The 288,358-nt window shown below is 42.3% G+C and overlaps 2 protein-coding genes across 5 annotated transcripts; one reads left to right on the top strand and one right to left on the bottom strand.

Moving 5' to 3' along the window:
• The first annotated feature begins 71,770 nt into the window (after nt 1–71,770).
• TUBGCP3 (tubulin gamma complex associated protein 3) lies at nt 71,771–184,376 on the top strand. 3 transcript variants are annotated; one of them, XM_030568801.1, is made up of 22 exons: nt 71,773–71,989; nt 82,525–82,632; nt 88,428–88,495; nt 97,687–97,764; nt 98,496–98,713; nt 99,119–99,291; nt 102,187–102,305; nt 114,166–114,291; nt 118,248–118,316; nt 122,389–122,521; nt 124,439–124,605; nt 130,243–130,353; nt 130,730–130,838; nt 149,769–149,958; nt 151,275–151,410; nt 152,230–152,298; nt 159,350–159,485; nt 176,102–176,190; nt 176,321–176,452; nt 178,098–178,238; nt 179,182–179,298; nt 183,213–184,376. In XM_030568801.1, exons 1-22 carry the CDS (start codon nt 71,914–71,916, stop codon nt 183,369–183,371), a joined length of 2,724 nt encoding a protein of 907 aa, XP_030424661.1. In that variant the 5' UTR covers nt 71,773–71,913; the 3' UTR covers nt 183,372–184,376. The 3 variants fall into 3 exon arrangements, with proteins under 3 accessions (XP_030424676.1, XP_030424661.1, XP_030424669.1); XM_030568809.1 differs by lacking the exon at nt 118,248–118,316; XM_030568816.1 differs by lacking the exons at nt 178,098–178,238; nt 179,182–179,298; nt 183,213–184,376 and adding an exon at nt 170,468–170,492 and having other exon boundaries at nt 71,771–71,989; nt 176,321–176,412.
• Nucleotides 184,377–197,453: 13,077 nt separating this feature from the next.
• LOC115646117 lies at nt 197,454–218,337 on the bottom strand. Of its 2 annotated transcripts, XM_030551618.1 has the most exons (9): nt 217,769–218,337; nt 214,470–214,553; nt 212,544–212,615; nt 212,368–212,466; nt 210,626–210,709; nt 202,792–202,908; nt 201,898–201,969; nt 198,605–198,752; nt 197,454–198,375 (listed from the first exon to the last, which is right to left on the bottom strand). In XM_030551618.1, exons 1-9 carry the CDS (start codon nt 218,325–218,327, stop codon nt 197,607–197,609), a joined length of 2,004 nt encoding a protein of 667 aa, XP_030407478.1. In that variant the 5' UTR covers nt 218,328–218,337; the 3' UTR covers nt 197,454–197,606. The 2 variants fall into 2 exon arrangements, with proteins under 2 accessions (XP_030407478.1, XP_030407488.1); XM_030551628.1 differs by lacking the exon at nt 214,470–214,553.
• Between the last annotated feature and the right edge of the window lie 70,021 nt (nt 218,338–288,358).

Below are 288,358 nucleotides of genomic sequence, written 5' to 3'. Positions count from 1 at the left end.
TTATGATCAATTTAACTGAAGTGTTCTTTTCTAATGAAACAGAGCAAGTCTTTTCCTAGCCTAATTAATTACCCAATCAATCCACTGAAATTTCTTAAGATGTCCAAGCTGTATAACAAAGATTACAGTTGCATAACAGAAATCACTGACATGTTTGTGAAACTAGCTTAATAGGATAAGAAAAGCAATGAAAATTCAAAATGTGCTTTTATTTTGTTATGGTTATTAACTAGAAAGGCCTTAAAAGCCAAACCTGGAACATGAAATAACAGTGTTGGCTATCAAACAAGTATTTTAAATCATGTTACTTGTAACACTGAACTTGGTGAAGGAAATAAGAAGGCAACATGGGATACATAGAACAGTTAAGAAGGGGGATGAATTAGAACAGATTACAAGAGCAAGAAGGTGAGAGAAGAAGCATGAAAAACCACCACAGATGAATGAGGTCAGGTTTTTTCCCCCCACCATTAGCAGGGCTTGAAAAATATTCTCAACTATTCACCAGAGGAAGGCACATAATATATCAACCAATATTTGAAAAATAAAGTTTTGAGGGGTTTAATTAAGTTTCTAGCCTTTGGGGGAAAAGACAACTCTTTCAAGTATTATCTGATGCAATGCTATCTTCCCAAATCTGCACATGAACAGCTCCAGGACCTCTGCTGCAGCTTGGGCAAGATAACAAAACTAGCCATTTTCACTGAGTATATCCAGACCCAATGGGTAGCAATGAGACTAATACCTTGTTATTAGTAAGTATTTTCAAGCCCTGACCTTCAAGTTGACCTGCCTTCAAATACAGGAGTCAACTCTAACCCATTCACAAAAGATTCTGTTTACACAATTATGCAGTATCTGTCAAAGCATACATACAGAATGCCTTATTTTTTTTTGGCGGGGGAGACATCAAATCAAATAAACCCATCAATAAAAACCTCAAGATTTAGTGAGTTTTCAGTATTGGTGTGGCAATATACCCAGTTATAATAAGTATTACATACAGTTGTTAATGCCAAAGCTATCTGTTTACAGTTAACTATAGCTACATATTACAAAAAGTTGACTTTACAGTATGGAATACACCTTTGTTTATTTGAAGATGTGCAGCCATCTCAAATTCAAAGTTCGATTCTAAAATGCAAAGAAATGAAGTCACATCTACTATAGTTAATAGCTATAGTAAACTTCTGTGAGTTTAGAGAAAAAAAGTTCTCTATTACTACCAGCTTCGGTTTGTGTATAATCAATCAGTTTCCCTGTTTCTCCTGTAGAGTATGATTTCCAGTTTGCTTTAAATCATTCACACAGCAATGGAGGAAAGAAACTTTTTTTTTTTTTTAAATGAAATGTGATTGTAAAACCAGAAAAATTACCAGGGAGTACTATCAGGGATATGGTGCTTGGAAGGGTGGGTTTGCTAATGGGTAGAGCACCTGACCCAAGGGGCCTTTGGGGGGGTGAGAATGTTTGTGCCTTCCCTCTGCATCTGGGCCTTCCCGCCTCCACCAGGTCCTGGCCCAGGGCCCTGTGGAAAGGAACATCAGCAGATTCCTTCCTACAGAGAGTGTAAGTCTGTTGCAGTGAGTAGCATCCGTCTTACATGCACCTTCAGTTTGGGACATGGCTCCTTTGGGCCCAGTGTGGGGTTTGTATACCCTCATCACACAGACACAGAAGTTACTTTAACTTCATTGTAAAAATTGGCCAAAATTCAAGTCTATTCCCACTTCTAAAAAAAAAAAGTCAGTCTAACTTGGAGAAAAAAAAAACAAAAAACTTTTGGATACAAGCTGTATTGGTTTTTAATCCTGTATATATTCGTTAAATTTCAGTGAAACTTTTCATTGGGAAATCAGTTTTCATTGTTTGCCATAAGAATTAAAATATGTTCAAGACTTCAGGGAACTGAATGGTTTAAACTTTAACTGTATAAGTTTAGTCGAAGCTTCTGTGCTATATTACAGAAAAACTACGAATAATAAAGTACAAATATTCAATTAAACACCCATGTACTATGCTCAAACTAACCAAAAGGACTCCACTGGCCATCACATACAGTCCCCAGCTAAAACCCCTCCAACGCATCGAGGATCTACAAACCATCCTGGACAATGATCCCACACTTTCCCAGGCCTTGGGTGGAAGGCCAGTCCTTGCCCGGAAGGCCAGTCCTTGCCCATAGACAACCTGAAGCATAATATCACCAGTAACAGCAAACCACACCATAGTAACTAACTCAGGAACCAATCCATGCAACAAGCCTCATTGCCAACTCTGCCCACATATCTACACCAGCAACACCATCACAGGACCTAACCAGATCAGCCACACCACCACCGGTTCATTCATGTGCATGTCCACCAATGTAATATATGCCATCATATGCCAGCAATGCCCCTCTGCTATGTACATCAGCCAAACTGGACAGTCTCTACGGAAAAGGATAAATGGACACAAATCAGATATTAGGAATGGCAATATACAAAAACCTGTAGGAGAACACTTCAACCTCCCTGGCCACACAATAGCAGATCTTCAGGTGGTCATCCTGCAGCAAAAAAACTTCAGGACCAGACTTCAAAGGCCACGTCTACACTACAGCATAAAATCGAAATTAAAACCGGTTTTATAAAACTGGTTTTATAAAATCGATTTTACGCGTCCACACTAGGACACATTAATTCGGTGGTGTGCGTCCCTGGTCCTAGGCTACCATCGATTTCCGGAGCGGTGCACTCTGGGTAGCTCAGTAAAAGAATTAGACCAATAACTTCGATTTCCATCCACATTAACACTAAATCGATATAGTAATATCGATTTTAGGGTTACTCCTCTCGTTGGGGAGGAGTATAGAAATCGATTTTAATAGCCCTTAAAATCGATTTAAAGTGCCTTGTAGTGTGGACGGGTACAGCGCTAAATCGATTTAACGCTGTTTAAATCGATTTAACACTATAGTGTGGACCAGGCCAAAGAGAAACTCCTGAGCTTCAGTGCATCTGCAAATTTGACACCATCAGCTCAGGATTAAACAAAGACTATGAATGGCTTGCCAACTACAAAACCAGTTTCTCCTCCCTTGGTTTTCACACCTCAGCTGCTAGAAGAACTGCAGTCCTCCCTGACTGAACTAACCTCGTTATCTCTAGCCTGCTTCTTGCTTGCATATATACCTGCCCCTGGAAATTTCCACTACATGCATCTGATGAAGTGGGTAATCACCCACGAAAGCTCATGCTCCAAAAATATCTGTTCATTTATAAGGTGCCTGTCAAACAGATAGTTAAGGGTTAATAGAACAGGAGTACTTCATGCCTCTTTTGACTATAAAGGGTTAACAAGTTCAGTGAGCCTGGCTGTCACTTGACCAGAGGATCAATCAGGGGACAGGATACTTTCAAATCTTGAGGGAGGGAAATTTGTGTGCTCTGTTACTTTTTGATTGTTGTTCTCTCTGGGTTCTGAGAGTGACCAGACGTGCAACCAGGTTTCTCTCCAATCTCTTTGATACAGTCTCTTATATGTCCAGAATAGTGAGTACTAGGTAGATAAGGCGAGTTAGGCTTATGTTTGTTTTCTTTATTTGCAAATGTGTATTTGGCTGGAAGAAGTTCAAATTTGTATTTTGCTGAAAGGATTTTAATTTGTACTTGCATACTTAGGCTGGGAGGGTATTCCCAGTGTCTATAGCTGAAAGACCCTGTAACATATTCCATCTTAAATTTACAAAGATAATTTTTACTGGTTTTTTTTTTTTTTTTTTTTTACTGTTTTTAATTAAAAGCTTCTCTTGTTTAAGAACCTGATTGGTTTTTTTATTCTGGTGAGACCCCAGGGTACTGGGTCTGGATCCACCAGGGAATTGGTGGGGAGAAAGGAGGGAAGGGGGAGAGAAAGGTTAATTTCTCTCTCTGTGTTAGGATTACTTTCTCTCTCAGGGAGAGTCTGGGAGGAAGAGAGAGAAGGAGGGGGAAAGGTGAATTTTCCTCTCTGTTTTAAGATTCAAGGAGTTTGAATCACAGTAATCTTCCAGGGTAACCCAGGGAGGGGAAGTCTGGGAGAGGCAACGGTGAGGGAAAGGGTTTACTTTCCTTGTGTTAAGATCCAGAGGCACTGGGTCTCGGGGGTCCCTGGGTAAGGTTTTGAGGGGGGACCAGAGTGTACCAGGTACTGGAATTCCTAGTTGGTGGCAGCACTACAAGTACTAAGCTGGTAATTGAGCTTAGAGGAATTCATGTTGGTACCCCATTTTTTGGACGCTAAGGTTCAGAGTGGGGAATTATACCATGACAGTGCCACAGGACTCTCTGCTGCTTTTACAGATCCAGACTAACACAGCTACCCCTCTGATACTATGCGCAAACTGAAACCCACTAAAAACTACTTTCAGTAAACAAAACTCACACTGAAATATTCCATTTTAAACTTAATATTAAAAATGTATATTCTTATCGCACCATTTATCCTCAAGGATCCCAAAGCATTTACAAACTGTTCACATATTGGGATCTCGCATATAAGTTATTCTCTTACCCACAGCTCTATAGGGGTGTACAGGACAGGGTATGTGTGGAAGCAGAGAATAAATTGCAGAAAGGAGGCAGAATGCATTTGGACTTTAGTACACTGTTACTATTAACACCTCTACTCTTCCAGAGTGTTCCTCCACCACTCAGGAAGATGGTATGGACACAGTATGATATCTGAAAGTGCTCAGCATACTGGTTCAAGTCCGGTTTGCCACTGCAGCCCATGTCATTATCAAGCGTCCTCATGCCTGGAACAAACAAACAAACGACAAACAATTCACGTAAAACACTAGACAAACACATTTGAAGATACTAGCCAAAAGAAACTTCACCATGAACTAAGAGCATCAGATCTCTTAGTTTCTGCATAACCGTGAAGTTATGCTGAACTTCACACTGCTTTTGGACACAGATTGCAACTGTAGTGAGGACAACCTCCCACCTCTGGGAAGCCAGGAGACCGACCTTTCCTTTTGAATAAAGGATCTTGATGTTTTAACTCATGCCTTCATCATCTAAAAACTTCCAGTTGTGTAGTTTATCTGGGACTGATGGAGACCACCTCACAGAAGCTACAACTAATTCAACATGCAGCATTTGTTTATTAGCCAGAGACTGAGGAGATCATATCACTCAGCCCAATTTAGTCTGGAGTAGGCCAGGGAAACACTATTCATCTGCAAAGACTCTAGTAGGCTAGCACCCACAAGCCTTAGAAAGGATTTATCCATCCACAATCCACCAAGACAACTACACACCACAAAACCATTGTAGCCAAAATGATTCGGGAGAAGATTCGAGGCAGAAAATTCTTAGTCTGACTTCATATGGTAAGTTGAGGTCCTGCCACTAAGTCTGAGCTTGACATTTATTTAGGCAAACATAAAACTGATCTTTTCTCTATAGCTTTCCTCCAGCAGCAGCATTCCCTCCAATCACCAGCCTTTTAAAAAAGTTCTGGTATAAGGAGAAAGATGAGAGGAGTGCTTGTGTCATCATCTATGCAATAACAGTGATAAAGATACACTGCTATGGCATGGACATCTACTAATCATTCATGCCAATCAATTTCAGGGATGGTATTTAATATTGCAAGAGTATGTTTATTGCCTTGGTTAAACAGAACAGTTCAACCACTGAGTTGGGAAAAGTAACTGTCTAGACATCTACTTGCAGAGTTTTCTGAAGTGGTAAACCTTATTGTGTCCACAGCAGCTTCTTCCATGAGTTTCCCTCATTTAAAATAATAAATTCAAAATTTAACAAACCAACAAGACATACAGAGAAAATAGGAAAAATAGTTTACTTGCTCTAAGCAATGTAATAACAAGCAATTGATGAAGGTATACCATGCATAGAAGCCAGTCTAGAAAATCTGGTGAATTATAAAGATCTTTTCAATTCTCCCACATATCTTGACTTTATTCTTGTCAAGGTCTTTTCCCCACTTTGAACTTTAGCATCCAAAAAGTGGGGACCTGCATGATCACTTTTAAGCTTAATTACTAGCTTAAATTTAGAACGCTGCCACCAGCCAAAGTATAGTGTTTGGCAAACTTCCTGTTCCCTCAAGACCTTCCCTGGGAAACCCAAGACCCAAACCCCTTGCATCTTAAAACAAGGAGAAATAAACCATTTCCCTTCCTTTCCCCCCACCAGACTTTCCCCTCTCTGGGTTGCCTTGGGAAGCTATACAGATTCAAACTCCTTGGATCTTAAAACAAAGAGGAATTAACCATTCCCTTCCTCTCCCACCCCCACCCCCCGCCGCCACCAGTCCCTGGTGAGTTTAGACTCAATCCCTTGGATTCCAAAACAAGGAAAAATCAGGTTGTTAAAAAGAAAGCTTTTAATTAAAGAAAAAGTAAAATTTATCTCTGCAAAATCAGGATGGTAAATGCTTACAGGGTATTCAGATTCATATAAACTAAAAAAACTTCCTCTGAGATTCAAAGTTACAGCAAACAGAGGTAAAAATCCTTCCAGCAAAATACACATTTACAAGTTAAGAAAACAAACATAAGACTAATCCGCCCTTCCTGGCTAGTACTTACTATTTTGAAACATGAGAGACTGATTCGTAAAGATTGGAGAAAACCTGGGTGTACGTCTGGTCCCTCTTAGCCCCAAGAGCTAACAACGAACAAAAACAGCACAAACAAAGACTTCCCTCCACCAAGATTTGAAAGTATCTTGTCCCCCCATTGGTCCTCTGGTCAGGTGTCAGCCAGGTTCACTGAGCTTCTTAACCCTTTACAGGTAAAATAGACATGAGAATTGTCATAAACAGATGGTTAAGGGTTAAAGCAGAAAGTTTGAGAAATGGGAAATATGAACACTCCAAAATTCAGCTTATGAAGTTGTTGCATTTAGCCTGTTTAATCATCAAAATTAAAATGAAACTTACATAATCCAGCCTCCCACAAGTACACGATGATTGTTACATGCTCTCTCTTCTCCTTAGAATAGTTTCTAGCATATTTTCTAGCCTGGTTTTACCAAAGTTGTTTTGCAGCACTTCCTCTGAAAGACTATTCATTAGAACTTAGAAATCGTTTTTCAAAATACAGCTATATCCAAAATTGTCCTTTGCTTAGGCCGGATCTTCCAATTGGATCTGCACTGACAAATTACTGCACCCAAATAGAGACTCGCCACCTACAATGGGGCTCTGCATAGGCACAAGAGTACACCTGAGCTGAATCCTCCACCATGCAGATCCAACTGAAGGACTGAGAAAGTTGTACAATATTTAGCAATAGATTCATATACTCTAGGACTGGAAGGCACCTCGAGAAGTCATTAAGTCCAGTCCCCTGCCCTCATGGCAGGACCAAATACTGTCTAGACCATCCCTGATAGACATTTATCTAACTTATTCTTAAATACCTCCAGAGATGGAGATTCCATTACCTCCCTAGGCAGTTTATTCCAATGTTTAACCACCCTGACACTTAGGAACTTTTTCCTAATGTCCAACCTAAACCTCCCTTGCTGCAGTTTAAGCCCATTGCTTCTTGTTCTATCCTTAGAGGCTAAGATGAACAAGTGTTCCCCCTCCTCCTTATGACACACCCTTTTAGATACCTGAAAACTGCTATCATGTCCCCTCTCAGTCTTCTCTTTTCCAAAGTAAAGAAAACCAGTTCTTTCAGCCTTCCTTCATAGGTCATGTTCTCTAGACCTTTAATCATTCTTGTTGCTCTTCTCTGGACCCTCTCCAATTTCTCCACATCTTTCTTGAAATGTTGTGCCCAGAACTGGACACAGTACTCCAGCTGAGGCCTGACCAGTGCAGAGTAGAGCAGAAGGATGACTTCTCGTGTCTTGCTCACAACACACCTATTAATGTATCCCAGAATCACATTTGCTTTTTTTGCAACAGCATCACACTGTTGACTCATATTTAGCTTGTGGTCCACTATAACCACTAGATCTCTTTCTGATGTACTCCTTCCTAGACAGTCTCTTCCCATTCTGTATGTGTGAAAATGATTGTTCCTTCCTAAGTGGAGCACTTGGCATCTGTCTTTATTAAAACTTCATCCTGTTTACCTCAAACCATTTCTCCAATTTGTCCAGATCATTTTGAATTTTGACCCTGTCCTCCAAAGCAGTTGCAATCCCTCCCAGTTTGGTATCATCTGCAAACTTAAGTACTTTCTATGCCAATATCTAAGTCATTGATGAAGATACTGACCACAGCTGGTCCCAAAACAGACCCCTGCAGAACCCCACTCGTTATACCTTTCCAGCAGGATTGGGAACCATTAGTAACTACTCTGAGTACGGTTATCCAGCCAGTTATGCACCCACCTTATAGTAGCCCCATCTAAGTTGTATTTGCCTAGTTTATCAATAAGAATATCATGCAAGACCGTATCAAATGCCTTACTAAAGTCTACGTATACCACATCCACCACTTCTCCCTGATCCACAAGACTCGTTATCCTATCAAAGAATGCTATTGATTAGTTTGACATGATTTATTCTTTAAAAATCCATGCTGGCTATTCCCGATCACCTTATCACCTTCCAAGTGTCTGCAGATGATTTCTTTAATTACTTGCTCCATTATCTTCCCTGGCACAGAAGTTAAGCTAACTAGTCTGTAGTTTCCTGGGTTGTTTTTATTTCCCTTTTTGTAGATGGGCACTATGTTTGCCCTTTTCCAGTCTTCTGGAATCTGTCTCCCATGATTTTCCAAAGATAATAGCTAGAGGCTCAGACACCGCCTCTATTAACTCCTTGAGTATTCTAGGATGCATTTCATCAGGCCCTGGTGACTTGCAGGCATCTAACTTTTCTAAGTGATTTTTAACTTGCTCTTTTTTTTATTTTATCTTCTAAACCTACCCCCTTCCCATTAGCATTCACTATGTTAGGTATTCCTTCTTTGTTTCGGTCTTCACCAAGAAGTCTGAAGTCATTAAGCATCTCTGCCATTTCCAAGTTTCCTGTTACTTTTTCTCCTTCCTCACTGAGCAGTGGGCCTCCCTTGTCCTTGGTCTTCCTCTTGCTTCTAATGTATTGATAAAAAGTCTTTGTTTCCCTTTATTCCTGTAGCTAGTTTGAGCTCATTTTGTGCCTTTGCCTTTCTAATCTTGCCCCTGCATTCCTGTGTTGTTTGCCTATATTCATCCTTTGTAATTTGTCCTAGTTTCCATTTTTTATATGACTCCTTTTTATTTTTTAGACCATGAAAGATCTCATGGTTAAGCCAAGGTGGTCTTTTGCCACATTTTCTATCTTTCCTACCCAGTGGATTAGCTTGCTTTTGGGCCCTTAATAGTGTCCCTTTGAAAAACTGCCAAGTCTCCTCAGTCATTTTTCCCCTCAGTCTTGATTCCCATGGGACCTTACCTATCAGCTCTCTGAGCTTACCAAAAATCCGCCTTCCTGAAATCCATTGTCTCTATTTCGCTGTACTCCCTTCTACACTTCCTTAGAATTACAAACTCTATGATTTCATGATCACTTACACCCACACTACCTTCCACTTTCAAATTCTCCATGAGTTCCTCCCTATTTGTTAAAATCAAATCTAGAACAGCTTCCCCCCCGTAGCTTTTTCAACCTTCTGAAATAAAAAGCTGTCTGCAATGCAGTCCAAGAATTTATTGGATAGTCTGTGCCCCGCTGTTATTTTCCCAACATATATCTGGATTGTTGAAGTCCCCCATCACCACCAGTGCCTCTCCTTCCTTCAGAGTTACATTCAAAAGGTGTTCAGAGTAGCAGCTGTGTTCGTCTGTATCTGCAAAAAGAATAGGAGTACTTGTGGCACCTTAGAGACTAATAAATTTATCTGAGCATAAGCTTTTGTGGGCTACAGCCCACTTCATCGGATGCATGCAGTGGAAAATACAGTAGGAAGATTGTGTGTGTGATTGTATATAGTAACACCCATTGCTTTGTGTGTGTGTGTGTGTGTATATATGTACACACACAAAACAATGGGTGTTACTATACACACTAACGAGAGTGATCAGTTAAGGTGAGCTATTACCAGCAGGAGCAAAAAAAAAAATTTTGTAGCGGTAATCAAAATGGTCCATTTGCAATAGCTGACAAGAAGGTGTGAGGAACGGGGCAGGGGGAATATATATGTAATGGCATGTATCACATTGGCAGATGTGCAGGTGAACGAGCCTCTGATAGTGTGGCCATGTGATTAGGTCCTATGATAGTGTCCCCTGAATAGATATGTGGACAGAGTTGGCAACGGGCTCTGTTGCAAGGATAGGTTCCTGGGTTAGTGTTTTTGTTGTGTTCTCTGTGGTTGCTTGTAAGTATTTGCTTCAGGTTGAGGAGGCTGTCTGTAAGCAAGGGCTGGCCCGTCTCCCAAGATACAGTTACCTACATTGCCATCCCACCTACCTCACTTAGCTGAAGCATACAGTTTTATAAGTCTTTCCACAAGGAAATCTCTTCAACACCTGCCATTTAATTCTCTTCATCCCCCGGCCCCCTCAAACTCTTCTTATTTCTCTCCAATTTGTCCATATCTTTCTGACTGAGGAGCTTAGAAAGAAACTGGGTACTTTAGCTACTGTTTCACCAGAGAGTGAAAAAATCATCTCCCTGATTTAGGACAAGATGTTTCTGAATATGCAGTCCAATAAAAAAATTATATATAATCTATCACACATGCATTGAACACCCCAAGGTCTCTTAGCATTTCCCACATCCCATAAAATATTTATGGTTTGGCTTCCCCCACTCCATCTCCAAATGTACTGATTTGCATTAGTTCACATTTAGTTTCAATTTCCTGTCCATATTTCTCATCTCTCTGTATTGTTCCTGTTTTTAGTAGTAACTTTGTAAGCATGTTGTTTACTCTCTCTTCCCAATCATTGGTGAGGATGAAAATGAAAGCCAGATTTAGCACTAATTCTTTTGTCCCTCAATATATACTTTTTTCCAACTTAATACAACACTAATTTTAGTATCATTTGTTTATCCTTTTATACAGAATTGAAAAGTATGGGCTTTGTTCATCTCAAAGTCAATTCATTTTTCCTCATATGAGGTTATGTACCACTGGTTTCACACAGTATGGCCATCTAGCCCAATATCCTGTTTTCCAACAGTGGCCAGGACTGGATGCTTCAGAAGGAATGAACAGAAGGGCCAGTTCGAGTGATCCATCCCTTGTTATCCAGTCTCAACTTCTGATGGTCAGAGGTTTAGGGACACCCAGAGCTTGGGATCACCCTGACCATCTTGGTTAATAACCATTACTGGACCTACCTCCCATGAACTGATCTAATATTTTTTTTAAAACCAGTTATAATTTTGGCTTTCACAACATCCCCTGGCAATGAGTTCCATAGACTGTGCACTGTGCGAAGTACTTCCTTATGTTTTAGACCTACAACCTATTAATTTCAGTGGGTGATCATGGTTCTTGTGTTACATGAAGTGTTAAAGAACACTTCCCTATTCACTTTTTTCACATCATTCATGGTCTGAGGGTATGGCTACATTTGGAATTTCAAAGCGCTGCCGCGGCAGCGCTTTGAAGTGTGAGTGTAGTCAGAGCGGCAGCGCTGGGAGAGAGCTCTCCCAGCGCTGCATGTAAACCACATCCCTTACGGGTGTAGCGTGCAGCGCTGGGAGCCACGCTCCCAGCGCTGCTGCCCTGATTACACTGACGCTTTACAGCGCTGTATCTTGCAGCGCTCAGGGGGGTGTTTTTTCACACCCCAGTTGCAGCGCTGTAAAGTGTGAGTGTAGCCAAGGCCTGATAGACCTCTATCATATACCCCTTAGAGTATGGCTATACTTGCAGCCATACAGCGCTGCCACGGGAGCGCTCCCACAGCAGCGCTTTGAAGTGTGAGTGTCGTTGCAGCGCCAGCACTGGAGAGAGCTCTCCCAGTGCTGCAGGTACTCCACCTCCCTGTGGGGATTAGCTTATAGCGCTGGGAGCTGTGCTCCCAGCACTGGGGCACTGTTTACACTGGCACTTCACAGCGCTGTAACTTGCAGTACTCAGGGGGGTGTTTTTTCACAACGCTGAGAGAGAAAGTTGCAGCGCTGTAAAGCGCAGTGTAGCCAAGGCCTTAGTCATCTCTTTTCTCAGATGAACAGTCCAGGTCTTCTTAATCTCTTCTCATATGGAAGCTGTTCTATACCTCTACTCATTTTTGTTGCCCTTCTCTGTACATCTTTTTCCAATTCTAATGCATCTCTTTGAGACAGGATGACCAGAACTGCATGCAGTATTCAAGGTATGGGTGTATCATGGCTTTATGGTATTTTCTGTCTCATTATGTATCCCTTTCTTAACAGTGACTAACATTGTTAGGTTTTTGGCTGCCGCTGCACATTGAGTGGATGTTTTCGGAAAGCCATCTGCAATGACTCCACGATCTCTTTCTTGAGTGATAACTGCGAATTCAGAACCCATCATTTTGTACATATAGTTGTGATTATTTTTTCTAACGTGCATTACTTTGCACTTAACAGTGAATGTCACCTTAGTTTTGTGAGAAATACTTGTTAGTTCAATCCTAAAAAAAAAAATCAATCTACATTAAATATGATTTGCTATTAATTACTAATTCTGGTCCACTCTGGTAACATTACTTATTTTGTGTATAGTAAATTGTCCCTGTTTTAGGTAGGAAATCTGACTTTTGCTTTAGTGAAAGAGTGCATAACGATGCCCATACATGTTTGGGGAACACTAACAACTGTGTAAACCATATCCTGCTTTCTGCCATGTGCAATGATAAGCCCTGAAGGCTTCTCCTGACCTCCCTGCAAATCATGAGACTATCAAACTCATGACTGATCACTTACTGTCAGCCTTCACAGAAGAGAGTCACTGTCTGAACAGATTTATTCTTGTTCGTTGTAATCAGACAAAAATAAGTATATTGTCTTTGAGTGCTACCTTAAGGTTTGTATTTCACTAGGTTTGGAGAGATATAGGGTGTCAAGTATTTTATTTCAGATGTAAAGGCTTCCAAAAGCAGAAGACAGATTTAGTAAACACAGCCATCCATCTCTCAGTGGATTTCTTACTGTCGAGCAACAACAATATTCATCATTGCATAAAATCAAGTTTTCACTTACTGAATAGCCCGAAACACTGTACTATTCAACTACTGACCAGCGAATAGTTAGCCCATTAACTAACCAAAAATATTGTATGGACGCAACGCATTATGGCAATTAGAGCCAGAACAGTGTTCGTACTTTGCTCCCTAAGCGCGTTCCCATGAGAGGCACCTGCTGGTCCAGCCTGGAGAGTTGAAACCTCTCACGTCCTACAAACAACTAGAGTCCGATACTGACCCAGCGGCGCCGCGCTCTGCGGAAGAAAACGGGCCGGCGGAGAAGCGAGAGGGACAGAGCTGGAAAGTGCGGGAGGTCCCGGGAGTAAGTGGTTTGTCAGTGAGTGCAACGGGGTGTGCAAGTGCTCTCAGCCGGACGCGCCCGCCACCGCTTCCACTGCACCCGGCTGCCCCGCGAGTTCCCACCCCGCCGGGAGCGGAGCAGCTGCTCCGAAAAGGGACCAAGCGGTGCACGCGCCTCCCGGGAAGGGGCTGCGGTCCCACGGAGGGAGGGAGGGAGGGAGGACGGGGGGTTCGCTGCGCCCTGGCAGTTACGGGGGGCGCTTTCCTGGGCCAGCGTGGGTGGGTCTAACGCGGGCACTTCGCTTCCCCCACCCGCCAGGGAGAAGCGGCTCCCGGGAGCGCCCCGCTGGGAGCCGCCTGCCGGCCGGGGAGTTCGCAGCGCGGCCCAGGGAGCCGGGTACTTACATATCTGTTGATGAGCGTGCGGATGAGGCTGCAATCCATGGTGAGCCAGAGCCGCTCAGGCACTCGGCCGGCTGGGCTGCCTAGCTCGCCTCGCTTCCACGTTCTGCCTCCATGGAGCAGCGGCTGCTCCTCCTCAGCCGCTCACAGGCTCACTCACGGAAGCGGAGAGCGACTCCCCTGCTCTGCCCGCCTCCGCCTCCTCCGCTGCCCGGGCTAAATCATGCGTGCGCCAGGCACGGCCGGCTACCCATGTGTGCGCCGCTGCTCCTGCTGGCGCCTCATCCCCAGCGCAGGGAGCTCGGCTCGAGATGCTGCCGCTGGACACTTTGCAAGGAGAAAAAAGCCGCGGGGGCGCGTCCCTGCCTCTGCTCTGGCTCCTAGCGGCCAGCCAGCGTTTTATTGAGCGTGCAGCTACCTCTGCTCCGAGCTCCAAAGCGCCGCCCAGACCAGCTCCGCGCGCCTCCCGCTTTGATCTTTGCCTGCTGTTCAGGCACTGCACGTCATAAAGGGCGTGAGAGCATGCGCGTTCCCCCTCTCCCAAATAATCCTCCCCCCTCCCAGCCCACGCACTGTGCCGAGCTCCGCCCTTTTCATTCCTGTTCCGATCTTCGCTCTGCGACTGGCAGTGAGTGGGTCGCTCGCAGGGCTCGGTTGACACACGCTCGGCTCACCGAAGCTAGGAGGTTTCGGATTGAAGCGTTTGCATCTTGCTTCCCTCTCCCTGACCCTGTGTCTTAACTCCAGGGCAAAACTCCTCGCGGCCCAGCTGGTTTTCCAGTCCTCTTTGACTCTGTATAGCTTCAAGGAGCCTTCTCCTGCACATTTTGCACACCCAAACCGCTCCTTGAAGTCAGACGTGGGGGTGCAAAGAATGCAGGCTGATGCCCCAGAGGGTGAGTGTTTTATTCCGGGTAACGCACACGTATTCTTTACAATCCTTCCTTGTCCTTATCTCTGCAGCTTTTGTCCTGGCTCCGTATGGGTTGTGAGTGACAAACTCAGAAAGTGCTATCGAGCACCACTATCTGCTCACACGAGTTTGCAAGAGAAATTCCGAAAAGCAGAGGAAGGTTCCCGCCTGTTGAAAGAGCGCATCCCATAAGTGGAACAAACAGAAAAGAGCGGGAAGCTCCTTTAATCACCTGCTGAAAAACCCTAACTCTCAACTACCGAGATACTGACGCTACCTAGCAGGCAGTGGAGGGAGTGATAGCAGCTAGAGCCCTCCCCGGAGGGGGGCGAACTTGGAAAAGCAATGGGACAGGCCCAGAGCGCTGCTGCGGCTGGGAGCTCAAGGGCAGCAGAGCACCAAGCCGCTGATAAGCACTCCTCCGTTGTTTCCTTTGCTGTTGAGTATGGGAAGTCGAGGAAAGTGAACTTTAGATGGAGCAGATATTCAGTTTTCTCCTTTCAGGACTTTATTTGTAAAATTCCTAGGGGTGAGGCAGTTGCAAATTGAGGTAAATAGCATGTCTCACACACAAGGATACTGTAAACATGGAAAAATATACAGGAACTGGGAGTATATTCCCTGTGTGTTAAATACTCCTTATTGGTAATACTTAGGGAGCAGGGGAGGCAGGTTAAGGCCCATTCCTGCAAACAGATTACCCATGAGTTCTATGTGGCATCTTAGAGACTAACAAATTTATTTGAGCATAAGCTTTTGTGGGCTACAGTCCACTTATTGGATGCATAGAATGGAACATATAGTAAGGAGATATATATACAGAGAACATTAAAAGGTGGGAATTGCCCTACCAACTGTAAGAGGCTAGTTAATTAAGAGAAAAAACTTTTGTAGTGATAATTAAGGTGGCCCATTTCAGACAGTTTGACAAGAAGGTGTGAGGATACTTAACATGGGGAAATAGATTCAATGTGTGTAAAGGCTCACCCAGTCTCTGTTCAAGCCTAAATTGATAGTATTTAGTTTGCATATTAATTCAAGTTCAGCAGTTTCTCATTGGAGTCTGCTTTTGAAGCTTTTCTGTTGCAAAATTGCCACCTTTAAGTCTGTTATGGAGTGACCAGAGAGGCTGAAGTGTTCTCCTACTGGTTTTTGAATGTTATGATTCCTGATGTCAGATTTGTGTCCACTTATTCTTTTGCGCTGATGTGATTAGGTTCTATGATGATGTCACTTGCATAGCTGTGTGGACAGAGTTGGCATCGAGCTTTGTTGCAAGGATAGGTTCTACACACCACAGAACAAAAACACTAGTGCAGGATCATTTTGAATTTTAATCCTATCCTCCAAAGCACTTGCAACCCCTCCCAACTTGGTATCATCCACAAACTTTATAAGTATACTCACTATACCATTATCTAAATCATTGATGAAAATATTGAACAGAACTGGACTCAGAACCGATCCCTGTGGAACCCACTAGTTACGCCCTTCCAGCATTACTGTGAACCACTGATAACTACTCTCTGGGAACGGTTTTCGAACCAGTATTTCACCTACCTAATAGTAGCTCCATCTAGGTTGCATTTCCCTGGTTGGTTTATAAGAAGGTCATGCAAGACAGTATCAAAAGCTTTACTTAAGTCAAGATATACCAAATCTACCGCTTCCCTTCCTATCCACAAGACTTCTTACCCTGTCAGAGAAAGCTATCAGGTTGGTTTGACACGATTTGTTTTTGACAAATCCATGTTGACTGTCACTTATCACCTTATTATCTTCCAGATGTTTTCAAACTGATTGCTTAATTATTTGCTCCGTTATCTTTCTGGGTATAGAAGTTAAGCTGACTGGTCCTGTAATTTCCTGGGTTGTCTTTATTTCCCTTTTTATAGAAGAGCACTATATTTACCCTTTTCCAGTCTTCTGGAATCTCTCCTGTCTTCCATGACTTCTCAAAGATAATTGTTAATGGCTCATATATCTCCTCAGTCAGCTCTTGAGTATTCTAGGATGCATTTCACTGGGCCCTGGGTGACTTGAAGACATTGAATTTTTCCAAGTAATGTTTAATTTGTTCTTTCCCTATTTTAGCCTCTTCTGTTCCTACCTCATTTTCGTTGGCATTAGACTTCCAATCACCACCAACCATCCTGGTGAAAACTGAAACAAAAGTCATTAAGCACTTCTGCCGTTGCCACATTTTCTGTTGTTATTTTTCTCCCCTTATTGAGTAATGGGCCTACCCTGTCCTTGGTCTTCCTCTTGCTTCTAATGTATTTATAGAATGTTTTCTTGTTACCCTTTATGTCTCTGGCTAGTTTGATCTCAATTTATCGTTCTGATCAGCATGTCACACCACCTAGTATATCATAAATTCTGATAGCATCACGACTATATGACTTGCAAACTGTCTCTTGCTGCCTGTGTGGTGGTGGGTGGGGAGGGGGAAGGATTATAAAAAAGTGACCAGTTTATCCTGGCGGTCAGATAGCTGGGAGTCACTGTTCTGCTATGTGAAAATAACTGGATGGACTGGTACTATTTAGCACAACTAGCATGCACCATAAGATACTTATCACATTGAGTATTTTTATTTTTAAAAATCTTTTCTAGTTACTGAAATGGATAACTGATGCCAAATCAGCAAAGTAAATAAAATTCCTTTTTAACATCCTCTGTGATTACCATTCTTCCGCTTCAGTGCTCAAAAAATACCTCTTTTAGTGGCTTGTTCTTTTCCACCAAATAAAGCACTCAAATTAGTAGTGTCAGCATGTTTGGTTTCAAAAAGGTTGTGGGTTCATGTTTCTGAACAATATCTGCATTTTTTTTCCTGACTTGGTCTTCAATCATTTTACAGCCTTTTACTTAGGAAGTATGAGTGATTTTGCAAATCAATACCATAAAGTAAATACATTCATTTTTGTAATGTTAATATTGTATCACTTTTTTTGGTTCAGAGAAAAAGTATGCAATAGTACAGTCATCAAGTTTCCCTATTTGGAAAGGTTATTGCAAATTAGAGGACGATGGTCTCTGTGAAATCTAGGACATGTTTTTTTTCCTGGGTATTTTCTTCAGTTGAAAGAGCATTCTGTCTTCAGCTCATATTAACAAACTAATGACAAATCTATTATACTTTTCAGTAGTCGAAGAAATTTTGTCAAATGCAATTTTCTGAAGTTCTTCAATATTTAAAAACCCACAAAAGCTTTTTGATATGCTTGTAACGTGTCCAAACTTGTTGCCAATGTTACAAGCTTGTTTGCTGGAAACTGGTTCTTAAAGATGGTGCTATGCTTTTCCCTTAGCACTGCTGTGTCTGGTTGATCTTCTTGAGTATTAGAGGCTTGACATTGTGAGCATTGTCCGTACTGGGAATCTTGCTTTGAGGGAACATAGTGTGATGCAGCACTTTGTAGGCAGGCTCATTGAGGTGCTATGAGGTCCCTGCAGCCTTCACCCATGACCACATTCAATTCCATCCTGTCACTTGCTGTGTAATGGCCACAGTCATTGAGTCTCTTTTTACTGCAATTGCAGACAAGGTCCCCAAGGAAAGTTACTGATCTAAGTTTACTTCAACTTGTTGATATATAAATAGAAATCAGTTCAATTAAGCTGGTTATAATTTATCCTAGGTTTCTCCTGACTGGGACATACCAGTGGAAATCTTGCACCCTAAATGAGGGGAAAGAATGGGAGAAATGCAGACATAAACTGAAAAAAAATTGCTTAGATATACAAGAATAAAAATAATATTCACAACATTTCATCACCTTAACTTTAATGTGTAACTTCTTTTGTATATGAACACAGACTAGAATTCCACCCTGTCCTAGGGCAGACCATTCTTTTAAGTCTCAGTGGAAGCAGGAAGATGATGATGGCATCAAAAATCCTGGACATGTACACTGGGAAGGGTAGAATTAACCAGCAGGTAAGAACATAAGAATGGCCATACCAGGTCAGACCAAAGGTCAATCTAGCCCAGTATCCTGTCTACCGACAGTGGTCAATGCCGGGTGCCCCAGAGGGAGTGAACCTAATAGGCTATGATCAAGTGATCTCTCTCCTACCATCCATCTCCATCCTCTGACAAACAGAGGCTAGGGACACCATTCCTTACGCATCCTGGCTAATAGCCATTTATGGACTTAACCACCATGAATTTATCCAGTTCCCTTTTAAACGCTGTTATAGTCCTGGCCTTCACAACCTCCTCAGGCAAGGAGTTCCACAAATAGACTGTGTGCTGCGTGAAGAACTTCCTTTTATTTGTTTTAAACCTGCTGCCCATTAATTTCATTTGGTGGCCCCTCATTGTTATATTATGGGAATAAGTAAATAACTTTTCCTTGTCCACTTTTTCCACATCACTCATGATTTTATGTAGGTACTGCTAGTTAGCCACCACATCCAGGGAATGGCTGGAGTCTGTTAGTCTTCCTGGAGTTTTTATGAGGAAGGAAGGGCTAAATCCGTAAAGGAACTTGGGTACCTTGCCACCCAGTAGAATCCATAGCCTTGAGTTAGGTGCCTAGAGTCTCTATATGACAGGGCTTCTCAAACAGGGGACGCCGCTTGTGTAGGGAAAGCCACCGGCAGGCCAGGCCAGGACAGTGTGTTTACCTGCCCCGTCCGCAGGTCCAGCCAATCGTGGCTCCCACTGGGAGCCCCATTGGCCCAAAGCAGCAATCTGCGGCCAATGGGAGCCGCAATCGGCTGGACCTGCGGACAGGGCAGGTAAACACACCGGCCCAGCCCGCCAGGGGCTTTCCCTACGCAAGCGGCAACCGCTTTTTGAGAAACCCTGCTATATGATCATGGAGAGAAATAGGGTCCCTAACCACTGGGCTATAGAGTTATTCTCACACTCCTTCTGGACCAATGCACATTTCATTTATTTATACACCGTAGTACAGCTTCAATAGGAGAGACTGACAAAGACCCACTCCTCAGTATCCCATAGCCCAGTGATTAGAGCACACACACCAGAGAACATTTAAGTTCAAAGCCCTCAGCCTCATCAAGCAGAGGGGAGAACTTAACCAGGGTCCCACATACCAGGTGAGTCTCCTAACCATCGGGATTTATGGGTTATAAAGGAAGCCACTTATTCCTGCCTCCTCTTGGACGTTCTATGTGGACTTAGGCATACTCAGAGCACACCTAACAAATAAGGGGGTGCCTACCTTAAGGATTCCAGTGACATGTAGGTGTGAGACAAGCCCTATCTACCAGGACTGAGATGGTGTATGCATGCCCAGCAGCATAAATGGGGATTTTAATGGCAGAAATTCAGGCACATCCAGAGCTAGGCAGCAGCTGAGCAGGGATTTTGAGGATCTTGGTGATACCAAAATGTTGAAATTGAGCTCTTAACTCCTTTTGTGAATCTTGGCCAAAGTTGCTACAGGTTGCTTGGAGTGGGGAAGCAGTTCTGTGTGGACTGCCTGGCAAAAAGCATGATTCCTCACAGGATAAGTATGATGAAAAAACTTTGAGTTTGTCTTTTCTGTTTGACTAAGTAGCCTGGAGGAGCGACTGTTTTTCTGATGGTTTGCATTTGAGTCTTCCTTTTTTTTGCAGGGGAGAAAAAACTTCAAAAACTGTTTACCAGCAATCTGCCTGCAAGCCTTGCTTTCTTTGTTTTGTGTAAAGAAGGAACTCCCCAAAATAGTCAGAGAAATATCTGCCCTACCCTCTTTTGAGGAAGGAAGATATCCCAAAGATTTTATTTTTATTTTTTAATATGTTGACTATAGCCTTCATTTACTTTGTACCGAGAGAGAGGAGTGATCTCAGGAAATAGGTTGGTCATAAAAGAGCAGACATAAAGTGTTATCATCTTCAGGATCCAACATTGGATGTTCCAGATGCAGGGCGGGTGTCCCGTGTGGATACATGGATGCTCACTCAGTAGAGACTCTTGGAACCCTGACGTGCAATGAAACTATATTTGTTCTGCTGTGTCTGGGACTCTACTGCTCATGGTAGAGGAAAGAGGATTTGACCCTTCAGTGTTCAGATACTTAGATAGAATACAGTTTACTCAGGGATAGCAGTCTTATTGGGAACTGTTCCAGGGAACTGATGCTTAATGCTAGTGGGTGCTAATGATTAATGCTAAAGTAAGACAATCGTAACGATCTCTGTGTAATGGGGATGTATTTGGGCAGTAGTTTAAGTAATGGTAAATACTGTGATTAAGTGCCACCAACAATGCTCACCACTTTAGAAGCTACAAATAGATATGTATAGTAGTGTGCTCCCAGAGCAGTCACTTAGTGTTGGCCCACTTAAAGACCAGTATGATTGGTGCTGTTCTGCCCCCTCCATATCCTATTGATTCAGTACAACTGGCTAGTGCTGGGGTGGAAGAATGGGAGTATGACAAGGGCATGGGGTCGGGTAGAGGTTAACCCGTGCGATCTTTAGATAAAAGGAACTCTGAGTACTAATTACCCTAATTCTTGGCTCTGTTCCTTTTTATCTGCTTCCTGAAATCACTGCTTACTGACATCTAACTAGATAAAAATCTCAATTTTCAAATTATGCTGTTATTACAAAAGAGGTATTATAGGCTACGGCCCTAAAGACTAATGACTACAACAATAGTTTACTGTTCAGAGTCACAGTAATAACTTAAAACCAGTTTGAAGCAAACTACCTTTGAAATGTGGGAGACTGCCCTGGCAAGATATAAAACAGCACCATTGGGGTGGGTGGGTGTTTTCAGACCTAATCACTCCAACAGAGCAGTCATTTTAATGGATATGATTTATATTCAAAATAAAAAGAATTGTCATACTTCTTTTGAAGCCAAGTACAGTAAATTAAGAGTCATCTTTTCCTGTGCACCTGGAAGTATGTATGCAAAGAAGGACTGTATAAACTGCTGCAACTCCAAATTTCTACTTCCCAATTTTCCAACAAATTGCTCTGAGGAGAAAGGAGTATTTGCTCCCTCCATCTTCCCACCTTGAAAAGAGAAGTGGTTCTGGCCCCCAAAGCAAACTGAGGATACTAAGGGGCATAACTGGCATCATGTGAAGTGATTTATGAAGATTTCCATGCTTTGAAGTCATAAAGTAGGAATTCTTTCTTTGAGACAACTGGCCCTTAGGCTGCATTTCTGTCTTCATTTACAACTATGCAGCCCCATTAAACATCAATGAAATTACTTGGGTGTAACTGAAATTACTTCCCCTCCCATCTTTTTTTTAAAAAAAACCCTCAATGTACATTAATTTAATTTATTAATAAAATGTAATGGAGTTGTGGATTTTTATGAGGATCTGCTCTCGGCCGTTAAAAAGTGGCATAAGAGAAGGTATGAAGCTGCTTGTGGGAAAATTTGACTAATAGAAAACTGAGTCTGGCATAATTGGATGGGCAAAGGTGGGGGGGCAATGGTTCGATATCATGTAAGAGTGAATAAAACTATGGCATGATTATCTGTTTACAAACATGTTGCAAAACATCAGGAATGGTTTCTCTGCCCACTGTCAATCATCTATTTCTGTTTAATCTCAGTATTACAGCTGTGCTTGGCCCTATACAAACATATATGAAGATGCAGTCATTAATCTAAAGAGATCTTTGATCTTTGAGCAGACCTATAGCCAATGCTCTATGCTGTAAGGAACTGATCAAAACGTAGCTAGCTAGCTCCTCTGCCTCCCCTGCTCTCTCCAGGAGAGAGAAAAGGGCTAGGTTGAAAAACAGGACCTAAGTTATATTGCATGCACTATATAAATGAAAAGGATCTTGCTGTAGACACAGACTTGCATGAGAACTCATGAAATATGATAGCTAGAACTGTATACGTTTCCTGTCGCTACTGATGATCTCTACAGTGTTTAGATTTATGTGAAAAGTATGGTAAACTTAGTCTCTTCTTTGGGTATGGCTACACTTACAGTTGTACAGTGCTGGGAGGTACAGCTGTGTAGGGAAAGCGCTGCAGTGTGGCCACACTGACAGTTACCAGCACTGTAGTGTGGCCACATTTGCAGCATTTACAGCGCTGTTGGGAGTGGTGCATTGTGGACAGCTATCCCAGCATTCAAGTGGCTGCAACGTGCTTTTCAAAAGAGGGGAGTGAGGGGGAACATGGGAGAGAGAGAGAGAGTGGATTTTTGGATCTGTCAGCTCCCTGCCTTGCAAGTTCTAAGGACTGGAACATACACATCACCAACCTGCAATCAATTTAAAAGTTTCGAGCCCTTCCCCCACCCCTCTCTTATTCACCAAATGCAAATTATGCACTCTTAAATAGCCTTCAGACCACATAAGCAGCTGCTCAACATGGACTCCCCCTGCCCCCTCTGCCGTGTGACTTCTCTCTTCAAGCAAACAGCTGTGAACCTTTCAAAGCAATTCCCCTGCCTGCCTCCGCTCGCTTGAGCAAACAGGAGCTGTGTTTGTTTTTTAGATATGCAGCTCGGAAGAGCTCGGAGTTCAGCCATTCTTCCGGTTTGTTGTGAGCAGGCATTCTGGGATACCTCCTAATACCCTGGAGGCCAATAACAGTGCTTTTGGTGGCCACACTTGATGAGCAGCGCTGCATCACCAGCGCTGCAATCGTTATACCCCAAGCAGACCAGGTTTACAGCCAGCGCTGCAGCCAGGGATTTGCAGCGCTGGATGTGCCTTGCAGGTGTGGACAGCTACTAAGTTGCAGCGCTGTAAACCCACCACCAGTGCTGCAACTCTCCAGTGTAGCCAAGCCCTGAGAGTGGTGCTGTGGTCCTGCAGAAAATGCTGCCCCTGCCTCAGGCATAGAAAAAGTGTGTTGCTGATTGGTCTGCTAGATGACTTGATTTCACAAAGGCTCCTGACTCTTTCACTAAGGAGGACCCATGGACAAGAAGGCAAATATTTTACCTCTCCCACAAGTTCCCTCCCACAATCACCTACAGGAAGAGGTAATAGAACTCAAATCCACTTCTTGCCTCAGTTACCAACCCTTCCCAGTTCCTGCTACCTCACATACCCTCTATCGCTAATACAGCCTTCTTTTAAGAACCCAAAACCTCCCGTGAGCCAAGTCTTTGGCTTATTTTTCTCCATCCCCCCACTACCCTATTGTCAATACAAAATATGATGACAGATTTATTTTATCCTGCTGCAAAAATTTCAATGGAAAAATATCTTAAAGGATTTTCATTGCATTAAAATAAACATCAATACTGCATTGATTGTGTAGTTAATTTTAATATTCAACAAAAATCTGATTACTTTTTTCATTTATTTCATGCTGCTACAGTTTGCCATAGAATCCAGTATATGTGAGCAAATAAAATCAAGACGTTTTTGCTGCAGAATTTATTGTCAGCATCTAAGAATATGAATGTTTCCCAAACTTTTGAAACCTGAGTGTCATCTCTCCCCTTTCAGGCAAATGAAATGCATCATGCTCCATGTGGTGCTAAAGGCCTACCCATCTTCATTCATACATCTTTCCCTCCCGTTCCTCCTCCCCCCCCTGCAAATTTTGGAAACACTCTTGCAGATCATAATCATAAACTTCCTCTCCTTTCTTACATGCTTCGACAAGCGGTGAAATTGTCAATGTTGACAATTTCAGTGTGACCTCTGTCATCTGAATTAGCAAGTGTTAAGATGAATGGTCCTGTTCTCGTCTCAGAGCTCTTGTTTCAGACTCTCAGCAGATTCAGGAGCAGCCTGCATACCAGTTACGCACACTTCACATTTTGAAGGCTATCTGTGCAACAGCAACTGCTTGTTAGAGGCTTTTTTTTTTTTAGTTAGTGAAAGCTGAGACTGTTGAGAATAATTAAGAGGTCTGTTCTCACAGACATCTAATGGAGTACATACTAGACTTTAGGAAACACTAAGGTATGCTGAGACTACTGTCTATCATGTTAATCAATATCTCATTGTTTCCTTGTGCTTCCTAGTCTGTCTGTGTATATTTACTTGTGGTCTTCTATCTTATACTTAGGCCAGGTCTACAGTACAGATTTTTGTCATCATGGTTAAGAGTATGTCTACACTAGAAATGATGCAGTGGCAGAGCTGCAGTAACATCACTGTAGTGTAGATGTTTACTATAATGGTGGAAAGGGTCTTTCCATCACTGTAGTAATCCACTTCCCTGAGTGGAGGCAGCTAGGGTGATGGAAAAGTTCTTCCATTGACCTAATGCTGTCTACACGGGGATTTAGTTAAGCTGACTTATGTCTCGGGTGTGTGAATTTTTCACACCCCTGAACAACGTAGCTAGATTGCCCTAAGTTTTAGGTGTAGATCAGGCCTAAGTCAGCCAGAGGTGTGATTTGCTACTGACAGAACTGTGCCAGAAAAAGCCCCTAGGGTAGATGCATTATACTGGCAAAACTGCACATTTGCTGATATGGCTTATTTCGCTGAGAGGGGTGGGGGGCTGAAGTAAGCTATAACCGCTAAAGCACCATTTTTCCAGGGTGAGCTGTGCTTACATTTGGAGGGCTTTGCCAATTTAGATTACTGGTATAGCTATTCCATCAAAGCACTTCTAGTGTAGACCTGGCCTTAGACTGTTAGTTCTTTAGGACAGGCGTTGTTGTTTTGTTCTTTGTACAGTGTCTACCACAATGAAGTCCTGGTTTGTGACTGGGGCTCCTAGGTGCTCTTGCTGTACAGGTACTTAATAATAATAGGCCATGAATTGCACAGCTATGCTGCTATTAATAAGTATGAACCTATGCTATTTTTAATTGGGTGTAAATCCTGCTTGGAGGGTTCTTCAGAATTAAGTATTTGTTCAGGGGCAGAACTCAGCACCAACCAGAGAAAGGCAGCTTCAGCTGCAACACAGTTTGCTAAATATGGCACATAAGTAATTTTCCCCCTCCGAACAGGTGAAGAAGGGCTTTGTTTGACCCAGTTTTAAGAGTGAGCAAAAAAGGGAGGGAAAGTAAGGGGAAATCAAACAGCTCAGAATTATATGAATCCAGCCAGCAGCTCCATCTTAACCACTAGTTAAATACAAGCTCAAATAAAAGGGGACTGAAAGACAATTTTAGTCCTTCACATTAAGATGGACTGTAAACAAAAATCTGCCTCCTTTGTAGGGGAAAAAAACAGAGTAGTTTTCTGAGAAGTTGTTAATTTAAGATCCAAGAGATTTTACTACTGAGCAGAGTTAGGCTGTATGGAATCTGAGCTCAAAGAAACTTCAAGAAAATTACAAAATTGCTTCAAAAAATTCTTTGCTGGAAAGAGAAGTGGAAACACTAAAGCACCAAGTCAGGGTTTAAAATATCTCTGTCCTCAGAATTCTAGAAGATATTGATTATGAATCCCAGACCATTAAAATAAACTCAAACACCCTGACATTGAACAACAAGCACCATATTTTAGAAGGAGTAACAGGATCCTGTGATGGAGTATACAAACCCCACACTGGGCAACAAGGGATTAAACCCCAGCCTGCCACCCCTGCAAGAGATGTCAAGACTGCAGGAGGTGCTAAAAGGGAGCAGAACAGCTCACGTGTGGGCAGATCAGGGATGAGAAAGGACTTGCACCTTGCAACTCATGAGAAAAAGGCTGAGGGAAGGCAGGATCTCTTCCTCAACAATTGTCTGAAGACCCCTCCCTGAGGAAAGGGAGGACCTGCTTCTATTATACTTGGAGAGGGAGGTATTTCCCTCTCTCACCTATTAACCCAGTTTATCCATTGATTCCCCATGTTTTGTTTATGTCTCCCCTGGAAGGGAAGAGATTTGGAACTCACCTGCCGGAGGGCCAAGACATGAGGAGGCAGCCATTGACCCAAGAGAGAGAGAACAATTACACCATGCCTGGCCAAGAAAAGATGTCAAGTGATGAGCTGACCCCCTTCACAGCCTCCGCTGATAGACTGCAAACTTTGGACAATAGCAGGGTAGTAGGAAGTGGCCCAGGGAGGGCAGCTTTAAGATACTCCTAGATGTGAGACCCTTGTGTTGCCCTCACGGGGCCCTGGGCGGGAGCCTGGTGGAGTGGGAGGTTTCAGCCCCTACCCCCTGCATGTTGAAAGGTCAAAGCCTTAACCACTAGTTGTGTCTCCCCTACCCCCACAAGTGAAAACCACCACAGATCCACATGGTCAAAACCTAAGAGGCTAATAAGTCATGGTTGTTGTTACTCTGACTCTGATTGTTACAAAGTCTGAAAATAGCTAAACAAATGTGATAATTCATCAAGGCCACGTTGTTTGTTTCCCTGAGCTCAGTCCTCATGGGCACATTAGAAAGAGTACTTCTTAAATGGGCAGTTGAAAAAGCAGGAGCAGGAACAGCTATATTATTCCGAGCAAAGTTTCAGCATATCAGTGACGAAAAAGTCTAATACATCTGGAACATTAATTCAGCTAAGAGCCCTGCTGGAAAGAAGTTTTAAAGTGAATCAGTACAGCTCCCTTAAGTTCTAAGAAGAATAGGACTAAAATACTTGTATCTAGGGCCCTTCCAATTTCACAGCCGTGGAAAACGTGTCACAGACTGTGAAATCTGATCTCTGCTGCTGCTAAGAGCACGAGGCTCCTAGCTGCTATTCTGGACATGCTGGGGAGGGACTGGAATTGTCCTTCACCTGCATGGCCACTCTTGGTAGGGAGATCAGATCCACCTCCAGAGGCAGTGCAGAAATGAGTGTGTTACACCCTCACTTCTGCGCTGCAGCAGCCTAGAAGTTGGGCTCCGAGCTTCCATTTCCCTCCTTTCCCTTCCCCTGCGGCGCTGGGTGCCGAGCTTGGGGCTTCCTCGCAGGGCGACTCCTGCTAGGGCTTGGGGCTTCCACTCCTAGTGGCTGCAGATGGGTCTCAGGACAGCCTGGGCTGGAGGCTTCTGCCCCCACTCTCCAGCCACTCCACCTGAGGCAGCCCAGGCTCTAGGCTTCCATGCCCCCCCTACCCCACACCAGCCAAGACAACCCAAGCTTGGGGCTTCTGCCCCCTGCGACTTCAGTTAGAGTTCGGGGCAGCCAGGCTCAGGGCTTCTGACCCCTCTTCCCCGCTAGCCGGAGCAGCCTAGGCTTAGGGCTTCAGGCCCGCGGCTGCAGGCAAGGCTTGGGTCTTCTTCCCCCATGGCTACTCCTGGGGCTCAGGGTGACCTGGTTGGGGCTTTTGCCCTAGGGCTTCTTCCAGGGCTGTGGCACAGGAGCCCAAATTAGCTGGGGTCCCCTGCTTTATTCTGTCACTGGCCTGAACTAGCAGCTAGGAGGTCCCAGCAGGGGGGCTTGCAGCAGCATAGGGGAGATCCTATGCACCTCCAGGAACCTCCTCTAACTGCAGGAAGGTGGGAGGGTTAGGGTGGCCCCTCCTATAACAACTTTGCAACCCTCCCCCCCATCCCATTTTGGGTCAGGACCCCCACCATTACAGCACTGTGAAATTTCGGACGTAAACATCTGAAATCTTGAAATTGATCAGTTTTAAAACCCTCTGGCTGTGAAATTGACCAGAATGGACTGTGAATTTGGTAGGACCCTACTTGTATCTTAATCGTTGCCCTTCTAAGACAGGTGGACTTTAGTCTGTCAGTACGTATCTGGTCAAATTAAACTATACAAAAATTGCAAATCCTGCTGCTTCAAAAACCATGAGTTTGATTCAATCCAACTCTTCCAGCCATGGACAACTGACATGCAAATCTGGGCCCAATCATGCTGCTCCTTTGGACTCTTTCAGGTGCAGGCAAGATCAAAGGCATCTGAAATATTTGCTGTTGAAAAAAGAAACTGGGAAATACTCTAGCACTAGAATAAGGGTAGACACACGCTGTGGTGGGGAGGTAGGAGAATGTTGTTACAAGATAGAGAAAACAAAAGTGGTTGTACAGAAAACAGGGACTATTACCATCTCTCCCCCACTCTAGATGATCAGTAAGAACATAAGAATGGCCGTACTGGGTCAGACCAAAGGTTCTTCTAGCCCAGTATCCTGTCTTCCAACAGTGGCCAATGCCAGGTACCCCAGATGGAGTGAACCTAACAGGCAACGATCAAGTGATCTCTCTCCTGCCATCCATCTCCATCCTCTGACAAACAGAGGCTAGGGACACCCTTCCTTACCCATCCTGGCTAATAGCCATTTATGGACTTAACCCCCATGAATTTATCCAGTTCCCTTTTAAACGCTGTTATAGTCCTAGCCTTCACAACCTCCTCAGGTAAGGAGTTCCACAAGTTGACTGTGCGCTGTGTGAAGAAGAATTTCCTTTTATTTGTTTTAAACCTGCTGCCTATTAATTTCATTTGGTGATACCTAGTTCTTGTTTTATGGGAATAAGTAAATAACTTCTCCTTATTCACTTTCTCCACATCACTCATCATAGCCCCCTTAGTCTCCTCTTTTCCATACTGAAAAATCACAGTCTTTTTTTTTTGTTGCCCTTTTCTGAACCTTTTCCAATTCCAATATATCTTTTTTGAGAAGGGGTGACCACATCTGCATGCAGTATTCAAAATGTGGGTGTACCATAGATTTATACAGAGGCAATATAATATTTTCTGTCTTCTTATCTATCCGTTTCTTAATGATTCCCAACATCCTGTTAGTTTTTTTGACTGCCTCTGCACATTGAGTGCATGTTTTCAGAGAACTATCCACAATAACTCCAAGATCTCTTTTTCTTGAGTGATAATAGCTAATTTAGACCCCATCATTTTATATGTGTAGTTAGGATTATGTTTTCCAATGTGCATGACTTTCCATTTATCAACATTGAATTTCATCTGCCATTATATTGTAGTCACCCAGTTTTGTGAGATCCTTTTGTAGCTCTTCACAGTCTGTTGGGACTTAGCTATCTTGAGTAGTTTTGTATCATCTGCAAATTTTGCCACATGTTTACCCCTTTTTCAAGATCATTTATGAATATGTTGAATAGTACTATTCCCAGTACAGATTAAGAAGTCCTCTTGGGTATGTCTTCACTGCAGTTAGCTCAGGTGATCAATGCCTAAATTAGCCTAGTCTGGGTGTCAGTAGCCACACCACAAAGCCCTACTCACGTTACTCTGTTCTCACTAGTGCTGCACTCCCCCATTTGTGAGGTCAGTACTTCTGGAGGTACATCCCATGTTTTTTTGTACTGAAGTAAGCTGATTCTTTCCCAGTGAATGGTAAGAGAACTTTTCTGTCCTGAGCATATAGGGGGAATTGTGGGAAGGCACTGGAGGAATATTAGCACTTGAGTGATTTAGCCTGTGTCCTCACTGTGAAATGGGTTGGCTACCAGCTCAGGTGAAAGGGGCACCCAACCTCCAGCCTAGCTCTTGATGGGCCAGTTAGCTTGGGTTGAAAGCAACACCTGATTTGAGTGAGGAGGTTTTATGTGTGGATGGAAGTGGAGTTAGGGGCCACACCTGAGTTAACTCTGCAGCAAAAACATACCCAGAGTGTGTTGCTTGTGGGGCTGCAGTCTGAGGGACACATAGACAATGCTGAATGAGTACTGAGGAGAAATGAGTTACCAAATGACATAGTCAGGAAATGTTTGGGATTTGAATTCTCCCATTTACTAGAGTCTATTGGCTCTGAGAATGACCCATTAGCACTGGTGGGAGATGTCCTGAAAACTGTCAGTGGAAATAAGGTTTTGCAAAGTATGAAATCTAAAGGTATCACTGCATTGTCAACCTGATTTTGCACTTTATAATGGAAAAAATGACAAATAGCAAAAATATTGTACAGCAAATATTATACAATATGTCTTTCAGTCATCTGATTGGAACAGCATTAGAACACAAGGTAGCAAAAGACCTCTTAAAGTACCTCCGGAGTTACTTATATGGCTTTCATTACCTTTATCTGAGCACTATACAATCTATAATGTATCCTCTCAACATCCCTGTGAGTGCTATTGTCTACATTTTACAAATGAAGCACAGAGTGACTTAGTGACTTGGTCAAGGTCATACAGGAAGTCTCTTGTGAAGCAGATAATTGAATGCACATCTCCCAAGTTTCAGGCTAATGCTTTAACCACAGTGTCATCCAGATTGAATTATTTTATAAATAGGTTTTATTTTCCAGAAAATAAAACTTAATTTGATGTAGTAACATGAGAATTTTAAATAAACTTGAAACAGCTCCAAACTGCTTCCTTCCATTTTTAATTTTAAAAGATGTTGAGCATGACATGATGTTCAATATTGAATATTTGTGGCCTCTTTTAAATTTAGACCAAGATTTTCCTAAGTGACCAGTTATTTTAGGTGTGTACATTTTTTGGGTATCCAACTTGAGACGCTTTAACTGAGCCTGATTTTCAGAAAGTGCCCAGTGCTAGCCTTTGCAAATCAGGCTTCTGTAAGGGGTGAGAAGGGGGCCCCAAAACCAAGGCACTCAAAATCATTTGACACTTTTGAAAATCTTGGCCATAACTTCTAATTTGAACAGACCTGCATGAGTTCCCAAGTCAGTCTTTTCATTCCCCAGGTGCATAACTTAAAATTCCTGTTTTGTTGTGGCTTTGTTCAGTGTGTATAACTTTAGGTCCCAATATAGTAAGGTACCTCAGCACATACCTAACTTTAACTACATGAGTAGTTCTTCACTGGGATTACTTATGTGATTAAAGCTAGGCATGTGCTTTAGTATCTTCCTGAATTGAGGTCTGAAAGTCTTTTTTTTTTTTTTTAAATCTGCTGTTCTCTTCTTTTCTCCTGCCTTCTCCTTTCTTTCTCTTTATTCTCCTCCGCACTCTGCTTTTTCTTCCTCTTTTCTACTTTTCCCATCTTCTTCACTTTTTCCTCTTCCTTCTCCCCCCACTCTCCATGTTCTTCTTCTGTTAAAGATATAAAAGAGCATTAACCAGTGTCTCCAAAAAATAGGACCGGAGATGGGAAGAGGAGTCAATTAATATTGCTTCCAGTTTTCAATTAATTTCTGCCAGAAGGATGCCTGTATGTTGTATGCTAAGAGATTTCTGGTTAGATACATGTAAAAGTTAGGAGAGGAGAGGAATTATTGATGAATTCCACTCCTAAGTGCTCCATAATGTGGGAACCTTTTACCTCATTAGCTGACCAAATCAGTCTTAAGCTCAGTTTTTGTAAATGGATTTCCGGGTTGGTAACTGGGGAAGCTCTGTGTCCTGCACTGAGAATAATCTGAGCATCAGTGTCCACGTGGTTCTCTCTGCAGAATCAAGGCCTTAATATGTGTGTTTATAATTTTAAACTGAGTCTTTATTTGAATGTGAAAGTGGTAATACTTCCTGGAAATTATTTGTTTTTATATAATGTAAAATTTGGACAGATATGATGGGTTTCTAGCCTGTGCGGGATGGGAGAAAGGGGCAGATGGAGTTTTTACCTCATAATAGTAGAAGATGACAGGAAGGGTGCTATTTCTCTATTATATATGATGAGATATGTTTTGTGTGTGTGTGTGTGTGTGTGTGTGTGTGTGTTCTCTTGACCACTGGGGATTATTGGATGGAACAGGATCATGTATCTGACCTGGTGTCCCCATGCCGCAGTGGGTCACAGCTGAGAATGCCAGATTCAGGACAAACTGCTGAAAAATAGGGCAGACTTACCTCAAACTGGTCGTTATTCTATCATTAGCTTATGTGGGGGAGGGATAGCTCAGTCGTATGAGCATTGACCTGTTGAACCCAGGGTTGTGAGCTCAATCCTTGAGGGGGCCACTTAGGGATCTGGGGCAAAATCAGTACTTGGTCCTGCTAGTGAAGGCAGGGGGCTGGACCTAATGACCTTTCAGGGTCCCTTCTAGCTCTATGAGATAAATGTGTGTGTGTATATATATATATAAACCCAGTAGCAAAAATAAACTTCTTTCTCTCCACATTGGTTAACAAGAAGTCAGAAATGCAGTCCCCTTAGGTATTCAGCTGTTTTCTCACCACCCAGACACTAGATGAGTGAGTGGTTATTGAAAACCAATTTAATCAAATCCATCTAATCCCAAGAGATCAGCCACTTGGCCAAGTCAATATATAACTCAGATCTTACCCAATAATCACACGGCTGCCAACTAAACTAAAATCTAAAGGTTTATCAAGAAAAGAAGAGAGTTAAAATGGTTAATAGGTCATTGTGATGGGGTGCCTTCCCCACACTGGCCCAGAACAGGTTAATAGAGCCCTAGTGAGGCTGTGTAGGAGGCAGCCAATTAGAGAGGGGCTGTGAGGAGCAGCCAATCAGAGCCAGGCTGGCCCATCTAAGAAGGGCTGCAGAGCAGAGTCAATAACTGCCTGGAGCTTGCAGAGGGAAAACCAGGCTCTAGCAGGAAGAAGGAGTGACAGCACCCTGGTCAGCACAGTACTACCAGCAGGGATCAAGGGAGCTAGAGAGAGCTCCTGGTTAGCTGCTAAGACTGCAGGCTGAAGCCCTGAGGCAAGGGTAAAGAAGATGCTGGGAGCCACAGGGAAGTAACCCAGGGAAACGAACTGAGCAGTCAGAGGGGGCACATCAAGTGGTGGCCATCTACAGAGTCCCTGGGCCAGGACCCAGAGTAGTGGGCAGTCCTGGGTCTTCTCTCCCCCCACCCCCACCCCCCATTGCCAGTGAAGAAGTAGCCAGACAATGGGCTGCAGTCACAACTGAGGGAAGTGGCTGGATGGCAGACTGCAGGTCACCTGGAAAGGGGAGCACAGAGTGTGGCACAGGCTGTGTCATGAAGAGTATGCTGTGGTCCTGGAAGTGACGTGGGTCCTGGAGAAGAAGTGATGGCAGTGAGACCCCCAGAAGAGGGCACACTGGCTAGCAGAGCTAATCCCCAGGACAGCCAGTAGGAGGTGCTACATTGGTGAGTCACAGCCACATTAGTTATATACATACAATAATTGCAGTGTCCTTATATCAGGTTTATAGCAGTAATGGAATAGACTGCTGGCTTGTAAATAGGGTTGCCAATTTTGGTTGGACCTATTTGTGGAGGTTTCATCATATGACATAATATTTAATTAATCTTTAATTCCTGGAGACTCCAGGACAATCCTGGAGGCTTGGCAACCCTACTTGTAAAGTCTCTCTGGTAACTTCCAAAAGATTGAACTGTGGACTAAGGACCTTCCTATATGCTCCTTTTAGTTGTAAATCCACAGTCCAGAGAATGAGAGCAAGAAATATGCAAAATGAAGTCATCCCAGGGGCCTTTTATACCCTTTGCTATGTGCCTGGAAATTTTCTGTTTCAAACAAAGCTCACAGCCTAGTTTCTGAAAGTTATTGGCACAAGATGAAGTCCAGGGTCAAATGAGGATATCACGTCTTTATAAGGTTTGATTACTCACCAGCGGGTAGCCATTGGCCCTTTGGAGGCTGAGGTGTCGGCAGGAAGAGGTATCTTGGCAGAATGAGTTTCTTCTATGGTCCACTGTTAGAGTGAAATGTCATTAATGGGTCATCAAGCTTGAGTAGCCCATTCACAATGGGCGGCTAGTGTGGATATGTAAACTACCTTGTGGGTGTTAATCCAGGAACAAATACATTTGTGAGACATATATCCAATATTCATAACTTTAGCTACCATGATGATACATGCATTTAAACAGGATAATCTTATTTAGCAAATCATAACTTTTTTTAGTGACTCCTTATATGACACGCTTTGTACAAGATTTGTTGCAATTGTCTAACAGTGGCAATATTGTAAGAACAAAAATATGGCCATACTGGATCAGATTAATGGTCCATCTAGCCCAGTATCCTGTCTTCTGACAGTGGCCAATGACAGAGGGAATGAACAGAACAGGTAATCATCAAGTGATCCATGCCCTGTCACCCAATATATGAACAATGATATACATGGTCATATCTCAATCATACAGCATCACACCTGAATATAGAGAGAAAAGATGGAAGATGATGGTGTCTGTCACAGTTTGGGGCAACTGCATTTGTGTTTCCCCTTAGTGGTTCAGCCAGGGCACCTACTCTCAGGCTTTTGGCTCCCTAGCTGTTGTGTTTCTTGGGTGGAGACCTGTGTCTTTCTCCTTTCTGACCAGGGTATTTCCAGGCCGAACATTTCCCTGCCTTTACTGTGTTATTCCCAGCACAAGACCATCTGCCTAAACAGGTGTGGTTGCTTTCTCTTCAGAGACTAATAACAGAGTAATTGTAAACAGTTATAGGTTACCACACAGCACTTCCAAAAGTGTAAGCATTATAGAGAAAACATATTGAAAACAGTAGAAGAACCTGCACACATGAATAAGCTTACCAGAGATTACCCAAACTGTTTCCAACCTGGGCTCTGGCAAGTAAGTCCCTAACCTTCCCCCCCTTCCCCAAAGGCGCTTCCTGTGCTCACAAGTTCAAAATATACTTAGCTCAGAATTGGCACCCACTCTTATGGGGCCTCAGTAGTCCAAGTCCTTCAAAACCTTCCCTAAGGATTGGGACTCACCTTGGACAAGAATCCTATCTGTTTGCTGGATCAGGAGGGAGGCCCTGAGCCAGTTTAAAACCAGGCTATTTATCCAAAAATTCTCCCTTTATCTGTTGGTCCCTGGAGAATCTAGTTTGAACTAGTCTATGCAGATCTCTCCAGGGGGAGGTGTTTCTCCGGAGATGTTACAACCTGAGTGAATTTGCCTAATCACTCTCTGCTGTTCTCCTGTTTACTCTTCCCATGGCAATGCATACAATCACACAATAACACCAAAGACAATTGCAGTTTTAATATGGTGAACTCCAAAGATATTAAACTCAATTCAATTTGTTTTAACTCAGTTCTGTAAAACAATGAGGAGTCCGGTGGCACATTAAAGACTAAGAGATTTACTTGGGCATAAGCTTTCCTGGGTAAAACACCCACTTCTTCAGATGCACAGTGAAAATTACAGATGCAGGCATAAATATACAGACACATGAAGAGAAGGTTGTTACTTTACAAGTGGCGAACCAGTGTTAACAAGACCAATTCAGTCAGGGTGGATATGGTTCACTCCCTATAATTGATGAGGAGATGTTAATACCAAGAGAAGTAACATTGCTTTTGTAGTGAGCCAGCCGTGCCCAGTCCCTATTCAAGCCCAGATTAATGGGGTTAAATTTGCAAATGAATTGTAGCTCTGCAGTTTCTCTTTGAGGTCTGTTTTTGAAGTTTTTTTGTTGAAGGATGGCTACTTTTAAATCTGTTATTGAATGTCCAGGGAAATTGAAGTGTTCTCCTACTGGCTTTTGTATGTTACCATTCCTGATGTCTGATTTGTGTCCATTTATTCTTTTATGTAGAGACCGTCCAGTTTGGCCAATGTACATAGCAAAGGGGCATTGCTGGCACATGATGGCATATATCACATTAGTAGATGTGCAGGTGAATGGCTGTTGTGGTCATGGATGGTCTAGATAATACTTAATTCTGTCAAGAGCTCAGGGTTCTGGACTAGGTGACTTCTTGAGGTTTCTTCCGGTCCTATGATTCTATAAATTCAAATCTATTGAGTTTGGATTGAAAATCACTGTAACACTATGTAAGCCTTACAGTATTGATAACTCTGCATTGCAAAAGTTTGGAGAATCCTGGGGAAAGTCCTCTTGATTTTTATCTGCTACATTCATCATTAATCTCTTTTACAGGAGAATAGTGCATGTATATGGTTATTTTGGTGGTGTGCAAATCACTCCACTGTTAAGATTGAAACTAGCCAAGTGTTTTTGGCACCATCCAGAGAAGATTACTTTTCCTAATGTTTGAAAAGAATTATTTAAGTAACAAGCCTTAATAGTTGATGTAACAGCAAATTAGTATATCTACAGTTATGTAGTGTGCAATTAGTTTTCAATTAAGTCTTAAAGGTAATGCTTCACTGATTATATGTTAATGCTAAACTAACAAATATGAATTGCCATTTCTAAGGCTGTTATTTTTGTTATTTGTTTAGGATAAACAAGTAAGGCTGTTCTGTATTGTTGTTGTCGTTTTTAACAAAGAGTAACAGGGTTTAAACTCTTATCCTATAGAGAAACTGCTCTCATTTGCTCAGTTTTCCTTCCTTTGTGTACTTGGCTAAAAGAATTGACATGTAAATTCCAAAAAATATTGCACTGCTGCAATCCGATACTGTGACAGATGCTCAGACAATTAATGAAAAAATCTGCTATTAATAAAATGTAATCATACGCATTTTTAATAAGTGTCCCATGGATTGCAGCAGATACCCATCTACCCAACATGAACAATATTTCATGGGTATCTTCTACCGTCCAAAGAACCAGACCTGGGAACCTATGCCATGTTATTGAGTCCAGTCCGTAGTGTCCCTTTTGTGTGGAGCTAGTAATGGTTAGCGTTTTTCACAAATGATCTGCAGTTGGGCCTGTTATTCAAAGACACATTCAACTCAGATATGAATTGCTTACCTGTGTAAAAGTAAATAAAATTGAGTAATTTCCCCCCAATATTTAAATCAAAGCACTACACAGAGCATTCTTTAAGCCTCTTGAAAGTATTTTGCTCCACACAACCTGTATTTTGATTTTTTCCCTCCCTTTTTTGGAGAGAGGAGAGAGAGAATATTTTACTTTACATTTTAAATTGTTTATTTGTAAATGTCAGTCTCTTATTTGGTATTTTGTTTGACACTTTGAAATTTCTTTTATAAAACATCTGAACTTAAAATTAGTTTTCTCCATATAAAGACATTCTACTGTTAACAAAAGTGATGTTATTGTTTGTTTCTCATGTAAATATCCTTCCATGATTCTGGATTCAGTGCAGTCCACTGTTGATAAAATCAGTGCTCATGTATTTCTTTCTATTCCAGAGGTCTAATGCAGTTCTTAGATCTTAACGGTGAATAACTCCTTCAATACTAGTTAGAGCTTAAACATTTACACCACTGAAGTATTCCCGTATGCCATTCTAAATCTTGAAGGTAATGTTGGGACATCCAGATTAGACACAATAGTATTAGCAGTAATAAAATCATAGCTATCTGAAGTAATGCTAGAACAGCCAGAATATTAGCAATGCTATATTCACTACAGTATAATGTCTGTTCCATAGACCACCCAAATCATCACAACTGGCCTTCGTGACTCCTTTGTGTGTACAATACCAGAGAGATGAAGAACGCAAAATATAATCCAATGCAAAAAGTGGATTATTTCTATAAAACCAACAAATAATCCTGCCTAACAATTAAACTCTTAAATTTATCGTGGCAGATTATTGTGGGAGGACACTAATGGTTTGAATATAAGTGAGTTTTCATGTTAATTTAGACAGGGCTGCCCAAAGGATTCAGGGGGCCTGGGGCAAAGCGAGGGAGCTGCAGTGCTTGTACTCACCCGGCGGCAGTCCAGGTCTTCGGCATTTCAGCGGCAGGGGGGCCTTCAGTCGCTCCAGCGGCATTTCAGCGGTGGGGGGCCCTTCAGTGCTGCTGAAGATGTGAAGACCCGGACCGCCGCCGGGCCAGGGCTTGCAGGGCATTTTGGTGGCGGGGGGCCCTTCAGTCGCTCTGTGTCTTCAGCAGTACTGAAGGGCCCCTCGCCGCCAAAATGCTGGCTGAAGACCCAGACCGCCATCGGGCCAGGGCTCATGGGGCCCTTGCGGGGCCTGGGGAAAATTGACCCACTTACCTCCCCTTCTGGGCAGCCCTGAATTTAGAGTTATTAATGTTAATTTATTGTCACCCTCTTCCTCTCCCCCTTCTGTGCTGCTATTTGTAACCCACACCTCTTGTGTCTTGTCTTACATTAGGCCAGAGGTTGGCAACTTTTCAGAAGTGGTGTGCCGAGTCTTCATTTATTCACTCTGATTTAAGTTTTTGCATGCCGGTAATACGTTTTAATGTTTTTTTTAGGTCTCTATAAGCCTATAATATATAACTAAACTATTGTTGTATGTAAAGTAAATAAAGTTTTCAAAATGTTTAAGAAGCTTCATTTAAAATTAAATTAAAATGCAGAGCCCCGTGGACTGGGGGCCAGGACCTGGGCAGTGTGAGTGCCACTGAAAATCAGCTCGTGTGCCGCCTTCGGCACCTGTGCCATAGGTTGCCTACCCCTGCATTAGGCCATGATACTGCGAAGATTTACAGGCATGCTTAACTTTACGAAAGTGCGTTGTGCCATTAAATTAATGTGTGTAAAGTTAAGCATATGCATAACTCTGCAGATCAAGGACCCAGGTTGTAGGGGCATGGACTCATAACTGTTAAGCTATGTACTGATTTTTGGAAGTATTGTTTTAAAGCCTAAAAAAAATAACCAATAGTCTGAAATCCAGCAGGGTGGGTTAGCTATCCTGATCAGGTGGCTAGTGATCATTCAAAATCACACAGTTTTTAACAGCTATGAGTGAGTGTCCATATAGCCCTGGGGCCCTGATCCTTCAGAGATTTATGCATGTGCTTAACTTTACACACACTAATTCAATGGGAGTATATAAGTGGGTAAAGTTAACCTTCAGAGCATTCTAATAGATTGATGAGGCATGACTTCCCTTTAGAAAAGCCATGTTGACTCTTCCCCAACATTTTGTGTTCATCTAAGTATCTGATAATTCTGTTCTTTGCTGTAGTTTCAACCAATTTGCCTGATACTGAAATTAGACTTACTAGCCTGCATTTGCCTCTGGGACTTTTTTAAAAAAAAATATCAGTGTTACATTAGCTACCGTCCAGTCCTCTAGTAGTACCAGAGGTGAAAGTACTTACCGGTACTGCCGGAGTCCTGAGGGGGCGTGGCCTCATCTGGAAGAGGCGTGGCCTCTCAAGATTTAAAGGCCCTGGGGAACCAGCTGTGGCTGGGAGACCCAGAGCCTTTAAATCAACCAGGGGCTCCCAGCTGCAGAGGTGGCTGGGAGACCCCTGGGGCTCAGGGGCAAATTAAAGGGCCCAGGGCTCTGGCTGCCAGGGGGAACCTCAAGTTTTGTGGGGCCGGGGCAGGGATTTAAAGGGCCCTGAGCTCCTGCTGCTGAGGGAAGCCCGGAGCCCTTTAAATCCTGGCCCGAGTCAGCTGCCAGAGCCGTGGCCGGGATTCAAAGAGCTCTGGGCTGCCCGCAGCCACGGGGAGCTCTGAGCCCTTTAAATCCCAGCCCCAGCCCTGCCGCCGGAGCCGCGGTCGGGATTCAAAAGGCTCTGGGCTGCCCTCAGTGGCGGGGAGCTCTGAGCCCTTTAAATACTGGCCCCAGCCCTGCCGCTGGAGCCGAAACCAGGATTTAAAGGGCTCTGGGCTGCCCACAGCCACGGGCAGCCCAAAGCCCTTTCAGTCCTCACCGTGGAAGTCAATGTGGTCCAGCATGGCATACTGGCTCTTGCCAGTAAGCTGTCCTGGATCACACCGGCTTACTTTCACCTCTTTCTGGTACAGAGGCTGTTTTAAAGCAATAGGTTACATACCATAGTTAGTGGTTCTGCAATTTCACATTTGAGTTCCTTCAGAACTCTTGGATGAATACCACCTGGTCCTGGGGACTTATTGCTATTTTATCAATTTGTTCCAAAATCAACTCTATGGACATCTCAGTGTGGGACAATTCCTCAGATTAGTCCCATAAAAGGAATGGCTCAGGAAATCTCCCTCATATCCTCTGCAGTGAAGACCAATGCAAATAATTAACTTAGTTTCTCTGCAATGGCCTTGTTTTCCTTGAGTGCTCCTTTAGCACCTCAATCATCCAGTGGCCCCACTGAGTGTTTGGCAGGCTTCCTGGCTTTGACATACTTTAAAAAAAATTCTTGTTAGTCTTTTGGTAGCTGCTCTTCAAATTATTTTTTGGCCTCCTTAATTATACTTTTTATACCTGATTTGCCAGAATGTATGTGCCTTTCTCTTTTCCTCAGTAGGATTTTATTTCCATTTTCTAAAGGATGTCTTTGTGTGTAACTGTCTCTTTAACTCTGTTTAGCAATGGTGTCATTTTTTGAGAGATCTCTTGGGGGTTTTTAATAATTTTTTTATTTGGAGTATACATTTTACTTTAAGCCTCTTTATGGTGCCATACAGTTTGCAGGCATTTCACTCCTGTGGCTGTTCCTTTTAAGTTCCATTGGAATAGCTTCCTCATCTTTGTGTAGTTCTCCTTTCTGAAGTTAAATACTATGGTGGTGGATTTCTGTGGTCTCTCTTCCCTGCCCCAGATACTTAATTTAATTACATTATGGTTGCTATTAGTGGACCAGATCCTGTGCGCCACTTAGGACTAAATCAAGAATTGCCTCTTTGTGGTTTCTAGAAATTTTATCTCTGCATGCCATCCTGAGGTGGCGTGTACCCAGTCAATATGAGGATAGTTAAAATCCCCCATTATTACTGGGTTTTCTGTTTATTCTAGCCTCTCCAATCTCCCAGGGCATTTCACAGTCACTGTCACCATCCTGGTCAGGTGGTCGGTAATATATCCCTACTGCTATGTTCTTATCATTAGGGCATATAATTACTATCCAAAGAGATTCTATGGTACAGTTTATTACATTCACTATTTTTACTCTATTTGACTCTATGCTTTCTTCCACATATAGTACCACTCCTGTACCAGCGCAACCTACTCAGTCATTCCTATATATTGTGACAAAGTTCCTCCTCTACCTTGGTGGGTCCTGCACTTATTGGTAGATTTGCTCACCTCAGTGATCTTTCCCACAGTCTGGGTCAACTCCTGTGTCTGATCAGGAGTTAGGAGGTTTGGGGGGAACCAGCACCCGCTCTCTACTCTGGGTTCCAGCCCAGGACCCTGTGGATTGCAGCTGTCTATAGTGCATCCTGTAACAGCTGCATGACAGCTACAACTCCCTGGGCTACTTTCCCATGGCCTCCTCCAAACATCTTCTTTATCCTCACCACAGGACCTTCCTCCTGGTGTCTGATAACACTTGTACTCCTTAATCCTCCAGCAGCACACTCTCACCCCTCCTTGCACCTCTTGCTCCCAGCTCCTCAGATACACTTCCTCTCCTCTGGCTCCCTCTGCCCTAACTGAAGTGAGCTCCTTTTTAAACCCAGGTGCCCTGATTAGCCTGCCTTGATTGGCTGCAGGTGTTCTAATCAGCCTGTCTGCCTTAATTGTTTCTAGCAGGTTTCTGATTACTCTAGAGCAGCCCCTGCTCTGGTCACTCAGGGAACAGAAAACTGCTCATCCAATGACCAGTATATTTGCCCTCTACCAGATTCCTGTACCCCACTGATTTGGGTCTGTCACAATATATATTGTACCCCAGTATTACCGTGTCCTACTGATTATCATTGTTTCACCAAATTTCTGCCATGCTTATTATATCAATAGCCTCATTTAATACTAGGCACTCAAGTTCACCCATCTTAGTATTTATACTTCTAGCATTTGTATACCAGCACTTATAAAATTGTCAGTATTTAGTTGCCCGCCTTCATGTGATGTAATTGAATGGGACTCATTTTAGTTTTACTGTTTCTTTTCAGTTCCTCTCTGTACTTCAACAATGTCTATCCTCTCCTCTTTTCTAGGCTATAGAGCAGAGTTTCTCAACCCATGGGTCAGGACCCAAAATTGAGTGGCCAGAATATTTCAAAGGGCCACAAGGCAGCTTTCGTGGCTCCTGTCCCACAGGGCTTGCTGGGCTCACCTCCCTGCTCCAGACACTGCAGCCTCTGGAGTCCCAGCACCACTCAGGTTTGGCCCAGCTGTCATGATGAAGGGAGCCTGGTTAGGCCAAATTTGGGTGTGTGGCACTTCAACCCCAAGAGCCAGGTCACAATTCCATTCACACAAATTTGGTTCAGTCAAGATGATGGTGCCAAACCTGAGCGGAGCTGCAACCCAGAAGATTGCAACATCCAGAGCAGAGAGCCAAGCCCAGCCAGCCCCACAGGACAAGAGCTGTAGGAGCCATCACTGTGGGGTGAGTGTCAGGCAGGACTTAATCCTCCTAGGGGGCAGGATGTGACTGAAATTAATCCAGAGCAGAGCCTTAATCAGCGTGGGGCAAGTGAGGCAGCCATCCAAGGCGCAAAGCCATGGGGCTGGTTCAAGCTAGTGATGCCAAGTGGCTCGAGCCAACCCCGCATTGTGGGGCTCCATGGGGCCAGCCCTGCGTGGTGGAGCTCAGGGAGGAAGTGCCACCTCCGACTCACCTCAGTGGACCCCCCAAGCTTCTCTGGGTAGGGGGAAGGACCACAATATCAAAAGTATAGGGTGGGCATGAGACCCTGCACGCTCCCGCTATGCGTCTCCTCTGGTTAGGAGGTGCAAATGTTGGACGTTGAAAATGCCTAGTTACATCTCTGCTCCAGGGCCTCCACCCCCAGACTATTACCGGGTAATGACAGGCCATAAACATTTATTAATGGGTTGTAAGTCTGAAAAGGTTGAGAACCACGGATATAGAGTATCCCCCTTTAATAAATCCTCCCCTACCTAGGGGATGACTCTGTCTGAACTGTGTGGTGGTACTCCACGCTTGTCACCTTTCCCCCAGCCCTTAGTTTAAAAACTCCTCTATGACCTTCTTAATTTTACACATCAGCAGTCTGATTCCATTCGTTTTAGGTGGAGCCAATATTTCCTGTATAGGCTTCTCCTTTCCCAAAAGGTTCCCCAGTTCCTAATAAACTTAAATCCCTCCTCTGAATACGATCATCTCATCCACGCATTGAGATGCTGCTGTTCTGCCAATCTAACTGGCCCTGTGCATGGAACTGGAAGCATTTCAAAGGCTGCACATGTAAAGGGGACCCTCTGTGCAAAGACCCCCCTCTTCTCTTGTGAAGGGGTGGGGTGCAGCTGCCTCTATGGCAAAACTTCCCCTTCATGCAGATCCAATGGAGGGCCCTGCTTCTTTGCATCTGCATGGAGGGGAGAGGATATGTATCAGGGGAAATGAGTGGGGATGTGGGAGGGGAAGGATGTGCTTAATTTCCTCCCTGACACACAGTGGAAATTAGTCAGAAGTGTTAGAAAAGACTGTCAAAAATTTTCTATGGCACCCCCTCCATGCTGGCAAGCCTCCCTTTGTGCCTTTGAAGTGTGGCTCCATTAGAGCTGTACTTTCAGGAAACCGGGTTAGAGCTTCTTATGGACAGACAGGGCCTTCAGGCAGACAGCTTCATGCTCTCCACAGATTCCTATACATATGAGATTTGTGGGTAAGATCTTTGCTGCCTTCCCCAGGAAGCTATCCTGGCAGGATAGAAGAACGGAGGGGAAACTCATGGCGTTTCCTGGCCCTATGCAGAGGATGAATATGGCCCTTTGTTTAAGGCTGGTAATTATTCCAGGAAATTACCTGGCACTTGAATTGGCAACCAGTTTCACCATTCTTATAACACGGTGTTAAATATGCTGATTCCGAGCAACAAATATTCTTTGCCCACTTGCTGATCTAAATCAGCTCTGATGTGTTAAATATTAAAATATTACCCATTTAAGAACAGTTGTTACTTCTGTCTTTAAAGTTAAGGTAGGAGGCCTGAAATAGCTGCCAGATAATAAGGCAGGAAGAACTAAGCAAATATCATTTTTTTCCTCTAGACTTGCATTTTAAAACACAATGACTGCTGCTCACATCATTAAATTTTGTCCTACATATTTTTAAACCACTATGTAAGTATCTCTGTGTAATGACCCTGGGTTGGAGGTATGGAGGTGGAATGTATCTTTTAAAAGAACAGTATAGGTAAGACAGATTTTTTTTCATAGAAGTCTTGGAGAGATGATCAAAATTAATATATTTTAAGCCAAACTCTTTTCATTAATTTCACACCTTTTAACAGCCATATCAGAACATGTTCATTTTATAGGAGTAATTCTCATTCTAAATTAATGGAATGTAGATCAGCGTTTCCATATTAAGAACTGGTTCTATCAAGGCTCATCTTGCCCATCAATAATAATTACTTGTCACCTAGATGAGGTAAGAAGCCATAGCAGCTTGCTAAGCTTTTCAGGTCTGACTGAAAATTAGACTAGAAGTCAAGATTTTCAGTTAGTCATTTGGGTCAATATTTGCCTTTCCTCAATGTCGATTTTCATGCAGGGCATATAGTCAACTGGATACAGAAATATGTTCACAATGTGACAAATTGCTGTCCTTTGACTTACACAGTTAATCAACAGTAACATTTTCTTCATTTATTGAAAAGAACTTTTTTACTCTGGAGCAAACTTTCTCTCTCTCTCTCTCTCTCACACACACACACACATACACACACACACACACACTCTCTCTCTCTCTCTCTCTCTCTCTCGTTTTAGTTCTGGCAAAACATGTAGTGTGGCTGTATTATAAATTCATCAGTCAGCTAGCATTCTGGATTCCCCAACAGCACACTGCATGATTGCTTTGGATACTTCTCAAGTCTTTTGATTGTTTCAGGTGTTATAGCTAAGGATTTTTGTTAGTTAAAACTTCTGCTGGGTACAATTGTTCATGGTATTCAAAATCAATTTTGAAAACACTTATGCTATTCTGGGAATGGTATTGAAATGCATCTGTAATGCTGGACCATACTTAATCAGAATACAGTAGATGATTTTGGCATTCTTCCTCCATGAGGGTGTCCTTAAGAGGCTACAGAGAAGACAGAGGACCTAAGTTGTGTACATTTCTTTTGATGTTCCTGTCATATGTGGACTGAGTTTGGCAAGACAAGATAGTGTCATGTTCTGATGCTGGTAGACCAGGTGCCAGCTCATGCCAAAGCCTCAGGACTATTCACTTGTGTATTAATATAGATCAAAGTGGCCTTTTTTAAATGTATAAGAGTGTATTTGGAGTTTAAACTTCATGAAAACGAATGGGATGTAACTAGCATTGTTTTCACTTATCTGTATGCCATTATAATGTACTAGCAAGTATTTACATTGTGTTTACTCCTGAAACTAAATAACCTATCACATTTGAAAGAAGCCTTGTGGAATGCAAACAAAGAACTTTAACAGAAAAATGCTAATTGCAAAGCAAGTGGTCATTGTGTGTGATGATCGGAGGTCAAAGTCTCAAATTGCATTCCTCACTCTGTCACTAAAGGAGAAACCCATGTGGGTAGTGACCCTGTCAGCTTCTTTTCTGTGAGAAGAAGCTATGAGTCTGGATTGAGGGGAAGATCCTGCATCTCTGAACTGTTTGGATTGTAACAGGATGGAATAGCTGAATGACAAGATGGAGATCCTGGGTATTCTGGGTAGCCCTGAGATACTTTTGAGAAACTGGCAGATTACTACATCTCTGCTACCATGTGGAATTATAGACTGTGACTCACTTGTAGATATATTTTACCTGCTTTAACCTCCCAATAACTCTCATTTCGTTTTCTTAGGTAATAAACCTTCAGTTAACTATTAGACTGGCTACCATCATTGTCTTTGGTACCAATTGATCTGGAGTAAGTCACTGATCTCTTGGGACTGGGAGTAACCTGAATGTGATGTGATTTTGTGTGTATGTGTAAGTTACCTTTTATTACAAAGTTCAGTCTGTCTGAGTGGCAAGATAGACTGGAGAGCCTAAGGGGACTGCCTGTGACTCTATGGTAAGACTGGTACAATGATCCAGGAGTTCATTTTCATTACCGGCTTGGTAAAATCTAATTATAGAACATACCACCAGTTGGAGCTGTCTGCCCTGTTTTCTGACAAAGTGCCCTGAGGTGGGCACTCTCAGTTGTGAGACACTCCAGCCAGCGTGACACATGTGTTGTGAAAAATAGGACAGCAGCAGAATTTGAAGTAGATGGCATGGGTCAAAATCATCCCTGGTGTAAATGAGGAATAACTTCACCGAATTGCATTGATTTGCCTCAGGACTGAATTTGGACAAATGGAAACAATTATGTGAGTTCCTGATGCACTAGGAGACATGTGGCAACACATATTTAATCCCAGTACTGTGGCTGTGGGGTTTATGAAGTGAGCTGTCAACTATTCACAAATGATAAGAACCCTCTCCTTAATGGTAAATAAACTTGCTCATATGTGCCTTGTCAAAAGTTGCTCATCAAGTTATCTTGAGTTAGATGTCGAAAAATAACTTACCTCCGTGCCCTTGCCCTCCCTCATTTTTTCTTACCTGTGAAAGTTGCCATATGTATATGTCAACCAGTAAAATAATACAAACCCAGAAAACGACATCTTATAGCTCCGACAGACACGAACTGACAAGCATTGTTCCTTTTAGCGCTCCCGGCTGCAGTGATAGTGTTGCCAGTCAGCCTTTCTGAGCTCGTTCTTCTGTGTGCATATCACCGTTCAGTTAGAGCTTGATGGTTTCACATCTTAAAAGAAAATGGGACTCATTTTTTCTCAGCACAGTAGTCTGGAAAGTCACATAGCAAGCACCGTTTTTTCAGTAATATCAGACTCTGAGATAACTAGGACGTGTGGGCAATGCTTATTTTAGAAGATGAGTTTCTACAAGTGCTGGCACTGTACCCACTATACTGCTGAAAAAATATCATTTGTTTGCAACCTACATACCAGGCTCCTTTATCTTCCATCCTTAAATATGTATGTATATCCCAGGAAACATTAGTTCAGTTACAGGGAATGAGGGACTGTGGGGGGGAGGGGAGTGGTGGTTGTGAGGAGGAAGCTGGACAATGGACTGGAAGAACATATTTTCTAGGTACTCTGCAACACCTTATGAAAAAACATTGATGCATTACTTTATTGTTACAGAGGCACAGTAATTTCTCTCTAAATTAATAAATATTTTAGTTTGTCCCCAGTCCAGATGGATATTTTTTTCCCACAGGACCCATCAAATAGAATAAATTATGGGCCTGCATAACCACTGAAAGCTCTAGGGAAATAATCTTTGCTATAACTGTTGAAACATGATGGTTTGGAAAAAACAACTGGTCATTGAAATTTCTTTTTTGTCTGAGCACTAGGGCTGTCAAGAGATTTAAAAAAAATTGTGACTAATCGCACTGTTAATAATAGAATACTATTTATTTAAGTATTTTTGGATGTTTTCTACATTTTCAAATATATTGATTTCCATTACAACACAGAATACAAAGTGTACAGTGCTCACTTTATATTTATTTTTGATTACAAGTATTTGCACTGTAGAAAAAAACGATTACCTACCTTTTAGTAACTGGTGTTCTTATAGATGTGTTGCTCATATCCATTCCATTTTAGGTGACTCACAAGCAATATCCACAGGCTTGGAGTTCACAGCTTAGCGGCTTGCAGTACTGCCCTTCCAAAGCCAGCATCATCCCAGGCCTGCTCAGTCAGTACATAGTGAGATGTAAAAGTGTGGACTGATGACCAAGTGGCTGCTCTACAGATGTCTCCACAGTCCTGTGGGAGGGCCTCCATGAACTTATTAAGGGAGTCTCACAGGTTACAGTTATAACGTCCCAGCAGAACCTGGTGGTTAGAGACTCTAAATTGTAAGCTATTCATCGAATAAACCTTCCTGCCGAATAAGTAGAGTCTCTTGGTCTCCTTATTTTTTGGCGTTCCTTTGAGGTGGCCCTGCCTGCCCCTTTCGTTCACCGTGGACACAACCAATGATGCTGCCGGAGGGGATGGGTACACAGATACTCGAAGCCCTTTGCAGGGACATAATAATTTTTTCCACTTTCTTTGACATTGGCAGAATAGATGAGGGGGTTTGCCACACCGATTTTTGGCTATTTTGAGCCCCTCTGGGTGGACAGGCAATGCAATTTTTGCTGGTGTGGGTAAGGAATGGTGTCCCTAGCCTCTGTTTGTCAGAGGGCGGAGATGGATGGGAGGAGAGAGATCACTTATGTGTGGCCGAGATTACATTGAAGAGGTCATCTGCCTCCTCAGCTACCTTCTCAATCTGCAGGCCAAGCTTTTCAGCCACCCGTTTAAGGTGGGCCTGGTGTGCCTTAAAATCATCTGGAGAACTGCTGGTGTGGAAGGGTCTGGCCATTACAATCGTCCTCGTCATCCCCGCATGAGGCATCACCTGAGGGATGGTGTCATCCCTTCCCTTGTTGGGGGAAGTTTCCCTCGGTGCCGGGGTACAGTGCGCGGGCTCTTCTTCCGCGGCAGTGCTGCGTTCCAATTGCGGTACCCGTGATATCTCTGCTGGTTTGTCCGAGAGAAGGCTGGGAGTACTGAACCAGAGTCACCAGCACACCCCCCCTGCACAAGTTCCAGTATGGCCACTGGGGAGGCCCACAGCCCCTGCTGCGTCAGCACCATGGCTAGAGCCACCTCAGTCTCCCATGTAGGCAACAGGCTAAAGTCACGATCCGACCCTGACCACTGTCCCTCCAGTGACCACGAGGGGTCATGGAGGCTAGTGTCTGCCTACTGACCCTGGTAGGCAATCAATGAGAGCATGGGGAGTAGCATCGCCTGCCAGAGGAGCAGTACCAGGGTGAGCACGAACAACACTGAGATCCTGAACGAGCCCTCCAGGACAGAGACCAACAACGAGGAGACCTTCTGGGAGAGGGTGTTCAATGTCTAGGTGACCTATGGCCAGATAGTCGCCGGTACCAGCAGTATGGGGAGTGGCGTTGCGAGTCTGGAGTCCCTTGCCTTGTAGGTGGGGATCTCAGTGGAGATCTAGGTCTCTTGGCCGACAAGCTAGGCTGAGGTCGCAGAGCCTTTCTCATCAGCCAGACTTGTGCCTGTGATCCGGCGACCTGGGATGTTCCGCCAGTCTATGCTGCAGCACCCTGGTGGCTTTCCCCTTTGGTGCTGCAAGTGGAGCTGTATTGGTAACCTGGCATGGCACTTCTGGAGCTGGCTGGCCTTGCTCCTTAACTGCCGGGACCACTTCAGGCATTGAAAGCCCCATCACTAGCTGGGAGCCCCTGCCACTGCCAGGGGTGGGGGGCAGGTTCCTGGTGGGGCTGGTGAGTTCGACCTCTGCGATACCCCCATAAACCCTGTAGTGGACATATGGCCTGACACAGGTCCTTTATCTGAGGCCCCTCTCTTATTTGATGCCCAGAGGCTTTTTTTCTTCAGCCTCTTCTTCGGCATAGGTGAAATGGAACGATGCCAGGCTGAAGTACTGGGTGTGGGTGCCATGGTAGAGGGTTCCGATGCCGCGTGAAGAGCAGCCTTCATCAATAACACCCTCAAGCGGATATCTGCTCTTTCTGGGTCCTCAGGCAAAATTTATTACAGATGCGGCACCTGTCTTTGCGTGGCCTTCCCCCAGACACTTAAAACAGCTATCGTGTAGATCACTGATAGGCATCGGCCTGCTGCATGATGCACACCACTTGAAGCTGGGGGACCGGGGCATTCCCCGCCCTGCGCAAAGTCCCAACTGGGACTCCATCGACTAACAAACACTATCAACTAACTACCTATGAAACTATGTACAACAACAATGAAACCAGTCAATGGATAACTGCTACTGCTCTTGCAAAGCAAGACAGGGCACTCCAACCAACCATCACAGGTGGTAAGAAGGAACTGAGAGGGCACAGGGCCAGCAGCATCTGATATACTGCCTCATGGGAGTGCCACTCCAGGGGGCGCCATATATGGCCCTGCAGATACCACTATGGCAGAAATCTCCTTCAAGTGTGCACATGGGTGCGCACACACCTAAAATGGAATCATCATGAACAAGCACTCGAAGAAAAATAGTATATTTCAATTCACCTAATACAAGTACTGTAGTGCAATCTCTTTATCATGAAAGTTGAACTTACAAATGTGGAATTATGTACCAAAAAAGCAGGCTCTAAAATTTGACATTTTTCCATGCAGCAAGTCCACTCAGTCCTACTTCTTGTTCAGCAAATTGCTCAGACGAACAAGTTTGTTTACATTTGCAGGGGATAATGCTACCCACTTCTTGTTTACAACGTCACCTGAAAGTGAGAACAGGTGTTCTCATGGCACTGTTGTAGCCAGCGTTGCAAGATATTTACGTGCCAGATGCGCTAAAGATTCCTATGTCCCTTCATGCTTCAACCACCATTCCAGAGGACATGCATCCGCTGATGACGGGTTCTGCTCGATAACAATCTAAAGCAGTGCGGACTGACTCATGTTCATTTTCATTATCTGAGTCAGATGCCACCAGCAGAAGGTTGATATACAGAACCCGAACCAGCACACAAAAAGATGAGAGTTGCCTTATCAAGTGTGTGTGTGGGGAGTCAGTACTGAAGCTGTACTACTGTATCTAGCAAAACTGAAAGTGCTATAACAAAAGAGCGAGTTTGGTTGAAGCAGCATCAGGGATTACACTGATGAGAGAAAGGTCAGTGAATGCTGAACTTTTATAAACTGTAAACGGAATCTTATAGATGAATATTTCTCGACCTTTTCGATGCCAGGGACTGGCTTGCTGCCTTCCTATACTGGTGTTGGGCAGATCTCAGGGACCGGTGCCAGTCCATGGACTGGTCATTGACAAACACTGTTGTAGATAATGTTGGTTCTTTTAGTTAGTCTACATCGCTACTTGAGCATGGTCTAAGGGCACTGCTGTAAGACATTTTAAAGAGCATGTAACTTGTGCAAGTTTAATTTTGTTAATATTGTGCAGTTTAAGACATTTGCAACACTCCAAAATTCAAGAATTGGGCTGACTGAATTTATTACTGTAGTAACATCCATCCCCTTTTCTACATGCAAGTTGTGTATGGACTGATCATTCTACAAATGTATTCCTTGATCCTGATCCTGCAATGAGCTCTGGGCGGATGGATCCTTGTGCTTCTGCAGACTTCACTGCAGTATTGAGGACTTCCTTTGTAAATATTCCTAGCATTCCTCTACCATAGGTGCTGACTCCGTGGATGCTCCAGGGCTGGAGCACCCATGGAAAAAAATAAGCACCCACTGGCAGCCAAGCTCCCTCCCTCCCCTCAGCGCCTCCTGCCTACTGGTGGCCCTGCTGATCAACTCCTCCCCCTCTCTCCCAGCACCTCCCACCCCATGGATCAGCTGTTCCTTGGCATGCAGGAAGCACTAGGAAGGATGGGAGGAGCGAGACGGAGCGCACTTGGGAGAGGGACTGAGAATGGGCGGGAGTGGGGCCTTGGAGGAAAGGGTGGAATGGGGGCAGAGCGGGGACGGGAAGGGATGGGGTTGGGGCTAGGAGAAAGGGATGGGGTGGGGGCAGGGCCTGGGGTTTTCCACGGGGAAAATTGGAAACCAGCACCACTGACTTCTACCACAAAAACTTCAGCACATGGGTGTTCACAAACTGTTCGCTTTGACTTCATTATTTGTTAAGCCACATGGTGTTTCTGATCTGTAATCAGATGACATATTTTTAGAATAGGAAAAAAGACAAATAATGTGTAATGAATAATGTATTTCCAGTATGAACTTTTTGATAAATTAATCACTTGTGCTAAACTTCACAAATTATAAAAGTTTTATGAACATTTTGAATACTCATGAACTAATAAACGATACAAATTAAAAACCAAAGTCACAAGTTGTATTTAATCAAGCTCCTTTTGCTGACAAAAATATTCATAGATCATTCTATGTATGATTCTACCAACTCTACTCCAGAGTGTTACCAAAGATATTAGGTCAACTCCAGAATTGTTCATGTTTCTATTAGGTATTGTGACAGGGTCAGGCCAGATGGCTACAAGAGAGTGGTCGAGGGTAGATACATTAGCTCCAGGTTAATCAGATCCCTTTTCCCTGGGTAAGATAAAAGGGACTATTCCAGAACACTCAGGAACTTTCTAGAACTAATTAAGGCAGACAGACTAATTAGGACACCTGTAGCCAATTGGGACGTTACTAGAATTAATTAAGGCTAATCAGGACACCTGGTATAAAAAGGCTGTCACTCCAGTTAGTGGGTGGGGGTGTGTATATGTATATATGGAGCTGAGAGTGAGAGGGTGTGCTCCTGCTGGAGGACTGAGGAGTACAAGAGTTAACAGACATCAGGAGGAAGGTTGTGTTGTGAGGACAAAGAAGGTGTTGGGAGGCGGCCATGGGGAAGTAGCCCAGGGAATTGTAGCTGTTCCAGAAGGCACTCTAAACAGCTACAGTCCACAGGGCCCTGGGCTGGAACCTGGAGTAGAGGTCAGGCCTGGGTTCTTCCCAAAAACCTCCCAACTCCTGATCCAGCAGAGGAAGATCTCTGAGGCTAGCAAAATCCGCCAATAAGCGCAGGACCCACCAAGGTAGAGGAGGAACTTTGTCACAGTATTTATTTAAAAATGTATTAACATTAACTCCCAACAGCTAAAAACATTTCTTTCCAATATAGATCTTCTCCTCCCTTTAAATGAAGACAATTGCTGTAGATGACCAGATGGAATTTATCCTCTGAAGGAAATTAGTTATTTAGATTTATGTGCGAATTTCATACTTTAGGTTCATTACACATGAAAAACACGAACTTCAAAAAAGTAGATCCAATAAATCTTAAGTTGTCTTCCCTAGTGTGACAATCAGGGTCCAGAAACCCCAAGAGGAGAACAGAAGGTTTAAATCCCAAATATGATCAGTTGAACCAACTGATTTGCATTCTGTATTATTATACTATAAAAGAATATCAGGAAAGGTCTTTTACAAAAGCTTGTAATGTTCTGAACTTGATGGCCATTATGAGAGACTTGTTTGTATGGAGACTTGTCTTTATGAATCTGTGTATTTATGTATATAGAACACTGTTCATAACCTCTACAACAACTTTAACTACACCTCCTCAGTTGCTAGGTAGTGCTCATGTTTCTTGTCCTTGTTGAAATCTTTCAGCTCTGTACAAATCTTTGACCTGTTTGGTTTTATTCTAATAACTGAATTATTAACATAGTCAGTATCTGAATTTGCTCAATAACGTCTACGGTCAAGTAGAGCTTTTTCTTTATCTCTCAGTTCTATGAGACTTTACATTATCTACATATTTTGGTGCCACACTAAGATCTATATCTGTGTGATATATTACTGTATATCCTTAATTCATCCTAATTATTTAAACTCCTTATCAAATCCTTTAAGAAATTCTTTTGCATTTTTGTTCAGTAGACAAGTTATGCACTCATTTTATCACCTGCATTTGCAGATTACTCTTCAGCTCCAGCACACATGGGACTTCCTGTTTTAATATTTCAAACTGAGTGGTATGTGTCCTTATATAGACATGTGGATAATTGGACCTCTCAGACAAGACAGACACTCGACCACAGTACCTGCAACATGTACAAGAACACCACTGACAGCTACCTGCACTTGGGACTGACATGTTGGGGGCGTTAACGGAACAACTAGAGTCATGCCAGTAGACTGTGAGTGGTTGTGTTAAGTGACCAAAAAGGGGGAGGAGGGAAGTTTATGGCATCCTCTGTAGATGGTTCTGGATCAGGGCCGGCTTTATTAACTGTATGGCCCAATTTGAATACCTGGCGGTGGTCTGGAGCTTTGGTGGCACTTAGGTGGCAGGGGATCCTCTCCAGGTCTTCTGTGGCACCAAAGGATCCCCTGCCACTGAAATGCCGCCAAAGCCCCAGACCAGCACCGTGGACGTTTAAAAAAATTTTTTTTTAAAGGTGTCTAAGGTGCCGGGCCCTGGCACGGGGCCCAATTCCAGGGAATTGGGCAAATCAGCTTAAAGCCAGCCCTGCTCTGGATGTATGTGTGTGTATGTATGTATGTGTATGTATATATGTGTGTGTGTGTGTGTGTATAATATAATATAATATAAAATCTAGTCATATTTGTATTAATTTAGTGTAGCTTGTTCTAGCATTTTTGAGTTCATAATTTCTATTGTTTGTATAAGAACGGCCATACTGGGCCTGATGGACCTTTTGTCTGACCCAGTATCTTGTCTTCCAACAATGACCAAAGCCAGGTGTCTCAGAGGGAGTGAACCTAACAAGTAATAATCAAGTGATCTCTCCTGCCATCCATCTCCATCCTCTGACAAACAGAGGCTAGAGACACCATTCCTTACTCATCCTGGCTATACTAGATAAATTCATGGAGGGTAAGTCCATTAATGGCTATTAAAGTTTATTGGAGTTATTTAATAACTTGAAAACTGTGTACTTATTTATGAAGGGGGTATGGTAACCACTGTTAAGGTGGATTACCCCTCATTTCCCAGGAGGCACCACTATTACAGTAGCAGTCTGAGTAATCCAGATCACAGCGGGGAGGATTGTCATAAATTCAGCAGGGAGACATACACTGGCAGAATGACCCAGAACACAGAGCACATTCCCAACCACCTGAGTTTTTACCCTCAGAGGCACCCTGTGGGTGTGGGGACAGGTTACACAAATTTGTCTTGTGTTGGGAATAACACAGTGAAGACAGGAAACTGTTCAGCAAAAAAACAGATGCAGGTTTCCATCCAAGAGAGGTGATGACAAGGGGAGCCGGAAGCCTAGACTGGGTGCTCTTCCTGGACCACTGAGGGGAAATACAGGTGTAGTTGTCCTGAACCATTTCTGAGAATCTGCCCATGGTTTGATGTCTCTTCATTCCCTGAGTGCCTGCAGGTAACCACTCTAATGGCTGGAGCACTATCTAACTCCAGTTTTGAAGAGGGAACAACAGACTTTCACAGGAAGAGTTTCTGAGTCATACTCATCTGTCACAGGTTTCTCCAGTAAAAACTCCCCCCCCCCCTCTTTGAATGCATCAGCAAAAAGATTTGTGTAACTCCCCCCAACACCTCTGAAGGTAGAAGCTCAAGAGGTATGGGGTGTTCTCAGGACCAGTGCTAGGGTTTCTCGCGCCCTAGGCGCACGGCCATTTCTCTGCCTCCCGTTCTGATCCTGCGGCTCCGGTGGAGCTGCTGCAGTCATGCCTGTGGAGGGTCCTTTGGTCTGTGGCTCTGGTGGAGCTGCCGCAGGCATGCCTGCGGGAGGTCCACCGGAGCCACGCGAGCAGCCGATCCTCCACAGGCATGACTGCGGCAGCTCCACCGGACGCTGGCGATTGCCTAGGCTGCCTAAATGATAGCGCTGGCCCTGGGTGTTCTCTGCCTCCTGAGGTCCTAGGTCAATTTGCTCATGTGGGACAGAGGAGTCTATTTTCCATATTTCTTAATTTCAAAGAAGGGAGGTTGGCATCCTATTCTGGACCTCAGGTGGCTCAACAAGTTTATCCACTGCATCAAGTTCTGATCATTGAAAGAGACAGGCTTTCCACGTACTATTTTCAATAAGAACAGAAGAATAACTTTAAGATTTTGCCCAAAGTTTATACCCAAAGTAGTTTCAGACTTTCACCTGAACCATTATATACACTTACCAGTGATTTTTTTCCCTCTAAGCCTCATTCATCTTCTGGTGAGGCAAAAGTCTCTACTTGAGATGTTCCGAGAGCTCTTTCTTATTCCCTTAATTGAAACCGTTGTGCACATCGCTCAGACTTTTTGTAGCTTTTGGAATTAAGTCTAGAGGTCAGCCATTTCCACACAAAGACTTTGTAATTGTGGATTGCATTAGGATCTTATATGAACAAATTGGATCCCCCCGCTCTCAAATCTCACTAGTAGCTGAAAGCCTGTGCTTTTGCACAGGTGCAATTCACATATACCGGCATGTAAAAAAGCTGAAAATGGTCGAGAACTTAAAAATTGGGTGGTAACAGACCATGAGTCCTAGTGATGACTGAACCTGCTAATATTCTAAACAAAAAAGAGCTCTCAGCCATGCTTGTAGCTGTTTCTGACACTTCATACTGACTCAATAGACATTCTAGGCTTCAAAGTGATGTTTGGAATTATTGTGTGCTGGTGGTATTGATTTGTGTGGGGGTTGTGTTGTGTTCATTTATGTAAGTAGCGAATGAGGGGTGTGTGCTGCTCTGAGAGACTGTGTGTTTGAGGTTATTGTGTGTGCTGGTTGTGTTGTTTTTGGCAGTTTTGAAGAACTGTGGCAGCTGGGTCAAGCATTCCACCATCTATGCAGGCTCTTTCAATGAAGTTGTTGCATGCAAATTAGCTGTAGAGTAAGTGTAATGATTGGTTGAGATACCTCTGATATCACAATGGTCTAAGATTCTTGGCATGGTGTTGATACATGCCTTGCTGTTGCATGGGTGTAATTTGTAAAGTCAAAATGGACAAGAACTTAAAAATTGGATGGTACCAGACCATTCAATCCAGTTAAAATTGAACCTAAACAAAAAAAGCTCTCAGCCACACTTGTAGTTGTTTCCATCACTTCACAGTGACCCAGACATTCTAGGCTTCAACATGACACAGAGAATGATCATTCCAGAATCCTATTATATAGATGAGAAGCTGAAAGTCTGTTCTGTCACAGGAGTGTGCCACCAATAAAATTGTTGCATGCAAATCAGCTGTAGAGTAAGAAAGGTGATTGGTTGAGTCACCTCTGATCTCACTATGGTCTAGGACAGGGTTTCTCAGACCATGGAGAGTTGTGTAGATTTGTGCGGGTGGCAACTGGGAGCACAGATTTGGGGATTATAGTGGGTTATTTAGATATTCTTTCCACATGGATCCCACAACGCACCCTCCTTTCTCACTGCTATGGAGTCCTGTTATTCTGGATTGTGTGTGGCAAAGTAGCTGAACAGCAGTGTGAACAGCCCCAAAAAACACTGCTGGTTAAAAGATTCCAATCTCATATGGATTAGGTGCATGCACACCAAGAATGGGATCCATGTGGACTGAACATCTCAAAGAACCAGAGTTACTTTGAGGTAAGTAATTGTTCTTTGTACATTTATATTGTAAAAAAACTCAAATGAACTTTGCATCATCCATCCTCCTCATCAGAGGTTTGTCCAGCAGCTGTACTTTCATGAATGTAGTTTTTTGTTCTTAATTTACAGTATGTCCTGTGAATGATAAAGGGTTTGCTTTTATTGCATTCATGGAAGTGCACCCCTTGTCATGAACACATTTTTGCAATGTGTTGTGATTATTGCTACATTTATCATTAACAAAGCTTGTGTCTCCAATTTTATTTACCTTTGAATTCTCTTCTTTGCTTTAGGAAGTGGAATTGTCTTGGCTGGTGTAGGAAAATGCAGAAGCTCCAACAATCTGTGCAAACTGAGAGCCCATTTCTCTTGCATAGCAAGGGTACATGTGTTGGGAGCACTTGTGGCCAATATACACTTTTTTGGCTTTTTAGAAGGTCTCTTCTTGACCTTTTGCCAGCTCTATTTGGCCTGTTCTGGAGGATGGGAAAGGAGCTTGGCAAATGGGCCTCCCTTCCCAAATTTCATCCCATAGATGAAAGATGGGGGAGAGGGAAGGAATACTACAATGCTGCCCCAAAAAGCTGAAATAGTAGCATCTGAGGCTGGAGAGCTGAGCTGCTACTACATTGTTTGTCTGACAAGAAGCAGGGAAGCTGTAATAAAGGCAGAAAGGGTGTGCGCGAGCTCTGGAATTTTGAGTACAAGTCTGAGCTGCCTCAGGTACTTGCAGGAAGAGAAGCACAACACAAAATGTCTAGATTGTTGGCAGAGGTTGTGATCCAGAAATATGTGTTGTGCACATTCTGTACATAAAAAAAGTCTTATTCCTGATCAGAGAAAACAAACATATTTAAAAATTCATATATACATTTACCACAGCATAGTATGTGCCAGCCTCTTCATCTTTTAGACCTTGGTCTGTAGCAGCCATGTGGGACAAACAATATTGTCACTGATAGTGATGCCATCATTTTAGTGCAATCAAAATAATATTTTAGCAAGAGGGGAAGGTAGGCTTAAGGCTGCTTGAGCACCATTTGTTGAATTGCTTTGAATTTGCCATGTTTTTCTTAGCTTTAGCACCACCATCTGGTGCTTTTCCTTGGAATTGCAAGCTATTTCAACCACAGAGATCATTTTTTCCGAATTTCATAGATAATGTGCCTTCCTGCCAGGTTTGAAGGACACAGAGATTCCTTTCCTAAGATTGTTGCAGAATTGAAGAATGCAACTTGCAAAATCACCAGTAAGTCTCACAGAGGCAGGTTGCCCTGCTGCTGTGGCCAACTTGTCTCTGGCATCTACTCACTTTGTGTATTCTTTGAGACTCCAAACTCTAGTAGCAACAGTAGCTTCATAATACTGATTGCATATAATCCTCTATGTAGATGAGCACTATCTTCTGTGTGGTCCAATTCATTGAGCTTTCCTCAAAAGCAAAATGTCATGAATATTAGAATCTGATGCTTGGAGTCACTTTTGTCAGCTCTCATGCCTCATCGTTTCTTTTCATTGCTTACATATCCCCCTCTCTATTTTTGTTCTGATACTCCTTACATTCCTACTTTACTCTGTTGGGCTGCTGATTTTGAAGCAATCTAGTTCGGTGATCCAATCCAGTGAACCCAGCACTTCAGCTCTTTCCCAGCAATCTGTAACCTGTTCTGATCATTCAGCCAGTTATCTTAGTGTCTTCATTAAATTTCATTACAGAGATTAATATTAGTTAGTTACTAATAGTCCAATCTTTACCCTAGACTTCCAAATGGGAGTCTCTCTTTTGAAGCTACAACCTCCAAAAGTCCATATCTTTCTTAGTCAAATATAAGAACAGCCACACTGGGTCAGACCAAAGGTCCATTTAGCCCAGTATCCTGTCTTCCAACAGTGGCCAATGCCAGGTGCCCCAGAGGGGATGACCAGAACAGGTAATCATCAAGTGATCCATCCTCTGTCACCCATTCCCAGCTTCTGGCAAACAGAGGCTAGGGACATCATCCCTGCCTATCCTGGCTAATAGCCATTGATAGACCTATACTCCATTAACTTATCTAGTTCTTTTTTGAATCTTTTCATAGTCTTCACCTTCACAACATCCTCTGGCAAGGAGTCCCATGGGTTGATTGTGCGTTATGTGAAAAAATACTTTCTTTTGTTTGTTTTAAATCTGCCGCCTAATTTCATTTGGTGACTCCTAGTTCTTGTGTTAAGAGAGAGAGTAAACAATACATCCTTATTTACTTTCTTCACACCAGTCATGATTTTATAGACTTCTGTCATATCCCCCTTGTCTCTTTTCCAGGCTGAAAAATCTCAGTCTTATTAATCTCTCCTCCTATGGAAGCCAATGGAAACCCCTAATAATTTTTCTTGCCCTTTTCCAATTCCAGTATCTTTTTTGAGATGGGGCAACCACATCTGCACGCAGTATTCAAGATGTGGGCATACCATGGATTTATAGAGGCAATATTTTCCTAATGATTCCCAACATTCTGTTCTCTGACTGCCACTGCACATTGAGTGGATGTTTCCAGAGAACTATCCACAGTGACTCCAAGATTTCTTTCTTGGGTGGTAACAGCTAATTTAGACCCCATCATTTTATATGTATAGTTGGGATTATGTTTTCCAATGTGCATGACTTTCCATTTATCAACATTGAATTTCATTTGCCATTTTAATGCAGTCGCCCAGTTTTGTGAGATCCTTTCATAGCTCTTTGCAGTCTGCTTGGGGCTTAACTATCTTGAGTAGTTTTGTATCATCTGCAAATTTTCCCACCTCACTGTTTACCCCTTTTTCCAGATCATTTATGAATATGTTGAATAGTACTATTCCCAGTACGGACCCCTGGGGGACACCACTATTTGCCACTCTTCATTCTGAAAACTGACCATTTATTCCTGTCCTTTGTTTCTTATCTTTTAACCAGTTACCAATCCATGAGAGGACCTTCCCTCTTATCCCATGACAGCTTTCTTTGCTTAAGAGCCTTTGGTGAGGGACCTTGTCACAGGATTTCTGAAAATTTAACTACACTATAGCCACTGGATCCCCTTCAAAGAATTCTAGTAGATCGATGAGGCATGATTTCCCTTTACAAAAACCATGTTGACTCTAACATAATTTTGGGGGGAAATCTATGTCTGACAGTTTTGTTTTTTACTGTAGTTTCAACAGTTGGCCCAGTACTGAAGTCGGGCTTACCAGCCTATATTTGTCAGGGTCACCTCTGGAGCCCTTTTAAAAAATTGGTGTTGCATTATCTATCCTCCAGTCGTTTGGTACCGAAGCTAATTTAAATGATAGGTTACAAACTATAGTTAGTAGTTCTGTAATTTCACATTTGAGCTCCTCAGAACTCTTGAGTGAATACCATCTGGTCCTGGTGACTTATTACTGCTTAGTTTATCAATTTGTTTCAAAATCTCCTCTACTGGCACCTCAATCTGGGACAGTTCCTCAGATTTATCATCTAAAAAGAACGGTTCAGGTTTGGGATGTTCCTTCACATCATCAGCCATGAAGACCAATGCAAAGACCTCATTTAGTTTTTCTGCAATGGCCTTATTGTCCTTGAGTGCTCCTTTAGCATCTCGATCATCCAGTGGCCCTAACGGATGTTTAGCAGGCTTCCTGCCTCTTAAGTACTTAAAAATGTTTTTTGCTATTACTTTTTGAGTCTTTGGCTAACTATTCTTCAATTTCTTTTTTAGCCTTCCTAATTATATTTTTACACTTCATTTGCCAGAGTTTATGCTCCTTTCTATTTTCCTCAATAGGATTTAACTTTCACTTTTTAAAGGATGCTTTTTTGCCTCTAACTGCTTCTTTTACTTTTTTGTTTTACCATGGTGGCATTTCTTGGTTTTCTTACTATGTTTTTAAATTTGGGGTATACCAACGTGACCTGTTTTCATCAGCTGGGAAATCGGATCATTATTTTTATTTTATTATTTGTATGGTGCTGAAAGTATAAAGACTCGGGTCTCTTCAATGTAAAGAAACATAATAAACAATACTATCTTATAAAGCAATTTAAAAATATAGTTTTTCTCAGTGTGGTTGGAGTATTCCGGATTGTAGTCTTTTTGGTTCTATCTGTTTTTCTTAGTAGTAAAGGTTATCAGAACTGCCTTGTATGAGACAAGAAACTGACAAGAGTGGTCAAGTCATTTTATTAAGCACTCTTACTACATTTGATTGGAGTATCTTTGTGACATCCCCAGTGGTTCTCAACCAGGGAGAGCCAGTTTCAGGGGGTTGAATGTTCTATGATGCAATGATGGCTAATTCCAGCTTGTGTGCTCATTATATTTGATTTAGGATGCTTTGTATTTTTTCTTGTACAGATTTGAATCCATTCCAGATATATTATTTGCTTGGTTATTGACTTTAGGTCATTTTAATGAACTATTTCTGTATGTTAGGAGCTTTGTGGTATTTTCACATCTCTACAAAAATATCTCACTACAAATATAGACTTACATATTTACCAATTATTCTTTATATTCAGCATTTTATTCTAATACTCTTTCTTCCTTTCTCCAAGGCTCAGAGAGATTGACAGAAAGCCTGTGTTAGAAAATGGTGTGACTAGAGCTGGTTGAAACTCAAATTTTCCGTTCCATGGGCAATTTTGACACTCCAAAATGTTCTTGTTGTCCCAACACTCTCAAATTGTGTGTGTGTGTGTGTGTGTGTGCGCGTGCACACGCGCCATCCTGAATTTAGTAGTGTCCTCTGGGTGCATGGAGTACCTTTCGGGATTAGGGTCCTATTGAGGGATAGCTTAGTTGAAGTGCTTTGAAAATGGTGAGGTTGTATACATATTACTAACTAACCCAAACAACAAATGGGTTACAACATATTATACAGAATTAATTATTGGGTGGTTTGTTAAACCATTTGGGACAGATTCTCCACTCACCTGAGCTCCACTTGCACATAGTAGAGATCGGAGCAGGTGTCAGGGAGCAGTTCCAGCTGTCTGATTCTGAGACATTTGGCATTTAACAAGAGTTAGAGCTGCAGGATCCTGTAGGGACCTAATGCCAGTGGAGGATTTGGTTAAGCAGGGCACTGCTCCACTACCTACCGCCACCCCACCTTTTCCCACACCAGAAGTATATGTGGGAGGTGGGGGGAAGAAGGGAAGGTGAGGCAGAAGGAAGAAAAGCTGCCTCTGCCAGCTTTTTACTGGTAGATAGTATCCATGGATAGGGGGAATCTTCCACTGACCATCTCCAGCGACTTTAATTCCTCTTTGCATTACTTATATGATGCAAAGTGAATTTAGCAGACCAGAGAATCTGGGCCTCAGGATTTGCTTAAGAACAAGAATGCCTATTTATAATTACTTCATAGATTCACTGATTCCTTTTTAAGGCCAAAGGGACCATTATGATCATTGAGACTGACCTCTTGCATAACACAGGCCAAAGAATCTCACCCAGTAGTTTCTACATCAAGCTCATGTCTTATGGTTGAGCCATAGCAATACTTTAAAAAAGACGTCCAGTTTTGATTTAGACTTCTAGAGATGTGACACTTTCTCAATCTCTTGGTAAGTTGTTCCAATAGTTCATTACTGTTGCTGTTATAAAATGTTATGCCTTATTTCTAGTCTGAATTTATCTATCTTCACCTTCCAATGAGAGACATTTTTCTATAGACTAAAGAGCTGTCTACTATCGAATGATCAAGTACCCTGTAGTCTGTACTTGTAGTCTGTGATCAAGTCACCTCTTAACCTACTATTGGCTAAATTAAATTTCCTTGTAAGTCACTGTAGATATTCTAAAAATATGTATTCATCTGTGTTCACTGATGTATTCTTTGCATTCAGAGCAATGCAACCTATTCAAGAATTGCAAAAATTATTATTATTAGGGCTGTCAAGTGATTAAAAAAATCATGACTAATCATGAGATTTTTAAAAAAATTGTGATTAATTGCAGTTTTAATCACACTGTTAATATTAGAATACCTTTTATTTAAATATTTTTGGGTTTTTTCCCCCCCTATATTTTCAGATATAGGGGCAGGGCTAGAGGCTCTGGGCTTCAGCCCTCCTTGGTGCTCTATCCCATCTCAGGGTATGGAGAATGGGGTTCCAGCCCTCCTTGGTGTGTGGGGCTCTCAGGATTTAGGACTGGGAGCTCCAGCCTCACTCAGGGCTTCAACTGCTCTTGGGGCTCACACCTTCCCCCCGCCACCTGGAAAGCTGTGGACTGAGGCTTTTGGGGCTTGTACAATGTTATTCTGCCGCCTCCGGAGCTGCGGGCTGGGGCTTCTTTTCCCCACTGCTGCCCACGGAGCTGTAGGCTGATGCTTCAGCCCTCCTTACCACCAATGCCTCCTACCCCACCCCAGCCACAGGTATGCAATTAACGCGTTAAAAAAATTAACACTTTAATTTTGCTTTCAGTTAGTCACAGTCGTTAACTGCAATTAATTTACAGCCCTAATTATTATTATTTATTGTTTATATTATGGTAGAACTAGAGGCCAACCAAGAATGTGGCTTCAATGGGTAATAGGCATTGTACAAACAGAGTAAGACAAACATAGGCAAGATATAGAACCAATCATAGAGTAAGTGTCCTGAAGATTTTACTAGCTAAATAGACACAACAAAGATTTATTACTAATTTGTGGCCTGATTCTGCATCCCTTAATCACTTTGGGGCAGATCCTTAGCTGATTTAAGTTGTCATAGCTACATAGAAGTCAGTGGAACTATGACAATTTGAACCTGTTGAGGATCTGACCCATCAGTATTACCACATGTAAAAATCAGGTTGAAGGATTAGGCTTTTGGTTATCGAAAAAATAATAGAACATGGTCCCAATAATGTAAGAGACTTGATTCTTCTGGAGATCTTGTCCCCCTCTTAGCTTCTGTGAAGTCTTGTCCTCCTATGTCTTCTCCTGGTTCTCTTCCTACCTTTGTGATAGCTCCTTCACCATGTCCTTTGAAGGATCATCCTCAACCCCACTCCATCATTCTGTGGGGGTTCCATAGGGCTCTGGCCTTGATCCCCTTCTCTTTTCCCTCGACACCTTATTTCTGGATAATCTTATCCACAAACACAAATTCAGCTACAGTCTGTATATAGATAACTAACAGATCTACCTTCCTGCTCCAGACCTGACTCCTTCTGTCCAAACTAAAGTCTCAGGGCAAGTCTACACTACAAAATTAAGTTGACCTACACTGACAATGTGTCGACCTAACTCCATTGACTTTAGCACTAGGTGGAGTTATTAAGTTGGTGTAGTGGGCAAGTTACATTGATGGGAGCTGTATTTTAGTGTAGATGCTTAAACTACTTACATCAACCCAACTCTGTAGTGTAGACCGGGCCTCAGACTGTCTCTTTGACATCTCCTTGTGGATGTCTAACTGTCAGCTCAAGCTTGCCAAATCAAGATCTTAATTTTCCTCCCAATCTCTCCACACTACATCCTCTCCTAGTCCCTGTACACAAGAGCACCATCCTGCTTGTTGCTTAGGCCTGTAACCTGGTTGCCATCTTAGACATAGACCTCTCTCTATGTCCTCACACCCAAGCTATGTATTAGTCTTGCAGACTCTTTCTGCATCACATCTCTAAGATACAGCCTTTCCGATCCATGCACAAAGCTAAAACTCTTGTCCTGGCTATCATCATCTTATATCTTGATTTACTACAATATTCTTTTCTCTGGGCTTGACAAATGCAGCCTTGTCCTGCTCATATATATTCAGAATGCTGCTGAAAGGATCATTTTCCTAGCCTGTTGCTTTGACCACGGCACACCTCTCTTTGCATCCCTCCACTGGCTCCTCTTTCTCTATCACATCAAAAATAAGCTACTTGTCTTCACTTTTAAGGCCCTTCGTGACCTATCCCCACCCTATCTCTCATCTCTCACTCACTATCAAGATGTTGACTCCAGCCTTCAGTTGGCCCTTGATGCCAGCCTTCATTGCCCTCTTTTTAAATTTTTGAACAAGCAACTTCATGGTTTCTCCTGTGCTGCCCCTCATACTTGGGAGGAGCTCCCCCAAAACATCTAGACAGCTACTTCCAGCCCTGGTGGAGGCTTCCCAAAAGTGTGGGGGGGGAGGGGGCAGGGAGCAGGGCCACACCCCTTCCCCCGAAGCCCTGCCCCTGGCCAAGCTGGAAGCCAGAGCGAGCCAGGAGCCAGGGACCCTCCACCTACCTGGGGTGGAGGAGCCAAGAGCAGCCCCCAGCCCATGTGTCCACCCTGTGGGCCCCCAGGTCAGATGGAAGGTTTGCAGGTCTCCACAGCTGCCCACGTGGCTCTTACCCTGACCTGGCTCTGACCAGGGGATGGGGCCTCAGAGCTGCAGCACAGACATGGTAAGAGTTGTGCAGTCTGACAGCTGTGAGAAGCCACAGACCCTCCGCCTTCGCTGGGTTGGGGGCCAAGGGCCCGGGGACACAGGCTGTGGGCTGGTTTTGGCCTCCCAGCCTGGGCAGGTGGAGGGTCCATGGTGCGGTGCCCCCTGCTACCGGGGTTCCCTGGCCTGATTCCAGCTGCCCATCTGGTGGGAGGGCAAGGCCTTGAGGGCAATGGCAAAAAGTGGACAGGCCAGTCCCATAACTTTCAAAAAGTGGGAAGGCCATGGCCCCCTTGCACCTCTATTCTGGTGCCCCTGGCTACTTTATTATTCTCCTTCAAATCCCTGCTTAAAACTCTCCTTTGCTGTGATGCCTAAAAATACTTGGCAACTGTTTGGCTGCTGCTATGTTGAGACCATTGTCTATCAAGCTGACCAATATTTTCTCATAGTTTCCTTGTACTCCCCTGTTGGTCTGTCTGTATCCATCTGTTGTCTCTTGTCTGATACTTATGGCATAGCTACACTTGCGAGTTAGATTGAATTAAAGCATCCCCATGTGCTCTAACTCACAATGAGTCCACACTGGCAAGGCACATAAAGTGCCTGGACTCCTCGGCTAGAGCGCTCCTGGTACTCCACCTTGGCGAGTGAAGTAACATTTGATGTGCCCCTTCTGGAGTGCCGCAGCACCAGTTTGAATGCCCTGGTCTGTTAATGCGCTTTGTTCGGCCTCCAGAAGTGTCCTACAATGCCTGTTCTAGCCACTCTGGTCATCACTTCGAATTCTGATGCTGTGCCCTCAGGTGACCAACCATCAGACCTGCCCTTTAAATTCTCTGGGAATTTTGAAAATCCCCTTCCTGTTCACTCAGCCAGGTGTGGAGTGCTCTCAGCAAAACTTTCCAGGTGACCATGCCTCCACACGCCAGGTGATTCCCAGTATGGAGCAAGGGCGAGGTGCTGGACCTCATCAATGTTTGGAGGAGGAAGCTGTCCAGTCCCAGCTGCACTCCAGCCATAGGAATTACAATACCTTCGGGCAGATATCAAGGGACATGATGGAAAGGGGCCATGACTGAGATGCCCTGCAGTGCAGGGTTAAAGTGAAGGAGCTGCGGAATGCCTACTGCAAAGCCCATGAGGCAAACTGCTGTTCTGGTGGTGCCCCCGCAACCTGCCGTTTCTAGAAAGAGCTGGACGCGATACTTGGAGGCGACCCTACCAAGCTGCATGTGGGCCAAGGCAGAAACCACACTGCAGTAGAAGACCCTCCCTTGCTTCCTAGGTCTCCCTCAGGAGCGAGATATCTTCCAGGACAAAGTCGTCTTGAAAATGTGGGGACAGTTTTCAATATAGGAGTCCCCTGCAGCTGCTGGCTCTCCCCAAGGCACAGAAATCCAAAGGATGGTACAGCTATGAAACAATCAGTCCCCCTTGACCCTGTGCTTACTCACCATTTTGGGGATCCCATGGGTTACGTGCACTTGCTTTGGGATGGGCAAATTATGCTATTGTGTAGACGGTGCTTGCCCTTAAGTACAGGGGAATCATTGCTATGTCTGGTGTGAACAATGCTGCCTCTGTTAAGTGTTGCGTTTTGCCTTTACAGATGCAACCTTGAGATCTCAGCCATCCGTGTTATCACCAGCCGAAAGACTGCAAAGAATTAGGAAGAGGCCACGTAGCAGCAAAGAAGACCTGCTACATGAAGTAATACAGCAGTCCCTTAATGAGAATCTAAAGGCACAGGAGTGGAGGGATAGTGAAAGGAGGATCCACCAGCAGAATGAGGAGCACCGGCAAAAAAGCGCGGAGCTCCAGCAGCAAAGCACGGTTTGACTGTTAAGCATCATGGAGTGCCAAGCGGACTCAATCCAGGTGCTAGTAGCCATGCAAGCGGAGCACAACAGCATCGCCTCCCCCCCCCGCAGCCCTTGTCCCAAAACTCTTTCCCTTGTGCACCCATTTCACCTCTAACCCACTTTTCCCAACATCCAGGTTCTTATCTCCACCAGCTGCCTCCAACACCTGTAACTTCACCACCGAGCCCTGAAAACTATGACCCTTACCTACTGCACTCAACTCCCATCTCCATGCATTATAACCATCCTGAAGTGCAGGAAGGCTGAGTATGATAACAGGACATACGTAAATCTGTGATTGTACCAATCCCCACCCTACCCCCTTATCCTTTCTGTTTCCCAAGCATTTGTTTCTTTTCAATAAATGGATTTTTTGGCTTTGAAATCATTCTTTATTATTTCATAAAGTAACAGATATCTCACCCCAGGAAAGCACCAGGCACTGCAAATCAGTGTAGCAAACACAGATTCCTGCTAACATTGGAACCATTGCATTTCACTCCCATGCAGGGCACCAGACATTCCTGGTGGTTTTCAGCCTCAAATTGCTCCCTCAAGGCATCCCTAATCCTTGCAGCCCCGCGCTTGGCCCCTCTAATAGCTCTGTTCTCTGGCTGTTCAAATTCAGCCTCCAGGTGTTGAACCTCCGAGTTCCATTCCTGAGTGAATCTTTAACCCTTCCTTTCACACATGTTACGGAGGATACAGCACAAGGATATAACCGCAAGTATGTTGTCATCAGCTAGGTCCAGCTTCCCACACAGAGAGCGCCAGCAGCCCTTTAAATGTCCAAAAGCACACTCCACAGTCATTTTGCACCGGCTCAGCCTGTTGTTGAACCGCTCCTTGTCGCTGTCAAGGCTCCCTGTGTAGGGTTTCATGAGCCACAGCATTAAACGGTAAGCGGGGTCTCCAAGGATCACGATGGACATTTCAACTTCCTCTATGGTGATCTTGGCTGGGAAAAAAGTCCCGGCTTGCAGCTTCCTGAACAGGCCAGTGTTCTGAAAGATGCATGCGTCATGCACTTTTCCGGGCCAGCCTGCGTTAATGTCAATGAAATGCTCACAGGCATCCACAAGCGTCTGGAGAACCATAGAGAAATACCACTTCTGATTAATGTACTTGGAAGCTAGTGCCAGAATTGGAATATGCGTCCCATCTATCACCCCTCTGCAGTTAGGGAAACTCATTTGTGCAAAGCTAGCCACAATGTCATGCACGTTACCAAGAGTCACAGTTCTTTTGAGCAGGATGCAATTAATAGCCTTGCAAACTTGCATCAACATGATTCCAGTGCTTGACTTTCTCACTCCAAACTGGTGAGTGACCAATTGGTAGCAGTCTGGAGTTGCCAGCTTCGAGGCTGCAATAGCCACCTGCTTCTCCACCGTGAGGTCAGCTGTCAATCTCGTGTCCTTGCACCACAGGATGTGGGCAAGCTCCTCATACAGTCCCATGAAAGTGGCTTTTCTCATCCAAAAGTTCTGCAGCCACTGCTCGTCATCCCAGACTTGCAGGATGATGTGATCCCACCACTCAGTGCTTGTTTCCCGAGCCCAAAAGTGGCATTCCATGGTGGCGAGCATGTCTGTGAATGCCACAAGCAATCTCGTGTTGTATGTGTTACTCAAGTCGATATCATTGGAGTCCTCACTGTCAGTTCGGATCTTAAGGAGTAACTTGACTGCCAAAGATGACATGCTAGCAAAACTCAGCAACATATTCCTCAGCAGTTCAGCCTCCATTCCCACAGACCGAAAGGGAAGACAAAGTATGCAGTATAAGAAAGGTTGAAAGATGGTGCCAAATGTGGACGGAAGCACAGGGATTGCTGGGATGTGAACTGATGCATCATAGGAAGTTGGGACAGGACCCAGAATGCCCCCCTGCCCCCTTCCCACAAGCAACAGCGCCAGATTGGGAAGAGGTGTACCATAAGGCACCACTCCCAATGCTGCTGCAAGTGCCGCAAAGGTGGCCACGCCAGTGCGCTTGCAGCTGTCAGTGTGGGCAGACTGCAGCACTTTCCCTACTGTGCTCTACGAAGGCTTGTTTAACTCAAAGCACTCTGTATTTGCAAGTGTAGCCATGCTCTTAGATTTTAAGCTTTTGTGGGGCAGGGACTATATTTTTGTTCTGTGATTCTACAGCTCCTAGCACAATGGGGTCTTGGTCCATGACTGAAGCTTCTAGCTGCTATGGTAATACAAATGATAAATGATACCCATGATATTATCTCAGAAGCATAAACAAAGAATATGGTTTTGTTGTGATTTAGCAGTTGGAAACCTAAATGGGTAATTGCATGTGTGTTCACTCATGCATGAGTATGTGCATTTTAACAGTGTGTTCTTATTATTCTGCTTCATAATGTTTTTTTTTAGTTTTCGAGCCATGACCTATATAATAGTCATAATTAGAAATGATTAGCAGGAGCAGAAACTGTTATAGTTAAAGTGTGTCCATTTTACAAACTGAAAGTATGTCAGTAACAAAATGTTTGTTAGTTGTTAGGTTTCCTTGGGATCTAAAGAGTTTGTGATGTAACAATGTTTCCTCGTGCTGTATTGTCAATGTTCTTTACAGGGTATATGAGTAACCACTCATGTGCTTTGATAGATGAAATGTATTTACATTAAGTCAAACACTTGAACGTCAGCAAATGCCAGTTTTATGATAAGCCATTCAACCTTAATTCTACCTGTTTGGGCTTCTATCATGTGCACTGAACGAGGAAAAAGTTTGTGGAAAAAGTGATAAGTGATCATCTAACTAAAGACTGTACCATAATACATACACACAATAGAGCTGAATTAAAGTTGCACAGGTAACTACAACAATGACATTTCCTAACTTTTGAGTGCCTGACTTTGCAAACTAAATAATTTGCCTTTATATCATTTTATAGATTTTTAATTTTTTAAAAGACTCAGGTCAAAACAAATTTTATTATGTACAGGTGTAACAACTCACATATCGTGCATTATCAGCAGGGTTTTAGACCTTGAATATTCAGCATTGCAGAGCAGATTGTTAGCCCTTGAGCTATGGCAATAACTACACGAACTGGCTGCAGGAGAAAATTGTCCTGGTGTGGAGGGGCAGGTGTGATGGTCTGTTAGTTCCAGAGGGTTGTCATGGGAGCCTGGTCCAGCTCTTTCTAATCCCCGCAGGAGTTGTGGGAGCTTCTGTCCTATGTGGGACCACCTGAGGAGAAGATGGGATTCTGGGACTTCTAGTATTTTGGTCAAGCTGGTGGTCCATAACCAAGATGGAGGTACACATACACATATCTGCTTTCAAGAGGAACATGAAAAGCCTGATATTTCTGTCTTTCCTGACATCCTCAGCCACCTCCCTCCAAATAGCAAAATTTTCCTAGTGTTTCTGTCTTTTCTGTTCAACATCACTATTAAGTGGTGGAACTACATAATCCCTAGCCAAGGTGAAGCCCAAACTCCAGAGATTATGGAGGCTGTAAATCTCCATCAGATCCTGCATCTGTAGCCGGGTGGGCAAGCAGTGCAGGCATGGTATGATGGTTTCTTTTGGGCCACAACCTTGTTTGCATTGAAGATAGCTGAAATTTTTCCAGTGAAACAGTTTTTCCACAGAATGGAAATGTTTCAAGGGACAGTGAATTGATAACAAGCATGTGTGAAAGGAAATTACCAAATGTTTCTTTTTGATGTTTGTTAGAGTAAGATTTATAATTTCAATTTTTCTATGAAATATGGGGTAATGTATAACATAAGAATCACACTGCTAAGCTGCAGCGAGCTATTGGGGAACATGGTATTTGGAGAAGGCAGATGAAATTTTGATTTTTCATCCCAGTTCAGGATGGAAACAAGTCTTGGAATTTTGCAATCTCCTGGGGGCTGGACGGTCCGTATCTTGGCGGCCCTCATTTGCAGCATGACACAATGCGGTGACATCACAGCGTGGTGGTGCAGCTGGTGACACAGAGCAGATAGGGTGACAGCCTGAAACAACTCCGGGGCATCACCATAGCGGGGAGCAGGAGAGTCTTGGGTCTGGGAGGGGCCCTCTAGACCCCCCCCAACCTGTCATCATCACGGAGGGGGCGAAGGGAGGGAATCTGAATATTCCTGTCCTGATTTCTGTGCTAATCCCAGCCGCCCCTGCGATGGTAACGGACTCTACGTGTGGGTCTGGGGTCAGGCTGTGGCCGAGAGGCCCAGGGGTCAATTTGTGCCCCGGAACCTCTCCGCCGGGCTGTGTGAGGCGGGCGGGAGGTGTTCGGCGCTGCGCGCTCCGTATCTCCCCGCGCACAGGAGCATTGTGGGCGCTCGCTGCTTTCCGCGGGTTCAGTTAAAATGGCGCCCTAGGTAACGGGAGGCGGCGGTGGCCGTTAGGCTGTGAGGCGCAGGGCGCGCGCGCGCGGCAGTTGCAGAGGGCGGTCCCACGCCCCGGGGTGAGGATGGCGTGTCCGGATCAGAAGTCCCCCAACGTTCTGCTCCAGAACCTGTGCTGCCGCATCCTCGGCAAGAGCGAAGGTAACAGCCCCCCCCGCCCGGGAGCGCGCGGACAGCGGGGCGCCGCCCCGCGCCCGGGCCCGCGGCTGAAACTCAGGCCCCCTGCGTGCGGGTGGCGGCGGCTGTCAGCCCGCAGCTCGCTGGAGCAGTGGGGCCGTGCCCGCCCTGAGCGGCAGCCAGACGCGGGCCGGGGGATGGAGAGCCCTGCCCCAAGGGAGAGGGAGAGGGAGGGGGTGGGGCGGCGGCTGAGAACCTGCTCCTTGCCGCGGCCCGGAGGCGGCTGTGTGCCTGGCCGTGACCCTGGGGAAGTGGAGGAGAAGGAACTCGGGGAATAGATGGCGAGGGTGGGACGTGCTCTCCTTGTGTGTTTCTAGGATCCAGAAAAGGGAGAAGAGAGACCCAGTGGAGAGAGTGAAACGTCCATTTGCCTGCTGCTGTGGTAGCTGGGAAAAGGGGACACCCCTGAGCATCTCTCTCTCTTCTCTCCAAAGGGCTGCAACCAAGGCAGTGATTCAGCCTTTAGCAGCAGAAGCAAAATACTTAGGACTTGTCCACACTTACAGCGCTGGAGCGGTGCCCCTTCAGCGCTGAGTGAAGACTCTCTCCAGTCGGTGTAAGTGCTCCATTTCCCTGAGGGCTAGTCTACAGTACCCATGCTGATGGGTGAGCGCCCTTCTCGGCATGCTACTTACTCTACCTCAATGATCCCCAACATGGTGCCCAGGGGCGCCATCTTAATGCGCCCGCGTCCTAACACCCGGGAGAGCACCTGCCGGCGTTTCAGCGGGGCAGCGGGGACGCTGATGCTGCTTGCTGTTGACAAGTGATGTCATTGAGAGGTGTCACTCTCAGATTTTGGTGAGGATGCCTCTCGATGATGTCGCTTGTCGACAGCAAGTGGCGTCATTGAGAGGCAATGCTGCCGAAATTCAGTGGCATTTCGGCGGGTACTCCACTGCCATAGTGGTCCTTCGGCTGGCGCCTGCCAGCCAAAAAGGTTGGGAACCACTGCTCTACCTCCAGGGGGGGAGGATCTTTTGCTGACATAAAGGCTGTACACAGTGGCACTAGGTTGATGTAATTTAGGTCGTTTAGGGGGATATCTTTCATGCTCCTGAGTGATATAAGTTACATTGACTTAAGCAGTAGTGTGGACCAGCTTGAGAGGCGGTAGTTATGTCAATGGGAGAAGGCCTCCTGTTGACATATCACTATCTACACTCAGGGTTAGATTGGTATAACTGCATTGCACAGGGATGTATTTTCCATGCTTCTGAGTGACATAGTGACGTGTGTAGTGTAGCCCAGGGCTTAGTTTAATTCTGCTACTCAGAGCCTGAGGACAGCCACAAAACACTGTCAACAGCTGTGTGCCTGGCTCTTGCCCTGGAGGTTGCCTAAAAGGTGTGTCTCACTTACCCCTTCTGTGAGAATGTTCATCCCCTTCCCCTGCTCTGTTACCCCCCTCCTGTAGCTCAGCTCTGACTTGCTAATGGCCTGTGCTGGGCATGGCAGCAGCCATCTCTGGACTGGAGCATTGGGCTAGATGGCAGCTGGCTAGACACTGAGCTGAAAGGCTGTGCTCCCTGGGGCGCGGTGCTGCCTGGCAGCATACAGATCCTTGGCTTGTAAGTGTTAAATTTTGAAGTTCCCTGTCCCTTGCTGATTCTTAGGCTACATCTACGCTACCTCTTTTGTTGATAAAGCTTACGTTGCTCAGCGGTGTTAAAAAACCCCCAGACGCAATTGGTGTGGACAGCATCTCCTACCGCTGCTCGCTGGGGGGTTGTTTAATTATGTTGATGGGAGAGCTCTCTCCCCTCAGCATAGAGCGGCTACATGAGAGATCTTACGGCTGTGCTGCTGTAAGCTCTCTGGTGTAGATATGGCCTTAGAAGAAAAAGCTGCTTTCTGGATAGAGATGCTCTTCCCTGGAAGATGGGGGTTGGGGTGGCTTGTCACTCTCTTCCATGGGGAAGGACATGCCTCTGCTCTCCCTCTTTTGATTCCTAGAAATATATAAGGAGAGCACTTCCAACCCTCTCCATCAATTCCCTGTCCTAATTTTCCTCCCTTCTCCATCACATAAACTCTTCTTTGCTGCTATCCTGTCAAGCCACTCTTCCGTCGGCTGAATGAGGTCTACAAGGGCTTAGACCAGTGGTTCTCAACTTATTTATCATATATGTGGCCCACAATATGTTACCTGGGCCACCGGAGCTGGGTGGCAGGGCAGCAGCAGCTCCCGGACCCCTGCCATGTGGGGCTGACCGGCTGCCCCGGACCCCGTGGGACTGGCTGGGAGCCCCAGACTCCTGCCACGCAGGGCGGGCCAGCAGTCCCGACTGGACCCCAATCCTGCTGTGATGGGGCAGCCTGGGCCCCACTGCTCTGGGAAGCCGGGAACTCAGACCCCGCTATGTGGGCTGGCCTTTAATACACAGCTGAGCTGGGCCACAGCTGTGTGCTAGTTGGGCCGCATACGGCCAGCAGGCTGCAGGTTGAGAATCACTCGCTTAGACAGATTTGTGTGGCTGCCCCCAGGCTTTGATCAGTAGTACTAAGTACTTGGTTGCTGCTAGAGGCTGAATCCCTGCCTTGCCTCCAGCTGCTTAGGACATGTCTACACATAAAACCCTGCAGTGGTGCAGCTGTGCTGGGATAGTGCTTCAGTGAAGATGCTACTGTGTTGACGGGAAAGCTTCTCCCATCGGTGTAGTTAGCAACTGCCCTTGCAGAGGTGGATTATGTCGATGGGAGAAGCCCTTCTGTTGATACAATGCTTTCTACACTGGGGGGTTAGGTTGGTATAACCGTGTCACTCAAGGGTGTGGATTTTTCACACCCCGAGCAATATAGTTATATCAGTGTAAGTCTGTAGTGTAGACCTGCCCTCAGGAAGATGAGAAGACGACACTCATGCTTTGTCCCCTTTTTCCAACTGCCATAATAGTAGGAAAATGGAAGTTTGACCTTGCCAGAGAAAATAACTTATTTGCTAACTGGGCAAATGAACTATTTAAAGTCTCGATAGTATTGTCTTATAATACCTACAACTTCTCAAGTCATATCCATTTCAACAAATGGTATGTGAATGCCGTCTGTCCTACTAGTATTCCTCTACCCCGATATGATGCTGTCCTCAGGAGCCAAAAAATCTTACTGCATTATAGGTGAAACTACATTATATCGAACTTGCTTTGATCCGCCAGAGTGTGCAGTCCCCCCCCCCCGGAGCACTGCTTTACTGTGTTATATCCGAATTCGTGTTATATCGGATCGCGTTATATCAGGGTAGAGGTGTACTTACATGACAGTTCCTGCCAGCAAGTGGTATTATTGACTCAGTAGGCAAAATCTCTTCCCTGCGTTTCAGTTCTGAAGCAATGAATTCCCTAACTTTGTACTAGAGGCATTATACAGCAGGCGATGTTGCCTTTTTGACATTAAATTTAAAACCAAGTTATAGACTACCTGTCATTAGAGATCCATGGCCCTTGCAGCCTTTATTTTTTATTTAAAGTTAACTTTATTGATGTTATATTGTATCATTGAGGGTTTGACTCTGGCAGCTTAAGTCTCAAGTTAACAGAGTTATCACTGCTTGTTTTAAAGCTCATTGGAACACATGAAACCATAGGCAAGTAAAGTATACAGTCACAAGAAGAAAGTCCACTATCTTTTATCAATTTTATTAAAGTTACCGACAAAGTTATGAATGTCACAGCATACACAACTCCTAGATATATCCATGCACCAGTTATAACTACAGACGTACATCCTCCTAGATAGTGTTAGGGTCTGATGGGTCTTTTATGGATTGATCATCAATAAAAGGATGGTTCCTGCTGGAGTTCTCTCATAGGAAACTCAGTTTTACCGCTCTGGGCAACTCATTTTTATAATGTGATTCCTGTACATGCACAGAATGTAGAGATAGGCAGAAAGTGTCAGCCCTCTTTTTTTTTTGCATTGATCTGGTGTGCCCTAGAACTTAAGGGACCCTTGATTTCTGTAGGTTGTGTGGGTTCTCTTTATTCTCATTAGCGCTGATGCACGACCTGTATCCTATGGTTAAGACACATGTTGGAGGCAGAAGTGCCTCTACTGCATTTTGTGATTTTTAAAATTAATCCTCTAGCTCAGGGGTAGGCAACCTATGGCACGCATGCCGAAGGTGGCATGTGAGCTGATTTTCAGTGGTACTCACACTGCTCAGGTCCTGGCCACTGGTCTGGGGGACTCTGCATTTTAATTTAATTTTAAATGAAGTTTCTTAAATATTTTAAAAACCATATTTACTTTACATACAACCATAGTTTAGTTATATATTATAGACTTATAGAAAAACCTTTAAAATGTTAAAATGTATCACTGGCACGCAAAACCTTAAATTAGAGTGAATAAATGAAGACTCGGCACACCACTTCTGAAAGGTTGCCGACCGCTGTTCTAGCTATTTTTTTCCCCTCAGTATTGCCACTTGGTACCTCTTTTACCATAATCTTAGGGCATCAGGTTATTCTTCTGTCCCTTACTTATTTCAGCATGTCTTATCTCCAAGTCCTAAAATAGCTAAGTTAAAAATCTTGAAGGCCTCAGCCTACAGGTCTCGTATTTCAGCCTTTCTTACTTAGATATCTAATACATGATTATTTCTTCTAAATACTGATCAGTCTTATACTTCTATTATTCTACAATTTAACTGTATTTACATACAGTGATGTGTGATGTTATGATTAAGGTGTTACAATAAATGAATAATAAACTAAAATAATGGGCTACACCTTTCAGACTTAGGGGACTTAATTCCAATGTCCTGGACAAAAAACAGTTTATATAGCTATAAATTCCCTGTCTAACAATTCCCATTGAAATTTCAGTTGGAAAAGAGATTGCTCTAACTACACCAACTGTACAGAATTGTCACTTTTGAGTCCTTGATCTTTAGCACAAGACTACAACTACTCCCTTAGGCCATGTCTATACTTACAGTTTTGCAGCGCTGGTAGTTACAGCTGTGTTCGTACAGCTGTGTAGGGCCAGCGCTGCAGTGTGGCCACACTGACAGCTACCAGCGCTGCAATGTGGCCACATTTGCAGCACTTGCAGCGCTGTTGGGAGTGGTGCATTGTGGGCAGCTATCCCAGCATTCAAGTGGCTGCAATGTGCTTTTCAAAAGAGGGGGGTGGGGTGGAATGTGACAGGGAGCGTGGAGGAGACAGACAGAATGGATTTTTGGAGTTGGAGCTGAGAACAGTGTCCTGCCTTGCAAGTTCTAAGGACTGGAAGACGCACAGTGCCTACCTTCAATCATTTTAAAAGTTCTAACTCCCTTCCCCCACTCCTCTCTCATTCACGAAATGCAAATTATGTACTTCTAAATACCCGTCAGACCAGATAAGCAACTGCTCAGCACAGACTTCCCCCTCTCCCTCTGCCGTGTGAGAGTGCTGTTTCTCTCTTCAAGCAAACAGCTGTGAACATTCCAAAGTAATTCCCCTGCCTGCCTCCGCTTGCTCAGCAAACAGGAGCTGAGTTTGTTTTTTAAATAAGCAGTTTGGCTGAACTCCGAGCTCTCCCTTTCTTCCGGGTTGTTGTGGACAGGAATTCTGGGATACCTCCTTATACCCCGGAGGTCAATAAAAGCGCTGGTTGGCGTCCACACTTGCTGACCAGCGCTGGATCCCCAGCGCTGGAATCCCTACACCCGAGGCTCGACCGGGTGTACAGCCAGCGCTGCAACCAGGGAGTTGCAGCGCTGGCCGTGCTTTGCAAGTGTGGCCACATCCTAAGTTGCAGCACTGTAACCCCCTCACTAGCACTGCAACTCTCTAGTGTTGCCATGGCCTTAGTTCCTTAAGGCTTTTTGATGGTTGTAGGCAGTGATTATCTGTGCTGTGTAAGACAGCCCCTTGTTAGCTATTTATGCCATCCCTTATTGAGATCAGTACTGTTATCTGAATGTCACTCAGTTCCTTCTTTGGTAACCAGGAAAAGAGCATTACTTATTCAATTTTTGGAATTGAAGACTTTCTTTTCATGAGACTCCAGTGCCTGTCTTGATATTTTTGGGGCTGCTTCAATGTGCCTATGTAGGTCTAGCTCCAGCATAAAGAAGCTTTCCAGTTGGTCACTTCCTTTGAATTTTTATTTAAAAAAAAAAAAGTCACTCTCATAATACTTCATCTGTGTCATGGAAATGCTTCAATTGAAACTTCTAGTTCTAGTGAGGCGTGTAAGATGCTCTGTCTAGTGGGATTTGGACTGTGGTACAGCTTGAAAAATATGAGGAAATATCCGCCAGTCTTGTTATCACAGTCTGTATCTTGGAGCAACTCCAAAAGTGTATTAACCAAGGCAAAGCTGGCAGACCTTGTGAATTTTCCAGCTCTGTCAAGTCCACTTCTTGGAAAACTTGTCTTGCCTGAAGACTCAACTCTTGGTATCTTGTTCTTTAAATAACTAACATGCTTGAAGTATCTAAGATGATGTTTCCCTCTGTTTCTAAGGCCATTTTCACTGATGTGATCATTTAGTTTTTTGAGATCTCATTAATGACTCTTAGAATTCTGCTCTGATAACATTTGTCACAGGGATACACGGGTAGAGTTAGTCTTCCTGTTCAGATTATATATTTATATAATTCATGCCTGTTTATGATCTCTAGCTGAGTATTGGACAGCTAGCTCCTTTAATCTGTGGTGTCCCTTGCGGTTAGAGTGAAGGAAAAATCTGTAGCTGATGATCAGTATCATACACTATGTTTCATACAGTAATGTACTCTGACATATTTTATAGCATCTTATATGCAGGGCTTTCAGAGAACTTAGAAATATTGAGTGAAAACTTGTAACTCAACTGTGAGATAAAACCTATCTCCTTATGTCAAGGGAAGAAAACGTATGAATGATTGGCTAAGCTGGCAAGAAATTCACTCTGGGGAAAAGGTCCTCCAGAAAAGTTTATTCTAATTGCTAATGAACTCAGAGGAGCCTTCTTCAAATAGGCTTGTTTACTACACTGCAAGATGAATCACTGTTTTTGCCCACCAAGGATTCTCCCTCCTTCCCTCTTTAGTTTTTCTACGCTTTTCACATGTAGTTTGTTTAAAGCTCCTTTTAGGCTTTGAAATGGAACATGAAAACTGCATCATACAGTTCTGATAGGTCACACTGTGGAGGGGGAGGGGAGGAATGAATGCATGCATAAGGACATTCTCTATTAAGTGTCGGAAATTTGCATTTGCAGATGGAACATAAGAATCTACTTTAGGCAATTCAAATTAAGATTTTATAGATCTTGAATTATTGTTTGTTTGTTTTCTCCTCCTCCTGAATATAGCAAGCTTCTTACACTGTTTTTAACTTTTATGTATTTGGTAAATATAGTCTCTTACAATTAATGGCATTATTCCACTATGTTTGTATTCGTAATTTTTAGAATTTTGACAGTCTTCTGCTTGCTTCCTTTCTCTGCATAAAAAACTCACATCAGAACACTGAAAATTAAATCACCTCTTCCATAAACAATTTCATCCTACCCATCTATTAGGCATATCAAGATGACAGTGTTGTATAGCAGTTGCATTTGTTTACATATTTATACAATGAAATGTGTGTATCGTGTGTGTACACTTATATTTTAAGTTCATCTCATGTCTCATGGACGTTTGGGGGAGAAAGACAATTCAACAATACATGTGCTGCTTATGTAATAAATTTCCTGTGTGAGTTGCTTTTGGACTTATTACTGTTAAATATATGTATCTTTCTTTCTTTCTTTCTTTCTTTCTTTCTTACGACTTCTGTATGCCATCTTGCTTGTTCTGTACCTAAAGTCAGGAATCAAACACCAAAAGTACTCCCACAGAAAGAGTCTCTTGCAAATCAAGGACTTTGAAATCTTGGTGGGATAGGTAAACATTTTGATTCAAAGCTATTGTATGACTGCAGGTCCAATATGAATCTTAAGAAAAGTCTCAAATTCTGAAGGTTAGTCTCGCGAATTATTAAAGGAGGGGACCAAAAGGTCATTGGTTCAGTCTTAGCAGAGAGCAAGGACTGAATGGATAAAGAGACTGAATTACCATTTTGGCAACAGACGGTCTCTCCAAGTCAGGATAACCCAAAATATCCTTTTTAGGGTTAAGTCTCTCACTGATGAGGATTTGTTTTAAAATGTTGTTGTTTAAATTGAATATGGATAAGATTTCAAAATAACTGTTTAGAAACTTTGCTGCTTTTGTTCCATAATCTGCACAGCAAAATCATATTGCCCCAAAGAACTAGAAACATAGGTAGACTTTTACATTGGCTCATGTAGAGGCAGTTTTCAAGGGCACAGATACCATTATTTCAGAATTAAACATTTTGTTAATTTCTTAGACACACAGAAAGCAATACAGTTTTACTTGCTACAAAAGAATGTGTTTATAATTGTAACACATGTACACCATTAACTGTGACCCAAAATAAATGTTGTTTTTACTGGTAATCTCAAAATATAAATGCAATAGATTTGAAAAATAGAAATTGTATTGATCAGCTTCAAATGCAAGTCCCCATACCGTAGTGGGGCTATAAATTGATATCATAGTCACTGTCCTAATAGACAGTATATGCAACTCTCTCTCAAATAGATGCTGTAACAAAAGTTCTACTGCCTGTAATGAGGGGGATGTATAGTGGTGGTATAGCTGTGTCAGTCGCAGGATATTAGAGAGGGAAGGTGGGTGAGGTAATATCTTGTATTGAACCAACTTCTGCTGGTAAGAAAGACAAGCTTTGAAAAGTTGACTGACTGCTCTCCCATATATCCCTTAAAAGTATCTCTAGATGATAAAGTAGTACACTTAAAATTAATATTTCAGAGTTAAGGTATTGTAATTAAAACATATATTTATTTATAGTAGTAAAAATGTGGTGTGCATGGCCAGTGGAAGATTTTTGATGTATCTGCTCTTAAGTGCTTGAATTTATGAAAATATGGTGATTTACCTTGCACTTTAACACTCTCAACAGTTCTTGAAATGCATTTTTTTGTTTTAAGATAGTGCTGTAGCTCAGTTTCTGTGACTTACAAATATATTTGCAAAAGCATAAAGTGAAGACCTTTATGTAACTCTGCACATATACAGAGCCAAACCTGCCATAACAACTAGTAATATCTGAATACTTACACCAAAGGTCAAACGATATGATGGCATTGTTATATAATATAGTTTGTCAGACTTTTCCACCTGGGACCTCAAATCCACCAGCTATTGCTTTTCAGGACTCGCTCAAATTCTATAGCCCACTAATTAGAGTATGCTGCAAAAATCCTTGGAGAGTGGGGTTGGATAAGTGGTATTTGAGAGGTAGTGTTAGGGCAGGAGGAGCGGAGAATGTTGTCTTCCTCCCTTAAGCTGAATCCTAGTGCCAGTGGAATTTTGCTGGGTTTTTTTCTTTCTACAACGCAGATGGTACCCGCTTCTGGGTTGCTTTGCGTGGGTGGAAAAACTGAGGATTAAGCTGATTCTTCCGTTGTTAGTGTTAGATGTTGATCAAGGTTAAACTAGCACTCAGATGTGCTGGTTAATTGTCTTCCATTGCCAATATGAGATGAGAGCTCAGTGTTTGAGTGGCTTTTCTACACCTTGCCCTTCTCTGCCATATGGCTAGCATGCTGCTATACTTAAGTGTCTCCACTATGAATTTTATCTCTAAAATAAGTATATGATAAGTTTGTGATCATAATGAAATTGATTGTGACTAGTTGGATTTTTATAGGTTTTAAATGGAACTGGAGGCATACTTTTTTATTTATTTATTTTTTTTAGTAGAAAGTTACTGGGGTAAAGTACTTGGTCTTGTACATAACAGTTTAAGAAACTGAAAGATAATTTTGGTAGGGTGAAACAGTAAATAGTTTTAATTGATTTGTCAAAACTAATGAATAAACATGGTGTAAGAGTTAAATCAGATCTCTAATCAGTATGTTATATTACTATGGAATTCTGTAGTTTGACTTCAGTAAATCTCCAGTTTGATTCATGACCTTGAAATCTGCTCTTGGGGAGCCTGGAATTCAGACTTGCAGAATGCTTAGACTAGGGAGGAAAAAGAGATCATGCACCCTCCTTTTTCAGTTTGTGTGAATATTGGCCCATACCGAAGACATGTTATTGACTGAACTGTTCATGTTTGTAGATAGTACTGATGTTTGTTGCATGAAGCAAGATGCTAAGAAATATGCTGACAAAAGGAGGTGCCAGCATTTTTAAATTGAGTTTACTTCCATAATTGTATATGTGCTCTTGTGATTGTTTCTGCATAAGAGCATACAGGACAAAATACCCATGCAAGGTAGTATTAGGGGAAAGATTTGATCTAGTTGCTATCATATTTTATCTCGCATTTGAAACATCTACATTTTTTGTATTTTAATTTTAATTAAATTTTAAAAAATTAAATTTTAATTTGACTTAATCACTTAGTAACATGGCAGCTCTTATTTATTTTTTCTTCGTTTTAAAAGTTGGCTTAACTAATTTTTTTCCCTCCCTCTTTCAGCTGATGTAGCCCAGCAGTTTCAATATGCAGTGAGAGTTATTGGAAGCAACTTTGCTCCTACTGTTGAACGAGATGAATTTCTTGTTGCGGAGAAAATCAAGAAAGAACGTATGTCTGGCTTTCTTTCATCTTCAGTAATGTAGATCTGAATAATTTTAAAATGAATCAATATGTTTTGTAGAAGGTGAACATTCTAACCGCATTCTAAGTGTATTTTAAAATACCACTTCAAATACCAGAAACTAGCTCTATAAGCAATAAGGGTGAAACTTGCTCACCATAAACCTTAAATTTGACTCTAACAGGCAACTTTTAAAGTCAGGAAATGCCAAAGTGAGTTTTACACACACCTCAAATACAAAATACACTTTTTATAGTTTAAAAAAAAATACTCTGTTCTATTGCACTTTCTCTGCTTTGATACGAGAGCACCAAATGTAGTATGAAAGCCGTAGGGGTGCAGTAGGCGTAAACCTGTCACACTGGATCAGGATTAACATACATCATCGGTTAGAACTCCTCTTAAAGAATGTCTAAGGTAGAGTTCACATTGCCTTCTCCACAGAAGAATTGCAGAATTCTCCAACTCAAATTTTCAAAGCACAAATATTCTTCAATATGGACCTTCAACTCTGAAGGTTTTCTATGTATTTTGGTCATCATTACATAATGCAGCATATGCACCTGATTTATGCAGTAGATTTGACACCAAGAGTTTATAAACTTACTCTTTCCATTTCTCCCCACTTTGCCCTCCTCCCCTAATTTTGTAGGTTGAGTGAGCCCTCATGAAAAGAAATAGTGGGTTATATCCTTATTAACTCTTACTTAAGAATTGTAGTGCCGGAAGTGATTTTAGTTGCAAAAGTGTCCTTAATTGGTAGCTTTTAATACTGGCATGTAGAGTATTTGACACATTTATATTTGTTACTATGTAAAGGTTTTTATAGATTATTGCTTCATTTGGAGTCTATATGATTATTTTTACTGTAATGTGGTCTTTCAAATGGCTGCTTTAAAGCTTAAGGCAAAACTCCAATTTCCTGAAAAAGCCTTTCCTGTTTAACTGGTTAGATGATTGAGACTGAGGGTATGTCTACATCTACAATTTTGCAGCGCTGGTTGTTACAGCTGTATTAGTACAGCTGTATAGGGCCAGCGCTGCAGAGTGGCCACACTTACAGAAACCAGCGCTGCAAGTGGTGTTAGATGTGGCCACACTGCAGCGCTGTTGGGCGGCTTCAAGGGGGGTTCGGGGAACGCGAGAGCAAACCGGGGAAGGAGACCAGCTTCCCCGCGGTTTGCTCTCGCGTTCCCCGAACCCCCCTGCAAACCGCAGGGAAGGAGACCTGCTTGCACGGGGGTTCGGGGAACGCGAGAGCAAACCGGGGAAGGAGACCAGCTTCCCCGCGGTTTGCTCTCGCGTTCCCCGAACCCCCCTGCAAACCGCAGGGAAGGAGACCTGCTTGCTCGGGGGTTCGGGGAACGCGAGAGCAAACCGCAGGGAAGGAGAACTGCTTGCTCGGGTGTTTGGGGAACACGAGAGCAAACCGCAGGGAAGGAGACCAGCTTCCCCGCGGTTTGCTCTCGCGTTCCCCGAGCCCCCCTGCAAACCACAGGGAAGGAGACCTGCTTGCTCGGGGGTTCGGGGAACGCGAGAGCAAACCGCAGGGAAGGAGACCTGCTTGCATGGGGGATTCGGGGAACGCGAGAGCAAACCGGGGAAGGAGACCAGCTTCCCCGCGGTTTGCTCTCGGGTCCCCCCGGACCGCCTGCAAACCGCAGGGAAAGAGACCTGCTTGAAGGAGAGGCTTCCTCAGGTATGCTGGGATACCTGCTTATTCCACGGAGCTCAAGAAAAGCGCTGGTAAGTGTCTACACTTGATTACCAGCGCTGGATTACCAGCGCTGGATCCTCTACACCCGAGACAAAACGGGAGTACGGCCAGCGCTGCAAACAGGGAGTTGCAGCGCTGGTGATGCCCTGCAGATGTGTACACCTCCTAAGTTGCAGCGCTGTAACCCCCTCACCAGCGCTGCAACTTTGTGATGTAGACAAGCCCTGAGATACATTCTTTTGATGTATCGAAGTACTATGCCAAACTATTTCCACCTATGCTCTTCACCTTCTGTGTGATGTTGGGCAAATCACTTCACTTCTCTGTGCCTTATTTTTCCCATGTGTGGAATGGGAGTAATTTGCTTTCCATTCATAAATCTCAGAGGACTTTACAAAGCTTTCTGTAAGAGCTAAGGATTAGACCCACAAGGGAGTTTAGGCACCTGACTGCCATTCTAGATGCCTAAACTGAAAGTTTAGATTTTCAAAAGATCTCCTAACCTTGGAGAAACCTAAAATCCCATTACTCACCTAAATTTCTGTTGGTAGGCACGCACAAAGTTGTCTAAATTCTGACACTGCGGAACTGCTCCATGTTTAACTCGTGCCTAAATCCTGGTCGCTTCCTCAAACTAGGCTTTCCCACACTATCCTGCCTCCAGACCCTGATCCAGTAGAATGCCCAGAGACTGGCAACTGGATCAACCTCCACACACACAGCACAGAACTGGCAGTGATATAGTTCTGTCCCCACCCCACCCCACTTACACCAATAGCCCAGAGGTGAGAGGACTCACCCAGGATGTAGAAATGTTAGTTCCAAATGCTCCTTTGCCAGATGTAGACTTGAGCCCATGTCTCCCTCATCCCAGATGAGCACCCTAACTATTGGGTTGTTGGCTATTCTGCAAAGGGAGGTGGGTCTGTCCAACCCTCCGGTTGAAGCTGTTCCACTTTTTATAAAATATTTATTGGACCAGAGAGAGAATGAATGACTGCAATCCAGTTGTCAGGGAACTCATGTGGGACTCCCAAATTCTAGTCCCTGCTCCAATGATTGATGATTTAACAAGTGAAAAACCATTGTGTGTGACTGACTGACTCATTCTCATCCCAGAATGCCCAGTAGACTAGGCATTTGGGCATTCACCTGGGATGTGAAAAACCTGGGTTCAAGTCCCTGCTTCACATAAGGACATCAGGCAGAACTCAGGTGAGTGTGCTAACCAGTAGGCCATAGGGTATAAATGGACAACCACCACCTTCTCCCCAGCACTTACTACTGGCTAGCTTAGGCAGCTCCCTACTTATCTTGCTGGCTTTTGTGAATCCCATACTTAGGCAACTGATATAAAAAAATCAAGACACTTTGAAGTGGAGACATACAAGTCATGAGAGCATAAGTACAACTTAATAAATGTGAGGCCAGGTCTATATAGAGACATTCAGGAAAGTTAAGGTGACTCAGCTAAAGGTACAAAGTCAGTGCATGCTAAGACCACCTTACTCTTGAATAAAAACATCCACATGGGGTTTTAACGGGTTTTAACTTCTCATATTTAGTTGTTTTGACTTAACTTTTTCTGGAGTGTCGCTGTAAAGTAACTCCTCATAGACTCTAGGACTGGAAGAGACCTCGAGAGGTCATCGAGTCCAGTCCCCTGCCCTCATGGCAGGACCAAATACTGTCTAGACCATCCCTAATAGATATTTATCTAACCTACTCTTAAATATCTCCAGAGATGGAGATTCCACAACTTCCCTAGGCAATCTATTCCAGTGTTTAACTACCCTGACAGTTAGGAACTTTTTCTAACTGAATCTCCCTTGCTGCAGTTTAAGTCCATTGCTTCTTGTTCTATCATTGGAGGCTAAGGGGAACAAGTTTTCTCCCTCCTCCTGATGACACCCTTTTAGATACCTGAAAACTGCTATCATGTCCCCTCTCAGTCTTCTCTTTTCCAAACTAAACAAACCCAATTCCTTCAGCCTTCCTTCATAGGTCATTTCTCAAGATCTTTAATCATTCTTGTTGTTCTTCTCTGGACCCTCTCCAATTTCTCCACATCTTTCTTGAAATGCGGTGCCCAGAACTGGACACAATACTCCAGTTGAGGCCTAACCAGCACAGAGTAAAGCGGAAGAATGACTTCTCGTGTCTTGTTTACAACACACCTGTTAATGCATCCCAGAATCACATTTGCTTTTTTTGCAACAGTATCACACTGTTGACTCATATTAAGCTTGTGGTCTACTATGACCCCTAGATCTCTTTCTGCCATACTCCTTCCTAGACAGTCTCTTCCCATTCTGTATGTGTGAAACTGATTGTTCCTTCCTAAATGGAGCACTTTGCATTTATCTTTATTGAACTTCATCCTGTTTACCTCAGACCATTTCTCCAATTTGTCCAGATCATTTTGAATTTTGACCCTATCCTCCAAAGCAGTTGCAATCCCTCCCAGTTTGGTATCGTCCGCAAACTTAATAAGCGTACTTTCTACGCCAACATCTAAATCGTTGATGAAGATATTGAACAGAACCGGTCCCAAAACCGACCCCTGCGGAAACCCACTTGTTATACCTTTCCAGCAGGATTGGGAGCAATTAATAACGACTCTGAGTACGATTATCCAGCCAGTTATGCACCCACCTTATAGTAGCTCCATCTGAATTGTACTTTCCTAGTTTATCTATAAGAATATCATGCGAGACCATATCAAATGCCTTACTAAAGTCTAGGTATATCACATCCACCGCTTCTCCCTTATCCACAAGGCTCGTTATCCTATCAAAGAATGTTATCAGATTAGTTTGACACGATTTGTTCTTTACAAATCCATGCTGGCTATTCCCTATCACCCTCACTTAACATTGTCCCGGTTAACGTTGTTTCGTTATTAGGTCGCTGACCCTTTAGAGAACATATTCCTTTAAAGTCCTGCAATGTTCTCTTATAACATTGTTTGGCCCTACCCCCCGCCTAGTGCTCCTGCTGGGGAGCAGGATTGGGGCACGGGCTTCCCCCATTCTGCTTACGTAGCTTTCCAGCTGAGGAGCACAGTCGGGGCGCAGGGGCTTGCCCCGTTCCACCTGCCCAGCTTTCCAACTGGGGAGCGGGCAAGCCCCCACTCTGCTCCTGTGGAGTGCCAGGTAGGCGGAATGGGACAAGCCCCGCGCCCTGACCCTGCTCAACAGCTGGAATTCCCAGTAGAGTGCCCCAACCCTGCTACGGCCTTGCCTCAACAAAGCTTCACAATCATCATTGGTGAATACAGTATTAAACTGTTTGTAAAAATTTTAAATAATTTTAAACTGTATATGTATATAATGTCTTGTCTGGTGAAAAAAATTTCACCAGAACCTAACCCCACGTATTCCCGTTAATTCTTATGGGGAAATTGGATTCGCTTACCATCGTTTCATTTAAAGTTGCATTTTTCAAGAACATAACTAGGATGTTACATGAAGAGTTACTGTATAGGCAAGTCCTTACCTATATTTATTTGTAGAATGTTGTAGATCATCAGAAAGAGCTATGATACCTCAGAATTGAAATGGAATACAACTTTATCTCTGTCAATGGCTTGCTTACTTATGGCCCAACTGGTATGGACCCAAAGTCGTTATCATTTAACCCCTGTATAGTGATTGTGAAGTGAATAGATGATCTTTGCTAGATGCTATTTTGCAGAAAAAAATAGAATAACTCTTGGGACCTCTGTCTGCGGTCTGGGAATATGTCTTCACTGGAATAAAAGACCAGCGGCATGGACATTGCTGGCCAGGATCAGCTGATTTGGGCTTGGACTGTGGAGTTAAAAATTGTTGTGTAGATGTTTGGGCTCAGGCTGGAGTCTGGGTCAGCTGCAGGTGTTTGATTAATCTGTAGACATACCCTTAGAGGCTAAGGAGTGCATGTGTATGGAAAATGAACTCTGTCTTTATCCTCTTGCTTTCCTCCCACGCCATAAATTGCACAAATGTATCAATACAAAATAATGTTGTTACTATAATTGATGAATTAAGTTTCGTACCCTAAGAAGCTTTTTCCTCTTGACAGTTGTGCGACAAAGAAGGGAAGCGGATGCTGCTTTGTTTTCAGAACTTTACAGAAAACTCCATTCACAGGTATAGTAATGTGTGGCTTTACCAATAATTTCATTCTTACAATCTGTTTCTTCTGGACTTGCTATTAAATTGCCTATAGTTCAAAATGTCAGAAACTAGCTTGGATTAAAGTAAAATTGGAAAATATCAGCAGTGTTTTGGTTTGCGTATAACCGCATAAAGGATATTTTATGGGAAGGAAGTAGCTTTTGCAAAAATAGAAGTGTTTACTTTTTTGTGTGTAAAATTGAAGGATTATCTCACTGCCACTTATTTTTAGGATAATGTGTCCTGAAGTGTATCGATGTATTGATTTAGAAGTTAAGCAATCCACTTATTTTGAGTTTTTAAGTGATCTGAGGTTTTCATGTTGAAGGTTAAGGGTTTTGCTGACTTTGAGAGTTCTCCTAACACACAGGCACTTGTCAAAGAGCAGTGTATGTCAGTCTTTTCTGACAACAGAAGGTAATATGTAGAGTCTATGTATCAGAAGAAGGGGGAGTCTAAGGCTAGAATTTCAGATGAGATGGAAAAAAATCAATACTTTAAATGTGTCCTGAGTTCTCAGACTTGAACATCTATCATGTTTGATGAAAATCTCAGTGAAACTGAGATAGACAGTATCTTACATCATCTGTTTTGTGTAGTGTGATAGGGAGAAATATTGTAGGGATATTTTTAGTTAGCAAAAACCAATGTGCAGGATTAAAATTTCATAGACTCATAGACTTTCGGGTCAGAAGGGACCAATGTGATAATCTAGTCTGACCTCCTGCACAAAGCAGGCCACAGAAACCTACCCATCCATTTCTATAACAACCCCCTAACCTATGTCCAAGTTATTGAAGTCTTCAAATTGTGATTTGAAGACCTCAAGGTGCAGAGTATCCACCAGCAAGTGACCCATGCCCCACGCTGCAGAGGAAGGCAAAAAACCTCTAGGGCCTCTGCCAATCTGCCCTGGAGGAAAATTCCTTCCCGACCCCAAATATGGCGATCATCTAAACCCTGAGCGTGTGGGCAAGACTCACCAGCCAGCACTCAGGAAAGAATTTTCTGCAGTAACTCAGATCCCATCCCATCCCACCCCACGTCCCATCACCGACCACTGGGCGTACTTATCTGCTGGTAATCAAAGGTCAATTGCCAAAATTAAGCTATCCCATCATACTGTCCCTTCCATAAACTTATCAAGCTTAGTCTTAAAGCCAGATATGTCTTTTGCCCCCATTACTCCCCTTGGAAGGCTGTTCCAGAACTTCACTCCTCTAATGGTTAGAAACCTTTGTCTAATTTCAAGTCTAAACTTCCTAGTGTCCAGTTTAATCAGTGGTTTTCAACCTTTTTTCCTTTTTAGACTCCTAAAAAATTTTTTAATTGAGGTGCAGACCCCATTGGAAATTCAACCTGTGATCAGTTGCCCCCTACTGTAGAAGTCTTAGACTGAAAACTGACTGACTGAACAGAGTTCAGCTATAAATGTTGCACATTCTTGGCATAGCATTTAATGTGGCATGAGAAAGGGCGCTACACTGGGGACTTCTATGATAATGACAACATTTCTGGGTTTTGACCTGTAGGTGTGGGTGTTATAACCTTATTCCCAGATCTGGACCTTAGCGTCCAAAATATGGGGGTTAGCATGAAAACCTCCAAGCTTAGTTACCAGCTTGGACCTGGTACTTGCTGCCACCACCCAAAAAATTAGAGTGTTTTGGGGCACTCTGGTCCCCCTGAAGAACCTTCCCTGGGGACCCCAAGACCCAAATCCCTTGAGTCTCACAACAAAGGGAAATAATCCTTTTTCCCTTCCCCCCTCCAGGTACTCCTGGAGAGATACCCAGACACAAGCTCTGTGAAACTACACAGAGTGACTTCCCCTCTCTGTTCCCAGTTCTGGAACAAAAAGTACTTTCCTCTTCACCCAGAGGGAATGCAAAATCAGGCTAGCCAATTCAATACACACACAGATCTCCCCGATCTCTTCCTCCCACCGATTCCCTGGTGAGTACAGACTCAATTTCCCTGAAGTAAAGAAAAACTCCAACAGGTCTTAAAAGAAAGTTTTATATAAAAAGAAAGAAAAATACATACAAATGTGCTCTCTGTATTAAGATGATACAACACAGGGTCAATTGCTTAAAAGAATATTGAATAAACAGCCTTATTCAAAAAGAATACAAATCAAAGCACTCCAGCACTTATATTCATGCAAATACCAAAGAAAAGAAACCATATAACTTACTATCTGATCTCTTGGTCCTTACACTTAGAAACAAAAGATTAGAAAACAGAACTACTTCTCCAAAGCTCAGAGACAGCAGGCAGAGAGAAAACAAAGACCCCAGACACACAATTCCCTCCACCCAAAGTTGAAAAAATCCAGTTTCCTGATTGGTTCTCTGGTCAGGTGTTTCAGGTGAAAGAGACATTAACCCTTAGCTATCTGATTATGACAGTGGGTATTCACATATTTTTGGTTGATCAGAAAAACACAATGCCTGTTCTAGGATCTGAAACGTTTTCATTGTCACCTTATGTGGACATCTTGGACGTAGTTTGTGGGCCCCCAGAGGTCTGTGGACCACAGGTTGAAAACCATTGTAATAAAGAATTGTTAACATGGTTCAGTGACACCCCTTATCTTAAAGGAGAAAAATAACGTGTGTTAAGTAGGATATAAAAATGGTTCTACTAAGGATATTGTGGTGGTGAATTCTAAAGGCTAATATAATTGAGAACAAGAGCTTAGCAAGATCACATGAAAATGGGACACTTATATGGAGAACATCCAGAGTTACATCTAGAAAGAGTAAAAATTCCATACAGTAGTTTGGAAGGAATATAAACCCTCATACTTTTGGGCATAAGTGAGTCTCTGACTTCAGTGGGTTAGGAAGAAACAGCTGCTCACTCCAAGACTTTTTTAGCACTTTTTTGTGAAGCATCTGTGATCTTGCTAAGCTCTTGTTCCAAACTCCAGTCCTTATTTTTCCCCTTTAAGATAAGGGGTGTCACTGAACCATGTTAACAATTCTTTATTACAATGGTTTTCAACCTGTGGTCCACAGACCTCTGGGGGCCCACAAACTACGTCTAAGGTGTCCACATAAGGTGACAATGAAAACGTTTCAGATCCCAGAACAGGCATTGTGTTTTTCTGATCAACCAAAAATATGTGAATACCCACACCTACAGGTCAAAACCCAGAAGTGTTGTCATAATCATAGAAGTCCCCAGTTTAGCGCCCTTTCTCATGCCACATTAAAGAATACTAGACTCTATGGGACCATTGATGGGTAGTACCTGTCTCATTACAAATGAGAAACATTCAGTAAATCTGATTGCTGCGTTTAGGTCCCAGTCCTGAAAACACTTATGTACTTAATTTTAAGACGTCATTAAAGTTAAGCATATGCTTTAGAAAAGTAAGGTCCTAAGCCTGAAAATACCAATGTTGTTGCTAAGCTTATCAGCTCACCTTTACTCCTTTTTTTTTCTTTCCCCATCCATTCCACATATCTGCAAGATATCTTTTTTAGCTTCTGTAGTGATGGACAGTGTCACCAGGTTGCAGTAGGCTCCATCATCAGTTCTTCCATTTCAGCAGCACTAACTTGCAGCTGCCCTCAGGCCTCCTGCCAGCAGTCTTGCTACCTTGTTCTTTTAAGGTAGCTTTTGTGTGTAAAATAAATACATACACGCACCCTCTGCTATTGATCTAATGTAGTATTATTATAGCTAGCAGTTGGTAAGAGTAATGTGAACACACAGCATATGAAAACGACCACAATTTAAACCATGATAACACATATATGCACAAGTGCCATACATTGCTTGAAGCAGAATCATAGATGATGTGAGCACAATTACAAGAATGTGACTATAAAATAGTTTAACTTTTAAACAGGCTTTAACGTTCTGTTCCCCCCCTCTCCCCCATTTTGTTAGTTGACATCTACCAGAACAAGCCTATAACTATTTCATAGGCATTGTCTGGAACCTTCTTCCCTCCTCCCCATTTCCCTGTACCAATCTCTCTTAAATGCTTGTCATTGTAGTATCTAAGCACTAGAATGATTTCTTTATTTCTGTTTTTGAAAAGTGCACACACTATGGTTTCTGAATGCTAACAGTAGTGTAAAGGGACTGTTGGCCCCTTACTGAAACTTAATGGGATTTCTTTGGTTGTCCATCTCCCAGTTCCAAAAGAAAGGGGAAGGGCCAATGAGAAATCAAAATCGTAAGACTGACAGTCCACAAGGCCCATGGGGAGAAGCCAGCAGTGCAGGTTAACCTGATTGACAAGGCAGGTAGGCCAATGAGAGAGTCAGGAGCCTGGGGTCTTGTCCTCCTTCAGAACTGCCTGAGCCAGAGTAGCACACAGCTAAGGGGAGAGCAGCAGCCTGAATTGAGCTGGAGGCAGAGCAGCAGCAGCCAGAGCCAGCGGGTCCAGAGAAGCAGCCTAGAAAGCAGAGCTGGGCTGGAGGCTCAGCAGCAGCATGGAGCCAAAGCAGTGCCGGACCTAGAGCGGCGCAGAGCAGCCATGGCTGAGCTACAGCGGGAAGCTGTATGCGCACTGTGCCATAAGTAACACTGGCATCAAGTGCAATGAGCAGCTGGAGAGAACGAGGGCCCAGCGCAGGGACACATCACCAGACAAGGTCTTGCAGGTTGGACTTGGAGGGGGGTCGTGACCCTGCTGGGAGGGAGGGCTGGTGCTGGGGAGAGAGGGAAGGCATGTGGCCACCACCAGAGAATGTCTGACCCATAGTATCCCTGCAGTGCAACCAGGGCCTGGGAAGGAGTTCTGGGACATGTGAGGAATAGACTGTGAACTTTTCTTACAGCTGTTTGTGGTTTCCCTATGCACATAGTGTTCCTTTCTGTTCGATAAATTATATTTTGTTTGAAGTTAATGTAGTGCTCACTGGGCCAGGGAAGTGGCTGGTGTGGAGACAGTACCCTGAGGTGGGGACACCTTAGCCCTGACCCAAGTGACCATGATGAGACTGCGGGTGTAGCCTCCCAGGAATCCTGGGCCCAACCATATTGGGATTACAAGGCTCTGCCTCACAGGAGAGGGAAAGGGAAGTCCTTAAGGTCAGGCAAGCGTCTGGGTAAAGGATGTTGGAGCAAGGGACTCAGGCACTTTTGCTGTCTGATAGCCAGGAAAGTTCCCCACAGTAGCAGGACCATTCCCCTTCTTACAGTAGCTACACAACTGATTCCACAGAAATATTTTTTTTGTGCTGTTAGATGTTGTATTAGCCATAAAATGTGGAGGAAAAGATTTTCATATGTGGGTGGTGATGGTGTGGATATGTGTTTTATGATTAACTTAGTTTCCAAAGCTGTGGCAAAATATCTCTTTCAAAAGTGTAGTAATTACTTTTCCTTTAAAGTGAAAGCTGCTTGGTACTTGTTAATTCCATCTCCGTTCCCTGGACTCACGAGACCAGTTCATATGTATTTAGTGGGGTGTATCTAATGATCCAACAAGCTATATTTGTTGTTCATCAGTTGACATTAAGATTTATCACATCACGGCTTGCCAGTACATCAAAATCTTACGTCATTGTTCTTCCTCCTGCTTCCCCTCTGTTAATGAGATATTCGCTGGGTCAGTTGTTTCCAGCGGGTGGAATTTGGATGCCCTGCCCAGTTGCTGAATATCTGAACTAATCACAGAAAGGAGTAGTCATCTGACTTATGGGGACTTCTAACATACGTTTTTGTTTTTTTACAGCACCTAGTACAGTGGTCAAAGTCCATGACTAGGGCTCTTAGGTGCTATGATAATACAGGAAAGGGGTAAATATCAAGGGTGGCCAAACTGTAGCTCGCGAGCCACATGTGACTCTTTTACCATTAAAATGCAGCTCGCAAGCCTCCTTCCCACCCCCTATTCTCCCCCTACCAGACTGGGTTGGCAGAGGGGAGAAACTTGGGACCTCTGCCTTGCAGTGAGGTGGTGGGGTAGGAGCTTCTGTCCAGTGGGGAGGAGGGTCTCTGGGCTTCAGCTGTGCGGGGCTCATCTGCCGGGGTTTGGGGCTTCAGCAGGAGCGAGGCTGAGTCCCCAAGCCCTGGCTCCCAGCAGGTGTGCTCTGGCTCTTGAACTTCTGAAGATTATTGTGTGTGGCTCAGAAGACCAGTAAGTTTGGCCACCTCTGGTGTGTATATATAATACCTATCTTTTAAAAAGGGGATCAAAGAAGACCCAGGGAATTTATAGGCCAGTCAGCCTAAATTCAGTACCTGTAAGATGCTGGAACAAATTATTAAACAATCCATTTGTAAGCACCTAGAGGGTAACAGTGTTATAAGGAATCTGTCAAGAACAAATCATGCCAAACCAACCTAATTCCCTTCTATTGTCCGGGTTACTGGCTTAGTGGATGGGGTGGGTTGGGGGGAAGATGACATGTTATCTTGATTTTTAGTAAGGCTTTTGACACACACATGACATTTTCATAAGCAAACTAGGGAAGTGTGGTGTAAATGAAATTTACTGCAAAATGGGTGCAAAATTAGTTGAAGGATCATACTCAGTAGTTATCCATGACTACCTGTCAAAGTGATGGGAAATATTTAGTGGCGTTCCCCAGGAATCTTGTCAATATTCTGGTACTAGACAATATTTAATTACTTGGATAATGGAGTGGAGGGTATGGTTTTTATAAAATTTGAAGATGACACCCAACTGGGAGGGACTGGTAGTACTTTGGAGGATAGGATTAGAATTAAAAATGATCATGACAAATTGGAGAATTGGTCTGAAATCAACAAGATGAAATTCATTAATGACAAATACAAAGTACTACAAGTAGGAAGGAAAAAGTCAAATGCACAACTACAAAAGGGGGAATAACTATTACTGCCTAGCAAAATGGTGCTGAAAAGATCTGGAGTTTTATGGTGCATCACAAATTGAATGAGTCAACAATGAGATGCAACTGTGAAAAAGACTATTATTCTGTGGTGTATTAACAGGAGTGTTGTATGTAAAACACCGGAGGCACTGTCTCTCAGCTGGAGTGTTGCATCCAGTTTTGGTCACTGTAGTTTAAAAAATATATGGATAAATTGGATGGAGTCCAGAAGAGAGCAACAAAAATGATAAAAGGTTTAGAACAGTGGCTCTCAACATTTCCCGCTTACAAAATCTGACCTAAAAATACAAGTGTCCTAGCACACTGTTACTGAAAAATTGCTTAATTTCTCATTTTTACTAATCATTATAAAATAAATCAACTGGAATATAAATATTATACTTATATTTCAGTGCACAGTATATAGAGCAGTATAAACAAGTCATTGTCTGTATGAAATTTTAGTTTGTTTGATTTTGCTAGGGCCTTTTGGGCATCAGCTGTTCCTTCCTGTCCCCACTGGGGGCTCCATTGTGAGGGTGGCACCACTACCCAGTTCCAGCTTGCTCCTGGCGGCTCTGGCCCCTGTGCTCCCCTGCAGGAGGCCCCTTTTCCTGCACAGTTTTAGAGCATCCTTTGAGCGGGCATGTACTGCTGGTCAGGTGGGGAGTGTCGGGATGCTCAGAGGGTGGGCCAGCATGGGGATACTGCAGCTGGGGCTGGCAAGATAGCACAGGGGCCAGAGCTGCTGGAAGCCTGAGGTGAGGTGGAACTGGGTAGTGGGACTATCCTTGCAGTGGAACCCTTGGCAGCATAGTTTATGTCCAACAGGCCAAGCGAAGACCCCATGTGGCCAGATCTGGCCTGCCAGCCTCTAATTAAAGAACACTGTTCTAGAAAGTGATCTTTTACAAAATTATCTAGGGTTCTTCATTACAAATTGTCTCAGAAGATGGAAGACAGAGAGTCCGTGACCATAGAAATCTAGTGATTTGACATATGATCTTACTTGGATCATCTGTCTCTGTATATTTTACACAGAGAGGGATACTGGAAACTATTGACATAATATTTAATTTAATTAAAGTTAAGGGCCTTTCTATTGAAGAAATGGAAAAAGAGAGGTAGAAGTGCATGGAACACAATTTCTCCATTTTTGTGATTGTAACACTGGTTTTAAACAAATTACTAGAGTTAAGTGCAAAACCAAAATTGTAAAGATTTCTTACATACAGTTGAATTTCCTGATTTGGTAAGATTGCACTGGTACAGAATTTAGACAAATGAAATTTAGAAGAGGGAAAAAAATCACTTTTTTGGAAAATTCTATAAACTCTCATTCTCCTCACTCTGCTACTGATTCCCCATGAAGTGATACATCATTAACCTGTTTGAAAGTTGTCAGCCACCAAACTCCTTTATACTTGTGAGTTAGTGGTTTAGAATAGAGTATATGCTTCCATGTGTACTTATGTGCAGTGAAAACGAGGAAACCTTTATATACTTGTCCTTATTACTCCTTACAAGAATACACTGGAATTCATCTGACATGGCTGTACCATTAAGTTATCTCTTGCAGGTCAACTTTCCTACTGAGATTTAAAAGATTGATAATGCTATGTTTCAAGATAGCAGCCAACACAGCTCCACTTTTCCTTTCTCTTGGTTATTGTTTTGGTACAGTCCAGAGTTGAGTGATCTCTGTGCTTCTGACTTCATAAATAGTTTGGTAGTTTCCTTTGTCTCTGTGTTCTTCATGGAGATTACTATAATCCCAGGTTAGAGATCCCCCTTATTCTGGAGCCTCCCTGCAGGGGGATCAGCGGAGAAAAGGCAGCTATTTGTTAGATTTCTCAAGGATTGGATCTTCCACCTCACTTCTATTGTAGAGAGTAGGGATTAATCCAAGATGCTGACTTAAATCAAAGAGTAGCTGATGTATGGTGGACATGAAGCAGTATGTAAACTTTCTTTATAGTTAGCTGTGAATTTTAAAATTTGGTATGCTGGTTAGCTGATCTCTTTCAGTGCACTTGAGAATTTGTGACACAAGAATACTGAATGCTGGAGGAAGTTTTCTTCATAGAACTGACATATGAACTTCAGTGTCACTACCTTGAGAACATGACTTCAGACATCCTCCTTGTGTATATTTAAATTATGTTTTTGTGTAGTTTTGGTGTGTTAGTTTTAGCCTGCTCTTTACAACTACAATGTGGAAATTAGTTTCTTATGATCTAGTTTGTAAGATAGGGGTAAAAATGCAATAAACTCTGGAAATAATTGTGAAGCAAATCTGTTTAACTGGATATTATCTAATACATGCCTATCTCTGAATAGGGCATCCTGAAAAACAAATGGTCAGTACTCTACCTCTTGCTTAGCCTTAGTGAAGACCCACGTAAGCAGTCTAACAAGGTAGGTAAGGGGTTCTGTGTTTCTTCAATAAATGTTTTAAAATTCAGTAGAAATCACAAATGGGAATGTTAAGAGATGTTAATATCCAGAGTAAAACAAACCTCTTCAAAAAGGGGAGTATCTGCAAAGTCTTCGGAAAGGCTGGAAGCAAGAAATTTTTCATTAAATATAAGGATGCTTTTAAAAATGTATTTTGTGTAAATATTCTAACAATGAGAATTAAAGAAGCTATTCTCTTTAAGCATAAAACTGAATAATTAATGAAACATTGCAAAGCAGTCATTATTTGGAACACTTTGGATAGATTTAACTTAGGTCAAGTCCATACTGGGTGGATATTTATTTATTTATTTATTTATTTTGCTGGTATAGCAATTTTGGTTGGGGATGTGGTGTTTTTGCAACACTTTGCTAGTAGCAAATGTCCTAGTATAGTTGCAGTTATGCTGGCAAAAATGTCCTTTTGCTGGGATAACATACCCCAGTTTGGCAAGTGAAATGAACTTTGCTACCAAATGCATTCTTTGGCTGGTATAAGCTGCCTCTTCATTAAGAGGGTTTTGTCGATATGGCTATACCAGCAAACCTTTTCTAGTATATACCTGACTTTAATTTTACTATTAGGAAAGGCAATAACAGTTCAGACACACAGTTGGGGAAAAAATTATTTTAGCTACTGACGTGTTTGACTAAAGTAACTCACAATTAGATCTTTGTGTTTTGTCTTTAAGGCGTCAAGTTATGCCACATTGTTTGCTCAAGCATTGCCGCGAGATGCTCACTCAACTCCTTACTACTATGCCAGGCCTCAAAGCCTTCCATTGAATTATCAGGACCGCAATGCTCAGTCTGCCCAGAATGCGGGCAGTATGGCGAGCAGTGGGATCAGCAGCATAAGCATGTATGCCCTGAATGGGCCAACGCCAACTCCACAGTCCCTCCTTCCAGGGTAAATTTTAAATTTTGCCTATAATGAAGACGTTAAAAATATTTTTCAAGAATACTTAGCATTTTTATCCAGTGATTTCAGATTTCTTACAGCAATAAGCACATTCTCTATGGGTATCTACATACATTTTCAAAGCACTTTAAAAAATAGCAAACCTCAAAATATTGTTATGGGTTTGAGAGGATATATGGTTACCTTGTTCACAGTTCCTGTTAGTGAATATCTTCATGTCACTCTCTTTTTGCGTTACACTCTGTTTCAGTTCGGTGCCTGTGAAGTTTACGTGCCTTGCAGTCTTGGATACTGAGGTCCTCAGTTTATCTGCAGAACAGCTACGATAGAGGCAGCACTTGTGTAGACTTCACACACTGTCCTGTTAACATTGTTTTCTTCCTGTCTTTTTAGACAATCCTATCAAGCTCCAGGGGTGGGAGATTGCCTTCGTCAACAGCTGGGTTCACGTCTTGCATGGGCTCTAACTGCTGGCCAGCCTTCATTACAAAGCTCTACCTCAAAAGGCCTTCCAAACACTGTGTCTCGCAATGTGCCAAGGTCAAGGCGAGAAGGGGAGACAAGTGGTGAGCAATATGCTTTTTGCTAAAGGTTTTTTTTTTTCCTTGCAACTTATTTGTTTCCTTGTTTTGTTGTGACTATCCTATACTCTTCCTGGGAATAGCTTCTGTTCCATTGTGTTACTATATGTGAAGAACTTTCCCAAGAGGACAGATTTGAAGGTAGGAAGACAGCACATATACAAAAGATCAGTGTATTTGGCCATTAACTTTTCTACATTCCTGCTGTGAGGGGGGAAAAATGGTTTGAGTACACATTCTCCCCATTCAAAATTAATCTTTTCTTCGATATTGCAAGTAGCATAGACCCAATCCATTGCTGTGGACAGCAGGACCAAGCAGTAGAGCAGATGTATTGCTCTGAATGAATATGCTCTTAAAACCTGCAGTGTCTATGATGATAACCAAAAGTTTTAGGGGAAATAGATAACAAAAGGGACAGAACCCTATAACACATGGAACCATTTATATTCACATATACACTGGATCCCCGCTAGAACGTAGGATTTTGGATCCATGCGCGATCCCTGCGTTAACCAAATTCGTGCTATAAAGATGCGCATTCTAGCAAGGATCTGCTGGATAAGTAAAATGTGTAACTGTGTTTTATTATCCTGAGTACACAGTTCTTGAAGTACCACCTCGCTGACACAGTTTTCAGTGATAATATAGAATAGTGCATTCCTTTTTAAAATATAATCGGTTAATTTATCTTATTTACATCGCTGTAAGTCTGGACTGAATAGACTTTGAAGGAGTCACTCATGGATTTACATTAACTGAGTGAAGAATTTGACCAGTTTAACTAGCTAACTCAACAGTGGAGCAGCTGTTGAGGAAAGTTAACCTTCCACCTTGTATTCAGAAAGCTCTCCCATTCTTGTATGAACAAGATCAACGCTGAATAGTGACTAAAAAGAGACAGGGTGCCTCACAATGCCATATTTTTAAATTGCTTCCTGAATAAATGTGGTCAGTTAGCAAATAAAAGATCTCCTAGCTGTCAGCCTTGCTAAATGTATCCTGGATTTGAAAATCAAGCTGGTTATTCCAATTATGTGTATTGTTGCTAGGGGGAAAAAAAGACCAAATGGAGTGTGCATTTGTAACTGAAGACAGAACTTGGCTTTGCAATTAGAATCTGATTAACAATGCTGTGAATGCACGAGAGGAAATATATAATTTAGCCCGTTCTTTTTTTGTCCTGTTAGCTTTTTAATGCTAATATAATTTGAAAAGTAGTAAATACTTATTTTTCTCAATGTACCAGCAGGTATGACTCTTAATTCATACAAGGAACAGATTATATTAAGTGTACATGAAGTGTCAGTCACTTTTTGGAGTAAAACCACATTCCGTATATAAAAACAGGCAGCTATTGAAATTTACAAAACATACAAATGATGACAGAGCTCTGTAAATAGGCTGATTACTGTTAATTGGCATTCTCTGATATTGCCTCTGCAAATGTGCAGTTCAAGAGTCGTGAACCTGTTCTAGAGTTGAAATGCTAGTTGTGAGAGTGCACCCACGTTTTAGCTGAAACTATAAAAGGATCCCCCACCACACTGTTGTATGCCCTCAGTTCCTCTCTCCTTCCTCCAGACTATTGACTTTCTGAAGAAGGGAGAAAGGAAGAGAAGGTTCATATGGATCTGCAGATACAGTGACTTTGGAGAACCTTTTCTTTTCTCTGTTGTGAAATAAACTTCTTCAGGTAATATTTTTCAGCTATGTTTGAGAATTTGTACCCTCTAGACTGATAGGAGTATTTTAAAGCATAACATAGACTAGCATCATTTGTCTGTGAGGTGTTCAGAAAACCTTGCTACATTTAAGGTTCTGGATGTTGATATGACGCCAGCCTCTCTTGGCTTCTGTAGGTTGTGTCCTTAGATGACCCAGCTGGCTTCCTTAGCCTAAACCAGTCATATCTGTGTCTTATTACAGAAGTTGGGGGAGAAGATAAAGGAACTCATTGGGGTTCCCAAATCAGGACAGCTCTCTTGCCAATTCCAGAAGAGGCAGCATCCTATTAAGAAAGAATCTGTAGTTGATACTGAGAACTTCATCAAGACTGAAATGGCTTAGTTCTTAGCCTCCAAATAGGGTCACAAAAGTACAGGATACTGGAAGACCCAACAAATGAAGAAAAGCTTCTCACTGTCTTGAATTGCCTTCTGTAAATTGATAACTAGTCTGAGGCACAAAAGGAGTCTGGACTTCAATCAGAGCTGTGAACTAGAGGACAAATTGGATGCTCCAGCACCTGAAGCTGTAGTGACTCAAAAGCTAGAACTTTTTATAGGAGCATAACTTAAATTTATCTCTGCATTTACTTTGCCTGAGATTCAAAGAGTGTACAGGTGAAAACTTTTTGAGTGATTTCCCAGCACCCAACATTGGAGTAATTTTTAAATGTGAAACCAGGATATTTTTCTCATAAGAAACATTTTCTTAATAAGCAGATCTCCTTCATGGATGAGCTTTATTGTCTCCAAAGGAGACTGTTGAAAAATTAACTCTGAAACAACAAACAGGTTTCAACTGTGCAGTCAAGAAAGGACAAGGAATTATTCACGGCTACCTGCACTTATGGTAAGATCAAAACGGAGTTGACCGTAAAGGCTGTCTGTTCCTTTCATAGTCTCTGGAATGTTGTGCTAAGTTTAGAGCACACACATCTGATGGCTGAACTGCTTTGGTATGTTTTCAGGTATAGGCAAATGGCTTTCTTTGTGCCTCCTCAGGACAATTTCATCATGGATAAATAAAATAAATGGATAAAATAAATAGAAGGAAGTAGTTTTGTTTTTCAATTCAACATCCATAACTTTTAAGAAGAATAATCTAAGTATCCTTACAAATCTAAACAGTCTTAACCAATGTTTTCTTTTTTAGGTAATGTTGAAATAACTGAAGCAAACCTTGTAAGAGACATTTTGTACGTCTTCCAGGGAATAGATGGCAAAAACATCAAAATGTGCAATTCTGAAAACTGCTATAAAGTAGAAGGAAAGGTACTGTACAGTTGCTATCACTTTATGAATGGAATCAGAACAGGCAGGAAACTTAGGGAAGAGAGATCATCGGAATGTACAATATTTATATACACTTTATGTACAATTTAATTTTTAAGAAAACCCAACTTATCAGCAATACTCAACAACTCTAAACAATTTCCACTATCATTGGTCAAACCATCTTCAAGGCCACTTCTTGTGTACTGCCTGCAAAAAGATGGAGGAGGAGAGTGGCTTTACAGACTAGTTCAGAGAGGGCATTGCATACATAAAGGGGCAGTGTAGAATAAAGGATGGAGACGATCCTATCAGCGTGGACGAGGCTGGTATTGGATGTTAGGTGTGTTAAGAGGTGGGGTGGATAACTGGGAAGGTGCGGATCTGTGAAGGGCCATGAAAGTAAGTACAAGCAATTGTATATGATGGATAAAGAGGAAACTTACCATAGTTTGCTGGGTACCCCCTAACAAGAGGTAGTCTTGCCTATAGTGGCTGGGTGTTAGCTTCCTAACATCTCTATCCTTTCAGCCATTGAAGCACTCTGCTCCAGGCTATGCCAGCCCTGTCATTGCCTTGCAGGTTAACAAGAAGTGCTTCTAAGTCCTTGAGTCTTCTTTAAGCATTCCCCTGTGATATCCAGCCCCTTACACTTGGTACTCACAAAATCCCAGAGCCTTCTGCTTTCAGAGGAGCAATGCACCCCAGTTTACCATTTTTACCTTAAATCACCACTCCTGTGTAACGCATAGTACAGGAACCGGGGTCCAATCTTTCCTGAAACAACCCTGCTCAACAAGATGTCTCCTCAGTGAACGGAACCAGTATGTCTTTCTCTACCCTCTGATATACTGAATCAGTCTTTTGTCTTTATTAACAAACAGGTAGATGCCCTGTCTGTTAAGTTTCCTTTTTATCTCCAACAGGTTTTGATGTTTATAGTTTCTTTCATGGTTTTCCATTGACCTTTCTGGGCTGTTGCAACAGTGGACAGTTGAGCAGTACATTACATAATTGGTATGATGGGATAGCTTAATTTTGGCAATTAATTGATTTTTGATTATTAGCAGATAAATATGCCCAATAGTCTGTGATGGGATGTTAGATGGAGTGGGATCTGAGTTACTACAGGGAATTCTTCTCTGAGTGCTGGCTGGTGAGTCTTGCCCACATGCTCAGGGTTCAACTGATCACCATATTTGAGGTTGGGAAGGAATTTTCCTCCAGGGCAGATTGGCAGAGGCCCTGGAGGCTTTTTGCCTTCCTCTGCAGCGTGGGGCACGGGTCACTTGCTGGAGGATTCTCTGCACCTTGAGGTCTTTAAACCACAATTTGAGGACTTCAGTAACTCAGACATAGGTTAGGGGGTTATTACAGGAGTGGCTGGATGAGATTCTGTGGCCTGCGTTGTGTAGGAGGTCAGACTACGGGATCATAATGGTCCCTTCTGACCTTAAAGTCTATGAGTCTGTAATTGGCTAGCCAATGAGCGGTGATAACTTCCTCCTGCTTGAATGGGCCAGCACAAAGCCTTCTGGTTTCTCGGAGACTCATTTGAACTCCCAGACCATAAAGGATATAATTTTCATGTTGTTCTTTATATATTGTACACACATCTCACAGTGATTGAGTATTGGTAAGTTACAGTAGAGACTACATACAGTATCCTTCTTGGATTAATGCCATGAAAGTTTTGTTGTAGGTGAGGTGAGTTTGTCTGGTCTCAGACAGTTGCTTGTAAAGAACTGTGAATCCTTTGCCTGTTGGTACCAGTGGGTCTCTTTGTCACAGAGCTAATGGAGGAATTCGAAGGGAACTATGAGAAATGCATGTTGAGAAGAATAAGCAGGGAATGTTATCTAAGCTGTAGAATTTTTGTTGGTCTGGGAAAGGGCAATGTGGATGTTACAGGCTACAGTAATCATTGCAGATAAGCACATTCTCCAGAAAGGGCCATATTTTAGACTTTAATGTACTCACCGTATACACACCCACATCATATGTAATTTAAAAGATTCTTATATATACGTTCAGATAAGATACGATGTGGAGCAGTTAAGTAGTGCTGTAAGCAGGGTGAAACAATGGTAGCCGAAGTGAGTGTCATTTTTTGCACAGTACTGGAAACGCTGCAATATGATTGACTACAGTTTTTCTGTTTAAGTTAATTTCCACACCTTAAGGTGGTATTTATTGGTCAAAGCTATCAAATGACAATGTATTAAAAGATTTTTATTAGTTTTGCATGGACAAGTATTTTTTTCCAGAAAAAATGCATGTAGCAAAAATGGTGAATATCCACATTTTGCAATGTGAAAACATTTCATTGTAGCATATCACATTCTTAATTGTCAAAGTATCTACCAAGTGATTATAATAGTTTTGTATAATAGTTTCAGCTGAAATTTGCTGCCCAGATCAGTTTCCCATAGTTTGTACTAAATATTGGAAAAGCATTACATGTACATTTATGTGTACATGTAAATGTACCTGAATTCCTAATATAATACTTTTACATTTGTAAACCTTTCTACATACAATGTAGCATCTAGTCTGCCTGACAGAAGGTTTTAATTTGTCATTGCGTGTGCATGCAGTACTAGCTTTTGAACTATTCTGAAAACTAGGTTTTTAATCCAGTACTCTTATGCACAGATCAGTATTAATTGAGAGATGGCAATACACAGTTTCATATTGGACTTCAGTCAAAGTGCTCACCAAACAAAAATGGCAATTTTGATACTAACAGATCTAGTTTATATCTAATTTAGCGTATATCTGTCTACTTGTACAAAGTGAGAAGTGGTGGTGGTAATGCTAACAATATCCTTTGGGAATTTTACTTCTACAGGGATGTTACAGTATATGAAGATATGGCAGATACAAGGCTCTTAAAGCGTACATCAAATAGAAGAAGATGCTCCACAAACTTTGAAAAATGTTATTTGTCAAGAAAATCAAAAGAATGTAAAATTGTCAAAATCCATCAGTACTGCACAGAATTCTTGGTGCTGGCAGCGGAAGCCAGGAGGGATGAATTGTATTGGCAGCTACTGGATGAGTTTTCTAGTTTAGATGATGTGCTACCTATACTTCTTCACAGGGTTTGCTTTCAGAAATACATAAACAAGTAGAATTTGGTACATGTCAGAGTTGTACTGGACTCAGGAAAGAAAACAGACTCTGAATCCAATCAGAGTATCATATTCACCTGGTTCTGTAGCCACCACAGCAAGCACGCTCTCCAGCATTTCCTCCTGTTGCATTGTTGGCCTGAGGCAAAGCACACAATATGGACAAGAAACATCATAAAATAGAAATATTTGAGAGAGCAACCAAACTAAGGGAGGCATCACTTCAAAGAAGAGTTGACATTTCATGGAATATCTATGTAAGACTTGAGTACTAAGGATGCAGTTTATCACTCAACGTGCCTTTGTTCCTACTTGAGTAAAATGAATCTTAAAGCAAGGCCATGTGTTATACTGCAATAATAATCATCTTATGACATTGCATTTTACCAGCTAATTGAAGAGAGAGGCAATGATCTTATGTACAACAAGAAGGCTCTTCTCCTTTCCAAGCTGCTACAAAGATCTCTAAATCTCTACTTCCCTTACATGTGGATACTGCAAGCTATTTCAGTAGAAACTTCTGAAACTTCATACCATGAATAGAATGGACAAGGCAAGTCTATCGTCATTCTGTCCAGCTCAATAACACTCTCTGACTTTAGTCCAGCTGCTAGTAATCTGAAACAGTAACTTAAGTCATTGAGTTTGTTTGTTTGTAGATGTTCTTCTGGCATGTGAGCCTGATGAACAGCTTTTAAATGAACAGGTAGCGTAGTATAATGCCACTTCAACCCTTGTGTCTGAAATAGCCAAAGTGAAAGCCTCCGAATATTATCCAAATTCAGGTCATTGTAGTTTTCAGAGGTCATTTGCTTTCGTGCCCCAATTGAACAGGAGTGTCTCTTTGGTTGGTTGAGGCATATAATTCAGCCAGCAGTTCCGAAGACACTGAAAGATGATGCCTCTTAGTTGTGGAGTGCATAGTATTAACATATTCAAATCTCATCCATGAAGGAGATGATAATATACACGTCAACGTAGAGGCCATTGATGGAAATAATACTTTCCAATGAAAGGCTAGAATGGTGTTTCAACAACAGGCTGCAGATAGTGATATTTCTTGTGATGCTGGACTGAAGTGTTGGAGAGAAGAGTCACTTGCTCTCTCCAGGCAATGAATCTCTTGGGCCTTGTCCAGAACTGATTCACCATGGAGAAAGTACTTGAGGAAAATAAACTCTTGTCACCTACAAATGACTGCTGTTTGAGATCTCTTCTGTTGTCTTTTATGACTTCTACCTCATGACGTCCTGCCAATACCAAATGATGTTGACATTGTTCATGCTCAGGTAATTCCAATCTGGACTGATTTTCAGCCATAAGCTTGCAACTAAGAGCACCTATGCAAAAGTTGCATCTGCACTTTTTATGGATGCCAGACCAGCTGATATGTCCACAGTCTACTACAATGCTGAAATGTAAGGTAATCTCATCAGCCCTAGAACAAGTAGTATACCATTCAGACCATGGAGCATCAGTCGTATGCTGTTCCTCAACAAGTGAAATTGACTCTCCCAAATGAGCTACAAGGATGATCCGAGGAATGGAAAAACTGCCTTATGAAAGGAGACTCAAAGAGCTTGGCTTGTTTAGCCTGGCCAAAAGAAGGCTGCGGGGGGATATGCTTGCTCTATATAAATATATCAGGGGGGTTAACGTTAGAGAGGGAGAGGAATTATTTAAATTTAGTACTAATGTACTAATGTAGGCGCGAGAACGAATGGGTATAAATTGGATATTAGGAAGTTTAGACTTGAAATTAGACGAAGGTTTCTAACCATTAGGGGAGTGAAGTTCTGGAACAGCCTTCCAAGGGAAGTAGTGGGGGCAAAAGACTTTTCTGGCTTTAAGACAAAGCTTGATAAGTATATGGAGGGGATGTTATGATAGGATCGTTAATTTGGGCAATTGATCTTGGATTACCACCAGATAGGTCTGCTCAGTGGTCTGCGGGGAGATGTTGGATGGGATGGGAACTGAGTTACTGCAGAGAATTCCTTCTTGGGTGCTGGCTGGTGAGTCTTGTCCACATGCTCAGGGTTTAGCTGATGGCCATATTTGGGGTCGGGAAGGAATTTTCCTCCAGGGCGGATTGGCAGGGGCCCTGGAGGTTTTTCGCCTTCACCTGCAGCGTGGGGCACGGGTCGCTTGCTGGTGGATTCTCTGCAGCTTGAGGTCTTCAAACCAATTTTGAGGATTTCAATAACTCGGTCCTGGGTTAGGGGTTGTTATAAAATTGGATGGGTGGGGTTCTGTGGCCTGCCTTGTGCAGGAGGTCGGACTGGATGATCATATTGGTCCCTTCTGACCTATGAGTCTATGAGCTTGCTACCAATGTAATTTGCCTGAGTACTTTTTCACAGCCTGTGCTGTTTTATTGCATTTTTGGGGAGATGACTAGAGAGGAGTTACTCCTGTATTTTTAGCATTTTGTCTGGCAAATGTTGGCTGACCACTCACAAGATGTTTCAAGTCTGAAGGCATTGAGCCCTTGCAGCATCATCACGCTCTTTAATGACGTGTTATAATTCAGCATATGCTGCTACTAGTATTGGAGGAATTTCAGACGTGGGGGTGTTCCCAGTCTACTACATTCAAGTTCTGGGATTGCTTTCTTCAGGTTATGGAGATACTGCTTCTAAATGTCTATGCAGAGTGAGGAGATGGTTGGAAACTTCATCTGCACATACAGTATGTCATACTTCTTTACTGCTAACAGGCCCAACTATGCCAGGTGGAAATCAATCTACATTCTTGATGTGTTAAATCCTTCAAGTGCACAGTGCTTTTGAACCTGGGGAATTTGCTGTGCATCAGACTCCGTGTTCTTTTAATGGAATTTGGCGTGATGTGGGAACAGAAAACTGTTATCAAAGACTCAAAGGGCAGCAGTAGGATTGTAGGACTGACCAGAAGGAAGCTAGCCTTTGTCAGGTGGACCCTTGCAAGACATGTCCTGAGTGGATATGCAAAAGCCAAGAGAGAAAGAAGTGACCTAACGAGACAGTCACCAAGCAAGTCTTTGCCTCTACACTGAGGAGGGATGAAGAGCATGTTTCAGCTCTTACCAGTCACATCTCGAACAATATGGCAAAGTCATGTAGCCATGAATCACATCCAAAGATGCTTATTAACGTATCCACTAGGCTACATGTGACATCAGATGTACAAGCGTCTCTACTGAAAATAGCAGATGTTGCTGAAGAACAAACAGATTTGTGAGAAGTGCACTTGACTGGGCTGAAGAAGCTTACATGTCCCATCAGAATCAAGAAATCTGGCAACAGAACATGGCCAAGACAATCAAATTTAAGTCTGGTAAATGATGGACAGTCACAGCAGCCATCAGTCCAGAAATGTATTTTCTGAATAGCTCTTTCCTTATCAAGAATCTGAGATGATGTTTCAGTGGCAATTGCTGTTCACCTATTAGCGCCTGTGCCTCTGTTCCTCTTCCATGCTGATGAATGAGAAGAGCAGACAAAGCTGAATTTAAGACATCAGCTGGAAGCTCAAGCTGAAAGCATGTATGAGCTAAGAGCATTCAACAAAGAAACCCCAATGTACATCAGATGCCATGGCTATCATACAAATGATATCTGGAGACAAATTCCACACAATCGATGAATTGGCTGCCAAGTACTTGAGGCAGGTCCTAAAAGGATTGACAAACCTAATTCTGTAATCTAAGTCTTTGACAGATATGAGAATAGTAACTATGAACTGCAGCTAGACAGAATCTAAAGTTAGATGCAAGAAATACCAGGTGATTGCTGGAAGCTCTGTGCCTCCATAGAAAAAGTTTCTAAATGTAGCGTCCAACAAGCAGTCACTTGTAGCATTCCTCTGAATTTATCATTCAAAGTGCACCTGCGTGTAGGAGCATACCCTGCACAAACACTCCTTCTTGCTGGAGGCTTTTCCAGTGGTGAAGCAACAAAGTCTATCACCAATAGAAACGCTGAAGAAGCCCAGAGCTTGTACATTGTTCAAAAGGAAGCAGACACCAGCATGCTTCTGCATGCTGCATGTGCCAATATGCCTTTTTTTCTCTTAGTCCTGGTCTATGCTGAAGGTGGGCTGGGGTCAACCTAAGAGACGCAACTTCAGCTACGCTACGTGTAGCTGAAGTTGGTGTATCTTAGGTCAATTTACCTGGCTGTGAGGACAGTGGCGAGTCAACTGCTGCCCCTCCCCCATCGATTCCGCTTCCACCTCTCACGAGCTGGAGTTATGGAGTCGACGGGGAGCATGTTTAGGATTGATTTATCCACCTCTACACAAGACATGATAAATCGATCCCCAATAGAGCGATCACTACCCGCTGATCCAGTGGGTAGTAAAGACTTGCCCTTGGTGTGAAAGGAACCATAGTAATTAGGTCACCTGATACAGATATTTTGGTTCTTGCTGTTCACTACTTTCAGGCACCATTACCAGCACAACTAACAAGCATTGCTTTATACCTGTGCTTACAATTTGTGACACACACATTCACTCTTGTCTCAAGATACATTCTGCTGTACATGCATTAACAGGGTATGACTCTGTCATCCTTATAGGTATGGGGCAGGGTGGGGGATTTGACAACATTAAACACAAACATAAGGAGCTTTCTTCTTAAGAGATCTTGCTAAACTGGGAGTGAATGATTGACAAGGCACAATTTCTGCAGCAGGGAAGTTTGTAGCAGTGCTGTATGACCAGGCCAAGAAAGAAAAGGACACTCACAGAGACTTGAATTGCTTGTGTCTCAATGTAGCTATCTAAAAGGACAAGTCACTGGCCAAACTCCCACGATGTGAGACAGTTTTGAAGAGCATGTCAAAAGAGGCATCTTTGCAAACAAAAATTTGGATGTCTTCTCAACAGATGTTGGATCACCATTGCAAAATAGATAGTAGTTCATCATCCACATTTTTCTTCTTCTATTCTTCGAGGGCCCGATGGCACCTGAGCTTCTACAAAACTTATTCAGGCTTGTACTAGTAAGGGTTGCTGCACAATCAACTATGTCTGTAGTCAGAACAGTCTTCCCTGTATAGAACTGTGTTCATGCCTTGGAGATGAACACTGTGATAATCCTTGTGGTCTTGATAGAGATCATAATGATTACTAAGATAATGATATTGACTTGAAATGTCACCAGTGCTATTATATTTGAATGATACTTGTGCAAATTTAATATAATTGTTGTTGTGATGCTTTAAGGTTTTAAAAAAAATCTAATTTGGTCTCTCCAAATTATGAAGAGTCATTAAGCTAACAGAAATGAATGCACATATTTCAGCATGGTCATATGAAAGTGTTGATGTTGTTTTTTATCCCTATTTTTATGATAACAGCACTGCTAGACAGCTCCACATCATACCCCGTCTTAAAATAGACATAATAAGCTTTCAAATGATGATGTATGATGTGCATGTGTAGAGACGATACATTAAGCCAATCAAATTGGTGATGTCTGCTGCTCACCTAAGGAAATGAGGGCCTCAACAAGATTTCTAGCTGTGTGTATAGAAATAAAGAGAAAAAAGGAAAAAAACAGATCTTAAATGTGTTATGGGAGAAATGGCAAGATATGGTCATGATAGGAATCTGATTCATGTGCTGGAGAGTCAGGTATAGTGGTATTGTCAGCAGTGTTAGAAGATAGAGATGGAGCAGGTATGGGTCTAAAGAGTTAACTTTTGATCCTGTTACTGGTGATCTGTCCAAACAGGCTCTAGATAGGCTGATATGTGGGAAAGGTCAGGAATGGGAAGGCTAGTCTGTAAATTGCCATTATAAAGATAGCAGTTGAATCTGTGATCTGATGAGCTCATCTAAGTAAAAGAGGAAGAGGTGGAGGGGCCATAAACCGAACTTTAGGAAAGCAGGAATATAGTAGAATTACCCATTTAAAATACACAATCTCCAAAGAAGTAAGAGGAGAACCAGGAGAAGTCAGAGTTGTTGAGGACAAGATGCTATGAAAGGAAGTATAACTGTGTGTTAAAAGCAGCAGGAAAGTCAAGGAGAAAGGGGATGGAATAGTGGCCCTGAGGGTCTGGTGACAGCAGTTTCAGTGAAGCAGACTGGAAGCCAGATATGGGATGGAGGTGTTCTGTGGTGGAGTGGAGGAGAGGATCACAAGACAGTGTTGTCAATGGTGCATCTAGTGAGTTTAGAAATGAAGACTAAAGATGGAGCCAAACTTGGAGAGGCCAGAGAGATGAAGGATCAACTTTTTTGAGGCTGCAAGGAGACTAGAGTATGCTTGTATTATAGGGACAAGGCGCCAGAAAAGTGGTAGGGGTGGGGGAGCAGTGGACACTTGGGTGGGTCTAAATGCTTTCCTTAACCCCTTCTACACTTGTTAGCTGGTTGATGCTGCTTATAGCATGAGTACAGTGACAGTCCCTCAACTGCCTTTAAGTGTGTATTCATATGAAGGATAATAGGTTTGATTCTCGTGCACTCTGCTGCTCTGGCAATGTAACATAACCTTATAGACTGTGAAAATTACTTTCAGGCCACTTCATGGTGCCAAAGCAGTGTAAATGAAAATCAGGCCCAGTTTTGTGTGTGTTGGGCTTTTTGTTCTTTTGGTTGAGGGTCTGCACATGTGAAATTCATAAACTGCCCTTTCATGAGATGATCAGGTATCCAAACAATAATTGGGGAGATTTTCATATCCAGGTAAATCTCTCTCAACAGCTTGCTTTTACCAAGCTTTCCTTCTGCCTTTGCAGAATACAGAGCCTGAAAACTCTCCCAATCCCTTCTTTCTAGAAATTCCAAACTGCTCTGAGAGTCAAACTGGGTTCTTCCCTTCATATGCATCATTGCCAGTAATACAAGTTCTGCACAGTGAATTGTGCCTTCAGATACATCTGTGCAGTCCCAATGTCTTTGGCTTTTGCCCTTAGTGATAAAATTAGTAAGCAGTTTTAATGCACGAGAAAGCAAGGGAATTGGATTCCATTCTTGTAGTTGTGCTGGATGTGCGTTACCAATCAAAAAGTTGTCAAAACTTACGTTTGCCCAAGAGGGGAGCAGGTATGTCTCCAAATACACAGGAGCAGATTTATTTAGTAAGAAAGTGCCTTTTGTACATGGTAATTTTTCAGAGTAAAAACACACTTTCAGAACTGTAGAATATATATGGACACAGGTCAAATATCTATATTAATATTGTTAAGCCTGTTGGTTACATTCAGCAGTTAGTGAGCTTGTGCAGTCCCACACTTGACTTAGTTGGCGTGGATGTAATCTTACTAAGCTGTTTTTGCTCTTTCCTCTCATACATTACTGAGGGTCAATCCTCACCAAGTGCTCTTGCTTGTGGAATTCTAAATGTGTTGCTCTTGTCATCTATTGTGCTAGAGTTGTGGGTGAAGCTGCCAGCTCCACTTATTGGAAACAATTTCCAGTATAAAACCCTGCTTTCAGTTACTTGTAACTTTGCCAAACTACAGCCGTTTGGGCTGAAATTTTCCATGCTGGGTTTTTGTCTCAGGCCGATTTTAAAAAACAAAACAAAACAAAAAAACAAAAAATAATTTTTTTTCTTCAAAAACTATTCAGCCATATATGAGAGCAGAGAGGAAAATACTGTGTTTTGTCAATGTTAGTCTTACCACAGTTTCACAGAGAAGCTATTGCACCTCTCAGCTTAGAAGCAGGGTATTGAAATTTGGCAGGGCAGGGGCTCTAAAAGTCAGATGCCTTTTGCTGTTTCCATGAAAATGCACCAGATCTGCCTGAGTTATAAGCCTCTGAAAATGGCCACTTGCAAATGCTCAGAGACTTGTTAGCATTTGGCAGCTAAATTCTTCGAAGATTTTTGTCTGCTGTGAGCATGTTCCAGCCCAGGACTGACTAGGACTTTTCCAGTAGTTGCTCCTCCCAGCTGCTGTGGCACAGAGCAGCAAAACCACGAACAAGGCTTTCTCTCCTGTGCTCTTTGCTCCTCCAGACAATGTGAAGGAGGAAGCAGCCTGACAAATACAGAAGAGTGAACACCTGGATGGGACAGAGGCAGGTTAGTGGAGGGGGTGAAAGGGGATAGCAATAAATAGGAGAAGATTGGGCCTGACAGAAAGGGATAAGCTAGGAAGGTATATGCTATAAGACTGGAGTAGAAGGGTCTGTAATCACTAAGAACACACTCCCTATCCAGGACTTGGAATTGAGCTCTTGATTCCTGAGTCTCTGCTGTCTAGTAAATGCAAAGTGTGGATCTTATCTGCTTCTAGTGGCTGGTCCACAGAAAGGATAATAGTGTAGTGCTGCTACCATTAACTTCATTAATTCAGGTACTTGAGTTTTGTGGATCTGAAGGTTCCAGCTCTGCTGCTCACCTACCTGGGATTCTCTGTGATGGAATTTTATTTTTTTTTTTTTGGTTTGCATTTTTTAAAAAGTAGGAAATTTCATTAAACTTATGTTAAAAGAACATTGAGATTGCAAAGTCAAGCATTCAGAATTCAAGAAAGGCCAAAATTAACATTGCTTGTTCACCCTTAATGCTGCCACCTTGTAAGTGTATATTATGATAGTCTTTAATTACGTGATCACTTTTTTTTTCTCTCAGAATCCCTTCAGGGTAAGGGATGAATGGCATTCACTGAATGAGTTTGCTCTATGCTGAGCAAAGAGATACTGGGAGAAATAGGGAGAGTTGCTTTTGTTTTTTTTAATCCAGACTTAATGAGCTTTTGTTGTTTTTGCTAACTTTGTAGGTCAGCCTCTCCAAATCGCTCAGAGATACCACAAGCAGACTCGCAGAGTTAGGATGGCTACACAATAAAATAAGAAGATACACAGACCAGAGGAGCTTGGATCGTGCCTTTGGGCTTGTAGGTCAGGTATGTTGGATACAAAGATGGCTAGGTTACAAAACTTTGGTTTCATTCCCTTTAGGAACTGCTGGATCTAGAAATACAATATGGGAATGGTGGGGAGACTGGAGAATTCATAACTTGGAGTCCATCCATATCATTTGATTTACTCCTGTGTGGACTGTCATTGTTGGCTGTGAGCCAAAATCTGGTGTAGGGTAAAGGAACTCTCAGCTGAGTCATAATAGGGTTCATTCTTGCTAGTCCTATGGAGTAGTCTTGCCCTTCTATCCCTAGTTGGGAGTTCCTCCCCCATAGACTCAAATTAAATTTTTTAAAGTTTACTTTTATATTTAAACAAAAATAATAATCCAGGAATGGCATAGTGGCATCTCTGAGCTAATTAAAGTGTGCCCACTTGCATTATTAGGAGAGAGATTCTGCTTTACTTTGTAGTTCTCCCCTGAAAAATGTGTAAGGGAACACTCTTGACTAGCTGATAGATGATCATTGATGTTAAATAAAATACTGCACTACTGAGGCTGAATGCAAATCACCAGTTATTTGCTGCCATTTCTTTTGAATACAACATCAAAAGAATGTCAATTTTTGTTTTTATAGGTTCCATCATCATGATTTATAGTCTGCAGTAACTTCACAGCTGTTCTAAAACCTAAAACCACATTTACTACTAAGGCATTCCCGTTTCCTATCACTTGCTCCCTCTGTAAAACTGGATATTATTCCTTCTGAGTCATCAGAAATGTTGTTGTCCTTGCCTCTAGCCATAACATCCTACCTAATCTGCAAAGAAAGTGAAGTGTTCCTCCCTTCAGTCTAATTTTTCTTGAGGTCAATAGAGACACTATGGTGCTTTCTACTTTTCTGTCTTTTTTTTATTCTGTCCCTTTCTGACTGTCTCAATTTCTAGGTGAGGTTTCCTACCCTCTTTCATACAATAGTTTCCAGCTTATGCTTATTTTCACTGTCTCTGGTTTTAGTCTGTCATGTCACAAAACAAGAGACTGTAAATTCCTCAGTAAATTAAATGTTTTATATCTCTGACATCAAGTACACGTTTCAGGGTCTGTGTAGAATGCTGTGTAGGCCATCAAGTGTATCTGTATAACTTTCCATTCATGATTTGTGTCTGAAACTAGCATTTGTGTAACTTCTATGGCATCAGTGTATGAAGATAAAGCTGTATAATTTACTTAAGCTGTCAGTAACTAGGCAGAAGATCATGTTTTATCATTCTTGAACACTTCTTCGACAATTTCAGATGTTGCATGCTCGGCATTAAGAACTTATTATTGCAAATATATTGTGCAGTTGAAAGCTTCTTTAATTTGCTGTCTCAGAAAATCTCATCCTTATTTAGAGCACAGGCAGAAAATTACACATTTATGTTAGGCCTAAACCACCTGTATATGTTACTGTTAACTCAGCTTTTTGACTGAAATATGAGGGTCAGAAACTAGCCTGTCAGTTATTAGCAATACATGTCAGATATACTGAATGTTGACCTTTTTATTTTTCCATCTACACTACTTAATTGTTGCTACTTTTCCAGGATAATCAACAGTGAAACATAATTACCTTACATGTTCACATATTCTCAAAGAAAATATCAAAGTAGGGTTGAGGTGCTAAGCATTTTAAATTCCCTTTCTTGAGCACAAGTTCTACTTTCCCCTTGAAACCATGTTGTAAGCCATGTCAGACTTCTAGGATAATATCCAGTTTTCATTGCATACTTTGTATCCCAAACCTTATTTTACCAAATAATTGCAATTGGCGCTGAATGCAAATTTGAACTATTAAAGTTCATTTCTTTTACTGATGATCTGATGTCCGGTATGACTGTAAATGTTTTGAATGCTGAAGTTAGAAATGTTTAACATAAGGAATGTGGATAAATAACATTTAACTAGTGTTTTTGAATGTTACCTTACTGTAGACCCTACTTTGCCCTTCAGTTTAATGGGCACTGCTTTGGTAGATTGTGCTGAAGAAATAAGTGAGAAGAAATGGAAAGTAGGGTTATGTGTCGTGGAGTTTTTATTCTTCAGCAATCTGTACATAACTCTTGACCACCTCTCTGGAATATGATAAATTTATTCTCTCTTGCATTTCTCTCTTGCTGATAAAATCAAATTGAAGAGAGGAACACTTTCACTTACTTTAAAGGATAGGATCAAATGTCAGGACTGGATACATTTTTCTTAATCTGGAAAGGAGATGATTCTTTTGATAAAGAACTTAAATTTATGGAAGGAAAATTGGGATTTTTCTTCCTTCTGTCAGTAATAATTATTCAGTGGGGTACATCTAAGGTAACAAATAGTTAGTTTACTTTTACAGATTACTGTTAGCTCCAGTTTTTTACTTTGGATTTGCTTAACTTGGTTTTAGGCTGACGGGAATAGGGAGTAGATAAATTTCACTGTATATGATGTAGCAGACTTCTTTATGTAAATATACTGACGAACTGTTTCTAGTCAAATTTCTGAAGGCAGATATCAAAATTGCTGATTTACTTTGATTAGCAAAGAAGTTTAGATATTTCATAAAGTATTAATCACTTGTTACTTGAAATAGATTAAAAAACAACACACATTTGTCATTGTTCAAAAATGGTAATCAATTTTTGAAAATTTAATTAGTCTTTTTAGCCTGCTGAGCCAGGTTAACATAATTAATAAATAGAGATAATAGAGAATATTTCATATCCTCTCCTAGATCAATTTCCACCCAAATAATAATAAAAAAAATATTTCTGGCTAAATGTTTTCATCTGCCTTTAGAAAAATATTTAATCAGAACAGTAGTTCAGTTATTTTTTGGTTATACTCCTGGCAATATAGGCCTTCTTGGAAGAAGGTCACCAAATGGTCTATGATGCTTTTGTTTCTGATGGAGTGCTGTATTTGCAACTGCTCAAAGCTGATTTAAGTCAATGAAAGTCTTTCTGTTGCAGTGGTTTTCAAAATTTGTTGGCCCTTTCCAAATTCTGTAGTCTACTGTGTACCCCCATCTGAGAAAGGGACATGGCAATCTAATCAAAGGTATACTATGTCTTACTAAATAAAATGCGTTGTCCGTCATTATAGGATTTTTCTTGCGCACACCCTGATGAGAGCTCTCGTACCCCAGTTTGAAAACCATTATTCTATTGACTTCTTTGAGCTTTGAGTCAGGCCTTTGTAAAATTGACCACATCATCATGGAGTGCACCTTTCAGACCATTTAAACTTTTCATTATTCTTGGTCTTCCTTTCTTCAGTGTCAGGTGAGGAATGGCAGGTGTTTATCACATGTTCCAATGCCAAAATGTACATTACTAATTTAAACAAGCAGCACATAAAGAGGGAATACTAATTCTTTTCAAAGCACCACAGAAGAATTTACTGGCTTGCCCATGATGTACACAGACCTCTCCTTTATATTAGATACTAGTCTTTAACTCTGCGTTTTATTTAACATTTTATATTGCGGTCATGCCTAGAGACCTCAATTAAATTGAGATTCTTTTGTGCTAGGCACTGTACAAACATAGCAAATGCCATTCTTGCTCCCAAGAAATCTGCAGTCTTCGTACAACTGATATGAACAATGCTGTTGTACTGGGTTTTTTTTTTAACCATTTGAGAACCCAATTACTTAGGGTATTGATGTCAGAATTTACACTGTCAGTAGAATTAAGTTGGCAGCCAGCAGAAATTTTCTTGTTCCAATGTATATACCTGTTAACCGCATGCTGAAGAGACAGGCAGCAGCTGGTGCATTCATATCATCTTTCTGGATGATACCTAATTTGGCTTTCTTGAAGACGTTTTACTTGTTTGGGTTTTTAAAAAAGGTGCAATCTTAATATCGTTGTTTTAAAATGCTAGATAAAAGTGAAAATGGAAATAGCATTTATTTGATTTTTGATTTTTTTTTCTCTTCCCTTCCACCTCCCGCCACCCCCACCCCCTCAGAGTTTTTGTGCTGCCTTACACCAGGAACTCAAAGAATACTACAGGCTTCTCTCTGTTTTACACTCCCAGGTAAATTAATACTTCTGATTTGGTTCTTGAGTTCACCCTTTCCTGTTTACAAATCACTAAATAATTTTCTAGACAATTGTGACTTTTGGTTAGACAGTTTTTATTTAGCTAATTGATACAATATGAGCATTGTAAAAGCATGAATCTGGTTGGGAAAGGGTCTAACTATGTGAGCATCTGGCAGCTATGAAGTAAGATACCAGGTGTGTCACTCTGAACCCTGGAGTGTCTATAGAGACTGTATGAAGTAATGGAAACAGCTACAAGCATGGTTGAGGACTCTTGTATTCAGAATATCACCAGGTTGAATCATCACTCAGTTTTGCATTCTATTACCATCCAATTTTTAAATTCTCAGCCATTTTGATTTCATGAATTACATCTGTGCACATTTTTTCTTTTAGTGCTTGCATATGTCCATTATAGTGTAGGTGTGTGCATGCCTCTTTGCACTGGTGGAAGAGAGTTTTCCTTAGCGGTACCTGTAGAGATGGTCCTGCCCATTGCTAAGCTCCTTGTTTTGGAAAGCGAAGGTAGAAAGGGTGGAGTCACCCCACCCTCAGTTCTTTCTCCCAAAGAAGTTTGTGGTCAGAGTGTTCCTACTAATCTATTTACCTAGTGGTACTCCACCTAGTGGTACCATATAGCTTTCATCCAACACCAGACCTGCTGTCTCAGACACTTGAGAGTATTTCGTACCCTGATCTAGAATTGTTATATTTGGCTGCTTGGATGATAGACTCTTAACCAACTCTACTCTCTCTTGCTGTGCAATAGGGATCTCCAAACTTTATGAAACAAGGCCATATTATATTTTTGAAGGGGCTTCGCGGGCCGAAGCAACTGTGAAAAAATTAAATATATGCAGAAGCGTTTAAAAAAGAAATATTATTTTAGGATTAGTGAGAAGTATGGTACTGATGGTTTTTCTGACAAAATTGCATTAGCTGTGGTTCAGAGTTAGTGTTCCCTATCATCAAAATTGACTGTAAATGTTCATCAGACAAGGTCGATCTGTAGTTGGATTTTACATATTTTGTCACTGAAAATGTTTTTTCACGCACCTAAGTAGTTCCAAACACTGACATTAATCCACGGACAGTTTTTTACATGAGCATATTGATCACTTGGCAGGCATTTATAGAACTCTACCAGATTTCCTTCCTTATATTTGTCCTTCAACAAGTCATTGGATTGCAGGACAAGCACTTACATTTGAAGTTCAGGTGGCAGTTTTTCGAGATCTCAATCAAATGGGTTTTGGAAGATCCATATTTCTCCAGCATTCACATCAAGGTCAGAGAAATGCTCCTGGAACTGTAGTTTTCAGATCAGAAATGATTTCTTGTGCAAACCTAGTTGGGAATCGTGATTCAGTTTCTTGACTGAACTTTTCACAACATGTAAAATGAGCAAAGCAGTCCCTCGTCAGTTGTGACTCAAAAATAACTAGTTTTTGCCTGAATGGTTTCACCTGGGTGTACATGTCACAGATAAGCCCGTTTGTCCCCTTGTAGTCTAAGATTGAAGTCATTTATGTGCTTGGTCCAGTCTGCAAAAAAAGCTAATTTCCAAAGCCATTCCCTGTTTGTGAGTAAAGGTAGAGGGTTTTTAAGAAGAACATTTCAGTTTCAGTTCAGTGCAACAAAACCTTTCCACAGCCAAGTCATCGATCTGAAGTGTGGTAGAGCAAATCGTGATATTCTGATTCTATTTCCACCACTGTGGGTTCCATGACACATGACAAATCCAAATATTTCCTGCACAATGCTTGCTGATGAAGAATGCGGTGAAGAATCATAGGCTTGGGGCAGCCCGCGCTTTCACAAGCTTTGTAGATTTGTCCAGCCAAACCTTTTTTTGAACCTCACATGTTTCTACCTCCATCGGTTGTACCGCACTTCAGTTGTTTCCATTGCAGGTTGTATTGAGAAAGTGACTTTTCAACTTCGTTGAAAATCTCTTCACCTGTGGTTGTTCTATGCATAGAAGCTAGTTTTTCTGTAACTTCAAAATTACTGCTGACCCCACGAATAAACAACAGCAGCTGCGAAGTATCGGAAACCATCGGTTGACTCCAAGTGCGAGGGAAAACCACTCAAACTTCTTAGCATTTTTCATTCAGCTGGAAAATTATATTACTGCCAATGTCCTCAATTCTGCGAGCAACTGTGTGCGCCAAAAGACTAATTGTCTTTTTTTGCGCATATTTCTTCGGCTCCTTGAATCATACATGTTTTAACTAGTTTAGCATCAGTAAATGGTTTTCCTCATTTTGCTAATAGGGGTGCCACTCGGAAGCTGGCTCTTGTTGCAGCTTCGTTCTTGGTTTTCTTATTAAATGTTGTGACGATAAGCCATGTTTCATGGATTCTAATTTATCTGAATGTAACTTTCCCGTAAATTGAGAGTAATGCGACCAGTGCTTGGTTTCATAATGTCTACCAATGTTGTATTCTTTTAGCACTGCGATAGTTTTGTTACATATTAAACACAATGCTTACTACCTGATTCAATAACGGAATAGTCCATGCTCCATTGTTCTTTAAACGCGCGACATTCAGAATCAACCTTTCTCTTCTGTCTTTTTCCCGACATAATCACTCCAATAGCAATGGACTTTAAACACAACGAATATAAGTTTGTCACTAGTTTGACACGCACTAAGACAAAAACTGAGGGAAACAATGACACTCTCACACATCTGGTTCCTTCTGCCACTACTAACCTACCTACTGTGTGCTCAGTGACCCTGGCAGGAATGCAGTGACGTCATGAAGTTCTGCTGCTGCTCTGGGGTTTCTGCTCCTGGCCGGTTGCCAACCGGGGTCCCGCCGCTGGCCCCACCCTGCGCCCGCTGCTGGCCTGGGTGAAGGAACCCAGGCTGGCAGCAGGCTGAGACACCGGCTGGCAGAGTCTCGCTGTCCAATGTGATGTTGGTTGGGGGGCTGGACAAATCGAAGCCATGGGCCATAGTTTGGAGACCTCTGATCTACAAGAATAAGAGGTTCTTTTCCAGTCTAGGCACTTGCCCTTCCCAAGGGCTAGGGTCAGAGATGGAAGAGTTTCATTACTTGGGTGACTACTACAGGGATTGTTCCAGGGTCCTCCTGTGTTCCCTTGTATGAATTACTTGTAACACCTCAAGGAGTTAGTTCTGTCCCTGAAAGGCCATTCAGCTGCAATTTTGGCATACCATCATCTTGTCTAATGCATTTTTCCACTCTACAGCTTTGTATTTCTTCATGTATTTGCTTGTGTACTCTCAGGCTAGGGTCCCCTTATTAATAGAGGTTGGCGCCCACTCACATGTGATACAGCTGCTTCTGTGTATGTTTTGAGGAGATGCCCTTTGGGAAGATTTGCAGAGCAGCCACATGGATTTCAGTTCACACCTTAATTAAGCCCTATTCATTAAATCTAAAGTAAAACTTTTTCAAAAGCACCCAAGTTCCATTTCCAGAAGCGACTTAGGCTCCTGTATATTAATAGTACTCCATCTTTGAACTTTGTTGTCAACTTACTTGCTTTGTTCTGGTGACCTTTGAAGGAAAATTTAAAGAGAATTTGTCCCATGCAGAACTAAAATCAAGCTGCTGCTGTCATGGTAGAAATTTCACTATTTGTTCTGTGGCTCTCGGGATTCTTGTTTTACACATTTTGTTTTCTTTCCACTTGTTCTCTGAATAGCCCTCTCTGATTACCACCTGCTATCCTTCAGCATTGTTTCTGTCCTTTGCTGCTCTTGTAACTACCTATCCGTCAAGCTGTATGACGCTTCTGTTGCATACTCGCCCCCTTGTGTCTTCCCTACTCTTTTTTCTGTCAGATCCATTGTTTTTACATTTTGCTCTGAGCTTTCATCTACACTTGATTCTTGGTTTCTTCTCATGTCAGTCTGTGAAGTTTTAGCCTAAGAATTTTACGGTAAAATGTATGTATTGACTAGTTTCATGTAATAAAAGAACTAAACGACGCTAACTTCAGAACAAAAATATAGAATATCTGTTTTGTTGCCAGTACTTGAATGCTGTGTTTTTTTTACTGTGCCTGTGTGTTTTAATTTGATCAGCTCCAACTTGAAGATGATCAGGGTGTAAATTTGGGACTTGAGAGCAGTTTAACACTTCGTCGTCTTCTAGTCTGGACATATGATCCTAAAATAAGACTCAAAACACTTGCAGCGCTTGTTGATCACTGTCAAGGTCTGTTATTTTTGAAATATTTCTTTTTTTTTTCTTTTTTTTTTAAGTTTTGTAACTTCAAGAGTGATTGTGCATGCCAAGCATGGATGCCAGTTATATTAAATTAATTATATTTGAGATTAAACTCGTAGACTTCTGGTAGTGATGTGGCTGGTAGAAGACCAGGTAAAAATGTTCACCTTCCCTTCAAATAAGTATGTAAGCAGTAGAGCCACCAGACTATCTTCAGCATTTTAAATAGATATTTACGTAACCATAGTAATGCTCTCACATACTTTTGTAAATTTACTTACTAAAAACACATTTACATTATTATATACTTTATTTCCTTTCCTGTTGTTGCTGGTTACCAGACTATTTGTGCATAAATGCAGATTCTTCAAACTGCTCATCTAACTACAATCACTGAAATCTCTTGTCCAGGATACATTTGAAAAAAAATATAGAGTTAATGGTCACTTTTCATGTTCTTCCTAACTGAAAGTTTCTTACTCTGTGGAGCCTGAAGATTAATGTTCCGCTCCAGAGAATTATACTAAGAGCTACGCGCTTTCAAAATGGCTGCCATCTCCCATTGCTGTAGTGGGTCTGAGTGTTTCTCTGGCAGAGAGGGTATATAGTCTGCCCTGAGGAAAGCTTGGTTTCACTCTCGTTGGAAACAGTGGGAGACTATGGCCATTTTGAAACCATTTCTTAATGGAAGAATGCATATGGCCTCAGAACCAGAGAGAATAGTGAGACATGATAGTCATTTTGTAAGAGGGTCGTTCATTGAGTTTCTCTGAAGAAAAAGATTTTATGTAGCAGTCTGTGCTGACATAAACTTTCACTTATGTGACATAATGGTAAAGAGAGACTATTAATCCTAAATATTTTATTTCAAAAGCTACCAATTGCACTAAAGCTACTCAGATTGCAAGAGGAAGGGGAAAACAGTGCAGGGGAAGATAGGAAGGATTGGAGAGAGGGGGAGAACTCTGTGCATGCATGCATGCCCACAGAGGAATGTAGGGAGGTGCAAGAGGCAAGGATAATTTAGAGGATGAGAGAGGAAATTGAAATGGACCCTCAAGCTGGGTTTATGGTTGGCTTGCTTCACCAAAGCAGTATAAAGCAAAAACTAACTGGCAAGCTTTGTCTTGCTTGCTTCAGGGTGGCATAAAACAACCAGAGCTTATCAGTGAATGTGTCCAAACATGTTAAAATAGAGATAAATCTTCCTTCTAGTGTGTGTGGTTTTTTTTAATTGTCATAATTCTAAATGTATGTCTGCATTGCACACTCCTTTGGTGGTGTGTAGAATACATACACTACATGCCCTTATCCCCAGCAGGGGTATAAACAGCAGTGTAGATGGTGAGGCACTGCTTAGGTGAGTAGACTAAAGACACCCCTGAACCATGTGGTGTACCTGGGTATGTACCATAAATGGCTCTCTACTTGCACAAGCTGCACCGCCCTCATCTAGACTGCCTCCCTGCTGCCAGCTTTCTCCTGCTGCAGGGAGCTGCCAGAGCCTTTTACCACTGTGGGGGGAAAAAGCTCTAGAAGGGGGGCAGGCAGCAGGGAAAGGTTCCAGCGGCTCCCTGCTGCCAAGGCTTGCCCTATGCCTCCACGCTGCCAGAGCCTTCCACTGACATGTGTAGCCACACACTTCACCCCTCCTGTGTGACTGCAGTCTGCTTTTCTCCATAGTATGTAGCTACATATACCCTAAGCACTGCTGCAAGTGGCATGCATTGTAGACATAGCCTAAATGTTGATATATGTGTTGGATTTAAAATTGCTGTGTAACAAGTCAGAGATGGACAGACATACAGTTAGTCATCAAGGCCTGAAGAACTTTATTTTTGAAGTATAGAGTACGTAATCAGAACCTGCTCTCTTTCCTTCACCTATCTATTTTTGTCTCCTTAGGAAGAAAAGGTGGTGAACTAGCATCAGCTGTCCATGCCTACACTAAAACAGGAGATCCCTATATGAGATCCCTGGTCCAACACATTCTTGGTCTAGTGTCCCATCCTGTCTTGAATTTCCTTTACCGCTGGATTTATGATGGGGAGCTGGAGGATACGTACCATGAAGTAAGTTTTATGTGTAACTAATAATATTGATACCTTTTCGAGTTCTTCTTTGAGTAAAAATCAATGATACATTTTGAGTGAGAACTGCAGGATTGAACCCACTATGAGCATAAGAATAGTTCAGTTGCTCAACATTATTTTAAAGCAGGGGTCAGCCACCTCTGGCATGCTGCTTGCCAGGGTAAGCACTCTGCCGGCCCGGCCAGTTTGTTTACCTGCCACGTCCGCAGGTTCGGCCAATTGCGGCTCCCACTGGCTGCGGTTCGCTGCTCTGGGCCAATGGCTGCAGGAAGTGGCACTGGCCAAAGGATGTGCTAGCCATGGCTTCCCACCGCCCCCATTGGCCTCAGACAGCGCACTACGGCCAGTGAGATTTGCAATCGGCTGAACCTGCGGACGTGGCAGGTAGGTAAACTGGTCCGGCCTGCCAGGGTGCCTGCCCTGGTGAGCCACGTGCCAGAGGTTGCTGACCTCTGTTTTAAAGTATGAAATGGCCTGTGTGACTTACTGTGTATGTAACTAAGCTACATGTGGTAATGACCTGACTGAATTGGAAAATTGATCCATCTAGTCCAGCATGCTGCCTCTACTCATGGCAAAAAAACTGATGTTAGAGAGAGCCCAGACTCTCTCAACCTCTTTCTGGAAAATGTACTCATAACATTATGGTGTACAAAAATTGTTCCAGCCTTGCAAGCAATCCATTTTGTGCCTGATGTATGAGGTTTGACTGTTTCTCTTGCTTTGTAGTTTATTTTTATTAATGTCTTATGTTTACAGTTCCTACTATTATCCTAAGCATTAATGCAAATAATTTTCATAGATTTCAAGGCCAGAAGGGACCACTGTGAGATCTTCTAATCTGACCTCCAGTATAACACAGGCCATAGAACTTCCCCAAAGTAATTCTTGAAGCATATCTTTTAAAAAAAACACCCAGTCTTGATTTTAAAAACTTTTTAGTGATGGAAAATCCACCACAACCCTTGGTAAATTGTTCCAATGGTTAATTACATTCCCTGTCAAAAATTTAATGCCTTATTGCCAGTCTGAATTTGTCTAGCTCCAACTTCCAGCCATTGGATTGTGTAATACATTTCTCTGCTGGATTGAAGAGTCCATTATTAAATTTTTGTTCCCCATGTAGCTACTTATAAAGTGTAATCAGGTCACCCCTGCCCTTCTCTTTAAGCTAAATAGACTGAGCTCTTGGAGTCTTTCACTTTTTCAAATTTTGTAGAAAATTGTTATGAGAATGAAGTACCTTTAAAAGTCCTACAAAATTTGCTTTGACTTGTACAGTAATAGATTCTTATAAAATACATCCTTTGTTGTAGTTATTCATGTACTATCACCTTTCTAGTACCTCCTTATTCTATCATTTTAACAAAATTAATAATCAGAGTATTCAACTCTTATATAAGGCTTTTTATTCAGAGATCTCGTTGACGCTTCACTGTTAACTGTTCCTGTTTACACTTATCTTAATCATCGCAATGCTTGCTTTTCTCCTTGCCAGGCTACAACTCTGTTTATGTAATCTTATTTTGAAATTCAATGAGATTTAGGAGCCTAACCTCTATTTTTAAAAATGAATAGGACCTTAGGTTACTGAGTTTGTTAACCACGGACTAAATCATCTCGTCAATTTCTATGATTCTGTATTGGAGTTAAAAATTAAATTAGCATGGAGAATGAATTAGTGTCATCCAGAGTTGGTCTTTGAGGTCAACATAGGGAAGCCTGTGTCTATTATGTGGTTAAATAGAGGACTTCAGTCTTTAGGCTGCCTCTATGACACCTTTCAAAAGTATTAAAGTAACTTGTCCCCTCTCCTCTGCCATATTTCAAATAAAAAAATTAAACTCATAAGTGATTGAAACTGTCACTTATTAGTTGTCAACTTTTTGCAAGTAGCTTGTTTCAATTTACATGTGTACTTAGATAATGCATCTTAAATACTGAAAATAAACAATAGCTTAATGTGGTGTGTTGGACTTACAGCTTACATTTTGTCTGAAGGCCATATGTTGGTCTTGCTAGCAGTGGCATTTTGAAAAAAAATTCTCTTCCCCAGTAAGGTCTACTTGCTTGATAAGATGAAGATGGGATCCTTCACAATCCATATTAATGAATCTAATGTTTGAAATTTGTTCCTTGATAAGAAAATTTACCATTTTTTAATTTCTGTTTTTAGTTGGGAGGCCTTGGCATTTGTCTAGCAGTTAAATTGTACGATGAGTTCTTATTTTTTCTGTGATTCTTTGTGTGTGATATAATAATGAAAATCAAAGACCTTGAGTGGAAAATGAATCAATAAAATAAAAGCATATTGCAGTTATAGTCTGACCTTGATTTCCCTCCCCCGCCCCGCTACCTCTTCAGGCTCTGTATTTTCATGGGATTAATTATAATCTAAAATGCATTCCTGTCTCTTTGTATTTGCTACTGGATGTTTTCTAGATACAGTAATTGCATTTTACTTTGCCCTTAGAGGAAGCATTGTTTTCATAACTTCCAGAAGTGACTGAATTGTCTAAGGTTTTTCTTTTTTAAATTACATTTCTTGTTGTTCATATTGATCAAAATCTAGTTCCATGCCACTTACCAAGATGGTCTGTATGTTGTCTGCAAAAATTAGCCCTTGTGGTTAAAGGAATAACAAATAAATGAAAAGCATTACTTTATACCTAATCTCTTGATTGAGTAAATTTTTTAAATTTCTAATTCTTGGGATAGTGTGTTGTCTCCATAACACCATTAGCATCTTACAGACTGGTCCTAGCCTCATTATGTGAGCTATTCAGGCATTCTTGAAAATAATCTGAGTGTTTTGATTTATATACATAGTCTGACTGTTTACTATAATTTCTTAACAATTTCTGTAGTTGGTCTTTGTAAATCCATGCCAAATACCACTGTATATTTACATATGTCTACTCTGTCGGTTGTAATTGTCACAAAAAAAATTAAAATAGATAATAAAAAAATCAGATTATTAATTTTTAAATTACTAAACAGTTCTGATAAAGTATCTAAGTACAGATATAGCTGGTGATCTGAATATTCATTTAGTCAGACTCAGATTGGGGGGAGAAATATTGGAGGCTTTCTCTGAAGCTCCACGCACACAAGATGTCACTAACAGATAGCATATCCACTGCTGGGCTTTTCAGACCCTGGCTCCCACTCGCTAGCATTCATTTACGTTTGTGGGCAAGGCTGGATTAAAGCCTAGGCAGAATAGGCATCTGCCTAAACTCCTGGCTCATTCATGTCACAGCATCAGAATCTATTTCATTTTAAAATATTTTTGTAAATATTCATGGCTACAAAGAAAAGCTTGAAAGTGTGACTTGATTGTAACTGATGCAATGATGTCTGCTAAAACCAGAAGAGGAGTAGGGAGGAGGATCAGCAACTACTAGCTATAGGGACAAAGCTATCTGGCTTCTTTAGGGGAGGCCACTTTGGTTATGTGGGGACAGGGTTTGGATATCATCCTGGCCTCTGAGTGATTGACTCCCCCTTTATGAGTTTCTCGTTCCCTTGGCCTCTGCTCCTTACATCTAGCGTTCGAGCTCTACAGGTCAGGTTTATTCAGAGGAGGAAACTGATGGTACTCTTCAAAGTGTCATACCCTAAAGTGGCACCAAGTTGAGTTGCTAGTGAGTAGATTGTGAAGAACTTCATGATGTGACTGTCACTCTTCTTTTTTATATGTTTTGATCAACACTGAGAACAATTTTGACATTTAAATTTTTCTCAATGGGCACCCCATTGAGATGAATGTGTCAGTTCACACTTCCCAGAACTATTTCTGGCTTTCTGCAGGCTCGCACAGGCATCTTTTTGCATCAATTACACTTTGTCGAGAACAAGATGGAAACCTCAGCATTCTAGATCACCAGCCCAGCAGAAGCCCACCCAATTTGAATACAGAATGTGGCACTTACTATTTAAAGTGTAGTCCAAAATGTGGTAAGCCAGGAATTCTCAAGCTCTTTGGTAGTGTAGACCACATCTTAATGGAGACAGTGTCTTGTGGGCACTTCCCTTCTCCTTTGTGATAACAGTGCTTGCCTAATTGCAATTTAGCATTCCTGCTTACCAGAAAAAGTAACATTAGGAAATTATTTTATAAGTTCCTGTCTATTTTTAATGAGATTTAGCAGGTGGCTGTAAGTAGGAGAACCAGTACTATGTGGCCAGTCAGCTCTCCGTGAATCACAGTTTGAAAACTTCTGTTAGGCACTTTCCAAACTCCTATGTAGACAAATTCAGCTTTAATGAATATGTGGTGTATTCCTGTTGCATCATCTTTCCTGGATCCTGCCAATCTATAATCAACCAACTAAGTTTAATGAAGAATAGGAACCAACAAAGCAGCAGCTAATTTACCAAATACTAGGATCCTCATGAAAGTGCCCCCCAGCCGACTCAGCAGCAGAGCCTGTTTTTTTTTTAATTAATTTAGCTATTGCTGTATTGTCAGTCCCTTCAGAATCTGAGTAAATAAGAAAATACATAAAACAATATGTTGTGTGTTAGTTAAGTTAGTCTCTAAATAACATACATAACACCAATCCCAAAGAACAAGAAATTGTAAATTAAGGCATCTGATTATGCATGCCCTCTACATTCCTCACTACTGACAATGCATCACAACCTTAACTCTGCCCTTGTGAGGATGAAAGTGGGAGGGGATTGGAAGAGCCTGCCAGTCTGCAATCTGGGCTGTTACTCTTTGTTACATTATTGCGTGTAGCTGCCTGATCCTGACTTTCTTCCCATTTAAACCCCTTTATGATAGATCTGCAATTCCTTGTTTAAAGAACTTAGTTGGGAAGAGACTGCCCAGAAAGGGAGCTACCTCCTCCCAAACTCCTGGCCTCTCATTGGCCTCATCCTTGCAATTAGGGCCTGGTTAGGCAGAAGGGCCCACATGAAAGAGTTCATATCTGAGTCAGATCCAGTGTTTGCCCTCCCAGATGGAGGCTCCTCCAGATCAAGCCAGGGTCTTTGCCATTGAAGACTTCAGATCTCTGTGAAGAGACTATTCAAGTCAAATAAAAGGCCTTTTCTCTCAAGAAGACTCTCTGGGCAAAGAGAGCGTCTGGCAACATGCTGTGTTGTTTTTTTTTACCACCTGTCAGAGATTCTGAGAGATCAGAGGTGTGGTCCTTTTTGTGCATATCGCAGGCTTTTCCCATAGAGTGCATAGCTTCCTTGAAAGATCCTTCTGACAAGAAGCTCAGGAGAAATAATGAGCTAGTCTTGGTGGATTCAGCTACAGCTCTTTTTTTTGTGCATCAAAATACTGCTGTCCACCAAAAAAACAGTGGTGCCAAAACACTGCCCGCACAGCATAAAAGTACCAAAATGCTTATACAAAAATACAGTTTGATTTCTATGTAGTATGTGCATGCACTATTCAAGAAAACAACAAAACAAGAGAAGTCCACTCCCCCAAAAGCCCAAAGGCAACGATAACATCTGCTTCACTTGGGACTATAAATAAACATGTATATGTAATATGTCTCCACTTAGAAATGAAATACAAGAGTGGGTGTATGTGTGTGAAACGTAAATGCCAGGTAAATTCCTTTTATATCTAATGCTTCTGTCAACCTGCAGTTTTTTGTAGCTTCAGATCCTACAGTTAAAGCAGACCGGTTGTGGCATGACAAGTACACTTTGAGAAAATCAATGATCCCTTCATTCATTACAATGGATCAATCAAAAAAGGTATCGGAAAAAGGTTTATTTGTTTGATGTTTCATTGACCCTTTGCTGCTGTTTATGGCTGGAATAACATTAAGAACATGTAGCATAAATTTATACGAATTTTCTGAACCTACCATGTTGTCTGAAAAAGGTGTTTGGATAATCTGGATTGTTACTTTGAGATGGAAGAAGAAACTTAGTTTTGTGTAATTGAATTACCGGTACTTTGAAGAAAGAGGACTTTTAAAAACAAGTAGTGCTTGATATATATTACTACATCAGTGGGTTCATTTGTATTTCAGGGGTTGGGAGTCGGGAGGCAACAATTAACTTATGGACAACATCTCATTTTTATTATTTATATAAAAATGTCTAAAGTTTATTCTTTTGTGTTTAGGTCCTTCTAATAGGAAAATCCATAAACTTCTTACATCAGGTTTGTCATGACCAAACTCCATCTACAAAGATGATAGCGGTGGCAAAGTCTGCAGAAGCACCAAAAGATGGTATGATATCAGAACTGATAACCTAATTGTACCTTTGAACTTCAGACCTGTTGTAATTAGTGTTTTTGGCAAAGTAAAGTTTAACTGGATGTTTTTGCTTATAGAAAACTTTTCCTAATAATGTTTTTAATGTGCAAAATGCATTTATACGTAGGAAAGTATAGTTAAGAACATAAAACCACTATACTGGATCAAACCAATGGTCCATTTAGCCCAATATCCAGTCTATGGACAGGGGCCAATACCAGGTGCTTCAGAAGAAATAAACAGAATGGAGCAATCATCTAGTGATCCATCCCCTGTTGTCCATTCCCAGCTTCTGGCAAACAGAGGCAAGGGACACTCAGAGTGTGGTGCTACATCACTCACCATCGTGGCTAATAGCCACTGATAGACCTATACTTCATGAACTGATCTAGTTCTTTTTTGAACCCTGTTTATAGTTTTGGCCTTTACAACATCCCCTGCCAACGAGTCATTGTGTGAAGTACTTTCTTTTGTTTTAAACCTGCTTATTAATTTCATTGGGTGAGCCCTAGTTCTTTTGTTATGGGAAGGAGTAAATAACATTTCCTTATTCACTTTCTCCACACCAGTCAACATTTTATAGACCTCTGTCATATCTGGAAGCTGTTTCATACCCATAATCATTTTTGCTGCACTTCTCTGTACCTTTTCCAGTTTTTGAGATGGGGTGACCAGATTTGCCCACAGTATTCAAGATGTGGGCATATCATTGGTTTATATAGAGACATTATGATATTTTCTGTCTGATTATCTATCCCTTTCCTAATGATTCTTAACATTCTGTTAGATTTTTTTGACTGCTGCCACACACATTGAGTGGATGTTTTCAGAGAACTATTCACAATGACCTCAAAATTTCTTTCTTGAGCGGAAACAGTTAATTTAGGCCCTATCATTTTGTGTATATAGTTGGGATTATGTTTTCTAATGTGCATTACTTTGCATTTATCAACATTCAGAAATGTTCCTTTCAAAAAATTAAAGTGTGGTGTTTCTGTGGTTCTTAAATAGACTCCCAATACAATGTTGTGCGTACTTGATCAAAATGCGTTATGAATATCATATTAATAAAATGATTTTTTGTGGGCATATGCACTTCTTCTATCCCCTCCTAAATCTTTTTTCATATAGTCTAGATTCTGTGGGTGTAAAAGCTTTCTCCTCTGAAGTTCATAACATCTGGTAAAATCTCTCTTTCTGCCATACCTGTTCTCAAAGTTCATCCAATTTGCGTTTCTTCTCTTGGCTACTTCTGAATTGAATATAAAAAACAACTTTTGATTCTTCTGCAGGAGACTCTTCCCCTGTAGCTTCACTCTGCAGTTCCCACGCGGTAGGAGCTCAACCTCCTCCTCATATTTCCTCCTGCTGCCTGTTGCTTTTTATATTTGAATAATCTTATTCCCCTCTGGTGGGACTCATCTTGTAATCTGAGCTAGTTTAGCCCCAGGTTCTCCAGCCCATGGGCAAGGTACCCCTTTATATGGGGAAATTAATTTTTCTGAGTACATAGTGCAGTTATTAAATGAACAAAGGAAACAAACTTGAAAAAAAGTCGCTAATCTTTCAATTGCATCAATTTTAGATGTTACACTAGTTAAAATGTTTTCAGATAGCACTGGGTTTTTTTGGTTTTATTTTTTAAATTGACTCCACTATAGTCCTACTCTATTATGATCTTGGCAAGACTGGGGACTATACCCTAAATACACCATTTGTTTGTTGATTTGTTTTGTTTGTTACTGTAGTGGCAATTATGCTAGATATTGTACAAACATAGAACAAAAAGACAGTCCCTGCCCCTACAGTTTACAATTTAAGTATAAATGGTATGGTAAAGTAACCATTTCTATGTTAATTTGTATAATTTTATCTTGTCCATCCCCACAAGAAAAGAAAATTCTGTCAGTGGTGAAACTGCATTTTTAGCTCATCCTTCCCTGCCTGTGCATATGTTCTTATTTGCTTAATCTGCCACTGTTGTGAAATTTCCCTTTATATAATTAATCATCATAGGGTAAATTAAAGAGAGTTCCAGTCTTAACTCTGGATTCCTTGCTTTTGTCATTTTAAATCCGATCCTAACTTTATTGTATGTATTGAATGTATGCTTTATTGCTTTAATTAGCTTTGGATTTTTTTACATTAGCATTAAAAACAAGTTTTATGGAAATGTATGAGAGAATGTGACATCTGTTAGTGTATCAAAAATATGTATTCAGACAGTTTAAAACTATACACAATTTAGCCATGCACAATGTTAAAAATTGTTATAGTCATAGATGAATTATATATTTAGATGCATTCTAAAAATTGATGTTTACTTTAGGTGTATGTATAGGTGTAAATCTTTATTTAAGAAGTCTTAAACTTAATGAAGTGTTTTCCTAGTCAATCATAAATGGTACATTTGGAAATATTGGGTTAACTTTTGCAGTACATTGCAACCTAGATGCATGTGTGAAAGCAAATATTGAAGTATTTGGGGTCGGGAAGGAATTTTCCTTCAGGGCAGATTGGCAGAGGCCCTGGAGGTTTTTCGCCTTCCTCTGCAGCATGGGGCACGGGTCACCTTGCTGGAGGATTCTCTACAGCTCGAGATCTTCAAACCACAATTTGGGGACTTCCATAATTCAGACATAGGTTAGGGGTTTTACAGGAGTGGGGGGGTGAGATTCTGTGGCCTGCATTGTGCAGGAGGTCAGACTAGATGATCATAATGGTGCCTTCTGACCTTAAAGTCTATCGAGTCTAATAATTTTGCACAGAATTTTGCATGTCATTTCCCATTTAGATAGTTCAGTACATGTTGGTACACAATCAGTACTGTTTTACCATTGTAATTTTCACAGAAAAATTGCATGGCTAGAATTCATTATGGCTAAGCACATTTTAAATAAGTAAAAACTGACACATTTTGACATGCATCTGACGAAGTGGGTATTCACCCTCGAAAGCTCATGCTCCAAAACGTCGGTTAGTCTATAAGGTGCCACAGGACTCTTTGCTGCTTTTACAGATCCAGACTAACACGGCTACCCCTCTGATACGTGACACATTTTGATATTAGTTTGACAAACACAGTCTATAGTCACCATTTTTTTTATATGTCTGGCTTAAAGGGAAGCCAACTGGTTAAGTTTTTAGCAAATTATTTTATTCCAACATAAAATTGCTGTCTTTAAACTAACACTGAGTTCTGACAGTGAGTAGGTGTAACCCAGGTAGCTTAAGTGCAGTGGAAAAATACTTATTTGTAGAATACTGTCATTATAATGACTAGAAATAAGTTTATTTACAATAGAGATTTTAAAAAACAATAGCGCTAACTGAAGACACATTGTCAGACATAAGCTATATTATTAGTTCTCTTTGTGAATGTATAAATCCACCACTAGAATCACATAGTTCCTAATGTGTTCTTGAATTTACTAATCTTACTTTGTAAAAGTGGTTTCCTGCATCCTCTATCTAATTACTTCCAGATGACACCAGATGTGATTGGAAAGAGAGCTTGTCAGTCTCATTTAACTTTTGATATTTTTGATGAACAATTATAGAATGACTTTACCATAGTAATATAAATGAATTGTAAGCTTTCTTGATGGTATACTTAGACTTTTGTATGTTTACTTGCTATATAACCTGAAAGTGAAGCTTGCTGTCTAGAGCATAAAGTTGTTAGTTTCTGTTTGGTCAGTACTTTGACCTGCTTACTATCTGCTGACAAAAAAAAACCCCACAGCAACACAAAAAACACCCAAACACAACCTGGTTTCATGGAGGTAGAGAACTATAGCACTCTAGGGTTTCAAATTCCAGTATGTTTAAACTTCAAGGTTTGCAAATACCATTGTTTGTTTTTGACTTCAAGAATCTACAACTTTTGAAGACCAACCAGTTTGTCATAATACTACTTAATTACTTTAGTAGTACCTGTTTCCTAATGGAATGGAGAAGAGAGAGTGAGGTTATGACTGATTTGTGTGTGACAAAGTTGGTATTAAGTGTTGAGTTCCTGGCTCCCGCTCCCATGTTCAGTCCAGGAAATTACATTAATTCTTGTGATGCATTGGCAGTGCAATGAGTGCAATATGCCCAGTTCCATACTAGAGTTGCAGTTTCTAAACAGGTGACAATAATCATGGGATGTTTAAACTTGTATCCATGGAAAGAGATATTTATGGAAAGTGTAGAGAAGGTTACTCAGGTTTCCTGTCCCATAATGCTAGAATGAGAGCTCAGTGTATGAAATTGAGAAAGGAATCAAATGTAAAACTGATTAAAAGGAAGCAATTCTTATACAATGAACAAATGTATTTGTTCAGTGTTCACATCGCACTCCCCATTAGTACCTGGCCCAGGCCGGGGAAGCTAATGATCCAATCAGCGGACCAAATTCGGTGATTGAACCCTGGTCACGTCACCTGAGGCATGCTGCGCATATGTTTTAAGAAGGAATCCTTTTACAATAACCCTCACTTAGCTGCCTTACACCCAGAACAGAAATGGCACTCTATACAACTGTTAATCAAAGAGGAGTATTATGCAAGGTCTGAATTTAAGTCATGTGATTAGAAGTTCTAGCTCCTTTCTGGCTGATTTGTCAGCTATTTTGTCTTGCCTTCCACTTGGGCTCAAAACACCCTGTAAAAGGAAGTGTCTCCTCAGGGACTGAGCTTTAGAACACATGACTTTGGGGTGGACCTTGCATAACATTGTTTTTCTCTTGTCCTCTTCCTTCCTTGAAGGTTTTTCTTCCTACTTTTCAACATGAACTTATGGCAAAGGTAACAACTGAGGCATGCAGCAGTTCAAATGGGGGACAACACTAAGTGGTCCAGCACAGACAACTCATGTAAGCCTTAATTCTTCTTTGAGTGCTTGCTTATATCGATTCCAATTAGGTGTGCACGCGCTGCGTGCATGATCGTCGGAAGATTTTTACCCTAGCAACATTCGGTGGGTCGGCTGAGGTGCCCCCTGGAGTGGTGCCCTCATGGCGCCGGATATATGCCCCGGTCGATCCAGCGCCCCTCAGTTTCTTCTTACCTGCCGTGACGGTCGTTGGAACTGTGGCGCGCAGCTTAGCTGATCTCCACTCTCCCTAGCATTCTCTTTAGTACCTGTTAATAATTTCTGATTAGTTGTTAATAGCTGGTTATAGTTGTTAATAGCTGTGAATTACTTAGTTAGTTTAATTAGTGGGGGGGGAACGGGGTCTTCTCCCTTCTCCCCATCCTGGTACCCAGGCCCATGCCTGGGTCTCCGGTCTTCAAACCCTGCTCGGCTTGCCAGAGGCCAATGCCAACGGGAGACCCCTCACGACTCTTGCCTAAGGTGGGTCAGGGAATCCCACCAAGCAGACAAGTGCTGCATTTGCAAAGCCTTCAAGCCGAGGACCAGGAGGGAGCGGGACTTTAGACTGAAGCAGCTCCTTACGGAGGCGGCACTTTAGCCCGGTCCATTCCTCTGGGCGCTTAGACTCGGCACCGTCATCCTCAGTGTGGAGGGCCCCTGCGACACCAACTGTTCCAGCACCGCGTTTGGACTCTACCAAAGGCTCATGGCGCCAGACCTTCCCAGCACCTCCACCACCACGGTTCAGGTTTCTGTCTCCAATCCAGAAGAAGCAGCAGCTTGAGCAGGTGCTGGCAACTTCTTGTTTGTCAGTGCAGCAGCTGCCGACGCTTCCTGTACTGCACTTGGAGCCGCATCCATTGCCAGAGCACATAGGACAAATATCCGCTCCTGCACCGTCGATTCCGGCGCCACAAGGGCCATCGAGTCCAGTGCACGTAAGCTCCCCAGTGCACACCGTGGTTAAGCTGAGACTACCCTCCACACCGGAGATCTTTTCAGCCATCTGGCATGGACAGTGCTGTCCAAGGGAAAGCCGTCCCCTCACGTGACCACTGTCGCTTACTGGAGGATGACGACATTGGTCTCGGTCCCGATCCCAGTCTTCGTGGCACCCATCACGGCATCGCTCGCAATCCCAGCACCGTTCTTGCTCTCGACTCCGGTCATACCCGTGACACTGCTCCGGCTCACGGAGATCCGAATCATGTTACGGCCGGTACTGTTTGGACTCCTGGCACCACTTCTGGTACCAGTCAGAGCAACACTTGACCTGGAGCTGGTCCCGATACTGATCTCACCGGAGGTCGCCATCGAGGTCCAGATCAGGCTCCTGGTAGCAATACGACTGCAGGCACCGATCGACGTCTCGGTACTGTTCTGCCTTATGGCACCAGTCCATGGCACCATACAGCACCGGGGTACTCAGCGCTGGCGCGTACAGCACCGCCTTGGCCATCTCGCTCAGCCTCTGCATCATCGCGCTCGCAAGGTGGCTACCAGGACCAGGATGAGGGCAGTACAGGGCAGTGGCTAGAAGGAGGCCAGGACCTGGGCCACGAACCCCCACAGTGGTCCTTTTGGACCCCCTGGACTTACCATCAAGCCCAGGGGGCTCCTTCGGGGGCTTCCCCTTCTGCCTCTTCAGAGCCCCGAGTACCAGAGGCCACTGTCTCTCTTCACCTTCCCCCCACTCCCGCTCGAGGATCTGAGGCGACTGCTCCAGTGCCAATGCAGGCCCATGCTCCTAGCGTGATGGACCTTGAGCAATAAGATCCTCCACAAGAGGATCTCACACAGGATCCCCTAGTCCTGGGGATATCTTCCTCGTCCTTGCCCAATGAGCCAGTGGTGGGGACTACGGTTTTGGGCCCTCCTCCTATGGACCCCCGCACCCACCAGGACCTGCTACGCAGAGTGGTGAGCAATATGAACCTCTAGGTAGAGGAGGTGGTGGAGGTAGCGGACCCTGTGGTGGACATTCTGTCCACGGAGGCACCGTCCAGAGTTGCCCTCCCCGTCATATGAACCATACAGGCCAATGCCAAGACAGTCTGGCAATCACCAGCCTCTATTCCACCTACTGTGAAGGGGATGGAGAGGAAGTACTTTGTCCCTTCAGAGAACAACAAGTACATCTATATGCACCCCCAGCCGTGCTCCCTTGTCATGGCTTCAGTCAACTAGGAGGAGCAGCACAGTCAGCAGGCCCTGGTGCCTAAATCAAAGGACGCTAGACACCTAGACTTGTTTGGGCGCAAGGTGTACTCGGCCGGAGGCACTCCTGAGCCGATATGACTATAATTCGTGGCGCTCTATGGAGAAATTCAAGGAGCTGGTTCCACAGGAATCCAGAGAGGAATTTGGGATTATAGTAGAGGAGGGCAAGAAGGTGGCCAGAACATCTCTACAAGCCTCTCTGAACGCCGCAGACTCCGCAGCTAGGACCCTGGCCTCGGGCATAGCCATACGCCACATCTCGTGGCTGTAGGTCTCTGGCTTACCACCAGAGTTGCAGCAGACCCTCCAGGACATGCCCTTTGATGGCCAGGGCCTATTCTCTGAGAAGACAGACTCAAGGCTGCGGAGTCTGAAGGACTTGAGAAATTATCATGCGATCTCTGGGAATGCATACCCCAGTTAATACAGAGAAGGCCCTTCAGATCACAGCCTCAGAGGTCATACCTTCCCCTTCGGCTGAGACAGGACTTCTTTAGAAGACACAGCCAAGGTGGTAAAAGGAAACAAACGGGACACCAAGCCAGCCAAGACCAGGGCCCTCCTAAGCCATCGGCAGGGCCTAAGCAGAACTTTTGAAGGTGTGCCCGAGGGCAGAGTACCAGTCTCCATTCAGGGACCCTTCTCACAAGCACCTCCTTCTACAGGAGCTCCAATCACTCCTGGGCTTGGGAGTGATAGAGGAGGTTCCGGGAGAGTCAAGGGGCAAGGGCTTTTATTCCCGCTACTTCCTAATCCCCAAGGCTAAGGGCGGGCTTCAGCCCATCCTGGTCCTACGTGGACTGAACAAATTTATGTTAAAGCTGAAGTTCCTCATGATCTCACTAGGGACCATTATTCCTTCCCTAGATCCTGGAGACTGGTACGCTGCCCTCAACATGAAGGACACATACTTCCACTTTGTGATCTACCCAGCGCACAGACGCTTCCTTTGCTTTGTGGTCAATCAACAGCACTTTCAATTCACTGTCCTTCCTTTCGGCCTGTCCATGGTCCCCAGGGTGTTTACCAAATGCATGGCTGTGGTGGTGGCCTCCCTTCGTCGACAACGGGTCCAAGTGTTCCCATGTCTCTGACTGGCTTACTCGGGGTCGCTCCAGGGATCAGGTGCAGTTTCATGTTCAGCTCACCATGAACATATTCGATCGGCCGGGCCTCCTGCTCAATGTCATGAAATCCACTCTGTTACCAACCCAGAGGATAGAATTCATAGGAGCAGTATTAGACTCAGGCCTAGCCTGGGCAATTCTGCTGGAAACACACTTCCAATCCCTGGTGAACATCATCCACAGCCTGCAAAGCTTCGTGACCTTGACTGTGAAAACATGCCTATGCCTCCTGGGACACATGGCCTCTTGCACATTTGTGACCAGGCACACCAGGCTGCGACTACGTCCACTCCAAGCCTGGCTATCAACAGTATGTCGCCCAGGTCGGGACACCTGGAGCACGGTGCTTACCATCCCGCCAGGGGTATTAGCCTCTCTAGGCTAGTGACTGGACCCCAAATCAGTGTGCGAAGGGCTGCCAGTTCGCACCTCGTAGCCCTCCGTGTCCCTCATCCCAGATGCGTCATCCCTGGGATGGGGAGCCCACCTTGGGAACTTCCATACACAGGGGCTATGGTCGGCAGGAGAGTTATCCCTGCACATCAGTGTACGGGAACTCAGAGCACTGCGCCTGGCATGTCAAGCATTCCGAGAGCGCATTCAAGGCCCTTGTGTTGCAGTCCTCACAGACAACACTATGGCCATGTTTTACATCAACAAGCAAGGGGAAGCCCGGTTGTCTCCCCTCTATCAGGAGGCCAGTCATCTGTGGGAATTCTGCATAGCCCACTCAATCCATCTGGTGGCATTTGTTTCTCCCAGAGGTCCAGAACACCTTAGCGGACCACCTCAGCAGATCATTCCAGGCTCATGACTGGTTGGTTCACCTGGACGTCATCCACTCTGTCTTCCTGAAGTGGGGCTTTCCCCTTATAGACCTATTCGCCGCTCATGAGAATCCGAAATGCCAGATGTTCTGCTCTCTCCAAGGGTGCTCTCCAGGTTCCCTGTCGGATGCCTTCCTAATGCCTTCAGTGGAAGGATAACCTGTGCTATGTCTTTCCTCCATTCCCGCTAGTCCACAGGGTCCTAATCAAGCTGCACAGGGACAGAGCCCATCTGATTCTGGTTGCCCCGGTGTGGCCCAGACAGCCCTGGTATACCACTGTCCTTGAGCTGTTGGTGGACACCCCGATTCCACTCCTGCAGTGGCCAGGTCTGATCACTCAGGATCATGGTCAACTCTGTCATCCCTGCAATCTGTCCACCTCAGCATGGCTGCTGCATGGCTAAATCAGTCTGAGCTGTGTTGTTCTCTCTCGGTTCAGCAGATCCTTTTGGGTATCAGGGAGCCCTCTACCGGGTCCACATACTTACCCAAGCAAAAGCGGTTTTCCTGCTGGTGCGCCTAGCATCATACAACCCCCCTACAGGCGTCAGTACCTGTCATCTTGGACTGCCTCCTGTCCTTAAAGCAGTAGGGCTTGGCAGTATCTTCCATCAGGGTGCACCTGGCAGCTATTTCGGCTTTCCATCCGGGTGAAAACAGGCGCTTGGTCGTCTTCTCCAATCCCATGGTCAGCAGATTTCTCAAGGAGTTGGAGCACCTGTTCCCACGAATTCGATAACCAGTCCCTATGTGGGATCTTAGCCTGGTCCTATCCAGACTCATGGGTGCCCCATTCGAGCCAATGGCCACCTGCTCGCTCCTGTGCCTTTCCTGGAAGACAGCCTTCCTCGTAGGTATCACCTTGGCGAGGCGTGTGTCTGAGCTCCGGGCACTCACATTGGAACCACCATATATGGTGTTCCACAAGGATAAGGTACAGCTGCGACCCCACCCAGCCTTCCTCCCTAAGGTGATGTCTGCCTTCCATGTCAACCAGGACATATTCCTCCCTGTCTTCTACCCAAGGCCGCACGCCTCTAGATGGGAGCAACAGCTGCACTCCCTAGACGTTCGCAGGGCCCTGGCCTTCTACATCGACCAAATGAAGCCCTTCAGGAAAATGTCACAGCTGTTTGTTGCTGTGGCAGACCAGATGAAGGGCCTTCCAGCCTCCTCCCAATGCATCTCGTCCTGGATCACATCATGCATCCGTGCATGCTATGACTTGGCTGGTGTCCCATCTACGCACCTTACTGCCCACTCCACGCGGGCTCAGGCTTCATTCTCTGCTTTCCTGACGCATGTGCCCATTCAGGAGATATGTAGGGCAGCGACTTGGTCATCGGTGCATACCTTCGCCACCCACTATGCGATAGTGCAGCAGTCCAGGAGTAATGCTGCTTTTGGTTCAGCAATCCTTCACTTCACGACCTCTCACTCCGCCCCCACCGCCTAGGTAAGGCTTGGGAGTCACCTAATTGGAATTGATATGAGCAAACACTTGAAGAAAAGACGGTTACTCACCTTTGTAACTGTTTTTCGAGATGTGTTCATATCCATTCCAAATCCACCCTCCTTCCCCACTGTCGGAGTAGCCGGCAAGAAGGAACTGAGGGGGCACTGGGTCGGCAGGGGCACATATCCAGCGCCAGAAGGGTGCCACTCCAGAGGGCGCCTGAGCCCACCCACCGAGTGTTGCTAGGGTAAAAATCTTCTGACGATCGTGCACACGGCGCGCGCACACCTAATTGGAATGGATATGAGCAACACATTTCCAAGAACAACAGTTACGAAGGTGAGTAACCGTCTTGCCACCTTTTGAAGATAATGGGGAACTGGCAGGAGGCCAGTCAGGGTTGATAAACCATTAGAATTGAGCAGGCATCTCTGGTGCCATGTCACCTCCAACCCATTTGCCATAATACAATTATACCTATTGATAGTCCCAACCTCCTCCAGTTATTTTACCTCTACCGGTCAGTTTTGTGCATCCTAGGAATATAGGCATTGTAATGTCTAGTCTAGTCATTCTTTATTCAAGAGTAGCTGGTGCTTCAGAGGAAGGGGTGAGACCCCTGTGATGAACAGGCAGTTAGTGGGGAGCTTGTGTCCTAATACTGATGGTTTAACACTTACAAATTCTTATAGTAGCTAGGGTTGCTGCAGATACCATTGTTATGGCAAGACCTGGCACCATCACCTGTAATTAAAGTTGTCTGCCACTTTGCCTTATCAGAACCTATTTTCAGTTGCTTTTAACTTTTCCAAACTGTTTTGGCATAAACACTCTATGCCAGGTGTATACTTCAGGCTGAATTTTTTGGAAATTTTCAGCCAAACCAGTTTCCAAGAACGAAGCTACTTTTTCTGAGAGAAACTAGTGTCCCTATGATATGGAATAGGGTTTTGAAAGTTCACATGGGATAGCTTTTTGTCTTAAGGTTCTGCCTTTTGCTTATTCCTGTGGAAAATCCTCCAAAATTTGGCCAAATTACAAGTTTTGAAAAATCCGTTTTCACATGTGCAATAGAATTTAGCAGCTAAAATCTCTGAAGACTGTGCTTACTGACCATACTCCATCACCCCACAGCTTCTAATGCTGACACTATCCCCACAGCATGACTGAGCATGTTCCAGGCTAGGGCCACAGGGATGAATCCAGACATTCCCTGTAACTGTAGCTGAGCTCCTAGGTGCACTGGAACAAGGTGGATCATGGCATCAAAAATGAGAGCTAGGAACCTCTCTCTCCTGTGCTTTCACAAGGCTGGAGAAATAATCTGCCTGACTCAGATGCAGAGAGGTTGAGAGCCAGACCAAGTGGAAGAGGGACAGGAGTAGATTGATGAGGACCCTGGTGAAACTAGGACCTGGGTGAGGAGAAAGAAACTGAGGGTGGGAGTTGTGGGGGCATGGGGATTGGCAACTAGGAAGGAAGACTGGGACTGATTGGACAAAGAGGCTGAGGCTGGGACCACTGGCAGGGTAATGGGTATTTACAGAGGTCGGGGGAAGACAGACGGATCAAACAAGGAGCCAGCTTGTGGGGGGTGAACTGATTGAACAAAGGGACTTAGTCCAGGAGACGGGATGAGGGGAGGGACTGAAATTGGATGACAAACTGGAGTGGTGGGGGTAAGAAGGGGAGAACTGTGACAGGTTGCTTGGTCAAGAAGAAGGGGACTCGGTTGAGGAGCCAGGGACTGGGGAAGAGACAGCATCGGGACAAGTTGTGGGGACCAGGGATCAAGCTTGTGAAGGAACTGACAAAACGGTCTGTAACTGCTAGAGAATGCTTCCTCCAGAACCTGGAATGGAACCCAAGGTTCCTGAGTCTCACCATTTCTCTGCTGTCAATAAATATCTGTGAAACCTTCAGCAAAAGTGTGTGTCTCATCTCTGTTTGATGCTTGTCCACACAGAGGATGATGACCTACTGTTGCTATCAATTACTTAGTTATGTCAAGTGGCAGAGGTCTGTATGGTGGATCCAAAGGTTCCAGCCCTGCTAATGACCCATGTGGGTGTCAGTGTTATGGCACAGGGTGAAATGACTGTGTTCAATTTGCAACCTTAATATTCTTTAAAGGTTTTTTTTTTTTTTTTTTTTTATGTGTATGTAACTTTATAAAGGCAAAGTCAAGCACCACAAAGTAGGTCTGCCCTGTGCACTGAATCAGGCAAGGATCCTGTAGGGAAAAAAATAGTGTGTGATCATGTAATTAAAGAATGTCATAATGCATGCACATAAAGGAGGCAAGTTAAAGTTGCACACTCAGCCCTAACCTGGCATTTCCTAACTTCCAAGTGCTTGACTTTGCAACTTGAATAATAATCTTTTAATGTAGTTATTTATGTGTAATATTTTAAATCCTAGAAATGTAGGACTGGAAGGGACCTTGTTAGGTCTTCTAGTCCCATGCCCTGCAGTGAGGCAGGACTAAGTATTATCTACCAGTCCTGGCAGGTGTTTGTCTAACCTGTTCTTAAAAACATCTGGTGACGGAGATTTCACAGTGTCCCTAGGTATTTAGTTCAGGTGCTTAAACTCCCTAACTGTAAGGATAGTTTTCCTAATGTCTAAACTAAACCTCCCTTGCTGCAATTTAAGCTCATTACTAATTGTCCTATCCTCAGTGGTTAAGGAGAACAATTTATCACCTTCCTCTTTATAACAGCCTTTTATGTACATGAAGACTGTTATGTCCCTTCTCAGTTTTGTCTTCTCCAGACTAAACAAACCTGTTTCTCTCTCCACCCTCAATCTTTCCTTATAGATCATGTTTTCTAGACCTTTAATAATTTTGGTTGCTCACCTCTGCTCCAGTTTATCCACATCTTTCCTGAAGTGTGGTGCCCAGAGCTGGACATTGTACTCCAGATGAAGCCAGTGCTTTATTTGTAATGAAAGAGGTGCCAGGGTTCACGCAGTGTTTTTACATTCATAACTGATGCAGCAAGCCCAGAGGTGCCAGGGCTATGAACTGCCAAACTTGGAGGTGCTAGGGCTCTGCCCTGGCTAGCCCTGGCACAAATTAAGCACTGGATTAGGCCTTATCAGTGCTGAGTAGAGTGGAAGGATTACATCTTTATCTTGCTACAATACTCCCGCTAAAACAGGGATTCTCAAACTGGGGGTCAGGACCCTTCAGGGGGTCGCAAGGTTATTACATGAGGGGGTCGTGAGCTGTCAGCCTCCGCTCCAAACCCTGCTTTGCAGTCAGCATTTATAGTGGTGTTAAATATATAAAAAAGTGTTTTTTAATTTTTAAGGAGGGTTGCACTCAGAGGCTTGCTGTGTGAAAGGGGTCACCAGTACAATAGTTTGAGAATCAGTGTGCTAAAACATCCCAGAGTGATTGCTTTTTTGCAACAGTGTTATGCTGTTGACTCATTTAGTTTGTGATCCACGATGACACCCAGATCCTTTTCTGCAGCACTCCTTCCTAGGCAGTCATTTCCCAATTTGTATTTGTGCAATTGATTATTCCTTCGTAAGTGTAGTACTTTGCATTTGTCCTTTATTAAATTTTATACTGTGTAATTCAGATCATTTTTCCAGTTTGTCATAATTTGAATTCTTGTCCTGTCCTCCAAAGGGTTTGCAGCCTCTTCCAGCTTCGTATTGTCCACAAACTTTATAAGTGTACTCTCTCTGCCATCATTCAAATCATTTATGAAAATGTTGAATAGAACCAGATCCAGGACAGCGCCCTGTGGGACTCTGCTTGATATGCCCTTCCAGCTCAATTATGAATCCTTGATAACTAGACTCAGAGTATGGTTTTCCAGCCAGTTGTGCACCCACCTTATAGTAGATTAATCTACTCTGTATTTCTCTAGTTTGTGTATGAGAAGGTCACGTGAGACAGTATCAAAACCCTTACTATAGTAGAAATATATCACTTCTACTGTTTCCCCCATCCACAAAGCTTGTTACCCTGTGAGAGGAGGATATTAGGTTGGTTTGACATGATTTGTTCTTTACAAATCGATATTGACTGTTACTTCTCACCTTACTATTTTCTACTTGCTCACAGATTGATTATTTGCACCATTATCTTTCTGGCTACCAAAATTAAGCTGACTGGTCTATAATTCCCTGGGGTTGTCCTTATTCCCTTTTTTTATAGATAAGTACTATATTTGCCCTTTTCCCAGTCCTCTCTGTTCTCTCCTGCCTCTGAATTCTCAGAGATAATCTCTAATAGCTCATCAGTAAATTCTCAAGTGTTCTAGGATTCTCATCAGGGCCCTGCTGATTTAGGCATCTAACTTGTCCAAGTAATTCTTCAAGTGCTTGCCCATATCCATCCAGTGGCAGTGCTTGAAAAGTTTTTCCCTCAGCAGTATCTGTCGGCTCTTGTGCCCCTTGGAGTTGCGCTCCCATAGTGCTTGTGTAAAGGACCCCGCTGTCCACTCGGTTCCTTCTTACCGCCCAAGGTGCTCACTGGAACTACAACTTGTTCTTGCTGCTTCAAATACTCCTCAGTGGACTTTTCTCTCTCTTATTGTATAGAATTGATTTAAATTTAGTAGTGAAATTTCAGTTATTAGTTTAGTTCAGAACGCCGCTAAGTGGGGTTAATTTCCCCCCCCCCCCAGCACTGTGACATGCCTTAGTCTCAGTGTTTCAGGCTTATGCCTGTAAATGACCCCCATTCCAGTCATCTTAAGTGTCTCTGGGAGAAGCTCACATGCAGGAGCAATGCAAGATTTGTAGGGATTTTAAGCCCCACACAAAGAAGTATAGAAATGCTAGACTCTGCTCTGTCTTCACGGAGGCAGCACTCTGACTTCCATCAAGTTGGGCCACTTGGACTTGGCACTGAATACATTGGCCTTAGTAAGGAGCACTCTGGCTACACCTAGTGCCATTCTCTAGCTCCGGCACCAAGACGAGACGCTCTGATCGCAAGTAAGGAACCTCGGCACTGTCAGTGAACCCCAGTGCCAAAGAAGGATGTGCAGGCGAGAGAGCCGAGGCACCTTTCACCGTCGCTGATGTGTAGGAAGAAGCAAAGGAAGACCGACGAAGGCTGATCACCAACATTGAGGTCAGAGGGACACTGCCAGGGTACGACCTGTATCAGGCCACCCTGTGGCATTGATAACCCATGCCACGCTGTTGATTCTGGTCCCGGAACGGGAGTCGTTGAGTCTGGCACTGATAGACTTGCCACCATGAGAGAGGCACTGGAGCCCTACGACTCTGCTGGTACGTCAATGCTGGAGGTGTTTGAAACGATGAGGGACTTGTTCACGCTACTGGTACCAATGTCCTCTGCCATACAGGAGCTGTCGGCAGTGGAACTAACTGGAAAGACTTCTGCAGGCTAGAGGCCTCAAATAGTTTCGAAGGGGAAACCAGTCATGATAGCCCAACGCCAGTCTCCTCCCTCCCGGCACTGCTCACCGGCACCAGTCGGCACAGCTCCACCCTGGTCTTGGAAGGGATCTTTGGAGACTAACTCAGAGGCAGAGTCTTACGTCTCACGGAGAAGCCGTCATCGCCATTCCAGCAGACACTGTCCTGCTATAGATCAGAGACAAAGGGTAGCACCTCTGGCGTGGCCACCAGGACAGTGGCAGTTCCCCATGCAATGACCTTTCTGGAATCCCTGGGCATTTCCAGCACAGGCAGGTTCCCATTCCAAGAGGTCATATTCGGGGGCTTCGGAGTCCAGACTGCTTCCACCACCAGAACACGATCCAGGCTCTGGTACCATGTACCAAGAGAGAGTATCGCAGGACCCGGCCAGTGCTGAGGGCAAAGAGCAGGGCCTTGTGCTGGTTCAGGCGTCTTCCTCCTCTTCCCCAGATGAAGTAGTCACGGGAACTGATATTGTGCCCCTGCAAGAGGATTACAAGGTGCATCCAAAGTGCCTAAGGAGAGTAGCTCAGAACCTGGGTATCCAGGTGGAGAAAATTAGAAGGTCTTCCCGCTCCCTTGTGAACAGCTTGATGGCAATGCTGAGACCTGCTTCCCACAGGATCTTACCTACCAATTATCTGAGTTTATTAAAGTCTGCCTTCTTGAAGTCTATTATCTTCTGCTGTTTTCCTTCCTGTCATTCCTTAGAATCATGAAATCTGTCATTTCATAATCACTTTCACCAACCAGCCTTCCACCTTCAAATTCTCAACTAGCTCCTTCCTGTTTCTCAGAATAAAATCCAGAATAGTTTCTCCCATAGTAGTTTTCTCCACCTTCTATGATAAAAAGTTGTCTCCAGTGCATTCCAAGAACTTGTATAATCTGTGCTCTCTTTGGACTCTTGATAAGTGCTTGCGCTCTGTCTTGTGGCTGAGAGTTCCACAGGTTATTAAATTAACTATTCCCACTTTTCAGATTCCAATTCCTTATTTTACAAAAACAAACAACTTGCCATGATTAATTCATTAACTCCATTCATTGGACAATGCAGGATTATTCCCTACAATTCACTTTCTAGTGTTCTTTGTCCACTTCAACTTTAAATGTAACAACCTTTTCCCATTGGAGAATCTCATTCTAACATATTTCACTCATACATTTTTCAAATTTTGTCACAATGTTCTCTTTCTCACTTTTGTTCAGTTTCTTCTAGTTTCAGTCCCTTGTATCACCCTAAATATTTCTTCTCCATTTATTCTTAAAATATCTGTAGACTATTATAGCTCTAACACACACACACACACACACACACACACACACACACACACACACACACACACACACACACACACACATTTTGTCATTTACCTAGTTATGCATATTTATTCCTTAATCTTTCTTTATAAATGTAATCTAGTCTCTTGGTAACTTTTTCGTCGTTTCTCACTGAATTTCATCAGTGTCAATGGTAATATGATGTGAAGGCTATAAATATGATATTCCAGGTTCAGTTGTACCAGAGTCATGTAGTGGTGTGATTCCCTTACAGTTTTGAAGTGTGTGTGTGTGTGTGTGTGTGTGTGTGTGTATATATGTATGTATATATATGTATGTATATATATGTATATATATAGGTCACTCCTTCTTCCCTCTCTGCCCTCACCACTGAAAACCCACATTTAATTTTGGTGCTGCTAACTCTTGTAACTTTTTTATTGTAAGTCTTGTGATATTTCATGTTTTTCCTTAAAGCCTCAGCTCCTGGATTCATGTGATTACATGAGAATCTCAGCTTTCATTTAAAAAAAAACAGTAATTTTTTAGCCTGCGTGGTTGTAGAGAGAAGCTGGAATGTGAATTCTAAAGGTTCAATCACCAGAAGGCATATAAACTACCATAAATTTATTATTTTTCTAAAAATCTCACAACATCTTAGTCAATCTTATGACTTTTTAGCCTGATGCTTGCTTTTTGCATGCTCATGATCAGTAATATTGAATCTACTTTCCACTCTCACTTAAGTCTCTTGCAACAGTGGTGCTTCCTAGGGCCTGGTCTACACTAGGGAGTAGGGGAGAGCTAAGTTGCTCTAAGTTACACAACTTCAGCTGTGAAAATAGTGTAGCTGAAGTTGATGTACTTAGAGCTACTTACTGCGGTGTCTTCACTGCCATAGGTCGACTGCTGACTCCCCCATCGACTCCACCTACGCTGCTTGCTCTGGTGGAATACCGGAGTCGATGGGAGAGCGCTTGGCGGTCGATTTTATCCCGTCCTCACTAGATACAATAAATCGACTCCCACTGGATCCATTGCTCTGGAGGTAAGTGTAGACATGCCCTAGGTTTCTCCTTCCTGGTATGTATGTATTTCAATTATTTCCCCCAAGTATATCATTTCTTGGTTGCTTACCTCTTCCCCCACATTTAAATCTCACTGTTACATTTCTGCCACTGTTTATAATGTCTGTCCCTTTGTACAATTTCATTAGTCTGACTAGTGTTTTTAGCTCTAAATAGAATGTCAGGATTACAGTTTAACTCTTTAAAATGTTATTTATATTATTAACCCACAACTCTCTCAACTTTTAAAGAGTTGTTTTATTTAAAGCCATCACATTTTGTCTTGTCCCTTTTTGCATACACATCCTATTCGTATGTTCTGTTGGATGGTTGCAGAACAGTGTGTGATCCTGAATACCGCAATATCACAGCAGCTGGAGAAAGTAGATATTTGCTGTAAAAGTTACAAAATAGTATGAGTTCTTAGTCTGAAGGTCAATATTGGCAATTTTTGCCTAATGTTGATTGACACTGATGTACGGGCTACTCCAGGCCTGCTTCATAGATAGGTCAGTTCAGAAATAGAGAATTAGAATCTGTGGAAGTGGTAATACCTCTACATTTGTATCATTTTTTTCATCTTCAATGTTTTTCTTAAATACGTATATTAGTAATCTTTGTATTTTCTGTTTTTTTTTGTTTTTGCAGCTGCTGACTTGTTCACAGATTTGGAAAATGCATTTCAGGGAAAAATCGATGCAGCTTACTTTGAGACCAGCAAATACTTGCTGGATGTTCTCAATAAAAAATACAATTTACTGGAGCACATGCAGGCTATGAGGCGCTACTTACTTCTCGGTCAAGGAGATTTTATAAGACACTTAATGGACTTGCTTAAGTAAGACGACATTTCTAATATTTGCAAATATACAACAGATCATTTTCTAAAAAGAAAACATTTTAATGCAACTAATATTTTATTATTATAAGGGTTACCTAGACATCCTTAGATTCAACAAAATATTAGACTGGATTTTTTGACCTTTTAATATCAGTTGAAATTTGTTTTTTCCTGTAAGTAGCAAGTACAAAAGAATTTCAAGATCTTTAAAAGCTAAACTACTGTTACCCTCTCCCTCCTGATGTGCCCTGGGCTGCCTGCATTTCCAATGCCTGTGCTCTGTGATTTCTAAATTCTATCTCTATTTGTAGTACTCTTAAAAAAACACTCATGAGCACTGCTATAAACACAACATTTTTACATCCTTTTAAGCGTATTTCTTTGATTATTTTTTTCCTCAAAATGTTTAGCGTGCGTAATTAATATTTGTGATTACAGCTTCAACTGACAGCTCACAGCTTTAACATTTAGCTCCTTCAACTGCAGGCATAAGTGCCCAGCTAAGTTTGTAAGAAGCATACTTGCATAGCGTCTTATTTTAGTTTGTGGTCATGTTGCTGAAATTTCTTGTGCAAGAAGGAAAAAAATCCATTAAGCAGCTGTCCTTTTTCTGCGAAACAGATTGTGTATTACAAAGCTTCCATTAACTTGATAAACATCAAAAACAACTTTGGCCAACATTTTTTATTGATGTAATGTGTCTGCTGCACTTTTTAAGAAAGCAAATAATGTGCAGCAAAAAAACCTAGGGATGGTGTATAGAATCAATACTGTATTTGACACAAATAGTGAGGAACTTTCTAGTGGGGAAAAAACAACCTCTTGAGGTAGATCTTTAAAAAGTTCCTATTAAATTGAGGATTATGGGCTTTAGATACTTTCATCAGCATAACCACTAACTAAAATTAGTGGCTTGCTGGTTGTAGCTTTCATAGTAATGCAGTACAAGTAAACGATAGTTCATTCTGATTGTAAATGTGACTAAAATTATAGAACAGTTTTATGTTAGATACTAATATAATCTTTAAAATAATTACTTGCATCAAATGGTAATAAATCTAGCACTAGCACTGCTGTTTGTGTTACATAAACAAATAGACAAATTACTTAAAATGTCTCAATATTATTTTAATGTTTCATTTCTCAGTCGTTCAGGTAGTGAATGTAGGCAGTTGTCCTTAATTCTGAAAGTACAATTTGGAGAGATTTTTAAATGTTGTTGTACAAACTCACTGCATTTGCTACCATAATGCAAAGTAAATACTATACAATGTCATAAACTGTATAGAATGACTTTATTTTGTAACCTCTAGGCCAGAGCTTGCCCGACCAGCTACCACTTTGTATCAGCATAATCTGACAGGAATCCTTGAAACAGCCGTCAGGGCAACTAATGCACAGTTTGATAACCCTGAGATCCTCAAACGGTTGGATGTTAGACTTCTGGAGGTATTCTGTGTCATTTCAGTTTCTGACATGAAAGTTATTTTCTGGGTATAAATATCTAAAATTAGCTCTTGGATCAGCATCAAGTGAACTTCTAGTCTCTATTCATGCTGAGTCACATTCTTCTGTCCACTAAGGTTACCTGTATTGCTCACACAGCACAAACTGGCCTTACCCTGCCTGGAGATTCCCAGCAGAGAATTGCCTCTACTCATCTAATGTTAGAGTGAATCTTTGGTGTAAAGCTGGTGGATGACACACAGCCTCCTTCTACACCAACTATTTCCTCCTCTCCCCACCCCACATGTGTAAGATTACCTCTGCCAAGTTTGATCCTCTGCTGATATAAGGTCCCTAACAATAGCAATATAAGAGAGAGAGAGAGAGAGTAGGGAGCGGTCTGCTGTTGTTTACACAGGGGCTGGTAGCCCAGAATCAGGGGGCTGAAATTAGCTCTTTCAGTCACCACTCTGAGAACAGAGGCAGGGTCTTTGTGTCACTGGTGGTATGGAATCATGAAGAAAATGAACAGTGAATATTTTCTGGGGCAGCCTTGCATCAGAGATGCTTCTGTAAATTATAGGAGTTTAGTAGGGGAATGTGGTGCTTAGCCTCAAAAGATATCTAATCTACATGTTATTAAACCAACGAAACAAAGTTGTTGTATTTTTTTGTGAAAACTATCAATATAATATATATTGTTAGAAGCCATTTTTGGCAAACGTAACTGCTTTTTCATAGTTCTTGGGGGAACAGTAAACAAGATTTCAGCAATGTGCAGACTTTGGTACGTGACTAAATGTAGCATATTTTTTCATATAGGTATCTCCTGGTGATACTGGATGGGATGTCTTCAGTCTAGACTATCATGTGGATGGGCCAATTGCAACGGTAAGGCTTTATCTTGTAGTTTGTGTGGATTTCTCAGATATCCATTTAGATTGCTAAATGCTTTGTTATTAAAATAGACTTTTTACTCTAGAAATGGATGATTAAAGAGATTATTTGGCATGTCAGATGCACCCATTGTATTAACAGTTCAACCAATATCTCAATTTCTCTAAATTATTAATGACTGCCAAAATGCTACAGTTAAAACATTCATTACTTAAAATAAATAATTCATTTGTTCCAGCAAGATTTTAGCAAGTACTTAATAAATGGATTGTTCATTTTCTGCCATTATTTCTAGACTATAGCAACTAATTTGGGATAATTTGCAAGAAAGTATAAAATATGTTTAGGGGAGTCTATTTGTACTAGTTAAATTTGATATGTAGTATTCATTAAAACTGATGAGAAAATAGTTTCACTATTGTTCAAAATGCTTTTACCGTATGTAAAAAATTTCAGTGGTTTTTTTTTTTTTTTTCTTTTTAAGAAGAGGTCTCAGTGACCAGCAGAAGGTATTTTACATGGTTGTATAGTTAGAGAAAGGAGAAAAATACCTCTCTGGGCCTCTAATTTGTTCACCCATTCTCACATTACTCATCCATATACACTTTTTTTCTTCAAACCACCTCCCTTAATTTAATTTTCACCATTTGCCATTACTGTTTGGAGAAACATGGTGCAATTCTCAGTTGTGGTGAAATGACTTTCAACAATAATACAGACGCTTTCTATGTATCTGTTTTTTTCACTTTTACAGTTCCTGGTAAACAAACAATTTACATAACTTTTTACCATTCAGAGAGGTAGTTACAGAAAGGTAGACAGCTGAGCAAGTAATTAAACACATAGAATGTACGTAACATAATTGATTTAAACGGGATGTAAAAGAGCAATATTATGTTCATTGTAAATTTAAATGCTGCTACTTAGAAATAATGGGATCAAATATTTTAAGTTCATCAGTTGCCAGTGAAACATATGACTGCTTGTTTGTTAAACGTTAAAATTATTGACTAAAATACCTTTTGAAAAAATTAAGTTCTTATCCCTACCAGCCCCTGCTACTTCATCCAGAGTAAAATCTCTAGATTCCAGTGAGTTCCTTTTAACATACACAGAAATGTGGTCTCTTTTCCTGGAACTTTTGATTGTCTACATTGCTATCTATCCCCCATGCATCAGCCAGGATGCAGACTCCTCCACAAATGCACCATAGTTCCCATGTCTGCAGCTCTTTTGCTATTCTAGAATAGCTCATTGAGTAGAGGAGGGAAATTGGGTGTGAGGGGTTTGAGGTGTACAGCTGTCCACTAGAAACTAGGTTTGGTGAAGGGCTGTGTGCTTCATGCGCTCAAGCAAAGTGATATTTTTAGGAACAAGTGTAGAAAAATTAGCATCTTTTTATGAAGGATTAAAGTCTCAGTGGATCCTGAGTTTGTTTTTTACTGAGCACTTTGAACAAAATGTCACTTCATTTTTAAATTACACTGGTCTACAATTTTTGAGAAGTCGTCTGCTTCAGAGATAAAATGTGCTGTTTATTATGTATTTTGATGTGCTGAATTCAAATATGACAATTAAAACAACTGATTGGCTACTGTTTCTAAGATATTTAGGTTTTTACATTTTATGTCTATGTATATTGTGTAGATAGAGTTTTAATCATAAATTGTAAACCTAGGTCTTTTCATGTGTTTCTGGTTGCTTTACATGATAATATTTCACCTGTCCTGTTTATGTAACACTTTAAAAATCAGCAAAAGGGTTATATAAATAAAATGTATTATGAAACAAAAGGCAAAAAACTATGATTTACATAGTTTAGTCCTATTCAGTGTCTACTTGGTGCTTCTTGGTTTGTCTCTTGTATTCATTAAATGGAGCATCTCTTGTCACTGTCCAGCAATAGTCTGCAAGCATTGATGGGCTCCATTTGCCCTGATAGCCTGCCAGCAGATTCCACTGCTGTAGTCTGGAGCCCAACAGCTCTGCCTTACTCTTGGGTAGTTCCAAATCCTTGACAAGGTCATTCAGTTCACCTTGTGTTATGAGGTGTAGTTCAGAGGAGGAGGATGGGAGAAAATGTGGGTCCTGTGACATTGATGGTTCAGGACCAGAAGTTTCATCCTCTTCCTTTTCCTCGTCTGACTCAAGTGAGAATGATTCTGGTGCATCAGGAACCAGCAGTCCTTCTCCGTGGGGTACTGGGCGTATAGCTATTGGAATGTTTGGATAATGCACAGTCCACTTTTTCTTCTTTGACGCACCTTTCCCAACTGGAGGCACCATGCAGAAGTAACAATTGCTGGTATGATCTGTTGGCTCTCTCCAAATCATTGGCACTGCAAAAGGTAGATTTCTTTTTCCTGTTCAACCACTGGCGAAGATTTGTTGCACAAGTGTTACAGCATATGTGTGGGGCCCACCTCTTGTCCTGATCTCCAATTTTGCAGCCAAAATGAAGGTGATAGGCTTTCTTAACCATAGTGGTTAGACTGCACTTTTGTGATGCAAAAGTCACTTCATCACAAACATAGCAGAAGTTATCTGCACTGTTCACACAAGTACGAGGCATCTCTGCTCACTTTGGCTAAACAGAAATGTGTCCCTTTGCAAAATCAAACACTGACAAATAAGAGAGCATGACACTGTATGATTTCTAGAGCTAATATAGGGCAATTTGTTCAGCAGAGTGATGTAAGCTTCATTATGATTGCATCATCCATGACTTCTAGGAATAACATGATGCAATTCATGTGCTGTATGACGCAATACCAGCTTCAGATTGCATCATTCATTGTTTTAGTTAAAAAGCAAGTACTGTCCAAACCCAGTCATAGATTTATTCATAGATCCAGTCAAAGATGTATTTTAGTCATTTCTGGTTTAAATTGAGATTCCTTCCCTTTATAACTCACTTATCCGCCGCCATTCCCAAGTCAAGGGTCGTATATACTGACCCAATAGCATATCTTGAAAACTAGAGCCAATCAACAATTTTAAGCATCATTTTCATTCTCAGTGACCCAGAATTAGTAAAGTTGGACTAGGTTTATTTCAGAAGCATTTTGGCTTTAGAGCAGTGTTACAGGGAAGCCTGCCAGCAAGCCTTTGGGAGACCATTGAAGGTCACATTTGAAGAGGAATATTAGAACTCCACATGAATAGCAAAAGAAATACTGAGCACTTCTAGGAGAGTGCTGGGCGTCCTTAACTCAAAGTTATCTTATTGGGAATTGAAAGGTATTCAGAACCTCCCAAGAACAAGAAGTGCCTTCTGGTCTGACAGATACCAAGTGTTTTATAATGAGAATAATGATGGAACCATAATGAAAATGGAGGTTTATGGTCCTGCTATAAATTGAAAATGGCAAGAGCATCCTTAGAAATTTTTTAAGTGATGTAACTTACTATCATACAGTTATCTGTAAATCTAATGTATAGAAACCCATATAACATTTAATGCATTTATATATCTTATTCCTAATCAAATCAAGAGTATAACAATATAATAATGTTAATCTTTGTTCATGTATGTCTTAAAGTGTGTTTATAGAAGCCTCTTCACTGTTGCAAATGTAAAACTCAAAATACATATGGTGTAAGCATGTCCAGTGTAGGTGTATGCTCTGGATAAGTGAAAATGCTACATTTCTGCAGTCCAAAGTGTTAGTTAGTACTGGGGTCGGAAGCCTTTCAGAAGTGCTGTGCCGAGTCTTCATTTATTCACTCTAATTTAAGGTTTCGTGTGCCAGTAATACATTTTAATGTTTTCAGAAGTCTTTCTATGAGTCTATAATGTATAACTAAAGTGTTGTTGTATGTAAAGTAAATAAGATTTTTAAACTGTTTAAGAAGCTTCATTTAAATTAAAATGCAGAGCCCCTTGGACTGGTGGCCAGGACCCAGGCAGTGTGAGTGCCACTGAAAATCAGCTTGCGTGCTGCCTTTGGCACACATGCCATAGGTTACCTACCCCTGTGTTAGTACTTGGAAAGCTTGCAGTTGCTATGTCAGTTAACAAGAGGAAAATGCTTTAGACAAGCACTGTGTGTTGCTCAGGAATGCATTAGAAAATATCTCTGCTAGTACTTCAGATCTCTGTATACATAAGACTGTTATTCTTAATGGACTCTAGTTCAACTATATTTTAACGTGTGTGTGAGAGAGAGAGAGAGAGAGATTTTCTCCTCTTGCATCTGCAGATAAAACAGTTGAGATTAAGCAAAAAGGATGGCTTAGCACTCCAGTGTCCATAGACCAGCCTAGACAGTTGGTACAGATAGTAATACTAGGAGATGGAGATGGGAGGGAGCAAAGTTCTTATGACATGTCTGTCCCTATAAAGAGGGTATCTGGCCAATCCTGCTTAATTGTTTTCCTGTCTCCAGCAGGTGGACAGAACCAAGCAAGAGGGCTAGACTTGGGCTTTTGGGCCCAGATTTTCCAAATAGCATATGCACAATTACCAGGATTGCACATTCAGTTGTGGTAAATAGACATACAACATTTGAGCATGTGCATTTCTGAAATCTGGGTCTTAGTATTTTTTTGTCTATTATTTTTTTCTTGTGGTGATTCCTCCTGTGACAATTCTCAAAGTACCCAGGACTTTGCATCACCTTGTTACCACCCCCGTGTCGGGGCTCCAGTGTGAGGGAAACCTGCTTGTGCCTTCCTTGTGCTCTACTGACATCATCAGCCTGTCACCCACCTAAGCAGTCTCCTCTGGGCTATGCCTTCCTTTGGCTTGCAGGTTAACAGGTGTACCCCAGTTGCTGCGTTCCTTTGAAGCATTCTCCTGTAGTATCCAGCCCCTTCTCCATTGAACACTCAGAAATACCGGGCCTGCTGCCCCCAAGCGAACAACATACACACCAACCTGTTTGATTCAACTCAGGATTAGCTCCCTGTATAATACCACAACACTAAGTTATAGTATTGTTTTCACTATAAATAAGTTTGCCATCAAAGATTCAAGAAACGGTGAGTAGGGTTAGTGGAAACAAAAGGGTTACATACAAAACAAAAGTATAACAAGCTTCTAGAGGCTAAACATAACTTTCCTTAGCTTAGCCTTTTATCTCACCCCAAATGTCCTTTATAGTGTTTCAGCCAAGGCTGGTTGTGATCCAACTTTCATGAATGTAATCACACTGCCCAATTACTTTCTTTAGGTGCAGGATAAAGGGGTGTGTTCCTTGCCTTCTCTTTATATTCCCCCAAAGTTTGTTTGTACTCAGTCAGGATAACCCTCTGTGGCTTATTCTCCGGTGTGTTGCCCCTCTGTTGACTTCATATGTAAATGACTCTCCATTGTGGTAGCTTACAATGCTTAATTTACATGCCAGCAGAGATCTTCACTTTTCTGTCAGAAAATCCATTTGTCAACTGTACATTAAAACATATTTTCAGTATATATACGTAACCCCTTACATAGCATCTGTACATACATCTCACAATGCTATTAACAACCATTGCGATCCTGGCTTTCGTGTAAGATCCCATGTGCCATTCTTTGGTGACCCAGAATGTACATAACAGAATCAGGATATTCTTGTAACCACCTTGCCAGTTGGCATTGAGGTGTTCATGGGCTGCACATCCCACTCCCACATGCTGTTTTTTTGTTTTTGTTTGTTTTTGGCAGGGTTAGGAAGAGTAGGTGCTTCATAATGAACTCCATAATGAAGGAGGCCTCAACCCTCCTTCCTGAAGAATGGTCACAGTTCAGTCTGTCTCCCCCCCCAGCTCTCCTTCCTGGAGCTGGGTTATCATCCAAACAGCCCTTTACTCTGTGGAGGAGCCATTCTCTCTCTCTCTCCAGCACTCACCTGCAGCTGTTTCCTCAAGCCAGGCACCCGTGCTTCTGTCCTACCTAGCCTTCCCATCTATCTTAGATGGTTTGTTACAGGCTCCCACTTGAGCTTCTCCCTCTCCCACATTCTTTTCCCTAATTAGAGGCTTGATTGGTCACCTGATCCATTTGTCACAGAATCTTCATTCCTCTCACCTGGAAAATGAATTAAGCTTGTCGTAGGTGGTCTTAGATGCTTCTCCCGTTAAGGGGCGAGCCATCCTGAGACGTGGTCCTTAGGAATATTTGAGAGAGTCTCAACATTTAAATTTTTTTTCTGGCAGCTATCTGCTTTATGATGAGTATATAGGGAAACTTTTATGCTTTTAATGCAGGGATATGTTGGGATAGGCTTAATCATTGCTTTTTCCTGTTGTCTTTCCCAAGATGGGTTCCCTTTCCCACTTGACTCAGCCTGTTTCTCTTCCTGTCCTGTCCACCCCAATGAAGTAAGAGAAAAATATCTTCATACATTGAAAGAGCTCTGTGTATATCCGAAAAGAGGTCTGGAAGTTACTTATTCAGATCAGCTCTTGCTCTCTCTTTGAGGGTGTTAAGAAAGTCTAACGGGTTAAAAAGAATCAGTGTCTTATTTATATTGACAACCATAGGGAAAGTTACACAGTCCAGTGTAAAGAAACTCTGTCATTATTCAAGGCTTGTTGCATTGTTGGGGTTGTCTGGGACTGAAAAGGGATGTTTCAGTCTTAGGGCTCTAGAGCCCACCTGGGCAGCCTTAGATATACATCATTGCTGACTTGACATTGTAGTCTGTAAACTGCCTTGAGGCAGTTTCTGCACACTATAGAAAATCTTTTTTTCTGCTATTCACCCTGCGCCACAGCCTATGACTATTGTGGCACAGAGTGATCCTGGAGACTTTCCTGATCACTTGGTTTTGGCTGCCAGTCCAGACTTTGACTTTATTTTAGTGAAGTGGAACCTTTTACTGTATTTTTTTTTCTGATTCAGCTTTTATAATGGTGTTTTGCTTATTGCTGGGGCAGTTGATGACTGAGCCAAATCAGCTCCCTGCATAGAGGGAATAACCTCCCTAGAGCTTTGGATTTATTTCCTGGTAAAACCTGTATACATTGCTTGGGATAGCATAGAAAGATTTAAAGAAACCAAACAAACAGATAGTAAATCTGGTAATTTTATTTTATGCTGCTATATTGATTTTATTTGCAGGTATTTACACGAGAGTGCATGAGCCACTATCTAAGGGTGTTTAACTTCCTATGGCGAGCAAAGCGGATGGAATATATTCTCACAGACATATGGAAAGGACATATGTGCAATGCAAAGCTCCTGAAATGTATGCCAGGTAGGGGAAAAACAAAATGGATAATGTATTAATTGGTATTTAAATGCAATTTAGTTAAAATTGTACACCAGGGAAAAATCCAGCTAGTAGAGATAAAGAATTTATAAATAAGACATTTCTGAGTAGGTGGCAACAAAATGTTTTTATTATTTAACTTGATCACATCAGAAATTTGATTGAAGAAGAAATGGCATGATAGTTGGGAATGGAAAGTATATCCTATGACTTTTTTGTATTGCTGCTTGTTGATCTTCAGTCATTGAATTATTGTAGCATTGAGAACTTCTTAGGCTTTTGTTCACTTTCTTTCTATTTTTTTCAGGGGAGGGAAAAGACGAAAATCAGTGCAGATGTTTTTAAAAGACACATCAAAACTGCATGACATCAGTCAGAAGTAGCTAAACTCTGCCTACTATGTATATTTTTAAAAAGATCTCACAGTCAAGAAAGATATATTATTAATGTTTTAATCAATTTTGCAGAATACATTAAATCACTTATTTTGTATTTTGACAGTATTGTTCGCTACAGTCTGGCAGTTATTAGATGGCTAAACCTTTGATATAATAAATAAGATCCCGGTCCTGTGAGGGACAACAGGAAGATGGACAGCTACACCCATGCAAAGCTTGATTGGCTTCAGTAGGGTTTCATGTGGGCAGTTTTATTCTCACATTGTCAATTATATATTATAGGCACAGCGCTGATATCTGAAATAGCTTTTCACATATTCATAGGTTAGTGCATTTTAATTAAAAAACTAAAAATTTTTAAATATCTTCCTTAGTTGTAGTAGATAAGATAGTGTTCTGCTTATTGTCCAGAGCAAAAGCAAATTTCGTTCAATAACTTGGAACTGTATTTGAAAAGAAAATCTTGTTGTAGGCTAAAACTGAAATTAAATACTCAATTGCACTTCCATACATGGTGATAACTTTAACATGGAGCATTTAAGAGCATAAAGCCAATATACTTTGTCTAAATGAGAGCACAAGAGGCAGTGGGTGGAGGTTTTGTTCAGTTTTAAATGTGCTTTGAGGTTGTTTTCGTAGTTGTAACACAAGGAAAATAAATTAAGGTAACCAATATTGATAGTTTTCATTGTTTTATGTAATAAGTACTTTTTTTTAAAAAAGCATAGAAAGCATAAAACAACATAAGTATTGAGCTACAAACACAAATTAATTTTTGTTACAAATTTTATTTTTTTCTAATTAAATTTCAACTGGTTTCGATTACAATAAGCTAAATGGGGCAGAGCCCTTGTCTTTACAGCTATCAGCAAAGCTACTAACACACTGTTAGTGCTATACATGTAATAACTTCGTATTGTAATCTGTAACTTGGAACCATGAACCTCTTGGCTGGCAAAATCTTGCAGAGGAAATTGGGTCCATTATTATTGGAAACCCTGCCTTCCTGAAAAAAGGCATAATCTAAATTTGTTAGGCCGGGGATTCTCAAAGTTCATTGCACCATGACCCCCTTCTGACAACAAAAATTGTTACATGACACCAAAAGGGAGTACCAAAGCCTGAATCAAGGGCTGATCCCCGCTTCCCCAGGTGGGGGTGGGGAGCCAAAGCCCGAGTCCCACCATCCTGGGCGAGGAGGCTAAAGCAGAAGCCCAAGGACTTTAGCCCTAGCAGGGAGCCTGTAACCTGAGTTGAAACCCTCGGGCTTTGGCCCTGGACAGTGGGGCTTGAGCTTCAGCTTAGGCCTTGAGTGGTGGGGCTCAGGCTTCAGCTCCGGCCTTGGGCCCCAGCCAGGCTAAGTCAACCCTGGTGACCCCTTAAAATGGGGTCATGACCCACAGTTTGAGAAGAGCTATCTTAGGCCCATCCTCAGAAAAACATCTGCTGCTCGTGGAGATATTGCCAGTTATTGGTTTCTAATTTTTCCTTTTTTGATGAAGGGTATGACAAAATATTTCTCCTGTGTTCATAGTCTTCTCTTTTCTTTGCTGTTTTTTTTTCTAATTCTCTCTAATGTTTTTTCCCACCTGCTACCACCTGTTCTCCCCCTTTCCTTTGTTCTCCTCAGCCTGTCTCTTCCTCATAGTGCTTTTATTCTCCTCTTGCTTGTCTGTTCCACATGTTCTTCTTGGTGTTCCACTCCCCAGCTAAAGGGAGTAGCTATAGTTGAAAGTAGCAAGCCTCTCTGAATCACCCTTCCAAGCTTAGTAGTTTCCCTGCCTTACTCCACTCCATTGCTAGGATTAAAGCGGAATAAAGGAAGGGAGGAGGTGCAGAGCTGCCAGGGTAGGAGTGAAATTAGAAAGCTCTGAAGCATACTAGCACTAACAAAAGTCACAACAACTTGTTGCCTTCCAATTCAGCTGCTCTTCTCAGCTGGGATTGTGGTAGTATAGGTGAACAGACTGGGTGGTAGAGAAGTGTCCATATATTGTATTGGCCTAGTCTTTGCCTCCCTCTTCCCCCAGCTCCCCTGAATCTTCAAGTTTGATTTATATTGGTCAAGATGGCTACTACTTTCCTATGGTGTGGGAAAGTGACACATGGAATGTCACACGTGGGTTATGATACGCATCCTATAAACAATGAGAACTCTGCAATTCTTGGCTACAGTCGAGTGAGATAATGATGGCATTTCACCCTCTGTTTCCTCACTTCATTGGCTTTTCACAAATATTAACACAGGGGTCGGCAACCTGCAGCACGCGTACCAAAGGCGGCACGCAGGCTGATTTTTAGTGGCACTCTGCTGCCAGCTGGGATCCTGGCCACCGCCCTGCTCAGCCCACGGCTGGTCTGGATTACAAAACCCCAGACCAGCAGCGGGATGAGCTGCTCAGCCCGCTGCCGGTCTGGGGTTCCAGCCTCCGCCCCTTGTCAGCTGAGATCCTGGCTGCTGGCCCTGCTCAGCCCGCTGCCAGCCAGGTTGGATGGAACCCGGCTGTCAGCAGGCTGAGCAGGGCCGGCGGTCAGGACCCCAGACTGGCAACAGACTGGGCGGCTCAGCCCATTGCTGGTCTGAGGTTCCGTCTGCCACCCGCACTGCTGGTCTGGCATGCGAAACCTTTTACTGGCACGTGAAACCTTAAATTAATGAAGACTTGGCACACCACTTCTCAAAGGTGCCTTCCCGTGTATTAACACATACTTTTATCTATTGGGGCAGCACTCTCTGGAACTTTACACTATTTCCATATCAATCTAAAATTGGAAGCTGTAACTTTTAAGTGGCTTGAGAGCTATAGACTCTTCATGTCAGGATTGTACCCAAATGTATTTGTGTGGCCTTGAGGTAAGGAATTACCTGAGCCTGTACAATGAGCACTTTTCACATGCATGAAAGTGGAGTGAAGTCACCCCACTTATCGCAATGAGTATAGTGAGGAGAAGTCTCCAATAAAACATAGATGAAGATGAATCTGACAGATGCTTTCTTGTTGCCTGCACCCCGCATTTGAAAAGCCAGGACTTATCTCCTGCTTCTATAAGATTGTTTAGAAATATTTTTTAGGATATATTGCAGAATGCGCTCTGGATTCATGAGAATTGGTTCAGTTGCACCTGGCATAAAAACATTGATGGAGATATTGCATTCATTATATTTCCATCTTATGCGAATGGTACCAAAAGTAGTGGTAGGGCAACACAAGTTCTAAAATAAAATCAAGTTGTTCCATCTTCTGAGTAGACAGACTTGTCCAATTCTTTGTAATTCCAGGAACTACAGAAAGGCTGGACTGAGACATTGACAGATTTATGGTCAGAGTCTTGATCTGTACTAAACTCCTATGAAATTTTTGCTTCCCCACTGTCCTAGCAGTAGCAAAATAGGATGTAAGGTTAACAATAAACCATACATACACAATGTTACCATTTCATCAAGCACCCTAACACTGGATCAAAACTAAGATAATTATACTGTATTGAGTACTCAGTGCTGGTACAGCAGGACTCAACAAACTCAGCTGGTAGAGCCCTGCAAATTCGTGGATATCCACTTTTATATCCACAGACCATGTTTCCAGGTCAGATGGGGATACAAATTTTATATCTGTGCAGGGCTTTATCAATGGGACATTCAAGATTATAGATTTCCATCTGTAAAGTCTGTAGGTGAGAGATCATTGCACTCTTGATTTAGTTTATGTGGAAATACTGTAGCAATATAGGTGCTGTGAAATGATGTCTGGGAAAGTCAGGTAATATCCAACCTGGAACATGATATTAATAGAGAGAGGTCTCACAAAAAGGGCATACAATTATATCAATGAATTAACACTTGTATAGGAGTTCAGAGGGTTCCATTTGCAGTGATTGTTGGTCACAACTTGGCAGAGCTATTCCATATGATGAACATTACTTTTTCCTCTTCCTCTGCCTCAGTGTAATAAATTGAGAGGTGCATCGTAGAGTCTAAAACTATTCAATCTTAAATCTTCCAGTTCTTCCCCCCCCCAACTCCCACCCTCTACAAGTATGTACATTACACTAACTTATGCTCTCAGAAGCTCCCCTTAGACTTACTTCAGATGCATCTCTATTACTAGTTTTTAACTTGTATCCTATTTTACATATTGCCTCCTGTCCCTTCAGTAAAGTGAAGTCTGATTTGGTGGCAATGCATGTGCTGAGGGGCTGGAAGAGGAGTGTAGCAAGCAAGGCAATGAACAAGAGGTGCAAGAATGGTTATATTAAAGTAGGTGGCTATCTACTTTAACTCCTAACTTCTTCCAGTTCTTTGGTTTGTAAATTACATTGCCACTTTCAATACATCTTGAATACATCAGTTTAAGTAGGTCTAACTTGACACCTACTTACATTCCCTCTTAATTTGACCTGTGGGTTATGCGCTTGCAAAATCAGAAGTAACACTAAAGCCCTGGTTTGTATTAATTAACAGCAAAACTAAGGGTTATGTGGAAAACTTATCTTAATCTTTTATGCTTGGGTGGAATTGTTGGGTTATGTTTTACATTTTTGTGTGCTGGAATACTTGGGGATTCTAGTTCATGCCAAAGGTGGATTCTGGCCACAGTCTTACTCTGAACTACTACTGTTTCACTGCATGTGTTAGGTGGTAAATGTAGACTATAAAAAAAACCTTTTTTTGTCTTATTCGGATTAATATCAGCCTCTTGTGGCTATTTTTATAATGTCTAGTCCAAAGATGTATGTAATACACCTGTTTTTAATCATCCAAACTACAAAGTTGAAATTCTTGAAACGGCCTTTAGAGGGCAGTAGAGAATTACAAATGGTTTTTAGCAGAATGTGTTTCCCATCTACAGAGCCAAAGAACTTTTTGTTTTATTTGGATTGTTTGCACAATATAGTCTAGTTTTCTTGTCTAATTTTACAGAAGATGGTACTTGTTAGTCTGATTTTAGTTCATTGCTGCTTTGGCATAGTGTTGTGTTCTGCTTTCTCTGATTTTTTGCATGTGTGTGAAATATAAAATAATACTCAATCCAGAGAAGATGAAAGTGATGTTTGTTTGAGAGAGACAGCTGGCAGGGATCCATATTTGCCCCTCTCTGGCTGGTTGGTTTTGGGTTTGCTTTTCATTTGTGGGGCAGGTGAACAATCTAGAAGTCTGGTTGGACTTCTAGCTGTTAAAAGAGCACATATCAGCTGTGGCCAGAACAGCTTTATTTCATCTCTTTACAGCCAGGAAGCTGCCATTTTTTTCAGATATGAATGGACTAGTCACACTTTTGTCACTTCTAGAATAAACCACTGTACTGTGCTCTGTGTGGCTAGATCTTGAATCTGTTCAGAAGTTTAAAGCTGATTTTGAATTTGTCAGTGCTCTTTTTATAGTGTACATCTTTCTGGGAGCACACGATAGCAGTGTTGTTTGGATCCATACTGGCTACCTACTAAGTATTGGATAAATTTTTTTTTTACTGATTTTGGTCTAGCCCTAAATAGACTGGTACCTATGTGTCCGATCACCTCTCTCCCCATGGTTTGCAGTTACTGTTGTGAGCAGTGGAGGTATTTCAGTTGGAGCTCCACTCATATAAGAGTGAGGGAGACATCTGGTGGGGGGTTCTCCTTGAGGGCCATTCCATTTTCCAATTTGCTTCTCCCCCTCCTGCCTCCCATCTGATCCAAGGCCCATGTGTGTATTCTGTCTTTGAGACACTGGGAGATCACAAAGAGAGGATATATATAGTAGCAGTTCGGTTATGGATGTATTGATTATTGGACAAAATGAGATTACTGAAAGAGTCTGGGTGTTTTAATTGTTTTAAAATATATGAAGGATTGCCTAGAACAAGGGATAGGTGCTTCTTTGTATGTAATAAAAGTTGGGTGTAAACAAAGCTGTATAATAATACTATGAGAGAGAAGCATGTATGCTACAGTGTAAAGCTTTTTGTCAGTATGCTGGCTACATGCTTGTTACTGGCAAAGGTATAAGGGACTTATACATGCCAGTGAAGACTTTCTGTCAGTCATAGAAAAGCCAAATACAAATAGAGAATTTTTAGAAAAAAATTAACTTTATTTTTAGGTTTTTTTCAACCCCCCCCCCCCACACACACACCTGCACCATACACCTGAAAAGGCAGGCTATATTATTATCATGTATCCAACTGTACAAGATTTAGAAAGGGGAATTGGCTTATAACTAAGTATAGAAATCTCTGCAATGTATGTAATGTAGCTTTCCCATACAAAGTGTTGAAATGGTAAGGTCCCCATACCTTTGTACCCATGTGGAACTTGAACTGCCCAGATATTTGTTGGAAAAGTAATATGGCAAATACAAAATCTCCAGAAAGTTCTTGGAATGCGTTGGGGACAACTTCTTGTTTCAGGAAGTTAAGGAAGTAACCACAGGGCAGCCATGTTAGACTTGATTCTGACTAACAGGGAGGAATTGGTTGCAAATATGAAGGTGGAAGCAATTTAGGTTAAAGTGATCATGAAATGATAGATTTTATGATTCTAAGACAAGGAAAGAGTGAGAGCTCCAGTATAAGAACAATAGAATTCAAAAAGGAGACTTTAACAAACTCAGAGAGCTGGTAGGTAAGGTCTTTTAGGAAGAAAATCTAAGGTATAAAGGAGTTCAGGAGAGCTGGCGATTTCTCAGCTCTCCTGAGAAAGGCACAATAGCAAACTAGCCTGATGTGAAGGAAAGATAGGAAGAAAGAAGCCAATATGGCTCCATCAGGAGTTCTTTAATGACCTGAAAATCAAAAAGAAATCCTACAAAAGTAGAAACATGTCAACTTGCTAAGCATGAATACCAAAGAATAACAGAAGCATGTAGGGACAGAATCAGAAAGGCTAAGGCAAAAAATGAATTACACCTAACAAAAGATATCCAAGGCAATAAGAAAAGGCTTTATAAATACATTGGGAGCAAGAGAGGGATGAAATTTGTAGGCCATCCCTGCTTGGTGGGGAAGGAGAGCTAATAACAGATGACATCAAAAGGGCTGAGGTATTCAATGCATATTTTGCTTTAGTGTTTACTTAAAAAGGTAAATGTTGACCATATACTTAACACAATTAATATTAACAGCAAGGAGGAAGGAACACAAGTGAAATAGAGAAGAGAACAGGTTAAAGAATATTTGGATAGGTTAGATGTAGTCAAGTTGGCAGGGTCTGATGAAATTCACATTAGAGTATGTAAGGAACTAGCTGAAGCAATCTTGGAACCATTAGTGATTATCTTTGAGAACTCATGGGGGAACTGAAGAAGGTAAATATAGTAACTATCTTTAAAATGGAGAGCAAAGACGACCTTGAAAATTATAGACCAATCAGCCTGACTTGGACACCCAGCAAGATTTGGAACAAATTATTAACCAATCAGTTTGTAAGCACCTAAAGAATAATAGGATAATAAGTAATAGCCAATATGGATTTGTCAAGAACAAATTATTCCAGACCAACCTAATTTTCTTCTTTGACAGGGTTACTGGATTAGTGGAGAGGGAGGAGGAAAGCTGTTGACTTGAGAGATCTTGATTTTTAGTAAGGCTTGCTAGTTTCATACGGAAACTAGGGAAATATGGTCAGATGAAGTTACTGTAGAGTGGATGTGTAGTTGATTGAAAGACCATACTTAGAGTAGTTATCAGTGATTTGCTGTCAAACTGGCAGGATGTATCTAGTGGGGTGACTCAAGGGTCTGTCCTGGGTCCAGTCCTTTTCTCCAACGCTTTTAGCAATAATTTGGATAATGGACTGGAGAGTATGCTTATAGAGTTTGCAGATGACTCCAAGCTGGAAGGGGGGTTCTGGCATTTGGAGGACAAGTTAGATTTAAAAATAACTTCAACAAATAGAAGAATTAGGCTTAAATCAATAAATACAGTAGAAGGGAAAAATCAAATGCGCAAATACAAAAATGTGAAACGATTCAGCAGTAGTACTGCTGAAACGGATCTGGGAGTTATAATGGATGACAAATTATATATGAGCCAACAACCATGTATTGCAGTTGTGAAAAAGACTAGTAATTCTGGGGCATATTAAAAGGAGAGTCGTATGTAAGACAGAGGAGGTAATTGTCCCACTCTACTCAGCACTGGCGTGACCTCAGCTGAAGTACTGTGTCCAGTTTTGGGTGCCATGTTTTAGGAAAGATGTGGATAAATTGGAGAGTCCAGAGGAAAGCAACAAAAATGATAGGTCAGGTTTTCTAAGCCTTTTTATGTTGAAAGGCTAAACAACTGGGTATGTCTAGTTTTGAAAGAAAACAATTGAGTGGGGACCTACTAATCTTCAAATGTGTTAAGGGCTGTTATAAAGAGAATGGTGATCAGTTATTCATCTCCGCTGAAGAAATAGAAGGCTTAATCTGCAGCAGGGGAGATTTAGGTTAGTAGGTAAACATTTCTAATTATGAGGACAGTTAAGTACTCAAGGGAGGTTATGGAATCCATATCATTGGAGGTTTCTGGGAACAGGTGGGACAAATATTTGTCGGGGATTGTCTGGGCATACTTGTTCCTTCCTCAGCATAGGGAGCTGAACAACATGACTTCTCAAAGTCACTTCAACCCTACGTTTCTTTGATTCTGTCTACCAACTCTAGAAGCATATGTTGTATCTCACTAGAGAGCTGGAACCTCCTCTTTAAATTAATGATTTCTAGGCTCCATCATGAGGACTAGCTGTTACTGGTACAAGACTGAATATTAATGGTCCTGGGCCTTGTGCCAAGGTGACTTTTCAGGAAGATTCCATGTTTGGAGTGAAAGGCAGGAGAATAGTAAAAGTCTTTTTTTTCCTCAGGTTTTTTTTGTTTTGTTTTTTGTTTTGATGTTGACTGTTTGAAGGAACTCAGTTTTGGAGCAAGTCCTGTTTGGAGGAAATTGTTTCACTAGTTTTTGAAGCAAGGAGGTAGCGGCTGGAGTTCCCTTTCACTCCCCTGAGCCTGCTCTGGATACAAACCTTCCCCCATGAAGGTCAGGGACAGACTGCCTGCTGCTATTCTGGGCAGTCTTTATATGTGGCCCAGCTGAGCCCTGATTATATCTCCAATCACAGCCCTGATTGACTCTCAGTAAGCCCGTTCCTGATTGGCTGCCGGCCTGTGCAGCCTCTCTGGCCTCCTCTAGCCCCCTCTCACATGGGGGTGGGTCAGGCGCCTCACCACACTCTTTTATATATTAGGATTTTCTAAAAGACATCTTTTCTTAATCTATGGGTTACAATGTATAGGATGTTCCTACTCGGATGATGCTATTTTTTTCCTGTTAGGTCTTCAGTAACTTTGATCACTTAGAGTGCTGTGAAACACATTGGCTTAATCTAAATCAATAATTACATTGAGTCTGTCAAGTCCTTTTCCTTTGGCCTTCCCAGGATGCCCTTTCTTTCTTGTCTCTCTTGTGTTGCAAGTCCCTCAGGATAAGAACCACCTTCCTTTTGTCTTGTACCGTGCTGGTGTTTAGTGATCTGTTTAACAATTCTCAGAAGATTTTGGAAAAGACCCAGAAGGCCCTAAAGGAATGAAACCGTGGCTTAAAAATGTGTGCATATGGCTGGTAGCAAAATATACTGGAGTTTTAGTCAAACCTCTGCCATTGGCTGCCCTTTATGTATTTCTAGAATAGTATCACTTTTGGTATCTAAGTGCTACACTCAGCAATTTAGAGTCACACAACACTGTCCATAAATGGCATCTCAATGTGTTCTTCTGTTTGTCTCTACCTGATTTGCCAAAGCTTTCTTTACCATGTCTTTTGATTTTTGGGATTATTTTACTTTTGTAAGTGTAAGTAATTCCTTGTCTTCACATATGGCAGGTAGAATGTGACAGGTGGGTTTTGTAACATACTCTCTAAAACATGACAGAGTCCTGTGGCACCTTATAGACTAACAGACGTATTGGTGCATAAGCTTTCACCCATGACTCTTTATCGCTTTTTACAGATCCAGACTAACACGGCTACCCCTCTGATACTCTCTAAAATAATTTTTGGTACGGTTTTAACTTGCTTGATAGGTTGTTCCATAGTTAGGTACCCTTGACTGAGAGTGCCTTATTTTCAGTTCTCTCAAACTTTGGTCTTGGCTTTGTTAGATGCATTGTTCCAGAAGAGTGCAGCTGTCTTGGGAGGGTAATGGATGGAGAGTCGTTCTTTAATGTAGCCCAGTCCTGACCCATTGTGGCCCTTAAAGATTAAGAGGGTAAAACCTTAAACTGACACCAGAAGCAAACTGAAAGCCAGTGGAGAGTGCAGTATATATTTTCCCAACAATTTGCCCTGGCGTGGAGATGTGCTGTTGTGTTGTCCATCTTCAGCTTTAGACACAATGTATTATAATCCAGTCTGGGAGATTCACAGTGCATCAACTTCTATGGCCAGATCATCATCCAAGAGAAAGAAGTGTGTTTCCTTAAAAAGCTGCAGAGGGAAGATATAGTATTAAGAATTTGCCCTAACATAGTGAGCTACTAATACTTAGCTATGCCTTTCAGCATCTATTCCCTATGATATGGGTAAATATATCGGTATCCTCAATTTACAGATGGAGACCCTCATGGTTGGAGAAGGTAAATGACATGTCCATTGTCATACACAGTCTGTGCTGGAACTCCGATACTGTCTTCCAGCATAATGCCTATTCCCATAGGTCAGAGTGCTGCCCACACTGACTCTAACTTGGAGCATAGAGGTCACAGAAGTACTGTTGGACTCCAGGTCTGCAGGAGAAACTTCAAACAATAACAGGTCTAATCAATAAACTTTAAGCCCATAGAACATAAGTAGACACTCGGACACCTGGCCGCAGCACTCGTCCATCCCACTCTCTCCATTTCCTTCTCTATGAAATGGCACTTCACAGTCACTTACCTACCCAAGTTACCTCTTGCTTAGTGAAAAGCTGATGCTCTATTTTGTCATTCTCATTTTTTGGTTTGAGGGAGCAAGAATGCAGATAACACATAAACAGCCTTTTAAAAATGTATTACAAAGAAAAAAGTTAAAATTGACGGGAAAACTAGAAAAATCTTAAGTAGTTCTTAAATTTTCTTTTTACTGGGAAGAAGCCCACTGTTTTCTGTCAAATCCTTTACCCTGGAAGCCTTTCTTACCCTCCCAGTCTTTGTGATAAGTTTCTTGTAGATAAAAATTGGATTATTCTCCTTAATGTTTAAAATTCAACCCAAATTAATCCTGCTCTTAATCTCAGAAATTTACACAGACATAGGAGGAATAGATATAAAAATGAACACAACACGGGAATAGCAAAATGAGGAAAATAGGAGTCTGTCTGTTTATTGGCAGGCTTTGAACTTACCTAATGTGGGGTTCATGGCTTTGCAGCTGACTTCAACATTCACACCTTTGGTCCTTTGGCTGAAATAGTTATCATCTTCATCAATTCATAGACAATCTGCCCAAGTAGCATTAGGAGGAGTTGAAATCCATAATGGCAGAGGGTCAACTGACTGCCTCTACCTCGGACTTGCGGGTCATGGAGATTGTAAGCAAGTTTCAATCCCTTCCCAGGGTTCACCCCAGCCTCATTCCTTTTCAGGGACCTGTGTCTCATAAGAGACTGTTAGAACAAGATGCAGACTCCCTTCAGTTGTACTGGGATCAGTGGCAAACATGCCCTTAGTGTTCTGAACTTTCTGATTCCAAGGAACAAAGGGGGCTGGCTCTGCATCCTGGACCTTAAACATATCAACACCGTCTGCTGTTTCAAATTCAGGTTAGTAACTCTCGTCTCCATAATCCATTTTTTAGATCTGTAGGACTGATTCATGGACTCAGCCTGCAAGATACTTACTTGCATATATCAATCCACCCAGCTCACAGAAAGTACCTCAGATTCCTAGTAGGAACATCCCACTACTAGTTCAGGATTGGATCTTGCCCTTTGGTCTTTCTATGGCACCGAGGGTTTTCATCAAGTGTCTGGCAGGTAATGGTCTGGCAGTTCATCCAAGGAGACAAGAAATCCAGGTCTACGTGCACCTTGACAACTGGTTGTTTTAAGGAAGATGACCACAACAAGTGACCAGCTTGTTTTCATGTAATTGTAAAGCTTTACTTTGCTAGGTCTCAAAGTCAATAGACAGGAATCCACATTGACTCTGACTTGGAGCATACAGTTCACAGGAGCACTATTGCATTCCAGATCTGCAGTTTTCTCTCTCAGAAAACCGAAAGGATTCCACTTCAGGCTTTCTCATCTCAGTACTACCCCTCCTTATTACAACAGCATAATCCAGATAGCCCAGAAGAAAAGTCCCAAACATGTAGTCCATTTAAGGTCATTCATTTTCAGTTTTTACTGGAAAAAATCCCGGGTTTTACAAAAGTCATTTTTTTTACTGATTTTTTTTCTCCTGAATTTTACACCACTGAAATACTGATGTTTTAAGAAAATCTAATGCATTACATTAAGTAAATGTGTTTTGTTAATAATTTAGTCTAAGTATAAATGCAAGGCTGTGTTAAAGTAAGGCAATATAATGGAAGACACACATTCATGTATACTGTTAATATACAGTTCACGAAGTAAACCATAGCCTTATACTGCTTTTATTTTCAATACTCTTATTTTTCATTGTTGCTTTTTTCCTGCCCTTGCATCCCCCGGATTTAACCCTAACATTTACCCAGAAAAAGTTGAAGTTTAAACAAAATAAAAACTGAAAATGAAGGGCCTTATTCATTTTTCACCCTAATGCAAGCAGTCATTTAAACTCAAGACATCTCATCCCTTGATTCTCTACATACCACATGCCAGTACCTTCAACCGTGTCTGGACTCTCAGTCCTCTCCTGTCTTTGTACCAGGACTGCAACACCACTCTTTCCATTGGGAACCTCCACAGCCTCTCTCCTGGGAGCATCTTTGCCATGCCATGCCTAGTATCTTCCTCCACACCTAGGCTCTTTGTCTGTCCTCTTCCATTGGTCTTCCAGGACAGCCATTCCAGTTAGAATGCAACACCGCTCTTCCCACCAGGAAGACCCACAGGCTCCTTACTGGGAGAGCATCCCTCACTCCCCCTGACCCTTTCATGGTTCATCTTGGTCCAGCTCTCTGGCCCTGGAGCTGATAGCAAGTAAACTCCTCCTCTGCTCCCCTGCCTTCAGCATTCTTTTGCCCTTGACTCCAACTCTCTGGCTTAGAGCCAACAGGCAACTCTGCTGCTGCTTCTCCCTTCAGCTTTCCAGATTGGGGATGCCACCCAGCAAACTCTTCTAGCTGCTCTCTTAGCCTTCTGTCTTCCACCAGCAAACACTTTCTGCTTCCTCCTGGACCTTCTCTAGTCCCCCTTGTCTCCGATAGCTCTCACCTGCCCTTCCTGAATGAGCCAGTCTGCTCTGACTCAGTGGAACTCTGTCTCACTAAGTGTCTCTGTTATCCTTTGTAGCTGCTTAGGTGCTGCCTTGTCCTCTTAATTGGCCAAACGAGAGCACCTGCTCTGGCACAAAGGAGCTGGATGTATTTCATTTTTTGGGGCCAGCTACTCTATGACAGCATTCCTGCCTCTTCTTTAGGAATCCCCAGAACAAGTGCTGACAGACAATTCCACAGCTGAACATCATGTCAACAGGCAAGGGGGAGCATGATCATCCCCACTCTGTCATGAAGCTGTATGTCTATGGAATTGGTGCATTCTGAACCAAATCACGCTGGAGACTCTGCACCTTCCTGGCCTTCAAGTCAACAACCATAAGTGGTCTCTCAAAACTTTTGCAAAAACGGGATTCCCAAAAGTAGACCAGTTGGCAACAGACCAGAACACGCAGTAGCAGACATTTTGTTCCAGTGGGGCTTCAAGTCCAGGCTCCGTGACAGACTCCTTCCTTATCCCTTGGACACCAGAATTGGTATATGCCTCCTTACCAATCCCCATGATACTAGGTGTCTTCAGGAAACTGAGACTAGATGCAAGATCCACAGTTATTGTAGTGTAACTAGCTGTTCTTTCTTAGTGATGGTCTACACAGATTCCATTCTTTGTGACTACCAGGCACGTTGTCTGATTGCTTTGAAGTGGGTAATAGGGTCCTACCTAAACAATTGACTGCCAGACAGCCCTACCAGAACTGGCATCCAACATGGAAGCCTCTGCTGAGAAATAGTGTTGCGTAAGTGTGTGGATCAAGTTCCACATAGCTGCTCTACAAAGTTCAGCTATGACTGTTCCACACACAGCCCTATTAATACTATATTATGATCCCAAGAATGAGGGGCTGCTGTACTGGGAGAAAAACCATGCATGAGGCCTTTGAGGAGTCTTGCCATTGCAGAGTGCGAAAACAGTGTGACCCTAGTGAGGGGTGGGTGTAACAGTGCTAGATCCGGGTATAGGATCAAACTGTCGTTCTGGGAGACTGTGTCGGGCAGGAATGGGTAGTAAGGTGATCAGATGCTGTATTGAGAGGTTCACCAGATCCATATACCAGTACTGCATGACTCATGCTGAGAGTATTGTAATCATGCTTCTCTGAGATGTGTTGTCCAGGTGGATTGTATAATCTGCCCTCCTTTCCCTGCTACTGTGGAGTTCTACTCCTGTGGGATTTTGTATTGGTGAAAGAAATGAGGCATGCAGGTACAGCTCCAATAGGCAGTGTTGGCCAAAAGAATCTGATCTCACACTTGTGACAACACATCTTGAAGAACCACCATTACTGTGGGGTAAGTAACCATTCTTTCCTTCCTGTCTGGGAGGTTGGATTCTTCCTTAATATGCAACACATCTATTTGGGCTGGAGGCTGGCAACAAGATTTTCCCCAGAGTTACCACGCTTATCAGCCTACAAATTATATAAACAAACAAACTGAATATACCTGTTTGTCTTGTCTCTTTATGCTCCCACATACTTTGGTCACGGGGGGTTGGGGGTTGGGAAGCAAATTGATACAATTTGTATTAAAAAACAAAGTAGCAGAAGCAGCCATTTCATATAAAACTAGTTAATCAATTCTGGCTCCATGTCCTTGTTTGAGCACATTGTTGCTTTTATAGCTTTATTTAGTCACCATCCATAAAATAGATGAGATGTAACAGTCAGTGTTTAATCAAACACTTTTAGTGTTTTTAACTGGACAGTAAAATCAAGCTATCTTTTTTTTTTTTTTTTTCCCCTCGTTGCCATTTAAAGAAAAAAATAGTGTCACGTTTGTTCCCTCTGAGGCTTTTCTGGTGACTATTCATTTAAGAGATTTTGTTTTTTATTTGACTCTTCACATGCATTAATGTAATGTAATGTGCTGGGAGTAGCTTATGTACAAAGAAGTTAAGAGTGAAGAGCCAGAGGTGGTACTCATCGGTAGACCTTCAAATTTTGTGATGGTTTTATAAGCTCACAAAGTGGTGGTGTTGTTTTTTGTTGCCCACCCACTGCAGTCTGAACTTGTCCTTAACCCATTTCAAAGTTTCATATTTTTCTTGGGTGGCAAGACCACCTTGCGGTTAATGAAATGTCATTTCTTTAATCTATCACATTACTTATATAATCCCATTAGTGTAGTAGCTGAGCATCTCAGTCTTTTATGTATTTTATTCTCACATCTACCTGGCATGGTAGAGAGGTGCTATTATCCCTGTTTTTACAGATGGACAACTGAGGCAATGGGACACTTAGTGATTTGGTCATGCAGGAAGTTTGTGGTGGAGCAGAGAGGTGAACCCATGACTCCTTAGTTCCAGGCTAGTGCACTAAACACTGGACCATCCTTCTCTTTTGCCTCAAAATATGTGAGAGAGCGCAAATATTTCATGCACAGTATGCAGAAGAATTTAAAAACAAACAAACAAAAAAAACCACCATAAGGAGAGTAAGTGTTTGTTTGAGACATTGAGATGTAAGATTTTCATATTTAAATATTGCATGCAGTTACAATGCATTTCTTTCTGTCTTTTGGATTTGAGAAGCAAAAGGCTTTTACATACTGCAAAGCCATAAAACACTATATGATTAGACATCTGGTTCCTTGTTTGTCTTGCATTGCATAGAAATTCATTAGAGAAAGATCCTTACCCAAGTATTGCTAATTAGTATTAAAGCTAGTGATGAAGACTGTCTTGCTATAGCATACTTAGTATGTTGGATAAAACAATATTAATACACCGGCTTGTGTGTGTCTGTTCTTTGTTTTAACATATAAACTCTGGATTTTTTTACAGAGCTTTCTGGGGTGCTGCATCAGTGCCACGTTCTGGCATCAGAAATGGTCCATTTCATTCATCAAATGCAGTATTACATTACATTTGAGGTACACTTTATCCATCTAATTTATTACTGTTAAAAAGGGAGAATATCACATTTAATAACGAAGGTGACTTATGGTAACTATATAATCTATCAAATATAAAACAGCTCAGCCCTGGATCCTTGTTTTCTAGGTACTTGAATGTTCATGGGATGAGCTCTGGAACAAGGTCCAACAAGCACAGGACTTAGATCACATCATCGCTGCTCATGAAGTTTTCTTGGACACAATCACCTCTCGCTGTTTGTTGGATAGCGACTCCAGAGTAAGCCTTTTTCTTTGTATAAAATCATAGCTATGTTATGTCAGCTCATGCTTAAATGATGATAAAAATATTTTTTTGTATATGTTACAGTAGCACCTAGAGTTCTCCCCCTGGGATCAGAGCCTTATTGGACTAGGTGCTGTACACAATCCATACACTGAATCCTCTTCTCCAGCGACCCCTTTCTTTAAGTGACTTCCTCTGCTCACATGGCTTCCACCAACTCTAGGCTGATGGCTCAAATCTACCACCCTACCCCTAATTTGTCTGCCTCTGTCCAGTCCTGTATCTCAGCCTGTCTAACATCTCCAGGATGTCTTGCCATCAACTTAAACTTTGCAGGGCCAAAACTGAACTCTTTGTGGCCCCCGCCAACTCTGCCTTTCTGTGTCACCGATCACAGGATTGAGTGACAAGAATGAAGATAGTGTCCATGGAGTATCCTTTAACTCCCACTCCAGCATCATTCTGACCATGTCTGACACACACAGCTTTGAGGCCCTCCAGTACCATCTCCCCTACACTAAATACAAGCTTCTGATTAGACCTTGTTTGGAAAAAAGGGAAGAAATTGTAAATTAAGTCCATAAATATTTACATGCTCTGTATCTTACCACATTTCTCCACATGCTGGTTCCCATCTCTGTTGCATATTTGTCCACTTCTCTCACAAGAATCTTCACACCTTCCTCTGTGCCTCCTTTTTATGTGTGGAATACCCTCTGCAGACTAGAATGTGAAAGCACTACCCTCTCCTCTTTCAGATACCTTCTTACGACTTGTTCTTCCATGATGCTTATGGGAATCTGCCGAGAGATAACTACTAGATAGATAGCTAGTACAGACTTTAGATGTTTCTTATCTTTTTGATCTATGTAAATCCCTGTTCTCGTTACCATTGCCCTCATTTCCTCTCATATTCATTTCAATGGTGTAATCCACCCACTTTTTGCATCTTGCCTTGATTATATTGTAAGCACTTTGGGGTGGGTACCATATTGTTTTGTATAACACATCGCACTGGGAGCCTTCAAGCACTGCTGTAATACAAATAATTATTTCCTTGATGGGCCAATTAGTCATAAAAGCTGCTTTTGAATTGGAAAAGGGCAATAGCAGAGCAAAGCGCTTTATGTTAAAAAATCAGTTATTTTACACAGCTAGTAGGAGCTGTACAGCTAGTAAGAATTTTAAAAGAATCCTTTAGAAGAACCAAGAGGAACTGCAAAATGTTCTCGCTTTCCTTCTTTCCAGACTTTCTGTAGCGGTAACATAATTATTTTGGACCTGGGGTGGACTGTTGACCACCTGTTTTACTCCACTCCTTCCCTTAATGTTCTTAACCATTGTGATAATCTTCAGATAGAAAAGTGGGTCACTTGACTTGCATTTGGGGTGCATATGCAGGCACAGTGCTTGAGATGACACATGTTGCTATTGCAATATGGACTAGCCCTTTTTGGTTCCAGTAAGAAGTGTATTAATGTTTCTCCTGAATCTGGGTTTTCTGCATAGTTGTGGTCTAGGTTACCAATTTGCTTCCAGCTACATAATTCTTTAGAATCTCAACAAATGTAACAGTAGCTTTAAAATCCTCTTTATATCCAAATTTTTCTTTTTTTACCCTTTCTGAATCTTCTCACAGACACTACTTAACCAGCTTCGAGCCATTTTTGATCAAATCATTGAGCTTCAGAGTGCTCAAGATGTAATGTACAGAGCTGCTTTGGAGGAACTGCAGCTGAGGTTGCAGTTTGAAGAGAAAAAGAAGCAGCGTGAACTTGAGGTACAGTAAGACTGGCAGTGCAATGTATTATGGGTAAGGCTAAGATATTATCACGGTTATTTTTAGTAAAGAGCACAGACATGTCACAGGCAATAAACAAAAATACACAGAAGCCTGTGACCTGTCCCTGACTTTTGCTTTAAAATAACTGACAAAGGGGAAGGAAGGGCTAGGAACTGTGGGGGGGCCCTGGCCATCCTGGGGCTGAAGTGGAAAATGTCATGGAGGTCTCTGGGAATCATGGATTCCGTGTCTTCAGTGACCTCCATGACATGATCTTAGCCTTAATTGTGGGTTGCAATTATTTGAGACAGATGGAAGAACAGTGCACTTTTTAATTTAAAGTGGATGTGTGTTTTAAGACAAAACAAACATCCAAGGTTGTTAGGTACCTTTGCCAAGAGTTAAAAATATAGTCTGAGAGAGAATATATCAGCAGCTTCCACACACTACATAGAATGTTAAATAGAAGGTCTTGCAGGATGTCTTAAAAGTCAGCCATTTTTGAGATGTTTCAGAGTGAGGAGTAGGTTCAGAGCTCTGAACCTCTCATGGAAAATGTCTTGCCTAAACCTAAAAGTCAAATCCTTTCCCCTCCCATCATACACATACATTCAATTGGGAGAGTGGATATGTGATGAAACCAACTCATTCCCAAACACACAAGAACTTATGGAATTCTCATTTACCATTGTCTGTCTTATAATAATTCTTGGCAAGTACATTTTATAACTTGTCACCTTTTTGTAGATTCATTAACACAACTTGCTAGTTATATTTGCTGCATAACCAGTGTGAAGGGTTTGACAGTCACAGTATGAGAAGCTGAATATGTGGCTTATGATGAATTTCGATGTATGAACATGTCAGTTTAGTTCAGCTGGTAGCTGGACCCATAGTTTTTAAATGTGAGGTTAAACATCTCTCTCACTTTGTTCTGTAGGGTGAGTGGGGAGTAACTACATCCGAAGAAGAAGAAGAGAACAAAAGGATTAGAGAGTTTCAAGAATCTGTACCAAAAATGTGTTCACAGCTGCGAATACTTACACATTTCTATCAGGTGACCTTCAGATTTATAAGGATTGTTTAATCTGTACCAAGACAATAAATTTGCCAGTTTTGTATACATTTGATTTTCTAAAAATCAAAACTACCTGCATTTTCAATATGAATGTTTGTCTGTCCATTATCTGGATTTTTTTTGTTTTAAAACATTCATGTTAGCTAGTCCTCAATACAGTATGTTTTGTCTTTTTATATATGTTTTAATTAATTCAAGGGTAGGTCCATGGAAAACATCAATCTTAGGAAAATTGATAGTTTGTAGGTGGATGATATTTGGGAACGTCTAGTAGCTGTTCTGTATGAGCTTTGAAAGCATTCTTTCTTACATGATAGAGCATGATAGCCTCTTCTGTTAAGTCTCATACTTGTTTCATAATGGATTTAATAGATCTTTTAAAAGTAATCTTAATCAGCATAATCCCAATTGCATTCCATTTACCTTCCGAATCTTTGCAAATGATTACTACCCAAATAATTCTCTTAAAGAAACAGTCATTTTCTGTTCTTATTTTAGGGATGTTGAAATGGGTAGTGTTTGAGCAGCTAAGTGAAAGCATGCAGAGTCACATGCTGTGAAAAGAGAATTATTCAGGCTTATTCTTAATTAGTTACATTTTATTCCAAATGCACCATTCACTAAGGAAGCCAGTAACTACATTTCAAGCAAAGCATTCCACAGGATTTTTTTTTTTTAAGGAAATTAATGTTACTGTAATCTACCATAAAACGTTAGGGCCACACTTCTATCAATTTACGAAGGTCAGGAAATTGACTGTCAAGGATGGATTTTCAGTTTCAACTTGTCCTGTTGTGTCTATTTGTCAAAGCTCATCTGAAATGTTTCATCATGTACTTTTCTGAAACCCCCTGCAAAGTAACACTGTGTAGGATAAGGACAGCATTTTTTAGCTTTAACTATTCAAAAGCCAGTAAATAAAATCCAAAGTTAGATGTTGAAGATTACTGTGATTGGGGCCGGCTCCAGTGTTTTTGCGGCCCCAAGCGGTGGGGGGGGGGGCAGGTAAAAGCTGCGATCGGCAGCACTTCGACGGCAGCTCTGCCACTGCCACTTCATTATTCGGTGGCAGGTCCTTCCCTCCGAGAAGGACTGAGGGACCCGCCGCCGAAGAGCTGGATGTGCCGCCTCTTTCCGTTGGCAGTCCCAAGCACCTGCTTGCTGCGCTGGTGCCTGGAGCCAGCTCTGATGGTGATATCGTCTTCATATTTTAATGCATGTTTCTAACTAAACTTGTTGGGCCAGTTCTCTCCCTTTTTGCTGTTTATAATTTCCTACATGTTTAGTACATTAGATAAAATACAAGATGTTAAATGTAGACATATTAAATAAAAATAGATCAGTGAATTAAGGAGACAGCAGAGATTTCTTCTAAGTGAACCATGTTCTGCATTTATACAGCATTGTTGTTACCAGGACTGATGTATGCCTTAGACAATAAAACACATGTAGGGGTTTGTTTGTTTTTGCAACACTAAGCCACCAGTAGTTCCACCGTTATGGCTTGCGAGGATGCATCGTGTCTACACTAGCTGTTCTGGCTGTTATAAACATGTTCAGCGTGTCCTTGCACAGCACTCCTCCATCTTTTGCAATACCAGTTTTTGGGTATCTGGCTCATTGTTTCTGACCCAGGGCTCCAAAGCTGGGTTTGTGGTAGTAACCGCCACAGCTGGGAAGGTTCTGTACTAAATGCTTTTAAAAAGCAAATCTCGAAAATTAGCATTTCTAGTTTATGAAATTGTTTTGTAAAATTAAATAATACCAGCTCCACCTAAAATACTGATGCTATTAAGGTTGTCCGGCACTTCCCAAGATCCTGTTTTGAGTTGCTTATAACTGTGAAATTTTAACCCTTTGGGCTGAAAATTTCCATGCCGGCTGTCTGGCTTGGGGCGAATTTCAGCCAAAGTGGTTCAGCTATTTCTGAGAGGGAGGCTAGGTAAAAATGTTCTGCCCATGTTTAAAAAAAAAAAAAAAAAATCTGGCAACCATATTTTAAAAGCTCTAGTGCTTCCAAGCTTTGTAATTTGGTAGGGGAGTGGCATTTGTGTCAAAGACATTCCTCTTGTCATCCCTGTGAAAATCCATCTAAACTGGCCAAGTTATAAGCCTTTGACAAACTGCAGTTCACACATGCTCAGTAAAGACCTCATAAAAGGTTTGCAGTTTAATTCCCTGAAAAGACAAGTCAGTCTGTGAATCTACAAGGCACCTGCTTGCCACGCAGTTAACATCCCATGTGGGCACTGCTAAAATTCACTGCAAGTTTTGTAGTATGTGTTGATGTCATCTGGGGATGAGTCAGGATTATATAGTGAAGGAAACTGTTGGCTGTAGGACGCCTGCCTCATTTATTGTAGAATTTGGAATGTGTGTAGTGAATGAGGCAGAGGATTGCTGGAAGAGAAATGATGGTCTCAGGACAGTGATAGTGGTTGAAAGCCATCCCAGAGAACTAGATTCTATTCCTGTCTCTGTCAGGGAGTTCCTGTATGATGCTGGCCAAGTCACTTAATCCAGACTTTTCACAGGTAGACATTAATTGTGCATTCCTCATTTTCTGGGTGCGCAGTTTGAGACCATGGGTCTGATTTGCAGAAGCGCTGAGCACTCACAGCTGCAATTGAAGTCAGAGAGAGCCCTACTTTGAACATATAAAATTTGCTATAGAAAAATCAGGTACTAGGTGTTGGTTGACACCTAAATTGGCTGGATATTTTTTACCTTAATCTCTGTTTTAGCTCCCCATCAGTAACATGGGGATAAAACCACTCCCTCACCTCACAGAGATGTTATGAAAATAAGTTTCTGAATGTTTGTGAAGCACTCGGACACTATAGAGATGTGCACCAGAGGAAAAGCCCAGGAGGAAATTAATAATAGATTTCAGAACAGAGTTTGAATAGTGTGTAGTAAATAAGGCCTAGGGCTGCCCATTGAACTAAGAGGAGAAGACATACTGTTGAACTAAGTGAGCACTGTCTGGTCTGTGCAAATGAGGCAGGGACCTGTGGAAAAAAAATAGTGTGAGATCATGTAATTAGCATCATATAATACATACGCACAAGGGGTGTGAATTACGGTTTCGCAGGTAAACTTAGTTCTGATATTTACTAACTTTTGAGTGTTTGACTTCACAACCATAATCAAGCTAGTTTAACAGTTTTTCTGTGAGATTATAAACAAGCAAAATCTTGAGTGCATGCACTGCAGCTAACGGAACACAATTAATGTGCATATAATTACATAAACAGGAGTAGCTCAAAACAGAAAAGTAATTGATAGTATAAGAAACATTGTAAAATAATAGAATATCAGGGTTGGAAGGGACCTCAGGAGGTCATCTAGTCCAGCCCCTGCTCAAAGCAGGACCAACCCCCAACTAAATCATCCCAGCCAAGGCTTTGTCAAGCCTGACCTTAAAAACCTGTAAAGAAGGAGATTCCACCACCTTCCTTGGTAAAGCAGCTGCTGAATGGGTTGCAGGAGAACCAGTTGCAATGATGTAGCTGCAATATCAATGCTTTCATGCTGCAATGACACTGGTGCAGGATACAAAGCTGAAGAGGCTTCTCAGAATAAGTAGGGCTTAACTGTCTTAAGAGCTTCTGCTGTTGCTGTTATAGGTTTTCTATTTTTAACTTCAGTCATGAAGTCCTGGTATATAGCTGTGGATTTGTTATACTTAGTTTTGTACTTTTGTAAAACTATCTCCACTTGATTTGTGAACTACTAGTTCTAAACATTCTGCTTGCCCTTCCTTTGGGAGTCCCCTATTCCTTTAATACGGTGCTCCCATTCAGATCCTTAGTTTGTCAACAAATACTATTCCACACGAATGCACCATCTGTACATTCTGGTGAATCTCTTATTTTTCCCTTTTCATTCAGGGCATTGTGCAACAGTTTTTGATCTTACTGACGACCAGTTCCGATGAAAGCCTTCGATTTCTTAGCTTTAGATTGGACTTCAATGAACATTATAAAGCAAGAGAACCAAGACTTCGTATGTCTTTGGGCACTAGAGGGAGACGCAGCTCACATATGTAAAGCAACTTCTAATGACTGTTCCTGGATTTTGGAAGGATGGTAAACCTGGTATTGGACAAGGCAGTCAATGTCTACATACTAAAACCAAATGGCATGCAATAGGTGTCTGTCATTTCTTCAGGCAATATGTTTTCAGTCGTGATTGTGTGACACTATGGGACAGAGAGCAAAAAAGTCTTGTTTTTTACATTGACGTTTGTAATATTACAAAATTAAATGGGCTGGTTTAAACTGTTCCAACTGATCTGCTGAATCTTCCTATTAATGAAGACCATATTTTATTTGGGGCTTTTAAAGCTGTCTTCACTCTAAGGTATATTTGTCTCCAGGAATTCACATCTTAGTTTGTTTCAGAAGGCACTGTTTCCTTTTTTAACAGTAAAATAAGAGGGCGTTATTTTTTCTATATATATTTGTTCTATTGGGATATTGCTTTTGTTAAAGCCAAGAGATTTGGATTGAGACCTAATATCCTTAAGAAAAACATTTTACTATACTGATTTTTCAGTGTTGTGATGTATTTGTGTGAGAAACTTTGTATCCTGGTATGTAAACTTTACATACATTTTTAATTTTTTTTCTCTCTTCAAGGATAACATTTTCGAAATTTTGATTTATTATTCCAGGCAAATTCTGCTACTATACAAAAGCAAATTACAGGAACATAACAGGTGTGACATGTATCACATAATATAGCATCCTAAAAATTGAAGTTAAAATCTCAGTGCTATCCCAAGTGAACTAAAGAAATGTGTAAATATGGATAGAAGTGAATGAAGTATTTTGTGGTGAAAATATGATTAGAAAGAAATTGACTTGGATAATGAAGACTACTTATTTCTTTCCTTGTCTATTTTTCCATTGTAAATATTTATATATTGCTGTCCAGATGTTAGGGGGAAATGGTTTTTGTAAAGATGTCATTATATCAAGTCATTTAAGTATCCATTTATTATGTTCCAAAAGTAAAAGCTTAGAAAAATAAAAACATAACTATCTTTCAAATACTTTGCTGGTTTTTGTGACTGGAAAATGACACATTTTTGGAGAAGGTGGAAAAAGGGTAAACTGCATGCCAACGTGCATAGATCTTTTTTAGTTACAAAATCCCTATCCATAGCAAGTCTTGGTATGCTCACATCAACTAAGATCACAATTCTACAAAGAGTTATAACATACAAATAATTACACTGAAATCCCAATAGCCCAGTCCCATAACAAATCAACCAATGCGATCGAAGCACTTGATCAATTACTCCAAAGCTTGCCTCTTTCCCCTTCTCTTCCCCTCCCTGAACATCTGGGGAAACGGCCTACATTGCATGCTGTTAAGCCCCTTTGTCAATCAAGTTTGGGCTACTTTGGATCAAGAGGAAGAAAATTCCATTATTGAGAACGCCCTGTCACACAACAGCCTTGCCTACTCTAAAACACTGGTGCTTCAGTTCAAGCTTTCCACTGACTATGTAATGGTGTCAATGGGGAAAGGTCCTTCAGATAAGGAGGTTGTTCAGGTCATCAGCCAAGAGAAGTGTGGGCCTAAATCACAAGTTGTAGTACAAAGGTCATTCAGCTCCAGTACCTGAAAGAAACAGCTAAAGCATTGAGCAAAGATGACATAAAGTTTTTCCATGTTCAGTATTGTCCTGGTACTATGAACACAGTTTGGCCTGAATCTTCAAGTTTGTTTGTTTTTTTCTTCAAAACTATAAATTTGCCCCAGAACAGGAGGCACTTGAAATAGAAATGAATTGAGGAGACAGTGAATTAAGCAGAATGTCAACTTGAAACAAATCAATTGACCAAGACCTTGTGGCTTCTAAAGTAGAGACAGAAACTTTTTTGCCTCCCTCCCAGACACAATATAAGATGTCAAGCATTTTCAACAGAATCATCAGGATTCATCCTGAGACTTTCACCACTGATGTTTTAGTAGTTTTTCCTCTTGGTTCATTTGTTGCCGATTGAGGTGATCTGTGAGAATGAAGCTATGGATTAAGACACCTAAGGGCCAGTGCACTGATGGGAAAACAAGAGTCTGGTACAGTATAAAGTCATACTCAATCATCCAGTTGCATGGTCTGAGAATGGAACACTGTTCTTCAATTTGTTTGGAAATGTCCAGGCTCAATTAACCTCTGAAGGCAAACCATCAAAACAGATACATTGCCCTGCCAGGAAAGCTTTGCCCTAACTGTACAGTATTCAATTTACCCACAGTGACAGTTTCTTCCTAATCCCTATTAGCTAACGGCTGGTTTATGCCCTGAAGCATGAGGGGTTATATCCCTTCCAAAACTCTTGTGATTTTTAAATCCTTGTTATCACAACTCTGGCGATTGTTGCCCATATAAAAATCTGTTGTTTTTTTTTTTAATAACTCCTACTAGCCCCTTGACTTAGTATGTGGATCTTATTGCCACATTTAACTGTGCATTGCGTGAAAAAATACGGCCTTTCATCAATTTTAAATGCTTTGTCTCTCAAGTTAATTGAATGGCTCCTTGTGTTAGGAAGGATTTTGTCAATGCATTTTCTTCAACTTTCTCCTTACCCCCCGTAACATTTTCTGTTTCTTCACTGCACCTAAAATGCCCTAAGACAATCTCTTTGCCATGTGTAAAATAGCATTTACTCCATCCATATAAACACTCATGTCTTACTTTTCTTCAACACTGTGGGCCGCTGCTCCTCTCCTCCTTGAGGCCCTCTCCTATATAGGCTTCCTTGATTCATTCCCTGCTTTCTCAGTTCCCCTACCTTGCTTAACTGAGCCTGTTGTGTTGACTTTAGAGGATATTATTTTCCCCCTCCCTTCTTCCCTCTCAGATGTCCCTTCCGGGTATGTTCACAGTCCTCTTCTCCTTTGCAATTTAACTCACTTCTTTTCAACTGCCACCTGTGCAATGACTTGCAAATCTGCCTTTTCCCCTGACAACTTAAGTCAGATCTCAACCTGTCTCTCCAGTAAGCCAGTCTAGAACCCACTCAGGCTTGCTGCTTAAAGTTTTGAATTTAAACATGGTCACAATGTGGGTACTTAGTCCCCATTAGATAAAATGCTTAACAAGTTATATACTGAGTTAACGTCTGTGGCTTGAATATGACCAGAATGTAATTGATGCAAAGACCTGAGTCTGTAGATAGTATGGAACAATAGTTTTTGAGAGAGGGGAACTGTCCTGAATATGGTAATAGGGTATTAATTCCAAGACACCCATCAGCACCATCCCAGTAGAGAGGACACTGTGTGCAGGAAGTCTGGTCTCCCCACCTATGCCGGTATACCTGAAAGCCAAGGTAAGTACTGGAGGACCCCTGCACAACCACCCCTGCTGTTCCTGGTGCACCTGGGGACCCCATCCTGCTGCCCCTCCCTCCCTGGAAGAGTAGAAGCTCCTTTGCCACTTTCATTCTACGGGTTGCAGGGTTGAGCCCCAGGAAATCCCAGTCATAGTGTGCCTAGGTCCCCAGTTTGCCTTCATCTGGCCCTGTGCACCTGTTCCACCTTCTCAAAGGAGTTTACATGATGATAGAGTCCACCTTGGGAAAGGTTAAATCACGTGGACTTATGAAACTTGACATGGCAGACAACTGGAGTCTTAAATTCCATATCTTATCCTCTCTGAATGTTTATGTGGCATTACCATCATATCAGACTGCCACACAAGCAGGAATAAAGTTTATCTTCATAACACTGCTAGGATGTATGCGTGGGGAACGGAGACACCAAACTATAGGTTCAGCAAAGTCAAAGTAATTCTAATCGATGTGAAAGTCCCCTTGAAGTCAGTGGGACTAATTTGCATGTAAGTGTTTTGTTGGATAGGGCCCAAGAGATCCTCAAATGGTGGGGTGTGCCTGCTAGGGGGGCACGGAGGAACTTGGGGAGGGGGGGCTTTGCAGGGGCTGGGCCAGCCCCCATCAGGGATAGGGAGAGCAAATGGGGTCTCGCTCCCAGCTCTGCCTCAGCCATGGCTCAGGCTCCCGGCCCTGTCCCCAGCCTTGGCCCCCAACCACAGCTCAGCTGCAGCTCCTCACCTGGCCCTGCCCTCAGCCCTGGCTGCGACTCCATTGCCAGGTCTGCTCCCAGCCCCAGACCCAGCTGCAGCCCTAGCCTTGGTCCCCTTACCCCTGGCTGCATTCCCCTCTCTTCCAGGGAGCCACAGCCCTGCTCCCAGCCCTGCAGTCTCCAGCCCCCATGGAGGAGGAGGAACGTGACCCTGAAAAGTTTGGGGACCACTGGTCTAAGTGACTGCTCCAAGGCCACACAGGAAATCCGGCAGAGTGTCATTGCCCTATGTTATATGGTGAGTCAAGTCATTTGATCTCTGCACCTCCGAGACAAAAAGAAGATAACTGTATCTGCTCACCTTTGAAAGTGCTTTGTAAGCTACTCCTTGAGAAAGCCCTGTATAAGTGACATTGGTTTTGTAATGTTATAGTCTTGAGTTCTCCCTACAGCAGTATTATTGTTGTTGCTTCTGGGAGGAGACTAGTTGTAATGTATGCGGAATGTGAGGTTTGTGGATTAGCTAAATCTGTATTTTAACAGGTATGGGGGGAGAAATGTGGGGGGAGTGGTTGAGTTCTTTCTGACCCATCAGAGTGGTAATGTTGGGCTAGCTTAAGAGAGTTCTTGTAATATTTGATAGGTAGCCCATCCAGTCCTGGTTTTCCTCAGACAATAGGTCTCCTATGGCCTTCAGGATTTTCTTGGTGGGTCTGCTGATGGTGGTCTTTTTCTTGATATGCTATTTAAATTGGATTCCATTAGAAAATTTATTCCTCTTTTTTCTTTTTAATTTCACGAGGGAATAAATTTTTATTTTTTTTTTAATCTGGAAGTATTTTATTAATTTCCTCTGGAAAAGAAACAGTCAAAGTTGGTTCATTTTAGACAGAGGATATGATTCCAAGAGTTTCCTCTGAATATTTCTTTATCGGCCTTGCTGTTAGCTTTTCTGCTTTATCTTCAGCGTTCGTATATTGACTGCATGGAACTGAGTAATGCTATTTCCATGGGTATTTTTAATTTGTTATGCTCTGTTCGATTTTTCTAACAATTAATATTACAATCTCTTTCTCTTTCCCACCGAAGCGCCTCCTATTCCCTTTATATTTTAATCCTTTTTAGCCCCATAGTGTGGTTTTCCTAGAAAATTTCACTGGACTCTTGGCAAACTCTGACAAGTTGATACTTTGTTCTGAGTTAAAACACATTTGACACTTTTTTCCTTCTATCTTCTTGAAACAATTAGCCATCCCAAGTGCACTTTTTTTTTAAAGAATGGGATTATAAAAAATAAAATAAACCTACTTTTTCCTATTTTTCTGTTGTCTTGCTCTATAGTCAGACTTGCTATCACTAAAACTCTTCTTCCGGATTAGTACTCTAAGGCCTGCTTCAGAAAACGTCCCTATTCAGGACTGCACTTAAACATGTGTCAATGGGACTTAAGCACACACTTAACTTTAAGTACATGATTAAGTGCTGCCCTGAATTGGGCCTAACCAGTAAGACTCCGATCCTGCAAAGATTGATACACATGCATAACTTCATGGAGGTGTACTCATGCTTAAGGTTAAGCATGGGTGCAAGTCTTTGCAGGACTGGGGCCTACAGGCCCTAAAATAGCTGACTATATTCTTATCAATGATAGGTTTTAGAGAACGGTAAAATTTATGCATGTGTAGGTGATGGGTAATTTCTTACGTACAGTTTCACTTAACCTTCTATAACATCACAACAAATGTTGTAGAAGGTTAAGTTTGGAGCTTCTGTTATAAATCCTCATTATCAGCCAAACAAACATATCAAACCAAACAAAAACAAAAAACCCACCCTGTATTCCTGTATTTTGGGCTGAAGTTTATGCTTGGTTTCATCCAAAAGAACACAAATCTTGATTAATATCTGTGGAACTAGTTAGAGTAATGCACAAGGGGGAAAAAATAGGGGTGGGATTTTAAAAGCATTCAGAGCACAGGCCTAACTCAGGCTTCAGCTGGAGCACAGTTAGGGCAACAGAGAGAGCTTTTGAAAGTCCAATGCTACAAGTTTTATGTATTAAAATGTAATCCTTCTGCCCCTCTGAGTTGGCAGCAACAAGGGCTGGGTTCAGTATCCAGGGGTTCCGTTTCAATAACAGTGCATAACCGGCTCGAGCCCCCACCCAGTGACCTGGGACACTTACATACCACCACCCCCAGGCGCCTCTAGGAGGCGATACTTCCCTACTCGCAAGCACGGATTCTGAGTGTAGCAAAATCCTTTTAATAAAGGAGGGAAACAATGTGGCATCACATTAGAGAAATACCACAAACAGGATTATAACACAAACCATAAGCAAAAAACCCACCTCCAAGTACATCTGGCAATGTCCTTTTCCCCCTTAGGGTCTTAAGTCCAATCACCCCAAAGTCCAACAACCCGAAAGTCTCTGGTCAGTGTCACCCCAGAGTTCAAAAGTTTATCTGCAGAGTTTTACCTCCCCCGCAGCCTGGGTGGAAATGGGGGGAGGGGAAGCCCACACAGGGTGTTAAGGGGCACCTTACGTGGGCCAGGGCCAACTGCTCCACCTCTCCGTGGAGTTCTGCTGCAGCCTTCACCACGACCAGCTCCACTACACCAGCTGTGCCACTTTTCCAGCCGACCCGCGAGCCACTCCAGCCGTCCCTGCAAACCGCTCCACTCCGCTCACTGTTCCATGGGCTGCTCTAACATGCTGCAAACTGCTCCGCTCTGCCAGCCCCTTAGCGATAGGTCTTCAGGCTCCCCCACTAGTTAACACAGCATTCAGTGATCTCAGCTCAGCTCTTTTAGTGATTTCATCTCTTAGTAGGGGAGCCCTGGTGCTGGTGCACCATTGGCCCAGCATGAATTCAGCTCAGCAGTCTCTAGATGGACTCGTAATGGAATCAAAATTAGCTCTACTCTTTAACAGTGGAGAGAGGAGGATGTGCAATTGATGTTCCAGGCCCTCAAAAGGGGCCCATACCATCAAGTACACACACCAGTCCCCAACCTCTCAGTTCACTGGGTTTTCGAACCCATGTCCCTTGTCTAGCAGGTACTACTTTAATTTAGGTTGAGTCATTTCTGTCATAAAGCAATCTCATAGTTCCTCATTCACATAATTAGGGTGACAGCACTTTTTTTTCCTCCTGCCCCAATAACAAAGAAATTGGGGATCCTAGCTGTCAAAATAACCATCGCAGGCTGCCGTGGGCTTATGCTAGGTGGGCTGGGTGTGCCAATGCAAATACCTGGAATTCTTTTCCACACTCCCCATAATTCACCACCAGATGTCAGGGTAGAGCTCATCCTGACTCTGCTTACATCCTCCCCCCAGCCGAGAATTTGTCGTCCCCACAAATCACATTCCCTACTATACCAACTTACTGGTTCCCTCCAAAGGGCCTCAGATAGCCCACTTTTGCTTCCACAAACCTGTGTGCTAAATGAATTGGCTCCTCACTATTCACCCCAGGTGCATCGTAAGTTAACCGCTTCATTGGTCTTATTACCCTGTCTCACCTATTGAGAATCTCCATTACTGTGGTACGGGGGACATCCTCCTGGTTTAAACTGTTCCAACTGATCTGCTGAATCTTCCTATTAATGAAGACCATATTTTATTTGGGGCTTTTAAAGCTGTCTTCCCTTGGATACTGGCATAGGCCCCTGCATTTCTAGTTCTAACAGTGGAGGGTCGAAGGTGCTCAGGACATCCTCCATCTGTATGTCGCCACTGTCCAATAACCTGTGTAAGTCATCACCCGGGGGTTCCACCAGTGTCTCAAGAGTGTCAGGAATGGGCCTAAATACTTCTGCCATAGGGTTTACGGCAGAAGAGGAGGTGCTCTCTTTTGATTCAGCCGATCAAGACTGAAATCTGATCTTCATCCTAGGATACACCATGGTTGTGTCTTCCTCCTCAGACTCGCTCTCAGATATGCTGAGTAGGGGTAAGTTAGCTGCAGGAGGCCGACTGTCCACGTTGGAAGGTGGCTTTGGTACAGCACCTTTGTTCTGCCCAGTTGCCCTGTTGTGGCCCATCTCATAAGGGCTGCCTACCAGTTCCCCCACAGGGAGCAAAAGGTTTCTATGCACGGTCTTTGTCTGCCCTGGACCTTCTTCAGGTTTGATCTTGTAGACCGGCAGGTCTCCTAGCCTTTCCATTACCAAGTAAGGTATTGCCTTCCATCTGTCAGCTATCTTGTGTTTGCCAGCAATACCCACATTTCACAGCAGGACTCTGTCCCCTGGCTGGAGCTGTTGCAGACGTAACCTAGCATCATATCAATGTTTGTTGTGGTCTGTTGTCTTCCGAGCTGCAGATGTAGCTAAGTGATAAGCATCCCGCAGCTTTTCTTGTAGTCGGGATACATATTGCTGATGGGTTTCATAGCTATCGCCATCCTCTTATACACCAAAGCACAGGTCTATGGGTAATCTTGGTTCTCGCCCAAACATCAAGAGATACGGGGTGACTCCCGTAGCATCATTCTTTGTAGTGGTGTAGGCGTGCACCAGAAATGCAACATATTGGCTCCAGGTTGCCTTCTGCTCTGGCCGCAAAGTCCCTAACATATCTAATAGGGTTTGGTTGAACCGCTCTGGCTGAGGGTCACCTTGCGGGTGATAAGGCATTGTCCTCGACTTTTTAATTCCTGCTATCCTCAGCACCTCCTTCAGAAATTGACTCAAAGTCTCGTCCCTGATCCGAATGTATCCAGGCTGGGAATCCATAAACTGAGAAATATTTTTCTCACAGTACTCGAGCGACAGTGGTGGCCCTCTGATCACGTGTGGGATATGCCTGCGCATATCGCGTATAATGGTCAGTCACTACTAGAATGTTCCCAATATTCCTCTTGTCCATTTCTAAAGACAAGAAATCAATGCAAACCAGCTCCAGAGGTTTGTTGCTGGTGATGTTCTTCAGATATGCAGCCCTAGTGGGCAGAGTTTTCCTTGAACACATTGAGCGCAGGTCTCACATTTCCTGCGAACATCTTCAGCCATCTGGGGCCAATAGAACCTACTGCGGATAAGTTCCAGGGTCCTCTCCATCCCTAAATGTTCGAAGTCATCATGCAGGGCCCTCATGGCCAGGGCTCTGTACTCTTTCGGCAGCACTAGTTGGTTCCATTGCTTTTGTAGAGGGTCTGTGGTCATGCGGTGTAGCATTCTCTGAATCAGTTTTAGTTTGGTCCATTCTCTCAATAGTAGTTTGCCCTCTGGAGTAGGTGGGACAACCGCAACTGGGCCTCGCCCCTCTCTTTTGGCAAGTAGTGTATCACGAATGTCAATATCTTGCAGCTGGGCTTCCTGCCAGTCAACAGCATTGAGCATGGGCAACGGAGATTGGTCCAAAGCAATATAGTTCACTGAAGCAGAAGGCACACATTCAGGGGGTAGGCCCAAAGTTTCAGCAACACATCTATGAAGGCTCTCATGGGCCTCCGTCTCTCGGCGACTCACACTGCAAATAGCTCTCACTCCATCCGTGGGTATCACAGCAACTCCTGGTGTTTGTGGATGCCTGGACAATGCATCTGCATCTACATTGCTTCTCTCTGATCGGTATTGAATGCTGAAGTCATAGCTAGCCAAAGCGCCCATGCATCTTTGCCCTGGAGCATCCAGTTTAGCACTTGTTAACACATAAGTCAGTAGGTTGTTGTCTGTCCACACCTGGAACTGAGCACCATACAAATAGTCTCGAAATTTCTCAGTGATGGCCCATTTCAAGGCCAAGAACTCCAGCTTGTGGGTGGGATAGCGGGTTTCGCTATCGGACAGTCCTCGGCTGGCAAAGGCTACAGGTTTACGCTTGCCTTCCACCTCCTGGTACAGTACTGCTCCCAGACCCTCCAAACTGGCATCAGTATGCAGGATAAATGGCTTGCTTGGGTCAGCAAAGACTAGGACTGGGGCATGAGTTAGGCAGTAATGATTTCTTGAAAAGCCCTTTCACATTTCTCATCCCACCATGGCCCAAAGGATTCGAAGGGGCCATAGTGTCTCTGCACGGAAGGCCCTTTATTCTTGGTCTTAGATTTGTTCTTGCTGGACTGATATCCCCTGGTAAGATCATTGAGGGGTTTTACAATTGGAGCATAGTTTTTCACAAATCTGCGGTAGTAGCCACTAAACCCAAGGAAGATCTTGAGTTCTCTGTAGTTGCTTGGACGTGGCCATGTAGTGAGTGCTTCTATTTTATCAGGATCAGTACTCACACCCTCTTGGAACACGATGTGACCCACATACTTCACCGAGGTCCTGCAGAACTGGCATTTGTCAATTGAAAGCTTTAAACCATAATCCTCCAACCTATCAAGCACTTTAAGAAGTCTTTCTTCATGCTTCTCCAAAGTTCTTCCAAACACAATCAGGTCATCCAAATAAACTAACACTTGCAGTAAATTCATGTCTCCCACAATTTTCTCCATAAGACGTTGAAATGTGGCAGGTGCTCCAGAAATCTCTTGGGGCATGCGTTCGAACTGATAAAACTCTAATGAGCAGATGAAGGCTGTCTTCTCCTTATCTTCTTCACCCAGAGGGATCTGGTAGTATCCACTCCGAAGATCCAACACAGAGAACCACTGGCTTCCCAGCAAACAGTCTAAGGCATCTTGGACTCGAGGCGTTGTGTACTGGTCAACCACAGTACGGCGGTTTAGGGTGCAGTAGTCAATACACATTTGGATTTCCCATTCTTTTTACGGACCACCACAATGGGTGAGGCGTATGAGCTGCGAGACTCTGTAATGATGCCATTTGCAGCCAGCTCTTGAAGATGTTGTCGCACATCTTCCATCTCAGAAAGAGCAAGCCTCCTAGATCTCTCTCTGAAAGGTCGAGAGTCATGTAGTCTGATGTTGTGCTCTACTCCTTTTGCGCATCCCACATCCCACTCATGCAATGAGAACACCTTGGATCTTTCACAAAGTTTCCTTCTTAGGCAATCTTTCCACTCCTCGGACAATGGTGAATCTCCAAGGTCAAACTTTGCTGGGTCTATTGTCGGAACTTGAGTCTCACACTGGAGTTTTACAATTGATTCAGGCTCGAAGAGGTCTGCTATCTTTTGTCCTTGCTTCACAACATCATCTCTACTTGTTTCATTAGCAATCAGTATAGTCACCTTTTCCTTGGCTTCAGCAGGTAGGGTTATGACTCCACTGGGGACCAGCACTCCTTCCGGGAGTTCTCCTTCAACCGGCTGCTCTATCATTGCTAATGCCACTTTACTGCCTTTCAGTCTGGTACTCATGACAAGCACTTCTTGCTCCGTCCTTGCAGGCACTACTAAGGGGGTTGTGCCCATGTACTTCAGTGCCCCAATCGGTAGCTCAGATGTCTCCTTTTTAGCACTCTCAATCTTCCTATAAGCTTCAGCACAAAGCGTATGGATCATCAGGGTACTCAGGTACTGGTCCCCAGCCCGTTGTCTGCAGTAATCCGCAAGCACCTTGAAGAGACTGGAGTTGGTCCCTATCAGCACAGACACATCAGAGGTCCCTTTCAGGTCAGGGCATATTAAGGCAGCTGTGTCTACCTCTTCCCTTACCCCAGCAACCTCCTCTGGAAATTCCAGGTGCACTATGACATACCCTTGATAGGGGTATTCATCCATGCTGAGGCCACACAGACCAATGCCAGTCAGTGGCTGTATAGGCAGGTGCCTAAGCATCTGTTGGTAGAATGACTGAAATATAATAGTCACTTGAGATCCAATGTCAAGCATGGCTTTACATTCCGCCCCATTAATCCTTACCATGACCTCTGCTCGAGGCCCTATCAGTCCTGCAGGGATCTCAGCTGGACGGTCTCTTCTGGGGGAATCTTCAAATCCTTAGGCCTAGGTGGTCTCTGTCCCCAGACCTTCTGGCAGCTACTGGATCTCTCCCCAACTGATCCTCAGCTTTTCATAAACTAAGGAGGGGTTCTCTTCCTTATGGCAGTTAGCAGCACTGTGCCCATCCTGACCACACCGGTAGCAAAAGAATTGTCCTTTCCCCCTTCGCCGGGGTGGGACAGTGGCTCTAGATACTGACTTCTCCATCGTCACAGTCTGAGGCTAATTATTCCTGGAAATCTTAGCTCGGTCAATGATGCTTTGCAGCTCAGCTATCCGTTCCGTCAGGACCTGCATTTGTTGGGCAAGTTGCTCTGTGGTGCTCACCATCAGTACACTTGCCATTTGCAGTGGCGTTGTGCTGACTGGTTCCAATGTTTGGGCTTCCCAACACTCGCTGGCCGCCTGCCTTTCTTCCTCTTCCCTGACCTCCTTTATCAGCTGGGAGTAACTTGGGGGATGTTCCTGCCGTTCTCTTAGTCAGAGATGAAGTAGGATCGGGTTCTGATACTGAGTCCCTCTTACAACTTGAGCCAGTCTGGTCTGATCCATCTGCTCAGCAGTCACTGCTCCCCTCATAACAGCTCTCTGAAGCAGTCTCTCCAGCCTCTGTATATAGACTGAAATTTTCTCACCCCTTTGCTGTCGGGAATTAAGGAATTCACAGTAACTGTCCTCAGGGTCCTCTACGCTCCCAAGGTATTATCAAGGGCCTCTAGGCAGTCCTTCACACTGACCCCAGGGTCAATGAGCTTTAGGGTGCGAATTACATCTAATGCTGGGCCACTAAGGCTCTCTATTAGACATCTTCGCTTTTCTACATCGGGTACTGCCCACTCCCGCAGCATTTCAGTAGTATGCTCCGACCAGAGTTCAAACTCCTCTTCCCCAGCAAATAACCTTAACTTACGACAAGAGTTTGACGTAGCATAGGCCAACACAATCTTTTCTAATATATGCCCCAGTGCTTTTGCCCAATCATAGGCTGCGGCTGCCGCCCCTGAGCTAGAGGCTGCAGGACCGGGGCCCAACAAACGTGACATATTAGCCATTATACAAACAGTAATTTCCTCAAAACATAAACACAATTATTTCCCAATACAGTGGAACACTCAACAGGTGCTTGCAAGGGGTACTGACCCAGGGATCCTGGAACCTCTCGCAATTCACTGGGTTTTGGAACCCATGTCCCTTGTCTAGCAAGTACTACTTAATTTAGGTTGAGTCATTTCTGTCATAAAGCAGTCTCATAGTTCCTCATTCACATAATTAGGGTGACAGCACTTTTTTTTCCTCCTGCCCCAATAACAAAGAAATTGAGGATCCCAGCTGTCAAAATAACCATCCCAGGCTGCCATGGGCTTATGCTAGGTGGGCTGGGTGTGCCAATGCAAATACCTGGAATTCCTTTCCACACTCCCTGAGATTCTTTCCACACTCCTCATAATTCACCACCAGATGTCAGGGTAGAGCTCATCCTGACTCTGCTTACATAAGTAAACATTCAATTGTTGCTTTGCACTAAGAAAACTAAACAGATTTATGCACAAGTTTGAAAATGTCATCCTCTTCAGAGCAGCTTAAATTGATGATCTGTTCTAATATTTGTATGTGAACATTTCTTGTTGTGTATGATTATACTTCATCTTACAAAATGTTTCTTCATTTAGGCCCTGATTCAGCAAAGCACTTGAGCTGTCCACTTGACTTCAGTGGGACCATTTATGCTTAAAGTTTAGCATGTGCAAAGGTGCTTTCCTGTATCGAGCCCTTTATAATGTGCGGGGTCTCTCTCATTTACAATTCTGGTGTTGGGATAGGGGTAAATGTCTTCTAATGTCTAGCATCCATCTCTTCTTGCTCAGTTGGAACTGGACCAGTACTGGATAAGGGATTTAATTTTGTTAGAATGCAGGTGTCAGTAAACCGAACTCTTCACATTCCAGAGAACGATCACTGGGGTTGGGGGAACTGAGACAAAAACATTTGATTAAAAAAAATCCAAAAGGCTTGATAGATTAACATTCAGTATGGGTCTTTTCTGTGTGGCTCATTTATGGTATTAGTATTGCAATATTAGTTATGGGCATTGTGGAAACTCAAACATATAAAGAAAATGTGCATGTTAGCTTAATAGTTTATAAGATGTCATTAACAAATCTGAAACTAATCTCTACATTAGCAAGTACAGAAGCCTAATATAAAAATATTTATTTATTAGCATGATTACAAAAGAAAACAACCTCCATAACACCCAGGACTATCATGATCACACGTGGTAAAATGATTGGTACTACATGCTGATGGATATCACTGATCATGCAGAATGATAATGTTTACTCCTTTGAGTGCTACTAATGTTCTAATCAGAATATGAATCAGAGCTACAAGAACCCATTCTGTGCTGAGAATATGTACACTTTGAACCATCATGTTGGGATATTTCTGATAGATGTGTTTTTGCAGTTGTATCTGAAGAAATGAATATATCTGATGAAGAATCATCACTAGGACTTGAGTCATGACAACATCCATCTAGAAGTGAACAGTTTGAATGACTTGTATTACATTTTGTGGACTTTGATCTATGTCTGTCATGCCTAGATGATCTTTGATGGTTTAAATGCTTTCTGTGAAGAGCGGTATCTTTATCCTGTAGTCTTTTATAACCATGTTCTTTTGGTTCTGTACAATGTTGTCTTGGTTTGTGACAACAAGATTGATTTGTTTTTAAAGTTCTAGGTCTAGTTCTGTGGTTCTTGCATGTTTTCATTTCTGAAGATGAACAATTGTCAGGGGGCATTTGTGAAGAGTGGTTACACTCTAAAGGTTCAGTTGATGTTGACAGAATTATATTTCTTTCATCAATCCTTTTTGATGGAGAGTTAATGGAGGAAGTATTATGGTCTGGTTGTTTTTCTGAATGTTCTAAGTCTTGACCATTTTCTTTAGATTTGTCTGTTGATAAATGCAGTGGTAGTTGATTCAGGTTACTATGTTCAGACTGATTTTTCACTACAGCAACGTCTTTTTTCAGTTCTTTGCAGTCTATTTCTGTGATTGATTTGGCTTCATCTTTTGTTGGGTTTTCTCTTTTGTAAATGTTGTAAGTATTAGTTATTACTGGTTCCCTACAATAATAAAAATAAGTTCAGAAAGTAATATACATTTTTATGAATTTGGATAACAATTTAAAAATTCTTACAGCAGAAACCTAATTTATAGTCTGATGTTGTCTCTTACTTTGAGGAATTAACACTGTGCTCCAGAATTCAAAAAAACGTTATGTGTATTTAACCATAACATCTTAATTATTCGATAGCAACTATGTACTATATAATGGGGGGAAAAGCAACTCACTGTTTGTTCTTCGCAAATATCGAAGTAAATATGTGCATCAACACTATTACAGCCAATATCAAACCAGTGACCGCTACACAGGCTATGATAATGTGCTTTAGAAGGCCTTTAAGATCTGCAGCTTTTGCTTTTTTCTTGTCATGAATACCTAAAGGAAATTATACAATTCCACATTAGAGGGGGAAATGAGTGTATGTTCTAAACATGGCCGCAAATCATAGTAAAACATTCTTCTCCTTTTGTAATTTCTTTGCATTAGTAAAAATCCTGTTACATTTTTGCATTAAAGTAGCACCAAACAGAGCTCTTTAAAGTCATGCAACTTGTGCACTTTGGGATATGTTTTTGGTATATTTTCTTGAAATGCTCTTATGACAATGGCAATTTAAATATTTTGTATAGATCAACTAGTAAGGATGGAGCCAAATTCCCTCCTGTCTCTACTCCCTTTCCAATCACTCAGATCAGTAACAGACAAGCATACATGAGAACCACAATACATACTCTCCCATTCATGCCAGTAAAGCTTTGCTAGTAAGGCCAATCCTGTAGTCCTCAAATGTCACCAGGAAGTGAACTGTAATTTCAATATTTAAGGACGGCTGTGAAGTTTTATTATTTATTTAAACTCAGCACTGTATTTAGTGTTTACATCATTGCATCAATTTTAAATACAAATTATCTTTGCCTTGGAATCTTGCTGTCATAAGGACATTTCAAACAATGCATTGTGGATCAACTCACCAGCGACTTAAATGGTGGGGTAAATTAGATGTCAGGTGCAAGAAATGGAATATTGTAACTTTCACTGATGTGACACTTTGGCCCTGATTCATCAAGATACTCTTACACATGTACCTAACTTTAAGCTTATAGACTCCTGGGACTACTCATGCTTAAAGTTTGGCAAATTTTGACATTTAGGCCTCAATTCATGAAGGTTCTGTACTTAAGAACCTTCATGAATTGAGGCCTAAATGTCAAAATTGGGCAAGTTTACAGCTGACATGCATTTTACACCACTAATTAAAGTGTAAAAGGATATTGAGTCTGACCACAATTGGGATTACTCATATGCTGAAAGTTAGGCAAGCAATGATGTAGCTTGATAACCAAAGCCCTCAGTGGGTGTGTAAAAATAAGTGTAATCACTGATTTGGTATTCTAGGGTCAAATTCAAGGCTGGTGTAAGTGGATACAACTTGTGTGGAAGTTAATGGTAGCTGCTCCGGCTTATGCTGGGCCTGGAGTTTCTCCCAAATGTGTTGAGGATGGTGTGGATGTAAATTGGAATGAGGAGGGCAGCTTTCATTTCCCTGCTCATTACAACACTCTTCCACGCCATCAGCACAAAGCTACACTTGTTTTGCATAGCCAATGAAAGCCAAACTTGCAACTTTTACTTTTTCATGCCCTAAACATGTTTAATTTACAGCACTTTTAAAATATCTGCTAAATTTGGCTTTACCACCATTTACTTCAGGTTGAATATGGCCCTCTGTTTCTTCCCAAATACTTTTCAACCTTGTTTATGAGAGCTCTAAAACAGGACTCGTCACTACTCCGTATGTGCCTCTGTCACACAATAGCTCCTCCTAACTCTCCTACTCTTGTAATTGAAATGCATGGAAGCATCGTAATAATGGAGATGAGTGAATAGATGGTCATGCTTAATAAATGTATTTAAAATAGCAACAAGCTATAGTTTAAAATGTCTGATCAAATTGTAGGGGGCTATGTGTAATAATGAATCACCCTTCTATCTCTTTCAAAGAGTAAGATTTAGGGGAAGAAATTTCTGAGTTTCTGTCAAACAGTCCTGCCCCTATAAGTAAGCTATTTGCTTCTGTGACTTGTCTCTCCACCCTGTCCCCGCCCTCCCATACACACACCGATTTTCATTTATTTCTTCTCCCCAGACCCTGTTCCTACTAGTCTCCGTCTCTCTTCTAGTGTCTGTATTGCTTTCCTTCCCCCATTCTTAGTTGCTCTTCCTTTTTGTTTTGTTAAGGAGAAGAAGGAAAGCAAGGGGTGTCTTGTAGGACCCATTTCAACATTTTACTTAATCTCTCTACCCTTAATATAATTCATTGTGATGATCCCCCCCTTCAAAGTCAATCAATGATGCTCCTTCAGCTGAGTTGAGGTTGTCCCTAGAGAGATGATTATCTTCCCTCAGGGCTATGTGTACTGCCTCTGCAGTAATCTGACCTTGGACTCAGATGCTCTGCCAGTAAACATTTGGCTTCAGAACAAAGCTTTGGAAGCCAAGAAAAATCAGTATGCATAGAAGCTGGACACATGTTGTACTAAATCTACTCCTTAGAAACTGCACTCTTAATTCTGGCAATCTAATCTGCAGCAACAGTACTCTGGAATCCAAAAGCCAGCATTTATAGCAGTAATTTAGCATATATCTCACTAAAATCTACTAATGTAAATAAAAATCTCTCAGTGCAATAGAGAGAGACTACCAGCCAGCAATGCTGCTACTGGACTCCACCTTATTCTCTCCAATAAATGCCACTAGTAGCCCTTTCTTCCCATAGTCTAGTTTCTAGGAATCACATGCTGTAAGTTTTCAACTGGATGATTGACTGTTTGAGGGAAAATACATCCACCCATATTTATTGGTTGCATTCATGTTAAAAATAGCAATACTGCATTTATTTAACCTTTTTTTTATCTGTCAGCTGAACTTGATTCCATAGATAAAGTCCTGCTAACCCAGAGCCATACTGGTGAACTATCTGTAAATTATTTTCTTGTGACTTGTTTGATGAATTCTGAAACCAAAGCCATGCAGCTTGAGTACAAAATTAAATTTAGTAAATAGGTAGACCACAGTTTTTGTATCGTATTTAGCTCTGATTTCTCATGTCTCACTTTATTAGATGCTTTTATTGTAATGTAAGCAGCGCAACAACAACACAATCTGCCCTTTTAATGTTGTAATTGAAGTGTATGCAAACAAATTGCCATAGCCAGAGAAAAATGTTTGCCCTCTTTCAGCTGAACACACACAATACATTTTAGCTGAATAAAACTCAACTGAAAGGCATAAATCAAGAGTTTAAAAATAGCAGTAGCTTACTAAGTCAATAAATACAGGACAACAAAGCTGAAATTATACCCCTGTTGCATTAGGTAAGACTCCTTTTAACTAAACTACAGTTCATTTTGTTGAGATGGGCAGGCAGAGCAAACTGGTATTTTATCTATTTGCCTACACTAAAGCCTTGACTTAATGTGCAGCTTTATTTTTTTTAAATAAGTAACAGCCAATATTTTACCTTCATGCTCTTTAAAAAATTCAAATCGTTTGGCATCCTTCATGTTTGCCTTTGTTGTGACACTTGTAGGCTCTGTTTGGGGGGGAAAAAGAGTAAATTCTAAGTGTGTCTTAATTAGTAGCACAATAAGCACTAAGGCAAATTATGGCTTCTTAGCAATCACTTATTCAGCCCATAACTGTGACATGCTAACAGGTTAAACGTAGAGATGTGGTGAGCCCATACAGGCATTTCTAATGCACGTATGGCAGAGATATCTAGACACTAAAGTCCAGAAGATAAACTTAGAAAAGCTTTTTCTGATTGATTTTGAAAAATTTGACAGTTACTAATATTTTAAAGCTTGGCCTCTGACACTGTGCACACCTGCAGGAGTAGTTACATGTCTAACTACCGGCTTTGTGATTGCAAAACTTTCAGGTACAACTTTGGAGCTCAGTTTGAGGCAAGCGCAGACTATGACCCCTAATATTTAGGTGCAGTCTGTTGTAGTTTAATATAAAATCAGCCTGTGGTGTGTAGGCAGTAGTCTATTTAGCAGAAAACAACTGAAGTGAAAAGCCATTTAGTGGTTATTACACAGAGCGCACGTCCAGACTAACCCGCAGCATCGGCGGGTTAAAATCGATTGCTCGGGGATCGATATATCGCGTCTAGTCTGGAGTTCCGGAATCAACACGGAGAGCCGCGGACATCGATGCCGCGCCGTCCAGACGGGTGAGTACCTCGATTTTAGAAATTCGACTTCAGCTACGTTATTCCCGTAGCTGAAGTTGCGTATCTAAAATCGATTTTAATACCTAGTCTGGACGTGGCCTAAGAGATAAAACTGGAGACATTACGTACAGCAGACATTTTGATTTGCTACTCCAGTTTATAATGAATGGATATTACCTGGCACAAATGTTACTTTAAATTGGTCTATATTTTCATCTGAGACTTGTAGACTGCGACTTTGTCCCTCAAAAGGTGTCTGTGTCTTGTTTTCCTTTTCACTGGATTCTGACTTCTCTTTAATAAGAGAAAACAACAATTAATTTAAAAATGGCATTTGTTACGTCTTCACTACCTGATTGTGACCATATCAATGATGTAATATTTCTCAGCTTTAAAAGTTAAAGATCATTTTGTATTTTTGTGAGTGAGTGATCTCACCCATCCATCCCCAGACAACCAACAAACAAACAAAACCAACCCCCCCTATTTTTCTGGGGAAAATTTAAATTATTAAAAAATAATAGTTTTCAAAATCAAGTTAACTGATGCAGATAGATAAACCAGACATATTGGGTGACATCCAAATTGCACATATTTTACTTTACTACAGTAAGAAGCTGAATAGTTTATTGACAAAAACCAAAAACACAAACGCCACCCCACAATTTTGTAGAAGCAAGTCCCATTATGTAGAACCCTGACACTATAGGCACAATATCCAGATAGAAAGTGGACTGAGCCAAATCACTGCCTAGATATATTCAAGGCACCCTGGTAAAAATGAATGAAGAATATACAGCCCATGAAAATAGCAGCACTACCAAATCAAAGATACTTAGTCTAAATATATTCGGTTAGAATTAGATGAAACCACTCCCCACTGCCACATATATATTTCACACGTATTACCAATAGGCCTTCATCTCCCCCCTCCCCACCCCCAAAAAAGCTTTGTCTATGATAGGAAGGTGGGATCATGATCATGCTTCTGGCCGTTTGGTTTTAAAAGAAAGTATAAACACATTTAATGTGCTTTTTGTACTATAAGATTCTGCTCTAAAGCTCACTGAAGTCAATTGGAGTCTTTCCACCAGTCTTTCATCCAATTTGAGGATGACAATTAATATCCCTTTTTCTGGTTGTACAGTAAAATGTTTTATATTTCAAATAGTTTGTATCCCATAATATTAATGTATCAAAAAGGAAATGGGTAACTGAAATATTGGCTCATACCATGTTACATCAGTATAAATACAAAAAGTAACACTGGTAACAAAGTCAATGTACAAAACGCTAGTCATGTAACTGAAAAATATCTAACAGCTAATGCAATATTCAACACAAAACTAACAATTTATTAGAACCAGCTTCCACTACAAACTTCCATATGCTGAGAGGGACAAAAGAAGGTTAGGGGAGAAGTGACTTTAAAAAAGAGCAGTGAGGAAGATGTGGAGTAATGGGGAGGGTCTCATGGGAAAGGTTCTAAAGACTCTGTGGATCATTATTATTGCGAACCCTAGAGGCTTCGATACCATTGTGCTCTAAGCTCTGTATAAACTCACAGTGAATGACAGTACCTACTTCAAAGAGCTTACACTCTAAAAAAAGAACAAGATACAACAAGTGAATGAGATAAACAAGTGAGCTAGAGGAGTGGGGGGGACAAGAAATAGTTGTACTCCAGAGCAGTGGCGTGTGCAATTCTTAGCCCATCGGTACCAGTTCTCAAGTAGCCACAGCAGTGATCAGGCTGCATTGGCCAGCAAACATCCTTCTTCTGAAAAGGAGTTAACAGCAATATAACTTATGTATGGACAGTGGACACCACTTAAAAAATTGACATTTGGCAATCTGTACTACCCTTTTCTTGGAACAGGCAATAATTGTGATATAGTGGGACAGTGTAGTATCTACTGCAGATAGGTAATTACAGTAACTCCTCACTTAACGTTATAGTTATGTTCCTGAAAAATGCGACTTTAAGTGAAACGATGTTAAGCAAACCCAATTTCCCCATAAGAATTAATGTAAATAGTGGAGGTTAGGTTCCAAGGCAGCTTCCCCTACTCTGCAAGCACCAGAGGTGGGGGTTCAACCTTCAGCCCACCCACTCCACTCCTGCCCCCAAGCCCCCACCCTTGACCCGCATCTTCTCCCCCTTTACTTCACTCACTGCATCCTGGCTCCTCCCCTCTCTCTCCCCTCCCTTCTAAACGCCAAGCCAACTGATTGCCGGGTAGGGGAGGGAGAGGGGAGGCACGCTGAGTCCTCACTCCTTCACCGTCCCTTCTGCCTGGGGCAATCAGCTGGCTTGCTGTGTTCGGGAGGCAGGGGAGGGATGGGGAGCCTGCACGCTGAGTCCTCGCGCCTCCCCACTCCCTTCTGCCTCCAAAACGCTGCAAGCCAGCTGCTTGCCGCGGGCAGGAGGTGGGGGGAGGGGGGAAGGCGCTGATCTGCAGAGTCTGCCGGCATGCGGGAGGTGCTGGAGGGAGGGGGCCATAGGGAGGCTGCTAGTTGTGGAGAAAGCAGGCAGCCAAACGACGTAAGAGTGGAGCATTGCACAACTTTAAATGAGTATGTTCCCTATTTGATCAGCAACGTAACAACGAAACAATATTAAGCGAGACGACTTTAAGTGAGAAGTCACTGTACCTACCTACATTTCTAAAGCACCTGTCACTATATAGTCTATATGTATGGCCTTAATATCTACTGGCAAGTTACTATTTTTTAATGGCAACCACGGTATCATTTCCACATGTCTAATTTTCAATAACTAGGATATCCCAGAGAGGCTGTGAACAGTTTGTTTGTAGGTGAAAGAATGGATGCATGCAGGAGAGTATGGACTGATCTTGAGCAGTGTGATTGGAAGCCTGTATAAATTACCTAGAATATTCTACGTGGGGAAATCTGAGGAATATTAAAAAAAAACCAAAAAACTTTGCAAAATAGAAGCAAGATTAATTCCTTCAATATGGGATATAAGCTTTTCTGTGGGAGCCTAAAATTGTATGAATAGGAACATAGTCACCAATTGTATGAGGGACCTGTGAGGAGGAGAGCGAAGATGAATAGCATTAAGTTAGAAAATGAGCTCTGACCTATAAGATCTTTACCTGGAAATAGCAATCGCTAACAAAATGCCAAATGGCACATCTTTCAAAATCAGTCTGATGGTCTGATCTCTCTTCCAGGCATGGAAGTAAATACAAATCTTTCTCTGGCAAAGCTTCACTAAGCAATTATAAGTAAGTGAAAGAAAGCTTTTTTATCATGCAATTAATGAATTTGCAGGCTTCAGTAGATGATGGCTGTATATGAAGGAAACTGTTATTGCACATGCCAAATATCAGACTTCCATGTATTGAAACAGAAACAGTTTTGTTCCAAAGCATCAGAATATCTTAAATTCTCCAGAACTGTTTTCCTTTGTACATTGGGGACAGTAACACCTCATTAAATCTGCAATTTGGTCTTTAGCATACCTGGACTTTCTCAGATGAATGAAAGAAGTGATAATACGTATTGTTCCTAAGTTAGATATATCACTTCCTGATCATTTTTCCCTGAGTTTATCTCACAGGTTCCAGGTTCTTTGGGGAGAGAGGGACAGGAACAGAAAGGGCTCATCAGGCGATCTGGGGACCAGTTACTTACATTGTAGGACTGAAAGCAAACCCAGGAACATTGGTCAGTCACTTTCTATGGATATCTACCATAGGTGCATGGGATAGCATGCCAAAAAAGTACCACCACACCATAGGGTCACCATCATCTTATGATTGCACAAGATGTAATAGGTTCATCTTTAACAAGTTTAGCAAAAAAACGACTGTCTGCTCATTGTGAAATTTTCAAACACTCAGAATTTGGTCAAATCCAAACCAGTTCCTCTGGAGTAAATCCACATATGTACTATTTGCCCATGAGAACTATTTCCATGACAAACTGCAGTATTCAAAGCACAGCATTTTTGACTGTTGGGTAGTGAACACCAAAAGTTGCAAGAATTTCAAAGTAAGGAAAATATGCTTTCCTCATTTTCCCCTCAGTAAAAAAAAATAAAACTGGCTGGATTATTTTTGCTCAAAGTAACCAAACAGAATTCACCTTTGGACAGAACCAGCTGTGGAAAACATGAGACGCCTAGAGGCTTAATGTGTCAGTCATGACTGATAATAGGATTTTGTCAGGGCAGGATTAATGAACTTTTAAAGCCCATGCCCAGGACCCCAGCTCCAGGAATCACATTATGATGACACAATATCAGCTTGCTTTCTTTTCTTTTTTTCCCCAAAAAGGAATGCCTAGCCCTCCTGCTTCCAAAGAAAAAAAAATTAAAAACATGAGCCACATGTAACCAATGCAGTGAGGCCTGCCTGAGTAAGCTGGCAGCTTGGAACAATGTCTTAAGAGGTGTGAACTACCCCAGCCAGCTCATGTCCATCTAAACTGCACAAAAAAACCCACAGCAGCAAGTCTCAAAGCCCAGTTTGACTGACTCAGGCTCACTGGGCTTGGGCTGTGGGAGGCTCAGAACTGCAGATGCTCAGGCTTAGGCTGGAGCTGGGGCACTGAGACACACCGCCATCGCTGGGTTTCAGAGCCTAGCTTCCAGCCTGAGCATCTATACTACAATTTGTAGCTCTCCAGCCCAAGCCCTATGAGCCTCAGTCAGGTGATCCAGGCTAGCTGGAGCCATGCCACGAGTCTTTTATTGTAGTGTAGAGTGACTTGAACTGACATATGTGAGCTAGCTTTATTCTAGCTAGCTGGGGTCCTGGAATAGTGAAACTGGCAGCATGAGCTTCAGCACAGGCTAACCTCACACATAATTACTCAGTCTTCTTGACAGATTCATACAGCTCATGCTGCCACAGCCTTGCTGATCCAAGACCTGCATTAGCTAGAGAAAAGCTTGCTCAAATATGTTTGCTTGAGCTGTATTCACAGCCAGTGCCTGCAGTCTAGAAGTACCCACTCTGTGATTTTAGCTCTAAGCCCCATTGCTCTGGGCGGGACCACCAATCAAAACAATCCTGATGCTCCTAAGGGGAGGGGGAGATCCCTAGTCTCACTCCAGGGCGGGAGCAGAGGGGGAATGGAAGGAAGGGGGCTCCATATCCCTGCCTCTCTGGGAGACAGGCCCTCAACCACTATCACTTCAAGTGAGAGGAAAGGTCCTGGCTTAAAGGTGTAGCCCTGAATTGCCTTAATCCTGCCCTAGTTTTAATGCCCAACAATTCAGCAGCCTGCTATAACTTTGTAGGATTGCACTTTGTTTCTGAAGCTGCAATGAGAAAGTTGCCAAGCCATTCTATGGTGCCTTAAAGAACAAAGGTCCAATACAGATAACTTCAAATCTCAGCTTCAATAATTTAAAAAAACTGGTTCATAAAGAAACCATTATAGATAGACTTTTATAAAATGTTTTGGACAAATTCATTTTTAGAGTAATAATACTGACATAAGTGAAGTTACTCCAGGGATGAATTTGGTTCAATAATGAAAGAACTAGATTAGTATAAATGTTTTAGGGGAAAAATTCATTATCCCTTGAAAGATTTTTTTACATACTAATCACAGAAGGACTTGCTAGCATCTCGTGTTTCAAATACAGAATAATTTGCAAGCAGAAGGATCGCACAACAAATATTTCGGTTATTCCCTGTTAATTACAATTGGCTTAATTTAAGGAAATTCCACAGAATGCAAGCTCTCTCCTGAGTAAGGTACCTCCTTTAAAAATAGATTGTTTCTAGTAGGAAGCATAAACACTGTACAAGGCAAATAGTTACAGTATATATGATAAACTACCAATCACAAAACATTTTTGTTCTTTCTTTGTCCCCAGGCCGACTCAACTCTACATTGTTCAGTGCAAATAACATCAGATTCCTGTCTTTAGAGATCTACTGTATAACATCTTGCATAAAAAAGTTAATGTCTTCAATTGTGACTCTTTTAGCATGTTGGGTCATGCTGGAGCTGTTCCTTAAAGTAGAAACTGAATGTATGATAGTAAAAATTTGAAGAAAATAAATAGTGGCTAATGAACTATCAAGTAGTGAAGGGAAGCTAGAAGTGATGACCTGTAATTAGAGTCTGCGCACTGAAAGGGCTCATTGTGTTAGACACCTGCTGGCTTTTGCAAACCCTGAGTCCCGCTGCTGCTATCACTGAATGATTCTCCACTTGCTCTTACCTAGGCAGAGCTATAGCAGTGACAATCAAAGCAGCACTCCCTGCTCTGCTCCATTTGCAGAGGTCAGGTAGATGGACAGCTCCAGCATTCAGTAAAATGCCTAGCAATGCTATAACTGCCAAAACGTCTCTGCCCCCAATCACAGAGAGGGCAGAAGAGAGCTACCAGGGTACAGTAGCAGAAAGCCTCCCTTTCCTCCCAGCAGCCAGGAACAAGAGGGTAAAGCCCTCTTTTTAGCAGCTGGGTGGGAATGGGGCAGAAAAGATGGAGTGCCCCAGCTTGGTCACTCTCTGCCTCTTGCAGATAGATGGTTTGGGATTAACTAACTGGTTTATTAACATTCAGAGTCCATTCTACACTGTCTGCTCTGCTGATGTTTCCATTGGGGAAGTGCACATCAGGCAGCACATGCCCATACACAGTTCTGTGCCGTTTTCCCTTGGGAGAAAGACTCATTCATGGATACTTAAAGTGACATGAATGTAAGTGACAAGTGGCAGGAGATTAAGCAGGGCTGAGAGTGCTCTCTGAATGTAAATAATCATTGCCCCTTATGCAATTAAGTTTCAAAAACAAATTAAAAACACACAAACCATTACTCCTGTGTGAAACTGCTTTTCCTAATGCACTTTTAAAATCATACACAATGTAAAATATGCTGAGAAGACACCAAATTACATTTGAAACCCCCAGAGTTATGTGAATGAATACCTTACAATCCATGAATTTTGATACGATCACAATAGGCCAAAGTGAGAGCTATGCCTGGCCAGCCTCCACAGTTGTGGGGCACTCCTTGCTTCCTGAGGGACATTAACAAACTTGTTCTGCGATCACCCAGCCCAGGGCCGTTCAGAAGATTCAGGGGGCCTGGGGAAAAGCAGGGGAGCTACAGTGCTTGTACTCACCCAGCAGTGGTTCGGGTCTTCGGCAGCATTTCAGTCAAATGCAGTTGAAGACCCAGAGCAACTGAAGGGCCCCTTGCTGCCTAAATGCTGGCCGAAGACCCCTACTGCCGCCGGGCCAGGGCTTGTGGGGCACTTTGGTGGCAGGGGGCCCTTCAGTCCCGGACCGCCATAGGGCCAGGGCTCGTGGGGCCCCTGCAGGTCCCGGGGCCTGGGGCAAATTGCCCCACTTGCCCCCCTCCCCCAGGCCAGCCCTAACCCAGCCCTATGGATTCTGCCCACCACAGCACTACTGCTATAAACACTGCAGTGGGGGTGCCAGGGAGTGATGCTGGGGAAGTGGTGTCTCTTCTGATAACTCTGAATAATAGGGTCGAGAAGGCTCTCTCTACCTGACTGATAGCCAGTGTTTTAGTACCTTCCTGTATCAGGGCCTATTTTAACTGATGGCCTTGGAAATTACATAAAATGATGAGATTTTCATAGAATCATAGAATATCAGGCTTGGAAGAGACTTCAAGAGGTCATCTAGTCCAAGCCCCAGCTCAAAGCAGGACTAATCCTCAGATAGATTTTTGCCCCAGATCCCTAAGTGGCCCCCTCAAGGATTGAACTCGCAACCCTGGGTTTAGCAGGCCAATGCTCTTTTGTTAGGGACACTGTATATTCTTAACTTGCTTCAGTAAATACTTCAAAACATGTTTTTCTCTTATGTAGCTTTTAAAATACTTACTATCTTAGAAGGACCTTTACACTTGTCAGCCTTGAATCAGAAAATGAAACTTGTTGGAAGCAGATTTCTAACAGCCAAGGACTACTATAATTACATCCCTATTAACATGCACATTAGTTTGCTATTTTCTTTCTATGTGCAATCAATCCACATTTCCCTTACCTTTATGTTTTTTTAAATTTTGAAGAATGTTTTCCATGACTGAAGAGTTCATACTCTCACTACCTGTTAAAGGCACCTGTGTTTCTATACAACAAGGGGGGGGGGGAAATGTTTATTTTAAAAATGTTTTTACTTCTATAAACTCAAAGTATTGCATTGATAAGTTGCAGTGCTGATATAGTTCGTTGCTTTACATGCAACTCGGGGAATTGCTGTGTTCTCAACCTAATCCATAACAAATGAACCTTTCAAGCTATTAATAAATCAGGCCCAGAAATATTTTATTTCCTTTCTTTTATTCTTTGGTTTTTTGTATTTTCAATTTTTTTTTTTACTAGTGAGTCTTTGTTCTGTATTCTCAGGGCCAACTCCTACAGTCTTTACTCAGGCAAAATATCCATTAAAGCAACATTTCTACTCAGTATTTATTGTCTGTTTTCAGTGTCTTTCTTATGACAAAATAATATTTATTCAAGAAAGGTTACTCTGAGCAGAGCACGGTTATACTATACTTTTCAATGTCACAAATGTGTATGAGAGGGTGATTTTTTTCTAGTGTTGGAAAAAGTACTTGAAAAAGAAAAGCATTTATCCACTGCAATGACTTCTCAGATCCAATTCTAAAAGCAGAAATAATAGCAGGATCAATAGGCCAGTAAACTCAATGGCAGCAGGGCATGGTGCCTCCTCCATCACTGAACTGAACACGGCATACCAGCTGATGACTGGTTGTTCAGTGGTCTACACAATGCTTGCTGTACCTCTTTCCAGAGGAAGTGTGAGAACTGCTGAAAGAGGCATCTGTTTCTTCAGGCACTCCCCTGACTACCACTGCTCTCCCTTCCCTAATAGGAGGTTTCACCTCCTAGCACCTTCCTATTTGTTTAATTGCTTGGGCTACTAAATAGGGTGCTGCATGCATCTGCACTCTTTGCATGCCCCCAGCACCAGCTCTAGGCCTATGTGAAATGTACTTGTGATTTAAGTTCAGCGGCAGCAGGATTTTTACGTGTGTACATACTATAGCCACCAATATGTTTGGTACAGCATTTGAGGGTGCTTTTTTATAGCAGGATATTTTTTTTAAATTACATTGTGTACATAGTTTAGGGGTAATAAGTTAGCCCCTGATCATGCAATCACTTATTTACCTGCTTAAATTTAAGCACATTAATAAGTCCCATTGATTTTATCTATTGAAATCATTACTAAAATCAATGGAACTGTTCATGTGCTTGAGCTTAAGCAGGTACATAAGCAATTGCAGGATCAGGGCCTTCATTTGTAAATTCTTAAAAGAACAGATGGCTATTTGTTCTCCATGCCTTTTTCTCTCTGTTCAAGAAATGTAAACATAGTTACATTTCTTATCTGGTAACGTTTGCCTCTCCCCTCCTGGCTATTGGAGGCATTCAGCACACAATTTCATAGTTTATGGATTTTAATAATTATTTATTAATAATTTTAATAATGTTATTTACCAGTACCTCTAACACTGTGTGAAGTTTATACAGCAACTATCTGTAGTCCAAGTTAAAACTGAACTAAAGATAGAGGCCTTGTACCAGATCTGCAGCTGATGTAAATTGACAATGACTTCAGTGGCACTTCACCAATTTACATCAGCGAAGGATTTGATATTCTCTGTGTCCAGTATGTTAACGTGTGTTCATCCATATTTCTAATATAACAATGTTATGTTTACAAAATATAAATATGAATGGCAAGTGAAATATACATACTATATTCTTTCTGTAAGTCCTGTAATACATTCTTCAGCATTCTCACTGACACTTGAGATTGGTTTTCTTTTACACCTTGGAAATTATATGTCTGAACACCTATAAAAAATATTAAGTTACTAGAAAGTGATTGAATCTTATATTTAAAACGTTATACCATAAATATTTAGATTTACCCATGTGATCTTCCAGCGTCTGTAAAATACGGTTCAACTGACGATGTGGATAAGTAGCAGACTCAGGCAGATCTGCAAACAAACATATGGAAACACTTGTGGTCAATTCTTCCATACTTTAATTGTAATGAACAGTATTTTTGTCAATCAAAAATGAAGATGAAAATATCTTTTGGAATGATTTAATTATGTAGCTAGTAAAGTGGGAGGTACTATACAATGAGTAGATGCAAATGGATTTTAGGGCTTCTGCAAGAACACTCTGTGATAACAGAACTAAAAATGTAAATGGCTTCACCAATGCAATGGCTCAGTGGAAGAACATACTGTAGACAGAAATAAAAACAGGCTTGTTAGATAGGCAGCTTACAATGACGGAAGAACAAGCCACACTGGAGTGTCAGAGACACTCTGGTACTGGCAGTCAGGATTTCTCAGTGCTAAGCATTCAGGTAGAACACTTTTCTATTTAGTTTTGATAGTAATAGAACCACTAGTTGCCAGTAGCTCATAAGAAAGAAAATAAACCAGAATTTAAAAAGCATTGGTCATAATTTCTAGTGAGTCCAATTACCCTCATATTCCTTTCTTGGAGAGCTCAGTCAAAAGCTGGATTGTTCCTTATTAGAATATAAATATGTAAAATATATGGGGAACATGTTTAGGCTAAGATTTTCAAGGCTGTCCATTGGAACTGGATGCCCATTAGGTTGGGATTTGGCATCCTGAAGGAAGTGTTGTGACATCCACTACTATTGTAAAAATTGGATGAAAAATTAAACTTGCCTGTCATATCCCCTTCTCATTGAAAGGCCTCTAAAATGCATGAAAGAAAAGAAAAAAAAGGGAGGGGGACGCAGCACAAGATGATAAAAACAATAAATTGCACTTCATTTGTACAAACATCCATTGGCCTGTGAAAGGTAAAACTGCCATTTAATCTTTAATTCAGCCTACTGTACCTCTGTACATATGGTGGGCAGCTTCCTACAGTAAACACAATGATGTTAGATAGGGCTTAACGTTAGATTTCCTGGGTTACATTGGTATAACTTACAAACTTATCTTTACTTTTAACACCATGTACACTAATTGGATAATATATTGAGATTGTTTCCTGAATGAAGTAATAAAGCAATCCTAAACTAAATAAATGCCAAATGCAAATAAACTCTTCCCTAATTGATTGACACTTTTGATGCTGATGCCTCTCAGGAAAAGTAAGCTATATTAGCAATTTGCCTCTGTCTGCTACCACTGAGGTGGTGGTGGAAGCATCTCTATATTGCTATATATTTCACCACTGATCTCAGAAACAGGCTTCTCAGTCAACTATGGTTACAGAGCAACAATGGAAGGTGGTGGTTCTGGAGGCAAAATTCCTTCCAATGAATGGGGAAATTGCTCTTCTTCATCACCAAATACAACAACATACCAGTATTTAAAAGAAACAAAAAGGGAAGCTTTAGAAGAACAGCTTCCAAATCTTTATCCTACACCCACTGTGGCAGCCCAGAAGATAGGTCCTCTACTCAAATTGTAGTAACAGCTTTGTCACAAAAATTCCTTGCATGACTTAATCATATACAAAATTCCCAGAACAAACTTAAAGCTGCAATTAAGGCTGAAAAAAACATTTGCAGCTACAGGGGAAAATGCCATAAAAAGGAACATATGGGCTTTATGAATGAGATCCCCTTCTTTGTCACCTCTGCAAAGTTTTATAATTTTGTGTCAAGTACAAGAAGTTTTTAATAGGCTTCCTGTAGCAGACTGATGATTAACTGAAAGTAGAACCAATTTTCACAGTTTCTATGGTGGGAAATATTCAGGGATGGAAAATGTTAAATAGTCAAGCTCTTCATGATACAATGTTTCTGAAGGGGGAAAACACATACAATTTTTTTAAAATATCTTTTTCCTAACCTGTTGATTTGCTCTCTGTTGGATAAGTTTCTTCAGAAAATGCTGAATGACTACTTGTTTTTTTCATACTATTGGTGGTCAAATCTGTAAATGTACAATGTTTAACATTACATTTTCTAAAATTGATTTGGTGAAAATGAAAATCAGTGCTATCATTTGGTTAATGTATTGGCTTTACATCAATAAAAAACCATTTGCTGGGTGAAAAGCATTTTGATTATCCAGGGATTAGACTTTTCAACAGGAAAATTCTGGTCATTCCCCTGTCCCCAAATCACATGGTCTACTTTTGGAGTACTATCCTACTCAGAAAAGTGGAAAAATAGAGACAGAGTAAATTTCACTCACAATTGTTAATTCCAATGTATCAATCTACATCCTCAGCTGGTATAAACTGATGTGGCGCATCGGCTCCATTTTCAAAGATTTTACATGTGCCCTTTGCAACAAGAGTTCCAAAGCAGAATCAGATCTTCAGTGGCATCAACTGGAATTGAAGGGACTGAACACCTTCCAAATTTGGACCTAGCCAAGGAGATCAGCCTCCGCCAATAAGCAATACTGAAGGACACACTGAGCAGCAGCAAGTGCATGTGGTCCGTACACAAAGATTTGAGATTGTATAAAACTTCAGTTTTTACGGCTGTTGCTCCTATCCATTGCTTGCTCACTTCAATCAAGCAGCTCTCCAGCTACCAGCTGAGATTTATTAAATTAGGAATTCAATAGTTAAGAGATAAATTGAAGGAGGGGAGGTTTCAAAAGAGTGAAACACCTTTCTTGAAAGCTATGTTTCCTCCCTTCATAATTCTTCCTGCATCCCTCCCTTCATCATCATTATTATTTTAGGCAGGGCTGATACCACTGCTTATTATTAAGGCTGCCTGACACTTCCTATTATTAGCTCCTATTTTAGTTGCTGATAACTTTGTGATACTTTAATTATTTGGGCTTATTATTTATTTATTTGTTTGTTTGTTTTTAGGTTTCGGCCAAAATTGTTCAGCCATTTCAGAGAACAATGTAAAAAAATTCTTGAGACTTTTTCTTTGAAATGCTGTATTACCCCCATATTTTGGAGTAGAGACTTGAAATCTGGCAGTGGGATGGCCTGTGTGTCAGGAGTGTGCCTTTTGCTATCCCTGGGAAAATTCCCCCAAGTCTAATCACATCATAAGTCTTTGATAAACTGCAGTTTGCACATGCTCAATAGAGACATATTTTAGCAGCTAAAATCTCTGAAGATTCAGTCTTCATTGAATATGCTTATGCCTCTCACAGCTCCTAGTGCTGATCAGATTGTGCATCTGCCATCCACACATAGCAATTTAGCATGCGGCAGCCCAGAGCTATGAGGGCTCAGAAGGACTCTCTCTGTAATTGCTGCTCCCAGTGGATCCCTGGGCTGGGGTTGGGCACTGGAACAGAGAGCAGGTAGACTGTCTCTCCTGTGCTGTCAAATACTCCACTGAACAGGCAACCCTTATTTTGGCATTTCCTATCTTTGCGTGCTTGACTTTACAGCTTTCATAATGTTTTTAATATAGTTGATAGCAGAAGATGGTTTCCACTATTGCTGCCAATAGAGAACTGCTTTCTTTAGACCCACCCCCAAGTTAAAGGCCTCACTTTCATGATATCTCCATCATATTGCTTACATGGGAAAATCTATTTTACAAATCTAGACCTTTTGGCTAATTTTACCCTTACCAAGCGTAACATTTTCTACTTACTAGTAAAAGGCACTTGATTTTGTACACTGTACAAGCTATTCAAAGTAAAATTATTTATTAGCACTGGAAAATCTTGTGCATTACTTGTTATATGAACTTTTTTAACTTCACCTAATTGTGAAACAAAATTGAAAGATTAAAAAAATACTATTTGGATTTATATTCCTTTGTGGGAGAAATTTTACTTGATATTATAAAGTTACAAAATAAACACCATACAGTGCCACTAATCCAATCTCAAAAACTACAGTTGGAATCAAGATACAAGATACTACTATGAGCCTATGTATTCTATAATTCTACAGACATATGCTGTAGAATTCATACTCCAGAATTGTGCTTCAGCATTCAATCTTATATTAAAAAGAAAAAATTTTCTAGCATTTATAGTTGTAAAGAAAACCTTCCAAATATGAGGCAAGCATAAATGGTTGCAGCTCTATATCCTTGATTCTGCAGACAGCCTGAAATAGCAGCTTTGGAAAGTCTGAACAACTCTCATTCATCTGAATGGGGTGTTAACTCTGAAACATGATGGCAATTAAATATCAATATTAACTAGTAAGAGGGCTCTACCAAATTCATGGTCCATTTTAGTCAATTTCACCACCAGCGAGTTTTAAAATTAATCAATTTCACATTCAGATATTTACATCTGCCAAAACCTCCAATTTCCTCTGACAACGTGTACATTGCAGTTGTGGTTTAAATTCAGTGTGCTGCAGAATTTTCCTGCATTACAAATTTAGGGACAGAGGCCCAGATCCTCAAAGGTATTTGGGTGCATTGATTTTGATAGAAATTAGGTGAGTGTGGCACCTAAAGATCTTTGAAGATCTGGACCAGAGTACATAGAATTTAATATCAAATTTAATAATGTGCAATATTACACTGATTGTATTATGTATGCAGTGCTGTCGTACATGGCTAACATGTACAACAGCACTGCAGTAACATAACAACTAGTTGTAGCCATGTTAGTTTCCCAGACCCTTAGAAGAGCTCGAAAGATTGTCTGTCCCACCAAGAGAAGTTGGTCCAATAAAAGATATTACCTCAACCACCTTGTCTCACTGATTGGACTACTCATTTTCAAATTTAATTTAGTAAAAGCTTCAAATTTTAAATGTATCTGAAGCTGATCTCCAATAGCTGCACAGGTGATTTGCTGAATCATCAAACTTTTCATGGAGTACACATGTCCTTGGGTATTATTGTTTGTATTGAATATTTTTATTGCAGTAGCAACTAGAAGATCCAGTCAAAGCTTACTACTCCCTTTGTGCTAGTTCTCTTCACACACATAATGCAAAGATAGTCCCTGACCTAAAGAATTTACAATCTAAATACTTCACTGAGAAACACTTGCATTCAGTGATCATTTACTCATGAGTAGTCCCATTAAAATCAGTGAGACTGTACATCTGAGTAATTACTCACCAATGTGAGTAAGGAGTTTACAATCTGTCTTTAAATATTATTATGGTAAAAATCATTTTATTTTGCAACAATGTAGCTTTTCACAGAGAATTAATGTTTTTTTGAAAAGAGAAAAGTATTTCATACCTGCTATAAGAAGTTTTTTCCTGTTGCTACCTGTGGAGTTTCTTTCCATATTTCCAGCCTCAATTTTTGCAAGACTTTTTTCTCTTACTTTTGTATTATTCTGTATTTTCTTATCCAGCGAACTGTTTACTGTCACTTGCAAAACATCATCTTGTACTACTACTGAATTTATTTTATTTTGTTGGTCAATAATATTGCTGGCGACAATATGCACCTCAGGATTCGCTCTTGAATTTTTTAAATTGTAAATATCAATCTGAGTTTGGCTTGAATTATCATTGGAATGGAATCTTATAGTAATATTAGTTCTTGTTAATCTGTCTTTGTTATTACCAGTATTTTTATCTTGCTCCAAATCAGGAAACAACATCCTTTTCTTTTTACCGTCTTCTTTTTTTTCATTATCCACTTCCTTATATTTTGTCTGAGTGTCCAAAAGTATATTTGGGAAAATCTTCTGCAGCTTGTTAATAATCAGCATTGAAGAACTCTTAGAAACCTGAGCTGCTTCTGTTGTCACACTGTTAGAAGATTGCATCTCTTGCACATCAATGTGCATTCCACTTGGTAATAACTGTGTTTTTACAGATGGCCCTGAAACTATATAATTGCACATATTAAAATCATAATTCTGTATGTGCACACAATAGGTGTGAAATTCAGATGGTTAGCACAAGGCCTGTGCACTATTTAAGTTTCACTTAAGCTCAATTTTTTAAAGTTGAAGTGGGATGTAAGTAATGCACAGACTTTGTGCTGGCCCTCTGCACAGGGATGAATTCTATCCTAAGAGGATAGATAAGAAATTTAGAAACTGGGAATACTTGCCTTTTACGTCTGTCATAGTCATGGGTGTGCTTAACACTTCATCTTGTTTTTCTGAAAGTTTATGTTCATGCATCATATGCTTCTGGTGCAGAACTTGGATCCGATGATCTAAAATAAAATAGGTGAATGACTACTTGTGAAAAGGGAAAAAAAAAAAAGCTAATATCTACAGTATTTTAAACTGTTTTGAAAGTGTCAAATACTACAGTAAATTGTAAATGAGAATTACTGACCATAAAATATTGCTTCTAATTTTTAACAATGAAATATATTTCTAATCCAGGAGAGAAGAAAAATAACCCCAAAACTTTTATATACAAGGATTTAATAAGAAAAACAATGTACATGGGAGGAAGGTGTGGATTATCAAGGACTTTAAAGAAACTGAGAAGGTGAGTATAAAATCCTTAGGTCAAGAGTAACCTCATCAAAATGAAATGTAAACTGAGGTGAAAAACTAACATATGTCATTAACCGGGTACTAGTTTCCTGCATTTATTTCCTCTATAGAACTGAACTCTTGGAGCTGTGCACCACACACACAGAATATGCACACATTCCCCCAGATGTATAATCACATTAAGACTCCCTAACTCTGGCACTGCACTTACAATCTCCCTAAAACCATCCCATTACCTCCCTCCTGGAATCACAACCCTGAGGTTGAGTAACACTGATCTAGATGAGTTGATGTACTGCTGGAAGACCTCTGCGTACCCCTGGTTGAGAACAACTGGTTTAGAGTGTCAATTACAAGACAATGTTATACTTCCAGCCCCAGGCTGAGTACTAGACAGTAAACAGCTAAAAAGCACTTCTCAGGAGAAGAAGGAGAGCCAGTTGTCAGTAAGCTCTGATAGGGAGACACGCTGACAAGACCAGTCTACACTTACAATGCTGCACCGGTACAGCTGCATGGCTCTAGTACTTAGTGAAGACACTACCTACGTCCCGACGGTAGGCAGCTATGTGGATGGGAGAAGCCCTATGCCAGGGGTTAGGTCGGTATAACTGTGTTGCTCAGGGGATTTTCCACATCCCTGACTGACGTAGTTATATAGATGTAAGTCTGTAGTGTAGACCAGAGCACAGGCTCTGTAGCAGTGTTTGAAGGAGCTGGGCCTTCCCAGATTCAGGAAAAAATAAGCCTTAAGGAAAAGCAGGCATGCATATAATCTGGTTTATTGTTTTTAAGGTGTATTTTCTCTGAACTGCCTTTGTTCTAATAACTAATACTTTGCTTGAAGAAGGCTTTTGGTCTCTAATTACCATTGTCATTGCTTCCAGAGGGAACAGAACTGCAGGCACTAAGTCAGACCTGCTGAGTCAACCATGATTAGTACCAGGGAACTGTCATCCAGGGCCCAGCTTGAGAGTGGGAGAATTATGTGATTCCATCCCAGGCAGGCGATGACGAGAGGCCCGAGAGGTTGGAATGCTTGAGGAGACAAGAAGGTGTCAGAGGTGCTGTTACCTGGGAACTTTGAGAGGGTGAAAGGAGGCACTGTGTGAATCTGTGACATTAAGATTTTCATCAAACTCCAGCTATTGTTAAGTGAGTGAATGTAGTTTTCTCCTTCATAAAATTACTCCCACAGATGAAGCTAACATCTGGTATGACACACACTTTCACTCTGGAGATGACAGAAGAATGGAAAATGGAAGAGGGACTGAAGAAGCATTTTCCCAAAGTGGACATCTGAGCTAGGCCTTGAATCTATACAATTATATTGAGTGGAGGTATGCACAGAGCTCCAATTGAGAATTTTAGAAACTGCTGTGGTCTGGCTGGCTGTTTGTGACCCCAGTGGTCTTGAGACCGTTTGCCTTTTTGGTATTTGGACACCAACTTCTTTATAACAAGCATTAACACATTCTGTATTCTATTTAGACAGCCTCTGAGTTAAGATATTCATTCCCCTGCTGCCCTTTCTGCCTGGGTAAAGAAAACCAAGGCAGTTTTCCAAAACAGTTCTTCAGTACAAAAATCTTAGAGCCTGTTACATATTCAGATTGTAAACAACAGCAGTCTCTGAAGAGAGATGAAGTCTAAGGGAAAAATAACAACAGAGAAATAAAATGGTTGAAATCCCCCCTCCCCTACAAGAACTACTACTAGTAGGTTTGTCTACACTGTGGCTGGGAGGTGTAATTTCCGCTTGGGTAGGCCTGCACTTGAGCTAGCACAATGAAAACAGTAGTATGACTGCAGTGGCATGGGTGGCAGCTCAGGCTCACTGCCCAAGTACAGCCATGGCTGAGATCATAAGTATACCCTTGGGCAGCTAACCTGAGCCACTGCCTATGCCACTGTGACCACACTGCTGTTTTTAGTGCACTAGCTTGAGCAGAGCTAGCGGTGTACATCTACCTGAGCTCGAATTATACCTTTGTCTATGTTGTAGAAGCGCCCAACATTACAAGAAGAAGCAAAATGATTAAAAACACTTTAAATTGTTGCCAGATCTATTACGGATATTTTATTTTGTGGATTGTCTTGACCCATTTTTACATCATTATTGAAATCTTTAGCTGAGTGCTCTTCTGTGATGGATTTAGAGTTTAAGCATAACATAAGACATTACATTCTAGACTGCATTCACATAGTAATTAATAAATATTGTAAATTCAGATAAAATAAATGCTACTTACTGAGTAACTTAATCATTGATTTAATTTTATTTTTGGAAAGGACTGGACCTTGTGCATCTGAAAATGAAACATTTTACAATAAGAATCTATTATCTGAATCATAAATATAGTTAAGATATTTCCAAAATATAACTAGTCATGCTAAATCCCTTGCCACGGTATTTATTACACTGTTATACACCAAGCAATAAGGATCTGTTCCTTCAATGAAGTCAATGTGACAGCTCCATAATCCCTTGTGCTAGCAGGTGGTGTGCTCAATCCAGTAGGAAAGCTGTGGTGCTTCTAGGTGCCAAAAGCAACAGCTCTGGCAAACTGAGGGGCAGCAGCCATTTCCATTGCTTTATTATTTAAACAATATAAGAATTCCAAAGGCTGTAGTGATGATAAATCTCCATGAATAAACTGCTTTCCACGTTATTTCTCAGAAGCCAATACAACTCCCTTTTACTACAATTACAGAATATCTTTCATCAGTTCCCTGTAAATACTCATTGATATTTGCATATATATGAAGTTTCTAGAGCTATCAGTCCAGAAAAGGGAACTTGTGCATATTTAATCCTGCAGGCTTTACTGTAGCTAAACATCATATATAATTGTGTTATCTGTTGCTGTGGTTAATTCATATGTAACCAATGTGTGATGAACAGATTTAAGTTGAAGGTAGAAGTATAGGAATATGCAGGACAGTATTATAGCAGTATAGGATTGATAAATATATATTATTAGTAAACATTTGTTAGGTATATAAGTAAGAAAAAGCTGTAAATAAAGCATGGTCTACAGGCTGACGCCTGTCAAATTTCAGCTTAGCCATATCAAGCTTTAGGCCTGAAAGTAGCTGACATGTCTATTGACCCAAGGGTAACCCTATACTAGGAAAGTTATAAGATTATTGTAAAAGATGTATTAATGGGTGATGTTCAAGAAAATATGCCACAATGTTCCCATCACTACCACAAGATGCCTGATTGTAACATCATGGGAAACTCTGCAATGACAGCAAGTTACTTTTGGGACATGTTGATAAAAATGTTAATGAAGATAAGGAGAGCTAAGAGGATAGTCTATGAAAAGGAAGCACCACAACATTAATGGGCTGTGGAAGTCCAGATAAGGGAAAAGGGGTTGGAACCTTCATGCATATGCATAAGGATTATGACTGTAACACAGAATAAAAGGGGTTCCTCAACATGAATAAAGGAGGAAGAATCCAACAGGAAGGAGATCCTCCACAAATGACCACCTGCTGAGAGATACCCATCTCTATGGTACCCCTGGGGATGTGAGTATAAAATCTTTGATGTTAGATGTTTTGTGGTTTATTTCTATCTCTGTGTTATGTCTTAGTAATTGTGGTTTTGTTCATGTGCTTAACGAAATTGTTAATAAAAGGGCAATTGATAACTTGAGAATGTCGTTGTGCTCATTACTATTGTTCCTCATATTCTCCTAGAGTCTCCAAACCTAATGATATTTCTAATTGTGATTCTCACCCTGCTATTTCTGATATTGTAGCCTCAGGGAGCGTGAACCTTTGGCACAGGTCACTGTGGTTTAAGATACCATTGGTAATCTTATCTATATTATAAAGGCTATATTACTCAGGCAAAACTCCCACTGAAAAAACGGGGCCCTTAAGAGTTTGACATAGCCACCTACCATACCCATTATGAACACCACAATATATTCAAGAAGTATATACAAGAATCTAAAGTTCCAACTCTAAACCAATGACAAAGCTGATTTTGAAATGGTTTTAATGATAGACAATCTGCATACCAATTGACTCATTTACGCACATGATGGCTTAGAACAATACCAGAAAAATATGTAAAAAGGTCTGTAATGGTGTATGACAATTGCTTCCAAGTATGCTGACCTTTGGTAAATGAAACAAACAAAAAGTACAGTACTCCTTTGATGAGACATTAATGAATGATTAAGAATGGATACAGCTGCATCATATGAGCCCTTGTTAAAAATATTCTTTTCACTTTGTGTCTGTCCCATAATTATAATAGTGATATTGTGCGAAGCAGGCAGTAAGCATATGCAATAAAATATTTATATTTTTACAATAGCTATATGGTATTTAACAGTGCATTATGGAATGCAGTTATTTTAGTACTTTTCCTGCTGCCATGATTTATTGGCGGACCTTAATACTTGAAATATACTGTTCACTGCTAGTGAATTACTGTAATAAATCACATAATTTCCAATATTCATACTCTTTTGATATTGCACACAACTTCCAGAGGCCTAGTTTTCCTTTTTTCTTCTTGAATAGTCACATAAATTTTAAAAAAACTGGTATCATAGAGTAAACAGCATGAATAATCACATGGAATAGTTTGGAAGTATCAGTGGAAAAGAACTGCAGAGAAAATCTTATTGGGAATTAAATTTACATTTTTTGAGAGAACTACAAAAACAATATGATTTTATTTTAGTAGTGAACACTTGCAAAACACCCCTGGAATATAACTAGAAATTTGAGCAGGGTTTCTATTGAGGCAGGTTTTCTCCCATAAAGAGCCGTTAGGATAAACAAAACACAAATGTCCTGCCTGTTGTTGTTATCGTGGATATGTCTACATTGCAGTCAGGATGTGTGACTGCAGCCCATGTAGACATACCTGAGCCAGCATTAATCTAACTAGCCCAGGTACCAATAGTAACAAAGCTGCCTCAGCAGGGGCTGTACAAACCCACCTAGAACCTGGAAACATACTCCGGTGGCTATCCTGTGCTGACATCTGTGCTGCAGACATGTCACTGCTACTGTTACCTGGGCTAGCTAGAGCAAAGCTAGCTCTGGTATGCTGCAATCACAGCTCCACAGTGTGGCCATGCCTGTATTATTACACTAGAAGCCGGGGCCACCACTGAGACTGAGGCCTTTTTATTGTGCTAGAGGCTGCACAAAACCCCTGGAGGAAACAATCCCTGGCCCACCGAATTTACAGTCTCAATCAGAGTTTACTTCTTCACACTTCCATGCCCTGCCTTGCTCTCTCTTTAAGGAGAGGATCCCCCAGGAAGAGAGGGGAGTCTCAACACTCTGCCCACCTGAGGGGCCTGCATTAGCCACGCCCCCCGTTTGTATAAAGTGAACCCACTGCATCAGCTGCCCTGTGCTGCGCTGGAGGTGAAGCCCTGAGGAGGGAGAAGCAGCACCAGCCCTGGCAAGTGACCTATCGGCACCTGTGGTCTGAGGGCGCGCTGAGCGCCAGGCCGGTCTGCCTCCAGGGGGAGCTGCCGCGCCTGCCTGTGCAAAGCCGGGCCTTGCAGGGCGGAGTCGCTGGGAGAGCTGCTCCCCGCCAGGCTCAGCCCCCTCTCCGCCCCAGTCTGTGTTCGTGGGGCTGCGGCTCCGCACCCTGCGGTGCCCGGGAGCAGCCCGGGGTGGGCTCCCCGAGGGGCTGGGGATCCCACGCAGGGCCAGGGACGTCTCCCTACCTGGGCCAGGCTCCCTCGGGGGGCCCGCCTGCGTGTCGCCCCCGCACAGAGAGCAGAGGAGGAGGAGGAGGAGGAGGAGGAGGGAGGCGGGAGCCGCAGCTGCTCTGGCCCGCACCATGCTCACCGCGGCGCCCCCGACCTCCCTGCCCCGCGGCGGGGCTCGGTGTCCAGGACACGGCGCGGCACAGAACGCGGGGCCCTCTGTGACCTCACGCGCCCGGGACAATGGCCCTGGGTCGTGCGGGGCCCGCGTGTGAAGCCCCTTCCTGGCTCCGCGGGCGCGGGGGGGCCGGGAGGGCAGGGCTGGGGGGCGCCCCCGGCAGCGACAGCCTCCTAAGGGCGCCGCCTGCCCCCGCGCAGGGTTGGAAAGGAGGCTGCCCCCAGCGTCAGGCAATGGACGGGGCTGTGAAACAGGAGGCGATTAAAAGCATCCGAGGGCGCCGTGCCCAGTCGGTGGAGCTGCGTGGGGCCCTCGCGTTCTCTTTCCCCGCTGCACGGGTGCCACAGGGTGAGGGTTGCAGCCCCCGCTTGTCTGTGCTAGCGCGGCCCTGAAAAACTAAACTCGCTTGGGCGGGTCTGCAGCAATGAATCAGCCCCTGGCCTCTCTGGGCAGCGCTGAGGTACAAATCAGAAAGCACAGAAGTATTTCAGTTTTAGAAATGCCCTGTCAAATCTAAGCAGAAAGGCCAGGTGTGCAAAGTGCCTGAAGCTGATGGGGTGAAAAGGACGTTTTATTATCAAAATCCTACAGATTAGATTGTAACCCTCTTTGGGCTATTGACCACTTTGTCCTATGCATTTATACAATGTCCAGCAAACAGATTAGATCAGACTGGACCTTGATCTTATCACAATTCAAATAGGAATAGTACATGACCTAAAGGATGATGCTTGTAAACAATATCCTGTCAAAAGCTCTGATTGTGCCACTGTGCTTTTAAATTTCCTTAATATAGTCGAACAGTAAATTAACCACCTTCTAGGTATAGTATTTCAGTCTGCTACTGTAGTAGTTGGTTGAATAAGTGAGTACACTTGATGGGCATACAATATGTATTTGCATTCAAAGGCATAATTAGTGCTTTGCAATAGCACTAAATTATTGTTTTTTTTGTTGCTTATTACAAAATGAAATGAGAGTATATGGGCACTGGAAGTATGGAACTTTTTACTGTTAAAAGCTTTTATGTAAAATGGCCCAAGTTCGTCCCGGCTGTCGAACTACATTGCGCAGTTATGGCTAGGATGAATTTGACCGAGTATCTTGACTGATCTTATCCAGATCCACTTGGTACTCACAGAACTTTTTCCTTTGTTTTTAATGGAAGAGAAGCCAACCTGATTCCATTGTTTTCTTCCCTATTTTATGCACAAACTTAATCAGTGATTATGTTGGCACTAGACATGTGCACACTTCTAGCAATACTAGAACGTGTAATGTTGTTTTTATTTGTTTTTTGTGGAGGGGAGAGAGGGTGGAAGGAAGAGGACATTAGAAGGAACAGAATTAAGTTTAAATTGCTGCAGGGCAGAAAGAAAAATGTGGGGATTTGCTCCTCCCATCTTTATTAAGGTAAAACAATTAACTTAAAAGCAGTAAAGAGTCCTGTGGCACCTTATAGACTAATAGATGTTTTGGAGCATGAGCTTTCATGGGTGAATAATTCCTCGGAGCTCATGCTCCAAAACGTCTGTTAGTCTATAAGGTGCCACAGGACTTTTTGCTGCTTTTACAGATCCAGACGAACATGGCTACCCCTCTGATAATTAACTTAGTGTTTGTTAGCTTTGATCTCAGACACTTCTCACCACCACATTGCATAGATACAGATTGTAGTAGTAGGCATCCTTCAGTCTCGAGAGACCATGGGTCTATGACCCTGAGAGAGAGAGAATTTTACTCAGTTGGTTTTATGGCAGCCAAGAAAGTGGCTGAGGAAACCCACTCAAGAGAGACAATCTCTGCCTCCTGTCACATTTAAAGGTGATGTCTTGACTCTTTTTGGGCTCTGCCTTCTGTGAGCTCTTTTCTCCTCTGCGAAGCTGGACTGCTTCCTCTCATAACTCTGGAGACCTTTGTTAACCTCTTGTTTCCAAAGGCTGCGGTCCTGAGTGCGATCTTCCCATTTGTCCACATCCATGTCCATTTCTTTGAGTTCTCACTTGCACACATCCTTGAAATGCAATTTGGGACATTCTTTGGGTCTTTTTCCAGATGCCAATTTGCCATAGAGGATGTCCTTTGGGATGTGCCCATCATTCATTCAGCACACATGCCCAAGCCAGTGGAGGCATCTCTGTCTGAGGAGTGTTTGCATGCTGGCCCATTTGAGCACCTCAGTGTTGGTGACTCTCTCCCTCCAGGAGATTCCAAAGATTCAGTGAAGGCAAGGCATATGAAAGCTGTTGAGCCTCTTTTCCTGATGAGAGTATAAGGTCCGTCTCTCACTCCCATACAAAAGTGTGCTGATAACACATGCACAATACACACAGATATTTGTGAGTTCTGTCAGTTTATTTTGCCATACACTCTTGTTCAGTCTAGACATTGTTGTGGCCTTTCTGATGTGGATGTTGAGTTCTGTTTCAAGTGAAAAGTTGACTACTATAGTGGGCCCTAGGTTTGTGAACTCATTCACCAATTCGAGTTCATAGTTGTTGATCTTGATGGAGGGTGCTTCCTCAACTCCTTGGCACATTATGTTAGTCTTTTATAGGCTTATAGGAAACCCAAAGTCTTGGCAGCCTTTGGAAAAACTGTCCATTAGGTTTTGAAGATGAGTTTCTGTGTGGGTTGTCACTGCTACATCATCAGCAAAGAGGAGTGTTGGATAAGGGCCTCTCGAGTCCTGGTTTTAGATCTGAGTCTTGCAAGATTGAACAACTTTCCATCAGATATTGTGTGCAAGTAGATTCCCTCAATTCAGGAACCAAAAGCTTGTTTCAGTAGCAGGGAGAAGAAGATCCCAAACAGAGTTGGGGCAAGTACACAATCTTGCTTAACTCAGCTATGAATCTGGAAAACCTCAAACACTGAGCCACCATATTGGATTGTGTCATACATGCTTTCATGGAAGGATCAACTCATGCTTAAGAGCTTGGGGGGATATCCAGTCTTTTCTAGGAGCATGAATAGTCCACTTCTGCTGACAAAGTCAAAAGCCTTTGTGAGACCGATGAAGGCTATGTAGAGGGGCTTTTGTTGCATTCTCTGTATTTCTCTTGTAGTCATCTCAGCCAGAAGATCATGTTGATAGTAGACCTTTCAGCTTGAAGCTGGACTGTGATTCAGGATAGTGTTTGTCTGCAAGGGCTCTGAAGTCTGTTCAGGACAACTCGGGCAAAGGCTTTGCCCATAATACTAAGAAGGGAAATGCCATGATAGTTGTTACAGTCGCTCCTGTCACCCTTGCTTTTATAGAAGATGATGATATTGGCATCTCTCATTTCTTGTGGTACTTTGCCTTCTTTCCAGCACAGGTAGAGCAACTTGTGAAGACGTTGCAGTAGAATAGGTTTTCCGCATTTTATGACCTTAGATGATATACAGTCTTTTCCTGGGGCCTTTCCATTGGGGACTCCATCTATGGCAAGGCTAAGCTCCTTGTAAGTCGGTTTATCATCGAGTTGGTTCATAACAGGCAGGCTTTTGATGGCATTGATGGCTGCATCCTTAACAATATTTTCATGAGAGTAAAGCTAGAGTAGTAGATACAGATATAACAGACATAGGTTAAGAAAATATAATCTTCTCTTTGTTCAGTTTAATTGGTATTTCTGATTTCACACCAGGATTTTTACAGGACATTAGAGCCAGTTGGTAATTTAACAAATTAATCTATTTTGACTAGCTTTTCCAGAATACTGATCTTGAACCACTTGAGTAAGTGTCAAAACAATGTAATTTGAACTGTGGAGAATTTTTAACCTACCTGCAGTTGAAACAATGGCTCTTTGCTAGACCTGATTAGGAGATCATTCAACAGCACCAAACTCAAAATCTGAACGAAGGTCTCAGAGTTATCATAAGATGGGCAGACCCCAAAGACAAGTCACTGAGTTATATGTAGGGCTTCTGGGTTTGGGGGGGTTATTAATTTCATTTCTGAGGTCTTTTGTTAGCAATTTTTGAGTTTTAGGTAGATGTGAAAAAAACAGGTTTTTGGCGGTTCTTTGTGCTGTATATACTATTGTAATGAATAATGTACATTGTATACATTACTCATAAGAGTAGTATGTACTGTTATGAGTAATCTATACAGTTCCGTAGTGCACTTTAACAGTACTATTTCAAACAGTACACTAGGGAACCTTTAGGGCTCACCAGCAGGGTCTATATGCACCAATTAATGTGCAATATGTGAGTGTGCTTTAGAAATCACCCCCCGCTAGTCCACATTACTGCTCCATGTAGACAAATTCATAGATGCAAGTGACCATTTCCAATGTTTATTGCATAAATACCAATTTCATTTTTTGTATCAGTGTTTATCAGTTAAAACCTAAAACCAGATGCCCTAGTTATAGTACACAGTGGACATTTGAATTACTTAACAATTATTAAGGGTATGTGATAAATGAAGGGGGAGGGAGTAGCTCTCTTTTGTTAGCCAGTAGCTATAAAATTTCTTTTAGTAGCTGTTATCTAATTGCTCTATCTGTAAAGAGTTAAAATGTCTCACTTCTATGCATAGGTAAAAGGAAGTGAATGGGCACCTGGCCAAAAGAACTAATGGCAAGGCTAGAACTTTTTAAAATTGGGGGAAAAAACTTCCCCTTGGTCTGTCTGTCTGCTGCTCTCTGGAGAGAGGGAACAGAGCAACTATGCTGTAAGAAGCTTTGGTATGAAAAATCAGGTATGAAAAATCATTAATATCATACCTAGAAACTACTCATTTGAAATCCCAAATATGTAAGTAGATCAGGAAATGTCTAGGAAGACACGATTAGGTTTATCTCTTTTTGTTTCTTTATGGCTTGTGGACTCCTCTGTGCTAACCCCAGATGCTTTTGTTTTGCTTGTAACCTTTAAGCTGGACCTCAAGAAAATTATTCTTGATGCTTAATCCTTGTAGCTGTTTTTTTTTAATCTAGCAAATGCCTAAGTTTCCAGATATATTTTCTTTTTTTATTAATAAAATTTATCTTTTTTAAGAACAGAATTGGATTTTTGTGTTTTAAGAGGTTTGTGCACATGTTGTGTAATTAGCTGGTGGCAGCAGCTGATTTTTTTTTTCTTTCTCAATTCTTCCCCAGAGGGGTGTGTGAAAGGGCTTGTAGGGTACCCCACAGGAAGGAATTCCTGAGTGTGCCTTCCTGGGTTTTCAAAGGGGCTCTGCACTTGAGTGGTGGCAGCATCTACCCATCCAAGGTCAGAGAGAAGCTGTAACCTTGGGAGTTTAATACCAGCCTGGAGTGGCCAGTATTAATGTTTAGAATCCTTGGGGGCCCCCACGGTCTGCACTCAAAGTGCCAGAGTGGGGAATCAGCCTTGACAGGGTATCTGAACAGTTATACTTTCTAACATTATTACTGCTAATTTCCTAGTGAGCTTTTAAGTGGAAGTTAGTCACATACTTTCTTTTTAGGTCATTGATTATTAATAAATTCAACCCAAACAGCATTTAGCAAAATGGGGTCCTGGTCCATGACTACCGTTCCTAGGTACTACAATAACACAAATAAATAAAAATAATCTAGTAGCTGGAGGGAAATAGGTGACACATATACACTGGACCTCATTGTTCTGAATTTGTGTACCTGAAGAGAAGAGGAGTGGGACCTCTAAGCGCTAAGGATAGGGTGGAGATTAAAGATAATTAGGTATGGCCCAACACCTGAACAAATATTTTGCCTCATTTTTTAATAAGGGTAGTGAAGACCTTAGGGTTAGGGGCAGGGTAGCTAATGGGTATGAGGATATGGAAGTAGAAATTACCACAGCCAATGTGGAAGTCAAATAGCTTAATGGGACTAAATTGGGGGCACCAAATAATCCAAGAATGTTAAAGGAACTGGCACATGAAATTGGAAGCCCAATAGCAAGGATTTTTAATGAATCTGTAAATTCAGGTTATACTCTATGATTGGAGAATTGCCAATATAGTACCTATTTTGAAGAAAGGGAGAAAAGTGATCCAGGCAACTACAGATCTGTCAGTTTGACCTCAGTTGTATGCAAAGTCTTGGAACAAATTTTGAAAGAGAAAGTAGTTAAGGACATAGATGTAAATGGTGATTGGGATAAAATACAACATGGTTTTAGAAAGAGTAGATCTTGCCAGACCAACCTGTTTGTCTTCTTAGAGAAAATAACTGATTTTTTTAGACAAAGATAATGAATAGCTCTAATCTACCTAGATTTCAGTAAAGCATTTTATGCAGTTCCACATGGGAAATTACTAGTTAAATTGGAAAAAAATGGGGATTAATATGAGAATTGAAAGGTGGATAAGGAACTGGTTAAAGGGGAGACTGCAACAGGTCATACTGAAAGGTGAACTGTCATGCTGGAGGGAGGTTACTTATCAAGTTCCTCAGGGATTGGTCTTGAGCCAACCTTATTTAACATTTTTATTAACGACCTTGGCACAAAAAGTCAGAATGTGCTAATAAAATCTGTGGATGACACAAAGTTGGGAGGTATTGCCAATCTGAGGAGGATCAGAATATCGTACAAGAAGATCTGGATGATGTTGAAAACTGGAGTAGCAGAAATGGAATGAAATGTAGTAGTGCAAGGTCATGCACTTAGGGACTAACAGCAAGATTGTTTTTCTATAAACTGAAAACTTATCAGTTGGAAGTGACAAAGGAGGAGACAATCTAAGGTGTATTGGTTGATCACCGGATAACTGAGCTGCCAGTGTGATGTGGCTGTGAAAAAGGCTGATGCAGTCCTAGGATGCATCAGATGAGGTATTTTCAGTAGAGACAGGGAAGTGTTAGTACTGTTGTACAAGGCACTGGTGAGACTTCATCTGGAACACTGTGCAGTTCTGGTCTGTCATGTTTAAGAAAGGTTTCAGAGTAGCAGCTGTGTTAGTCTGTATCTGCAAAAAGAACAAGAGTACTTGTGGCACCTCTTGTTCTTTTTATGTTTAAGAAAGATAATTTCAAACTGGAACTGGTGCAGAGAAGGACTACTAGGATAATGTGAGGAATGGAAAACCTACCTGATGAGAGAAGACTCAAAGAGCTTGGCTTGTTTAGCCTAACCCAGTGGTTCCCAACCAGAGAGCTTCCCTCAACCCCTCCCACAGACCCTATGCCGAGTGCCCCAGCCCCCACCCAGAGACCCCAGAGTAGGGCCAGGAGTGAAACCCTGGGCATGGGGCTGGGCAGCTTCGACCCTGCCATTTGGAGCTGGGTAGCCCGTACGCTGACCCCAGACCCTGCTGTGCTGGGCAGCAAAGCAGCTTGGCCCCCGCTGCGCCAGGTTGGCAGGGCAGCCAGAACCGGGCAGCATTTAGCACACAGCTGGACCACAGCTGAGTGCTAATTGGGCCTCATGCGGCCTGCAGGCCATGAGTTGAGGACCACTGGCCTAACCAAGTGAAGGCTGAGGGGAGATAGGATTGTTCTCTATAAATACATCAGAGAGAGAAATACCATGGAGGAAGAGGAGTTTTTTAAGTTAAACGCTAATGAAGACACAAGAACAAATGGATATAAACTGACCATCAACAAGTTTAAGCTTAATATTAGACAAAGATTTCTAACCATCAGAGGAGTGAAGTTCTGAAACAGCCTTCCAAGGGAAGCAGTGGGGGCAAAAAAACCTAGCTGGCTTCAAGACTTTTCTTCAAGACTTTTCTTGATAAGTTTATAGAGGGGATGGTGTGGTGAAACTGCCTACAGTGGCATCTGTTAGCCACAAGTATCTCCAACATTAGTGATGGGACGTTAGATGGGAGGGCTATGAGTTACTACAGAGAATTGTTCCCCAGGTGTCTAGCTGGTAGGTCTTGAGAACATGCTTAGGGTCTAACTGATCACCATATTTGGGATCAGGAAGGAATTTCCCCCCAGGTCAGATAAGCAGCAAACCTGGGAATTTTTCACCTTCTTCTGCAGCAGTGGTACCCAAACTTTTCCTCTCACCCTCCCCTTACCAGTAATGGAATCTGTCTGTGCCCCAACTCCATTACTGCACTGCCCAGGGTTTCTCAGCAGAGGAACTTGGGCTGACAGCAGAGTTGGGGACAGAACTGGGGCTCAGGCTAGAGACGGAGCTGGCCTGGGAGCAGACTGGAGCTGGGTGGCTCTCCCTCTCTGGCCCCATGTGGGCTGGCCTGGGCCTCACTGTGTGCCCGCCTCCCCCAAATGTTCCTCCACGTTCCCCTAGGGAGGTGCACCCCATGGTTTGGGGACCATTGATATGCAGCATGGAGCATTTGTGGGTTTAAACTAGTGTAAGTGGTGGATTCTCTGGAACTTTCAGTCTTTAAATCATGATGTGAGGACTTCAGTAACTCAGCCAGAGGTTAGGGGTCTATTACAGGAGTGGGCGGGTGAGGTTCTGTGGCCTGTAATGTGCAGGAGGTCAGACTAGATGATCATGATGGTCCCTTCTGACCTGAGAGTTTGAGTCTGTTTCTCACCTCCGTCCCCCACTATTATGATTTTGGGACTTATTACCGCTATATTTTAAACACAGAGATACTTAATCCTGAATTACTGACAGTACCAGCAAAGGAATAAGTTATAATCCTTTGGTTGATAAAAGATAACCCATCAATAACAACGTGGTTTAAGAATCATTAGAAATACAAGAAATGGAATTTTTCCATTCTGTGGCATGCTTGGTGTGCACACGGCTCCCTCTATGGCAGTTCCACTTCTGCCCAGCCCACAGAGGGTAAATGCTGGTCTTTACTGGTGTAGAGTGCCTGGCACAGGCCCTTTGTACCCAGATGGATTTCATTCTCAGGGCAGTATATTAATAGTATTTTTATTTTAATTGTAAAACATTAATGTATTTTTGCAATAAAATTTAAATAAATTCAAATGTATTTTTTTATTTTGTTAGTTGTAAACATTTTACTTCCTGTTTTGTTCTGAAGCCTTCAAGCAGCTTTCTGAGCAATGTGATGAAGTTACAGATGTGAAGGAAATAATTTCAAACCTGAAAGATACCTTTGAGCATCAGGGCTGCCTGGGGTGGGCGGGGAGGGGGGACAAGTGTGGCAATTTGAATATAGTATTCTATAGTATTGCAACTTTTTTTATGGAAGGGGCCCCTGACATTGCTTTGCCCAGGCCCCCGAATCCTCTGGGCAGCCCTGTTGAGCATCTCTGCCACGAAGTTCCACATTTGCACTGAAGTCCAGAGCTGCATGTGAAGATCCCCAGGTAGATTTATTATCACAGTGAATTAGGCAGTGAGAAACTTGTTTTTAGTCTTAAGTGCCAAACACACTTTCTTTTTCAATACCCATTTCTTGATTATTTTTATTTTATTTACATAATCCAGATAAATTACCACAGGAAGTCACTCAGGCCAATAATTTAACAAGATTAAAAAAGGGAGTGGATATTTCTATAGAGATCAAGAATATCCACAGTCATCATAATTATAACTAAGGCTGTGAGTTTGTCACGGAAGTCATGGATTCCGTGACCTCCATGAGTTCTGCAGCAGCCGGTGCAACTGGCTCTGCGGCTGCCTGAGTATCTCAGGCAGTCCGTAGGCCAGTCACACTGGCTGCTGCTGGGGCATTCTTGAGCCACTGTGACTCCCTCCCTCAGCAGCAGCAAGAGCAGTTTGAGTGTGGGGGGAGGCTCAGTGTTGTGATGCAGGAGGGGGCTCTGGGTGTGCCTTACCGTGGGGGGACTCCCCAGAAGTGGCAACGTGTCCCTCCCTCAGCTCCTAGCTCTGTGCGCTGCCTCCAGCCTGGCCAATGGGAGCTGCGGTGCTGGCAGTGCTCAGAGGTAGGAGCTTAGGGAGGGATATGTTGCTGCTTCCGAGAAGCTGGGTAGGGACCCTGCCAGCCCTGCCAACCTCCGGCCCCAGCACCAGTGAGGGTGCCAGTCTGCTCCCACTCAAGCACCCGCGGCACTCCTCAGATTGCACTCTCTGAGCACTCAGCTCCCCCCCCCCCCGAGCATCTGTGGCCCTGTGCACCTGCAGAGCCTCCTGTGCCGCCGTCTACTCTGCACCCACAGTGCTACCTGAGCCACCCCCCAGCACCCGTGGGCCTCCCAGCACCCATGGCACTTCCAAGATTTAGTCAGGGGTATAGTAAAAGTCATGGACAGGTCATGGGCCATGAATTTTTGTTTTCTGCCCGTGACCTGTCCATGACTTTTACTAAAAATACCTGTGACTAAAATGTAGTCTTAATTATAACAGAAATTTTGAAAGGGATATTAAATATCAGGCTTCAAGGTTTAAGATAATTTAACTCTTAGAAATCAGGATGAGACCTAATGTGGACAGATTATCTCACATCTGCCTGTCAGTTTCATGGTAACTGAATCTGTATTCTCTCTTCCATGGTTACCAAAGGTACCTACCTTAGGCTTCTGGCTCCCAGTTGACACCTTTCTTGGGTGCAGACCCATGTTACATTCACTTCTGACTAGGACTTTAAAGCTGCACAGCTCCCTGCCTTACACTGTGATAGCTCCAGGAAGCCAGTCTGCCTAAACAGGTCAACATCTGCACTTTGTACGTGTAGTTACAAGTTACCATCTGGCTCTTTCTAAACAAGCACATTTATTCTTAAGAAACAAGCGTTAGGTATAAAGGAGAGATTGTATTGGGAGTAATAGGCAGGTAGTTCAGCTGAGTGAGAAAAGACGTCTGAGGAGGTAGGGTTATAAAGTAGCTCTTCTGCTGAACATCAGCATCAAGAGTCCTGTTTTCCTTTTGTTGACTAGTGTGCCATTGTTGACTAGTGTGCCCATTAGGCCCAAACAAGCAAGTGAGGGCTGGCACTTCCTGTCCGAGTATCACAGAAATGCCCTTTAGAAGGCTGTCCTGTCACAAGTTAGTAAATACTCTCCATTAGTGGGACTTTATATCTTTAATTAGTCTAGGTAGACATGATGAGGGAAGAGTTGTGATTCAAGGTCATGTGAAGATTTAATTGTTGCCTTCCTGAACATCCTTCAGGAGGGACAGGTGATTAAGACTCAAATTCCTTTTAGGATGGCAATGGGTGAATTAGTGCCAAAGGCACCCATCTCTTTTCCTTATTGATTGCCAGTATATTATACAGAGCTCCCAGGCCTAGATACTTAGAGATTTCAGTTAAATATAGTTTTCTGAGATTGGGGGATGTCTTTATGCTGCAGTCTGGGTTTTTATTATTTCTATGTAGGTTTTACTTCTTGTTTTTTTCCCCTACTTGCTTTTAAAAAGCCTCTTTATGAAACCTGAATATACCCTCCTTCTGGTTTGCCAAAGGAATGTGTTTGTTCCATATTTCTTATTTCCAAACCTTCATTACAAATTTTCAGTTTTATTTCACTTTGAACATGTGTGAAGGCTGTGTCTACACTACAGTGGCACAGCTACACTGCTGCAGCTGTGCCATTGTAACAGCATAATATAGACACTTCCTACATTGGCGGAAGAGGTTTTTCCGTTGCTGTAGTGAATTCACTTCTCTGAGGTGGATTCTGTCAACCTAGCCACATCAACATTGGTGTTAGGTTGACCTCACTGCTTTGGTCAGGGTGTTAAATGTTTCACAGCCCTGAGTGATGTAGTTAAGGTCAATCTAATTCATAAGTGTAGACCTGCCCTAAGGCCAATACATAGACCTGCAATTTGGCTGTATACTGTACATATAATGTAATCAGTTGTTTTAAAACAAAAATGATGTTGACTATTATAACGTGAACCGCTTTCCTAATGAAAAGAATCAAAGGAATGTAATTGGAGAAGTACACAACAGTGGTTAATATGAGACTACTTGCAAAGAGATATAACAACTTATAATCTTCTTTTATGGGTTTATGTTGTTAGTGTTTAATCAGGCATGTGAATGTATTCAGGTGTTAAATCATTCTATTAGCTATGAAAATTGCACTATTATTTACCGAGCTCTTTGTGATATATTGTTGTTGGCTTTTTTAGTTTGTTGCTTGTCTCTACACAGTCTGTTTAATTGTCCTTTTTACTTTTGTCTTTTCTCGTTAAGTGTAACTAGGATAGATTAGCCATGTCAAAAATTGCATAGTCGTTTCATCTGTTGTACAAATTAATCTTATTTCCTTTCCTGTTTTACTGAAAAGAGATGAGAGTACAAGGAGGTGCTATGCTCCTTTCAGCTTTCATTAACTTCTCTAAAGACAGGTAATAGTAGCACCTCTATTCTTGGTGGTTCTACCTCTAGAAACCCTCAGAATGTTTAGCAGTAGAAGTGGAGAGAAGTGTTAGACAAAATATTGTGTGTTTTGTGGCCCTTTGCAGCCATTTGATGATGCTATGCTCTCCTTTAGTGGGAATTTTCTTATGAAGTACAGTTCCTGCTGCTGCTCTCAAGCAATTTTTGACAGAAACTCAGGAAGAGGAGCTATAGAAAGTTACAAATGTTGTCAATTTAAATGTAAAAACAGAAGAATATAGTCTTGGGGTATGTCCACACTTCAGTTAGACACCCGTGGCTGGCCTTTGCCAACTGTCTCAGACTTGCAGGGCTTGGGCTAAGGGACCATTTAATTGCAGTGTAGATGTTTGAGCTTGGGCAGGAGCCTGAGCTCTGAGAGCCTCCCACATGCAGGGTCCTAGAGTCTGGGCTCCAGCCTTAGCCCAAATGTCTACACCGCAATCAAACAGACCCATAGCTCTGGCCCCAGGGCTAGCTGCGAGTGTCTAACTGCAGTGTAGACATACTCTTAATGGTCTGAGTACAGGACTTGAGCCCCAATTCAAGAAAACATGTAAGCAATGAATTAGGCACATGCTTAAAATTAATTGTGCATTCCTGAATAGTGATGGATTTAAGAACAAGCTTAAAGGCTGTTCTGAATTCATAGATTCTAAGGCCAGAAGGGACCATTGTGGTCACGTAGTCTGATCTCCTGCATAACACAGGTCATAGAACTTCCCCAAAATAATTTGTGGAGCCTGTCTTTTAGAGAAACATCCAAACTTGATATAAAACTTGTAAATGATGGAGAACCCATCACAATCTCAGTATATAGTTCAAATATTTAATTACTCTCACCATTAAGAATGTACATCTTGTTTCCAGTCTGAATTTGTCTAGCTTCAACTTCCAGCCATTGGAACACTTCTACCTTTCTCTGCTGCATTGAAGAGCCTATTATTAAATACTTGTTATCAATGTAGATACTTACAGATTGTAATCAAGTCATCCCTTAACCTTCTCTTTAGTAAACAAAATAGATTGAGCTCCTTCAGTCTCTCACTATACAGCAGGTTTTCTAATCCTTTAATCCTTCTTGTAGCTCTTCTCTGAACCCTCTCCAATTTATCAACATCCGTCTTGAACTGTTGACACCGGAACCGTACACATTGTTCCACCAGTGGTCACACAAATGCCAAATACAGAGGTAAAATAACCACCCTATTCCTACTTGAGATTTCCCTGTTTATGCATCTGCGTTAGGGTGCTTGGAGGGAAGGGGAAGCTCACTGGTTAGTGTACCTATCTTCCAACCCGTTGCTTCTCTGACCAGGTGGAAGAGGTGCCTGCGTTAGGCTGGGAATCTTCTGACCTTCACCTGCATCTAGGCATCAGCCTGTAAGAGAGTGTGGTGGGGGACCTCGACCCTCCCACTCCACCAGGTCCCAGCCCAGGGCTCTGTGGGAAGCAACACTGGCAGGATCCTCTACAAAGTCTAAGTCTGCTGCTCTGGGCTACTTCCTGCTCATGTCCCTTCATTTTAGTGTGTGGCCCCAATAGTCCAACTAGTCTGTAGTGGATTGCTTGGAATAGCTTCCCCTTGTGGACCATTTTTAGTATCCTGCCTCAGCCTCAGGTCTCTCTAGATGGGGAGGATGTCAGGTTGGAGGGGCCTAGCCCTACGATGTCCTCAAATAGTAAAGTTAATTCGCTGCTGGGTGTGTCTCAGTCTCCTCAACAGTCTCTCTTGGTGTGCTTCTCCCTCGGCAGCTGTCCCAGCTCTCAGGGTTGTAGTGAAGCTCCCCTTATGTAGATAAAGAAGCAGAGCTACCTCCTGCCCCTTTGCCATTCAACCTTGAACTGAGCAAGATTTGCTCCTTTTCTTCCCCCACCAGGTGTGGCATTGGCTGCAGGTATAGCAGGGCTAGCTGGGCCCACTGGCTCTCTTTAACCCCTTTTCAGCTGGTGGGAGGTTTCTTTGCTCCATCGCATCATCTCATTAGTTCTTTTGGCCAAAGTATCACACTAGGCTCTCATATGCAGCGGATTGTCCAACAGCGACCCCAAAATCTTTTTCAGAGTCACGGCTTCCCAGGATAGACTCCCCCATCTGTAAATATGGCCTGCACTCTTTGTCCTCAGATATATACATTTACAATTAGCCATTTTAAAATACAAATTGTTTGCTTGCACCCAATTTGCCAAGTGATCTAGATCAGTGGTTCTCAAAGCTGGTCCTCCGCTTGTTCAGGGAAAGCCCCTGGCGGGCCGAGCCAGTACTTTTACCTGCCTTGTCCGCCACTCCAGGCCAATGGGGGCTGCGGGAAGCGCTATGGGTCGAGGCCTGTGCTGATCATTCTGAATCAGTGACCTGTCATCTTCATTATTTACCACTCCCCCCAATTTTTGTGTCATATGCAAACTTTATCAGTGATGATTTTATGTTTTTTCAGGTCATTGATAAAGATGTTAAATAGTGTAGGCCCAAGAACTGATCCCTTTGGGACCCCATTGAAAACACACCCACTCAATGACTATTCCCTGTTTTCAGTTACATTTTGAGACCTATCAGTTAGTCAGTTTTTAATCCATTTAATATGCACTGTGTTAATTTTAGATCATTCTAGTTTTTAAATCAAAATGTCATGCAGTATCAAGTCAAATGCTGTAGAGAAGTCTGTATATTACCTCAACAGTATACTTTTATCAACCAAACATGTAATCTTGTCAAGAAAGGATATCAAGTTAGTTTAACAGGATCTATTTTCCTGTATTGTTTGACATTAATTACATATCCCTTTTTAATTGTTAATAGAGGCCCATATCAGTTGCTCCATTATCTTACCCAGGATCTATGTCAGGCTAGCAAGCCTAAAATTACCCAGGTCATCCCATTTACTCTTTTTAAAAATTGGCACATTAGCTTTCTTTAAGTATTCTGGAACATTCTCAGTGCTCCAAGACTTATTAAAAAATCAGTATTAATGATCCAGCATTCTACTTAGCCAGCTCTTTTAAAACTCTTGGATGCAAGTTATCTGGACCTGCTAATTTAAAAATGTCTGACTTTTGTAACTTCTGTTTGACATTCTCCAGACATATGAGTGGAATGGAAAGAGTGTTATCATCCCTTAAAAGATTGCGTCATCTGATTTTTTTTCCTCAAATACAGAACAGAAATATTGAACACCTCTCCCTTTTCTGCAATACTATTGATTATTCGATCATTTCCATCTTGTAATAGACCAGTGCCATTATCGGGTTTCTTTTTATTCCTAATATATTAAAAAATCTTTTTCTTATCGTCCTTATCTCTGCTGGCTGTAGATTTCTCCTTGTGTCTCTTGGCTTCCAATATAAATTTTCTTAAATTCCTAGCTTCTGATTTATATTCATTTCTATCAGCTTCTCCTTTCTTCCATTTGTTGTATATTTTTTTTAAGCTTTTTACAGCAGTCTTCACTTCCCCTCTAAACCAGGTTGTTCTTTTAATCAGGATGGCCTTCTTCCTCAAGTGTGGGATTGTGGATTTTGGGTCATCTAATATGGTGTTTTTAAATTATTCCCAATTATCATTCATATTTTTCTGATTAAATTCTTCCTCCCAGCTGATTTGGCTCATAATTGTTTTCAGCTTTGTGAAATTGGCCCCATTAAAGGACCAAGTGTATATATTACTGGTCTGGACTTTATTCTGCTTGCACATTAAAAATATAATCAAGTCATGATTACCTGTACCTAAGCTACCATTAACTTTAAGTTCTGTGATCAGTTCTTCTTTATCTGTCAAGATGAGATCTAATATAGAATTCCCCCGTGTTGGCTGCAACACTTTTTGAGTGTTGAAATTGTCACCTATAAAATTTAGAAATTCCAGGGATGTTTTAGTACTGGCAGCATGAGACCTCCTGGATATCACTCAAATTGAAGTCCCCATGATCACATGTTTTTTTCCCTACACACGAAAGATAGGTTCCCTAATGTGCTTTAGTGGGCTGTAGCAGACACCAACTAATACCTATCTTGTGATTTATCTGTTAGGACATAGATCCATAAGTGTTCAAGATCATTTTCTTGTGAGTTATCCGTGGCTTGGAAACAGGTAATGCCATTTTTGACATAGATTGCCTGTGACACTGCAATAGCATGGAAGGGGTTAAGGAGCTGCTTTGGGCTGGAGTGGCCCTGCCCTAGTGCACCTGCAGATCATGACTGGACTGGAGGGCGAGTTAAAACATACAGGGCAAGCAAGGGAACAGACTGAGTTTCTCCAGCCCTGGAGAGAGCACTGAACAGCCTGCACAGCCCCTGCCCTCGCAGAAGATGGGTGCAGAACCCCTGAGTAAAAGGGGGAAATAATTATGGCTTGCACTGGAGCCCAATGAACTCAGACACTCCCAGGGCCCTCTGAAGTCAGAGAGGCCCCTAGCCTGGAGGGAGGCTTTTCTTTACCTTTCTTCTGTTTAATCCCTTTTGCTGACTATGGGTTGTTGCTGGCATCACCAGAGACATGGACAGGGGATGAGACAGTCAAGGGGCCTGAGCTGGAAGGTGAGTGCTGGCCTGCTAAAAGGATGCCCTGCAGCACCTGCTCAGGAGAGGGTGGAGTCATTGGACTCTCATGTGTGCACCACCCTAGTAGCCTAAAGAGTACACCCTACCATGGACAGATTCATGACAATACCACTTCCGCTCTCCTTTTGCCCACACAGTCCTTCTTAAATAGATTATAACCATTGATTTTAACATTCCAGTTATGCAAATCATTTCATCTGGTTTCAGTAAGACCAACTAGAGCAAATGCTCATAAATGAGCAACTCCAGTTCCACTTGTTTGTTACCCAGGCTCTTAGCATTTGTGTACAGGCAATTCAGGAGTTTCTTCTCTTCATGTCCTTTGGTTCCTTAATTTGGTTCTCAACATCTTGATTTTATGCTAACCAAGCATTCATACCTTCTCTCTTTTTACTGTCTATTTTGTTATTAGTTTAACTGCTCCCAGCCTGACTTCTCTAGCCAACCTGCCCCCCAGAAGATTGGTCCCCCTTCTACTGTGATGGAGGCCATCCAAACTATAAAGCCCCCTGTCCCATAGAAGATGGACCAATGCTCCACAAAACCAAAACTGTCCAACACTTACCTAGCCAGCAGTTCATGTCCAGAATCTTCTGCTTTATGTCTTCCTTTGCTCCTGGGACAGGAAGGGTCTCAGAGAAGATCACTTGAACATTCTTCTACTTCAGCATGCTTCCAAGTTCCCTGAAGTCATCTGTTGTCCCCAGAATATCCCGCAATGCAGTATCACATGTGCCAATATGAACCATTATCAATGGATCCTTTCCCATAGACTTAAGAAACCTACCTAATTTAGATTTTAGCCTACCTCTTGTGTCTTGACTCCAGGAAGGCAGCATGCTCTCCTGTTGTCCACTGTCCTTTGCTGAATGTTCTTTTGATTCTTCTGACCTCTACCAAAGGTTGTCTCTCTTCCTTGGATAGTTGGAGAACTCTTTGCAGGTAGGCTTCATTTTCTTACAGGCTGGGCCAAGCTGCCATCCACATGTGTGATCTGTACAGCTCTCCATTCTCTTGGTCCTACTGGACCTCGAGAGGTGTCTTCCATAGTTTCTATGTTGAGAACCGGGTTCTGATTTGAAACTTCTAGCTGTATGGAATTCCTCCTGCTTCTATTCTCTCTGGTGGTCACAGTCCATCTATCTTCATCTGTCTCCAGCCATGTAGAATGCTGCAATGACCTCTTGTCTCTGATGGTAATGAATTGCAGACCTCCTCTCTGACTTCCTCTCTCACTGATTCGTTTGTGGCCAGCTCCATTCTTCTTTGAATCTGGGAAACTGATGTTTCCGGACCTGGAACTCCTTAGCTTCTCTGATTCTTAGTAGTATCTCAACTTGCCCCTTCAATCCAATAATCTTTCCCTCCAGCACAGCCACCAGCTTGCACTTCATGCACAGGAAATCCTTTCTGTCTTCAGGAAGGGAAGAGAATGTGGCACATCTGTTGCAGGTCACCATCGCTGTTCCATCACTGGCCATCTTGATATTACAGGTAGAGTTGAACATTGAAGGAAAGCCTCTCACACTTCCTTTCCAAAGTCCCTCTGAAACTGACCTGTTCTAATGGTGGCTTTAACACCAGCACCCTTTCTAGTCTTGGAAAAGTCACTTAACCTCTGATTTATTTTTCCTGTCTGTAAAATGGAGATAATCCTACTCTGCAATGTTCTGAGCAATAATTAATGAATGTTTGCAAAGTACTTTGCAGGTTAAAAGTGCTACATAAACGCTATATAATGTCACAGCTGTAATTTACTGTATCTGAAGCTGAATGTGAAGACAATGCACAGACTCCCAGCTGGTACAGACAGACTGTGGCTACTAACCTTCTCTGTGGTTTAGGCCACACAATGCATCATGTCAGTACCATGCTCAAGTCCTCTATTGGCTCTCAGCCACATTCCTATGTCAGTGTAAGGCATAAGGTCGGAATCTTCAAAGCAATTAATAGATATAGGCCAAGCTACATTAAAGACCAAATTTTGATCTGAGCAGCTATGACAGCTGTGCTCCTCTGTGACAATGCAGATCACAAAGCCCAGGACAAAGCATGTGAGATGTGGGGACAAAGCATTTTCAGTCATGGGAATTCAGCTATGGAACAAATGTCCAAAGGAAATCAGGTGAATCTGGAGTCTAACTATCTTTAGGAATCACTGCAAAAGGCCTTTCCACTATAGGAACGATACAACGCTGATACCCCCTTCTACACAATAAATTGTTGACAACCCTCCAAAAAGGAAATTAACAAAATCTAAAGGTGGGCAACCTACCCCAACCAGAGTTTTTACCCCAGAGAGGGAGAATTGCCAGAGCTGCCATGATGTCCACTAACAACTTCATTATTGCTATCAATTTTACATGGAAGGTGTTCAAATACTATGGTGGTGGGTGGCAGTATAGAACACTAAGATAGATAAAGTGCCAAATATTATTATATAATATCTCTGATAGTTATTTTCCTTATTCACTGTACATATGTACTATGTATGGGTATCTGTATGCACATGGTTTCCTCTAATGAATGTGAACTGAAATTCATAAGCAAAACAAAACTGAGAGCTGGATGAAGAGCTTGCAAATTATGGAAAAAATGATAAAATGTAGCAATATATAAGAACAGCCATACTAGGTCAGATCAATGGTCCATCTAGCCCAGTATTCTGTCTTCTGACAGTAGCCCATGCCAGATGCTTCAGAGGGAATGAACAGAACAGGGCAATTTTGAGTGATCCATCACCTGTCGTCCAGTCTCAGCTTCTGGCATTTGGAAGATTAGAGAAACCCTTCTGTCCCTGACCATTTCAGTTAATAGCCTCTATCCTCCATGAACTTACCTAATTATTTTTTTAACCTAGTTATACTTTTGTCCTTTACAACATCCCCTGGCAACAAGTTCCACGTTGACTATGCGTTGTGTGAAAAAGTACTTGCTTTTGTTTGTTTTAAACCTTCTGCCTATTAATTTAATCAGGTGACACCTGGTTCTTGTGTTATGTGAAGGGGTCAATAACACTTTGCATTAACTTTCTCTATTTATAGATCTCTGTCATATTCCCCCTTAGTCATCTTTATCTAAGCTGAGCAGTCCCATTCTTTTTAATCTCTTTTCCTGTAGAATCTGTTCCAATACTTTTGATCATTTTTGTTGCTCTTCTCTGCAGCTTTTCCAATTCTAATATATTTTTTTTAAATGGGGTGACCAGAACTGGATGCAGTATTCAAGGTATGAGCATAGCATGGATTTATGTGGTGGATTTAGGATATTTACTGTATTATTATTTATCCTTTTCCTAATGGTTCCTAACATTCTGTTTGCTTTTTTGACTGCCACTACACATTGAACAGATGTTTTCAGAGAGCTATCCATGATAATTCCAAGATCTCTTTTGTGAGTGATAAGAGCTAATTTAGACCCCATCATTTTTTATATATATGTAGTTTAGATTATTTTTTCCAATGTTCATTTTTGTGCAGTTATCAACTCTGAATTTCATCTGCCATTTTGTATGTGACTGAGAAGTGTAACTTTACAGCAAAATAAAATGCACCAAAGAGTAAGGGCGTAGTGGTGTTTTTCAAAGTCTCTGGTGGCAGTTTGGTACCCAAACCATACTGAAGGTTGAGTAACAAACTCCCATTTATACCATTGAAAATATCCCCCGGCATGGATAGAAAACTTTGTATTCTGTATCAATATGCAGAAGAATAGAATCAAAGAGGAACAGCATGGTTGAGGGACTCTAGAAGCTACAGAGGTCTACATAACTGAAAAGCTGATCACAACTGTTGGAAAAGGCTCACCCTGCAGAAAATGCCATTAACGGAAGGCAAATGGATTACACAGGCACAACCTGTTTGGAAGAAATTCAGGTATTTTCTGAACGGAATAATGGCAAAAGTTAGCATATAATAACAAGGAGCGCTAACGTTCTATTGTGCCAGTACTTACATTAAGTAAGCACTATTTCTAGAAACATTGAGTTATAGGCATACGTGTATTTTGAGGAGTCCGTAGGTGCAGGTTTGTGCAATATTTTAGGCCACCGTCGTCCTAGCATTTACCTTCATGAGTAAAGTAACTTACCTGGGTAGCCCCATTGACTTCAAGTGCTTGTGTGTTTCAGGGCTGGAACCTTAGTTCATATATGCTAAGTGTGTAGAAAGAAAAGACAGCTTCTCGTAACAAAACAACCACTTTATTACACAACTAGCTATTGCAGCCAAACACAAATTCTCTCAGAATTCATCTTACTGTGCATGCTGCCTCACTCCTCTCACTTTCTGGTTCCCATTTCCTTCCTCTTATTTAGGGTCGTAACAGCCAACTTTTCCCCCTATGAACAATATAACAAAGACTACCTTCCCATTTGACACTACAGCCTGTTCATCATAAATTACTTGTTTAAATTACCGATACAAAGTAAAACAATTGTTTATTGGCATTTAGTAAGAATGACTTAATATCAATCATTTTAATGTAGTTATATTCATTACAAAATAATATTTAAAAGTAAGAACCATGATAAACACCATAAATCAGAACATTACTCAGTAAAGGTGACAATTATTTAGGTGAGAGAGACACCACAATGATTTCTGCCCCACTTAAAGCCCTTATATTGGGATGATCGTGTGTGTCACAGTTGCCAACTTTCATGTGGTAAATAAGCATCCAACTTTCACAATAAGCCAAAAATCAAGCTAATCCCATTCCAAAACAAGGCCAAAACAAACCAAACCCTAAGAACCCCAACACTCTCTGTGACTAGATCTCCGTGGTGTGCAGTCTGGGACTGTGGTGGGCCCGCTGTTCACCCCTGACTCTCTCCACACCTTGCCCTGGCTTGCCCCACCTTCCCCCTGCTTACCGGGAGCCAATAAAAAAAAAGAATCAGAGATTATTAGGGTTGGAAAGGACCTCAAGAGATCATCTACTCGAACCCCCTGCTCAAAGCAGAGCTAATCCCCAAATGGCCCCCTCAAGGATTAAACTCACAACCCTGGGTTTAGCAGGCTAATGCTCAAACCACTGAGCTATCCCTCCCCCTAACAGGCTATGAGCCAAAAACTAGCCAACAAGCAACTCACAAGCCAAAAACAAGCTCAATTTCTGCATTTTTTTCATGGGATTGGCATGTCTGCTGTGTGGGGGGGAGGGGGAAGGGGATAGAATACTCTTTGCACACCCAACACATTGTGGAGGCAGTCTTGGCTCAGGTTTAGAATAGGCTAGTACAAGGAGTGCTGATGAGGAATGGAATGGGCCGTAGTACCTGGAAGTACACAGAACCAGAGCCCCACAGTTTCCATGGAGGACATGTGGACAGATGACAGCTTCCAATCTAACATACAGAAGGACTGAATTGAAGCCCTGCCATCTGTTTGCAGGTTGGAAGAATGGGAGCGGGGGTGTTTTCCTCTCCTCCACCCTTCCTTTAGTGCCCTGCACAAAGCCAAAATAATCAAGCAGGCAGGGATGCATTTCACCCTAAGTGAACAAGCTAATATTTAATCCCTAAATATTACTACAAATTACCAGTAGACTGGATAATTTATTTTACTACTCGTACTAATTTTATGTAATTGTAATCAACAATATTTCTTTTGGGTGAGCGCTAAAGCTGGTGACAGAAAAATAACAATAGAAGAATAATCCACAAGAAAAGTGCAAAAGCAAAGACAGATCATGGACATCATATCAGATGAACAGTGGGTACAGTGTGTACCAAAAAAAGGGGATAGTTCATGACAAAGAAGAGAAAATTGATGCTATACCCTATAGTTAGTGTGACAACATGTAGTTAATGTGTATTTAATGATTCCCACTCTGTTAGCTCATTTTTCTCACCATTTGAAGTTGCCACTTTTTTTATACATAGAACTGTAGCCTCAGATTAGCTTCATTCCAAAATAAATGTAGACTACAAGTCAGAGCAAGTGTGATGGAAGATATGTAGAGGTATTGGTACATCAAAATAGATGTGCATTCATTCATGAACACCCTAAAGGTGAAATCCTGGCCTCATTGAAGTCGATGGAATGATTCCCATTGACTTCAATGAGGGCCAGGATTTCTCTGAAAATGATTGAATGTTCAGTGGGAGCACTTGCTGGCAAAGTTTTAAGGCTCAATCCTGCAAGGTGCTGAGCATGTGCACCCCTGTTGAGGTTTCTAAGCACCTTGCTAGTTAAGACCTTATGTTTATAGCTTTTAAGACTCTGTAGAACACTTTTTTTAACCATTGGCTATTGGTTTGATCCTGAAATCCTTACTCAGGCAAAACTCCAACCTGCAGCCAGGTTTTCAGTATCTCCTCTGTCAGTTTATCAGGTAAACTTCGTATGCAGTGTCGTTGTAGCCGTATTGATCCTAGGATAATACAGAGTCAAGGTGGATGAGGTAATCTCTTTCGCTGGACCAACTTCTGTTCATGAGAGAGACAAGCTTTCGAGTTGCACAGAGCTCTGTAGCTCAAAAGCTTCTCTCTCTCATCAGTAGAAATCGATCCAATAAAAGATAAATTTAAGTACTTTGTCCGTCTTGTTTCTTAGGTAAACTTTGTTTCACCGGATCAGACCTGAAGGGGACCAGTCATGAAGACTGGATTCACTGAGATGGTGCTGGAGTTTAATTTCATTGATATTGGCCAGTATGATGTTTTCTTTGTGCTAGATTCTGGCCAGCTCCTGAAAGGTTGTGTGTTTGGGGGAGGGAAGGCAGAGGCAAGGACTTACGCTTGCATCACTGCATGCAGGCTGCACAGAATCCCATTGTGGATAGCTGTTGTGAGGAAAACAGGACTTTCAGCTATCCAACTTTATACCATACATGGGTAATGACAATTCCAGTTTCAAGATCACATAACTTTCTTAAACAGAAACTCTAGTTCAACCACAAGTTATTGGACTCATTACTGGAATAATCAGGTAAAATTCTATGGCCTGTGTGATACAGGAGGCCAATCTAGAGGATCATGATGATCCCTTCTGGCCTTAAAATCTATGCTCTATGAAAAGAATATGTAAATAGCCCAAGATGGGACAAGCACTCCATAGACCTAGCGTACAATCTTCCTGGAGATCTGAATGAATAACATACATCTATGTAGTAATTAGCTTAACTATTTCATATCTACTAACACTTCCTTCCTGATTCTTAAATATTCTGTATACCTCTTCACAGATTGTAAATTGTAATTATCATTAAGCAGGAGTAGTAATTATATTGTAATATATAATTTCCCCCAGACTTGTTTTAATTATTTTGTATAAATTAAAAGATTTTACCAATAAAAGGTTATGCAGAAAACCATAAATAATGAAATGGATAATGACAGAAGACAAAGGGAACCCCATATGAAGCCGCAGTACCAGGACTATGAGATAAACACCTGCAACAAATTAGAGGCAGACAATTAATTCAAAGACAATATGCAATGTATTTTCCATATCTGGCTCATATAATTACCTATGTGCTGTTACTACAGTTATATTGTTATGCCAAAAGATGCTAATGGCTGCCATCAGGTGAGTGTTGAAACCAAAGACTATCCTAGACCTTGTTAAAGCCAGCCAGTGTGCCACATACACTCTTTCAGGGTCCACAGAAGGTGCAATCACAAATCCTTTATGAAGTAAAAACAGTTGCAGTCAGTGGTGGCAACCACTCAAGGCAGTAGGCTCCAGAACTAACCCAGGTACATTACAAGGGTTTCTTTAGTCACAGGTACAGGGGCTAGGACATTGATTGCAGACTGTATGTGATAGAAGCAAAAAAGCCAGGAGGAAGATTTGGAAGTACAACCCTGAGAGGAAGCAGAAGGACAGATATGAATAAAGGTGATTGAAACTCAAAATTCCTGTTTCACTGGAAATTTGACATTTCAAAATTAGTTTTTGTTCTGATTTTGGAGCAAAAACTCATTTTTGAAATGTCCTGGGAAACACATAAATTAATTTTTTTTGTTTCCAAAACAAGGAAACATGGTATTTCTGAAATAAAATATGCTCCCTGGCATTCCTGCAGCTGCTGACTGAAATTAACATGATCCTTGTCAGTTTCACTGCTGTTCAGGGGTGAATAGCAGTCCTGAATTTGGCCAGACTGGGGGACTTAGGCAGCCCAGGGACTCAGCTGGCCCAGGAGTCTCAAAACTCTGCAGTCCCTGGCCCCAGGACAGTCTGCATGGTAAGTTTCAAAACCTGCCTGGTTGAACCCTACCTTTGTTTATTTGAAGGAGTCCTGAAAACAACATGTTCCCATGAACTGTTTTGCTTTGAAGAATTGACATTTTCTGGTGTAAAACCACTCAGGTTGGAAAATTTCTAACTAGCTTTGCCTCTTGGGCCCAGAGCTTGGATGCCTGAGCAAGGAAACTGCTTGCTGTTGTTCATTTCTACTGTGTCAGGGAAACCCGATTTTGTGAATGTTTTTTGTAAAGAAACAATATTACACAAGACTATACCTGACATACCATCAATTTCTCATAGTAACGGAAACAGCCCTAAAAGGCTCCAAACTTTGGCTAATTCCCCAGGCCCAAATGGCAACAACATGTTATCAGAATTATTGTTTATTATGGGGAATTATTGTCGGTAAAAAGTTTGATACCAATGTGAAAAGTTTTTAGAAAGTCAAAACAAACTCTCAAACTGCCTTTTTATGAATCTCAGTCATTTCTAAGCTGTCACTGATCCATCTTTCATAGCTATTTACCTGTGATTAAGATGTCTACTGAAGTGAGGACATTAAAAAAATTATAGCATGTACTTATATAGCCCTTTAAAACATTAGCCCTTTTCTCTAGAACTCTCTCCTTTCAAATTAATTCCTAGTTGTGTGATAATGTTTAGTACTTAATTCCTTACCTACTGTTTCAAGAACTCTAATCCCTAATTTAATTAATGAGTATTGGACCCAGAGCTACTAGCTGTGTGTGCTTTTCTTTCTTTCTTTCTTTTTCTTTCTTTTCTTTTCTTTTCCAGTATTTTAAACAACAAGGTTCCTGGTGTGCTGAGATCACTTTCTGTCATGCTGACCAATATTTTCTCATTGTTTTCTGTAATGGCTGTCTGGCTGGATCTATCTGTTGTCTCTTGTCTTATACATAGATTGTAATTTTGGGCAGACAGAGATTATGGTTTTTGTTCTGTTTGTACAGCACCTGGCATAATGGGGTCCTGATCTGTGACTAGATCTCCTAAGCACTATGTTAATACAAATAATAATGTAAGCAGTGTCAGGATAAGCTCTACACTGACATCTGGTGGAAAGAATTTCAGAGAGTGTATTTGCATAGGCACGCCTACCCTATCCCAGACTGCTGAGCGGTAGGACTGCTTGGTGACAAATGACTCACCCTCAGTTGGGTGGTACTTGCTAGACAAGGGACATGGGTTCCAAAACCCAGAGAATTGAGAGAGGTTGGGGACAGGTATCTGTGCCTGGTGGTGCAGTCTCCTTGTGGAGCCAGAAGCACCAGTTCCACCCCCTCCTCTCTCCACTGTGGAATGTCAGAGTTGATTTTTTTATTTCCTCAAGAATCTAAATACAGGTTACTGAGCTGAACTCAACTCACTTTGGGCTAATGGTGCACTAGCACTGGGGCTCCCCTACTAAGAGCTGAGATCACTAAGAGTTGAAATCACTAAAGAGCTGAAATAACTGAGCTGAGAGCACTGAGTACTGTGCTAACTAGTGGAGGAGCCTGAAGATATGCTGTGGAACAGAGCGGCTGGCGGAGTGGAGCAGTTGTGGGGACGGCTGGAGCAGATCACGGGACAGCTGGTGGCAGCAGAGTGGCTGACAGAGCGGAGTAGCTGTGGGACGGGTGGAGCAGCCCACAGAGCGAGCGGAGCTGAGCAGTTTGCAGAGAGAACTAGAGCAGCTCATGGAGCAGAGCAGCTGGTGAAGCGGAGCAGTTTCTGAGGACGGCTGGAGGAGCAGCGTGGAGCGGCTGGTAAAGCGGAGCAGTTCATGGAGAAGGTGGAAGCAGAACCCACGGAGAGGCAGGGCAGTTGGCCCTGGACCATGTAAGGTGCCCCTCTCTATCCAGGCTGGGGGGGGAGGGACCTCTACAGATAAACTCTCGAACTCTGGGGTGGCATTGACCAGAGACTTTTGGGTTGTTGGACTTTGGGGTGATTGGGCTTAAAACCCTGTTTGTGGTGTTTCTCCAATGGGATGCTGCATTAATTCCTTCCTTTATTAAAAAGATTTTGCTACACTCAGACTCCGTGCTTGTGAGAGGGGAAGTATTGCTTCCTAGAGGCGCCCAGGGGGGTGTGGTATGTGAGTGTCCTAGGTCACTGGGTGGGGGCTCGAGCCGGTTATGCATTGTGTTACTGAAACGGAACCCCTGGATACTGAACCCGGCCCTTGTTGCTGCCAACTCAGAGGGGCAGAAGGGTTACAATAATAATAATCTTTCACTAGTCCACTTGAAAATAAATACTTTGAATTGGTTGTGATGCTGTACGGTGTTCTCTTTTTAACCAGTTTCTTTCTTTTAGGAAGGGGGTATCTGTAAGTTTGGTACATTTCAGTGCTTGTGAAAGGCTGAAAGCACTATTTAGATTTGGATTTATGGCAGGTAGACTATGTATTTAAGCTTCCTCAAACAGGGTGAAATTCAGGCCCAAGTAAAGTCAATGAGAGTTTTGCCATTGACTTCATCCATAGTTCAGTCTTAATGTTTGTAAAGCATGTTGAAGATGTAAAAAACGGTGTGTTAATTATTAGTACAGTTGTCACGTCACTTTGATCCTAGACTAAAGCGTTTCTCCAATTAATCCTAAATCTTTCTTACTGGAGACAGCCAAAATGCACTTTACAAAACAGGTGGGATTTTCAGTAGTGCTCAGTGTTGTCCTAACTGTGTTCCTGCTGAAATCAGAGGGTGAAATTTTGGCCCCATTAAAGTAAATGGTAGGGTGACCAGACAGCAAATGTGAAAAATTGGTGTGTGTGTGTGTGATAGGAGCCTATATAAGAAGAAGACCCAAAAATTGGGACTGTCCCTATAAAATCAGGACATCTGGTCACCCTATAAATGGGAGTCTTGCCATTGACTTCAGTGGGACCAGGATTTCACTCAGGAAGTCTTAAGGCCTGGATCCACAAAGGAACTTAGGCTTTGCAACCCTGAGTGTCAAATGACACCTAACTTTTAGGCACCTAGAAAATTACAGGAACAACACTCCAATCTACAAACTCCTGTGCAATGCATGGGGAGAGACAGGCACCTTAGAATGCAATCCACAAAAGCTAGCATGCTGTGGGGAGCTGCCTAGGCACCTAAGTAGCTTCTATTTAACTATTTATCCAAGGTGCAGCAGTCACTGGGCCAGAGAAAGAGAGTGAGAATAACTGTATAGCTGGTGGTTAGGGTATCCACCTGGGAGGTAGGAGACCTAGGGTCAAGTCTCTCTGTACCCATCACTCTTTCATTATTCAGAATGCAGAAGCTTCAATAGGAAAGACTGAGGGAATGGTACATCAGAAAATCCCCTAGTTCAGTGGTTAGCATGTGCTCCTGAGTGGTGGGAAATTCCTGTTCAAATCCTTTCTCCCCATCAGGGAGAGAGGGGGTGGGGAAGTGAACCTTGGCCTTCCATGTTTCAGGTGAGCCCTTTAACCACTAGGCTAAAGTAATAAGGTAGGCACCTCCTGCACCTGTATTTTGAATGGGACCCAATCCAGTAGCCTCTGAGCACACCTACCAGGGGCTCGCTTTGCAAACAGGGACTGCTAACAGGGAGTTTCGCAAGGGAGTTCTCCAGGTGAAGGAAGAGCAAATACAGCACCCTTGGGGTAAGTGACTGTCTGTAGTGTGTGTTTGGGGGTTACTCGCTGTGTGCTGAGCATGTGTTTGTCTGTCTGGTTGGTTGGTTGAAGGACCATGTGCTGTGGCTGGCGGTTGGAAACTGTGAGCTTCAAAGGAAGGTTTGAAAGCTAGAAGCCTCTGTTAATTGGCTGAGTCTTAGTCAGTGGCCGGGGCTATCAAGAAGGCCAGGGCTTTATAAAGCAATGTGCAAGCGACCAAGGGCTGCTAACAAGAAGTTTCGCAGGGGAGTTTGGAAGGGGAGTGGGAAGGGGGAAAGGGCCTCCTGCTGTTCTTTAAAACTATAAACTAAACTACATTCAAAACTTCTTGATTTTAAACAAAACCCTTTCAGTAACTAGGAGACAATGCAGGCAGAAGCCCAGCAGCAGAGTGGGGGCTATCCAGTTTATTGCGCTGAGTGAACTGTATGATTACCTGCCCTGTAGGTGAGTGGCATATGTGTGCACTTGGTGCAAGGAGCTCCTGGCTCTCAGAAACCGCTTACGGGCTTTGGAGGCCAGGGTGGCGGAACTGGAGGAGCTAAGGGAGGCAGAGAGCTATGCTGATGAGGCTTTCCGGGACACTGTAGAATTGTCCCACCTCCGGTCAGACAGCCCCTGCGCTGTTGAGGAGGATGAAAGGCCCAGGGAAGCAGAACAGTCAACGGGAGCAGAGGGAAACCTTCCCATAGTTGGGACCCTCCTTCCAGATGGTGCTGGGGTTGCCTCTCGCACTGAGGTTACCTCTGCGGGGGAGGGAACTTCAGTCACTAGGAAAAGGCAGGTGTTAGTAATGGGAGATTCGATCATTAGAAACATAGATAGCTGGATTTGTGATGACTGAGAGAACCGTATGGTGACTTACCTGCCTGGTGCGAAGGTTGCGGATCTCTCAAGGCATCTGGATAGACTTATGTGTAGTGCTGGGGAGGAGCCAGTGGTCGTGGTACATGTAGGTACCAATGACATAGGGAAGGGTAGGAGAGATGTCCTGGAAGCCAAATTTAGGATGCTAGGGAAGAGACTGAAATCCAGGACCTCTATGGTGGCATTCCCAGAAATGCTTCCAGTTCTACGCACAGGGCTAGGTAGGCAGGCAGAGTGTCAGAGTCTCAATGCGTGGATGAGACGATGGTGTAGAGAGGAGGGGTTTAGATTCATTAGGAATTGGGGAAACTTTTGGAATAGGGGGAACCTATACAGGAAGGATGGGCTCCACCTAAACCAAAGTGGAACCAGACTGTTGGCACTTAACATTAAAAAGGTTGTAGAGCAGTTTTTAAACTAGGAGATGGGGGAAAGCCGACTGCTGCAGAGGAGCATATGGATCGGACAGAGACTTCTCTTAGAGGAGAGTCTATTGATAGAGATTCTCTAGGTTATAGTCGGGAGCAGAGGATGGAAGAGGAAAATGTAAGGGCCGGATCAGATGATAAACATTCACATAAAGAATCAGACACATCAGAAAAGGGCAGACAAATGAACAGTGACACATTTTTAAAGTGCTTGTACACAAATGCTAGAAGTCTAAATAATAAGATGGGTGAACTAGACTGCCTCATGATAAAGGAGGATATTGATATAATAGGCATCACAGAAACTTGATGGACTGAGGACAATCAATGGGACACAATCATTCTGCGGTACAAAATATATCGGAAGGACAGAACAGATTGTGCAGGGGAGGGAGTGGCACGATATGTGAAAGAAAATGTAGAATCAAATGAAGTAAAAATCTTACGTGAATCCACATGTTCCATAGAATCTCTATGGATAGTAATTTCATGCTCTAATAAGAATATAACATTAGGGATCTATTATCGACCACCTGACCAGGACAGTGATAGTGATGATGAAATGCTAAGGGAAGTTAGAGAGGCTATCAAAATTAAGAACTCAATAATAGTGGGGGATTTCAATTATCCCCATATTGACTGGGAACATGTCACCTCAGGACGAAATGCAGAGACAAAATTTCTCGATACTTTAAATGACTGCTTCCTGGAGCAGCTGGTATGGGAACCCACAAGGGGAGAGGCAACTCTAGATTTAATCCTGAGTGGAGCGCAGGTCCAAGAGGTAACTATAGCAGGACTGCTTGGAAACATTAACCATAATATAACAACATTTAACATCCTTGTGGTGGGAAGAACATCTCAACAGCCCAACACTGTGGCATTTAATTTCAAAAAGGGGAGCTATGCAAAAATGAGGTTAGTTAAACAGAAATTAAAAGGTACAGTGACTAAAGTGAAATCCCTGCAAGCTGCATGGGCTCTTTTTAAAGACACCATAATAGAGGCCCAACTTAAATGTATACCCCAAATTAAGAAACACAGTTGCGGAGCTATTAACTAGAGTTTGTAACCTGTCCTTTAAATCGGCCTCTGTACCCAGCGACTGGAATATAGCTAATATAATGCCAATATTTTAAAAGGGCTCTAGAGGTGATCCCGGCAATCACAGACCGGTAAGTCTAACGTTGATACCAGGCAAATTAGTCAAAACAATAGTAAAGAATAAAATTGTCAGACACATAGAAGAACATAAATTGTTGGGCAAAAGTCAACATGGTTTCTGTAAAGGGAAATCATGTCTTACACGGAGCTCTTCTTCAGGGCTGTTCCACACTGCTCCAATATCCTGGGGCCAAAATGAGCTACCCTAACACTGTAAACAGTAAAAATGTTTGTTCATCTTAATTCAAACATTTGGTTCCAATAGGTCACTGTCGATGTTACACTGCTTGGCCACATTTATGCTTGGTAAAGTAGAGGCAGGGGACTGGTAGGGAGCCAGTTACAGCTCCTCAGTTCTCTGCCCAGCCTCTTACCCAGGGCAGGTTAGAGCACCCTATGAGTTCCTTTAATTTGCACTAGCTTTCAACATTCCCCAATGGACCATCTTTCAGCTTAGAATAAGGCCACTGAATCTGCATAATTGCAAATTCTGTGGCATCCTCCTGACCCCTTTCAGCACCCCAATGTCATGCTCCACGACAGCCTACCTAAGATGTGCAAGAAATTCCCCTGTACAGCAAACAAGGTCCCTGGAAATGCAGCATTTTAAGCTGCTTCTCATTCACACTCCTCCCCTTCCCTTGTATAAGGAGCTGCAGTGATGTAAGAGCAAGTTATGTTAGATCTATGCTCACTGGGACTCTCTGATACTGGGAAAATCCAGCCAAATGAGTAATACACAAGGAGCAGAGCAGCGCAGTGATAAACCAATCCAAAATTTCAGCACACACACTGAGGAAAATAACATATTATTACTGAGACTGAAGTCTAATTAATGACTGTGAAATTCTGGTGCAGAACTGGCCTTTTGCATCACTAGCTCCAGCAGTGCAGTGGGAGTGGAGATTTTGTTCTGGGTGACCTCCATACCCCTTGTTTGCTATGGAGAAGAGAAGAATGTTTTCAACATCTTGTGTCAGCTATTATGGAGAATGGCATTGGAGAGATGGAAGGAGTCAGGACAAAGCCACAGAATCTTCAGTTGCATAGATACAGTGGCCCTAATTTCACACACACAAGTGGTACGGAGTAGTGGAACACACTTTTGGCAGCTTTGAATCGTGGTGCTGTGTTGAGGGATGTATTTCATTCTTCAGTCTCCATGTACTTAACCTGACTAAAACTAGAACTCAGGAATTTTATACAGGAGACGCAAAATTCACCCTGACGATCTATTTTAAAAGATTGTTTGATACCCATCTGAAATAATTTTTCTAACTTAGAGGCCTAACAAATTCTCAGGCTTGAATAGGCATAACTTTACTAAGTCATTTGTAATAAATGTGGTCATTAATCATTGTTGATCAAAACAGCTTGGTTAAAGTATGTAGAACATGCATTGAGTGAGTGACTTAGTTATGGAGTCACCATTTAGTACAGTGGTTAAATGCAAAGTTGCATTACACAGAGTACTGCAAAAATAACCTCAGGGTTTTAGTTTTGATTTCCATTCTATTGATTTGCACTAGGCAAATTTAATTCTAAATCTTACAGATGGCTGAGCTAGTCATTCAATTTGTCTTTGTAGTGAAGAAACCATTAGAAAAATGGAAAGGTGAAGGTCACTGCAATCTTTTCTGGAATGAAGCCTCAAGCACCAATTTTATTCAGAGGTCACATAAGTACCAAAAGCTTTGAAACCACATGTCATGCCATTATTTATGTGTTTAAGCATTAGATGTGTAAGTTAGAACTCACAATGCTGCATAAACATGCATTATTTTAGAACGAGAACATTGCTCGCTAGAAGATAGAAAACTGTGTACTTGGCATAATCCTCTCCACACATGCATACTGTGTGAGTTTCAAGTATGGAGGGCCTCTGAAGTATATGTGAACATAGAGTGGATACCAAGGGAACGTTACACACCCGACGGTATGGACATGTCTGTGCTGGCTTGAATGGTCCCTGAGGGGGATGGGCGAAGTGGACTGTGGAGTTTTCTTTCTGTGAAAAATGGCCCTTTAAGAGGGAAGAGGCCAGTGTACTTGTGACTAGTCAGCTGGCCCTCAGTTGGGTTTAAGAGAGGGCAGTTGGACTCTAGAGAGAAGGAGGCTGGGTGAGTCAGAAAAGGGGCAGAGAGATCAGCTCTGGAGTGCTTAGTGCCTGAGAGCAAAGCTGTAGAGAGAAAAAAGTTCTGCGGCTGCTACCTGTGAGACAGACCAGAAGCTGGGAGACCTGGGGGTGGGGGCCTCTGGAACAAGAGGAAGGCCTAGGGGCATGCCACAGTCCAGTACAAGGGGCTGGGGAAAAGCCCAGGAGGGATATGACACTTTCATTAAGCCCAGGACAGGTGGCCATTGTTTGTGCTAGTGCTTTGCTTGAGCTTTTGAAGTCCAGTAGAGGACTTTGGGGTGGCATCTGAGCATGCTCCAGCGTGAAGGATGATTGAGGCTGATGAAGAGTATGGAGTCACAGAAGTTGGTGAAGTCTAAACCTTTGGGCTCTAGCACTGGACTCTACGTTGTGAGCTGAGATACCCTTATTCATTAATCACCCCATGACATGGGTGTTCCTAGCCTATGAGAGTGGTGGAGAAATGCTCTTGAGCAGGGGAAACTGAGGGTGGGGTTCCTTCAGGGCCACCCAGGTCAGAAGGGGATGCTCTGAGAGGGTGACCTTAGGACAGACTCATAAAACACCCACTCTTTTCTCCTGTGATGCCTGATCCCAGAATTCTTTGTGCCTCTGTCAGAACCCTTTGTGCTGTTTCAGATGAGCTCGGAATGCTGTAACACGTAATTGATTTTAAATTTTATCGTGCAGCACAGGGTGAAGTATTCAGTGCTTTTGAAGCTGACCGTTTCACATTTAAGATCAATCATAATTTAATATATCAAAAAACTGGAGAGAGACACTAAGAAATAGGCTGGTTTCTGATTTATTTTTTTTAAAAGCGACTGCTGAACAACACCTTGAGAATCACTAGCATATAAATGTAATGACATCCCTAGATGGGAGGTCTGTGGTGATTTAACCCATGGCATTTGAATCTAAAAGCATATGCCTCTACTGCTCCATTTAAATGGTTGCTCCATTAACTTGGGGCTTGTCTTCACGGCAACCACTAGCTGGAGTTACTCCGCTTGAGCTAGCCTAGTTCAAATGAGAGTGGCCACACAGTGACATAACACTCCTGCTGCACAGAGTGACTTGATAGTTTTAGAAGAATAATTGGATTAGCAGCTAATTGGTTGTACTGACTCAGGGGTAGCTGGTAGCTGCACCCCTAATGCATGACTAGCTCAAGATTTAGGAACACTCAAGCTTCAGCCTCTACCAATGACAGGCCAGCTAGCTGGGGTTTAAAGCGCTGCTTCACTTGAGCTTGAGATTTGTGGGAGCAGGGGGGCCAGGAGTTGGGTTAGGGGAACACTCAAATTTTAACTCAAGCTAACAGTGCAGTGAAGACAAGGCCTTAGAGGTGGTAACAGACTCATGAACCTCTTCATGTAGTCTATCCACTACAAAGGGGGACAAAAAGCCACAGTGGATTAGTATGGTTTATAAATATGTATTCTTGAAGTAGTATAGCTGTGATGAGACATTTCCTTTATGACCCAACAGTAATTTTCAGTGTTCCTTTAAATACTTAGCTATCAGCTTCAGGGCTTATAGCACTTAATATGCTTGGTTCAGCATGACCAGGTTGTTTCCTAAAGCCGCTCTTTTCCTGAAAGTTGCTGTGTCTCCTATAGCAACCCAGATTCCAGCACTAACCCCTGCTGCAGTGGTGAGTTATTGAGGTGCTATTAGGGCCTGCAGCTGTGATGCAGCAGCATGAAATGCCATCCTGGGATGGGAACAGCCAATGGGAGAGTAGCTTGAGCTGGAGGAGGGGCTTGGATGACCTTGGAAGGAGAGGTTGTTGGAAAAAAGGCTTTTAGAGAAGAAGGAGGGAAGGAGAAGGACCTAGATGTTGAGTTAGCAGATGAAGTGGAGCTGGGGTAGGAGATAAGGTGATACAATAAAAGAACAGGAGAGTAAAAGTAGGGAGTGAGATGGAAAATAGGAAAGGTTTCAGGTCAGGAGAAGAAAAACACAGGACTGGGTATGTCAGCAGACACTACTGAAGAGGGGAAGTAGAGGAAAATAAAGTCGATAGATGTACCAGAGAGAGAGTCGGGGGGGAGTGGGGCTGAAAAAGAGAATTGATTGAAAAGCTGTTAGATAAAAATAGATCCTGAAACCAGAGAATGAGACGTCTACTCGCAAAGGACCTAAGTAAATGAACAGAAAATGACTGTTTGAACATCTGTTGAAGGAATACAGTTCAAAAGCACCTAATGGTCAAGTGAGGGCCACTAAAGAAGAAGAAGAAACCCCGCTTAAAAAGAGCCCCAGGAACACTAACATCTAAGGGGTACTACAAGCCAAAGAGAAGCAATGGACAGGACAGCAAGAGAAGAGTTGGACTTGCAGTCAAAGAAAGGAAAAGTGAACTCTGTTCTGAAGTGACATGGTATACTGTTGAGTAATTTGTTGTTTTCTTGTTGACAAGGATGCATTTGGTGTTAACAGCACAAAGTAGGGAAGAGTAGTGTGTACCAGCTCACAAAGGTTAATGTCTTGGTAACTTATAGTTTATTACTGTAAGTAATAAGTACTTGGCAATGCTCTATTTATGCATCTGTTACAATTTTGGATCTTTCCCTATCAAGTTCTAAAACTTCAAAATTATCCCTTTTGTCTCGGTTTGCCTCTGCCTCTCCTCACAGTCAGCATTGCCTAGCCTAGCCTGGGTCACTGCACTTCCATCAGCTGTTTCTCAGCAGTCTAATTTTTTTCTTTTCAGAAACCACAATTCTCTAGCCACATAAACACTCCCTGACCAAATAAAACATGGTTGCCAACAGAATATACAGATGCTGAAGTCCTGTTTTTGCTGTGGTACTGGAGGGAAGATCAGTCACTGTTGAATGATGATTTTAATGCTTTTCTGAGAGAAGTTCACACCATCTCGGGCAAAGTATTATTTGCTCTTTGTGTTGGAAAACTGAATATTTTTCTGGGTAAATTCCTTTCTCCTATTCTACCCCTCCTAGAAGAATTATACTGATTTCCTGCATTCTGTTGCTTTAAGGTCTTTCACTATATACATAAAGCATCTTTACCTCATTCAGTTATACTTCTCAGATTTTTTTTAATAACTAAAATGTCTTAGTACTTTATCTTGTCCCACACTATGTCTTCAGCAGTACCGCCCTCATGCCACTGGTACCCCTGAACACCAATAAATATGCAGATACGCAGTTCATGTACTATTATTTGAGCCACTGAATATCTGCCTTCTCCTGCTGGAAGAAAATTGTGCAGAGAGAATGAATTTTTCCCTCAAGCCTTAGTGTAGCAACAAAGGTATGGGTTAAAAGGCAATACTGACAGAAGAAAAGGAAGTAACTGCTAAAGCTGACCACACCCTTCCGACTTCCATTAAAAATATATTGGATGAAAGAGCGTATTTTTTTTTTGTCTGTGGCAAGAAAAAAATATTTCCCCTTTTATAGTCTGCATCACAGCACGGCCACCAGCTATTTCTCTTCAGACACTGGTATGGCAGGTGCCAGCTTACAGAGCGCAAGTAAACCTAGACTGTCCCTGACAGGTTTTTGTCTAACATGTTCTTAAAAACCTTCAGTGAGGGGGATCTCACAACCGCCCTTTGTAACCAGTTCCAGTAGGTAATTATCCTTATAGTGTAGTGTAATAATTGTGTTAATAATACATCCCTGCTTCATCGGACTGTTTTAAGGATAACATTCTGTAGTGTATGTGAGAAGGGCTCAGATACTCAGTGATGAGTACCACAGGAAACTTTTTAAAAAATGGACCCCTCTCTCTCCTTCCCCCACATCTAGCTATCACTCAATCCTGCCATTTTTCTTCTATAAGATCTAAAAAATGTGCCATTTCTTCCACATTTCCACATCTATAAACCCAGTCTCAGTCCTAATCATCTCTCACTTTGACTACTGCAACCTCCTTTCCTCAGCACACCCCCTTCCACTCAATCTCAAATGCTGTAACACAAATCTTCACCCTTGCTCATTGCTCTGGCAATGTTCAGCCTCATTCCCAATCCCTGGATGTTGATCCCGATTGGTAATTGTTACATTTTGAAAGCCGAAGTAATGCTTATTTACTTAATTTAAAAAATGTGCCGAATGTTAATGATTTCATATGTACCTGTCCCCTCTGCTGAGGCCCTATCTTGGCGTTGCATCTCACAGGATTGAACCCCTGATTTCTGTCTTCAATTTCCATTTGAACAAACGCTGTGGTTCATTTCACTTGAAAAGTCAGTTTGAAGTGAATGCTGTGTATTAAGGTGAACAAGTCACAAAAGTGGGATGCTAAATTTTATATTAGTTTAGGTAAATGCAGAAAGAATGCCTATTTAGAATTACAGTACGTGCTTATCATTTATTACCATAGAGGTAGTGCATTATACTAAAAGGTCAATATATTATACTTCACATTGTACTCTGTAATGTAAGTATCAAAACCAGTGTCTTCTGCTAACAACTGTAATAAAGGATTATGTATGTTAGAGTGTGCTTTCCTAAAATTAAGTGGTAATAATTTATTTGTTAAATTATTAGTTTAGTAACATTAAGTGCAAATAACTGTACTGGTTGTATAATAATTATACCTATTGCCACTGTTTTTTGAATTACTTCCATCTGAATAAGAACAAATATACTTTTTAGTATGTCAACACACATTTGAAATAAGACATTCCATTTAATTTTCCTATTTGGGTTTTAAAACTTTTTCCCCCATTGATTTGTCAGTGATTTCCGCTGTAACTGACTGAAATATACCTTAAATTAGCAGATGGCTTCCGAATCCTGGATTAGCTATCACGGGTGCCATAATTCTGTCAATAACACCAGTAAATGCATGAGCCTGACTTTGTTCCCCTTATTTTTATTTATAAATTGCATTTCATAATAGCAATAGAACACTGCAGGCCATGCATTTTGAAGGGATTATTGCACTTCTCTTGTGATTAAAGTCACTCGGCCTTTAGCCTTGCACTGCATAACACCACCCGAGGTGTTCAGTAATAGTTCAGAAATGCACTGCATGCTGTGCCTTATTGCTTAAGTATATTTAGCTGGATCATACAGAAAAATAATGACAAAACTAAGAGAATATAGAAGACCTCCTCCCCCCAGTTATTCTATTACTTTTTAATTAACTCATAAGTAATTCTCAGGTTAACTGTTTGTTAAAATGTACCTGAAATGTGAAGTAATCATTTCCCTTTTATGATTGTGAAATCTTATAGTATATTAAACACCAACCTTTTAATATAATTTGGCTTGTTGCATAATATAGAAATGCAGCTAAATTCTTAAAAGGGTTAAACTGTTACATTCTGCATTAAATTACCACTGTCATTCAATTCATTAGATGAGTTTATGGAGTTACAATATGTCTGTAATTTATAGCCTGCTTACTGACAAAGCTTAATGCTAACATATGCCTAATTTGCCAAGGTTATCTCAAGTTCCATTCATCTCCCCCACTAACAATATGCCTCTGATTCCATGCTTCATGGATGAGGTACATGCGGTTTCATATTTAGTGCTATCAATCACAAGTAATTGCCTCTAGCTCCCCGCCTCAGTGTTCAAAGTGATTTCTCTTCAGTGTCTGATGATTGATGAAAAGTGGAGGCTTAGCCAGCGGAGGGCGTTATCCTCCATCCTTAGCAACTAAAAATCTTCCAGAAGCTGAAAATCAGAGGAGAAATATACTTCACTCTGACATTTCCAAACTTTTATCTTTCAGGGCACACATTATTTCTAACCAGAAAAATATGCTCTTAGATATATTTTGATGCAGCAATGGTGACATCCAATGGCAAGTTAGGTTACTCCAAAGTATGCATTCCCTGGATTTCTCAAGTGATATATCGTACTAACTTCTCGCGTCTCTTATAAGACCCCAGCCCTGGAAATAATGGTGTGGGGCTGCCTATGCAGACTGCCTTTGGCTTCAACAGGGTTTCACAAAGGTGAAGTGAATTGCAGGATCTGGGCTTATCATAGGAGATCAGAATTTATTTGAAGATTTTTAGGCTGGGTGTTACTTAACAAACCACATTTTAGTATATGATAAAATCCTAAACAGATATGGCCCAGGTTTTAAAAGGTATTTAGGCATTGTTGTGCTCAACTTTGCAATGCCTCACTGATTTAGATGTTTACATCTCATTTTCAAAAGGGATTTAGGCATGTAAGAAACTAAATCCCATTGACAGCCAATGGGATTTAGGTTCCTGAGTCTATCGGTACATCAACACTCATGGCAGTGTGTAGAGTAGAGACGCTGCACCCTGGCTAGCATGGGTATAGACAGCAGTGTAGACAGTGTGGCATGGCTTGAGTGAGTAGAGCTGAGTGCCCTGGACTTCTCGGGTGTATACCTTACATGACTGTACATACCCAAGGTGCCTCCCATGTCTACACTGCTATTTTTAGCAGTCTAGTGTCCTGCTGCTTACCCTGTGCCAGAGCCTTTCCTCACTGCAGTGAAAGGCTCCGGCAGCAGCAAAGGGACTGGCAGAGGGTAAGCAGCGGGGAAAGGCTCCAGCAGTGCTTTCCCTGCCGCCAGAGCCTTTCACTGGTGCATGTAGCTACACACTGCAGTGAGTATGAATGCAGCCTACCTTTCACTGTGACAGGTAGTTACATGTACCCTACTTGCTGTCCCAAGTGGAGACAAGGCTTTAGGCTCCTAAATCAGTTAGGTGTTACACTGCTGAGCACCACAATGCCTAACTACCTTCTAAAAATGTGGGCTTAAGGCCCCAATCTTGCAATAATTAATGCACATGCTTAACTTTACTACTGTGAGAAATCCCATTGACTTGGCATCCTATTAATTTACAGTCCCCTGGGTTTTATTTTTGTTTACTTGCTTGTTTGTCAAGTATCAGAGGGGTAGCCATGTTAGTCTGGATCTGTAAAAAGCAACAGAGAGTCCTGTGGCACCTTTAAGACTAACAGATGTTACTCTTAAAGGTTCCACAGGACTCTCTTTGCTTTTTGCTTGTTTGTGTTTTTTTGTAACTAGGTCTTTATAGTGGTCCCTTGTAATGCCATATACTTTAGAGGGATATGAAAAGCCTAGCAAGATAGCTAAGCACCATCCCATCTGAACACCTTAAAGATAGTCCAATCTAAGGACCCAATCCTGAAACATTTATGCATATGCTTAATTTTCGACCCATTAAAGTCAATGGAATTACTCGCATGCCTAAGTGGGTAATACTCACATATGTAAGTCTTTACGGATCAGAGCTTATTTCTGCAATTAAAAAAATGTGAAAAAAAATCAAATTTTGGGGGGGACTATATGTATGCTGAAGATCTTCCTGATCCCCCTAGAAAATACAAATGGAATGAGTTAGCAAATATGCTTTGCCAAAATGCATTCATGTTTTCTGTTTGGATTGGGTCATTAAGAATATCTAGGTCATATTCGGCTTTTGGTTACACCACTGTGACTTGTTTAGGACTCCATATACTGCAATGGAATTATTGTGCCTGAGATTCTGAAACTGTCTCTCTGACATACACCAATGAAATGGAAGGCAGTAACTGGCTCTCTGTTCATATATATTTACTGTGATCTGAGATACTCAGTGCAATTGATTGATTGCAGCAAGAATAATCCCAAATGGGTGAGTAGATTTACAGACATTAAAATTAGAATGCTAGCCATTTGTTTTCCTGTACAGGAATACAGAGAATAAAATATTGCTGTTAGTTTAAAAATTAAGAAGAGGTGGGAAACAAGATCAAATAAAGAAAATTCTAATTTTGATGATGTTCTTGGTGTAAAATTCCATTCAGTGTCCCATATGATAATGGAAGCATCTACATTAAAAGTGACATTAGCCACTCAAGAGATATTTGTTTGTTTTTGCTGTTTAATACCAGCATTGAATGAAATGCCAACAAAGTACAGTATTCATGTGCTTCAGGGAAGTTTACTGAAGAAAACATACATTGCATGGCAATGAAAGTAATGTAAATGCACAAAATATTAACTCAGTGTTTGTGTTGCAATAGTGAATGTGCTCGTTATGAACTTGTGCTTAGAAGACTTTAAAACAGCAATGACTCGTTCATACTTAAACAGGCATTTTGTTTTATTTCTAAAAATTTTGGTCGAATATTTAAAAACAGAACCCAAGAATCTGTTAAATTCTTCTCTTTACCTTCATTCCCTCCCCTGAAAGAACTAAGCATCCACTCCATATTGTATATTTCTTAAAAATTTTTTTGCTCCCTCTCAGAGAACAGCAGGCTGAATTTTTAAACAGATTGTTTTATAACAGTTTGTGTTAAGCATGATTTACGCTTGACAATGAGTTTTCCAGTATGGCAACAAAACATGTAATATGTAAATAATACATATTAATAATTAACTAATTAAGATAATCCATATCCCAAAAATATCTAAAGGAAATGAAAAAATAAATACAGTAGATACTTAATTTACATGCACTTTTTTTTTCTGAAGGGGATAGAAAAACAACTCTTAAAAGGTTTTTTTCCCTTCTGATCTACAAGTATCAAGGAGGATATTTTTAAAAATATAAGTATAAGACAGTACCTCTAAAACTATACCAGCCAGTAAACTAAGAGAATTCACTACCACGAGTATTTACAAAACTTGTTCGTTTTGTTTTAAAGAATGTTTGTTTCTTAATCAGTGGTTGGAAGAAGAGTTCTTTGTTAATCTTTGCATATATTCAAAACGGCTGTAAAGCTAAGTGGCTGCACTTTGCATTGAGTCTGCTGACTTCCTATTCATAGAGCCTCTGACAAGCGGGGGATGGAGTGGTGCTGTGCTATGGTTTGTGGGAATAGAGGCTTTCAGTTCTGGTTTATTACATGGCTAATTAACCAAGGTCACTGAGCTCTTTTAAAAATCTGTCAATAGAGACATCACTGGTACTTTAACAGATCTGGTTATTATTTTGCATGCTCTAATACTATAAGGATGATAAAGACACAATGTGTGCATGTCGTATATATGCTGTGGGTGTGCATCCATAGATGTGCATATTTACATGAGGAACACATATAAAATTTAAAAAGAGCATAATCTCATATTTTCTGGATTTTGTAATTTCTTTCCAAAAATCAAATCTAACTTTTTTACAAAACATATTTTATTCCTCAATATGTCACACATCTGAATAATTAATAAATAAATGCATAAACAGTAACAATAAGGTTCTCCAAGTGGGTCAGGTTTTTTATGCATGCTAACAAGGAAAGGATGCAGAAGAATAATTAAGTATGTAAATTGGTGAGTTTCAAGATTATGTAATATACAAAGCTAGGCATCACTTGGGAGTAAGGGAAAAGCTGAAATGTTTCTTCTAATATATGGATGTAGCCATTCTCCCAGGTATTATAGTCAGCAACAAAGGCTGAGTTCAAATTCTTGTAACTAACAAACACCATCAGCTCAAGGCCCCAGCTCAAGGCCCCAGTAATCTGTGATTACTTCCCTGGGTGCTTGTAATAGGAAATACGTCCCCATGCACAAGCACTGAATCTGTATGAAACAAGGAAAAAAGCTGATTAGGGGAAAAGGGATCACAGCATCAACTTGGGAAAACACAGCAGCAATCTATCTCTATGAATAATAAAACTCTCCCCCTTAATAAGAAGTCCACTAACTTGGTTCCTCTCTCACTAGTTTGAAGTCCAATAGGCAAATGTCCCTTACTACATCATTTCCTCCTTCCTTATCTGATAACTCCTGCCTCAGTTTGGGGTCAGTAGGTAGCATAGTCCCAGGCCATGGCTACACTAGAGAGTTGCAGCGCTGGTGAGGGGGTTACAGCGCTGCAACTTAGGATGTGGTCACACTTGCAAAGCACGGCCAGCGCTGCAACTCCCTGGTTGCAGCGCTGGCTGTACACCCGGTCGAGCCTCGGGTGTAGGGATTCCAGCGCTGGTGATCCAGCGCTGGTCAGCAAGTGTGGACGCCCACCAGCGCTTTTATTGACCTCCGGGGTATAAGGAGGTATTCCAGAATTCCTGTCCACAACAAACCAGAAGAAAGGGAGAGCTCGGAGTTCAGCCAAACTGCTTATTTAAAAAACAAACACAGCTCCTGTTTGCTGAGCGATCGGAGGCAGGTAGGGGAATTACTTTGGAATGTTCACAGCTGTTTGCTTGAAGAGAGGAACAGCACTCTCACACGGCAGGGGGGAGGGGGAAGTCTGTGCTGAGCAGTTGCTTATCTGGTCTGACGGGTATTTAGAAGTACATAATTTGCATTTAGTGAATGAGAGAGGAGTGGGGGAAGGGAGTTAGAACTTTTAAAATGATTGAAGGTAGGCACTGTGCGTCTTCCAGTCCTTAGAACTTGCAAGGCAGGGAGCTGAGAACAGTGTCAACTCCAAAAATCCATTCTGTCTGGGCTTGTCTACACTTACAGTTTTGCAGCACTGGTAGTTACAGCTGTGTTAGTACAGCTGTGTAGGGCCAGCGCTGCAGAGTGGCCACACTTACAGCACTTGCAGCGCTGTTGGGAGTGGTGCATTGTGGGCAGCTATCCCACAGATCACCTCGTCCCATTTCGGCGCTGTGGCTTGTGGGAAGGGGAAGGAAGTGTGAGGGTCTTTCCGCTTCCTGTTCCAACGCCCCGTGGTGCTTTGCTACACATTTCGAGCAGTTCGGCGGCATTGTGATTCTGCAGCGCGATTTCTGTGGTTTTTGTTATAAATGGAGCCTGAGCTGCTGACGACCTTGCTGATGAATGTTGCCAGCACATCACACATGGCAGTGCAGCTATTCCTTCAGCTGCAAAATGAGAGTGACAGTGGCAGTGAGGAGTCAGACGATGATATTGAATCGCCTCATGGTGAAGACAGTAAATTGCTTGTGGCAGTAACAGACGTGCTCAGCTCCGTGGAACAGCGCGTTTGGGCTCGGGAAACCAGCAGTCAGTGGTGGGATCACATCGTCCTGCAATCCTGGGACGACGAGCAGTGGCTGCAGAACTTTCGGATGAGAAAAGCCACTTTCATGGCACTGTGTGCTGAGCTCGCCCCTACCCTGCGGCGCAGGGACACGAGATTGAGAGCTGCTCTGCCAGTGGAGAAGCGGGTGGCTATTGCAATCTGGAAGCTGGCAACTCCAGATTGCTTCAGATCGGTGGCGAACCAGTTTGGAGTGGGAAAGTCTACCGTTGGAATGGTGCTGATGCAAGTTTGCACAGCCATTAATCGCACCCTGCTAAGAAGAACCGTGACTCTTGGGAACGTGCAGGACATTGTGGATGGCTTTGCAGAAATGGGTTTCCCTAAGTGTGGAGGGGCAATAGATGGGACGCATATTCCTATTCTGTCACCACCCCACCTGGCATCAGAGTACGTTAATCGCAAGGGGTATTTCTCCGTGGTTCTGCAAGCGCTTGTGGATCACCGTGGGCGTTTCACTGACATTTACTCAGGATGGCCTGGAAAGGTGCACGATGCACGCATCTTTAGGAACAGTTCCCTGTTCAGGAGGCTGAGGGCCAGGACTTTTTTCCCAGACCGCAAGATCACAGTAGGGGACGTCGAAATGCCCACTGTGATCCTTGGAGACCCCGCTTACCCCTTAATGCCCTGGCTCATGAAACCATATACAGGGAAGCTTGACAGGAGCAAGGACCGGTTCAACTACAGGCTGAGCCGGTGCAGAATGACTGTGGAGTGTGCTTTTGGCCGTTTGAAAGCCCGCTGGCGCTGTCTTTATGGGAAGCTAGATTTGGGGGAAAGCAGCATCACCGCTGTTATATCCGCGTGCTGTACCCTCCATAATATTTGTGAAGGGAAGGGTGAAAGATTCAGTGAGGATTAGACCTCCGAGGTTCGACGCCTAGAGGATGAGTTTGCTCGGCCAGAGAGCAGGGCTAATAGGGAGGCCCAGGAAAGGGCTTCAAGGATTAGGGATGCTTTAAGGGAGCAATTTGATGCTGAGAGCCAACAGTAATGTTTGATGCATTTGATGTGCTTTGCTTTATCTTGGTGTACAATATTTACCACTTCCAGCAATAATATAACGTAGTGAAAAAGAAAAAAAATCCTTTATTCAACATACAGTACATAAAAGGCAAGAGGGTTGAGGTGGTGGATTGTACATTCACAGGTTTGAATATGTCCTATTTTGATCACTATTCAATGTCTGCTGCACTTCAGGATTACTATGCTGCAGGATAATGGGGGTGGAGTGAACAGGGTAAGAATTATAGTTATCAGGGCTGGTAGGTGATCGTACAGGTGTTGGGGGCAGCTGGGGATAATAAGGAACTGGCTGCTGGAGAAAGTTGTTTTGTGGAAATACTGGGGAACAAGAAAGAGGGCTTTGGGAGGGCTGTGGGTTACAATGGTACACATTTGTCTGCATGGCTACGAGAGACTCGAAAGACTCAGTTTGGCGAGCCAGGAGGCTTATCATCTGCTTTGTGGTTTTTTTTGGCAGACAATTCCTTTCTCCTGCTTTCTGTTTGCCTCCATTCATGTACACTCTGTCTCTATTCATACATTTTCTCTCTCCATTCCTGTGTCTTCCTACTTTCTCTGTTGTAGTGACTCATAACAGATTTGATCAATTCCTCTTTTGATTTTCTGGGATTCCTTCTCAAGTTCTGCAACCTACGTGAGGCCAGTGATCCGGCTGCAGTAGTCAAGGTCACTAGAAAAAAGAGAGATAGAACCATGTAATACACAGAGGCTACATTGTTTATTATCACACACTGAAGGACTTTTTAGACTTTTGGTAGCATCCTTCTCACATACCTCACATAACACAGAGAGGGCAGGGAAGCTAAAAGTCATGGCGAGCAATGGAGTGAGTGGTTTTCCCCCGATTTCCCCTTGGGAGTGGGAATTGACCAATGGGTCACTGGGGTTTATCTGCAATGGGTACAGGAGGTAGCTGGTGTCCTGAAGAGGGGACAGTAGTGAACAGGAAGGTGGTGAGCTGCTTGGAGGGGGGTTGGGCTTTGGTCCGCGTTCACGCCGTCCTGCTGGTGAGGGGGGGGAGAAGCACCGCCGTGCTGGATGCCTGCTTGGAGGGGGGTGCATAACACCGGTGCACACCGCGGTGCTGGATGCCTGCTTGGAGGGGGGTGCATAACACCAGAGCACACCGCGTGGATGCCTATGTGCTGGGGGGGGTGAACACTGGAGCGCACCGCGGTGCTGGATGCCTGCTTGGAGGGGGGGTGGGGAACACCGGAGCACACCGTGGTGCTGGATGCCTGCTTGGAGGGGGGTGTATAACACCGGAGCACACCGCGTGGATGCCTACGTGCTGGGAGGGGGGGTGGGGAACACTGGAGCACACCGCGTGGCTGGCTACGTGCTGGGAGGGGGGGGTTTAACAACAGAGCGCAATGGGCTGGGGAAACGCGAACCTGGCGCCCTGCACTCAAGTATCCCTAAATTCTCAACAGGGTTTCCTACTGCCAGACCTATCACTGCTGCGTGTTACCTGGGAAGAGAGGGAGGGTCTTCTACAGGAATGTGGATACCGCCCTGGCCCCTATGCAGCTTGCCTGTGTGCAGCCATGGTCCCCCCACCCCTCGCTGCACAGTGGATCGGACGAGTTAGCCTGACCGGGACAGGGACCACGGTGGCTCTCCCGATCAACTTGAGAAAGCAAATTGCAAACGCTCTTGCTGCAACCTTTCAAGAGATTACCGAGGCAGATTACAGAGACGTGATAGAGCAAATCAATGGGCTATTCCACGTTTAGGCATGCATGCAGGCAGCCATACCCAAAACCCTCCTCTCCCAAAACATAAAAATCTACTTACCCCGAGCACGATCCTCAGTTTCTTCCTCACCATCAACATCCTGCTGCTGCGACTGGCTAGCCTCCTCCTGGCTTGAGAAGAGCTCCTGGCTGCCTGTGTACTGGGACTCCGGGGTGTCTCCCTCCATGCCAGTAGCCTCACTGTCGCCGTCCTCTACAACGTTCCCCACTTCTCCCTGCTCTGAACTCTCCATCGTGCTCCTAGGATTGGCAGTGGGGTCACATCCAAGTATGGCATCCAGCTCCTGGTAAAAACGGCAGGTCGTGGGGGCAGCTCCTGAGCGGCGATTTCCCTCACGAGCTTTGCAGTAAGCACTCCTCAGCTCTTTAATTTTGACCCTGCACTGCAACACGTCCCGTTCATGGCCCCTTCTCATCAAGGACTGCGATATCTGCCCATAGGTATCATAATTTCTCCTCCTGGAAAGCAGCTGTGCTTGCACAGCCTCCTCTCCCCAAACACTTATGAGATCCTGCAGCTCTGCATTGGTCTATGCTGGGGCTCGTTTGGTGCGTGGAGGCATGGTCGCTGAGTGATTGATTGATTAATTGCACTCCACACCTGGCTGAGCAAACAGGAAGGGGATTTTTAAAATTCCCGGGGCATTTAAAGGAGGGGTCAGGTGAGCCCAGGGCAGTGGAGTTTGCATGATTACCAGAGAGGCTTCTAAGGTATGCTGGGATACCTGCTTATGCCACGGAGGTCAATAAAAACGCTGGTGGGTGTCTACACTTGCTGACCAGCGCTGGATCACCAGCGCTGGATCCTCTACACCCGAGGCTCGACCGGGTGTACAGCCAACGCTGCAACCAGGGAGTTGCAGCGCTGCCCGTGCTGTGCAAGTGTGTACACATCCTAAGTTGCAGCGCTGTAACCCCCTCACCAGTGCTGCAACTCTGTAGTGTAGACAAGGCCAAATCTGTCTCCTCCACGCTCCCTGTCACATTCCACCCCACCCCCCTCTTTTGAAAAGCACGTTGCAGCCACTTGAATGCTGGGATAGCTGCCCACAATGCACCACTCCCAACAGCGTTGCAAGTGCTGCAAATGTGGCCACACTGCAGCGCTGGTAGCTGTCAGTGTGGCCACACTGCAGCGCTGGCCCTACACAGCTGTACGAACACAGCTGTAACTACCAGCGCTGCAAAACTGTAAGTGTAGACATGGCCCCAGAGTCCTGAGATGCCCTTGAGTAGGCCTTGCTCCAGTCCCTTGGGAAGTGCTGCCTGGGCCTGTCCTGAGGCTCTACCACCTAACCAGCTATAATGATTTCAGTTTTATTTTGTAGCTGTATAGGAGGGGCCTCAGCAGAGTTCACTTCCCAAATAGAACAGTGGAGGGAATCAATAGAATACAAGCCATTTAAGCAGAGTCCTTCCAACAAGATAAGGGCTCTTTTCTCAGTTTAGTTCCACTACCCAGTCAATTCTGGGTTTGTGTACAGTAATGGTGGCTCACAAAGTGTCATGGGATGAGTCTTGGGTATGAAGCTTATGCAAACAAAATGCTCTGTAGCCACACTTCCCCGGTTGACCAATAAATGGGACAGGGAGGTCCTTTCTCTGAAGCTTCAGGCCCCAGAACATACTTATCTATCTATCTAGATATAGAGTTAATAATATATATACAGATAATATACTGTTAATATATAATATTACACAGAAAAAACTATTTTAAAAGAACATTGTTTCAAAGTCAAGCACTCAAATATTAGGAAATGCTAGTATTAAAGATGCCCATATAACCTTAACTCAGCCTTCTTGTGTTTATGCATTATGATAAAGTCTTTAAGTACATTATCACATATCATATTTTCCATAGGAGTTCTAGTCCATTAGATGGCATCTCATCAACATTGGCATCAGCAGGGTTGGATCCTTTAATTCTACTACACAGACCTCTGCCACTTGAGCTAACAGAGATAACAAAATAAGTTGCCAAACTGTAACAAGCCTCTACTGAGAATGTGCAAAAAACTTTTTTTTCAGAGTCTTATAACTTGGGCATATTACAAATTTGGGTAGTTTTTCATAGAGATGCAAAAGGCATATTCCTGGCACCAGAGTGACTCCCTGCCAAATTTCAAGCCTCTGTATCAAAACACAGAGGTGCAAGTGTTTCTCAACAAAATGATTGTAAGAATCTTTTTAATATGGACAGAACAATGTACTTTTCCTTAGCTTCCTTCTCAGAAATGTCTGAACCACTTTAGTTGAAACTTCAAAAAAAAAAAAAAAAAGAAATCAGCCTGTGACATACACTTGGCATAAAAAATTCCAGTTCAAATTATCTAAGTTTAGCAAAGTTATAAGTAGGGTCTTACCAATTTCATGACCATGAAAAATGTGTCCTGGGCCATGAAATAAGCCTTTCCTCGTGAATTCTGATCTTCCCCTTTCTGCTGGAAGCGCCGCAGCCAAGGGGCTCCTAGCTGCAAGTCCCTACTGGGCTTTTGAGGGACAGGACTTGTCCTTCCCTTGCACGGCAGCTTGGGGGCCGGAGGTGGGAAGGAAGGAGATCAGACCCACTTCTGGGTACCTTGTGCGTTGAGAACCCCAGGGTTACAACACTGTGAAATTTCAGATGTAAACAGCTGAAAACATGATATTGACCAATTAAAAAACCCTCTAGCTGGGAAATTGATCAAAATGGACTGTGAATTTGGTAGAGCCCTAGTTATAAGCAACTAGTTATAAGGGAATATAATGGAACATGTCAGGCAGCTTTAACTATGTGTATTGCTATCTGCACTACCTATAATAAAATATGCATATACACATGTATACAGTTATTTGAACACCCATGTGTACAATAAATCTGAACAGCTGAGATGCAATCCCTCTCCCCCAGAACATTCCCCAGACTGTCTTCTTAGAGTTCATAGTCCCCAAGGTGCTCTGATAATACCATGTCTATAACCTAGTGTGAGAGAGTGTACCAGGCCCTTTGAGACCCCTTGCCATCCTCCCACACCTCCTTCCAGGCAAAGAGCAGTAAAGGTGAGTCCTCCAGGCTTGCCTAGAAAGGATCCTGCTATGACATTGCACCCCATAATGCTTTATAGAAATATGCTTATGAGTGTAAATATGACATAACTGGAATATGTTTTATGCTAGATATGCCATGTAACATATCTTTGCAAAGGTTATGTTCTTCTGCATGTATTCATCCTATTCATATGCATGTATCATTTTTATATCTACAGTTATGAGCGTTGGCTCTATGCTTGCATTTAAAGTGTTTGCTGTAGAAAGCACCTAAGGCAGATTTGATCAACATAGTGTGGAGGGGTGATTCAAATAATTGGGAGTACTTGGCTAACAATGGACCTTGATATACGCCACTCCACATCTGAGCTTTCCTGGGAACGTCCTGTAGAGAACTGAGAAATGCATGGACATGTGACTTGCCCATGTGACTCCAAAATTCCATCTTGTAGCTGTGATTCTACACAGAGGGAGAGACGGGTTTCCACTCACAAGAGTGAGCTATATAAGCCCCTGGGAAACCTCTCCATTTTGTCTTCAGCTGGCTCAAGAGATATCCTCTCCACCTCTAAGAGATGCCTGAAAGAAACTGCATCAAAGGACAGTAACTATGGGGGTCTGAGCAGGGGCGGCTCCAGGGCCCAGCATGCCAAGTGTGTGCTTGGGGTGGCATGCTGCAGGGGGTGCTCTACCGGTCGCTGGGAGGGCGGCAGGCAGGCAGCCTTTGGCGGCAAGCCTGCGGAGGGTCCGCTGGTCCCATGGCTTTGGTGGACCTCCCGCAGGTGTGCCTGCAGAGGGTCCGCTGGTCCTGTGGATTCGGTGGAGCCGCAGGACCAGCGGATGCTCTGCAGGCACGTCTGTGGGACGTCCACCGGAGCCGTGGGACCTGCAACCAGCAGAGTGCCCCCCGTGGCATGCCGCTGTGCTTGGGTCGGTGAAATGTCTAGAGCCGCCCCTGGGTGTGAGTGATTGCTGGACCCAGACTAGAAGGAGGCTAGTCTGTCAAAGAAGCTTATTGAAACATCTCTGAGGGTGAGATTTACCAGCATTTAGTTTCCTACTATATTAGGCTTAGACTTGTGTGTTTTATTTTATTTTGCTTGGTAATTTACTTTGTTCTCTTATTACTTGGAACCACTTAAATCCTACTTTTTGTATTTAATAAAATTGCTTTTTACTTATTAATTAACCCAGAGAAAGTATTAATACTGGGGCGGGGAACAGCTGTACATATTTCTCTGTCAGTGTTATAGAGGGTGAACAATTTATGAGTTTATCCTATATAAGCTTTATACAGGATAAAATGGATTTATTTGGGGTTTGGACCCCATTAGGAGCTGGGTATCTGAATGCTGGAGACAGGAGCACTTCTCAAGCTGTTTTCAGTTAAGCCTGCAGCTTGTGGGAGACGTGGTTCACACTTGGATCTGTGTTTGCAGCAGGCAAGTGTGTCTGGCTCAAACAAGACAAGGTACTGAAGTCCCAAGAGGGCAGGGAAAATGGGCTCAGAGATAGTCCCAGCACATCACGTGGCCGTTGCAAAGGGATTTCTGTGACCCAACCCGTCGCACCTGCTTGAGCAGGGAACAGATGGACAGAACCCAAGGACTGTAATCCCTAAAGTAATGGGACTGAGTGGGAAGCAGCCCAGAGAATGAAGTTGCAGTACATGGCTGCTGTGTGTAGGGACCCAGGTTGGGACCTGGAGTAGTGGATGGCCTGGGTGCCCTCACTGGCTACTGAGGAAGTGGCCTAAGCCCTCAGGAAGAGATCAGGCTCATTTAGAAACCCAAGCAAAAGGCTGGAATTTGAAGGACTGAGGGATGGGGATGAAGACCCTGGTAAGGGCAGATAGATCAACTGACCTCTTGGTTAACCACTGCTGGGAAGGGCTTGAACTTAAGGAATCACCTGGTTGGAGAGCTGGGGTAGTGAGAACTGCTGAGGACAAAGTCTCCAGGGAGAAAGCCCAAGGGACAGTACTCTCTAGGAGGGTTGGGGCAGACTTAAAGCTAGCCCAGCAGGGGCTGAGCCCAGAGACAGGGCTGCAGCCACTAGCCAGGGCACAGAGATAGTCTTTGTTGGACTTTTGTTACCCTAGAAGGGGTTCATCCATTTGCCCATTTTAGACTGTGATTTAGCTGGAGGGCTGAGCCACTGAAGACCAGCCTGATGAGGGCAACAGCCTCTGGAGGGTGCCGGGAGCTGGAAAAATGAGTGCAGGATTGTACCTGGCTGACACTGGTGCTCAGGAGAGGTGTGTGCACCTTGTCACACCTACCTTTGTAAATTCCCTGGGCACCCATTGTAACGCTTTGGGGGTTCATCCAGGCCAGTAAGAGGCTCAGTCAGCACCTGCTTTGCAACCCTGGGTGCCTTAAATGCTGTGCTACTGTGGCTCACAAACCTGACATCAACAGCCCATATACAACGAGGGTCTCACCCTGGCTTCCACCACCCAGTTACTCTTTGCAGGGAGACCTCAACAACTCTTCAAGTCCTGAGTTCTCCCCCAAAACACTTCTCTGCTGTGCTCAACCCCTCTCACTGTAACACTCACAAACCTTCTCAAGTTCGTTGCTTCTTTAAAGATACAGCAGCCTGTTATTTAACTGGGGTTAACACACCCTTCTCTTCAATACACCGCACTGAGCTACTTTATAGAAAAAGTAGAACAAGTTTAAGCTGGCCACTCTTTAACCAGGATCCAGCACAGAACCAAACATGCTTGGTTCCTTTGTCTCCACAGGTGATGGACAACCCAAAGTCTTTTCCCAGTTCCGTATAGCCACCTCCAGCCAGTTCATTATGCTGGTGTCAAGAGCCAGGAAGGTCTCCTGGGGGATTCAACTTCTCAAAGGGGTCACACCATCTTGATCAGTTTCCTCTTCTGGTAAGTTCCCATGTGATGCTTTCTGCTGCAATTTTACAATGCAAATGAAGTCTTCTGCCTGCCTGGGAGCTAATTGCTTGGTTTACTGTGGAGGTGTCTCCGTTGTCTGCAATGAGGTAGACAGCGAGAATTGGTCTAAGGAAAACCTGTCTTATCACCTTTTCCTGATCTGCCTGTTTAAACACACTTTTGTCATATTTCCAGCAGGTCTGTATAGTTCTCAGCATGTTATTCTTGTGTGATAGCATGCACAGTTATTAATGACTAGTGTTACCAGGTTTCCAGGGCTGTATTACAAGACATCTCTTTGTTGTCATGATATTTATCTATGTGTATGGTGCACTGAGCTGGTCAGGCCATCTGAGACTCACTGCTATGTACCAGGGAGCCCTTTGGCACTGGGGTGCTGTTAGGGTCACACCCATCTCCTACTTGATCCTCTGTCTGGGTGCCTAAGTAACTATTTGCACCCATTCAGCCTATTGAGAAAACAGATCTTGACACTGGTCAGATGGGGCAGGCTTGGATGAGTCTGTTGCATTCACACCACCGTGAGGAAGTGTCCCCAGTAGGAGAAGGCTGTTCACTTGACTTTATCTTCACTAAGCCTGCTCGCTCTCTGATCTCTCTGTTACAGAGTTCCCCCTGTCAGACCAGCAGCTGGCCTCTTTTAGCATCTCCTATCAGCCCCTCCTTAATCCTCTGTCACTCGGCCTTCTTATGACTTTTAGTCCATCAGTGTTGATGACATCTCAGCTGCTGCTGGCCCTCTCCTCCTTGTCACCTCTTCTCTCCATCAGTATTGTTGATTGACTCCCCGCTTTGCCCTCTTTCACCCTTGACTCTTTTGCCCCTTCCCATTGCAAAGTCTGCCCTGCCAGCCCTGGTTTATCTTCAACATTTGCTCCCTCTGCTCCTGCTGTTGCATTGTGGAGTATCTCCAGTGGAAATCCTGTGACCAGACTGACTTCCTTCACCACAAATAATGTTTTCTCCTCCTTCAGTTCTGCCACTTACCTAACTAGACTACTTTACATCTCCATTTTAACTGAATCTCAGACCCACAATCCTAGCTGCCTTTTCAAAACACCTTTGTCTGAGTCCTTAAACTCTCCCCTTCCTTCGCTTCCACTTTTCTTCACAAAGAATCTTGCCAATTTCTTCAAAAATTGAGAAAATTTAAACTTCTCCTCCCCATGACTTCTTTCCTCTGTCACAGAAGCTTATCTGCTTTTCTCCCCTAACCCCTCCACTCTTCCCACTGACCCCTTCCCACTCGCTGATATTCCTTGTGCCTTCTTTCATCCTCTCCTTTACTCTTCTCCTTAACCTTTCACTCTCTTCCGGTCATTTCACCCCTTAATATGCAAGCATGCTTTAGGCTCTCCCATATAAAAAAAATACCCATCCTGGACCTCACGCCTTGCCTCTCCAACTACCACCCCAGTTCCCTTCTGTCTAGACAGCATTCAATGAACTTAGAGTTTAATCACTATCTGGAGTTTTCTCCTCCAATTCCATCCTAGGCCTTATCCGATTCAGCTTGCGTCCCTTGCACTCCAAGGAAGTTGCCCTTGCCAAAGTCACTGATTATCTCTTCCTTGCCAAAGGTCAGAACCAGAACTCCATCTTCATCCTTGATTGGTCAGCCATCTTTGGCACCACTGATTATGCTCTTGAAATTGTCCTCCCTTGGCTTCTGTGGCTCTGTCTTCTCCGTGTTCTCCTTCTACCTCTCTACCTCCAGCTACAGGAGATATACCGAGTGCACTAAACAGTCTGTAGCAGTGGCAGCCAGAGCTGTGAGAGGAGCTAGCTACCCTGAGGATGTACCCATCTGAGACATTAGGCATGTACTTAGAATGTAGCAGCAGCCATCCTATTTTTAGCACAATAGTTTGAGAGCTAGTGTGGTATGTCTCCTCAAGCTGGGAATTGCACCTCCAGCTCAAAGCATAGAGGTACCAGTGTGTCCTTCAGAAAGCATCCTTCTCATCTCCCTCCAATTTTCTGTGAAAGTTCAACAGGGCTCTTTGCTTGGTCACCTCCTCTTCTTCCTCTAAGCATATATTTGCCTGATCTCCTCTGCAAACATGAATTTAACCTTTGATCTCTAGGCTGGTGACTCTCAGATCTACCTCTACTTCAGATCCATATTTCTGTTTGTACTTTTTTGGCCGGTCTGTCTTCTGGATGTAGCCATCAGTTAAAGTTCAACATAACTAAAACAGAGTTCTTAATCTCTCACCCCCACAAGCCATCCCTGCTACTTCCTTTCTCAATCACTGTGGCCATCCCACCTATCACTCAGGCCAATAAACTAGGCATCATCTTTGATTCAGCCTAGATGTGAAAACCTAGAGGGAAGTCTATATCTTGCAGATTATTTCTGCATAACACCTCTAAGATACAGCCGATCTTATCCATCTAGCTAAAACTCTCATCCAGGCTCTCAGCATCTCAGTTCTCAATTAACACAACATCCTTCTCTCTGGCCTTGACAAATGCAATCTTGCCCCACTCACATCCATTCAGAATGCTGTTACTAACATGTTTCCTGGTCCATCACTGTGACCATGTCACACTACTTTGTATCTTTCCACTGGCTCCCTCTCCTGTTTCACAAACATAAGATACTTTTGTCTATATTTTCAAGGCTTCTTGTAGCCTATCCACACCATTTATCATTCACTTGTTACTGACCTTTCAGTCATCTCCTCTGATTGGCCCATGATGCTAGCTTCCACTGCCCATGTATTACCTGTCATAACAAGCATCTGTGCACTTTCTTCCATTCTGCCCTTCACACTTGAGGAGGCACTCCCTGTAAACATCTTCAAAACTAGCTCACTATTGTCCTTCAAAACTTTCCTTTTCCATGATGCCTATCAAAGTTTGACAAAGACTAGGCTGCTGGTGTGCAGAGACCACTGCTTATCATACTGATTGACATTGTCTCACTTTTCTTGTAATCCTTCATCAGTCTGTATCCATCTGTATTGTCTTTTTCCCGCCCCCTGCTTAGATTGTAAACTCTTTGAAGCAGGGACTCTTCTGTTTACACTAGGTATTGTACAGTGAGGCCCATAAGTAGGCCCCTATGCACTATGCTAAGACAAATAATAGCCTTAAAGGAGTCCAGAACTGGATCAGACACAAGTGAGCAGAGGTGTTTTCAGAATGCTTAAACAAAGCTGTTGCTGCCCAGGAGGATGTAGAAAAGCCCAGAATGGAACAAAGGTGCCTGAGGAGTTAGGGTTGGGGGAAGTACTATGCTCAGGGTGCTATTTTTGTTAGCAACAAAAGGGACAATAGATTGAAGTAAAATGTTTCAGGTATTCTGTATGTGGTGTGATACAGCAGGGCCAGGGAGCAGTAGGAGAGGGGAGATATATAAGTATTAGGCTAATTAAGGCATGGTTCCGACTAGGGAAGGTTACTACCATTTAATTGGAACACCTGTAGCCAATTAAGGCCCTGTCAGGACTGAAGGCAGACAAGGTGGAACAAAGGAGAGAGGACTGGAATTTGGAGGTGTGTTGCTGAGAATTGAAAGACCTGAGAAACAGAGGAAGGGAGACCCTGCTCCAGCAGAGAAGGGAGACTGCCTCCCCCAGCATCAAGGGCTGAGGGTAACTCTCCCCAGGGGGAAGAGGGTAAGAAACCCACAGGGGTTGAGAGGGGTTGGGGCTCAAGTGAAGTGCAAACCCAGACCCTTCCTCTACCACCTTCCTGGGCCACTAGCATGGCTCTCTGTGCCCCAAGAGCAAGGGCAAGGAGTGGCATTTTACCCCTTTTCCCTACCCCCCACCAAGAAAAGTACAGGCCCCACCATGCCAACATCAGCCATTTTGTCACAGTGGATTCATTTTCACTAACTTCCCCAGAATGTTCTGGACCTTTGTAGCATCTCATGGAACCTTCCAGACTGAGAACTACATTTTCCTTGAATCTCCTAGAATGTTGTTAGCCATGCCCTTGTGAGCATATAAGGGGTGAGGCATTGCCAGTCAGTGAGATATAAGAATGAAGTGAGAGCCCAGTTGTGATATTGTGAACCTTGTTTTGTTGTGTAATCATGAAAGTATCCTTGTGTATTAACTCTTGAAGAGATCAAGTATCAGAGGGGTAGCCGTGTTAGTCTGGATCTGTAAAAGCAGCAAAGAATCCTGTGGCACCTTATAGACTAACAGACATTTTGGAGTATGAGCTTTCGTGGGTGAATATGGGTGACATGCATCTGATGAAGTGGATATTCACCCACGAAAGCTCATGCTCCAAAACGTTTGTTAGTCTATAAGGTGCCACAGGATTCTTTGCTGCTCTTGAAGAGGTGTAAGTAGTGACTAATAAAGGACATATTTAATGAGACATACCTATCAAACCCTTATCTATACAACAATATAAAAGAAATACTGTTACTACTTTTGTCATGATTAAAACTTAATGTTCGACTTTCTAAGACTACAGAACACAGATTTTTGCTCTCCTTAATCTGGTCTGTTTTCCCCCATAAAAAATAAGATGCCCCCAAAGAAGCCTTTAGGAGCTCAGTATAGGAAGTGAAAAGCTCAGTTACGATCTAGTTTCTATAAGCTTAGAAGAAATGAATTATTTGGTTACATATGACATGAATAAATCATAGAATACAGGTTGGAAGGGACCTCAGGAGGTCATCTAGTCCAACCCCCTACTCAAAGCAGGATCCATCCCCAGCCAGATTTTTTTTTTACCCCAGTTCCCTAAATGGCCCCTGTCAGGTTTGAACTCACAACCCTGGATTTAGCAGGATAATGCTCAAACCACTGAACTATCCCTCCCCCCATCATATGCAAATTTATCATGTTGTATGACAGGGATAAATCATGCATGCAAATAATGCATCAGAGACCTGAAATGGGCTACAAATGCAATAAAAATAAGGCATCCAAAAGTTTAACAAATGGGGAGGATGCTCTTCACCTGGGGCACCATTTGGTCCATGGCCAAATTATGAATTTTCTATTAATAGCTTAAAGGATCTCATATGTGTTTTGGTCATGAGGATGAGCCTGCATCTTATCAATTAAGAGTTTGACCATACATTCTCTCCTAGGAGGTACCCTAGATTTCATGTATCCTTCCTGATAGCATGTTTGGCCAGGCTTGCAATCTTTTTAGTGGCTTTTAAGAAGTGTAGAACTGCCATTTCTTCCTCTACTTTGACCCCCAGTCTTGGCTGAAGATTACTACATTATCAAAAAAGGCAACTATGAAAAGTATATGGTCATAGGATCTTATCCATCAACTGCTGGAAGGTGGTTGCTGCACTATGTAGGCTGAAGGGCATTTCTCAAACTCCTACTCCTTGAAGTGTAGAAAAGGTGGTCATCTCCCAACATCCTCTTGTCACAAGAATTTGCCAACATCCTTTATTCAAATCCAATATACTTATATACTAGACTTGCCCCAGAAGCTGGAGGAGGTCATCTACATGGCATAGGGTAGGCATTGAACATAGATCTCACTTAATCTATGGAAGTCTGTATGAAGATCCTGCCTGAGTGGTTGGGTTTGAGGACCAGAACTACTGGGCTGTGGCAGGTGCTTTTAAATTCCTTGACACCCTGCCCCCCTTGCAGCTTTCACTTTTCCAGTTCTTCTACTGGAGTCTGCATCTTTTTGGACAGGTGTCATAGGGGTTCCTGCACTACCGTCCCTAGCTCAGACTTGATGCAGTAGAACATCAGATCTGTTTGTGTCAACCTCTGAGAAAATGGCCTTGAACTTGCTTACAAGAATCTTGGTCTACCTCTGCTTGGGGATCAAATATTCCCAGTTGGATCTCTGAACTCGTAAGGGGCACTGGTAATTGCTGTATTAGTCCTAGTTCATAGGACTACAGGACTATAAGAATTCTTCTCTGGTTGTCCCAGGTTTTAACAAATTGACATGATTTGTGTTTTTGACTTCTGATCTGGCTGATGAATCTCCATAATTCATCAAGCTAAAACAAGCCTTGACACTGCCAATAACTTAAAATTATGAGGTGGGTAACAGCACTACAACCCTGGTCACTGAGCTTGAACTCTTAGTCTAGTCCCCTTGTTTGTAGGTTCTGCTGTGCAAAGGCATGTAAAGCCTTCAAGCTGTTCCTTGGTTGTAGTACATACATCACCACATAGGGCTAGGTGGAACAGGCCATCTTCACCAGACTGAGCTCACCGCTTGGTTGGTGACCATAGAGGGAGATCAAAGGGGGAGAAACCCATCACGGCATTCAGGGCTTCTTGTATTACAAACAGGAAGCCACTTCCAGTGGTTGTGGTTGGCCTTCAGGATTTATTTTAAACTTCTTGATTAGGTTAGCAGTGTGTATGTGATACTGCAAATTAAGGACTGATGCACGTCAGCGTAGTCACATTCTTTCTTCATCAGTCTGGAGGCAAAGTTTGTACCCTGATAACTTAAGAGCTCACTAGGTAGCACTAGTCTTGCAAATATCTTTAATAATTCAGATGCTGTCACTTGGGCCATAGTGGTTTGAAGGGGAATGGCCCCTGGGTAACAGGTGGCATAGTCAATCATATCAGAATTATTGATATCAAGTGGAACTTTTTTCTTTTGGGCCTTCTAGATCTATTCCTACCTCTTCAGCAGGGCTGTTAGGGAATTCAAATTTGACTGCTTTTGAAGGTTCAATGTTCTGTGCCCCTGCTGCAGCTGCAGGGTCAGAGGAGTTCTGTATCCCTCAGTTATTGGGGGGGCACACCCCTGCTCTTAAGTCAGTACTTACCCCTTTTGTCCTCCATCCCCAAGTGGGTGCAGCTGTCCTCATTGGCCACTAATTGGCAACCAGGACAAGGATGCACAACAGTCTTTCTTGTGGATGTATGGCCAAAGGTACTAAGGCAACAGGAGAGGGTTTTTTTCCCCTTCACACAACCCAGGTGTCCATCCATTGTTTCATGGGACAGCTTCAATAACTTCCTCCTGAATATGAAAGGTACTAGAGCTATGAGGACACTGGGCTCATCTGACTCACCGCACACCAGTCTAGGTTTTTCTTGTGTAAGTCTTGCCTCTCATGTCCATTTGAGCTGCTTTCTGCTTCTTGTTCTGTTTCTCTGGAATGTTGACATCTCCGGCAACTTCTCACCTGTTGTGCTGGCAGGAGCTTCCCTTTACCATCCCTTTACCTCTCTGGTAGCTACCTTGCCCTCTTGCCTTACACACCTCTTCTCCTCCTCATAGCTGCTGTGGGGCTGCCAATCAGCTCTGGCTGAGTAGGCAGGGTGTTCCTCTATTAACCCTTTTGTTGCCAAACCAGAAGAAGGTGTCTAGATCTCATGACAGTGACGTACGAGGACACACTGACTTGAGACTTTTCAAAAGACCTATGGAGTCAGTGTTTGAAAGTTCAGTGGGATCCTCAGCATCAAGGGCTGGAAAGCAAGCCTTAAACATTGACGGTGACTTGGCTTCTGCTACTTCATGAGACAATGCTGGCATAGTTGGTAAATGGTGTCCTATCACAGTAAGACAAGCAGCTAGAAGAAATCTGAGTTCATCAGAATGTAGTGGTCCATGTGGCTTAAAGACTTGGCTTGGATGAGGTAGGGGAACATCAAAAACTTCTCAAGAATGGGAGATCCAAAATCTGAAGATACATCTCTATTGCTGCATTGATCAGTACCCACAACACATCTTTCAAGGTGAATGGGTCCTACACATCTATCACAAGATCTGGTTGTCAAGGTTTTTCCCCCACTTTGAACTGTAGGGTGCAAAAAGTGGGGACCTGCATGAACACTTTTAAGCTTAATTACTAGCTTAAATCTGGTACGCTGCCACCAGCCAGAATTTAGTGTCTGGCACACTTTCTGTTCCCCCAAAACCTTCCCTGGGGAACTCAGACCCAAACCCCTTGGGTCTTAAAACAAGGAGAAATTAACCATCCCCCTCCTTTTCCCCCCAGACTTTCCCCTCCCTGGGTTGCCTTGAGAGGCTTCACGCCGATCCAAACTCCTTGGATCTTAAAACAAGGAGGGATTAACCATCCCCCCTCCTTTCCCCCCACCAATCCCTGGTGGGTTCAGACTCAATCCCTTGGATTTTAAAACAAGGAAAGATCAATCAGGTTCTTATAAAGAAAGCTTTTAATTAAAGAAAGAAAAAAAAGTAAAAGTTATCTCTGTAAAATCAGGATGGAAAACAGTTTACAGGGTACTCAGATTCATATAGACTAGAGGGACTCCCCCGCCCCAGCCTTAGATTAAAAGTTACAGCAAACAGAGGTAAAAATCCTTCCAGCAAAAAGACACATTTACAAGTTAAGAAAACAAACATAAGACTAATCTGCCTTGCCTGGCTATTACTTACAATTTTGAAACATGAAAGACTGATTCAGAAAGATTGGGAAAGCCTGGGTGTACGTCTGGTCCCTCTTAACCCCAAGAGCGAACAACAAACAACACAAAAAGCACAAACAAAGACTTCCCTCTGCCAAGATCTGAATGTATCTTTTCCCCCTGTTGGTCCTCTGGTTAGGTGTCAGCCAGGTTACTGAGCTTCTTAACCCTTTACAGGTAAAAGAGACATTAACCCTTAACCATCTGTTTATGACACTGGTGTTCCTCCTCCAGTGCATCAAATGCTGTGACAACACTATGTGGATTAAGCCAGACAATCACTATGCTCTCAGACGAACCCACACAGAAAAGAGAGACAAACACCCTATCATCCAGGGGCAAACAATCACTCCATATCTGACCTCAGTACTCATCCCAAAGGAAACCTGCACAATATCATTGCAAGACAAGCCTGGAAACTTAAATTCATAGCTCTGCTGAATGCTAAAAAAATGGATTTAACAGACACTGGTTTTATGGTTTATCACAACTTATAACATTGTACTGCCTCAAGTCTTAATTGCCCACTTCACTTTAAATGATTTTCTACGGTATGTATGAATCCTTTGTGCTTAACAATCTGTCCCACCTTATATTTATCTTCTCCAGACCTGAGAAAGCTCTGAAGCTCAAAAGCTTGTCCCTTCCACCAACAGAAGTTGATCCAATAAGCTATCATCTCACCTATTTTGTCTCTTGAAAGTTACTAGTCCGGTTTACTTGGTCTCTCTCTCTCGCTCTGAACTCTTATAACCAGGGAGAGGGTTTAAAGGTTATGCTCTTCTACTCTGGGAACAGATATGATACTATGATCAATTGCAGCTAACAAACACAGCTCAAATTTTAATATTGAGTATCCATCCACTGAAATGGTCACAAGAAATCCATAGTGGTCATAGAAAACCACCTACAATTATTAGGTGAATTCAGTTAACTACACTGAAGAAACTGCAAACATTCAGTGAGTAGGAAAAGGGTGTAAATTTTTGACCTATACTAGATACAAAGACCCATGAAATTCCAGCTTTATTAGGCTCTTCTGTTAAGCTGGCATGAAGAGGTCTCATGCACACCTTGTATGCACAGAAAGCACTTCATATTGACTGTTTAGATAATTTGTCTTACTATTCTACCACATAGGAAACATCTTAAAAAATGCTACATGCAATTTTTGAATCAGGTCAGCTTAATTGCATAGCCATTTTGTATATCCTCCTCTTCTTCCTCTGGTCTTTACAAGTAACACTGGGGGAGGGAGGAGGCCAAAGTAGAGTGCTTACACTCTTGTTGCTTTATTCCTGGCATTCTGCAAAGTTGCCTATAACTTCATTTGTTCAGCTCTGCACACAAAGGGAGCATGGATTGTGCTATTCTCTGGATTTACACCTCTTGTGTACATTTGCAAGTTGTTTGTGTTTGTTTTTTTTTCATTTGCAGAACTTTTTTATTTTTTTAACCCCAACATTCCCATGGTCTCCACTCTTTCACCTATGCTTACATTCTTTGTTGCTTGCTATGGCTGTTGTCATCATGACATCACTGACACAAGAACGGCACTCTTTAATGACTGCCACCAGTCTGTCTTCGCTGGAGACATTTCAATATCAGCATAACAATTTCAATTTTTACCTCCTACTTTTTACACATTGTTATTGGCCATTTGTAAAACATGAATACAAAACAATAACTGAACACTTAAATATTTTGCTTCATAAAGCCTGTAATGGGCTCCACTCTGTCCCTGCCTGCAGGTATATGGGATCTTGGGGAGCAATTACCACACGGCTGGGGTTCCAATTAATTTCTTTATTAAAGGGAAAAAAAAGGAAGTGGTGGGAATTTAATAATGAAATACGATGGGATGGGGTGTATAGGGTGTTTACAATAGACAACGATGGGGGGGGTTCTTCTTATTGAACAGTGTAGGGAGTTCTAATAGTGGGCTACAGCAAGTGGGGTTCAGCACAATGGGATACAGTACAGTCAATAAGCAACTCTAGATACAGTGTGGAAATGCAAAGTGTACCCAAAAGAAATGCAAAATAAAATGATAGCTTCTATATGAGTTAATAGCTAGATACACAATGTAACACAGTGGCATCAATGTAAATACAAAGTATATCAGAAAAGTGGAGGCAACCAATGGGGTGTTATAATTACAAGTAAAATGTGAGTTACAGTACAACAATACAATATAAAGGCTGGGTCAAGAAACAGGAGGGGGGGGTGAGTGATTAGTGGTATGCAGACGAGCGGCTGGAAGCAGCGAGAAACTCTG

Source organism: Gopherus evgoodei, chromosome 1 (assembly GCF_007399415.2).
Source record: "Gopherus evgoodei ecotype Sinaloan lineage chromosome 1, rGopEvg1_v1.p, whole genome shotgun sequence".
NCBI lineage: Eukaryota > Metazoa > Chordata > Testudines > Testudinidae > Gopherus > Gopherus evgoodei.
Note: the sequence above shows the minus strand (reverse complement) of the source record. Positions and strands in the feature narration are given on the sequence as shown.

Excerpts from the sequence above, each read along its gene's own strand:
- TUBGCP3 (XM_030568801.1), top strand. The coding sequence starts at position 71,914 with ATGGCGTGTCCGGATCAGAAGTCCCCCAACGTTCTGCTCCAGAACCTG. Across the intron at positions 124,606-130,242 it reads TGGAGGATACGTACCATGAA|TTTTTTGTAGCTTCAGATCC; the intron begins GTAAGTTTTATG and ends GTCAACCTGCAG. Across the intron at positions 130,354-130,729 it reads CAATGGATCAATCAAAAAAG|GTCCTTCTAATAGGAAAATC; the intron begins GTATCGGAAAAA and ends TTTTGTGTTTAG.
- LOC115646117 (XM_030551618.1), bottom strand. The coding sequence starts at position 218,327 with ATGCACATTGATGTGCAAGAGATGCAATCTTCTAACAGTGTGACAACA. Across the intron at positions 212,616-214,469 it reads AACAGAGAGCAAATCAACAG|ATCTGCCTGAGTCTGCTACT; the intron begins GTTAGGAAAAAG and ends GTTTGTTTGCAG. Across the intron at positions 202,909-210,625 it reads AAATTTAAAAAAACATAAAG|AGAAGTCAGAATCCAGTGAA; the intron begins GTAAGGGAAATG and ends CTCTTATTAAAG.